Genomic DNA, 288,358 nt, shown 5'->3' with positions numbered 1-288,358 from the left:
TTGATGCCTTCTTCAGCCGATGGACCCTGGATTCTTAGGCTGGCACCTCCCTGATCATTCAGTTATTATCCACACCAAGCATCCATCCACATACATCCTCTGTCTCTATTTTAATCACAATTGTTAACAAAGCGAGATGAATACAACAAAAGGGTGGGGAGTCTCTGGGTGCTGTTTCTGTTACAGAGTATTGCTTTGAGTCTCTCTCTGTGTGAGTAGTTGTGGTTACAAAGAATTGCTTTGAGAACAGACTCTGTCTTAGAATGTACTAACGCAATTAGCAGCTTGCAAGTTTCACACAGAGAGGGAGAGAAACAGTACCAAAAACCAAGAGATCTCTTAATTAGTAATACCCTGGAATTTAAACTATGGGGAATCAAACTCATTTGATTTTTAATACAGAACTTCTTTAATATGATCCAACAATAGGTTCTTGGGTTAGTGGTTCTGTTGTGTGGTGAGTGAGGCTTTTTAGGAGAGAGTTTGGTGTTCTTGTAAGGTTAACTTATCTCTGAATTTTCTGAGCTTGGTAGGTTTTTGTTTTTAGTCTTTAACTATAATGGTTTTAAAGACAAACCACTGATATGTGGCCTGCAACCTCAACCGTACTGTAACACAGATTTGGTGTGGGCACAAGGATATAACTGTATTGCATCCACAGAGGTGATCCCACAATCAAAAACCAAAACAAACTTGAGTTCAGGTCTAAGCGTTTATGTTCCTTTTGATACAAGGGTTACAGGCTTGGGTTTGCATGCTGGATAGGATTTGTGCTGCATAATAATGAAGAGGATTTCCCAAAGAGAATGAGCGGATTGTGAAGTGCTGAAGAAATAACATGGTATTTTTCTCTGTTTTCAGGGAAATGTTTTTATTCAAGCTTTCAGCGATACAAAATGCATATGATAATCAACAATGCATGGGAAGTAAGGAGCAAAGATCACGTTGAACCTGCAAGCTAAAACCCCCAAAGTATGTGCTTCAACACATTTTTAAAATATAGTAATGTTTTTAATTGAGCAGAACTGTTTGTAGATCTAAAGAAGTAATTTCATTTAATACTTTGGCATTAATACCTGTACTCTGTTTGCCAAAAGCATTTTGCCTCTGAAACTGAAGAGATTTTACAACTGCCTATGACATCAGTGCAGTTAATGACAATAAGTCATGGTACAGTTGTCTGCACACGAATCTGCCAGTCCAGGAATTCATTCACTTGCTTTCGTAATTTTTATAGCATTTTTTGTCATGAGTCTTCTGTGAAGACATGCTAGCTAATCTTACAATGAGAGAGGAAAAGCCAAAGTAATCCCCAATGGGCAATATTTCAGCTCCTGCTATAAAGAGGGATTAATTCAATTCAATTAATTATATGGAATCCAAGAGTTGGGGTCAGGGCAAGTGAAGAGAACAAAGTGGTTGGATTTCCATTTGCATAGCACTAGTGATCCAGTTAAAAGGATGCAAGGTAATGGCTTGGTACAGGCTTTTGGGTATCTGGTTCAGGAAGAGAAAGGCCATTTGCATTGTCATGGCTGCATACTTTTTGGCTGATCTACCTTTTTGTTTTTCACAATAGTCTTTAATCACTTCTTTCTCTTACTTAGGCAGATTTTTCTTTGCTTGCTCCTTCCCGTAACTTACACATACATTTGTTCAGTATTCAGAGTAACAGCCGTGTTAGTCTGTATTCACAAAAAGAAAAGGAGTACTTGTGGCACCTTAGAGACTAACCAATTTATTTGAGCATAAGCTTTCGTGAGCTACAGCTCACTTGCTTATGCTCAGATAAATTGGTTAGTCTCTAAGGTGCCACAAGTACTCCTTTTCTTTTTGTTCAGTACGTTATCCTTTGTGTGACATATTTCCATTGATGTGTCCTAGCTAGAGCTCATTTTCTAACACTTCGATTGTTTTTGCATATTTCATCCACCTGAACAATTTATCATAATCACTTTTGTCAATAGTTTTGAGAACTTTGAAAATTTTAAATTAGGGTACCCCAAAGTAATTTAGTGATCTCCCTCTCTCCAATAAGAATAAATCCAAACACCTGTAACTTTTCCTTAGGACTCAATCTTAAAACATGATGGCATGTTGGTTAATCTATTTGATCAAAAGAATGACATCATGGCTAAACAGCAGAGTAATGGAAGCTATTAGAGGCAAAAAGGCATCCTCTAAAATGTGGAAGTCAAAACCTAATAAGTATACTAGGAAGGAGCACAAACTCTGACAGGTTAAGTGTAAAAGTATGACTAGGAAGGCCAAGAAAGTATTTGAGAAGCTACTTGCTAAAGATGCAAAAACCTAATAGTAAGACTTTTAAGTACATCAGAAGCAGGAACCCTGCTAAACAACCAGTGGGGCTCCTAGAAGACAAAGGTGCTAAAGAAGCACTGAAGGAAGACAAGACTATTACAGAGATGTTAAATGAATTCCTTGCATTGGTCTTTATTGCAAAGGATGTGGGGGAGATACCTCCGTCAGAGCTGGTCTTTTTTGATGATTCATCTGATGTACTGTCCTACATTGGTGTGTCAATAGAGGAGGTTTTAGAACAAATTGGTATATTAAACAATAATAGGTCACCAGGACCAGATGGTATTCATCCAAGAGTTCTGAAGGAACTCAACAATGGAATTGCAGAATTACTAACTCTGGTATGTAACCAATTGCTGAAACAAGCCTTTGTACCAGATGACTGGAAGGTAGCTAAACTAATACCAATTTTTTAAAAAAAGGTGAGCCTAACTTCAGGACTGGGCAAATTGGTAGAAACTATAGTAAAGAAGAGAATTATTCTGTTCATTTATGTGGCTGATATGTCGGGGAAGTGCCAACACTGCTTTTGTAAAGGGAAGTCATGCCTCACCAATCTATTAGAATTCTTTGAGGGTGATTTTTGGATTTTCAGGAAGTTTTTGTCAAAGTCCGTCACCAAAGGCTCTTAAGGAAACTAAGTAGTCATGGGATAACAGGGAAGGTTCTCTCATGGATCAGTAACTGGTTAAGATAGGAAACAAAGGGAAAGAATAAATGGTCAGTTTTCACAATGGAGAGAGGTAAATAGCAGTATCCCACATTGATCTGTACTGGGACCTGTGCTGTTCAACATATTCATTAACTGTCTGGAAAACTGAGTGAACACTGAAGTGGCATAGTTTGCAGATGATACAAAATTATTCAAGACAGTTAAGTCCAAAGCTGACTGCAAAGAATTACAGGGGGATCTCCCAAAACTGGGTGACTGGGCAACAAATGGCAGATGAAAGTCAATGTTGATAAATGCAAAGTAATGCACATTGAAAAAATAATCCTAACTATACATATATAATGATGGGTTCTAAATTAGCTGTTACGATTCAAGAAAGATCTTGGAGTCATTGTGGGTAGTTCTCTGAAAATGTCAGCTCAATGCCCAGCAGCAGTCAAAAAGGCTGACAAAATGTTAGGAACTATTAAGAAAGAGAGAAAATATTATAATCGTTGTCATGTAGTCTGAAGTGGCTCACATGACCATGAGTGTCTACCTCAGGGCAGACTGTCAGAAAACAGGGCAGACACCCCAAACTGGTGGTACATTCTATAATTAGATTTCACCAAACCAGTAACAAATGTGAACTCTTGGATCACTATACCAGTCTTACCATTGAGTCACAGACAGTCCTCTTAGATTCTCCAGTCTATCTTGCCACCCGGACAAACTGGACTTTGTGATATGAGAGTTATTGAGGGGTTAAAGCAAGCAAATTATATATACATGTGAGTCAGTCTATAATTCCAAATGGTAGCATAGATATAGTAATCTGCCAGTCTCCCAAAAGTCTCTCAGGGCTACCCAAATAACTCTGGGGATCTCCATCTTCTCATTCAGTTATTCCACCCTGTTAGGTGTCAGTACATGGGCTTATCCTTTGATGACAGAGTGAGGAATGCATTTTTTGAGTCTTTGATCATCATGCACAATGATCACTTACTTTGAAATACTTTGACTTTTCTGCTAAAGTTCTTCATCTGCATTCCACAAGGTTTCTTTCTCATTTGATGGATTATATAATTACAGGGGTTTACACAATGTAAATGTTTGCTATTGCATTATTACAGGATACAGATACATGAAAACAATGCAAGTAACACCCCATTAGTTTCAATGAAGTTTAAACACCAACTGCACTCTCATACATTTACCAATCACTTTGATCTATACTAATTCTCAAATGAATTGGTCTGGGGCTCTGGCATGAGCTGGCACCTGGTCTGCCAGCATCACAATGGGACTATAGAAATCCATGGTGCACCCACACCTTGAATACTGTGTCCAGTTCTTATTGACTCACTCCAAGAGTATAGAGTAGAACTGGAAAAGTTTCAGGGAAGGCAACAATGATCATCAAGGGTATGGAACTGCTGCTGCACGAGGAAAGACTAAAACAATTAGGATTGGTCAGCTTGGAAAAGAGATGATTAATGGGGGATATGACAGAGATCTATAAAATCATGAACGGTGTGGGAAAAGTGAATAGAGAAGTGTTATTTATGCTTTCCCACAATACAAAAACCAGGAGTCAGCAGATGAAATTAATAGGCAGAAGCTTTAATACAAACTAGAGGAAATACTTTTTCACAAAACCCACAATTAACCTATGGAACTCATTGTCATACAATGTTGTGATGGTCAAAAGTAAAACTGGGCTCAGAACAAACTAGATAAGTTCACGGAGGATCGATCCATCAATGGCTGTAAGAGGCTGGGAGGGGAAGACAGGAGTGGGTGTCTCCAAAATTACTCTGGTCTGTACACTCTTCCTGAAGCTCAGGTACTGGCCACTGTTGGAGACAGGATTCTGGGTCGGAACAATGGCCCATCTAGTCCAGTATGTTCTTATATACCTAATACTGTAAGGCAACAATATTCTATTATAACTAAGAGCCAAATTTACACAGGTATTTTGGCAGCTACCTCATATTAGGTGCTTTTTGTAAATCCCACTAAGTGCATATCTGCATCTTTAGACACCTAAATACCCTTTTGAATCTGGGTCCAGATCTCTAACCAGCTATCCAAGCGGAGTGTAATACAAATGAATTCTACCAGTGAAAATATCACCTTTTCCCCTCCATATGATACATGTGCAAATACAATCAAATATCTATCTTGCCTTTTTTATTGCAACTATTCACTGAGCTGCTGATTTCGACCTTTTTTCCTATAGTAATCCCAAATACCTTTTATGAGCAATGTGCTGGGTGGCTATTGTATTGAATATATAAAATACAGAATAATCATCTTTAACTCACTACCTTTCTCCTAATGTAATTATATTTTTATGCTTTTGACTCCTTTTTAGTATTTGCCAGTCCAGGCACCTAAACAGAACAAATACTCCAGAGGATGGTTGCATTATTTCTTAATATTGGCTCTGGGTTGAAATGTTTTGCAAGGGTCCTTGCTCACATAAGTAATCCTCACTCCAGTGAATTGTCCTATTGACTTAAATGAGATTACTCAAGTGGATTCATCGAATCTGGTCCTTATTTATTAATTTATTGTAATAGGACATAAATTAACAGGGATCCCAGAACTGACCTATGGGGTACTCCCAGTCTTAATCTCATATAACCTTCTTATATTTCTAGTCCCTATTTTACTCACTAATTTCTGTTGTGGAATTTTATCAAATACTCTTGAAAAATTTAAATATATAAGACCAAGTTTTTCCATCAGATGTTCATACATAAATCCCACTAAAATCAATGGAACCTGCAATGAGTACACCAGTGTTTGAAGGCAGAATTCAGCCCATAACATCCACTGAATCTCTCTGACACCCTGGCAATAAACTCTTCAAAGTACTCCTGCAAGTGAGGGTGCTTTAGTCTGCACCAGATCAGTGGAAATTTTAGTCTGTATTAGCATGTTGCACGCTAATTGGCCCACATAGCCCCTTCTGGCTTTCACTAAAGGTTCCCTAGTGCTCACTAACAGAGTTGATTTTGAAACAGGACTATATTCACAGAGTAGGGAATTTTTAGTGTGCAACAGCAAGGTCCATATGGGCCAGTTAACTGTGTGACACACTAGTGCAGGCTAAAATTTATACCCCTCTGGTGCGGACTAAAGCAATGTGTAGTGTGACAGAGTTCCTCCTCTACCTTGGTGGGTCTTGCGCCTTGGAGCTTCACGGCAGCCCTCAGTTGGCCGTTTTCGTGAACCCACAGTCCAGGTCAACTCCCCCTGTGTCTGACCAGGAGTTGGGAGGTTTGGGAGGAACCTGGGCCTGCCCTCTACTCCGGGTTCCAGCCCAGGGCCCTGTGGAATGCAGCTGTCTAGAGTGCCTCCTGGAACAGCTGTGCAACAGCTACAACTCCCTGGGCTACTTCCCTATGGCCTCCTCCAAACCCCTTCTTTATCCTCACCATAGGACCTTCCTCCTTGTGTCTGATAATGCTTGTACTCCTCAGTCCTCCAACGGTCCGCATTCTCACTCTCAGCTCCTAATGCCTCTTGCTCCCAGATCCTCACACGCGCACCACAAACTGAAGTGAGCTCCTTTTTAAACCCAGGTGCCCTGATTAGCCTGCCTTAATTGATTCTAGCAGCTTCTTGATTGGCTGCAGGTGTTCTAATCAGCCTGTCTGTCTTAATTGTCTCCAGAAGGTTCCTGATTGTTCTGGAACCGCCCCTGTTACCTTACCCAGGGGAAAGGGACCTACTTAACCTGGGGCTAATATATCTGCCTTCTATTACTCTCCTGTAGCCATCTGGCCCGACCCTGTCACAGTAGACAAGCCCTCAGTTTATCGTGATCTCCTCTCTGTGGAGTTGGGAAGTTAATTTGCTGAATGAAAGATTTGGGGAAATTAGGCCCTGATCCTGCAAAGAGAGCCATGTTGAGCATGCCCTTGCACCTATCTGGAGCCTGTTGACTTCAGTGGAGCTCTGTACAGTCCATCAATACAGGACTGGACTGGAGCATTACAGGTGAAAGTTACACAGGCTAGAGACTGGATTGAGAAACTAGGATCAAAGATGTTAGAGATGTGATCATAGGTGCTAGAAACTTGCCTGCTTTACCTTGAGTATTGGGGGTATTCACCACATTGTGTGTGTGCGCATGTGTGCGTGTTTTCATGTCCAGGGTGCCTTTTGGATCGTTTCCAAGATTTTCTGAAGAACAGATGTTACACTGTGATTTCTAGTTTTCTGGTCCAATACCTGACTAGAGCTGGTCAAAAAATTTCAGATTTCAAAAAGTTTTTTCCATCAATTCTGTATCTGACCTTTCTTATGTTTGCTGTTTTCCAGACATAGGGAATCACTCTCAAAACCTGACAACTTTTAAAAATATCAGTTAGTGCATTATTCCCCTTCACATTTTTAACGTTCCTGCATGCATGTTACCAGACCTGAAGTTATGTCTACTTTAAGAAAATCTAAGTTTTCAGAGTCAATCCTGTTATCTGATGGTCATCGCTTAAATATATTGATCCCCGGCTTTGGTAGATCACCACATTCTAGGTGTGTTACTATTATCATTATCTAAATATATTCATGTACTTTCCTAACACTGGAATACAGTCCCTATCCTAAAAAGCAAACAATATAAAGAAATGGCAGAGGTATTTTTACTCCTGAGTTATCTTCTCTGAGATAACTTTGAAATAAACCAATGGATTCTTTTATCCTTTGCCTATTCTGTACATATTTGTAAAACTCATTATGCTGACTGATCTCGTCTCCAATTTCCAATTCCTTGTTTATTATATTTAAATGATTGTTCTTATCTTGTTTTGCTTGCTTGTTTTTAGAACTTTCCCAATCTTCTGCCTTTGCTGTTTAGTTTTGAAAAATACTACAGAGTGTTTTCCAAATGCATGGTGATTTACAAATGTGAATGAATCCTTCAAACATCCCTGCTGTGAGGCTTAAGAGTAGTGTTATCCCCAAAGAAAAGTAGGGTCCCTCTGACTCCCCCTTCTATCTAATAAACCCTTACAAATCTTAAAAGCAGCAGCTGCATCTTCCTATCTCAAGTAGAGTTTTTACCTTCAAAAGGAGAAATGTCAGAGATTCCCAGAAACCCACAAGGGACCTTGCTATTGCTGTGTGGAAGGTGCCAGGGGCAGCAGGTTTGTATAATTTTTGGTGGTGCCCAGAGTGGTCCAAGTCTTCCCCCGCCACACACACCTGCCTAAGGCTCTGGGAGGGAGTTTGGGTACAGGAGAGGGCTTGGGGTGTGGGCTCTGGGCTGGGGCAGGGGATTGGGGTATGGGATGGGGTGGGGGTTCTGGGGAGGAGTTTGGGTACATGAAGGGGTTCAGGCTCTGGGAGGGAGTTTGGGTTTGGGGTGCAGGCTCTGGCCTGAGGCAGGGGTGCAGGAGAGGATGAGGGATGCAGTGCTTACCTTAGGTGGCTCTCAAAAGTGACCCACACACCCCTCTGGCAGCACCTTCTAGGTGGGGGGGGCAGGGGGTTGCCATGCGCCGCTGCCTGCAGGTACTGCCCCCGCAGCTCCCATTGGCCACAGTTCCCGGCCAATAGGAGCTGTGGAGTTGGCACTTGGGGCGGGGGCAGCATGCAGAACCCCCCTCTCCCCACAACAGGCTGTAGGGCTGTTCTGGCCACTTCCGGGAGTGGTGTGGAGCAAGGGCGGGCAGGAAGCCGCCTTAGCCCTGCTGCGCTGCCGGTGGTGGTGGCAGCAGCCGGGTCCCCCTGGGTCCTTTTAAATTGTTCAGGGGTGGCAGGCGGGGCTGGGGGAGAGACCCAGCCCCGAACATTGGTGGAGCCAGGCCCTGAATATTCCTGGAGAGTGGGCACCACAGGCCCATATAACTTGCCGCCCCTGGAAGGTGCTTGAATCTTTGGTGATGGGTGACTGTATAAAACCCTAACATCAACAGAGAGTTTGTGACTTTGTCAAACCCGTACAAGGAGTCAATTTCAAAGCTGGTCTTAGAACTCAGGAATTCCTGGCTCCCTTTCCTATTATCAAATGCCTCAATCAGATTTCTCTATTTATGTTAATAGTATTTTTAATGCTCTCTGTCCTTCATATTACTCTTCCCTTATCTATACTGGTCTCTGTGGACCTATCTGTTGAGTTGTAGTATTGTCACCTCTACTGATAAGTTACTGTCTTTTAAAGATGATACATAATTTCTCTTTATGTCCTGTGATTCCAGGCCAAGGACATGTTGCCCTAAGAGCACCCATATGCTTTTCTTGTGTTTTGATTTTTAATGCTTCACTTTAAGTAAGCAAATTAGTTTGCTGTATCTTGGCCAGTAAAATTCAATGAGAGAAGATGTATACATACAAATATTTTTAATTAAAGGTTAAATCAAAGATCAAGTTTTTTGGCATTCTTTTATACTGCTTTTACAACATGCTGACCTCTATGCTCTGACTCATCATGCGGTGGGCTAATTAGTGCCTTGAAGACACAGCCTGTGGTAGAGGGGAAGGGGAGGGGTAAAAAAGGCACAGTACCATAGTGGGAACTCCAGGAAGCTGAATGCCACCTGGAGCACAAGGGCTGTGAGGCTGCTGGCAGCGTTCCTTTGCAAGATACCAGCTCTGCTGGACAATTTGAATGGAGCTGGGCTTTCCACATCTTTTCACCCACTGTAGAAAGCTCTAGTGCTGCTGTGGGCAGTCAGGGAAAGACAAAATTTGCATTGTTACCTGGTGCTGTCAAAGGATGCAAAACGGGAGGTTCCTTATGCTTCTCCCTGACTTGATGCACACAGACATGAGTGGGCACAGTCTAGCCCTGTGTGATTCGAGCTGGCTGATAGTCTGAAGTGGTGGAACAGAGTGAGGTTGCCGGTCAGTGCTTTTCCCAAAACACTTTTGAAGAAACGGATGGAACCCGAGCTATTTTCATAAGCAATATAAGGAAAAGTTGCTATGTACCTGACTTTTAATTTTTGCCTTGTTAAGAAAGCGAAGAGAACAAAACCTTAATTTAAAGAATAACCCTGCCTAGCTAAGTGCACTGTTGCATTTACACAGCTGTGGGAATGGATTGGGATATGTGGATGTGCAGCCCCTAAAACATTGTGGGTGCAACTGTAATATAACCATAACAATTCAGATGGAATGAATGGCCATGCAGAGTATATGCTCTCTTCATGATGTACATAGGGAACTCCCATTGAGTATTGGGCATTGAACATAAAGGGGAAAATATGCTAATGTCCAAATATGACTTGGAAATATGTAGCCAAATCATTAACTTTAGACCAGATCCTGCCTGCCCTGAATAACCAAAACTCCCATTGAAACCCATGGGAATTCAGCCTGCACAAAGAATGCAGGAGCAGGATTCTAATGGTGGTTATACTGTGGAGAACAAAGGACACAAATGGAGAACTTGGAGGCAAAGGCTTTATTATTCAGCTGTAGGGCATGGTGACAGATGCCAATGGGTCTGGTGATGGAAAGTCAGTCTGGGTAGGGGTTGCAGGGGCACAGCGCATCAACAACCTCTGAGCTGCTAGAGGCTAGCCTCCAGCCAATGCAGCCTCTAAACTGAGTAGCACTGGTGAGAGAGGGGGAAATATGGACAGGACAGCTGAAGAATGCACTCACACAGCATGTTCCCCAGGAGCCTTCTCCAGTGAGGCTGCTATGGAGAAGCAAAAACCCACAGGGAGGGTGAGTAGTGTAAACACCACCTGCCCTTGCCCGGGGAAGGGGTGACTTTCTGTTTGTGGTGCAGGGGTGCAATTAACAACCTCCATTATCAGTGTAGGTGAACAGAAGCCACACTATAAGCTGTCTCTTGTCATAATTTGTATCAAGTATCCTGTTTTCCCAGATTACTAGAAACTGGCCACTAGACTTCTAATTGCGGAAAGATGCTCTATGGATTTCAAACACATGGATGCAAATGGCTGATACCATTATCTTTCACACACACACACAGACATTCTAATTGGAGTTCAGCATAACCCAGATGTCCAATCTCTCTTCTTTAGTGTGGATCACTTGACACTCATACAATAGAAGCTAATTTGTGAGTGCCACTTACAAACACGCTGGAATGTACAGTAATTATATTGTCCAGGAAGGAATTGTGAGCACAACATTCTGTTTTGAATTTGATCAATATTGAGAAATCTCTATGGAAGACTACAACAGCTCATGCAAAGTTGTCCCAGGAAGTGTTAGGCTACGGTCTGATTAGAGAGATTCATGAATGTGTCCCGTAAGAAGTCAGAAACCAAATACAAATACACATCAATTGTAAAAGAAAATTGAAATCTCAACCTTTCTAATAACACTTCATAAGAATGTATGATATGTGCGCACACATTTTCTAGCCAACCTCCTCATACCTGACAGTTACCTTCTCATACACTAGCCTTGTAAAATGTATTTACTACTCATTTTTGTTTCACTATTAATTATGGTGCCAGCAAAACATTGCTGTACAAACAATCATTGCCTTGAAGAGCTCACAGTCTAAGGCCTGCATCCTGCAAACTCTTATGAGTATGCTTAACTTTACTCAAAGAGTAGCCCTGTTTACCTCAGTGGGACTACTCAGCTGCAACAAGTTGCTCATGTGTGTAAGTCTTTGCAGGATTGAGCCCTTAGTTCTGTTAAATATCGCTATTTGCGATACGGTCACTGATACTTGGTTCTTTATTATTAACTATTTTTACTTTAATTTGATCAATTCCTTTCTATTTTTGGATGATTTTTAACTCTTGCCTATTTATTAAACCTTGTTTTCTTTCTTGCTTATCTCTTATTTTGAAACCCAGGCCTATTTTCAAATTTGTGTAGCCTTGGCTTTTTTTCCCCCTTTTGATATATAGCCCGGGCCTGTTGTTTTTGCTCTGGCCTATTTTTCACTTTGACATATAACCAGGGCCAGTTATTTTTACTCAATCCTATATTCTATGTTTTTTCATGAATTTTAATTTCATTTGTTGTGGTTTTTTAGCTTGTGTAGGTCCCAGTCCTGCAAACTCAGTATAGGCACACCCCTGTATGGAGCCTCACTGAAGTCAGTGGAGCTCCTTGAAGGCATAAGGATGTGCTCTCATGGAGCTTGTTGCACGATCAGGGCCTTAATTTGTAAATTTAGGCCAGATCCATGAGATCTACTCATGAGAAGTCAATGGGCCTACTAATGTGAATAAAGTTGTGCTTAAGTACTTGCAGGATGGGGTCCTAAATGAGGACAGAGGAGATTGGAAGGGTGAAACCAGCCAGAGGTGGAGAAAAGGAATAATGGGAGGGTACAGGAAGAGGGAAGAAGGGAAAGGGGAGAATAAGGATCAGACAAATGAAAGGCTTGATGAGGCAGTGCAGATGGGTGACAATGATAGGTAGTATAATGGCAAGTACAAGATGAGACAACAAATCAATAGTCATTGAAGGAATCTGCTGATGGTCTGGAACTGAAGCAAATACTGGCTCTGACACCATGATGACTGCAGTGGTGAGAGAGTGACCAGTGCTGGTGGTGGTTGCTGCTAACCTTCTTCTTCATCTTCTTCATCATTATCATCAAGGGGACAGGTGGCTTGAACACTCTGTCCTAGAAGGTCTGAGGAAGAAGTTGTTGAGGGTTTCATGGGAACTCCTGGGTAGCAGCCCTAGGATCTAGTGGGGAAATCACAGAGAAAGTAGGCAGGCCTGGCACTCATCCCTAGATTCCTCCCTTGTTATTGCTGCTGTTGCTTTTCCCTAACTTGCTGCCTTCTGTCTGTTTCCTAATGGCATTTTTATTTGTGAGCCTGTATTTCCTGTGCTCAGCTTGGAGAAGCATGTGGGATTAAATAATTTTTTCTCACATTGCAGCAGAGGTTGGTGATATTGATTCAAAGATTTTAAGGCCAGAAAGGACTGTTTTATAATTGTCTAATTTGACTTCCTGCATAACACAGGCTATAGAATTCACCAAGTAGTTCTTGCAACAAGCCCTTAATTTCTGTTTTGAGCTATTGTGTATAATTTAGGAAGACAGTCAATCTTTATTTAAAGACTTCAAGTAACAGAGAATCTACCTCATCCTTAGGTCAATTGGTCCAATGATGAGTTATCTTCACTGTTAAAACATTGCATCTTATTTCTAGTTTGAATTTATCTAGCTTCATTTTACAGCCATTGGATCTTGGTATGCCTTTGTCTGCTAGATTAAAGAGCCATCAACTATCAGTAGTATTCTCCCCCTGTAGGTACTTGTGGACCATGGTCAAGTCACCTCTTTATCTTCTCTTGCATAAACAGAATAGTTTGAGCTTCTTTCATCTCTCATTGTAGGCCAAGTTTTCCAGACTTCAGAACATTCTTGTAGCTCTCTTCTGAATCCTTTCCAATTTATCAACATCATTTTTAAAAGGTAGACTCCAGAAATGGTAACATTATTCCAGTAATGGTCTCATGAAAGCTGTATACCTCTCCCTATTTCTACCTGATATTCCTCTGCTTATATATTTACTTTCTTAGCCACTGCATCACACTGGGAATTCATGTTTAGTTGATTATACAGCCGGATGCCAAAGTCCTTTTCTGAGTCATTGCTTTCCAAAATGTTTCATTGATTCCCCCATCTTATAAATGTGCCCTACATTTTTGGTTCTTAGACCTTGCATTTAGATGTATTAAAATGCAGTTTGTTCAAGTGAGCTCAGCTTACCATGTGATCCATAGTAACTTGTGTGTCATGTGCAATTGCAAACTTTACGAGCAATGATTTTATATTTTCTTTCAGATAGGTATTGAATAGCACTGGGTCAAGAACAGATCCCTGAAGGACCCCACTAAACATGTCTCAGTGGAAGAGGATTCCCCTTTTAAAATTACTTTTTAAGCTCTATCAGTAGATAGACATCTGAACACAAGGCAGAGCTGACACACACCCATGTAACTTCTGAGACCGTCTATAGTAGTGGGTAAAGATTTACACTGTTTCTGACTCAAAACAGGCTTATAGCTTTGCTGAAGTAATGTTTGGTACCAATCCAGGGATCTGTGTATTTTGTAATTCATTCCAATCTTAAGGCTCCTCTTACCAAAGCCAATTCTTCTGCGGCTGATTAACACTGAATCATTTTAGAGGACTTGGACTTAATTAGGGGTATATTTAGTGTGTGTGCATGCTGGGGTACAAAGCCTCCAGCCAGTGTTTGGTGGAGAGAAGGTTACAACGCTACTCCTACAGTAAGAGATTAACACGTGAGCCTCTCAATTACAATATGTTGTGAGGAACCATGTCACTGTCAAATGAAGCTCAGAGTGCAGTAAACAATGATTCTCCCATAAGAAGGAGAAAGCTGTGTATAAGAAAGGGATCTGGTTTAAAAATCTATGGCTCCAGAGAGTTGAACTAGTCTGTCTCTGAAACAAGAGTACATGTGAAACCTTTTTTTTTTTTTTTCACTGACAAGACTCTGGCTTTGCGTTAGTATTAGCCCCCAGTGGTCTCAGGGAAGATGGGAGCAGAAATCAACTTGGTCCCCACTCAGATGTGCTAGATGCTGCTCTGGTGAGCCTAACCATTGGTCCCATAGAGTCTTTGAAGCCAAAGTTGGAGACTTTTTAGGAGGAAGGAGTGGTAAGTGTGTTGAAAGCAGTAACTAGATCATGAAGGATGAAACTGTGCCCTGAGACTTGGCTAAGAAGTTGTAGTTGGTACCCTTGGTAAAGGAAGCCTCACTGGAGTAAATGCAAAAGCCAGATAGTAATGGATCAAAGGGAGAGGGAGTGGACAGTGCATTTGAGAAAGTTTGGAAGGAAAGGAAAGGATGGAAGTAGGGTGGTAATTGGAGACACAGGTAACAGAGGATTGGAAGACAAAGATGCTGCAAGGGAGGGTGTAGGATCGAGGGAGTGGGCTAAGGGATTAATGGGGCAATCTTGAGTTGGAGAGTAGCAAACTCAGGGAGCACGCTCCTTTGAACATAACGTGAATTACAGGCCTTTGGAGCTGTGCTCCGGCTCCGCTCCAGCTCCAGGCAAAAACCTGCAGCTCCACTGCTTCGGAGCTGCTCCGGGCTCCACTCCAAAGCCCTGATGAATTATCCTTTGAGGGACAGAAAAGTAATTTGAGAGACACACTGATCCTGGGCAAAAAAGCGGTTATGGCACTAGCCATCTCCACAAGCAATTCTCCACCCTGTGAAGTGGGAGAAGTTTATATGTTCGGAGACCTTCCTCTCTCTTTTTCTGGAAAAAGCTTTAAAAGAAAGATTAAAACTGAGTGCTTTGCTATGAACACTTGAAAAAGGAGAATATTTACTAGCTTTGTAGTTATCAGACTTCTAAGGGTACAATTGCTTAGCTGATTTGTGCCCACCTAAAATCAGGGTTTTTTGTTGTTGTAGTGGAAATAATTAAATAAAAATAGATTACCATGGTTTACAGGTGAATGGTTAGTACTGGGGTATGTTTACTGTTTTTTTCTGAATGTGATTTACTGAGATTAAATTAAATAAGCATAGTATTTTGCACATCAGCTGTTTGTGTGAGTTCTTAGTCTTTCATGTGGCAAGGTTTACTATCCTTCAGGTTTAGGAAAATATATAATTTTTTAAACAGACAGATTTCCACTAAGACTATTTGTCATCACAGTGGGACATGCTAGATTATGTAGCTAATAAAGAGCTTCATGATCCCCTCGTTCCTCCCAAATAAACTGTGGATTGAGTGTTTAAGAGCAGATTTGCTGTTTTCTTTTTCCTCTCTATCCATATTCTATAATCTCAAAGCTTCCACAATGCTAGGAGAATTGATGTTGCTGATAAGATGCAGTTGAAATAGGCAGATATGTTTGTACATGCATCTCCCTTGGATTCAAAAGAATTTTTAAAAAACAAAACAAAACAAAGCAGTGGTACTGGTTGTATATTCTCTAGTTCCAATCAACAGCTAAGAAGTAAAACCGATAGATATGCTACTTGGTGAAGTGTATGTCTCCTATAGACTGCAAGAAATACAAATGTCTCATTAAACAGGTATTCTGTAATACCATGTGATGTGGCAGTTTCTATAGTGACAACTCTTTCATCTGAAAGCACAATAAGCAGTTACACAAAACCAAAGCAACTGGCTGGGATGTTGGTGGGTTTTTTAAATGGAATATAAAGATTTTCTGCACTTGAATTAGAAGAGCCCCTCCCTGTGAAAGACTCTCTTTGTTACAGACAAGAAAGGAAGGGCTAGTCTTCAGCAGCAGCTGAACAGTGGCATGGAGAGCAGAAAATAAGAAAACTACGTTAACTGGCTTCTGGCTCATAATCTTTCATTACTGCATTCACTTCAGCCTGGCTATCAGTGATATGTTGCTGAAGAGACATGCTCGTCTGTGTTTCTTAAGGCACCGAAACAATTTCTGATTTCTTTCTTTACTTAGTAAATCACTAAGTGAGATAATGTTAAGAAGAGCATCAGAGGCTCACCATTATCTTTGCTTCTTCCTGAAAAATGTGTGGGGTTAGCTCTGTGAGGTGACACTCGGCACATAATTACACAGACCCCGGGAGATGCACACCCGTAGTTTGAAACACTGAATCCTTCTTTCCCTTTAAAGCCCTTTGTGCTTCTCTAACATCCTTTTTCTTCTTTTCATAGCAGTCCAATGGCAACATTTCAGCCTCTTGCTGTAAGAACTTTGACAGTGCAATGAGCAACATTATGTGGATTGAATCATACAGTAGGGTTTCAGTTGATCTGATGAAAACGTTTTGTTGAATGCTAATTAGAGAAAGGAGAATAAGAAAGAGGCTTGACAATGGCTTTTTTCCCTCCTCCTTATGGCTCCTCCTAGCATGTTGACACTGTCTCCCCTACCATAGTTCTGAATGGCAAAGAGAGACTCCCCCAAGGCTAACTGATAAAGGTGTCTGGGTACAACACTTCAACCTGGAAAAAGAATAAACTAAGAAAAAGAAATGTGAAACATCGATCGTATAGACAGTTAGCAATATAATGAGCTTCATGTCACTTCTAAAGTACTATAGCTTGAAATATGTATTGACTAATGCTGAGCAAATAATTCAAGGGTTGTATAATTTACTTGATTAATTTAGCCTCTTTCTCCTCACAGAATGCTCACAAGACCTGTCATTTATTTGAATTTGCTCAGTTCAAATGTTTTGTGCTTTTTTTTTTTTTAAACTTTGTAGATTGAATTCAGTCGGCAGTATTCAATGCCAGATGAACTCAGATCTTGTTTTCATTCCCTGCTTGGATGAATGTAACCCGTATTTAGAGGACTGGAAGAGGTAACAATTAGGAAGAAGCATTTGAGTTCTCAAATATGTGAGATTAAAAATTGCTTTGCACAAGCATTGTGTAAATAAAACCAGATTGTTCAGAGATAATGGGAAAATTAACACAAAAGGAGCATACTTCAACAAATTTTAGGAGAAATGTTTTTTGTACACCTCTTTTAATGACACTTTTGAAAAACACATTTGCATGTTGACCATAATTGTTCTTGGTGGTAATTACTTTTATCATTACTTTGAAATGTTCTGATATTAAAACTGCACATGATGATGATGATGATATATTGTAGGACAGACAGTCCTGTACCTGCTGTATTATTAAGTCATTTATGGAAGGAGAAAAAAGCACTAAAAAAAGACAATGAGGTGATGTATGTTTTTTAGATTATTGCAATTAATGTCCACAGTTTTGAAGTCATACTTTATATTGTAACTCCATATGTAACTTTATATTGTAATCCATTCTGGATCTGAATACTTGTGGACTAGATTCTGACCTCAGCTATTGTATCCAGTGTAAATATAGAGTAATTCCCTTGAAGTTGGTGGCATTAAAATAGGGTGACCAGATGTCCCAATTTCATAGGGACAGTCACGATTTTTGGGTATTTTTCTTATATGGGCTCCTATTATCCTCCCCACCCCCTGTCCTGATTTTTTCACACTTGCTGTCTGGTCACCCTAACTGGTAGTTTATACCTGTATAAATGAGATCAGACTCTGGCTCTTGTATCACTAGAACAGAGAGAAGGGCTTGAAATATCCACATGTTAGCTTACATGATGTACAGGAAAAGTGGTCACATTTAAGAGTATGTACGGGAGAAGGACGACGGTCCAGTGATTTGGACGTTGACTTGGGAGATGTGGGGTCAAGTCCCTTCTCTGCCACAGATTTAGTGTGTGTATACTGATATAGGTTCACTGGTATCCTACAGCCACTCGCATGGATGCAGTTATACTGGTGTAAAGTTGCCATAGATTGGTATGGCTTATCCCCTTTCCAAACAGGAATAAGCTATGCTAGTATAAGCATCCATATGACACTGGGGGTGAGGGTCAGTGGGTGTTGTACCACTCTAACTATATATAAAGAGAGTTCAAATTATACAACTGTTGTGTGTAGACAGAGTCTCTCTCTGCCTCAGTTCCTCACCTGTAAAGTACTTCCCTACTTCAGCGTGCAGGGTGGATAACTACATTAAAGACAATCAGATGCTCAGCTGCTATAATAGTGCAGGCCATATAAAATCAGTGGCTAAAGCAGAAGACTGCAAGTCTGGGATCACATGGAATTCCTATATGACCTTAGGAAAGTCATTAAACTTCCTTGTGCCTCAACTCCTGCTCTGCAAAATGGATGTAATAAAACTTCTCTATCCTGAAGGGCTGTTGAGAGGTTTAAACTCAAAGTGCATAACATGAATGTGTTTAGCATTTAAGGCTGGGATTTTCAAAAGCATTCTCTGTTGGCCTAACTCTTAACCTGGAATGAGTTTACATAAGCAGAGATGTATTTGCAAAATCTACATGCCAGCGGCGGGGGGAACCTTGGAAAGAATTCAAGTTTAACCAAAAATTGCCCATGAAAAACCTTGTGTGGAAATAGTGTGTTTTATGTCTTGGAAATGATTTGCTGTAAATCCAAAGGGCATTACAGAACACAAATACTGTAACAAGCCTTGTTGTTACTACTCATTTGACTGCTCTGTAACCTCATGCGCTCTCTGCTCCTCAGGAGCAAGCTGCTATCTCAGCATTTTCTGCAGCTGTAGTGAGTCAGTGTTTCTGGCTTGTTCCCTCTCTGAACTCAACAAGAGTCTCTCCCCGCACAGCATAGCGCCCTATCACTGGCTGTAGTGTTCAGGCAAATTAGGGATTGATTTAATTTTCATTTCCCTATTTGACTGCAGCTGCACTAATGACAAATGCAGGCATCCTTAACACAAAAGCGAGAAGTAAGGCTTTTATGGTTACTGTTTAAAAATCTGTCTGGGTCTGTATTCCACTTTACTACATCATGGGGAAACTACCTCGACAACTGCATTATTGTAATGGCTTGCATCATTTCTGTGTGTGCATACATTATTCTCTCCATGAAATCTCATTTTCTCAGCCCACAGCTGAGAGAACTCTGCTTTCATTGTCTCAGCATTTTGCAGGACGGAACCCTTAGTCATTAACAAAGCTTAGCCAAACAAAGTGGAAAAACAAAATTATTTTGTTATATTTATTATTTAATATTTGTATATATACTACTTTAGATACACATTAGTGCTTTATAGAGAGAATACACTCCAGGGTCCCTGCCCCAAGGAAATTACAATCTAGGCTAAATATGAAAGAACACAAGGAAGCAGGGCAAAAGAGGGATGTATCCATGTGTATTATTCTGGGTTCCACTGTCAGGCTCTTTAAGTTAGAGGTGCATGTTACAGTTGTGTAATATGGACGATGGGAGCGATCCCAGAGGACTGGAAAAGGGGCAAATATAGTGCCCATCTATAAAAAGGGAAATAAGGATGACCTAGCGAATTACAGACCAGTCACCTTAACTTCAGTACCTGGAAAGATCATGAAACAAATAATTAAGCAATTTGCAAACACCTAGAAGATAATAAAGTGACAAGTAGCAGACAGCATGGATTTGTCGAGAACAAATCATGTCAAACCAACCTAATAGCTTTCTTTGACAGGGTAACAAGCCTGGTGGATGGGGGGAAGCAGTAGACATGTTATATCTTGACTTTAGTAAGGCTTTTGATACTGTCTCGCACGACATTCATAAACCACTTAGGGAAATACAATCTAGATGGAGCTACTATATGGTGGTTGAAAAACCATTCCCAGAGAGTAGTTAACAGTAGTTCACAGTCAACCTGGAAGAGCATAGTGAGTGGGGTCCTGCAGAGATCAATTCTGGGTCCAGTTCTGTTCAATATCTTCATCAGTGATTTAGATCATGATATAAAGAGTACACTTATAAAATTTGCGGATGATACCAAGCTGAGAGGGGTTGCAAGTGCTTTGGAGGATAGGATTAAAATTCAAAATGATCTGGACAGACTGGAGAAATCATTTGAAATAAGTAGGATGAAATTCACTAAGGACAAATGCAAAACACTCCGCTTAGAAAGGAACAATCAATTGCACACATACAAAATGGGAAATGACTACCTAGGAAGGATTACTGCAGAAAGGGATCTGGGGGGTCATAGTGGCTCACAAGCTAAATATGAGTCAACAGTGTAACACTATTGCAAAAAAAGCGAACATCATTCTGGGATGTATTAGCAGGAGTGTTGTAAGCAAGACACAAGAAGTAATTCTTCCACTCTACTCCACACCGATTAGGCCTCAGTTGTAGTATTGTGTCCAGTTCTGGATGCCAAATTTCAGGAAAGAGGTGGAGAAATTGGAGTAAGTCCAGAGAAGAGCAACAAAAATGATTAAAGGTCTAGGAAACATGACCTAAAATGGAAGACTGAACACTACAGTGCTAATAAGCGATGGTCACATAAACACTACCCTATACTGGAAACCTACTGACCACTTTACTTACCTACATGCCTCCCAGCTTTCATCCAGACCACACCACATGATCCACTGTCTACAGCCAAGCTCTAAGATACAACCGCATTTGCTCCAACTCCTCAGTCAGAGACAAACACCTACAAGATCTCTATCAAGAGTTCTTACAACTTCAATACCCACCTGCTGAAGTGAAGAAACAGATTGACAGTACCCAGAAGTCACCTACTACAGGGCAGGCCCAACAAAGAAAGTAACAGAACGCCACTAGCCGTCACCTTCAGCCCCCAACTAAAACCTCTCCAGCGCATCATCAAAGATTTACAACCTATCCTGAAGGACGATCCCTCACTCTCACAGATCTTGGGAGACAGGCCAGTCCTCGCTTACAGACAGCCCCTCAACCTGAAGCAAATACTCACCAGCAACCACACACCACACAACAAAAACACTAACCCAGGAACCTATCCTTGCAACAAAGCCCATTGCCAACCGTGTCCACATATCTATTCAGGGGACACCATCATAGGACCTAATCACATCAGCCACACTATCAGAGGCTTGTTCACCTGGACATCTACCAATGTGATATATGCCATCATGTGCCAGCAATGCCCCTCTGCCATGTACATTGGCCAAACTAGGCAGTCTCTATGCAAAAGAATAAATGGAAACAAGTCAGACGTCAAGAATTATAACATTCAAAAACCAGTCGGAGAACACATCAACCTCCCTGGACACTCAATTACAGACCTAAAAGTCACAAATATTCAACAAAAAAACTTCAAAAACAGACTCCAACAAGAAACAGCAGAACTGGAATTAATCTGCAAACTGGACACCATTAAATTAGGCTTGAATAAAGACTGGGAGTGAATGAGTCATTACACTAATTAAAAACTATTTCCCCGTGCTAATTTTCCCCCTACAGTTACTCACATCTTCGTGTCAACTGTTTGAAATGAGCCATCCTGATTATTACTACAAAAGTTTTTTTTTCTTCTGCTGATAATAGCCCATCTTAATCAATTGGTCTTGTTAAGCGTTAGTTACAGCAACCCCCATTTTTTCATGTTCTCTGTCTGTCTTCCTACTGTATTTTCCACTGCATGCATCTGATGACGTGGGCTTTAGCCCATGAAAGCTTATGCTCAAATAAATTTGTTAGTCTCTAAGGTGCCACAAGTACTCCTCGCTCTTTCTGCTGAAACAGACTAACACGGCTACCACTCTGAAACCTGAAAAAAATGGGTTTGTTTAGTCTGGAGAAGAGAAGACTGAGAGGGGACATAACAGTTTTCAAGTACATAAAAAGTTGTTACAAGGAGAAGGGAGAAAAATTGTTCTCCTTAACCATTGAGGATAGGACAAGAAACAATGGGCTTAAATTGTAGCAAGGATGGTTTAGGTTGAACATTAGGATGGTCAAGGTGGCTGTCAGGGTGGTTAAGCACTGGAATAAATTGACTAGGGAGGTTGTGGAATCTCCATGATTGGAATAGGTTAGACAAACACCTGTCAGGGATGCACTAGATAATACTTAGTCCTGCCATGAGTGCAGGGGACTGAACTAGAAGACCTCTCAAGGTCCCTTCCAGTCCTATGATTCTGTGTCTGCTTGGTGAGAGTTCATTAGAAGAACACTTTCCGGAATGGCAAGCAGCATTGTGCCAGTACCATCCTGAACTAACAGCTATACTGTGTTGTTCCACATAACCAAGTGGACCCTATATTAACTTCCTCAAACAATAAATTGATAAAAGACCTAGAAGAGATGAAGCAGCAATCACAGGAATTAAAGGACTAATCAGTGGTGTTACTTATTTTATTGTCAAAATGAGCCTGAACCTAAACTTGAGATCCAAACATCTATGAATTCTGGGGCTGCACACTATTTTAGGTTTGCAGGGAAGCAGTTTGCTCTCTGTGAGTCTGTCTTTGTGTCTGGCCAAACTGGGCTTGGTATAGGATCAACTGGAGAGAATAAAAATTGTTTGTACTTCCCCAGTCTCCAGGGCCACTTCCAATTGCCCACAACGTCTGCTGTGGCAGACCCTGACCACCAGAGCACAGCACATTCCAGTCACATCCCTTATATTGGAGATTGTGGAGGATGGGGTGAATTGTAGCTCTGTCATCTGGGAATTCCTTTACACTAGGGGAATCCCCAGGTGCATATAGTATGCAAGGACATAATGTTCAATGAAAGCAAGCGTGCCCTAGGAAACAAGCATGTCCTGGATGCAGTTTGGTAAACTCAGCTCTGGCTGGTGTAGGCAAACATAATTCCCCTAATATGCTTGCTCAGTCCTAGTTTGACACCCATCTAATGAATGTTTTGTGAAGGTTTATGTGTGTGGTGGTGGTCGTGTGTGTTTTTGCAAACCAGCAGCAACTGTCTCTTCTGGAGTGGGTGCCAGCAGATCTATTTGGGCTAGGTTAGAAAAAGAAACTGAAAAAATTCTGATTTGGAGGTGTGTGTGTGTGTGTGTGAATCCCAGTCTTCTTAATAAAACATTAATCTGCCTGTATTTAATACTTAGTGTGCAAACAATTCCTGTGAATTAGCAGCAATGGTTCACAGCTAATGTTGAATAACTGCCTTATGAGACTGCCATTTATTTTCTTAATGAGAGAGGAATCTTGAAGTTGATTCTGATGGCTGTCAATGGTTTTGTGTTGATAGGCATATCTATCTTCTGCTAATTAAAAACAGTAAATAGTTCTGATAAATTATAGCAATACAAAAATTAACTAACTTAAAGGGGAAAAATAACATTCAGGTTTGAAATATTAGTGGTTAGAGAAAGAACCACATGGAAAAATTCCTCTGTTGGAAGCAATAAACTGAAGTAAGACCATACTTACTATCTGAAGACACTGACAGAATCTTATAATTATAAACAAATGTGAATTATAAGCAGGGATGGGCTCAAGTTGCAAAACTTGGATCTACACTTCAAATCTAGGCTCTTAGGCCACTCCTTAATAAAGACACAATTCTGATCTGGTTCTAGGTTTGGATTTTATGGGGTGGAGAGAAAAGGCAAGCCCTCAGAACAACAGATTCTCTGGCCCTGCCCTTGCTCTCCTCCCCAGCTGCTGTGGGTTCTGCACTGCACAGGGATTTATATCCCTGTTGCCATCCAAATCCTGTCTCTGCCTTACATAGTATAACTGGTGGACACTGCTGTGAGGGAAGTGGATAGAATTTGCCTCTTAGTAAATTACGGTGTATAATATGAGGAATTCTTGTTTATGTTCACTTTTATAGTCTGTTTGCCTGGGGGGGGGAGAATAAATTGTTTTTAAAAAATTCTAATAAAAGCCCAATTCATAGATGAGTTCTTTTGAATCCAGTGACTGCCATATGGAAGTAAGGATTTGCAGGAGCAGGCCTGAATATGGTAAATAATTTCATTTACAGATCAATGGCCAAAAAAACCAGTCTCTGCAATGGCTTTACAACAGTCTCTGCAATTTGTGACACTAAATGTTACCCGCAGCTCTGGTAAGAACACAACACAATTAAAAAACAACAACAACAACAACAAAACCTGCATAAGATTTAGTTAAATGTGTAAGAAATGTCTTGTACTTGCCTGTCCTCCTTTCTGTGTTTAAAAAAAATTTTTTTTTTAAATCAAATGGCTCTGCTATTGTTTCTTCTGACTGAGTCACTGTGGACCCATTCCTGGGATCCTTCACCTGGCAAAATTCCCAGTGGGGTTCAACAGTGTTTGATTTAGTTCGGACTGCAGGTTGCTGGGGTAGAGTGTGGGGGAATTATTCTGTCAGTCAGCATGAGTAACAGTACTGGATGCTCTGCCTGTACTAATGCTCAATTAGATTTCATTGAATCTCCAGTATGCCAGACCATAGCTTAGGTGATAAAGGCTGCTAAGAATAAAGGCGACACTGATTTTAATTCAGCATTTTCACTTGCTAACATTTTTTTGTATTTAGAGATATGTACTGATCATGTGAACTGCAAAGGAAAGGATGGAATGAGGCTTCCAAGCAATTATACCCCTCATTAAAGAGCAAGGCACATTTGCCAAACCACATGTGAAATAATCAGGACCAAAGACTTAAAGGGAAAAAAATGAAATATGTAACCATTCTTGCCTATGGCATCACTGAAAAGCAAAACTGTCATTCTGATGTGTAAAGAATAAATAACCGGCTTCGACAATTTTGATTAAAGCTCTCCCCTTAGAGCAGAAGGTATAGCTCCTACACTTGAAACCAGAGATCTCCCCCTCCCCGCCCTGCTAATGCTCTCAAGTCACCTGGGAAGCACAATTCCTTTCATGGGCCTTTCATGTTATTGCAATCTTCCATGATATCTGGTCACCGTGAAATTTCACTGTGTAAAATTTTATTGCAGGAATCTTGTATGATAAACTGCAGAATCATAGTGGCAACTAAATGCTATCTGTGTTGGTATCTGTGGGGCCTAGAGTTCAAAATAATAAATCCATTCCCCATTATATATGCTGCTAGAGAGGAAATGTCTGTGACCAGCTGTCACTGACAAAATATCCTGCAACAAGTTTAATGCAGCAAAATGCCTCATAATGAGAACTTGCCATGACCAGATGTCCTCAGTGGCAATTCTGTAATAGCAGCTACACAGCAAGAGGACAAGGACCAAAATGGAAGTCTGTTCTTGATGTACTGGGGGCGGGGGTGAATCCTTTGTTTCTAAATTAGAAAACACTGAAACGCATCATTAAATTTTAACACTATAGTCCCATAAAAAGGAAAGAGCTAAAGGAAATTGGACAAGTGATTAATGTAGGTTTGGCACATTTCAATTGTATTAAACCAGCGAGATGGCTGGTGAGCATACCATGTTCAGCCAGTGCTATTTGGATTAACTTGCCAACACAGGCTTTGTATAGTACCTGCAACAATAGTGTGGCATGGATGATGTTGCCAAGGGAGGAAGCAATACTGATAGATGTCCTGAACATGTAGATTGTGTGGTTTCCTTTTATGTTGCAAGATTTCCTGCCTTCTCTTGGGGAAGAAGGGGGAGTGGGTGTCTCTCTCCAGTTCTGAAAGGAAAATATATTGATTGTTGGAGTATCACATTTGAGAGATCTGCCTTTTCCAGTTAATGCAACTCAAATCTGAACCTGGGATATTTATGATGGCTTTTTAGATTAAGATGTGTCTGCCCAGAAGTGCATGGTCAATGCAATGACCAAAAAAAAAAGGGAGAAAACAATTTCAGCTGCAATGCAAGGGCCGAGAAATAAATTTTAGAGCTGGAGCCTGGTTTCATTATATGGTAGGTTTGGCTATTAAATACACTGATCAGAGAGATACAATTTTCTTAGAGAAGCAAACGGTTTCTTTTTAATTTTAAACAACTTTATTTACATTAATTTTGCCACTTAAAACTGATAAGAGAATTCAAAGACTTGTATACAGTGTACAATTAACCTACGAAATTTGCTCCCAAAAGATATTATTGAGCTCAATAACTTGGTTGCATTCAATATGATTAAGCACTTATATATGTAATACATGCAGTTATACATTTTTATCCAAATATAAGTGATATAAATACTTCAGGGTATAGAATCCTGGAAGTGTAGTGCTGGAAGGGAACTTGAGAAGTCATTAAATCCAGCCCTCTGTCCTGTCACAGGACCAAGGAAACCTAGACTATCTCTGACAGGTGTTTGTCCAACCTGTTCTTAAAATCCTCCAATGATGGGGATTCCACATCCTACTTACAACGCCTATTCCAGAGCTTAAAGATGGAAAGATTCCCACTCCCCCATTATCTAACCTAAATTCTCCTTGCTGCAGATTAAGCCTGTTTATAGTTTCCCAGGTTCTCTTTGTTCCTCTTTTTAAAGATAGGTACTACATTTGCCCTTCTCCAGTTCTCTGGGACCTCACCTACCTCCATGAGTTCTTGAAGATAGTTGCTAATGTTAATGGTTCTGAGATTGCTTCAGCTAGTTCCTTAAGTACCCTAGAATGAATTTCATCAGGCCCTGCTGACTTGAATACATCTAATTTATCTGAATATTCTTCAACCTTCTTTCCCTATTTTGACTTGTGTTCCTTCCCCTTGTTGTCAATATTGTGTTGAGTATATGGTCACCGTTAATCTTTTTAGTGAAGACTGAAGCAAAATATGCCCTAAAAACCTCAGCCTTCTTGATGTCATCAGTTATTATCTCTCATTTCCTGCTTAGTAGGGGATCTACACTTTCCTTCATCTTTTTCTTGCTCCTAATGTATTTAAAAGGCAATAAGCAGAGGTTCTTTATGTCCCTTACTAGGTGTAATTCATTTCGTGCCTTAACCTTTCTAATTTTGTCCCTAGATGCTTATGCCATTCTCTTGCATTTATCCTTCTCAATTTTCTCCATGTTCCCATTTTTTGTAGGGTTCCTTTTTGATTTTTTCAGATCATTAAAGTGTTCCCGATGCAGCCATATTGGCGTTTTACTAGTCATCTTCTCTTTTCTTCACATTGGGATAGTTTGCAGTCATGCCTTTAATATTCTCTCCTTCAGAAACTGCCAGCTCTCCTGACCTCTTTCATCACTTATATATGCCTAATTTGCATGTACAACTGTGTGAACAAATGCAGGCAAGCAGTTACTGTGCAAGCTCACTTTTACAAAGGGACCATTAGCCTCTCTTTCTGAAATTTGACCCTTTCACACACTTTTAATAACTGAAGGTGCTTTTAGTTATGCATATGAGTATTTTTAATGTGATCTTTAACTGACTGTCGTTTCAAGGTGCTCAGATGCAGTACTACAATGATGAGTGTAGTACAAAAATCTGATAGATTTCCGTGAAACAATGAGGGACAAGCAAAATTGTGTTGATTTTTTTTTAACCTCAGTGTTACGAAACAGATACTGGACAGTCCTGTAATTCAGTGGGGCTCAAGGTGAGCATAGGGTTCTACACATGACAATACAATTAGGATCACGTCCTGTGTGAGCAGTATAGATGGGGGGGTGGGGAACTGTTTTTATGAGAAAAGAAATCAAGAAGCATGTGCAATGGACATAATGAAATCCCTTTTCAAATTACCTTGTTTTACCTTTTTAAAATTTTGGTTAAACTTTAAAATTTGCTTGGTGGTTCAGGAGCAAAGGCTCAGAGTAAGCTTTCTAATCTCCTGCATTTCTTATTTTCTATCATTTTTTTCTTTTAAATAACCCTATACAAAGGATTACAAAGCAACTGAGCACTTTCTACTGATGCCAAAACCACGTGATTCAATCATTTCTACTGACAGTCTGCAGACAAATGCATTCATTCTCAGTAAAGGTCATAAGTTAAAAGGAAACAGGAGGGCTATAAAATACAAGGTACAGTATCTGAACCTCTGTGACAGAGACAATATAGAACAGATATTGGTAAAGTAATGTAAATACTGGAAGCAAGCCCAGATAACAAAGCTTAAAAAAAAAGCAGCTTTTCAACTAGCACCTCTGAAGAACCATGAGAAAGACCTTAAGCCTGTCAGTCTCTGTTGTATCACAGTGGTTTGAAACCATAATGGCAGAAGTTCTTACTTAGAAGGGACATCTTTCATCTATGTGCCTTCCAGGGACAACTAAAAGCACCATGCTTCCCCACATCCCCTCCCCGCACAGAGACTTTGAACAGTAAGACAGCTCAGATGGGAAGCAAAAATATCTTTGTAAAATCCAGGGTGAGTTGAGGTGACATAACAGGTGATGAGTGGGAGAGGCTTTCAAGCTAGTTACTGTAGAACTGGCTCCAATCCTGATTATTGGAGCTTGCTATGACTGGCATTTTCTTAATTTTAGTCTAGAGCAGGGGTGGGCAAACTTTTTGGCCCCAGGACCACATCCGGGTGGGGAAATTGCTTGCAGGGCCATGAATGTAGGGCTGGGGCAGCGGGTTGGGGTGCAGGAGGGAGGCATGCAGTGTGTGATGTGCAGGAAGCACCTCAGGGCTAGGGGTTGGGGCAGTGGAGGGGTGCGGGGTAAATGAGGGGGCTCAGGGAAGGGGTTTGGGGTGCAGGAGGGGGTGCACAGTGTGGGAGGGGGCTCAGGGCAGTGGTTCAGGGAGGGGTGCGGAGTGTGAGAGTTGGCTCAGGGCATGGGGTTAGGAGGCAGGAGGGGTGCAGGGTGCGGCAGGGGGTTGGGATGCAGGCAGGGGGCTCAGGGCAAGGAGTTGGGGGGTGGGGTGCAGGAGGGGTTCGGGGTCCGGCCTGATGCTGCTTACCTGGAGTGGCTCCGGTGTGGCAGTGGTGTGCACCGGGGCCAAGGCAAGCTCCCTGCCTGCCCTGCCCCTGGAAGCGGCCAGCACCACGTCCCTGTGACGCCTGGGATGGGGGGGGGCAGAGGGCTCCGCACAAAGCTCCCGTTGGCCGTGGTTCCCCATCCCGCTTCTGGGGGTGGCAATCCTGCAGGCTGGATCCAAAGCCCTGAGGGGCCAGATCCTGCCCGCGGGCCGTAGTTTGTCCACCCCTGGTCTAGAGGTTATCTGCTTTTTATCAAGCAGGGAGTCTTGCATGGTGCTGCAAATATTTGATCAGTTTTATGACCCAAATAGAGCTGCTTTTATAGAAAAATGTTACTATCTTTCTATTCTGGCTTTCCAAAAATACTAGTTTTGTCCAGTGCCTTTCAGTTGGGTTAGCAGTAGTTTGTATTTCCTTCAAAAATATCTTAACTTTGAAATGTTAGCCTCACTATCTCAATGCTTAAATTATAGTCTGACTTCAGCAAGGGAGATTCATTTAAAGTGCATATTTTGAAATAAATATGATGGCAGTCCTTCCCTCTCTCTTCGTTTGCACACTTCTGCCTGGGAACTGAAATCTGCTATCATCAAAGGTCAAATCATCAGTGAGCTTCAAAGTGCTCTTTGATTTCATATGTGCATATGTTGTGTCTGCATCCATTTGCACATGTAAAGCTTAGCCTTTATCTGAATGTGCATGAAAGCAGAATAGTAGGGTTGTAACAACTTCCTAAGTTGCACATACAAATACTCTTTGCATATAGAAATACAGGTTGCACACAGTTTCATTCATGATTTTGGTGGTGTGGGTTTAGAGGCTACAGCTGAAAATATGTCCTTAAATATTTAGATCTGTAGAAGCAGCTGACACTGCACAGGCTTCACGGTTTATGCCTGATAAAAGTTAAATTAAGAGAGTTTCCAGTGAGAGGCATTAAAAACTCAACACCTTCCACAGATATTATTGTAAGAGATAACACTGTTACTGTAGGTTCAGGGGCAGCGAATGTTGAGTTTGTAATGCCACTCTGTGTAGAAAGAAAAGATTTTAGTGTCAGGCTTAGAAAATGATACTTCCTGGGCCAAGTGGGAGGTATCAACAGTAATTGAAGAGAGTGAATGTTTTGTGACAGTATAAATAAAGTCAGGAAATCTGTCATCCCGTCTCCACCCCAAGGCCCCGCCCCTTCACCACTCCTTCTCCAAGGCCCCACCCCTGCTCACTTCATCCCCCTCTCCCTCCCTCGCTCACTCTCCCCCACCCTCGCTCACTCGCTCATTTTCACAGGGCTGGGGTGTGGAAGGGTTTAAGGGCTCTGGGGTGGGGGCAGAAATGAGGGGTTCAAGGTGCAGGAGAAGGCTCTGAGCTGGGGCAGGGCATTGGGGTTCAGGGGGAGTGAGGGCTCCAGCTCCGGGTGTGGGCTCCTCTGAGATCCACACAAATCTGCCAGAGGCCTCATGCCCCCACAATTCTTTCTGGATTCCTGGAGCTCTCTTCCATTGACTCTCAAAGCAGGGGTTCCTTGGTATGGAGGGTGAGACATTCGGTACCTTGGGGTAGCACCCATACCCTCCATATTCCTCATCTGTATATAATTGTGATATTACATATAAAGTAGGGCTATTGATTAATTGCAGTTAACTCATGTGATTTAACAAAAACATTAACTGTGATTAAAAAAATTAATTGCAATTAATCGCACTGTTAAACAATAGAATACCAATTGAAATTTATTAAATATTTGTGGATGTTTTTCTACATTTTCAAATATACTGATTTCTATTAAACACAGAATACAAAGTGTATAGTGCTCACTTTATATTATTTTTTATTACAGATATTTGCACTGTAAAAAGGATAAACAAAAGAAATAGTATTTTTCATTCACCTCATACAAGTACTGTAGTGCAATCTCTATCATGAAAGTGTAACTTACAAATGTAGATTTTTGTTGTTGTTACATAACTGCACTCAAAAACAAAACAACATAAAACTTTTGAGCCTACAAGTCCACTCAGTCCTACTTCTTGTTCAGCCAATTGCTAAGACAAACAAGTTTGTCTTTGCTTGCATGCTGATGATGTTCATTAAAAAAATAGTTCATTAATTAAATTTGTGACTGAACTCCTTGGGGGAGAATTGTATATCCCCTGCTCTGTTTTATCTACATTCTGCCATATATTTCATGTTATAGAAGTCTTGGATGATGATCCAGCACATGTTGTTTGATTTACAAACTCTGTCACTGCAGATTTTGCAAAATGCAAAGAAGGTACCAATGTGAGATTTCTAAAAATAGCTACAGCACTTGACCCAAGGTTTAAGAATCTGAAGTGCTGTCCAAAATCTGAGAGGGATGAGGTGTGGAGCATGCTTTCGGAAGTCTTAAAAGAGCAACACTCAGATGCAGAAACTACAGAATCCGAACCACCAAAAAGGAAAATCAGCCTTCTCCTGGTGGCTTCTGACTCATGATGAAAATGAACGTGCATCGGTCCGCACTGCTTTGCATCGCTATTGAGCAGAACCCGCAATCAGCATGGATGCATATCCTCTGGAATGGTGGTTGAAGGATGAAGGGACATATGACTCTTTAGTACATCTGGCACGTAAATATCTTGTGACGCCGGCTACAACAGTGCCAAGCGAACTCCTGTTCTCACTTTCAGGTGACATTGTAAACAAGAAGTGGGCGGCATTATCTCCTGCAAATGGAACCAAACTTGTTTGTCTGAGTGATTGGCTGAAGTAGGACTGAGTGGACTTGTAGGCTGTAAAGGTTTATATTGTTTTATTTTTGAATGCAGGGTTTTTTTGTACATAATTCGACATTTGTAAGTTCAACTTCCATGATAAAGAGATTGCACTACAGTACTTATATTAGGTGAATTGAAAATACTATTTCTTTTGTTTTTTTACACTGCAAATATTTGTAATAAAAATAAATATAAAGTGAGCACTGTCACTTTGTAGTCTGTGTTGTAATTGAAATCAATATATTTGAAAATGTAGAAAACATCCAAAAATATTTAAATAAATGGTATTCTATTATTAACAGTGAGATTAATCGCTTGACACCTTACAAGGCATTTTTTATATTAGGGCTATCAGGGAAAAGGTTATGATCTGCTGAAAGTCATTTCTCTATCCATATATGCAGTGGTGAGCTAGAGCCGGTTTGCACCGGTTCGCTAGAACCGGTTGTTAAATTTAGAAGCCCTTTTAGAACCAGTTGTTCCGCGAGGGACAACCGGTTCTAAAAGGGCTTCTAAATTTAACCGGCCAAGAGTGGCGCCTTAGGCGCTGACTCCATGGGTGCTCCAGCCCTGGAGCACCCAAGGGGAAAATTTGGTGGGTGCAGAGCACCCACCGGCAGCTCCCCGCCCCACCCCCAGTCCCAGCTCATCTCCACTCTGCCTCTGCCTCCTCCCCTGAACGCGCCACCCTGCTCTGCTTCTCTGCCCCCCCAGGCTTCCCGCGAATCAGCTGTTCGTGCGGGAAGCTGAGGCAGGCTGAGATGCAGGCTGCGGCTCCCTGCTCAGGCCCAGGGAGGTGGAGGTGAGCTGGGACGGGGGGGCCCAAGGAGGGCTGCCCGTGCTGTAGCAGGTAACCTGGCAGGGGGGCGCAGGGGAACCGCTCCCCGCCCCAGCTCACCTCAGCCACCCTTGGCCTGAGCAGAAAGCCGCCTCCTGCTTCTCTGCTCTCCCCGGCTTCCCGCTGAACAGCTGATTCGCGGGAAGCCAGGGAAGGGGGCGGAGAAGCAGAGTGGGGTGGTGCGTTCAGGGGAGAAGGAGGAGTGGAGGTGAGCTCGGGCCAGGCGCAGGGTGGGGAGCTGCCGGTGGGTGCTCTGCACTCATCAAATTTTCCCCGTGGGTGCTCCAGCCCCGGAGCACCCAGGGAGTCAGCACCTAAGGCGCCACTTTTGATGTGATCAGTGGGAGAGCAGCTGCTCCCCCTAATCCCCCCCCAGGTATGCACCCCCGCCCCTAGGAGCCAGAGGGACCTGCCGGATGCTTGCTGGGAGCTGCCCCAGGTAAGCATCTCCTGGACTCCCCTCCTCGCACCCCGGCAGGTGCCTCTGGCTCTTAGGGGTGGCGTGGGCACCCACTACGGTGGCCCATGAGACCCTCCTGCCTGGTTCTGGGGGCAGTCAGGGGATAGGGCAGGGGTCCTGGGGTGGGGGGGCCTCAAGGAACATGGGGGGGTTGGATGGGGCAGGAGTCCCGGGGGGTGGGGGTGGGCAACGACCCCCTCATGGGGTGAGGAGGGAACCCATTGTTAAGATTTTGGCAGCTCATCACTGCATATATGTATATCATTAATGCATATTAGGTTATGAGAATTGTGTTGTATAGTTGTCACTAAAACATGCTGTAAGTTGGGGAATCAGCCAGATATTAACTCCCCAGAGGCAACAACAAGGAAAGTAACCAACACCCGGGCGCGGTGTCAAACAACCCATCAACAACCATTGTCCAGCAAGGGAGCTACAATTCAATGACTCACCTGTATGAGACTTAGCAATGCCCTCGAGACATGCCTGGACTTGTGTTTTACAAGCACATGGACTGAGGGTATAAAACTGAACACAGGGGGCACAGACTTGGCCTTTCTCCTTCACCCACCTATGCTGCAAGCAACAAGGACACTCTGAAGACTCCAACTAAGGGGACTGGCCCAGATTTCAAGGGTGAAATCCCACTGGGGTGAGAAAAACTGCTTAATCTAGATGTTGCCCAGTCTAATAGGGTTGAGAGTTTAGACTGCATGCTTATACTTTATTTTATTTTGGTAACTAACTCTGACTTTTTGCCTATCACTTAATATCACTTAAAATCTATCTTTTGTAGTCAATAAATTTGTTTTTACTGTTTATCTTTACCTGAGAGTTTGTATGAAGTGTGTGGCAAATCTGCTCAGGTTTTGCAAAGGCTGGTGTATATCCGCTTTCCACTGATGAGGTGGTAAACCAATTAATAAATTTGCACTGCTTGTCTTGAGCAGTGCAAGATGGTATATTCCTGAGGTACAGTGCTGGGAGCTGGGAGAATTTGGCTCTGGTGCCTTTCCCTGTGTGAGTCATGAGTGGCTCTGGGAGCATTCATGCAATGTAGTTGGGTATGGGTCTCCACATGCGGTAGTACTGAGTGATAACAGCACCTGGAAGGGTTTGTTGTTGGTCACTAGCAAGGCATTGCAAAAGACAGCCCAGGCTGGGGAGAGTTAAGGGGGCACAGTGGTCCCACAGTCCCAGGCTGCACTCCGGGGATCTTGTCACAGAGCGTTATTGTGGAAAAGACAATACATCCTGAGACTGTCTATCCTTCTAGCTGATTATGCTTATAGTAAATTCACAAATTATGGGGCAACATGGGCTCTGACTTACGCCAGGTGGAACCCCACTGACATCAAAGGGGTGGTGTGGGGTGTAAAGTAAGGGCAGGATTTGGTGTCCATATTATCTAAACAAAAAAAAGGGAGAAAAATTTGACCTCGGAAATAGTGTTTAGACATATCTGGCTTATATAATTTTGCACTACAGCACTAGTTGATGCCAAAGTGATCTCTTGTTTCTTATAAAAAATTCTGGGCTAACACACTGGAAATGGATTGTTTCATTTCACAAACCCTTGAAGTCAACTGAGTTCCACCAGAGTAAAACTGGTATACATGAGAGGAGGCGGTGAGTGGCCCGAAGGAGCCGGAAACTGAGGGGCTTGGATAGAGTAGGAGGAGGAGATGAGAGAAAAGATGGAGGTAGGAATGGGCTTACACGATAGCTTCACGGTGAGAACGAGGCATGTCTGGGAATCCCTATATTATATATAGGTTTGAATATGTGATTATTTATATTACCATATAGCCCTAATCCTACAAACACTTATGCATGTACTTAAAGTTAAACATGTGCTAAGTGTCTGCTGGACTGGGACCCAACTATGTATCTGACCTGAAGGAGAAATCTTCCTAGCCATTCATATTTCAGAGCTGCAAAGATGTTTCTATCTATTTGAATAAGAAGACTCCTTACAAAAGATCAGAAGGCAGTATCTGATTGAGGGAGTGGGGGTGGGGCTGGATTGCATTTATAATAGAAAAAGCAATTCCTTTCCAGGTCTCTCCTTCTGTAACAAGCTTTAGATACAATCCTTGCAGACCGATCATTCTGAATCCTTGTCAGAAGATTTGAAACAGGAGCTGTACCCATAACTGGGTGTTAATTAAAAAAAATTAGCCAAAATCTTCTGTTAAGCAATAACTTTCAAGTGCAATGTTAAAAGGAGCTAGTCAATATATTTGTTTTTCTTTTTGCTATACAGCTACATAAGCAACTCATGCATGAAATATATTAAGGCTTGCTAATTTTCAATCAGTTCTTGGAAAAAGATATTTTCTCCATAGAGAAGATGCTGCTGTTAATAATAATAATTAATAATAAATAATTAAAAATGAATAATAGTTAATAAGTAATGAGTCAAATACATAATTCTTAAGTGGATTTTTACATAGTTTATAGTATGAAAAACTCTCATTGGAGTCAGGAAAACCAAATAAGATCCTTAGGATTTGACAATCATATAATATATTGATATAGCACTTTTCATCCTAAAGGATCCTAAAACATTTGGAGAAAAGTATATAGTGATATAGTTTGGCACCACTGAAATTCAGCCATCTTCATAGTGGGGGGAGGGAGGAAACCACCATCATACAGGAGAGAGCCATTTTGAACAAGCAAATCAGGAAAATCCTTCCTCTCTTGAAAAGTGCAATGCTATCTTTAATGTGCATTTAATGATGAGGCAGGTGGTGAGCTACTCTATGTACACAGCTGATCTATGCAAACACATTCTCCTATTATTGCTACCTTGTCCTCCCTCTCGCCCATCTGTTTGTTTCATCCACCTGCTGTATTTTGTCATGTCCAAGATTTTTAGTTGGCTGGGGCAGTCACTGTCATTTTACTGCATGTTTCTGCAGCACCTAGCACAAGGGAACTGATTGGTGCAGGTGGATCTTAATGTAATACAAATAATTAATACCCTATTTTTTAAGATCCCATCTGCAAACTGAATGGGATCTAAATGATCAAGCTCAAAACAAAAAGTTATTTTCAGTTAAAAGCTCTTCATTTCGCTAATGGTGACCAGCAAAGGGGGGGAAATGGGCCTGTTACCTGTATTGCTTTTTCTTATTTTTTTACATTAAAAATTTATGTCTTGTCTATCCTGGCAGAATTTATGGATGATTGGAGAACTAATAAGTGAGGTTATAAAACCTCCTTCATTGTGAGGGGATGCAATTTTTACTCAGGCTGTTTCAAAGTCTTTGGGATAGATAGTCTCCTGTGTCTGAGCTGTGTTTGGAGAAGACTCTGTAGTGGAGTCTTTCCATTGAGTTCACTGGGAGTTGGATCAGGGCCCATGTGAGTCAAATCTCAGTTAAATTCTCATCTGCAGCTTCAGGGCCTCCACTGGCCTGATCTACACAGCCATGGTCGTTACACTCTCTCCATACAGGCCTTGTCCAAACCAGCCTTTCTTCTCTGAAAATTCCCACTGTTGCTAACACTGATGCAGCTCCACTCTAGAATGGACAAAGAGCCAGTGGCTACTAGCACTCTGTCATTCTGGTGTCTTGACTTGGCCTGAACAGGGCTTGATGGTATAGTGTAAAGATGTCAGCAGTCACTGGTGTCTTGCCTATTATATTAGTGTTGCCATCATTGGAGTGGTAATGGTGTTAGTGATGGTGAGACGTTTTAGGGGGAAAGCAGCTGGTCTAGACACAGCCCAAGGGGCTACTACTTGGAAGTGTCTGCATGCTGGAGATTTCAGCTTTATGGGTCATTCCAAGCCTGCCTCCTTCCCAGGACCAGAGTTACATAGCCAGCAATCGGCTCATGGGAATGACATCTGCAGGCTCTGTATTTCCTTGTATGTTGTAATACTGTCCAGGGGACTGATTCTTCCATAGCTAAAAGTGTCATGGCCAGGAAATCAACTTAAAAAGGGTTATGGGGGCTGAGCTCCATTACTGAGGTGAATCTGGGTGAAGAGGGGGAATTATTGGGTCACAAATCACATATAAGCCCCAAACTACACATAATAGGAGAGTGGTAAATGAGCTCCCCATTCTGACTTGGGGATCAGCATACACAGTGGTGATTTGGGATATAAGGGTCTCCTATTTCTTTTTCTCTAGCAATCAGAGGTAGGAAACCACCACTCTTACTAAGATTAAGGATAGGAAAACTGCTTTTCTCTGTCCTCGTCTCCTCTACACTACCCTATTACCCAGAACTTCAGAAGATTATTTTTAGTCTTTTATTTTTTGCTGACTGGGCTGTCTGTGCCTCACCTGGTGCTGTGAAAGGAGGCTCCAGCCCTGGGGCTCCGCTAACTCCTGTAGGCTGCACAGTCCAACTATGGGGAAAGCACAAGACCAAGAACAGACATATGTTGTACATGACCAGTGGGAGGGTTCACTCATATGAGCGCCTCAACCCTTGATCAGCTCTACAGCTCCCAAACATGGAGACTTGACTTTTCTTTTTTCTTTTCTTTTTTAGCCTTGCCCACAGGGCAGACCTTTCCTCTGGACCATTCCAGTGATGTGGAGGCTGATCACCAAGAATCTTGCTTTGCAACCAGTATACTGCATCTGACCTTCCTGTGCCCAGCAAAACAAACACCATGTGTATGCTTTCAGCAGGATAGAGCTGAAACATGGTCACTGATACTCTTTTTGAAAACTGCAGAATAAAATGTGTGCAATATGTTAGATATCTGAGCACAAGGAGAAAAGCATGTGCAAATACACATCCTTTTTGTCATTATCTTTAGAACCCACAACAGGATTATTAGTTCACTATGTATAAGATCCTGGCAAAGTGTATTGTCCCAACATTTTAAAAAATGTACTGGAGCTTTTGAGATGATATGTGGGTCTCTGTGGACTTTACAGCAGTTCTATCGAGCACTAACTATTTAAAAGGTGTATAGGGCATAGGTTCATTTTCAAGTTAGTATAATATTTCAAACTGTATTGATTGCATCTTCATTTACAGTGGGCCAAATACTGATCTCATTTATACCTGTGTGGACCCAAAATAACACTGACTTGACTCCGTTGACTAGTGTACATGACCAGTAGTGGAATCTGGCATATCCTCACCACACAGGAAGTTGTCTGGTTTTTGTTTGGAGTCTATGCATGGATGAGGAGGAAATGGAATGTTCTGTGCATAGTTATGTCTTACATCTCACTATACCGAAATAAGCCACCCAAAAACCTGAACAACCAAGGTGTGTTTTCATCCACATTAAGGCAATATTATGGGGTCTGGTCTCAGGGAGGTGGATTACCTATACCAACAGGAGAACTCCTCCCATCAGCATAGATAGTGTCTACACTGAAGTGCTGCAGCAGGGTGGCCGCTCTGATGTAGCGCTTTAGACATACTGAATCCTAAACAGGGCTTAAAAAAGAGGACGTCATTGTGAAGGTATCTGTTACCTTCATTTTGTTTCTCTTCTGTGTACCCTTATTGTATTCTCGTGCCCCTACTGTCACCTGTGGGAGCAGAGACCGCCACCATTTTACTTTTGACCAGTACCCAGGCTCTCACTGATGTTAGCTGCTACTGACAATAAGATAATGGTAATGTTCTTCTGGAAAGAAAAAAGAACACTCTATAATTTTGTTCATTATTCTGATCTACAGGTAAATGCAAAACGTAATTTTTTTCTACAAAACTAACTTGATCTGAAGGGACAGTCTGAAAAAACAAAAGCGTGAGACAACTTTTTTGTTGTAGTTGTTTTTTTTTTTTGGCCCATAATCTTTGATAGAAACTTTTTACCACTTTTTCCCAGCACCATGACCACACTAACTGCAGTCCTTGTGGATTAATTACTGGAATGATGGAAAGCATATGTGCATAAATGCAGTGTTAGAGCAAATAGTAAATGTTTTTTGGAGCTAAGCTTTACTGTTTTGTACTTTTTTCTTGAACAGGTGCCATCAGAAAGTTTTTGACGTCTTTCTTATCTCCATGCATTATATAGGAGACGTAAATACCATTCTCCTTTACAGGATGGCAGAATAAATTATCCCTCTCTAAAACCAGCACAAGAAACTTATTTATGTGTAGACCCTTGTGTGCTCCAGATTTTTTTATTGCATTTCCAAATGAGACTGGAACATGAACCATGGTGAACATGAAAATGTCTGGGTTTTAGAGAGAGATCCTGGTGCAGGAGGTTACTTTCTCTGGAGTGGAACCGTTTGGACAGAATAAGAAAACATATTATTAAACTGTCTGTGCTATTAGGTGGTTGTTCTATGAGAAAAACATAACTCTGGTACATAAGGAAGCGATACAAGAAAAAAACTTATATCAGAAAAGCCATTCTTATAATTCAAAATGAAAATTGAAAATGACCAGAAAATAAGCTCTCATGAGTTCTGTGAGTTATTTGTTTGGTATAACTGATAAGTGGTGCACATTGTACTGTCTAGATGTGTGTTAGACTGTGCTAAATGACATACAGAAATGCAACTAAAACATCAATGCAAAGGCTGTATTCCTCTCTTACAAGATATGATGTGGGGGAGGATTAGGAGGGAAGAGTATAGGGCAGACGTATGGAAGTGTTCCCTTACAGGACATAACCCTAGATTGTATGCATATGCCTGGAGGGTATAAAAAATCAAAATCACATTGAATGACATGCTACAGTCATAAGAAATCCTGACATCATTCCTCTGGGATATCATTAAATTGACTCAGGAAAAGATCAAAATGGTCTATATATTCATTTCAAGGGTCTTGCTGATATCTAACCAACCCTTCCCCCCCCCCCCCCCAAAAAGTCACCACCACCCCAAATTAGGGGGAAGCTGTCAGAAAATGACCTTCTGCATCTTGACAGTTAATCCATATTAAAGTTCTTATCTTCATGAAACCTGAACTTTTAGTTACATTATTTATTTTTCTGATAAATGATTACTATGGTGTACACAGATTGAGGAGTGTAAACATCTTCGGCCTCATGCAACCCCACTGACTTCAATAGCGTTGGATAGGTGGATCAGAGGGAAGAATTGAACTCATTGGAATTATTCTGGTGTAAAACTGGTGTAAGCAAGAGGAAAATTATGCCCACAGCATATGTCTTGTTTGGTATATTTGAAAGTGTAATATGGGCAGAAGAGAAAGGGGAAAACTTTTTTCGGTATTCATGCTGACATTATATTGTCTGACCTCTAGTGGCAGCATCAGAAGGTAAATTATTGAATGATTCCATTGGATCTGATGTTAGTTTGACTAGTTATCTTTGACCTGGAAGTATATAGAAGTGTCTAATGTGTATCACATTGAAAAAAGGAAGTTAATTAACTAATTAAAATGGTTTGATTTTTAATCTCATGAAAATGGTTTTAGTTTATGGCCTTATAGATCTAAAGATAAGAGCACTAGTGGCCCAGTTCTGTTTTCATTTTCCCCAGTGAAAACAGAGTAATCCTTCTCATTACGATGAAATACCCTGATTCACACTGGCAGAACTGAGGACCAAATTCTGTCTTATCTGTACTTCTGTGCCTACCTCACTTTGCAAGAACTGTATTTCAAATACTCAAAACTGTTTTTTTCCCATAGCCAAGATTCAGTTTGCCAAACTGGATGATATGCATTGATCAGAAAAGAAGAATTGGTAACTAAATCAATCTAGGATCTAAAGGTCCAAGTTAAAGATGTTGTCAATACTTCACTGGGTATAAAAGTGACAATAACAAAAGAAAAGAGAAACTATATAACTCCTGCCATTATATCTGAACTGGAGAATAAGAATAATGGGGCAAAATTCTGGCCTTGCTTACCCATTGACGTAATGCGGACATCGGGGGTAATTGAAGTCAGAATTTGGCCTAAAATGCATGACTCTTGTGTTTAGTTGGTGTACGTTTTTCAGAGAGAGGAAGGGTGAGTTGACTTTAGTGGCATTCTGCACTTTAGAAGATTGGACCCATGAAGGTAATTCATGCCTTTTGAATTTTGTATTTTTAATAGTCACTTCTTCTGGTATATAAAGCTATGTAATTTCAAAGCTGTTGTCTAGGTACCCTCTCTTTATCTAAACAGTAGGGCCCATGCTCATCTTCAGGGCACTCCATGAGAATTAGTTCAAGATGGATGATGATACAGAGTGACTCATACACACTGTGCACCCTCATGGAGGCTTTATATTTATTCTTTCTTTCCTAACTGCTTTATTCCAAAATGAGCCATTTAGACTGAAAGCTATTTGCTATGGAAAAATATAATATTCAGTTTCTAGTTCTCATGGACTAACATAATGGTATGGTATTGGGATTTATTTCCAATACTGCCTGGGAGTTTAAATATGCCGATAAACTGTTTTAAATAAAAGTTTAGAATAAACCATGAAAAACATTCTATGTGAAGAACAAACTAGGAACAAGCATTTAGGTTTTGGAAAATGCTGTTTTGATACAACCTGCATTTGGAGTTTGAACTACCAGACCAGCATCTCTCTGAAGGATTTGTGATTTTGATGTCAGGCTTGCTTTGATTTTTCAGGGTGCTGAAATGGATTAGTAATAAACTTGTCTGCTAGTTAGTGCCAGGGAGCTGTCTGCTTCTTTTTGAGCTTGCTGGAAAAGCCCCGGGCCAAATTCTGCCCTTGATAGCTGGAGTAACTCCAGTATTTTCAAAAAAGAAAATTCAGATTAATTTTAATCTTGTAACTTTTAACATTCTCCCCTTCATTGTTCTCCTCAGAAGGCCACCTGCTTAATTAGATTTTAAAAGTTCTTCATGACTGTTTTTCCTCTGCAGGAAAACTACCATGAATGTGGTGGTTCTAGTCTAACAGTTACAGCCAGTCAGCGTGTGCCGCACTAGCAGTAAGATTACCCAGCCTCACTGCTAGCAGCCAGACACTCAAATATGCTCAGAAGCAAACCAAAGCTACAGAAGCAGTATCGGCCCATTTCAATAACAATCATATTTACTATTCATATGGCATCCTTTGTCTTAAAAATCCTTTATGAACATTAACAATGAACCTAACAGCACTAAAAACAATCACATCGGGAAAGCCCAAATATAGTGTTCAAGACATTCCTTAGCTTTCGGAAGAGAAGACCTGCAAGTCATGATGTGATTTGTTACATTGTATACCAATGCCTAGTTTATTAGGCATTTTATTGTCACCGAGGATCCACATAAGCCCACATGCAGTGTCACCCAAAGTATCCCAACAGCCCATTCTGTGGGGGTGTGAGCTAATGTGTGACCTCCTTGCTGGGGGGAATTTTGTCTTTGAGTGGTATGCAGTGATACCAATGTGGGTTGAGAGACTGTATGTTGGAGGCAGGGAAGAGGCTGCCTAAATGCTACTGACTGCTAATGTTTTTAAAGTACAGCAGAACTGAAAAGCTATGTTCCTCTGTATTGCACTCAAGAGAGAGGCTGCAACTTGACTCCTAGCTTCAGATATCAGACTAAAAAGGAAAACTGACATTAATTACTGGGCAATGTATGACTTCTGGGCATGCCTAGTGGGGGTTGGTTTTTTCCAAGGCAGGGTTTCTGTCCTTAGGAGAGGAGGAAATTAAGTTGTGCTGCATCATTGTGCCTGCAATATGCAGTGGCACAAATATCTGTTGTGTGAGAGCCTTCAGCAGCAGCCCAATATTGCTCTAGCACAAATGTAAAGACTGAATACTGAGAGTTAAAGGAGGATACGATGGAAAATTCAAGAAATTGGGTGAAAATACTGTACTATAAACTATTTTGGCTCCCAAAAATACAACTGTAGTTAGCAAATATCAATATATATTTTTATAAGCTACATGATAAGAAAATAGCAAGTGCTTTTACTTTGTCATGCATAAGAGAAATGTGATGGAGAAAGATGGCATTTCTGAGTTCCAAGTGTTGCTGGTACAGCTAAAATGTATGGATGGTGATAGAGATGCACAGGAAATCTCAAGAAGTGCTGTTGTCTGCGACAAGAAACGTTTCTCGCTTGCATTTCTGTGATTACTTTTCATGTAGCCTAGCTGATTGTAGGTTTTGCTTTATCATTATTGCTGAGCCTCCAGCTGGATGGAATCCTAGAGTTAAAAGCCTGAAACTTCCAGAGAGAGAGAGAGAGAGAGTTTTTTTGGCAGCAGTTGCTAATGGTATAGATCCTTACAGGACAGCTTGCTTCTGGGTAATCTAACTGGAAACTTCCTCAGAGTCTAGTGTTACAGACAGTATTTATCTCTTCCAAACACCTGCAGGGCTCAGATTTTACTTTAGCTATTATGTGCATCATGCCACAAAAGAGAGATTTGCACAATGGAAAAATCTTTTTGTTTCCTTTTCTTCACCTCCCCCAACTATTTTTTACTGGAAACTTCAATAAGCAGCACTTTTTTTATTATTATTATCACGAAGGGGTTCTTTGAGATGGAGTTATAAATGAGAAGTAAATGTATATTCAGACACGCTTTTCATTTTAATATTTACATAGTAAATTTTCAGATAGCTGTTATGATAAAATCAGAATCAGCTTTGCCTGAATGTTTATGTCACAAATTTGATTTAAATGACAGGTTAACATATTATGTATATGTTTGCAGTTCTCTCTGTACAATACTTATCTATTTTTACCGTAGCCCAATTATTGATCACCGATACAATCCTTTTTTGCTTACACTCTAGAAGTATTTTAATAAAGATTAGGGCAGTAAGTGCTTGATCCAAAAATACAATAAAAGCAAACTTTCAGATCAGATGTTCACAGGTTAGAAATCAAAGGTAGAAATCTGCTTCTACCTCAGATTTGCCTATAAAGCTATCTATATTCCCTCTTACAAGATCATGTGAGAAAACCTCTTATATTAGGATTCAGCAAAAGCCTGGCCACAATGAGTTGCCTCACCAAACCAGCCTATCAAAAATACTGTTACATTTGGGCATTTCCTTTTTGTTTTACAGTGACTTACTGATTCTCAGAAATCTGTCTTTTTTTTTTTTTTTGCTTCAGATTATTATTTTTACAGATACTGTCCCAAGAATCATCTATCAAGGGATAACCAGTGGGTTGACCATGGCAATATTATTTCTGAGTCACTAATGCCTTTGGTCCTCTGCACTTGTAAGGTTTTCATCAATAACGCACAAAAATAATGTATCCATAATCAATTCTTGAGATTCTTTGCTCATGCAAAAGAGTTATTAAAAATGCATTTAACCTTTAAGATGCTGTTGTTTTATGCATGTAATTAGCTGTTTAAACCAAAATGTGCATCTTGAGTTCAGCCAACCATTATACGCTCATTAGTCAAGATTTTATAGCATGCTTTACAGAATATCAAAATAAAAGTCTAGTCATTGGTGTTTGGGGGGCAAAACCTACCCTGTTCTACCCTGCCGTGAAGGGGCTCACACCCAGCAGAGTGGCACAGTTCAGCTGCATGGGAGGGAGGTGGGAAGGAATTGATGGCATCTGAGGGTCTCATGCAAGTGTTCCATGTCCCTTGCATGCCATAAGTGTTCCCCACACATTCTCTCTGCATTCCAGTATGCTAGGAGAGCCATGTGAGTAGAAGAGGAGCGGGAATGGGGCCAGTGAATTCACAAGTACATGGATCCATCAGGTACTCTCTTGAACAACCTGCAAGCGATGCAATCAACTGAGTAACCCTCAAGCTGCAGTAGCAGCTGTGGACCATGACTGGGAGGCAGGATTTCTGCCCACCACTAACATCATGGGACTAGAACTCATTGTTTGCCAAAAATCACTTTTTTAAATAAAAAGTTTCATCTAAAAATCCCTGACTAACTTACTATTAAAAAACTAATTAAGAAACCTGACAATTTTGCAAACTTTTTTTCACTAGCTGTATGCAGGACCTGCTACCAACAGGGATGGAAAGGAGATTACGTATAATCCCAAGCAATTTATTTTGCTGGTTAGGATGGCATGGTTTTAACAACACTATACAAAAAATGAAGTTTCTGGCAAGAATATGCAATTGAATAGCTTAAATATTAATGTTGCCCAGTGGCTATTCATGCATATTCTTTCTGTGCATAACATCTAACCACATAGTCATAGCCACAATGTATGTAAGGTAGATACGGAGTTGCCAATTCTGAATATTTGATTATGAGTCTCATCGTATTTGGGTTTTTTCTTAAAGCCCCAGTTGCTGGAGTCATGTGAATATGTGAGCATCTCAGCTTTCATTTAAAAATAAAAGTAAGTTTCAAACACTTGTGGTTGTAGACAAAAGCTTGAGAACATGACCCAAATGTACCCTAAAGGTTCAAAGACCAGAAAGCAAATAAAAATAACCCAATATACATGTAAAAATCTCATGATTTTGGGGGGCTTGACTCATACTGTAAATAATATTGGTGTTATCTATATTAGGTAAGAAGCTTTCATCACCTGCTGTGCTACTTAATATTGTCCACGTTTCTGTGACAGGCAACAGCTATAAAACTTCTCTTTTAACCATCTGGGGCCACATTCTTCTGTCTTACCTATGTGAGTGGAATCATTGGCCTCATAGGGACTAATCACATATGGTGAGATGGCTTTGGTCCAGGGTGTATTTAAAGTAACTAGTCAGCCCATTAGTTTCAGCCAGTCTGGTTGCTCTATACACAGGGCAGCCAGTGCATTTTCTTCAGCAGCTTCTGTATTGAATCAGTTAGAACAAAAGCAGGTCAATAAAATGTATAAATACAGTGTTGGTGGAGTATTTATGGTTACCAAGTACTGTCAATGGATATGTTTAGAAATCTAACGGATAAGCAGTTTGTTTCTTAAGATAGAAACTGCATTTTACTTGCATTCAGGGTGCTTGTAACTGTCATGTTTTAATAATCTATCTAAATGTTAGACCTCACTCACCACCATATTATCTAAACACCAGAAAGGACTGAATAAGGGGTGTCTTATTTATATATTCTATTTGACCTTATGGATTAAAAAAAAATCGGATAAAAGCAGACCAGCCACATGTTTAGCAGTAGAGAAAGAAGGAGCTGCCTTATTCACATTTAAATAGGTATTCTTTTCAGTAGTGTTCTTGCTGGATTTTGGCACCTTTTTAAAAAAACTTTAAGAATTAAATTAATGTGTGTAAATTAGATTTTAAACAAAACATAAAATTAAGCTATATGATTGCAAGGAAAGCATTATTGTCAGGCAGTAGTCAGGATGGTATTTACTATCTCTATGGCCTATAAAGTTTAAAATTATGAAATTTAAATTTTATAAAGTTTTTAATAACATGTTGAGGACAGTTTGAGCCAAATTGTCAAAACAGTGCAAGTGGCGGCCTGTGCACAAAAATGTGCACACAACCCTATTCCCACAATTGTGCACATTTCCCACAACTTTGAAGCCATATCCTCAGTGCTTATCTTTAGTGCATTGTGATTATCCCCATTAGTTTCAGTGGGACTACTCACAGTATGCACATGTGTAAGTCTTCGAAGAATAGGAGCCTAAATCAGCAAGTTACTAATCAGGTACATTCAGTAGTTGGATTCAGTGGATACCAGTTCACATGTGCATTTACCTAATTTGCAAGCTAATTAAATGTATGCACAACTGCAGGTGCATATTTGTAAGGTCACTGTTTGAACGTTTGACCCAGAAAGTATAGGAATTAAATAAATAAATAAAATAAAATAATCCAAACTTGGTTTTCGTTACAGTCAGATTGGGGACTACAGGCCCAATCCTATAGATGACCTGCACGAGATATTACTATTCAAAACAATGGCAGTTTTCTCTGCAGAATGACTGAAGAATCAATCCCTGTGTTAGTGATTATGAAGAGGTTACATTTTATCTGGGAATTATATTGATTCACATTGCTAATTTGAAGCTATACCTGTATCTATAGGAAGTATCTGTCACTACTCAAAACTGTGCATTTAGACATGAATAACAGATTCATAAGACTCAGCAGGGCACAAAGCACTAGAGAATATATTGTAGGGATGCACTTCCATTGGCACTGGTATACAGTAGCTAATATGGTCCTTTCAAATTTAAACTTCTGTAATTGAAATGTGTTTGAACATTTTTACGATCAAGATTTTTCTAAAATGGATGCCTATGGCTCGGTTCCTATGTCTGTTTTCAGTCAGTGGGAAAACTGAGTGTGAAAATCAGATCATGTTTTAGGTGTCTAAATACAGATTTAGGAAACTAAGCATTTATTTTTGAAAATCTCAGCTGGCTTATTTACAGAGTTTGACCCAGATCTCATTTATACCAGTTTACACTGGTGTAACTCTATTGACTTCAACAGTTTCTCCTGCTTTATACTTGTGAGATGAGAATCAGGCTAGTGCGTGTGGGATATATATACTGTGAAGGAGGTAGAGCTGCTCTGTAACTTATGGATATTGCATTGTGTCTTGGTTATTGGTATGTTCACTGTATGACTATACTGGAGAAACAAAGAGGAAGGCAGACCAATGACTTGTGATAAGACAGCCCTCAACAAACACTTGCAGGATTCTTACGATACGAAGGAAGAACAACTGGTTTGGAAGGGGCTGGCTCAATCGCCCATAGAGTTTATCAAATTGGTTTTGGGCACCAGAGTTCAAGCCCAGGAAACCGAGAAGATGAAAAATGACTCACTCTGTGGGCCAGAGTTGTTGGGAAGCTGTTCAGGGGAACAGACTGACATACGAACCCCTGGTGGTGGGTCTGAAGAAGCTAAGCCCTCCTAGGTCCCCTTCACAAGCTGGAGACCAGAAGCCATCCCTGTTAAAACCCTGCACATTTTTGACATGCCTTTTCCTGATTGTCCATCTTGGTGGGCACACCTGCAGCTTTCCATTTTTGTGTGCAACTGCCCAGCTGACCATGTTGATGTCACACTCAGGTCTGGAGTAGATAGGCAACATTGGATCTCCTAGGCCTGTGGAGAGAGGAGGCTGTGTAGGCACATCTACGGACCAACTCTAGAAATGTGGACATCTGTGAGCAGATTGCATGAGGGATGCAGGAGCAGGGGTAAGACAGGGACCAGCAGCTGTGCTGCATGAAAGCAAAGGAACTGCCATGGTACAACAAAGAGGTAGAGTTATCTGCTTTTCATTCCCCTGTAGAGTTAGGCAGGGGTCGGGGAGGGGAGGCATAGAGCAGTTTCTTTATGTACACAGAATCCTCCTGAGAGATCTCAGTGAAACTTTCATAGAGGTATTCCGCAAGGGAAGAGAATTCTGAATCTTAACTTTAGCTTTCCAGTGTGACTATATGGACAATGATACCTCTGTGTTTTTATCTGTAGCTGCTGCCATTCTGGCCTTGACCGGTTCCCCCTCTATACCTGCAGAATGCTTGAACCAAATGAAGAGAAAGAAGCAGACTCAGGATGACATGTTCAGCAAGATCCTGCAACCAAGTGCTGTATCAGACCATGACCAAAGGGCCTGAAGGATGAATAGTACAGAATATGTAGAAAGGGCCAGAAGCAGAAGTGGGAGATGCACCATGACATAATGGGGCTTCTCCGGCAGTAAAGACAGATACTGCAGACTCTCGTTCTCCAGATTCAACAGTCCCAGGCTTACCTCCCTTCTCAGTCCATGAAGAACTCCAGGCCTAGCACCTCCCTAAACCCTCCGTCAACACTACATGTGGCATCAGGGGCTGCATCCCTGCCTCTGCCACTCCACACCAGGGAGACATTAACAACAACCACGGTTTCACATACATTGACATGTGAGAACCATGGTTGATGCATGTGTAGCTAAAATAGACATAAATGTTCCTTCTCCTTCTTTAAGATCTGTTCAAAATGTAACCCTTCTGCCCATCAGAGTTGGCAGCAACAAGGGCCGGGTTCAATATCTAGGGGATCCATTCCAATAACACAATGCAAACCGGCTCGAGCCCCCACCCAGTGACCTGGGACAAATATATACCACCCCCGCTGGGCGCCTCCAAGAGGCAATACTTCCCCTCTCGCAAGCACATAGTCTGAGTGTAGCAAAAAGCCTTTTAATAACAGAGAGAAACAATGTGGCATTATGTTGGGGAGACACCACCAACAGGATTCATAACACAACCCATGAGCAAAAAAAACCACCCCAAGCAAAATTGGGGCATGCCCCTTTCCCTCGGGTTCGTGAGTCCCAGCACCCAAACGTCTCTTGAGTCCAGCAATCCACAAATCACCCAAAGTCCAAAAAGTCCAGCCCCAGAGTTCAAAAGTTCATCTGCATAGTGTTACTCCCCAGTCTGGCTAAAATGTGCCTGTGTGTGGGGGAAAGGGGTAAAGGGCACCTTACGTGTCCTGAAGCTGACTGCCCCACAGGGCTCTGCTCTGCTACGCTGTCTCACGAACGGCTCTGCTCCACCACGACCGGCTCCGCTCTGCACCGCTCGCCGTCTCACGAACAGCTCTGCTCAGCTCGCCGTCTCACGAACACACCGCTGTCTCACGAACGGCTCCACTCCACCACGACCGGCTCTGCTCTGCACCGCTCGCTGTCTCAAGAACAGCTCTGCTCAGCTCAGCTCGCTGTCTCATGAATGGCTCCGCTCTGCACAGCTCGCCGTCTCACGAACAGCTCTGCTCAGCTCGCCGTCTCACGAACACACCGCTGCACTCTAGATCTTCTGGCTCCCCACTACTTGACACAGTGCTCAGTGATTTCAGCTCTTAATGATTTCAGCTCTCAGTGATTTCAGCTCATAGTAGTGGGGGCCTTAGTGCTGGTGCACCTTAAGGCCAAAGTGAATGCAGCACAGTACCTGTAGCAAGACTCTTAATAAACCCAAAATTAGCTCTGACATTCCACAGTGGAGAGAGACAGAGGTGCAATTGGTGCTTCAGGCCCTCACAAAGGGGCCCACACCACCAGGTACTAATACCTGTCTCAAGTCTCTCTCAATTCACACAGTTTTGGAACCCATGACCCTTGCCTAGCGAGTGCTACTTAGTTGATGGTGAGTCCCTCCATCATAGCAAAAGGCCAAGTACAGTTCCAAGCACAGTTCCCATAATCAGGGTAATAACAATTTATTCTTCCTGCCCCAATAACAGAGACACTGGGGATCCCACAGCAGCCGAAGTGACCATTTGGGCAGCTATGGCCTCAGTCTAGGCGGGGTGGGTGTGCCTATGCAAATGAGATCAGCCCCTAAAGTTTTTTTTCCACAACTTGCCACACCTCACCATCAGATGTCAGGGTGGAGCTCACCCTGACACTGCTTACACATAAATTGATTAAGGCTTTAATGTATTAGCTTTTAACTTGCACGTTTTTAGGTGTTTTTGTTATTCAATAACATTCGGTTGTTTGGAAAACAATTCATCTTTATTAGTTCCCAGTATATCCTGCAGAATGCCTGGTGGTAGTTGTTATTGTATACTGTGATATAGCTCAGAGGATCAGGGACAAAGACAGTGTTATAATCATAAATGTACACCAAGCACCAAATAATTCCTAACAGGCCCCCAAACTGCAGGGCTGGGTAGAGCACGGTACACCACAACGCATTACTGTGGCTCAATGTTAAAGTGCTCTTTCAAAGCCTCCCTGAGGCATACAGCTCTGCATTGAATTCTTCGCTGCTCCACCTCCCCCCGGCAGCAACTTTTCCCCTTTTCTTCACAGATATTATGCAGGACACAGTAGGTAGCTATAACCATTGGGATATTTTTCTCACGGAGATCCAATCTTGTGAGGAAACTACACCAGTGCCACTTCAATCTACCAGAAGCTCATTCAGCTGTTATTCTGCATCTGCTCAGCCTGTAGCTGAATCTTTCCTTGGTGCTGCTGAGCTGGCTGGTGTAGGGCTTCATGAGCCAGGGGATTAAGGGGCAGGCTGCGGCCCCCAGGGACCACTATTGACATTTCAACTTCGCAAATAGTAATCTGCCAGTCAGGAAAGAGGCTTCTAGCTTTCTGAGCAATCCTGTGTTCTTAAAGATGTGAATGTCATGCATCTTCGCAGACCAGCCAACGCTGATGCTGGTGAAGCATCCCCGGTTATCCATTTGCACTTGTATAACCATAGAAAAATAGCCCTTCCAGTTGATGTACTCTGTGGTAAGGTGATTGGGAGCCGAAATAGGGACAAGCATGCTGTCTATTGCTCCACTGCAGTTCAGGAACCCCACTGGTCAAAATCCATCCATTACGTCCTGTACATTGCTGAGAGTCGAAGACCTGCACGGCAGGAGATGACTTAAAGGCTTTGCACACTTGCATGAGAGTGGTTCCCACAGTGGATTTTGCAATCCAGTGTTGCAAGGTTCCATGATGAGATCACCGCTCACTTCTTCACTGTCAGTGCCGCTCTCGTTTTGGTGTTCCTGTGCTGGAGGGCTGGGGAGAGCCTGGCAAACAGCTCCAGGGATGTGGCCTTGCACATCTGAAAGTTCTGTAGCCACTGCTCATCATCACAAGCCTGCATTACAATGGGATCCCACCAGTCAGTGCTCATTTCTTAGGCCCAGAAGCAACATTTGCAGCTACTCCATGAAGGCTAACAACAACCTTGTATCGGTTCTTGCTATATCTCACAGCAATTTGACCTCCAGTAAATCATGATGTTCCCCATGGCTCTTCTTGTGATTGTGTGTCCTGTGCTTGCAACGGTCATGACACTAGTGCAGAGCTGTGAAGGCTCCATGCTTCTGCCAGAGATGGCAGACAGAGACAAGTCCTGAGCGGGTTTGTGGGATTTTCAAAATAGGCAAGAAAATTATGGGATAAAGATGGTATTATGGGATGCGGAAAGTAGCATGATGGAACTTGACCCTGAAATCCCAGTCTCCTCTACACAACTCATTTCTGCCCCACTATGCTTTGCCAAAACTTCCCAAAATACAGTGTGCTGGAAGGTGGTGAATTACACAGTGGGATACCTTCGCATGGTGCATCACATTGTACATTGAAACAAGCACTGTTGGAGAGTATGCGCAGCACTGACACAAGGAGTCAAGTACACACATACACAAGCAATATACTAACTGTGGTGGTTATATGCCAACATAACTTGTGTTGGCAAAAGTCTGTAGTGTAGACATGCTCCTAAGGCCTGGTGTACAGCTAAAACTTATGTTGACCTAGCTGTGTGACCTTAGGTGTGAAAAACTGACACCCCCAAGAGATGTAATTCACTAGCATAAACGGTAGATCAATGGAGGAATTCTTCCATTAACCTAACTACTGCCTCTCAAGGGGTAGATTAATTACAGTGACAGAACCCCCCGCCACCCCCCTTGCCCCCCCATTACTGGGGCAAATGTCTGTAATATGGTGCTATAGAGGCACACGTGCAGCACTGTAGCTGTACTGTCTGTAGTGTAGACATACCCCAAGTTATAGCAGCCTCCTGGGACAGCCAGGAATCTCTCAGCAGTGCTGCTTGCTGTGGCCCTGCCCCTGCCAGCCAGGCCTGCCCCCTCCTGCCCCTATGCCAGGGCTTGTGATGGGGTCCTTGAAAGGCAGTCATCCACAGTGCCTGTGACAGAGAAATCTTACTTGCGCCACAAATGAGGCTTTTAGAGCCCCTTGATACCATTCTGGACCTTTTATGCATCATAAAGGTGTTAGAGCATGATGAGAATCTGACCTCAGAAGTATCAGCATTTATACCTCAATCATTTATATTTCTTACAGAAAGAATCTTTATCAAACTGATATCTGTTATTTTTATTAATATAGTATTTAGTCCAGAGGTGGGCAAGCTACGGCCCGCAGGCCACGTCTGGCCCGCAGGACCCTCCTACCTGGCCCCTGAGCTCCTGGCCCGGCAGGCTAGCCCCCGGCCCCTCCCCTGCAGCCTCAGCTCACTGTGCCGCCAGCGCAATGCTCTAGGGGGTGGGGCTGCGAGCTCCTGGGGCAGCACAGCTGCAGAGCTCGGCCTGACCAGGTGTTCTGAGCTGTGCAGTGCGTGGCTGGCTCCAGCTGGGCAGCGCGGCTGTAGCACCGCCAGCCACCAGTGCTCCAGGCAGCGTGGTAAGGGGGCAGGGAGCAAGGGGGGTTGGATAGAGGGATGGGGAGTTCAGGGTGGTGGTCAGGGGGTGGGGGTGTGGATAGGGGTCGGGGCGGTCAGAGGGCAGGGAACAGGGGGGTTGAATAGGGGCAGGGGTTCTGGGGCGGGGCAGTCGGGAAGGAGGGGGGGTTGGATGGGGCGGTGGGGGGCAGTCAGGGATGGGGGTTCCGGGGGTAGTCAGGGGACAGGGAGAAGGGGTGGTTGGATGGGGGCAGGGGTCCTGGGGGGTGCCATCAGGAAAGAGAGGAGGGGTTGGATGGGGCAGTGGGGGGCAGTCAGGGGTGGGGGTTCTGGGGGCGGTCAGGGGACAGTAAGCAGGGGGAGATGGATGGGGCAGGAGTCCCGGAGGGGGGCGTCAGGGGGTGAGAAGCGGGGTGGGATGGGGGTAGGGGCCGGGCCACGCCTGGCTGTTTGGGGAGACACAACCTCCCCTAACCGGCCCTCTATACAATTTCCGAAACCCGATGGGGCCCTCAGGCCAAAAAGTTTGCCCGCCCCTGATTTAGTTCCTGTTTTCATCATCCGATTACCTTGTGTTTTTATTGTGAAATACCAGCATTGGTAAGAGTGGTGCTTTTGTGATAGAGAACAAACCAGCTATAGAATGACTTCCATTCCATTCCAAACAGCTTTAACTCTGTATGTGCTGCTGTGAGAACTATTGGATGGTGAGAGGTAACCCACGTCCCTAATATCTGATAAAGGTGTGGGATCACCATCTGCCTGCACTCCGTAGATGCAGAGGAAAAAGAGACAAAATAACATTTCCAATTAAACATTCACATTAATGTCTTCTCCCCCTCTTGGACATCCTGAACATCAATGGATTTTCAGAAACTTGAAACCAGCAGGTTGACTTCATCTGTGTTCTTAGCCCTGTAGTTTTATTTGAATTATAAAGGTTCAGATGAATACTGGGGATGAAATCCTGACTCCACTGAAGTCAGTGACAAAATTCCCATTCATTTCAAAGGGGCCAGTATTTTACTCTCAAACTTCAATCAAACCTGGAGAATCATGCCATTTTCATAATGAAATCAGTGAGTTTCAGCCACCACCCTACCTCCTCAAAATCCTCAGGACCACCTATTTACCATTCATTGATTGTCTATTCAGAAGGTTGGTGTCCAGTATTTTCTAACGTTGGGCACCCAAAAATTGAAGCACTCCAAATCACCTAGTCACTTTTGAACATCTAGGCCTTTAGCTTTAATGAAAAAATTAGTAACTGATAATAATTATTTTCCTCCTAATAAGATTTAAACATTTTATACCCTAGCTATTATATATTAATTTACCTATTGTTTATATAATTTGCATCATATTCTTCAAACCTATTTTTAATTGTTATCTTTGGGAATATTTGTGTCACTGTTATTTTAATATCATATTTTCGATTAATATGTACTTTGTTCTTCTTTTAAATCAATGATGTAATCATTGTCATAGAAACACCGGGTGTGTGCAGCATAAGCAATAACACACAGGGCCAGATCCTTGAGCCCATTAAGGCTGCTTTGCACCTTTCTGGAAGCCAAGACTAAAGAAATGTGTTTTATGCAAGAAATTACATAAATTAGTCCTCTACTAAATCTGTAGAGCCACCAGGGCTCAATTCTACCCCACATTAAAGCCAATGGGATTTTTCCATTGATTTCAATAGGATCAGGATTGGGCCCAGTCAGGAACTATGTTTTGAAAAATTTCATTTAGCCCTGTAAATGTGTGTGCAGTTGAAAGATAACCAATAGCAAATGAAAGGATTCATTTTATACCTGTATCTGCGTATTTTGAACACCCAGCTTTTTGGAAATGAAACCTTTAATACGTAACTCAATTGAATAAAAATGAATGCAACTATCTTAAACATTTCTGATAGACACCTTTAGAAAATACTTGAGACTGCTTCTATGTGATTATTACTTGCATGGAATGAGATTGGATTCAAACAACTGGCTCCTGCATTGGACATGAATTCCCTAGAAATGGCTAGTACGTACCACTTGATACTTCATTGCCCAGGCCCGCTCTCCAAAAGCCTGTATGCCTCTGGTTTGTTTTTCATCTTTTATATTAACAATAACAAATTCAGTACAGGACATTACCTAGGGATTGATGACCAGACAGGGTTAATGGTCTTTGGCTCTGCCTTGGGCCATCAACTCCTCCCAGTCAGTCATTAATTCAAAAGAAATGCCCCAGACCTTGATCATTACTACTTAAATCAATACCAATCTGGTCACAGAGCTGATGAGTTCTAAGCAAGGTGGTTAGAATGTGATAACTGCATAGCTATGGGCAAATCAGATCATTCCATTTTCCAATCCATTTTATGTGTAAAAAGAATCCTTCCAGATGGTGAAAAGCAATTGGCTTTATGCCTAACAACTCACCTAGGTGTTCTGGCATTGCATAATAAAACACTACTTGTCATGTCTTGTTGCTTAATTATTGTTATCGGCTTTTAGAATTGCAGGAAACTTGACATACTGCTTAATGAGGTTAGTTTAACTGAAGGCATTATACCACATGTATAGAATACTGTATTGCTTTAAAAAACAAATATATTATTTCACCCGCCTTTTACATTTTGTCTGGAAAAGTCTGTTTACAATAGGGGTTTTCATTTTGTATTTCAAATTTAAGATATGATAAACTTCACTTACCAAGGAGGCAGTGTGGTCTAGTGGATAGAGAACTGGACTGGGATACAGGATACCTGTGGGGTGAGGGGTGTCTATTCTGGTTCAGACACTGACCTACTGAGTGACTTTGGGTAAGTCACTTCACCTCCTTGTACCTCTGTTTCCCCATCCATAAAAAGGGGATAATTATACTTGTCGACTTTGTAAAGCACTCTGAGATTTACTGATGAAAAGTGCTACCTAAAAGCTAGGCGGTATTATTAATGTTGTAGTTTAGCATGCCCAAGAGTTGTCTAGACAATAGACTAGGAGATCCTTTAGGGGAGTAAATAGGAATCCAAAAGGAAACTGATCATCTGTTTTTCTCTTTTATGTTACGAGAATACATCTTTCAGTTATTTGCTTACTGACATCATTTCCCCTGCTTTCTAAAAATAAGCCACATTAGGATAATTATATGGCTGCTAAAGTAAGAAACTGAACTGAGTGATATTAGGAGATAATTGCTTAAGAGGAAAATATACATGTAGGAAACAGAGGTGAAGAAGAAAATAAATGTAGAGATACATGTAGCTCACATGTACCTCTGATTTGACTTTTCTGAACAAGGGTTGCAGAATCAGGACAATACTAATAAACACAAAAATGAATAAGAAGTTACTGGTTCTTTGAGCTGTGTGTCCCTATGGGTCCTCCACTGCAGGTGTGTTTGCGTCCCTGCCCTGCCGATTGGAGAACTTTGGTAGCCCGTGCATGTGCTTCCGCCTCCCCCTGCCCCGTGCTCTGCCACAAGGCTAATCCGTGTTGCATGCGTGAACTCTCCACATTTCCTTCTCTACTGCAGAATGTATGATGAGAACTCCAAAGTCGAGGGGAGGAGGGTGGGTCATGGAGCACTGGTAAGGACACACATCTTGAAGAACCATCATTATTGCACTAGGTGAGTAATTTCTTCTTCGAATAGTGTCACTATGCATGCTCCACTGTAGGTGATTCCTGAGCAGTATCCCCCCGCTGGAGGCTGGGGCTTCAGAGTCGAGTCTGTTATAGATGATAATACTGTGGCACCAAATCTGGCATCTGCAGCAGAGTCCCCCAGGATGGCATTGTGTTCTGTAATGGTATGTGCAGAAGCCCATGTAGCTGCTCTGTAGAGTTCAGATATAGGGACACCCTTGGAGAAGGCAACTGATAAGGAAAACGATCTCGTAGAATGTGTGCAGATTGTAGATAGGGGTGCTAAATTGCAAATCTGATAACAGAGTGCGATGCAGTTCAAGACCCATGTAGACTCTTTAAGCTGAAATCGCTGTGCCTCTAGATCTGTCTTTGATGGAGAGGAAGCGTCTTGGAGATTTTCTAAAAACTCTCGTCCTATCCAAATAAAAGGCTAAGGCTCTCCTTACGTCAAGTGGATTGGGGATGGCTTCCCTATTATCCTGGTGAGGCTTGGGATAAAAGGTTGGAAGGTGAATGAATTAGTTCACATGAAATGCAGAAGTCACTTTGGGGGTGAACTTTGGATGTGGTCTAAGCATGACTTTGTCAAGGAAGAACACTTAGAAGGGGGATGCGCCATCAGGGCCACTATCTCCTCGATCCTTCTTGCCGAGGAAATGGCGATCAGGAATTCCATCGTCATGGAAAGGTGAGTTAAAGAACAAGTGGTGCTGATATAGGTCTTTCCATCTATTGATCTCAAAGAGCTTTACAAAGATGAGCAGGTATTATCATCCCCATTTAACAGATGGGAAAATGAGAGTAAAGTTTGGCTTTATGTAAATTTATTTACGTGACCTATGTAAAATGGAACCTTATTACTTAACAGATCTGCTCTGTGTGTATTCAGAGTGACACCTGTTTACTTTACTGACTAAAATAACATTTTACTACTACTCATTCCCATTAGCAGTGCAGAACAAATACAGCTCTTGGAAAATGAGCTGGATTCTAGTCTGGTTTATGCATCATCAACAGGGGTGTTAATTAAATTCTGAGTGCAAAATCTTTATAGTTCTTGATGCATGAAACAGCTTTATTGGATTCTAGGGTGAGTTTGTAGAACTGGCACTTAGAACATCTATCTAGTTTTAAACTGAAGCTGTGTGGTCTGGAAGCCATTGAGAGGCAAGAGTGAAACTCCACTTTAAGTGACTTACTCAAACTCACACAGCAAGTCAATCAGAGTCAGGAATAGATCCAAAGTCTCATTTTCTCAGTCTAGTAATCTTTCCACTGTATCAGATGCACAGGCCAATGAATCACTTATAATATACTGGACTGTCTCTTGGGACACCTGGGTTTGTGAGTAGCCTGGAGAAACTGCTCCCCAGAGGAGTGGAGTTCAGTTACATCACAGTGCAACCAATCCTAAAAACCCTTGTTCATGATAGTAGGCCCACCAGTTTTCAGACTCAGAACCAGGGTGACATGCTGGGACACTGAAGGGAGGAAGTTCAAGAGCAGCAGGCTGTACAGCAATCTTAGGAGATGATGATGCAGTCTTTGCTCACAAAAATAGTTCCATTGATTACAGTGATTAAGGGCTGTGTGGTAAATCCTTAGTACTGAGGGCTGGCTAATGGTTACTGACCATTTTTTCTAAGTGTCTGAAGGAGAAGGTGCAAGCTCTTATGATAAAGATAGCTGCGGGAATCACAGAGGGCCTATGGGGAAATGCTGGGGTGGATTATGACTATGCCTTGATGTCCAGGGCTGAAGTTTACCAGTAAAAGCAGATAACTTTCATTTTAAGAACATTATGTTTATCGGAGAAGGAAAGATGGCATATTGGGCCCAATCCTGCCTTGATTTACACTGATGTCAATGGGAAGTACATTGTGTGGCAGACTTTGGCCTGTTGTTTTCCCACTGATGAATGTATTGCCTTTGCCCAGGCTACATCTGGGACCCCGACTCCTATTGCTTCCCATGCTGGCCTCTCCCCTCAATCAGTGAGGGCACGTTTGATGCCCCTTTAGTTTCCTTCTTTCTCCCATTCCCATACCCGGGCCTTTTTTTCAGGATTGTCCATAGAACATGCATGGAATTATCTTCTACACCTGGTTCGCAAAGCTGCCCCCCTCTTTATTCATTCCTGAACTGTTGCTTCTTCCATGATACCCACCAGTTGTGAGTCCATAACAACCATCATCACCAACATAAAAAAAGGACTCAGTCATGCCATTTTAGCACAGACTCGTGTAGAGAACAGAACTAGTCAAGTTGGGAAAAGCTTAAGAGTTTGGTGAGGGCTGTATCCACCACAGCACTCTGCAGTATTCAGTCCACCCTGGCAACAGTAGACCAGCAATGTGTTTGACTAGCCACCAGCTCTGATATTTTTGTACAAGGATAGCATTCTCACCCTAAGGTGACATTCAGAAAGGGTATTCCAGAAAAGCCATTTAATGCTAAAGTTCTAAGCAATCCATCATCATCAGAAGAGAACCCACTCTGTCTGTCACTAGATCACATACAATACATAATCACATTTCCAAATTTGGAAAAAAACTCCTTTCTGTTAGTCATTATCTCTCTGCATATAAAACTGCCTACACAAATGTCAGTTCTAAACTGATTATATTGAGGCAATCCCAAATTCCAGGTTTCCACTATACCCAGCACAAGGTTTCAAAAAATGACAGGCAGAAGAATCAGGACCTTGCTTGCTGGCTGCCCTGATATTTTGAGGAGATCAGCCTGTGCAAAGGAGAGAAGATTTTCCTTAAAGGTGCTGACAGTCTAGTCAAAGCATTCTGCAGAGACCTTGGCTCTTATGTTCATGAAGTTGGAGATAATATGCAAGGTCTCAAGCATCCATTCTTCATCTAGGTGTGGTGGTGGTGGCAATGGGGGCTCCAGTAGTGAGAGAGATAGAAACCATTTTAGGACAACTGGAAGAAGTCCCAGGAGAGAAAATGCTGGAGCAGACTGCCAAGCAAACATGATAGTCTGGGAAGATGTAGCGTGAAAGTACTGGTATCAAAGTGGGACAGAGTCAGTGTATGTCTACACTGCAATAAGGAGGTGTGATTGCACCTTATGTAGCCATATCTGAGCTAGATCAAAGCTTGCTCTGGTAACAACAGCAGTGAAGCCTTGGCAGCATGGGCAGCAGTCACTCAAATACATACTTTGGGACCTGTGTGGGGTTGTACTCCGTCAGACAGACCATGCTAAATCAAAAGCTAGCTTGCGTATGTCTACATAAGTTGCAATCCCACCATCTGACAGCAGTGTAGACATACCCTTAGGGAGAGTTTTCCAGAACCAAATATATCTCACCATCAGAAATTTTTCCTCATATTCAGCCTAAATTTATCCCTTGTTAAATTTCATTTTGTTGCTCCTAGTTATAATCCCATATACCTCACTATTCTCACTGTTTACCCCCTTTCAATTCAGGCTGAACGTGGATCAAGAACAGAGCATATGCAGATCACCAAACCACTCTCCCAGGTAGATCCGTGCATTAGGAATGTACGTTTTGACTAAAAGAAAAGAAAGCTGGTAAGAGTGATCATGCTTCAGCAGTACACCAAGACCTGCAGGAAACATCAAGGATCTCCAAGGCAGAAAAATGGTGCAGTTTCAATTTTTTGTATAATGCCACCTGCTTCCTTTGTATTTTATCTCTCTAACTTTCTATTCAAGACACCTCTCAATAGCTTGCAGAGTGGCTCTTGGTTTTACCAACAATCTCATGCACCTATCTATCTCAAGTTATATAGCCACTTTTACCAATACGACCATCTTAAATTAGTTTTTCATTCTGCATAAAAATAGCCCTGGGGAGGTGTTTAATACTCCCTGGGTTTCTTAGCACAAAATGTGGTTGACACTAATTGAGCTGCAGGAGAAGGCTGTGCCTAAGCTAGAAGGAGGTATTTGGAGTGGAAATGGGAGATATGGAAAATGAAAAGGTAACTAGAAATCAATCAAAAAGAAAAAGTAGTGAATGAAATATTTATATTGATTTCTGTGTTATTAAAAATTTAATGTGTGATTATAAAAAATAATAATCATGAGATATTTTATGGCCTGTGGGTCAAAAGGAGACATTCTGGGCTTCGTTAATGCCGCTGATACAAGCTAGAGAGAATTGGGCTCAGACATACTTCAAGGGGAAACCTCCAAGGAAAACCCAGAGTGCTTTTGACACTGACAATCTGCGTAGAGAGTGCTTTTCTCTCTTATTTATTAAACCAATGCCCCACAATAGTTAAAACGCACTATGCCCTGTGGAGGTGACTTTTTTTGGATGAGATGTGAAAACCAGGTCCTTTACCATTTGTCACTAAAGATTTCATAGCACTTTGCATAAGAGCAAGGATGCCTTGGCCAAATTCCAATTTGATCATTACATTCTGCTTATTTCAAATTCACTCTGTAACTTTACTTGGATATGTTATACTACTTAATATCCTTTCCTAAACGGTTGTGCAAAATTGCACTGTGCTGTGTTCCAACACACACAGATAGTGGCATTTCAAATGTTGAATGGAGTTATTCCTATAGAAAGAGAGAGTTACTTGAGTAAAGTGATTTGGGATTCTTCAGGAGGAAAGATGCTATACAAATGTGAGATATCACTGAAAGAAATAATCTTATGCCATATAATTTTAAACATGTTCGCCAGTACTATTTTTAAAAAAATGCATATTTCATAATGGCAATAAAGTACTTCAGATTCGGTTAACACAAAGCTTGGGTTCCTCAGACTTTGAAAAACTAAACTTTGAGCTTTTAAAATTGAAATTAAAAGGTGACATTGTCTTTATAGCCATAGAACTGATAACTGTTCTGTTATCATAGAACTGTTGATAAAACAGCCATTGGGCTAACCTTGAAAGCAGATACCTAAGAAGAGGTTGAAAAAAAATTAAAGCCAGCTTGAGGAAAACAAATTAAATATTTGCAAAAGAACTTAAAACTAAATACTTATTTCCTACTTTTTAAAATTTCCCTCAGCTATACTGTTGTATAATGAAAATAACACTTTTTCAAATTACTCTGTAAAATATTGCTGCTATATTTTATTTATTATAAGAAAAAAACAAAGGCAACATTCCATATTTCAGAAATATAGTTAGAGCAGTATAGCATTTCTTCCAGCAATATCATTCAACAATTCAACATTTCAAGTGTCTTACCTAAATCAGTGAAACATTTAGGGACAGATTGTGCTAGCCCTCATGAGGGGGCACAGCTGGGGAGTATACAAGGACTCTCAACTCCCCCATTTTGTGCTGCCCTTGAATGAGTCTGTCAGTCTCTGCACTCCCTTGGTACTCTCTTACCCCGGTCTACACTAGGAATTGAGGTCGAATTTAGCAGCGTTAAACCGATTTAACCTTGCACCCGACCATACGACGAAGCCCTTTTTTCGACTTAAAGAGCTCTTAAAATTGATTTCCTTACTCCACCCCCGACAAGGGGATTAGCGCTGAAATCGGCCTTGCTGGGTCGAATTTGGGATACTGTGGACGCAATTAGACGGTATTGGCCTCCAGGAGCTATCCCAGAGTGCTCCATTGTGACCGCTCTGGACAGCACTCTCAACTCAGATGCACTGGACAGGTAGACAGGAAAAGGCCCGCAAACTTTTGAATTTCAATTTCCTGTTTGGCCAGCATGGCAAGCTACAGGTGAATGCAGAGCTCATCAGCAGAGGTGACCATGATGGAGTCCCAGAATTGCAAAAGAGCTCCAGCATGGACCGAACGGGAAGTATGGGATCTAATCACTGTATGGGGAGAGGAATCCGTGCTATCAGAACTCTGTTCCAGTTTTCGAAATGCCAAAACATTTGTAAAATCTCCCAGGGCATTAAGGACAGAGGCCATAACAGGGACCCGAAGCAGTGCCACGTGAAACTTAAGGAGCTGAGGCAAGCCTACCAGAAAACCCTCCCTCCCTCTGTGAAATCAACCACCTGCTAAACCCAGTTTTGAGTTCTATCCTTGAGGGGGCCATTCTGTTTCTTGCAAAGCCACCCCCTTTGTTGATTTTAATTCCCTGTAAACCAACCCTGTAAGCCATGTCGTCAGTCGCCCCTCCCTCCGTCAGAGCAACGCCCAATTTTTGACCCAGATCCCTAAATGGCCCCCTCAAGGATTGAACTCACAACCCTGGGTTTAGCAGGCCAACGCTCAAACCACTGAGCTATCCCTCCCCCACGCTGGCAATGTCCACATATCCTACCCAAGACCACAAACAGAGTTGTGCATTCTGCCAGACAATGCCCGTGTGGCCTCTTCTTATCTGGTCCTTCCCCTATGCAGCAGAACAGTGGCTTTGGCATTACACTTTGGGCCCTTTGAGCCTGCCCAGGAGAACACAGGAATAAGCCCTTATATAACGGTAGATACATTTTTTACATAATACATTCACATAACAAGCAGAGTAGTCACTTACAAAGCTAGGGCTCAATCCTGATCCCATGGAAGTCAGTGGGAGCTTCATAATTGGTTTGAATGGGAGCAAGATCAGCTCTCTCTGGATTATAAATCCCCCCCAGACTGGCATAGATCAGGATATAAATTACATATTCTTTCCTAACACTGCAAGATAATGCTTTATCTTGTAGTTTATTGAGAGCAATTAAAAGAAAGCAGACAACCCACGTAAATCCAAGTCAAAACCCATATCAACAGTTACATAAATTTCATCTCTCTAGAGCAGCATCTATGGAACTCAAAACTGGTGGAACATTGTGTTGATTCAGGCTCTCTTATTATTCATTGTTTAAATCTAAATTTTGACTATTTTGCTTCAGAAACTTTTGAGATACCATGGATATCATAACTGCCTATGTTCTTATCAACTATAACCATATTTTTAGTGTCATCTTACTTGGTAAAGAGCATCTAATTTCTAGAGCTGGTCAAAACTGGCCTACTTTGCCACGAAAATTGAAAAAAACCCAATTGTTTTCATTGTTCAATCAAAAAATGTTTTGAATTTTTTTGTTTTTGATTAAAATGTTCAGAATGAAATTTGTTAAAGTTTTGTATTGAAACTTTTTTCTTTTTTGTGGGAAAAATCCCTCTTTCCCTTACCTTCATTTAGTGAAAAACATGGTGTGTTTTCCTCCATTTTTGTGTCTCTTCTTTCCTTATACTTCCCCCTTCTTTCCACTGGGGGAGTGCAAAGGGGGAGGAATTAATGTTAGAAAAAGGCAGAGGGAAAAACACTTTTTCTCTCACACTTCTTATTCCCCCCTCCCCATTGGAAAAAAATCCATTCTTACTTTGTGTTACTTTCTCTCACTTTGAGACACAGTTTTAAAAAGTGAGAGAAAGTGTTACTTTAAAAAAGCAAAAGTGTTACATTGTCTCACTTCAATGTTTTTTACATTTCCTCCATTTTTCTAGTGGGAAGGGGAGGGGGAACAGAGAGAAGGTGGTATTTTCCCGTTTTATAATGGAAAAAATTGAAAATATTTTAAAATATCTGTTTTTTAAAAAAAGATAGTCAAAACTGAAATTACTTGATTAAAAACATAAATTTGGATGAAAAAATAGCAACCAGCTCTACTAATTTTATATATTGTTTAATTAAGCATAGAGATGGTCAACCTTTTCTTGAATTTTTTATTAAACTTTTTTCACAAAAAATGTTCAGCCCACTCTGAGCATGGGACTGAATCAGCTTGCCACAAGAACTTCCTCATCAGTGCCAGCTGTGGGATCCTGCCTATAGTCAGGGAAAACCTACCTATCTCAGAAATTAAAGGGAATCTGTTTCCCAACAGATCATGGAGCCCAGGTCTGATAAGACCTTCTTGTCTCCTGACCAACCACAGCATGACATGTCTATTTCTAATGCTGCCCACAGAGACTGCAGGACATCCACCTGCCACCATTGCTGCTGCTGTGAGGAAGAGTTGCCAAGCAGGGGAGCAACATAGAGAAGACTCCATGAAGTGTGGGTTAGGAATTGTGTGGGAATGGAAGAACTGATTTTTTGGGGGGTGGGAAAGTGGGGGGGAAGGAAGGCGTATGGAACTGGATTGATGAATTTTTGGAAGTGGGAGAAGCGTATTTTACCCAGGAAATGTCACATTATCTCCAACTGAGGCAGAAAGTGTTGACGGTGCTCCTTGTTAATATGTTGGCGGCACATCACTGACTTCACCACACACTTACAGGCGCTACTTGGCAAGGCTCTGTAATTATGGTAAGCGAAGCCTCATTTCCTCTCTTTCTGAAAACTTCTGAAAATCCATCTTTTTCATGAAGTACTCAAGTTGTAAATACCACACAACACATTTCTGTATCATATTGTGTCATACTGTATTGTACTGTGCTCACACCATCCCCTCAATAAATAGGGACCACACAAGGCCTTATGAATCATTGCAGTTGCATTGAAGCTCATAAAATGAGACTTCAGTGGTGCAGAGGGCATTGTATTTCCTCTACAACTGGGGTGACATTCAGCCCTGGGCAGAAGGCAATTAGGAGGCCTATACACCATGTAAACTCCATTTAAGGTCTTAAAATAGGACTTCAGTGGTGGATAATAGGTCTTGTGCTCTGCAAAGAGGACTGGAAGGGGTTAAGGTGGCCAGGTAGGTCTATTAACTCCACAGGCTGCACCTGGAGGAAGAGCCAGGGAGCAGGGATTGCAAGCGGGTTCAGCTGTGCAGGAACAGGTGGGGCCTATAAAGCCAGGAAGCTGGCAACAAACAAAGGGGGCTGCTGCTGGGAAAGGGTAGTCACTCCCTGGGAAGAGTGTTTGCAGGCTGCGGAGATATGTAGGCTACAGGAGTTGTAGGAAGCAGTCCAGGGTAAGAGCAGTAAGGGCTAGGAGAGGGAAGTCCAGAACTGCTGAGTGTATGGTCCTTGGACTGGAACCCAAAGTAGTGAATGGGCCTGGGTTCCCCTACCAGCCACTGAGGGTGTGGCATAGATCAGCGGGGCAGTGAACAGGAAGACTGTCTGGGTCTCTGTGAGAGTGATGGAAATTAGAAGGACTTCCCCTGGAAGGGGGGTAACACTGAGTGACCTAGCTGGAGGGCTGTGTCATGAAGAGGATGCTGTGGTTACTGGGACCCGAGAGGAGCTGCAGACCTGAGAGACGGATTTTGTGATGATGTGCGACCCATGGGAAGGGGTGTTGACCTCAAGGGCTAATCTCAAGAGTGACCAGGAGGAGGCGCTAGACAAGTCATGAGTCTCCTGTAATATTCACCTTAAGATTGTAAATTAATTATAAAGAGGATTAATAATATCACCAGATCCCCAAGATGAAAATACAGCCTTATGTGTATCATTTGGGTACCAAGCAATTGGGTACCAAGTAAAAAATGGATCAATAACATGAACTTTAAACATTTTTTCAACAGTTGATACCTGTTACTGTCTTTCTACATCTGTATGTGTACAGTCTACATTCATTTAGCTATTTCTTTATCCAAAATAGCATATTTATGTAATTTTTCTGCAGCTAGGAAGCTGAAATCTTTTTGAAACACTGAATGCCATGTGACATTAAGTCAGCTTTTCACAGTTCATCTTCTCATTTCACCTGACTGAAGATCTGGTGATTATGCTTTCAGATTTTATTGTTACTTGTAAAGAAGACAACTTCTTTTCAGGTAAGAAAAGTGTAGGGTACAAGGACAAAGTTTTATTTGTTTTGTAATTCAAAATGCCAACAAACAAGCTTCAGGGCAAGTTATTGTCACATGAACTTCAACCATGTAAACTGTGAATCTGAATCTGCAACCGTCTCCAAGAGCCATATCCATGAAGCTAGAACTGCATTTGTAACAAGCATGCTATTGGCCCCAACTTTACCTTAGATCTGCCAGTTGTATGTGCTTGTGAGTATCGAAGGAATGCAAAATATCTATGAGCCAGACTCAGCCCTCAGAGATCAGACAGACAAAACTGGTGGTTTCTTTTTTCTTCCAAATGGTAGCATCTGACCCTTAGGGTTTTTAATATACCTACCAGCTCCTACCACAATATTATAAATTGTCATAGTTCATTTTCTGTAATATGTTATATTTACATAGTCTGTGGCAACATCATATAAAACACAAGACTACGGAAGCATATGCCTCAGCAGGCTACCTTAGGTATACTCGTATCATATACATATATTTATGGGGTTTTTTGGTTTATTTTGTTTTCTTTAAGTAAACCTTATTGCTTACAATCTCAACAGATAATTTTCCCACAGTTGTTTGTTTCTGTTGTGGTCATAGTGTGTGTTTTTTTTTTTTTAAACAGAAGGCACTAAGTCACCCAGGTAATGCACCTTGTGTGATTAATGCTATCAAATGCATTTCATGTACTTAACCTGTTGTGACTGTGATGTGTGAAAAATCTTTTACCCTTATTTGGGAATCACTATCACTCTGTTTTGTAAACATTAAGTAAAATACCTTTTTAGATGCACCCTCTCCTCACCTTATGGGCTAAATTCTTGCAGGTAATACACATGTAGTATGCATACCAGAAAACCTGTATGTAGCAGTGGGAGAGAACGTTGGAAGTTGCCTGCCTCTGTGCAGGATCCTCCACAAAATTTTAGAGACCTCTCAGCATCTCTGTAACTGAAATAGTATATATGTGGGCATGAGTATAACAGGGCTTGGCTATGGAGAAGCTAGCATCATCCATATGTATTTGTGTGCTCACATGTATCAACACAGACCAGTGCAACCATGCCATGAAAAACTCTACTCTCAGCAGGAAAAAACTATAGTCACAACTGGTAGAATATGGTTCATATTAGTGACACTTTTCCAGCATATTTGTGTCCATTAAGACTGTGTCTATTTTAGAAAAATTGCTTTCAATTGTTTTGTACAGTTTTTTTTCCATTGAGTCATCTGGGTTTACATGACATGGCTGTCAAAATGCTTGTGCCCAGTCCACAACACAATTTACATGGCTAGTAGCACCAGGGAAACTATACAGATGCAGGAAAATGGCTCAGAAATGTTAGTATAGATGCACCGTTAGAGGTCAGTTTCCTCACATTAGCCAGAATTTGGCATGCTCTCTGTGTTTATCTGGAGAAGGTTTATTCATGTTAGAAACACATGGCTATATGGACCATATTGCTTGTCTTGTTATAACTATTTCATAGTGAATAGGCAGGAGACATGGAATTTATTCTTGGTTTTGTCACTGATCTGCTCTGTGACCTTGGGCAAGACACTTCACTTCTCTGTGCCTCTGTTTTCTCTCCCACCCTTCCTCTGTCTTGAGTTTACAGTCCAAGTAAGCATCTGGACAAAGACTGTCTCTGTGTTCATACAGCACCTAGCATAATGGAGTCGTGATCTTGGTTGGGGCCTCTAGGCCCTACTCTAATACCGATACATTATTACTGTTATTTATAACATCTGAAATACTTGTTTGTTATAGTGACTACAAAGTGTTGTAAAAATAAAAATACACGTTTTGGGAACATAGGAGTTCTCATACTTCATGAGAACAATGGTCCCTTCAGCTGAGATTCCTGTGTTTGACAGTAGCCAGTGCCAACTGTTTCAGAGGAAATTGCATTAAACCCTGCATGAAGTAGTAATGGGATAAACTGCCCACAGGATAAGCTTTTTCTCAACTGGGTAGAGGTTATCTTTATGCATTGGAGCCTAAGAATTTAGATCCTTCCAAATTTACTATTGTAATTCTGGGTGTGTTCTTTCATAAGTCACTGGTGGAGCTCTGGCTCAAATTGTTTATGCAGGGACTGAGTTTTTTGTAGTCTATCCAAAGCATCATGGAAGGACCACTTCCCAGGAGTGAATCCTGTATCTGCAGAGCACTGTTTATGTTAACAAAGGCCTTAGTTTCAGAATGTTTGATTATGGTAACTGGTTTTAAAATAAAAAGACTAAAGGGAACGTCTGAATTCCCCCTTGTAAAAACACGCTACAGTATTCTACAGTAACTTCCTCAAGTTCTGCAGCAGTATTATGGTGCAATGCAGGAGTCTGGACAATTACTACTGTAGATTATTGCTGTACATACTTTTATTATAAGGGACATTATCTTTGTGAATGGAGATCGGACCTAAACCAAAATCTTCAGGGCAAGCACCCCCATTCCAGAAGGTGACCTGTGGCTCTGCACTTCATGACTGGCTCTATTTAAAATAGGCGAAAGCAAAAGTTCACACATGGATGCGGGTGCGCATTTTGTGGCTAGGGTCCCTATGGAGTTGTGACAGGCAGGGGCAAAAGAGGGTGCCCCGTGAAGGTACTGCTCTCATGCAATTTTGGAGAGGAAAAGCCCCAGCTGAGGACTGGGGAGGGGGTCAGCTTTGGCCTGAACTTTGCTCCTCGGCTGCCCTCTCGCTGGGGGTCTGTGTGCTGAGGCCGGGGGTGGGGGTTGCGCTGCAAAGGCAGGGCAGTTTGCTGGGCCCCAGGCCCCCCCACACCTTGCTCAGCCTTGGGCATTGTTTGCACACCTCGTTCCTTCTGCTTCCGGAGGCAGCGCCGGGGATGATTTGCTGCAGATGACATCAGCTGTGGATGCTGGAACAGCGGCGGCAGCAACGCGCCGGGATGTGCTGGGTCCCCTCCTCCTCCCCGGGTCCCAGCCCTGCACCGTCTCGGTATAAAAGCGCCGCCGCCTCCCCGCCCGCCCTCACTCTCCTGCTGCCCGCAGCCCGGCACCACTCGGCAGCTCGGCGCCGAGGAGGGAGGCACCGCTGGAGATAATCCTTTCCCTCCCTGCCCACCGCCCCGAGCAGCAGCAAGAGGAGGAGAGGGGCTGGCAGGATGGCGACCGTGGTGGTGGAAGCGGAGCCGGACCCGTCTTGTAGCATCCCCAACCCCACGTCCCCCACGCCCAGCCTCTCGCACCGCTTCCTCGACAGCAAATTCTACCTGCTGGTGGTCATCGGCGAGCTCGTGACCGAGGAGCACCTGAGGCGAGCCATCGGCAACATAGAGCGAGGTAAGGTGCCCGGCCCGCCCCGAGAACAGCCCTTCTGCTGCGGGTGGGAGGCACGGGGGCAACCACAGGTTGCACAGAAGTCCTTGCTGTTGTCTCCTCTTTGGAGACCCTCCCCCCTTCTCCCTCTTTATCGGCCATAAATGCCCCCGGTTCGGCGCCCGCCCTTGGCTCCTCACGTCTGCCACGAGCGGGGCTGCAGCTCGCAGCGTCCGGCGCCAGGAGTCAAGATGTTGCCTTCACTAAACCACAAGGCGAAAAGAATCTGATGCAACCACTCCCTTTGCTCGGAGGGGGGAAAATCCTCCGCTCCGAGCTGCAGCGCTAACAGTTGGCAACGGGGCTAGCCCAGCCCAGACAGGCTTCAACCTCCTCGGCTGGCTGACGCGCCTTGGAGGGGTCGGGAGGGTGGCCGGGGCTGGAACCGGCGGAGGGGGGCAGCTGTGGTTCCCTGAAGCGGTTTTGGTGGTTCCGTTTGGCGCATGGGGGGAGAATTTTCCTCTTAGCTCGAGGAGCGCCCCACCTTGCGTGACATCATTGCCCATTTTTCCATTTCACAAGGAAAACTGGGGAAAGCCAAACGGAATTCTCTGCCTGCTGGAGAGGGGGCTTATTTTCTGCCCCTTTTCTTTACACCGCCCCCCCCCCCCGACCTACAGCCTCATAGGTGTCCCTTCTCCAGCGAGAATGTCCAGACATAAAGAACGGGGGACAGAGACTGCAGGAATCTGATCTTTGTGGTCAAGCCAATGTTAATCGAGTAGTTTAGGTGCAGTATCATGAGACATACGTGGCTATTTAGTCCATAAAGCAGCAGCAGAAATAAGGGAGGAGGCTCCTTCTATATCGCGCTGGCTTCCCCCGCACAAAGATCTGCAGTTGGCTTTTGCTGCACCCACACAGCCTAAGACACAAGGCAGGAGAAGGTGAACGGGTGAGACAACAGACCTCTCCCTCCACTGCAACTGATCTCGAGCCGTCCCCCCCACTATTGCTTCTCTGTGTCCCCCCCGCCATTGTTACTCCGCTGTGCTAGTGGTTTTTTCTGCAGAGGTCGTTCCGGTCTTCTGCAGCAGCAGCAATGCCTCCCTCGCTTTCTCTATTCCCCTCTTGCTGCTGCTGGAGTCTGTCTGCCCAGAGATACCGGCTCGTGGGCGTGGTGCAGTCCGCACTGCGGTCCCTATGGCAGCCCATAGCGGACAAAGGGCGTTCACATAGCCAAGAAAAAATACATTTTTAAACAATTATTTTTAAAAACAAACTGCATTTCGTCACTGCAAAATAAAATCTAAGAGATTTGGGGAGTCGTAGTTCTGAATAGCGAGAAACCCCTGAGCAGGAACGCAGCTGCTTCTATTGTTTCTAACTTTCAGCAATAAGAGTTTTTGTTTGCTTTAGAGAATTTTATAGGAATAGATTTTTATAGAAGAAAAACAACAAAGATTTAAGTGATTAAAATTTAAATATCTAAACATTCACTCTCACAATCCTTACATTATCCAGCTACAGGCTGCTGCTATTATTCAGAATATTTGCTATATTTTTTTTTAAAAGTCACAACTCCATCAAAATATAAGTAGGAAAATCACGATTTTCCAATCAGTCCTTGCTATTGTTTCTAAATAATAGATTTCAGTGAATTGGAAAATGCTATGATGGCACAATATTGATATGTAGTACAAGTAAAACCATTACTAGATGCCATAGTTTATTAAGCTACATTACTGATGTTTTTGTAACAAATGTGTTTTCTTTTTTGGGCTGATGAGGGTAGAGATTTCAGAAAATGTCCATTGTCAGAGGGAGACCTTTTAAACAGTGAATTGGTTACCGTTCCTGGCTTATAGGTGTGGTTCAGCAGTCTCAATAGGACTTCAATTGTCTCTTCCTATTGTAGCTTCACCACCCACCATCTGTCTTACTTCATTATTTTTTTCCCAAATTTATTTTTTACTCCTTTCTGATTAAGGATTAGCTAGTCACAGCTAACCACCTTTTAAAATTACCTTTTTTATCTTTATAGCTGCCATTGTCTTCCAGTGAAAACTGTTGTTGCTCTGCTCTGTAATTTAGAGCCACTTGGTCAGTGTATTTTCCTAATTTTACTCAAGTTTTGATTGAGTTAAAGCTGAGTTGGCTGCATTTTTAAATCAAATTATTAATAATTAATAGAGCAAACGGATGTGTCTTCTGCCCTCAAGACATCTGATGTCATCCTTCCTCTGAAGAAATCCTCTTCAGGCTCTTGAAGCTTCTGCTGTGTAATTCCTGCTGTACGGTTTCCATTGCTGCCACCCAAACTCACAAAGCATAGCATATTTTAAATATTTATAAGCAACCCTGTGGGCTGTCTACTCAAAATTTTGGATTAGAAGTCACCTCTCTCCTGCAGGTGGCAGATCTGATTAGGAATTCAGCTGCTGGAGATATCACTGATTTTATGTTCATCTGCTTTGTTCTGGATTAACACACTGGGGGAGTCTGTAGCTATATATTTGTGGAATAAATATGGGCTTGATGAATCTCCTCTTTTCAGAGGAAAGCTCACTACTATCTGGAAAAAATAGTCCATTCCAAAACCATCCATTCTCAACAAGGCCTTCAAGAGTTCAGCGTCCCTGTTAACTCTTCTTCTTTGCTGTCTTGTCTGGTATGTCTTTTGAGCATCATCACTGAAGATTGTGGATTCTTGTACAGTACTGAAGAAAAACAGAATCAGAGAAGATATTATCTGATAATTTACATCAGTGGGTTGGTCTTACACAGCCTGGATGATTGCAGATTCAGTTGCTTTAAATTTCATGAAGAGAGGGTGTCTTGTTTTGAGTTTGCCAACTGTATTTTTAAATTCTGAAGTATCTCTTTGAAATGGCAGTCTTCTAGTGGTCTAAGGTTGCCTTCTGATGTGTCAAAAAATGGCTTCAGTATCTATCCACTGGTCTAGCACACAGACTAAGGCTTGTGGGTGTGCCCATTCTGCTGTATAATTAGTCCAGGGGCTAGCGGCATCTGTATTGCTAATACCCCGGAAAGAAGTAATGATCCCAGGTCCATTGTATTTTCACTGACTGTATATTGTTATGCATGTAATATTTATCTTTAAATTGTCCTTGGTTTATAGATTTAATCTCCATCTCACTTAAACCTGACGTTGTCACTTTTACTATTTGAAATATGGTGTTTATATCAGAAATGCTGAATCATGGACCTTCAAGTATAGAAAATGCTCTTTAAGATAAAGAAAATAATTACATTTCATTTTAAGCTTCCAGCATTTTCTTGAATCTTGTGTTTTGCATATTGACAGACTGAGTGATCTGGCTCTGTTCCAGTATTGTATTGTAGACTCTCAATCCAGGTATAAATCTACACTCTACACATTTGCATCAAAAGGATGTCAATGCACCGAATGATGGCAGGACAGACACTATGTACCTGCAGCATCACTGAATCCATGTCTGTGTTGCTTAATAGGTCTACCAAATGCTTGTAGTCTATCCCTAAACAACACCATTGCTTATCACTCAGGTTTGCTATCATAGGTCAATGAGCTGTTGTCTGGAGGTTGCCTGAGTTTAGGACTTGTTTAATCACCATTGTTTAGCTTCAAGATTTATGGTCAGTGCACATTTACAAACAGCATTTCTCTGATGTGCTACTTATCTGGATGATGGTTGACCGCTGGGTATGATATCTTTAAGATTATTCTTGATTTGAAGTATTCGATACATGGAAATAATTAAATATGAACACTGTTAGTGTGGTGTATTTACTTCCCAAATTCATTCACCAAAAAACTGCATGACTAAGAGGTTTCTAGAAAACAAAGATAGGAAGACTTTTAGCAGAGGGTGACCTCCAGTGCCTACATACAAATATGTTACAATTCAAGTAGCGAGTGAGTCCCTCCATAGTTCAACTAAGTAATTTAGTTAGGGAATTATTTTCATAAACTGTTATGAAATGTATGGAAAATTGTGTATTTCTAAAACGTATATAGTGTTTAAAAATTGCAGTTAATTAATAAAGTGACATACCCCAATATCAGGCACATTGATAGTCTGGTTGAAAAGCTGTCATAAAGACCCTTATGAAAAATCATCAAAAGTAGCTACTCTCTGCCTTCTGGACTTGCTGCAGAATGAGCATTCCTATGATGTCATTGGTGGCACAAAGTAGCTATTGGATCAAAACAGCAAACTGAGAGTTAAATCATCTCCTCCCCTGCAAAATCATCTGGAAATGGGAGGAATAAACGTGTATTTCAACAGCTTTGAAGATGCAGAAAGTATTAGATGGCTTTCTCTCTATAGCAAAGGCCTCTGGAGTGGGCAGGGGGCAAGGGCCTTGAAATGCAGATCCTCAAACTTTTTGTATGGGGAGTCCAGTCATCAAACCTATTGATCTCAGGCCAACCATGCAGAGTGCTGAACTCTCTCTGTGACTTCTCTTTCTTTTCATCCCTACCATGCACAGTGTGCCTCCCACAGGAGTCAAGCTAGGACTAGGGTTCTCCCCCCGAGAGGGAGAAGAAAGTGGGGAAACAGGGCTGCTAGTTTGAGCATAGTCATGTTGGAACTTCCAGGGGATGGTACCATATTGAGCAGCTGCCCCAACCCTTACTCTAGCTCCTCCAGCTGTGTCCTCCCTCCCCAAATACTGCAGATCCCCAACTCCACAGTTGCATGACAGGACATGTACAGAAAAGAAGGGAAAAAACAGACAATTCAGCTTATGGGAATGGGAAGCGGCTGATACCATTATAGGCTCTGCTCCTTTCCCTCTGCCCATCCCATTGCCATCCAGCTTGGCTAGTTTGTCCTGGTCTAATCACCGCACCCTAGCAGAAGAGGATAAACGTTTAAATTTATTTTCAAAGTGGTGCGAGTGCCTGTACCTTATTGGAGAACTGCCTACACACTTTTAAAAAAAATGAAGAATTTTTGAGTTGTAGAAAAATATAAAACATTCCAGACCATTTCATATTTGGTTTTCTCATTCCTGTGATATTGAAACTGGTAACTTTATTCCCCCACTCGCAACTATAAACTTTTAAAAATATTTATTATGGAAACATAATTTTCAGTGCCTTACGTGGGTCAAGAATCTTCCTCTTTAACTGAGAAAAGAAACTGGATAGCAAAGTAGTAGGACCGTTTCCAAGCTTAATTTAAGAGAGGAGATCAAGTAGTATATTTTATATTTGAGAGAGACAGGATTTTGACACTTCTTGAACAAAGGGAATAAAGTAACAATTTATATTTTCACTTTAAATGAGATGGCTCATTGCTAGCATAACAGCTCGTCATTAAGAGATCTGCAAATTTAATACTTAAAGTACTGGGACTATAATATATGTAAGGTGTCTCTTTTTCTTTCATGGGAGCAAACACAATGATCTTGTAATGTGGCTAAAATATTCCCCTGAATAATTTATTTTTATGCAATTCAGTAGCTAATGATCAGCAAAAACAATGTATTATGTTGCAAGTCAGTTTGGGGGCATATACTATCAATATATATGTCATAATGCTGCAGAATCAACCAGCAATTCTCAGATTGCAGGAGCCATTGTTTTTTAGCACCGATGAACTGCCTTTTCCTCATTTCTCACTGACCACTGTCTTCAGTCGTGTCTGAGAATGTTCAGTGTCATGCAAGATTGAGCTATAGTGAGTGTAAATGAACAAAACAGCTGTCAAATGTGTGGATATCAGAGAGAGGAAGGATGGGACACATGCAGGCTTTGGAATGGAGAAATATTTAGCTCTGATGAATGAGAATCCAAAATATTCAGCTGAAAACTTTCAAATCACAATGTCAAATATGAATATATATTGTGTTTTGACTTGTAGGAATCCGATCATGGGACACAAATCTGATTGAATGCAACTTAGACCAAGAACTGAAACTTTTTGTGTCTCGCCATTCAGCTCGGTTCTCTCCTGAAGTTCGAGGTAAGACTTCTTTTTAATTTTGACCAATGTTTGGCATAGCTTTTATTAAAAAACAAAACAACAACGACAACAAAAAACCCTACTGCATGACTTAGCTTAGTTTTTAGGATGATTTTCTCTATTTAAAAAAAAAAAAAGCTTCAGACATTATATTCTTTTGTCAAAATATTCAGATATCTGATGTAATATATTTGGTAGTACTTTTTAAGGCACGCAAACTAAAACCTATGCTTTAGATATGTTGCATGTTCAACGCTATGTTCAACTTCATTACATATTGATATTTGGGTGCTGCTGAGGTTTAGGCAATATTCATTATTTGAATGAGTGGTTGTTTTCCTTAAGGTAAAGTGACAGATTAACAGCCCTGGAGACTGGAGGTCTTTTATCAGAATAGGCACAGCACAATCCCAGCAATGTGCCTTGATCCTGACTTGGATGGACTACCTCTAGAGAGACAGGAGGGGTGGTTCGTTCTCTAAAATCATTTACTTGTGATTCTCTCTGAGAGTAAGTCTGTAACAAAAGGTGGAGGTTTTGTGACATGGAAATCTGTTCATAAGGAACTGGAGTTAGCCTATCAACTCATGCTGAACAGGTCACCAAAGAGCTATCAAAAGGTAGTAACTTTTGGTCACTACTTACTTGGGCTGGAATTGAACAGATAACTGAGAGGGGAAAAACTCCATGGCCCTGTAACAATTCTCTGCCCCATCCATTTCCTTGCTTAAGATACATTTTGAGAATGAACAAGTAAGAAGCTTTTGCTTTCTCATGAAGTTCAGGTATTTCTTTGCATCAGAGCAGGCTCTGTTCAGCAAATTACTGTCTTTAAACTTACTTTAAACAAGGTTACACCCCATCCCTCAGTTAATGAAAAGGGTTTTCAGCCACCAGAAACCACAAGATCCCCTGAGATCTACATAAACCTCAGGGGAATCCAGTAGAAGACCTGTGCCTCAGCACCAGTTCCACAGAATGGAATATTTGTAATTCAAAGATTAATATAACTTGTCAGCTGATTCCCCATAGTTGGTTGGGGACGGGGAGAGGGCCCTGCCCCTTTTAATCTCAAATCCACCCCCCTCGACACACAGCATCTCAGACTGTTTTGGAGGGCCTTCTGTGGCCTTTGGGTATGATGGAAGGGCACTGCTACAGAAATGGCCCCTGGTCACCCTCTTGTTATACAGAAAGGGAGGACTACATATGGACGTGCAGGGGAGTGCATGTGATCTGGCTTACTCTGGGATTCATTGTTCAGTCAAGTTAATTTCTTCTCCCCCTACAAGGCAGCTTTTTCTTTTCCCCTATTTTGAACTGTGACTACACCTAAACTGCTAATTTTGCAGTATGATAAAGCCCTTCAGAATTGGTATAATTCCTGTTCTGTGAACATGGCTTGTATAGTGTTGTTGTTTGAGTTGCTCAGATAGAATTTTCCACTCCCCTGCTTTGAATGGTTGAGGGAACAATTTTCTTTCACTTTCCTGGGGACTGTGGACTCTTATGGGAGGCATGAGACCTAAATGTTCTCTTCTGACTTCTCTGAAAGCCTGCTTTTCAGTTGAGGATTTGTACCAATAAAAATTAATTTTATAGTTTGTTGTGAATCATACAGAATTGACTTCTGTCATTTCATGGGAATCTGATGATTGGTAAGTTTTTTTTCTAACTTTTTTTTTTGTTAAACAAATCTTGAGTTTAGGCACGTGTACAATCAACATTAGATTTTAATTAATACTATACAGTCTTCTCAAAGGAATTTAGGTTGTTTTCCCTGGTGAAATATTTGTGGATGTAAGCGTAACAACTAATGCAGCATAATATTGACTAAATAACATTAAAATTACTGGTCATGAGCATGGTTGGGATGGCTATGAAATGCTGCTACAGCAGATTCCTAGAGTCAGTATCACAAATTGTAACAAAGAGATTCAGATTACTCTTGTCTGGCAGTATTCACTCTGTCATCTTGGATAACACACTGAAGCTTTTTCTGTAACTTTGAGCAGCACTCATTACACCATTTGTCTCTAATAAACAGACTGGTGGCAAAGTCTGCGCATTTGGTCAGATTTAGAAAACTAAAAATTTTTGGACTTTTCCCCTTGGCCTGTGAAACAGCAGAACAGATTTAAAAAAAATATGAACATCTAGGTCCTGGTCTTGCCATCATTGACTTTCATGGAAGCGGGATCAGATCCAAAGTACATATCTTACAATTTGGTTTAAATTTCATTGATCATGAACCAAATTCAGCTGCTTAGTCACACAAGTTTCCCTTTTGTTGCTTTGAGAGTACTTGAGTATGACTAGCAGGATTTGACCCTGAGGGTGGAACTGTACATTACACCTAAAATTTAATTTGTAAATGTCTAATTTTAAGATTTCAGCTAAAAAATTCTTTGCCTTTATTTTAGCAAAAACATGACCATGCATTTCAGATTTTCAGGAAGTGCTGTTAAATGGCTTAACTTGGGACATTATTTTTTGATAGGTTTACATGAATTAAAACCAAGCAAATCTTACTTCTTTTTTGTAAATGATAGAGGATTATACACTATTTTTCAATGGAAAGATTATAAAATTGTCTAGGAAATATTCTCTAGGAATTGTATTTTTAGCAGCCTTTTTTTGTCTAGACTTGCCTGTTTAGTCTGTCATTGTGTAGAATTACAGCTTAATTGTATGTGACTTGAATTCATCACCATCTCTATGACAAGCAGTAATGAATGTGTTTTCTAGTACTGCTCAGTCCTTAAACAATAAGACACACAAATCTGTGTTCAAAGGCATTAAAGAATCTGTCTTAAACCTGAAAAAGTGAGGAAATTCAGAAGTGAAGATGGCACTCTAGGTCAAATTCTACCCCCAGATGCTTGTATAAGACTCCCATTGACCTCAGTGAGATCCCTCTTTACAGAACCAAGAACAAAATTTTGGGCTCTATCCTTAGTGCCTTGGTACTGAACCCATGTGAGACTCCATTGTGCTTTCCATTTTGTGCCATGAAAAGGAGGCCTTTTTTGGAGCCCTTTTTGAATAAAATGTCAAAGTAACTGATTTCTGTTGAAATTTCTGAGCTGGATTGAAATTAAATTAACATTGATTTCACAACAGAGTTAACATTTTGGGTGAAGTGTGTAAAACTGACTAAATTTCTCCTCATCTTGGAAAATCCGGGTAGCTAAGACCCATGTTCAGTAAAACGAATATACAATATTCATCATGGGGGAAAAAAAATCAACCTGATGAGATTCCAGTAGTGCCCATCATATGTAAGGTGGGGGTATAGTTAAATAACAAATGTCACCTTTAATTTTGAAACTCCCTGCTTTTGCCTGTTTAAAACCAAGCCCTTAGTGTGACCCAAACATAAAGCCAGATAAACTTTTGGGGGTAGGGACTGTTTTTACTAATGTTTGTGTAGAGCTTAGCACAATGGGGTCCTTCACCTGGTGGAGGCCCTCTAGGTGCTACCACAATATAAATGTGTAACAATAATTTTGTGCAGTCCCTGCATGGCTGCACAGTGACAGAGGCAAGAGTAATAAGTTTCCCCAGACCTTTCACAGCAATTCAAGGGCTACGCAAAGCAACAATGCAAACAGGGTATGTTACTCCAAATGATGGTATGATGGAGGGGGAGTCACACTCATAAGGTGCTCAGTACCAATGTGGACACAAGAACAAATGGATATAAACTGGCCATCAGGAAGTTTAGACTTGAAATTAGACTAAGGTTTCTAACCATCAGAGGAGTGAAGTTCTGGAATAGCCTTCCAAGGGGAGCAGTGGAGGCAAAAGACCTATCTGGCTTCAAGACTAAGTTTATTGAGGGGATGGTATGATGGGATAGCCTAATTTTGGCAATTAATTGATCTTTGACTATTAGCGGTAAATATGCCCAATGGCCTGTGATGGGATGCTAGATAGGGTGGGATCTGAGTTACTACAGAGAATTCTTTCCTGGGTGTCTGGCTGGTGAGTCTTGCCCATATGCTCAGGGTTTAGCTGATCACCATATTTGGGGTCGGGAAGGAATCTTCCTCCAGGGGAGATTGGCAGAGGCCTTGGGGGTTTTTCACCTTCCTCTGCAGCATGGGGCACAGGTCACTTGCTGGAGGATTCTCTGCACCTTGAAGTCTTTAAACCATGAGTTGAGGACTTCAGTAGCTCAGACATAGGTCAGGGGTTTGTTACAGGAGTGGGTGGGTGAGATTCTGTGGCCTGCGTTGTGTAGGAGGTCAGACTAGATGATCATAATGGTCCCTTCTGACCTTTAAAGTCTATGAGGCACTGAAGAGAATATGCCTTTCCTGAGCATCCTTACTTTTTACATTTGTATATCTGAGGAATGAATTAATTTGAGGCCTAATTTTGCTCCCACTGCAGTGAATGGCAAAACTCCCATTGATATCAATGGGAATAGAATTAATTCCCAACATATATATATTTTTTAAATGTTATAAAAGAATAAATACACTTGCTGGTGTTCTGTATGCTCGGTTATAGCCAGAATAGTACTTTATAAAGACAATATATCCTGCCCTCAAAAATGGGGTTTAGAATGGAAATGCTTACAGGCCCTCTCCTATGGCTTATGCAGTGGCTGAGTTAGCAGGCCCCTTAATAAAAAATCTTGCACTGATGATGTCAGGTCCTGGTGAAAAATGAATAGCAAAGCTAATAAAATGGTTGCCAAGACAACAAGGAACACTACTTAAAATGAATACTCCAGTGCATACTTCTTTGTTTTCTCCATCATGAACTGATAATTTCCATCATATTTTGAAGTAAACTTCAAAAGAAGAGAAAATCTCATACACACGCACACACACACGCAACAGTTTGTGTGTCATGCTGAGATGAGGGTGGAAAAGTACTGAATGGTGTTTTATTTTAAAATGAAGCTACTTTTAAACAATTTGTTAATCCTTTTTAAATTTTAAATTTTATTTTTCAAGTGCATAATAGGTGAAATTCTTCTTACACGAAGCCAGAGTAAATAGGCTTTGTGCAGGGAATCAGTGTGGGATGAGGGTGATGGAATATATTCGCCTTCATTCAGTCAGGCCCTCCACAGATGTTCATCTGTCCCTCTGCCTCCTACACAGAGGCTTCCAGCCACTGGATCAGTGTGGATTCTAGGCCTTGTCCAAATAAAATCCATTTCAGCTAAACCAGTGCAAGGTTTGTGTGTAGAACGGTTCCTATTGTCTCCTTTCCTGGTTTGCCCTGAATGAACATGTGTTTGCCTATTCAATACCAGGCAGGAGCTAGCTGATGTAGAGCGGAAGTGGAGGTCCTGTTGGTGGCTATTTCATCCATATCTCCACCTAGATCTTGAGACTTACAGTGAGGAGGGCCTTGCCTTGGGCCTTCTGTAGTAGGGTAAATTCTACCCAAAATGCATTGTTTCTGTGACTAGAGTAGCGCATTTAGAAATAGAAAGAATAAAAGGTGATAATCAGTTTAGTCTGCAGGTTCTCAGTGTGGTGGTTGAGAGCCCCAGTTGACTGACAAACGTGTCTAGGGATCATGTCCATGCCCCCCCTGCTGGTTCTGTCTGTGCCACTGGCTTTTTTTTCCTTCTCTGTCCTTTGTCTCTGTGGAGAAGTGTGTGCACATACAAAATACATAGCTATAGAGAGACATGCAACCACATACATGCCCATTTGAATTCATCTGCTTTATTTTAATTTGTATTACTTTTGTAAGATGTTTGAAGAAACTTTCTTGAAGTGGATGTTGCTGCATAGGCATTGTTTGCACCGCACTTTTAAATATAAACTTTCTGCCAAATGCTGTCTTGTAATACAACATGGCACAGATGTTTAATCTATAAAGGTCGCTCTCAGAGATGTCCTGCTTTTCTTGTGTTAAAATACACACAACATACCACATATACCTTTTTATTTTTAATTATACTTGTTGAGTTGTTGCATATAAACCTTAGTGCCTTCGACTGAATACTATGTGTAGATTTTTAATTAAAATGACATAAATACCTTTTAGTCTTGTAATGGAGAATTTGTGCATTGCATTTTAGCCATTAATACTTCTACAGAAATATGTGACTTAAAGAGAGTCAGTACAATGTTTCTCATTTAATGTTAAATAAATATTCACATCTCCAATACTGAGACCATATCTATGTTCGTTAGAAATACAATGTGTCAGATCCTCAGCTAGTGTAAATAGTGTAGCGCCCACTGACTTAGAGCTATGCCAATTTATACCAGTTTAGAATCTGTTCTAATGCTTTGTAAGATCAGATCTCCAAAATTACTGATAAAATGTTGTGTTAAAGTTGTTTTTTAACTCTACTATCAGCAAAGTTTTATTTTTTTTAAAGTTTAAAATATCCTGGCCTACATTCGGATCTCATTTACACCAGCATAAACAAGAGTAACTGGGATCATCATCTGGCACCAGGTGTGTCTATACTGTAATATCTGTCTAGTATATTGTGTTCTATGCAGAGAAATGGAGAGCACTGTCCATATCTAAGCACTAAGCAATGTCTCTAAACACTTAGATACATTCATCTTCAAAATGCAAGTAATCTGGCATGTTAGCAAGCTCAGGGCTAGTCTATAAATATGATTCTCAACCTACTAGAGACTTCTGTACCTTGAATAACTATCTGGGGGGAATCCGATTAGCTTGGTATATATTTGGAGAGTTTACCTCCAGTTGGCTAAAAGATTTGTTTTTGTGCTATAAAGTGGATGCTACTTGGAAGAAAGAAAATGGAGGCAGAGAGAGCTCAAGTGGAGAATTAAGCTGATTCATGCTGCTGGATCTGTGATTGGTGTTCCCTGTAGGAGTGTTGCTGCTAGCAACTTCACAGTAGAGTCACTGTCTCTCACTACAGAGTATGGCTGAGGTAGGGGATTGCAGACATCTTAAAGGTGAAAAAGGATCCCTCACGCAGGAAATAAATGCCATGATTTCATAAAGTATAATTAGCTTTATTTTGTAGTGTACAAAGATTTCCATAGATCAATAAAGGATTACAAGTAAAATACCTAAAATGTCTGGCTAGAGGAATAGATATGAATTACTTTAAACTCTTCCTTTTAGTGGTGATCAAAATTCCAGAAGTGTGCTACTAAGTGATTTTATTTGCTCAGTGAGTCAGTTGTTGCACTGATGTGACAATCATTCTTGAATAACTTGACACTTCTGGTTTTTTTAGGCATGATCTCAAAGACAATTAACATGAATTTATATTACTGCTAAAACACCAGTACATGCTGATATTAAGCTGCTAAAGTGAATCAGCAATAGTACTGAGAAGTTTATTTTTAAATGCCTTGCATCACAAGTAGATAAAATTAGCATGTTATTATAGAACTCTCCCTTTGCTATGGAAACTGGTCTTGGCTTGTATGTGGAGGGTGGGCAGCAGTGTAGGGTTGGGTGAGCCTTAACTGAGAATTTCCTTTTAGATCAGCGGTTCTCAAACTGTGGGTCGCAACCCCATTTTAATGGGGTTGCCAGTACTGACTTAAACTTGCTGGGGCTGAAGCCTGAGCCCCACTGTCTGGGGCCAAAGCTGAAGCCTGACCCCACTGCCTGGGGCCAAAGCCCAAGGGCTTCAGTCCTGGCTCAGGTTACAGACACCCTACCTGGAGCTGAAGCCATGGGGCTTTGGCTCTGGCCCTCTTTCCCCCCCTCTCGCCCCACCTGGGATGGTGAGGCTTGGGCAGGCTCAGGCTTTGTGTACCCAGCCCCCCCCCCCCCCCCCCCCGGAGCTGAGTAGTTTTTGTTGTCAGAAGGGGGTTGCGGTGCAATGAAGTTTGAGAACCGCTGTTTTAGATCATTTAAATTCCCATTGTTAATATTTATGTTGGGTTTTTTGTTGTTGCTTTTGGAGGAGACGTGATCAACCTTAGCTGTGCATTCCCAAGATTTTTGCTGAGGGAATACAGTATTACTCTCCATATTTCTCTTCATTCAGTTGCTTCTTTCTAGATTCTTAGTTATTTTTGGTTGCCACCTTTATTATGACTCCCATTGATCTTTGTTTCGGTATTCATTTCCAGTGTCCTCTCATTATTGGCCTTTGTTCAGTGTTATTAGCACATGACCTTTGTCTGATTTTCATGTCTTCCTTTCTGGAATTGTTATAAGTCTGTAACTAGGCTGTCACTGTCGTTTGTCATCTGCTTTCTGGTGGTCATAGCCAACGTTGTTTAAATGTTGGCTTTTATGTTCTCTTTCTATGATTTATCTTTTATTTCACTACCTAGATTTTCTCCATCTACTTTCACCTACAGTTTATCAACCTTTTGATGAGTAAGTTGCTGGGAAAGGCGGAGCTGAATATTAATGGTTTCTGTTCAGTATCTATAATGATAAAGGGCTTGATCCAAAGTCCATTGAAATAGATGGAAAGATTCCCATTGGCTTTAGTGGGCTTTGGATCAGGCCCTAACGGTTCAGAATTATTACAAACCAGTGGTCTCCAACCTTTTTACGCACAAGATCACTTTTTGAATTTAAATGCAACCCAGGATCTACCCTGCCCCGCTCACTCTCCCCCACCCTCACTCACTTTCTCTGGGCTGGGGCTGAGGGGTTCAGAGTATGGAAGGGGCTCTGGGTTGAACCTGGGGCAAGGGGTTAGGGTGCCAGAGGGGGTGAGGGGTGCAAGCTGTCAGAGGGAGTTTGAGTGCAGGAGGGGGCTCCAGAGTGTTGAGGCGCAGGAGGCAGTACGGGGTGTGGGGTCCAGGAGGGGGGTCAGGGTGCTGGAGGGGGGTTTGGGGTGCTGGCTCTGGGAAGGGGCTCAGGGCTGTGGTAGAGGCTTGGTGTGCAGGAGGGGGTATGGGGTGCTGGCTCTAGGAGAGGGCTCAGGGTTGGGGATTGGGATGTGGGCTCCCGCTTTGCAGCACTTACCTCAGGTGGCGCCTGGTCAGTGGCGCAGCAGGGCTAAGGCAGGCTTCCTGCCTGCCCCTGCCCCATGCCACTCCCAGAAGTGGCCAGCATGCCCCCACAACCCCAGGGGGTGGGGGACAGGGCTCTCCATGCGCTGTTCCTGCCTGCAAGCACACACCCCCACCCCACAGCTCCCATTGGCCACAGTTCCCCGTTCCCGGCCAATGGGAGCTGCAGGGGCAGTGCTTGTAGGCAGGAGCAGCGCACAGAGACCCCTTCCCCCTTCCACCCCTACAGGGGCCATGGGGGCATCCTGGCCGCTTCCGGGAGAGGCGTGGGGCCAGGGCAGGCAGGGAGCATGCCTTAGCCCCACTGCACTACCAGACTTTTAGCGGCCGGAGATCATGATCGAATGGTAGGCTCCAGGATCGACCAGTCGATGGTGATCTACAGGTTGGTGACCACTGTTATAGACCAAATATTTTCTACCATTTTTAAGGGTAAAATAAGTGCTTGATCTCATGACAACCTGAAAGGAGGGGAAAAAGGAAATTGTATTTCCCTATTAGTCAAATGAAATGACACTTCGTTTCCAGTGAAAAGACTTCCTATGTATGTACAATAGTATAAAGAAAGCCAAATCTGCTACCATTGTAGTCAATAGGAGTTTTGCCATTGACTTCAATAGGAGCAGGTGCAGAACCTATGTGGCTGTTAACTATACCAGTTCTGCCTGTACAGTTAGTTATACGCAATGTTGACTACTCTCTCAAATTAATTGAGAGAAATGCAATTTTGGCTGCTGCTGTTTTCAGTCTCTCAGTGATGTGAAAAGCTCCAGCCATCATATCATTTTGTGGAGTCAAAATCAGACAGGGCCTCTAGTTGCCTGTAGACTACAGGATGGTGCACTAAACTGCAGGCCCATCAAGAGACTGTTGTTAATATTTCTGTGCACTTCACAGATCTTATTATGAGCCAAGGTCTCATGTTGCTACCTTAAGGGGTAATTATCATTCACGCATTTCACTGGTCAGGATTTAGACAATAGAAGTTCAAGTAAAGTTGGGACTAGAACTCAGTTCTGTAAGGGTATGTCCACAGCAAAAAAAACCCTGCGGCTACAAATCTCAGAGCCTGCGTCAACTGACTTGGGCTCATACTACAGAGCTAAAAATAGCAGTGTAGACATTCCTGCTCTGGCTGAAGCCTGGGCTCTGAAATCCAGGGATCTCATGTCACAAACCCATCACTATGCTTTGCACTAAGGTGAAAGCTTTTCAGGGCAGAGTGTCATGGGTGGTCTGACCAAGTGGTTGGAGCAGGAGTTGAGAGTTAGGCTGGATTATATATGAGTAGATCAGAGTCTGAGATATGGCAAAGGGCAAACTGAGAGTCAGGTGGCAGGCAGGATTGGGTTACCGGGAGATCAGAATCAGGCAATAAGAGCAGGTAATGCAAGGGAAGCAGCTCTAAGCAGGGGAAAGAAACCCAGCTGCATGGACAACTTCTTGTTCCTGAGCTTGGTTTAAATACAAGCAGGGAATCCAATCAGGACCCACAGAATTCTGCCAGTCAGATCCCAGGACAGGAGTCCTCTGTTAGATTTCAGCTTCTAGTTCTGGCAACTTTTAGCAGGTCCCTGTGTAACAGGTTGGAATTTACTGGCTCCTAAGTTCCCTGTGGACCAAGATTTGAGAGCTGCAGACCCTGAAACAGAGGCCCTTTCTTATTGTGCTTGAATAGGATCTAGAACAGGGGCAGGTAAACTTTTTGGCCTGAGGGCCGCATCAGGTTTCTGAAATTGTATGGAGGGCCAGTTAGGGTAGGCTGTGCCTCTCCAAACAGCCAGGCATAGCCCAGCCCCTGCCCCCATCTGACCCCCCTGCTTCTCGCCCCCTGACTACCCCCTGCTGCCCTATCCAACCCCCCCCTCCTTCCTGACAGCCCCCCCCCGGGACCCCTGCCACATCCAACCACCCCTTCTCCCTGTCTCCTGACTGCCCCCCGCTGCCCCATTCAACCCCCCCGGTTTCCCATCCTCCGACTGCCCCGACCCCTATCTGCCCCCTGACCACCATCCCCAAACTTCCCTGCCCTCTATCCACCCCCCTGCTCCTTGCCTCCTTACCACACTGCCTGGAGCACTGATGGCGCGGCTCCACCAGGATAGGCAGCCGCGCCACGCAGCACAGAGCACCGGGTTAGGCCGGGCTCTGCAGCTGCGCTGCCCCAGGAGCTCGCCGCCCAGAGCATTGCGCTGGCAGAGCAGTGAGCTGAGGCTGCAGGGGAGGGGGAACAGCAGGGAAGGGGCCTGGGGCAAGTCTCCCTGGCTGGGAGCTGAAGGACTGGGCAGGACGGTTGTGTCCTGTGGGCCATAGTTTGCCCACCTCTGATCTAGAACAAAGGGGCCCCAATCTTGATTGGGTCCTCTAGCAAGAGATCCTGCAGCAGAGGTTAAAATTGTCTTACTCACTTTAAGAGTTGTAACACTCTTAATTTTCACATCCATAAAGGGGGGCGGGGTTCAAAAACCAGAAGACAGACACAAAACCTCTGGTTTAATCTTGGTGGTTTTTTGTTTTGTTTTTTTTTTAGGGTGGCCTGTTTGACTTAAGTTGTTTGAACTTTTGGGGTTGGCAATACTGGGGTGTGAAAATTTTTGTCCTTAAAGCCTGACTATACAATATTTGTGCTGGGGACAGAAACCTTTCATGCCCCAACCTGCCTGTTACTCCACACCTTTCAATAGCCCCTGCTTATAGTAGCTATGCTGCAAACCCTCCTTTATGCATAGTCAGTGGATCTGTATAGTTCAGTGGTTCTCAAACTTTTGTACTGGTGACCCCTTTCACACAGCAAGCCTTTGAATGCGACCTACCCCCCTTCTAAATTAAAAACACTTTAAAATATATTTAACACCATTATAAATGCTGGAGGCAAAGTAGGGTTTTGGGTGGAGGCTGATGGCTCATGACCCCCCCCCCATGTAATTACCTTGTGACCCCCTCATTGGTGTCCGACCCCCAGTTTGAGATCCCCTGGTATAGTGGATCCAATGGCTGTATTCCCAGAGCTTCCCTGGTGCAATCACAACTCCCTCCTCTGCATTTCAGCAGAGACCATGTGGTCTCTCTGATTCTGGCAGCTGCCTCACACCCCACCCACACAGAAGAACCATCTCAGTTCTACTGAATTTTTGGCATTCAGTAGCTTGCAGGATTCACACATTAGGAGCCAGCCGTCTGTTCTTATGCTGTGTAATTTTAGTGATATATATCTGACCTGCTAAATTTAAAAAAAAAAAAAGGTACTAATTGTCTATTTTCTCAGTCTTTCTGATGGAGAAAATTATGTTGATCCGACTAAAACTATGTATTCACTTTTTCAGTTGTTTGAAAGGTACATTAAAGAGAGAGAGTCTGTGTCCTCAAATGAGTCTGCGGACAGGATTTAATACTTGTAGCAATCTACTAATCCAGTGGTGTTACTCATACTCATTTGTCTGGGTCTACTAACATTTTTTAAGACATCATTACCACTTACCAGCTCAGATTCTGAAAGTTCATATGAGTTAAAAGATTTTAAATATTCTTCAATACCTAATCTGGATTTTGAACATTAAACACATTCGAAAAAATTTGTTTTGATCTTTTATTTGTATTTTTGCTAATGGTATTACTGACGCTGACAATTAAACTAAAAATATTTTCCAGTCACTGTTGTTTTTTAGAAAACTTTAAATATTTTTTTTTGGCTTGGGCTCCAAGCCTACCTGCTGTGTTTCCTGAAAAACAAATCTCTTATTTAAATGGAACACCAGGAAAAAATAGAGAAGTCATTCAAAAACAATCAAAATGGAGCCTGTGTAGTATTCATGTGACCCTTTAAAATTCTTAGTTGTGATTCTTTGATTCCTTTCTCTTTTGAGTTGAATCACAACATGATCCCTCAATTGCATAAACAGTTTGTGACTGCACCATTTGTATCCCCAAAGAATCTCTGGTGGGAATAGTTGCTCTGCATCTAACCATCTCCTCTCTCCATTAAACCCTGTAATTACAACAGGAATTACAATTTGTCTCCAGCTTCAGTGGGATAATGTCATTGCATGTCAAGTAGGGGATTATCATGTGGAAGGAGACCCTGCCGACATTTTCATTTTATGTTAAATAGGAGAATGTGGTTATATTCATCTGTGAGAGAAGCAATTGTTGCCTTGCTGCAGTGGGGAAAAACCCAGTTACCTGCTCTATTAATAGGAGCATGTGCTCCATAACCCTTTACTATCAGTTACAGAGGAGATGGGACAAAAGCATTTCTCTAAAATCTGTATTTCCATAAACAGTAACATAAACTTGCTCTTCAGTATGCTGAACAATATGGGCAAGCATACACTGTAGCAATAGTTGCTTAATGGGGCCTGATTCTGATCTCCCACTAATTTTACACTTGTGTAACTCTATTCATGGCTTACACTGGTGTAAACAAGAGCAGAATCTGGCCCACACGTTGGTCTTGCAGCAAACCTGAAGGAAAATGTTCTGCAAGTGTTGGCAATTTTTTAATAAATCTCTACAGTTTTCCTATTTGTTATGCTGTACAACATGTTACCAACTTTTAGCTTTGGTCCTTTTATTTGAGTCCATTCCTTAGCTTTCATCTTTAGTCCTTCTGATGTCAGAGGACACTTGTGTGGTACCTATGAAATAACCTGAATCCTCCAACTTTGTTTCAGGCCCACCTGAAACATCTGGAGCTAGAAATTTAATGGTATGGTGGAGGTATTTTCATTTTTAAAATTGGTACTCTTCCTTGATTTTTAAATAGCAAAAGGCAGGGATTACCCTGAATTCTTTCTTCCATGGTATAAAGTGAAAGACACAGAATGCTGTTTCACTATGTGACCATGTAGTCCACATTACCCCCTTTCTTTCTCTTTAGTCATGTTGTCTTTTCTTTCCCCTCTCCCTTTTCAAAGTAGAAGGTTATGTCTGAAGGAGGCACATTGGAGAATATGATGCACTAATGTTGGTGGGTTTAATACTGCTGTTATGTTTTCAAGAGTGCGGTCTGACTTGCACTTACTCTACATTCCACACATTCTTATTTTTCTCTCTTTATTTTATTCCTCCTTTATTATTTTTTATTTCAGAGGAAGGCTAAATGACATGTCATTGTCCAGTGGCACCTTGTCAAGCGCTTCCACCATAACTGCCACCCATAGAGCTGCACCATTGTTAGCAGTAATGAAAATTTTTTCAAAGAAGACCCCCATGTACAAAAAACCATAGTGAAGATTCTTTGGGCTTACACTGATCTTTTGCTGTGTTAATACTATTCTAATACAGCAATTATTGCCTGCTAGTTAGGGGTAAATCCCATTAGAAGGCACCACTTATCCTCTCCCCATCCTTTTCGCTCTTGATGAGCGGAGAAAGAAAGTCAGTTTTGTCTATAATAGTGAAATTTTGAAAAACATTTCCCACCATTGCTATCACTGGTTCAGCTCCACCAGTGTTAGCAATTTGGGAGCCTTCCTGTAGATGGGTCATTGTCTGCTGCCATCATTTTAGGGATGGTGTAATTAGATCTTGCCTGATCAGGTCAGATGGTACAGTGCTTAAAATGATGGTGGTATGTTTACATTAGAGCTTCCAAAGCTATTAACACTGGTGCTGCTGAACTACTGTAGACAGGCGTTAGGAGGGAAGAGAAAGGAGAAACCCTTGGTTCCCAGTCTTGCTGCATCTATGCTAGTGGAGACCAATGTTCCCTCTAATTTTTGACAGGCCGTGTGTGCAAAAAATTTCTTCTGTGCAAATTGTTGTGCACGCAGTGTTTCGCCCTGTGCATGGGGTTCAGGATCTGTGTGTACATGCGCACAGCTTAGAGGGAACAGTGGTGGAGACTGAGAAGAAGTAAGCCCAGTATTGCTGTAGGATTGAAGAGATGTTTGTTTCCTACAGCTGTTCTGCAATGTGAATGATTATATGTCCTTCCTGAAGGCATTTACAGGTACAGGTGCTTCTGAAACTTTGCTGGGTCCTTACTGGCAGTGAGAAGGAGGGCCTCCTTTTCTCTGAAGGGTAAGCTCTTTAGAATAGAGATTCTGACTTGTTTTGTGTTTGATTTTCACCATGTACATTGTTTATGTCATTGAAAACTACGATTAGTAATAAAGCTGCCCTCTTTATAATGAAATCCATGTTAGGGGAAATAAAATTCTTTGCTATTAGAGGGTTATACTGTATTGTATGTCTTAAGTATACAGCACAGTATCATACTGCTCCATCAAGTCCCTTCATTATTCCCGTCCTCTTCAGATTCAATCTCCTTAATGTCTGGTCCATTAGTTAGTCCTTACTTTTGCATTTGACCACAAGGAAGTGTTTCTGTATATCCTTTATCTGCATTCAAACTCTAGCCTGTTTTCTCTCCATGACACTACTCCTCCATGTTCCTTTCTTTTTCAGAAGATTTATGTTTTTAAGATGTGGAACAGATGGATCCATCCTTATTAAATCTTAACTTCTACAGTTCTTACCTCTCTTGACATATGTCAGACCTGCCCTCAAGCTCCTTTGTCTTTCACCTTTGTCCAACATGAATCTAGAGGTAATCTGCTGGCTGAAGTCTAATTTTCCTGCTCACATCTGCTCAGACACTGCCACTGATTTTGGCTTCACCTCTGCTGCTCTAAAAATTAGAAGTTAAAATGTCCACTTTACCCTTCCAAGCAACTTTCTTCAGATTTTCTTTCCCTCTTGGGCACTCTGGGTCTCTCTGTCATTGAACATTCCATAACATGCCATCTGTTGATACCCAGGACTCTAATTCTATCTGTGTTTCTTTGAATCCTACCAACTTCTAGCACTTCCTGTATCACTTATTCAATCTACTATGTGACTCATCACCTGCAGGGATGGGGGCACTCCTCAGAGCATACTGCATGACCAGGGTCAAACGACAGTAGCTTTGTTCAGTTGTGATAACTTGTTTTAGTTGCTGACTATGCTGTGCAGACTAGAGATGTTAAATACCCCATATGTAACCAAGTCTAAGAATAAGATGAAGATAAATTTATTAGATTGCTCAAACCATATATTCAGGATCAAACTACCATCAGGGTGGGTTTAAATAAATTTGCATTTCGGTTGTATTTGTGTCAAAAAGAACTGTTTTTAAGCTGTTCAGTGTACATATATTCTGCCACCAGATGGCTATTTGTGGTCATGGTTGCCATAGTTAACAAACACATTCACAATTGGACATTGCTGCTTTAAAGTGTTACAGATTTGTATGCCAAAGGTTTTCACTTCGAATATTAGCACAAAACATCCTAAGAACTCTTGTATGTAGTTTGTTGAAATTTATTAATAAGGAGGAAAAATAAGTAAGAACAAAAGGCTAACAAGAGAGCCTATACAAATTTTCTCTCTCGTCTTCAAATATAATTCATAATACTTTCAAACTCCTGACTTATTCCAGCATTGTTAATATGGAAGTAGTAACTTTAACATTTACTCCAAACAAAGTCTACATAAGAAGGCCAACATTTAATTACACATTTTCAACTGTTTTATCTTAAAATTGTTAACAGGGACAACAGAACAAAGACTATTCATTGTCATCCAGCCTGTCTTTATTCAGAAATAGTAATTTGGAAAATTATGTTCATTTCTACAAAAACAACGAGGAGTCCAGTGGCACCGTAAAGACTAACAGATTTATTTGGGCCTAAGCTTTCGTGGGTAAAAAACCTATTTCTTCAGATGCATGCCCAAATAAACCTGTTAATCTTTAAGGTGCCACTGACCTCCTTGTTGTTATGTGGATACAGACTGGCATGGTTACCCCTCTGATACTTGGTTCATTTCTGCTTTTTCACCAGTAGATGGCATTGGCAATTTCTGTATCTGTAACAATACAATAAACACACTGGAACAAATACCAGCTATAATAATCCATTTTTATAAAGTATGTAGATTTTAGCACTTAATTTGATATGTATATCTCTGTAAAATATTTTGTATCAACATTTACCTAAACTTCAATAGCCTATACTTTTACTTTGGAATGTTCTGTAGAATCTAAGGGACAAATCCCGCGGTGTGGGAGTGCAGCAGTCCCCAAATGCATTGTAACCAGTGTGGGAGAGGCAGGATATAGTTTATAGGTAGACTGTGCACCTTGGCCCCACACGTGCCTTGGAGCATAGGCCCATGGTGATCTGTGAGCATGATGGAGGTGAGTCTGTTGGGTCTGTGATTGCTTGGATACACGGACTGGTCAAAAACTTTGTGTCTCTATAGCTTCATTAGTGGATGCAGATAGTCTGGATTCAGCTCCCCTGTAACTTCTCCATGGAGATCCCCTGCTCACTGCTCGTTTAGTTGGGTTATGAGTAGGGACCAGGATTTGGACACTGTAACACATGGAGAGAGAGAGATTTTCAAAAATGTTCAGTATTGTCCTAACTGTCTTCCATTAAAGAGCCAGTGGGAACAGAGTAAGGCCAAAGAAGAGTGCTTCTGAAAATCTGTGTGTGAGAGAATGAATACAGATGTCAGGGGGCATACATATTAAGTCTTGCAAACATTATATTCTCTGTGTTGTAAGAATGCATCTTGAAAGATCTGAACTTTTCTCTCCAGAAGCTATACTATAACAACTTCAAAAAGGCATGAACTCCTGCTTCCTTCTCTCCCCCAGCTGAATTTAGAACACAGCATGAAATTTAAAGACCTGAGTCCTAAGCAAGTAGGCTCCAAATCACTTGTCGAGTTTAGTATAATTCAGGTTTTTTTCCCCCGTCTCAATGTTTGATGTGCCTTTCTGAAAGAAACAGGAAAATGTCTGGAGCACCAGGGACACAGTCCCATGTCACTTGCTGAAGAGAATACTACTAGTTTGACTAAGCATTTTTAGTGCATTACAACTAAAATAAGTGTGCCTGTGTGTGTATAAGTCAAATTGTGTCAAAAGTTATATTTTTAGTGACCACAGTGCACATAAAACGTGATATACTGATAGGCTTGGAATTTAGTTAGGACACTCTCAAGTCCTAACTACCCACCAAATAGGTAGAACTGCTATCATGATATGTTACCCTGCCAAACAGCATCAACCTTGACTTGGAAGGCCCATTTGTAAGGGTGAAAAGGTTATTTATTTATTCATGTCCTGCTTCAGCCTCATATAATGGACTTTTCTGCTCAGAGGGCCAAGAATGAAGCCAATGTAGATGGTTTGTATTGTACGTTCTTCATTAGAACTCAAACTGAGACCACCAACTCTCTCTTCGCATAAGTCATCAACCAGCTGTCAGAAAGTAATGACGATAGAGCTCTCTTCGGTTTGAAAAAAAACACAGAGATAAGACTCTGTATCTTATTACCAAGCCCCTGAGTTACTCAGTCTCTCAAGATATTACGGGTCAGATATTTTTAAGATGTACGAACTGAGGTCCAGCACACTCAGTGTGCACCTACCCAGATTTGCATGGACAGATCTTTCGATCAGATGCAAAAACTGGAATATGCACATGCAAATACCTACCTGTACAGTCATTCAACTGATTTGCATGCACAGATGCAAGCGCATGTACAGTTGTGCATGGATATCTGCTTCTGCTTTAAAATCATGTAGCTAGATGCTTATATTAGTTACAGTCACTGACCCAAATTTTGTTCCCATTTGCACAAATGTAAATGAGTAATTTTACTGACTACAGTGGGATCACTCTGGATTTACACCAATGTAAATGAGAGCAGAATTTGGCCCACTATTGAAGAATTCCAATTTATAAATCCCGTATGCGTAGTTTGGGGATTGGTTTTGGAGATCATTCTATATTTTGTTTGTAATATTACATATAAAATATAATGCAGTGATATTGGGTTAAGGTCCTCTGCTGAACAGAAAGCCCAATATGGTCTCTTCCCCCCCCCCCCTTATTTTGGGCTTTGGTAGAGATGGCTATGAATCAGCAGATTTACATTAGATATAAACCTGTGAAGGTGAAATGTTTATGCAAAGCATAATACAAGCATACAGTGCAAGTTGGTGAAATATTGTCTGTCATCTAGCAAAGCTTTACTTCACATGAGAGTTAAATGCTTTTAACCACTGCCACATGTCTCTGGAAATATGTGCCTTTTTTAAATTTCTGGAACATATTGGCCGTACTGGCCCCATACCCTGCCCCATTTGCCTCCCCCGTTGGCAGCCCTGCTAGTAGGGTCTGTACCGGCAGGGCCAGCGACAGGGGAGGCAAAAGGGGCAGGGATGTTATAGCACGGGAGTGCTATAGGGATGATCTTTTTGCCGGGGCAGTGTTTTAATGTTGCTGCACGCCCCCGCCCCCACCTCGGCAGCCCTGCAGCGCTTTAATGTTCCTGCCCCTTTTGCCCCCCCCGGCCGCCAATGGGTGGAGGGGGGTGGCAAAGGGAGCAGCTGCCCTGGGGCCGCCAATTTAAAAGGGCCCGGGGCTCTGGACGCCACTGCCACTACTGCAGCAGCAGCGTCTGGAGCCTGGGCCCTTTAAATCAACAGGGGAGCCCCGGGTGGCACGGGCCAGGTGGCCTGGAAGGGCTGGCTGGGGGATGCTGACCCACCCCACCCCAGCCCCGCCCCTTCCGGGGACCAGAGCCATCCCGGCCCATACCGGTAAGTGTCTTCAGTTACTTTCATCCCTGCTTTAATCATCTCTGCTGTGCCATTCCCCGAGTCAGCATGGCTGCTTATCTCCTGGCACAAGGTTAATTTAAATTCCACCTGTATGGATTATGATCTAGTAGAGTTTATTAGTATGCAGACAGAGTTCCAGTGCATATCTTTCAAGTGGCATATGACTTCAAGGCATTTTCACACTCTGTCAGGTCTGTTGTGCCTTACAGTCCTGGCCCACATATTCATATTAGCACAGTTTATTTAGGCAAAGAAAGACTGTTGTATTTATAGGAGATATTACAATATGAGAGGAGTATTTTTTTAAAATCTGTTCAGTTAGACAGGTTTGCCCATTCAAAGATTCTACGGCCATTGAAGACACAATTAAATGTTAATTTCAAAAGAATATTAAAAAATTAAATTTGACAGACCACGTCTCTTTAATTCCCACTATATTTTTGTCATACTAATTTATTGTGATATTTAGACTTCATTAGAAGCAGTTGTTGGTCTTTCTTTTCAGAGACTACTTATCACTGCTTGTCTCAGAATAAACTAATATAGAATCCAAAATATGCCTGGACAGTAGGCTAAAAGAAAGTGACCAACTTCAAACACAAGTCTAGAACTGTCAAGGAAGGGTTTAGGGTTATTTAATTGCATTAGTTATCATAAGAAGTACCATAGTCTAAGGTGAAAATCCAAACTGTGGAGCCTCCTAGATGCAAAGGCTTCAAAGGAACTATATTTAGAGATCAGTCTTGCAAACACTTACTCAGAGTGGCCTTCTGAGAACAATCACATAGGAGTCAACTCATGTGAATGAGGGTTTGTTATTGGTGATTTTGTGTTTTCTTGTTTGTTTGTAAGGCAGCTCTATTGTTTAAAATCGGTTCCAGTAGCAATGTCTGTATAGGACGCATGTAACCCCTGAGGAGCAAACAGGGACAATGTGCAAGATGTAGTCACTAGTGAGGATTCACAAAAGCCCTGAAATAGAAACCATAAATCAATAACCTTCCAGCAAATGAAAGACCCATTCATATTAACAGATAATAAGAAATCATATGTGTATGGAAAAGAAGCAGTTGTCTTTCTCAGTTTTGCAGGACTTGGTTTGATTAGTATTATCACATTAGAGTGACTTTTTGCTATTTATGTTTTTACTATACATTGATCATTTAATAAAATGATGTACAATAATGTCTCTACTAAAATGTAGCCACGTATGAAAAATTTGGAGTGAGACAAAGAAAAGGCTTGGACAATAATCACTGAATTAAATACTGTACCAAGGAATTTACATATTGCTTTGCAAATATGGGTAATTTGACTAACCTAAAATAAAAACTTTCTTTCTATGGAACACCCAGAGCTTAAAGTGAGTGTTGTAGCTTTATAAATCCATCTAGTAATACAATCTGTGTTTCCAATACTGCTTCCATTGAAGCCAGTGGGGAATTTTGCCATTGATTTCAGTGGAAGCAGGATCAGACCCCATGTTAGTGTTTGCCCCTATTCTGCATGTAAAGTACCTTTTTCTTTAACCATGTCTCTGTATGCTCTTTAGAGCTATCATAAACTGTATCATCATCAGTTTGCTAACATTTTGCAAGAACTTCCCAGTTATTGTAAGTTTAGTCCATTATATTAGTACACCAGCCTTTTAAATATTCGTGCTCTTAAAGAAAAAAATAACCCCACCTACAACAAAAGATATGGGAAATTCCCAGTACAAATCTTGGAAGTCTCACATCAATCTTCTCATTTCTTTGCTGACAGAAAATACTATATCCCACAGGATCACAAAGAGGGGAAATTACATTAAACACAGAACAATTTTAATCTTTAGAAAGAGCACAAAAATATCCTGGTGAAATTAGCATGCACCTGTCATTCCTCTATTTTATTTTATTTTATTTTATTTTATTTTATTTTATTTTTGACTGATGGTGATCCTAAAAGCTTGCTGTTCTTTTATTAGCTAGGTTAAATGTCTCACCAGCACTGACACTGTCATTCTAATGAAGTATAATTCATGAATCTGTAATTACACAATGTATGTGTAATTAGCAAGATTTCTAACTTTCACATCTAAAATAACAACATTTTCTGCATTCTGTGGTCTGATTTCACCTGACATTTTTTCCAGTCACATTACAAACTTTCTCCAAGAAGCAGCAGAGTATTGCAGTCTCCCTTCAGGCAAATGGAACGGTTTCTGAAAAAATAAGCTGTTATAAATCTGATTCTAATTATGCTAATGAAATATTACATCATGTACATCAACCTACTGTAGGTTTTTGGATACTACTTTGTATTGTTTTAATAATTTGCTCTATTTGTTATGCATGGCGAATTACTTTGATATCCCACGGAGATCTCTTTGGTATTGAACCAACTACTACAGGTTTTTACTTAACGTAGGGGTCTACCATTTGTCAAAATGTTAGAGGGAGGACGGTGAATACATGTGACAGTTGAAGAGGCTGATTAAATTAAACATTGTTACACTCCTGTTGCAGGAGTACAGGACACAGATGCAGCCAATGGGAAGTACCAATATATTAAACATGTGGCTGTGAATCATACAATAAAAGCAATTCAGCCAACTTGTTTTAGAAGCACTAGTAATACAAAGTATTTTTCCATTATAGAGATGGTATATTTTCATTAAATCATTTTAATCAATTTATTAGAACCTAGCATGACACTTAGTACTGTGAATCTTAATAATGCCCATAGGCTAACATTCAGATTAATGCAGTTCATCTAATTTTAAATAGATTGTTCATTTTTTTTAATTAAAGCATACAGCTCTAATGCCTTTATAGATAGCACCTCAAATGCAGCATACATAATCCTGAAAAAAGTTTGTCTTTCTAGGTTTTAAAGTCAGCTAATATTTCTACAAAAAAACACATTTTTCTACTTTGAATGACTGTGTCTTTCACTTCAGATTCTGATAGTTAGTGTCATGTGAAGTACTTGTCAAATAAAGGACTAGGTCATCTTTTAAGCAAAACCTTTGCCAGCCCTTTTAGTGAAAAGAAAATATTAAAATTGTGTTTATTAAGTGAACTTCTGCCAAAAAAAAAAAAGAGGCCAAGCACAACATTCATATCTGTGTTAGAAAGCTAGTATATAAGAGACTTGCTTTGTCCAAAGAGGGTGGGTGCTAGTGGAATTGCCTGTATGAGCATTCCCTGCTGGATGATTGATAGATCAGTGTTAATACAGCTTCCTTAAAGGGGGCAAATTCCATGCTGTAAGGCAGAGGAGGGAATGAAGTATCAATGACAGCAGCTGTCTGGGGGGAGGGGAGTCTGAGAAATATATCAAGGGGAATGTAAGTGGTAAATAGACAGGATGGGTTTGCTCACACTATTAAATCTCTGCTTGTCCCCGAGAGCAATAAAAGAATAAAATGGCAAAGATTTACTGTCCATTGAATCATTTACTAATCATATGCTAAAAGAAGATGCTTTACCTGCCTGGAATCATACAGTGTATTAGCATTAAACAAGAATGTACATCTTTCTCTGTATCTTTACTTACTTAGAATGATTTGTCTACTTTACCAATTTCATAATCTCTGGACACTGTGTGGGAAAAATACTAATTTCTGTGGCTACTGGTAACAGAAGTTCTGAAACATCAGACAGTTCCATTTTCTTGTTTGTTATTTTGTCTCCAGTAGAATGCCAATAACTAGTCCATTTTTAGGAACAGAATTTGTGATATGACCTAGACTGCTTGCAATATCTGATATTTGCATTCCTGGGGGGGGGGGTAAGTATGATCAGAGACTCCTTTGACATTCTGATGCATTTGACGTGAATTCTAAGGGACTGTGGCCCAAAGATATCAGAACATTCATAGCTCACAACTGTTTTCTTAGCTCACTGAAGGAGACACAAAGATCATACTACCCAAAGAATACATCCCTAGCCTAAAAAATGGCAATCAATCTTTCTCTCCCTGCACCCCCAAATTTTTTGATGGAGAGTCTCCTGGCACAATAGTGAACTGAGAGAAGGAACTTGCTTGAGGAATTATTTGTTACAAGAGAGTAGGAACCATTTACCTATCCCTTCTCTACTTCCAGGTAACTATTAAATTAACATAATCCTTACCTGTAGTTCTGAGACATTCCTGCTGCCAGCCATATAGGAGAATTAGGTCAACCCTAGTTGGAGGGAAGGATGAGCAGGCAATAAGATGCTATGGAGCTGGATCTTCTACCCTGGTCAGCTGTCCATTACCCAGTATGAAGCTTTTCTTTCTTTCTTTCTTTTGCTCCTTCCACCTGGTGGGGGTGTGTGTGTGTGTGTGTGAGATTTCTTGGCTATGTCAAGCTGCCATGTAAGCAGTGTCTGCACCTTACTGTTGCTTGGAAAACCATAGAATATATTCTGCTGAATCTTGACCCTCTGAGAAAAGGTTATTCTGTCTTAGCAGATTTCCCTTGAGTTACTTCTATTTCCAATCTAATATAGATTTCTCTCCCTCTCTCCCCGCCAAGAGGCAATATTTATTAGTAGTTTTCACTAAGACTTAGCCCTGGAAATTGCTTCCTACATTTTTTCAGACAATAATTAGTGTAGTATGTTGTATTTTGCATTTGCTCTTCACACATCTTCTCATAAAAACATTGTCTAAAGGTGAATTCTTACAGTCTAGACAACCTTTTTAAAAGGTTACTTTGTGAAGTACCTTCTCATTGCTGTTCCCAGCCTATTGATGATCCAGATTCAAGATAGTTTTATTAAAAGCGTTTTTTTAAAGTAATCTCCTGCCTTTTAACAAGAATGTAGTCACAGTATTGTTGTGACTTTATCAGTAAGCAGGAAGAACACAGAGTACATCTTGACATGGTCAGATACTTCAGGGATTTAATTGCTTATTTTACAATGAAGAAATCTGTTTGTTAACAAAAGGATAAAATAAGAACCTAAATTTCACAAGTAAAATTAGGAATATGCATCCAGATGGGAGACTGTTTTACCCATTTTGTGTACAGATGCCTATGTATTTTGTATGCACAATTATCTTTTCCATACATATTTTGATTTAAATGCTGGAATAGGAAAATTTGGCCCATAGTGTTATGAAATGTGTTTTAGTACTTAATTTCCTTTCTATGACTTTAATGGAAACATAGGGTAGTCAATGATATTATACTCTCTTTAATAATTGTAAACTTCAAAAGGAAAAAGTTAACAAAGGTACTATTATTTCACAGGCACCGAGTGAGCAGTTCTTTATATAATTCATGCATTATCAAATATACATTGTTAAAAAAGAACTAAGTATTACTCATGGTACAAACCCTAAGATCTCCTGTGAATCTGTATTGACATCATACCAGTCAGACTGTAATGTGGATCCAACACAATGCTGATAATATAATAAAAACAAAATTGTTATGGACCCATTCAGGGGAGTCTTATCCGCTCATGTAGTTTCCAGGTTTGCCCCTCTTTGTGACAGCCAGGGGTTTAGAAACCCTGAGATCTCTGCAGGTCACTGGGGATCTCCTGGATATATGGGGCTAACCATTCAGAAGTCCTGTGCTTCTGCACTGGCTCTTGACCCCTAGGGCTCTGTCCCAGTTCTCTGACAGCTAAGTTCCAATGAATTTCCCCCAAAACTCTCCTTTTAAGGGGGTTTCTCCAGTGGAGAGTTTTTTCTGCATGTCCATTAATATAGTCTCTGGCTATGTTAATTTTATTAAGCACTTTCTGTGGGGTTGTTGAGGGGTAAAGCATGGCCCCCTCATCTCAGTCTTGGCTTTTCTTCCATTTCCTTCCATTTACCACATAGTCCACATGGCACAGGAATATTGTGCTATGGAGCTGACTGGCCCACTCAATAAAAGAGGGATGAAATCCATATGTGGAGTGTTTTTCCATTCACCACCTATTTATGCAGAAGTGTTTAAAAAACCTCAGAGTGAGGCACCACACTTTATGAAAGATGTGGACAAAGTGGAGAGCAACAAAAATTATAAAAGGTTTAGAAAACCTGATCAATGAGGCATATTTAGTCTAGTCAAAAGAAGACTGAGTGGGGACCTAATAAGACTTCAAATACATTAAGGGCTGTTATAAAGAAGATGGTGATCAATTGTTCCCGTTGTTCACTGAAAGTAAGTCGGGAAGTAATTGGTTTAATCTGCAGCAAGGGAGATTTAGATTATATATTTGAATATATATATATATGGGAAAACTTTCTAACTATAAGGATAGTTAAATTCTGGAATAGGCTTCCAGGGGAGGCTGTGAAATTGAGATCATTGGAGGCTTTTTAAGAACAGGTTGGACAAACACCCGTCAGGGATGGTCTAGGTCAGGGGTCTCAAGCATGCGGGGCTATTTCCTGCAGCCCACCAAGCAGCCCGCACTTCCAGCCTACCTCCAGGCCAGGGGTGGGCAAACAGCAGCCCGCGGGATTGCCCGCCGGCCCCGCGCCGCTCCCTGGAGCCGCCGGCACAATATCCCTGCAGCCCAGGGGGAGGGAGCACTGTGCGTTGCCATGGCTTCCAGGCACTGCCCCCTGCAGCTCCCATTGGCCAGGAAGGGGGAACCGCAGCCAATGGGAGCTTTGGGGGCAGTACCTGGAGGAGCGGCAACGGCAGCACACAGAGCCCTGTGCCCTCGCCAGCCCCCTCCCCCGGGCCACAGGGGCATGGTTCCGGCTGCTGAGCGGAGCGGCACAGGGGCTAGGGGCCAGGGTAGGCAGGCAGGGAGCCTGCCCTGGCCCCAGTGCGCGCTGCTGCCACCCCGGAGCCCGTACCCCGAACCCCTCCTGCACCAACTCCCTGCCCTGAGCCCCCTCCTGCACCCATACCCCTCCTGCACCCAAGCCCCCTGCCGCACCCTGACCCCCTGCCGCACCCCAAACCCCCCCGTACACCAACCCCCTGCTGCACCCCACATGCCTCCTGCTCCCTGAGGGGTGGGGGGGGCGGAGTTGGGGTGGGGACTTTGGGGAAGGGGTTGGAATGGGGGCGGGGAAGAGGTGGGGCAGGGGCGGGGCCTCATGGAAGGGGTGGAGTGGGAGCGGGGCCGGGGGCAGCGACGGGGGGGGTGGCAGTGATGCGGCCCTAGGGCCAATATGCTAGTCCTCATGTGGCCCTTGTGGTCATTTGAGTTTGAGACCCCTGGTCTAGGTTTACTTGGTTCTGCCTAAGCACAGGAGACTTGATGACCTTCCAGCCCTATATTTCTATTAGCATCCTTTCCCTTCTCCACCCCACAAAATGAATATATGAAATAAGAACAATAAACAAAATATTGGACTACAAGACTCTTGCTGGGCAACACTGCGCTCTCATGTATTCTTGTCTCATCCAATCCCCCTTCTTTTGTATGTTTGTCATCTATTTAGATTGTAAGACCATCAACCTAGGGAGCATAGGAATTTCCATACTAGATGAGACCCTGGTCCATCTAGTCCAGTATCCTGTCTCCAATGGTGGCTAGTACCAGATACTTCAGCGGAAGGTCCATGAAACCCCAGTGAAAGTAGTTGTGAGTAATGTGCTCCCTATGATGGTTTTATCCTAACAAAGATTGTTTTATGCAGGGGCTTTCTTTATTTGTAAAGAAACACAGTTTGGGCATTCTGTAAATAACCTACCTAAAAAACTACACCTTGTACTTCTATTTTTGCCCTTAAAAACAGTGAAACAGACTTATAAAAATAATAGTTTAATAAAACACTGTTCCCAGGCTTTGAATGCTTTTTCAGAATGGAGCAAATTATTATAACTGAGGTATAAACCACTGAAAATAGAGGTTTATAAAGGAAGTGCTGACAGTGCATTAATGATAGCTGTACTAGCAGTTGTTGCTATAATAAGAAAAACCATACAGAGGATATAATGTCGTTTTTGACAGAAGTACCACAAAGAAACTGATACCGTCTGAAGTCTTGTGAGTAGAAACTTACTCAGGATCCCAAAGGGAAATGTAAAAAAACAAAATTTTGTCAGGAAATTGTATTATGGTTATGTCTGGTGTCTGGTTCTGCGAACTCTGACCAGACTAGATAAGCTTTTTGCTGAGCTAGGAATAAAGCTTGCCTTATTTAGGAAAAAAAAGATACTTTAATACAAGACCCAGACACATTCTTACATTCCTTCTTCTGCGCTGAATCTGAAAGCCTGAACAGGTGCTTGTAGTAGACATAATTATAGATTGAAAAAAATCTGTGCAGCAGTTTAATATTAAGCATTACCAGCATTCTTTCAAAAATCTGAAATATACCTTCTTGTATGCAAAGACTTAGTACGATAAGCATAGAATAATCATACAATAAATTAAGGCCTTGATGCAGGAAGACACTTACATATTTTAATCCATCCTTATTCAGGAAAGCTCTTAAGCATAGGGTTTAAGTGCTTTCCTGATTCAGCTTTTAAAGTCCAGGTTTTTAGTCTCTTCTCTTCTCTTCTCCCGTTTCCCTCAATTTGTGGGTACAACTGATATATTTTAGATGTTTAGCTATCTGATCCGTGGGCACTCACATGGAAGTCAGATACGTATATGCCATTACTGCACCTGTAAAGAAACACTGAAGCAAAACAGGAAGCCCAATTGAATGTGGGATTAAAGTGAGGTACTAAATATTTAGAAGGGTAATAATGTGATTCATTACTTTGGTATTGGATAATCACAGTATCTTGAGTGACTGGGTGGTGGGGCGGCTGCCCCATACACGGAGGAAGGGTTGAAGCAGGCCAGAGGGAGCTTGTGCAGAACGCTCCAATTAGAGGCGGGCTCACTAAGTGAGCCAGTTGGAAAGTGGCTTTTTGCAGCAGCCAATCAGGGCCAGCAAGGCCATATATAAAGGGCTGTTCAACAGAGCAGAAGGAAGTCTTTCCCTGGCCTGCTAAGGAGAAGCATGGCTGCTTAGGAGCACCATGGCTAGAGCAGTGCTGGGCAGAGTAGTAGAGCAGAAGGAGTTTCTGGCTGGCTGGATGGCCGGCCGCTGCCAGACTGAGGCCCTGGAGGAAGGGCAGATAAGGTGCTAGGGCTGCCTCCACTTGCCCTGAGGGAAGTGGCTAACACAGACTGAAGTTTGTCCCTGGAGCAAGGGACTAGACTAGTGACTGCAGCAGGCCACTGAGGCGAGCGGCTGGACTATTGACTGCCGGTTCCCCTGAAAGTGGGGGAGACAGCAAAGCGGGGCACAGCTGGAGGGCTGTGCCCAGAACATGACGCCGTGTTCCAGGGAGCAACGCGGGTCACAGAGTGGTGGAGACAGCAAAGTGGGAGTAATGGCGAGGGAGACACCACCAGAGGAGGGCACCCTGCGGAAGGACTTGAGCTAATTCCAGAACGGCCAGCAGGCAATGCCTAAGCAGTGAGTCTCACACCGCTATAGACTGAAAATAACCATCTAGCACAGAATATTGCTGACTTATTCTTCATCAGTTAAAGAAATCAATGCAGATCTTATTTTCTGAAAACTCAGGACACAAGCTGATGTGATGGTCCATAAAAAGCCATCTGAATTAAACACTACAGCAGTTTTGAACAGGTGACTGAAAACTATTTTGTATGGATGAAAAGAGAACTGTTTAGAATCTGATACACTTCAGATTCATATTTGTTTGTCCTGTGCCAGCGATGCAGGGTGGATTTGATTTAAATCACTAGTCAGGAAGACTCGATTTAATCATGGATTTCTACATAAAAGTGCATTCTTGTTGGTTGTTATAACCTTAATACACATTCTTCACAACTCAGAGATAGATGTAGGTTTCATTTTTAGAGGGTCTCCACTATATACATTTTTAAGGTGATTTATTTTGAAAACTTTTCAGATTAGTTTTACAGCGATATCAGAAAATGAATGATTGTTTGGTTATTTCATTTACCAAAGGTAATTGAAGCAGACAGTTCACCTCCCAATGACTTCATAAATATCTCCAATACAACAGGTTAATCATTAATATTTAGAGGATTTTCTTGCCATGCTGTAGTAGGAGGAGAACATCACCAGATAGACATTTAAATTGTTTTATTTAACTAAAACAACAATGTTATGTATTCTGGATTTTTTTCTTCAACAAACATAATATTTTAAGAAAACAAGCATATGAATTTTTGAATTTAGTTAAACATTCAAGTTTTTTAAAATCAGGTTTGTTTTTGTTAACATTGTTTTTAACTAAAATAGTTAAATGAAATAGTCAATCTAATTGTTTTAAAAAAATATGTCAGCCTGGTCAACATGAGAAACTTAAAATATTGGCTTCTGCAGCTAACTCAGTCATCTTCACCTTCATTTTCCTGTTTGTTCATAATCTGGAAAAGAAAAACAAGCTTTCCTGCTTTTTCAGGTCCCAAACGATTTCTCGATTTGGAATGAATTAGTCCAAAGGAAGAAAACATTCTTTCTACACCAGCAGAAGAAGCTATTGCTGTTAAAAGTGAGATTATCACTTCAACAGTCTCTGAATCCAAGTGCTTAAGTGACTTCCACCAGTTCACTGATATGACTTTCTTTAAAACATCATCAGCAAACATATATTTCTTGAATGGTTCACCCTTAGCTCTGAAGTGTATTTCAGGTTTGACATGAGTAGTTGGTCGTGGTAAAGAGATGGTATAGCATCTACCCATCCTAACAAGTATAAAACAGCACTATAGCCTACGGTCTTTCCACTCTTAGGCTTCCGGCTTCCCAATCGTCACCTCTCTTGGGTGGAGACGTACATCTCTCTCCCACCCGTTTGGGGTATTTCCAGGCTGCACAGTCCTTGCCTACACCAAAGTCCCGAGCAAGTCAGACTGCCTCAGCAGGCCTGGTTTACTTTCTCCTCAGAGGCTACAGTGTAATTGCCCATGCGTAGAAGTTATCCCACAGCTCTTTCTAAGCAAGCTTATTTATATTTATTCTTAAAATAAAAATATGGAGAAAACATTAAAACAATAACAGAACCTGCACATGTGCTAATAAGTTTACGAGAGATCACCCCAACTCCAGCAAGGGCTTTGGCTTGTGAACAGTCATTCAAACCCTATGCAGGGCTTTTTTTCTGTGATTACAAATTCATAACTCTTCTCTCTCTTCTTCTCTCCCCCCCCCCCCCCCCCCCGCCATAACAAGAACCCCCATGAATAGGTCATGTCTGTCCAACCCTTCCCAGGAAGAATTTGCTGGATCAGAAAGCAGGCCCTGAGTCAGTTTAAATTCAGACTATTTATCCAAAAGCCCTTTCTCTGTCTGCTGGTCTCTAGAGAATCTAGTTTGAACCAGTATATATGCAAGCTTCCCCAAGTGGTAGCAGGTGGTGTTACATGTGTGCCAGGAGGTGTTACAATCTGAGTAAATTTGCCTTAACACCTCCCTTAGTTCTTGCAGGGCAGTGGTTTCCCTCCCCTATGGAATTACGTATAATCCCTGGCCCACAATGATACATAAATTTAATACAGTAAAATCTCCTAAAGACATTTCAGGAAATTGCCATATCTGTCACAGCATACTTTAAAACCATGTTGTCATAATGAAGTAATGACATTGGGTGGTTGTATTCCAAGAATCATTCTATGGAATGCTGTTTTTGTAGTTTCACAGGGATGTTGTAGTTTAGTGTACAACTTTGCTCCATCAGCATGTTTTTTTTGCTAAAGTGTGAACTAATAATGTTGTGTAGAATTGTGTCAATCTTACATTAAACTAATTTCCAGTGCAAGTTTCCTTATTCATCAAAAATCAGGGTCAATAGGGGAGAGAAATTACCTATGAGAGTGAGGTAGAAATAAGTAGAGGGCTTTTGAGAAACAAATCATGCTCATATCTAATAAATTCTACATTGTACAGTGCTCCAAATTACAATATTTCCATAGAGGGCAGGAGTGATAGTTTAAAGATAGAATTATTGGACCTCCGTCTCTTCTCCATTGCACTGGTTTTATGCTTGTGTAACTCCATTTAACTCAATGGAGCTATATCAGCATAAAGCGGGGACAACAGAGTGGAGAATCAGGTCCTTTATTAATTACAGAAAGCCTTTTTGGACACTCCATACATATTCTTGGTTCTGCTGGGTAGTTTATTCAGAGTTAAGCATTGTCTAGTCCTGACCAGACTGGCCATTATCATGGCTCATTACAAGTTGTCCACATTTTGATACTTTTCCACACCTACTGTAGCTGCTGAGTTCTGATAAATGAAAAGCTTCTGTTTTCTATGCAAATCTTCAATCTATTTTGTAGTTCATTGCTTCCACTGATTTTATTTGAAATGCAAATATCAGTAAAATACTAGGTCAACAGCTGCAGCTGTGGAAAGTGGAGAGTGCAGTCCAAGGGCTCTAATGTAAATGTAGCACACCAGCCATGCTGCCCTCAGGCTTTGTTAGGGATAAGGCAAACAAGAACTCCAGTGACTATGGAAGGGACTTTGTAGTTATTGAAAGGAAGCTAAAAGGAAAACTTGTATTTGCTCACTAAAACAGAGGTATTAGAACTGGCTGAAATTTTTCTATCTAAATGTTTTTTGATGGAAAATGTTTTTTTTTTTTAAGTGAAAATGGAAATTTTAATTTAAAAATGTCACTTTATATCAAAAATTTTCAGGTTTTTGTAAAATAACATCACATTTGGGGGGTTGTCATAAAACCTGGAAAAAATCGAATTTTTTGACAAAAATAAAATGTTCATTTTTAATGGCAAAATCTCATTTCCAAATCAGCTCTAAGATAAATAATTACAAGTGAAATTCATGTAACCTGCACAAAACCTGATTAAATTGATTATGCATGAGGGACAGTATTCTCCTCTGCTCCAAACTTGGACATAGGGTCTGAGAACCTGCACAGCTGGGACATGGCTACTGTTATAGCTTATAGGTAGTAATAATAGCTGTGGCCCATTATGCTAAGCAGCCCCATGTGGGATTTGTGACCAGTGGATCCTCTGGCTACCCAGATGTCACTCAGGCGGCCTGCTAATAATCTTCTGTTTGTTCCTGTGCAGAGCTACAGGATGCTCCTGCAAGACATCTCAATTCCTTGTTTATATGGGGCTGTTGGTGTGCGTTTCTTGTCCCAAAGAAATTCCAGTATAATCAGACAAAATATAAATGAGGGGTTGAGGAAAGGATGCAAACTTCAGGAACCTATTAGCATGAAAATCATTAGATAAAACTTTCTACAGTCATTGTTACAAAGCAAAGAGGATTCCACTGTGTAATATAAAGGATATTCCTTTGCTCTCCAGTAGAGGAATATAGAGGAAGGACCATGGGCCAAATCCTCAGAGGAACTGAGTACTTGCCACTTTCATTTAAGTCAAAGGGCAAGGCCACACAGAGGTTTTTGAGGGCCCAGGGCAAAATCTGAAACTGAGCTATCCCCCTCTCCGTCTCCCACCCACCCCATATTCCAAAAAAATTACCCCCAAGGGTACCACACAAGGGGGTGTGGTTGTCAGAGGAGCAGGGAGAGTTGGGCAGCAAATTCATATTGCAACCACATTGTGTCAGTGGCCCGGCCCTGTCCCGTGGGCTGGGCCCGGCTACCTACGCCAGGCACAGTGACCTGGCACACAGGGTCACACTGTTACTCAGATTTGGCCCAGCCAAGGAGGCAGGGCCAAATTTCAGCGAGTGGCATTGCAACCCAGCTTGCCAAGTCACAGTGCCACTTGGCTTTCGGGCCCACTCAAATGGGTGGCCCAGGGCTAACTGGAATTACAGGTGGCCAGCACCTCCATGGATTTGGCCTCATATCCTCATAGGAAACATTGAGAAGATTAAAATTTAGATAGGCTAGTACTCAACTGTCAGAATGAGTTTGTCTAATATTCTTCTGTCTAAGCACTCAGTTCACAATGATAGGTGCTGTATAAGAACACAAATAGGAAAGAATAGAACCACAAATAAACAGTGCCTACAAAGTGCCAGAATTAGGACTCTGTTATGCATTCTGGATCTTATAAATTGAAGGAATAAAACCATGAAAATGCACTTTAATTAGGTTTACATAATTGAAGGATACCTTTGATTTCACATAATATATGATGCTGAGATAGACATAGAATATTGTTCCTGGAAGATTAAAGTGACGGACAGGAGAGAGCTATTTAGACCTTGGGTATGCAAATGAATTTAGACAGGTGGTGTAGGGATTGTGTCTGACAACAATGGGATTAGCTGTGCTCAGGTGATAGGAGTTGGAAGGGAAAGTATAGGCCAAATAATGTTTGTATAAATTAATCAAATTCGAGAAAACTGAGAACCAAACCATCAGCTCCTCAGATGTGCTAATTTATGCAAGAAGTGGGGTGGGAAAAATCTCTGTTCTCCTAGAGTTTGCATACAACTATATTAATTTAATTAAAACTTTAAATCAAGCCTTAATGATTGATTTTATACTTCTTCCCTCAAATACAATCTGCATACACATCTCAAATGAATATTGAACATGAGCTGTGTGTCTCCTTTTATATCTGAAGGTAGAATTGGACCCTTAGTATTTATAAGGACTCCCTTGCCTATGTCTGAATGTTACAAAGTGTGGGTGTGTGCTGCATGCATAATACCAAGGTATTGCAAACTGCAAATGTGTGGTTTTGGGTATCCCCAAACAGCTCCCAGAAGCATTTTATGATATTCAAAGAAGACTGACAGGGACATTTTATAAATACATTAGAGCAAAAACAAACCCAACAGGGTTTTAAAATGTATTATTTATAGACTATAAAGCCAAACACTTTAACATGAGGGAACAGCAAAGGAGTGTTTGCGATTGCATACCAAAATAAAGTATTGATTAAAAGCAAACCACATGAGATTTTAAATGCACTATTTACTGTTAAAGATAGGCCAATAAAGCTGGGTTTTAGTTTTGTAAAAGCAAAACCAGGGGTGATCCAGATATCATTTTATCCAAACTTCAAGAGTTCAGGAATAAGAACCTGAATATAAGGTTCTAGTTTTACCCCATAAATACATGTGTACTCTTCCATAGGGTTCTTTGTGATGACTAAAGACTATTCAATCTCTTGTTCTCTGGAGTGACAGAGAGCAAACATTTCCCATTATTTGTAACTGTCTGTGCAGTAGCATTCTTTGTTAAGACACTCAAGTATACAAGCTATAGTAGACGCTAGTATCCATATTGGAGGATATTTGAGTCCTAATATTGGAATCTGCCTCTATTTCTGTTGACTGAAAAACATTTGTGGGCCCTGGGTAAATGACGCATGGTGTTGCTTAGGCTTTGGGGATAGGAATGCCTCACGTCAGTCAGCAGTGACTCCTCTGGCTTTTTCAGGACTCTGATGGATCCATATCAAGCCCCTTTCTGCCAAAGGACAGCTGTCATGGCATGTGGCTTTGAGAGTGGGGAAAATTAACAAAGGGAAAAACTGACAGAAATCCTGGAGGCTCCATGAAGGTCTCAGGAGCCCTCTAATTTGGGATGTAGGGAGAGGAAACTGAGCATATTTGTATAACTTTAAAATATCCATCTTTATTTTTCTCTTAGCTATATGTCAAGAACAAAGTACTGTTTATATTTAGATTATATTATATAATCTACTATACACCACAAACCTGGGTCTAGATCCTTGGGGTGGTGGTCAGTTTTACTCAGACAAACTCTCATTAAAACCCATGGGAGTTTGCCCAGTGAGAACGGATTTTAAAAAATGCATAAGAGCCCTTAGGATTTAACCCACACTGTAGGGCTTATGTGGTGAAAGATGTTATAACCAACAAAATGGTTGCAATAACCTGATATTTATTTTTACAAGTACTCAGAAAACAGTCCAAAAAGCTATGGCAGATCTTGGCAGTTCTGTTTTACATGGGGAAGGTAAGCACTTTCAGGATTAAATGTTTCTTTTTTCACTCTGAATTGAACTTTGTGTGGTAATGAGAAGTTTGGGAACAAAGAGGATTCTGTTTCACTGTGTGGGGTATAAATTGAAAGAGTTATTTTAGATACAGGTTGGAAGTCAGAAGCACTACTGTTACCATGAAGTTGTCTCCAGAAATGATCTTAAAAGGAAAAAATATATACTTAATGAGGAGTGTGCATATCCTTAGAAGAATGGACTCTTCTTATTTATTCTGAGATAGGGCTACTCCATTGCTTGCAGCTTGTTCAGAATGCAGTGGCATCACAGGCGCCACCTTCTTCCTTGTCCTGGGGATGCTCAGCCCACACTCCACCCTAGGCCCTGCCCCTACTCCACCTCTTCCGCCAAGGATCCATCTCCACCCTGCCCCACCTCTTCCTGCCCAGTACCCCCTCCTCCCCTGAGCATGCCCCCCCATCTCAGCTCCTTCTCCCTCTCCCCCACCACCCCCAGTGCCTCCTGCACACCATGGAATATCTGATTGCGACAGGCGGGAGGTGCTGGGAGAGGAATTGATTTGCGGATTAATTTTAAATTGACACTGCAGGTTTTTAAAGCCCTTAACTATCTTGGCCCTTACCCATAAAAACAGAAAACAGGAGATCTGTGCTCTGAGAAAAACCCACCCTGAACAGGGAAGATGATTTTTCCTTGGTAGGCCTTCTGGTTCTACAACACCTTAAAATCTTTCTTTGATGTTTTTATTGCTGTATTTGTTTTGGGTTGTGGTGCAAGCCTCCCTTTGTCTTATCTTCATTCCTGAGTAGCGAGTAAAAACAATGCAAAAAGATGGGCATTTAACTTCATATTCGGGTATAGACAAAACACTAAAGCTATTTAGCCACATAAGAACGGCCATACTGGGTCGGACCAAAGGTCCATCTAGCCCAATATCCTGTCTTCTGCCAATGCCAGGTGCCCCAGAGGGAATGAACAGAACAGGTAATCATCAAGTGATCCATCCCCTGTCGCCCATTCCTAGCTTCTGGCAAACAGATGCTAGGGACACCATCCCTGCCCATCCTGGCTAATAGCCATCGATGGACTTATCCTCCATGAATTTATCTAATTCTTTTTTGAACCCTGTTATAGTCTTGGCTTTCACAACATCCTTTGGCAAGGAGTTCCACAGGTTGACTGTGCGTTATATGAAAAATACTTCCTTTTATTTGTTGTAAACCTGCTGTCTATTAATTTCATTTGGTGGCCCTAGTTCTTGTGTTATGAGAAGGAGTAAATAATACTTCCTTATTAATTTTCTTCACACTAGTCATGATTTTATAGACCTATCATATCCCCCCTTAGTCGTCTTTTTTCCAAGCTGAAAAGTCCCAGTCTTATTAATCTCTCCTCATATGGCAGCCGTTCCGTACCCCTAATCATTTTTGTTGCCCTTTTCTGAACCTTTTCTAAGCCCAGTATATATTTTGAGATGGGGCGACCACATCTGCAGGCAGTATTCAAGATGAGAGCATACCATGGATTTATATAGAGGCAATATATTTCCTGTCGTATTATCTATCTCTTTCTTAATGATTCCCAACATTCTGTGTGCTTTTTGGCTGCCGCTGTACAGTGAATGGATGTTTTCAGAGAACTATCCACAATGACTCCAAGATCTCTTTTTTGAGTGGTAATGGCTAATTGAGACCCTCATGATTTTATATGTATAGTTGGGATTATGTTTTCCAATGTGCTTTGAATTTGAAATTGAATTACTTTGAATTTATCAACACTGAATTTCATCTGCCATTTTGTTGCCCAGTCACCCAGTTTTGAGAGATCCTTTTGTAGCTCTTCGCAGTCTGCCTGGGACTTAACTACGTTGAGTAGTTTTATATCATCTGCAAATTTTGCCACCTCACTGTTTGCCCCTTTTTCCAGATTATTTATGTATTATTTTATTTATTTTCATCTCAGAATTCTGAGATAAAAATGGGCGCTAACCATAAGGCTTCTGGAAATCTGCAGGCAATGTTGCCAATTTCTATAGGACCCCCATCCTGCCACATGAGTCTGTGTAAATTTTTGGAAAATCTGCAGGATTCTTTTAAGGCAAGCTAGTTCTAACCGCACACAAAAGCACAAGCGATTTGTTTAGTAAATTATTTGCATCTTTATTGAGTAATTTTAACTAAGCTCTCCTTATTCTGTCTATTCTGCCATCTTCCCCCATCTCCATCTGTTTGAGATTTCCCTCCCTTGAGAAGTTATTTCCCTGAGATCTTTTCTTTATCTCTTCCTATCACCTATCATCCAGAGATCTAATCCCCCTGGCTCTCCTTTCTTCTGCTCTCCTAGTCCCTTATTGTTTTTATCAAGGAAGCCTCAGAGTGTGGATTATTTCACTAGAGTAATCCCTGAGGATACAATTGAGAGCCTTTCAGACCTGGGGGCTCCACAACAAGATTTCGAGGAGGAGGCAAGTCACAAAGCACAGAGACACAGAGAAGGCAAATAGTCTGTTTGATGGGAGAAGCCAGAAGTATGGAGGGGAGATCATGGTTAAGGGGTAACTGGCCTCAAAGGGACAGTTTGGATTAAAAAAAAAAAAGCACCTAATCTAAACAGAACCTCTGAATCTTTTGAGGTTCACTCATCAATAATGTAGCTCTGGGGTACTCAGTTCAGAGAAAGTGTATCAGTTTAACAACTCATTATAAAATTTACAGCTGCAAATTATATACAGTACACCCTTTAAAGAAAATCAAAATGTTGTATATTCCTTTTTGGTGCAGATATGTTGTTCTGTTTTGGCACATTTCCATATTTCCTTCTGTATATTTCAACATGTTAGTGCTTTTAAAAAAATTCTGCCAACACAACCCTATCATTTAAATTTAAGCAAATTTGCAAGTGCATATTCTATAGTAATTCTCTGTAAAGTCTCATCTCATTAACTCATTGCGTCAGGCTACTAATGAAGGCATTAAAAATTGGTCTCCGTTGCCAAATATAATTGAAAAAAGGAAATCTATAAAAAGGAAAATTGATTAGCTCTCCTCTCTTGTGTTTCACATTGGCAGACTTCAGAGGTTCTTGCGGTTCACCCACTATAAGTGACACCAATTCACATATTTCATAATGGATGGGAGGCAAATTCTAGTTCCCCTCCCCATCTTGGCAGCGAACCTGTTCCAGTCCTCACTTGTTCCCCACTGCCCTTCTCCCAAAGACTCCAGTCTCCCTCAGCCCGGGAGTCTCCCTGCTCTCTTATCCACCCAGTGCATTAGCCGGTGCCACCAGGAATCAAGTTCTCATCAGACTCCTGTGTGCTCTGGTCTACTGAAATAGACTCCCCCTGCAGCAGGGCACAACACTATTTGGCTCAGCCGCCCCTCCGTCTGAACACAGAAATCCAGCTGGAGGGGCGGGGGCCAAATTTCAGTGACATTGCAACCACTTGCACCCAGTCAGGCATGCACTGAAATGTAACCCCGCCACCCCTCTATCTGTATGGAGGGGCAGCTTGGTCCATTTCAGTGGCATTGTGACTATGTAGTTGGAGTGATGCTCTTGACACTCTGGCACCAGCTGTATGGGTCAACTGCTTAAAAGCAAGTGTACTATGTCCCCCTACCACCTCCCCGGCCTATGGAATGTTAAGCAAGTGCATAAACCTTCAGGGGGGAGGGTGCATTTGCCTCCCTCCACCCCTGTATTCCCACCAAGTTGGTGCCATTTCTCACCATACTTTGGTTGAACAACTACTCAGCACCATTGCTGGATGTAAACCTGGGAAACTAGGAGCCCACCCCTTTTTCTTCCACCATTAAACTGGGGGAATTCCAGAATGTATTTGGTTTTTAAATTTGGAAGAACGTCCAGGTGAGAGCTATAAATGCCCTGAGCATTGGTGTTATCTGTGCTCATCTAGAAATAGTCTCACATTATAAAAAGAAAAGGAGTACTTGTGGCACCTTAGAGACTAATTTATTTGAGCATATAAAATCTCCCCACTGTATTTTCCACTGCATGCATCCGAAGAAGTGAGCTGTAGCTCTCAAAAGCTTATGCTCAAATAAATTGGTTAGTCTCTAAGGTGCCACAAGTACTCCTTTTCTTTTTGCGGATACAGACTAACATGGCTGCTACTCTGAAACCTCTCATATTACACACCTTGCTTTGTAATCTACAACATGGTAATATTGCAGCAGTAATACAGCAGACCACAGATCCTTTATGTAATGAAAGGAGTCTCCCCATTGTAATTTCCTATATGTTCTTTACCTACTTTGAAATATTAGTTGAAACATCTATATCGATGTACCAGACATATAGCCATACTGTATTGGCCAAATTCTGTTTTCCTTTATGCCCTCTTGAATCCAGAGTAACTCCACTGGCTTAAATCGAGGTACTTTTGGATTTTTACCAGTATAAGGGGCAAAATAAGAGCTCTATTAAGTGATGATGAGCGATGACCCATCTGCTTGGCTTAGAGTAGGAAGGTAGAGATCAGTCATCTACAGCATAGTCAAAAGGTGTTATTTTTGTTCACAGTGCTCTTCTTGTACAATGATACCTGCTTAAAGAAGCCATTCAATTGGCTGACTTAAACAGGTCTCTTAACTGAGGTAGTCTTCTATTGAAGATGGAGCAGAATTGTAATCAGGAGGCGAGATCATCAGCTGGTGTAAATCTGTGTGGTTCCACTGACTTCAGTGGAGCTTTGCTGAGGCTGTGTCCCAATAACTTTGAGACTATAATGGGGCAGCCTGTAAAGACAAGGTTGGCTAATAACGGGGAAGAGGGGGAGGGTCTCTTATGTAGTTTTCATTCTCATTGTATCCTTTACAAGTTTCTGTATTTTCTGGAATGGCTGTGTATTGCTGATACAGTATTTAAAGCTAATCCTTGCAGCAATTATATTTTGGAGGGATATTAGTTGGGGTTGGTGATATAGAAACTTGAAACATTCAGCGTTTGTAATGGTTCCACTGAAAAACATCACAGCATAACATGTTCTGAACTAATTTGTTTCTAAATCCATGATTTCCATAAAGTTGACTTGTTAAAAGGATCTTTATAGTTTAAATGATTTAAAATATAATCCATTGTTTAATTATAAATATTCAGACAAAGTGAAAACGTTGTACTCAGTGGGGGAGAATGTTTTGATTCTGTAGCACTTAGTTGTTCACAGATTAATCTCCCAGGCTGGAACTGGTCTGCATATGTGTAGAAGGGGTTTTCTAGTTGTAGGGGACCAGGTGGTGATGTATGGTTGATTTAAGGAACAAACACACATTTTGCTGACTGCCATAAATGCTGTTAGTAGTGTGTAATGAGATTAACTCCCCATAGTTCTTGCAGTATCCTTGAGGTTTTTCCAAAAGCAGAGCAGGACAGACCACCACATCTTAAACAATAAAGGAGTCTAATCTTTCATTGTTGCATGCACATAACTTTTGTTGGCATTAATGGGACTTAAGCACACATTTAGAGAGAATAGACCCTAAAATTGGAAATCTTTGGTGTACCATGATTACGATTTCACAGAGGACTAGACCAGGATTGTATTACTTTTCCCACTGAGTAATAATAAATATTCTAAGAGACTTGTATTTTTGAGGCATAAGGAATGTTTAGCAGTTTTTATACTTCAGCTAAGGCTTGGGAAAAGGCAGCCATGATATCAGTTGCAACAAACAAAATCTGAAGTAGAATCATACTTAACTAATTGCTTGTTCCTGCTTGTGATATGCTATTAGAACAGACCTTTGCATTTAAAAAAAATGTTAGTTTTAATAAATACTGAAAACTTCTTCAGGTCACTTTTGGTTTTCTCTGAGCTTTATGAATATTTATCTGGTTGAAAATTTAGCAACTCTCAATAGTCAAGGTTCTCTTGAATCTTATATGCAAGATGGGCCTATTTTTCTGGGCACAAAAGCAATTAAATTTGATGGTCATTATAGAACTGTTACCATCACCTTCCTTTGATGGGTGGGAGGGGGAAAGAAAATACATCAAGGTAAACATAAAGCTTTTGGAAGCAGCATCAGCCTCACTGTTTGGTTGCAGTAGCTGCTGCTTCTTGCTGCCTTCCCTCTCACTGAGGTTGCCTGTTGTTGTGTCGTCAGCAGAGGGCACAACTTCTTCCTAGAAACAGGTTAGAGCGGGGGTGGGCAAACTGTGGCCCGCAGGCCACATCTGGCCCGTCAGGCCTTTTAATCCAGACCTCGAGCTCCCACCAGGGAGCAGGGTCAGGGGCTTGCCATACTCCAGCCTGGGAGCAGGGTCAGGGGCTTGCTGTGCGGCTCCCAGAAGTAGTAGCATGTCCCCTCTCCAGCTCCTATGCGTAGGGGCAGGCAGGGGTCTCTCCGAACGCTGCCCCTGCCCTAACTGCCACCCCCTGCAGTTTCCATTGAACGGGAACTGTGGCCAGTGGGAGCTGCAGGGGCAGGACCTGCGGACGGGGCAGCGCACAGAGCTGCCTGGCTGCACCTCCGCATAGGAGCTGGAGGAGGGTCATGCCACTGCTTCTGGGAGCTGCTTGAGGTAAGCACCGCCCGGAGCCTGGACTTCTGAGCCCTCCAACCCACTGCCCCAGACCTGATCCCCCTTTGCCCTCTGAACCCCTTGGTCCCATCCCAGAGCACCATCCTGCACCCCAAACCCCTCATCCCCACCCCCACCCCAGAGCTTGAACCTCCAGCCGGAGCCATCAACCTGACCAGCACCCCAACTCTCTGCCTCAGCCCAGAGCCCCCTCCTGCCCGCCAAACCCCTTGGTCCCAGCCTGGAGCACCCTACTGCACCCCAAACCCCTCATCCCCAGCCTCACCCCAGAGCCCACATCCCCAGCCGAAGCCCCCACACACCCATACCCCGCACCACAGCCTGGAACCGCCTCCCACACCCTTAGCTCATTTCTGGACGCACCCCAACCCCAAATTTCTTGAGCATTCATGGCCTGTCATACAATTTTTATACCCAGATTTGGCCCTCAGGCCAAAAAGTTTGCCCACCCCTGGGTTAGAGGGTGAGAAAAGGATAAATGCCAGCTATTCGGACCCGTACGCCACACTCAAGAGTCTGACCAATTTTGACAAAGCAAGGGGCAGCTTTTGCTTTTACCTCCTGGCTTGCTGCCCACCCACCCCTGTACTTTCCATCTGTTATTCCTCCTGGGTGGGTTTAGCACTTTTACATGCCAATGTCTTCAAAGCTAAAGGGCATTCAGTTTGTGACATCACATTACTGTTCTGGAGGTGTGGAGAGGCGTCTTGCATGCCTGCGCAAGTTGCACATCCTCAGAACTGTCTGTAATCTCTTGTTCTCACTCTGTACCATTCTGTTTCCTGTTGTGTTGCTTTGCATATAGTTGTATAAAAATTGCAGTCGGGACTCTTGGGTGGTATATTTAAGGGGATACGCTCACAGAATATCTTGGAGGCTCATTACTGTTAATAGCAGATGCTTTATAGGCAATTCTGTCTGACTCATTAGCTGGGTAGAGAGAAAAGGCGCTGGAGTCTTCCCAAAAGTTGGGGGGGGCCTGGAGCCCCCACCCCCTGAGGCCTCGCCCCCGGCCAAGCTGGAGCGAGGGGTGGGGCGGCAAAAGCAGCCCCCTGCCCATGTCCCTGGGCCTCTGCCCAGGGCAGGTGGAGGGACCATGCTCCCCATGCAGCTCTCCCCGACCCAGATGCTTGGGCTGCAGCCCGGCCATGATAAGCATAGCACACACAGACCCACAACTGGCCTGAGCAGCCCCAGGGCAGGTGGAGGGTTCATGACTCCCCACAGCCACCTGCGGCAAGGCTCTTACCGTGGCCACGCTGTAACTCCGAGGGCCCTCTCCACCCCGGCCAGAGCCAGGTCAGGGAGAGCCACAAGGGTAGCTGTGGGAAGCCAGCACGGAGTCACGGCAGACTCTCCACCTCCACCTGCCCTCGGCCAGGCAGGGAGCCCAGGGGCGGGGACACTGGTCGGGGGCTGCTCTCAGCCCCCTCCTGCATTGCGGGCCGGTGGAGAGTCCTCACGGCAGCCTGGCTGGGAGGTGGGACCTCATTGGGAAGAAGAGGGGAAGGGGACAGGGTCTGCCCCTGCGAAAAGTGGGAGGGCCATGGTCCCCCGGTTCCAGCACCACTGGTAGAGAGTTAAGTGTTTGGACATCATGCACAGCAAAACCCTTGTGTCATTCCAAGACCAGCTGTGGAGACAGTAGCCAAAGGGTGAAGTCAGAGTGTTCCTGTGAGCATCGGGCTTAGTCACAGGGGTTGGTGCTGATGAAAGATTACATGGACGTGTTTATGAGAGAGATCTGTGAATCTGATTAAAAAATCAACCTTTACTTATTAGTAATTTTTAATTCTGTGCCTCTATTAGGTTATATCAGATGATCCAGATTGTATCAAGTGTTTGCATTGGCATGATGTGGAAAAGAATAGCTTTAGTTTGAACAGAATAATTATTAAAGTTTGGATGTTTTCAGGTGGGAGAGTTTGAAAGTTAAATCCTGCCCTCGTTGAATCATAGAATCATAGAATAACAGAGTTGGAAGGGACCTCTGGAGGCCATCTAGTCCAACCCCTGCCCAGAGCAGGACCAATCCCAACTAAATCAACCCAGCCAGGGCTTTGTCAAGCCTGACCTTAAAAACTTCTAAGGAAGGGGATTCCACCACCTCCCTAGGTAACGCATTCCAGTGTTTCACCACCCTCCTAGTGAAAAAGTTTTTCCTAATATCCAACCTAAACCTCCCCCACTGCAACTTGTCCTGTCATCTGCTATCACTGAGAATAGTCTAGATCCATCCTCTTTGGATCCACGTTTCAGGTAGTTAAATGCAGCTATCAAATCCCTTCTCATTCTTCTCTTCCGTAGACTAAACAATCCCAGTTCCTTCAGCCTCTCCTCATAACTCGTGTGTTCCAGTCCCCTAATCATTTTTGAAGTCCGTGGCAAAACTCCCATTGACTTCAGTGGAGCCAAAATTTTATTCCAGGTGTTTTACAGAGGTCAGCTATTTTTCCAGATGTCATTAGAATGAATTATGTAGGGATGCAGAGTTTCTGGGGACTTGTTTGGGTTTGCATTTGGTTCTCTGCATAGCAGCAGAATCCTAAAAGGATAGGAATAGGCACCTAGAAGCTGGTAGGTTGTTAGATACTTTTGGCCTGACATGACTACATGTGGAGAAGCTATGAATAGTTATGCTGTTCTGTTTGCAGAATGATATAGCTCCAGAGAATTTGTATTAATACTCTGTATCCATGTAGTTGTGTAAAATTTTAAGTTGGGTTGGTCAAAAATGTCATCTTGAGAAATTTAATAATTTCACTGCATTAGTTCAATGTTCCAGATGTAAACAAAGGTTTAAGTATCCTTGATAAACCAGTCAATTAAGACACTGAAGATTGAGCTTAGTTATAAATAGAGGTCTGACATTTTGGACCTAAGTGCTACTTTGGTTCTTTGTTTTAATAAGCAGTGGGAAGAAAATAAGATGTTCTTTCTTTTCTTTTCTATTGCATATCAGTGGGATGAGCTGCTACCATCTGTCATTAATGCATTGCTTCTTGGTATCAGAGTCCCCTCACTAATAAGGATATTTGCTTTGTAGAATTTTAGAGTTTAGGTGTTAGGAGAAATCAATTTTTCAATATATTTGGATACTATTTTGTATTTTTCCAAGATACTTTGTGTTTTTCTACTTGTATTTGCTACTTCGATTTCAGGATACCAGTGTCTTGTGCTGCATCCTTATACAGGCTAGTTGTTTGTACCAAGGATATACGGTAGGAAAATTTTAAGGGCAAACACAAAAGAGAATAGGGTTAAACAAAACTTGTATTTGTCTAAGAAATGAAAACTTACGTATAATTCCTCTTATTCTGAAATATCTAGCAGCTGCACCTTCTGATTCCTTCCTTTTGAAATGTTTGCAGCTCCCTAGGTAATTTAATTTATAGCACGTGCCTTTATTGTTAGTATGGGCAGTTTTATTTCTTATTACATTTAACATTTTGGACAAAGACACCTTCTCAGCAGAGAATCCAATATTCAATAAAGAATCCTAGCGCAAAGATGCTTCTGGGCTTTCAGCTGGGTTTCCTCCCTTTTACAGCAAGCTTTCTGCCTTTGAGTACAGCAGACAAGGTGTGTGAGGTAATATTTTTTTACTGGACCAACTTCTGTTGGTGAGAGAGATGAGCTTTCAAGCTTACACAGAGCTCTTCTTCAGGGTACAGCAGTCACTTTGATGTCTCAAGTCAGCAAAAGTTTTGCTACTAGCATATGACAGTGACTTCTATAAGTTAAGAAATTGATTAGTAACACTGTTTATCTTAATATTTTTCACTGAGTGTATATATAAAGCAAAATGTAAGCCCTGGGCAACAGCTTCTGTAGAATTGGGAAGCTGGCTGGTTGCCAGGGGAAAAACTTAAGCCCAATTCTTATTAAAGGCTTACAAACAGAGCATCTTGTTAGGTTTTACAGTGCTCATGAAGGCTCAAAGGGGGTTCCACAACTGGTAAATTGGAAGGTAATGATCACATACAGTAGGCAGAGTGAGGAGTTCCTAAAAGGCTTATAAAGAAGTAAAAGGAAATGCTCAAAAATGTTTACAATACAAAATCCTATAATTACATTTTGTTCATGAAACAAAGCTAAAGCTCTGATGGTATTTGAAAAGAAAAGAAAATATAGGTGCATGCAATAGGGTTAAAGAAATACTGTGGCAAACAAATAATCAGGATGTGATTTTAAAGGATTTGGGTTGTTTTTATTGTGTGTAATGAATTTTACAGTGGAGATTAAGTGGTTAGGTTACAAAGATCCTTAGGAAGAAACTTTGTTGACTGGCAGAGTAAATAAAAACTCAGCCATAAATTATGTTGTATACTATAAAGTTAACAGCAAAGCTGAAACCCAAGTCCAGTTGCAATATAGTTTGCAGGAGATGCCAGCAAATCTTCATTATTCATTCATTATTCATTGGCCGTCAGAGGATTTTCTCTGTTTAATTGAGAGGAAGGAGAGACAGTCCATGTAAACTGGAGAGCTTTAATATTGGAGTAAACTAGAGTCCGTATAAAAGAATACCAATTTAAAGGAAAAGTGTATTTTTTGTTTACACCAAACTATATATGTACGTAACTCCCTGGAGACTTTCCATGGAGGTGGCAGATGATCATATAACTACAGTCCCATTTGCAGCATTGATTCCAGAATAGGAACTGCCTCCAGAGGCTTCTAATTGGAGCTCTGGGTTTGGCTCCAATTGCCATAGTGATGAGAGCCCATCTTGTTAGAAATGTTACTGTAGACGAGAGTTTGTGAAATAATCAAAATCTAGACACTTTCCCCTGATGGAAAGGGAAGTAAAAGGCTGAAGTTAAAATCAGCCAGAGATGTCTGTGAAGAACAGAAATCTCAAACAGGTTTCCTAGATCATTCTGTGCTGTCTCCAGTCTGAGTAATGCTGTAAGCAAAGACGTCAGGGAAAACTCCAGACAGACACACAGCCTGAAGCAAGAGAAGCAAGACCTTTATCAGGCCTGAGGCCTGGTCTTGTCCTCCTCAGAAATTTTTGGTTCCTCACCAGACAAAAGACCTTGATGCAAAAGCAGAGAGACCCTTTTTGAGATACAAGGACTAGGTCCTGTTCTCAGAAGTGCCTGGGTCTCATTACAACCAAGAGCAAGGAAGCAGTCACTGAGTCCTGGAGCATATGCACATATCTCAGTGCACCTGATCTTTTTTCTAGCACCCCGAGGTACCTGCCAGCCCTACGTTTTTGTGAGGTACTATATTTTCCAGACTGATATCAAACACAGAGCTCACTCAGAGACTGGGGGAATTGAAGAGTTCTTAATCCCTCAGATGAAATTTTCAAAACTCCATTGTTCTCCTGAAGAATTTATTGCTTCACTGCAGATTCAAAAATTCAATTTTAAAATATGATTAGGCCAAATTTTTCTCCGTTACATTAGTTTAAATCTGGAGTAACTCTACTGAAATCAGTGCAATTACTCCAGATCTACTCCTGTGTCTGGTGTAACTAAGCAATCTTTGGCCCAGCATTATTTTTGTACTCAATCATCTTGCTTGCTTTTCCTCCATTGTGTGTGGTTTCTTCTCCCGTTCTATCCTTTCCTCTTACAATGGGGTTGTTCTCATCCTTCCTTTCAATTCAGTGTTTTATTCCCACTCCAGGCATTCTTGCGTTGCTTGCTTTCTCCTGATGTTACTGTGCTGTGTTCTGTTTCAGTGTATTGTGCTGGTAGTTGTAGTGAAGTGCAGTGAAATCCTACATTTTGAAGCATTGGCACACAGTGCTGCAGAGGAAAGTACTCTAACAAATGTCACTTCTTTGACAGTCCGCACAGTGGGAGCAGAGCTCCGCAGCTGGCGAGAGCAACAGAAGAAGATAAATTGGAAAATGTAGCATCCCACAAGATCAAAGCCTCTGAAGCAGACTCACCCTGGGCAGTTCTCTAGCATTAGGAAACCCTAAACTCTGAGTTAATGGAATCTGTGAACTAATTTCTGCATTCTGAGCTGTGAACCATCACTGAGAGTTACAATCACAATGTTAAAAAAGAGAGAAAAATGATAATGTACAATTAGCTGAGACCTTTACAAGTATATTAAGGGTCTTGAGCAATACTGTTGATTAAATTCCGTTGAAGAGAAAGGTAATACTGGTATTTCCTATTTAGCTTTCATTTCAACAGTTAAGATATTTTACAGTCAAGGGCCTGATCTAAAGCCTACTGAAGTCAGTGGAAATACTTCTGTTGATTTCAATGGGCTTTGGATCAGGCCCAGAATTATTTAATTATTATCCCAGCTATCACATGCTGTGATAAAGGGATGGCCCTCATGCTTCTTTTCCAGGTAAAACCACCCTTGAAATAAGCCCCAAGCATTTTTTCCCCCTGAGATTGAGTTTGCTGAGCATCTTCATACAACCCACTAATAGTTTCCTTGCACCACTGAACATGTATTGGCTGCCTAGTATAATAGGAGAATGCTTAAGATACAAACCACTCCTGCTAACTATGGTGCCAGATTCTGTTTGATAAATACTGGAGCTTCAAGTGTTGCATTTATAAGTAATGATCCTGAAATGAGGCCCATAGAGATATTGAGCAAAGAGTTACCTATTTTTGCAGAATAATATGCTGTTTAGCTTTTCAGTAATTACACCAAATTGAGCTGTGAAAGTGATCCTCTATTTCTTGAATAGTTACATAAGGTTAAAATATCAGATTATCTGAACAATTCTAGAGGAGATTACACTTGGAATTAGACTGCAACACTCATGATTATTTTAATTTCTAGGTCATAAATGTGTTCAGGTACTGAAAGAAGAAATGTACTTTTTTGTCCTAGACAAGAGAGCGTTTGACATTGCCATGTTACCTTTCCTTTCTCTGGTTGGTATTATTCCCAGTAAAGTTCCTGGCCTGGGACTTCAGTAACCTTCAGGATTGATGAGTCAGCTCCAAATCACTGCAGTCTTTCATCACACCACATGTTAGCTGCCAATTATGTGGGTAATAGGACAATATGCTGTGTAACTGAAAACCAACACTCCAAATTCACATTCACCTCTGCAGAAAAATCTTAGTGTTAGAATGTTACAGCTGTAGTATTTGGTGGAAATCCTGAAAAGGTGTTTCCCTGTCCTTGCCATTTTCTAGGTATTTAAAATTAGGGGGATAGGGTTGGGGAAAGATTATTATGAGAACATGAAAGAATGATTGCATCCTTATAATGAAGGTTTGCTCAGACAGTATGATGAATTTACTGCAATAGCCTCCTATGAGCATGATGCGTATAAAATGGAGGTTTACAAAGCTTGATGACTATTTTAAAATGATACACATACATACCTTTCTCTCTATAAGAAATTGATGAAAAATAAAGAGAGGATGGGATGGATTAGATTTGCTCCTGCTCTTGCTAGAGTCAATGACAAATTTCCTATTAAATTCAGTGGGAGCAGGGTGAGGGTCCTGGTTTCTGTTTTCTACTGCCGTTTTATTTAGAGTTTTAATATATTGAATAGTTAAGATATGTTTTTAAATGATGTATGTGTGTATGGTCAGGCACTCTGACACATGGAATAAAAGAATTGCAGTTATCTTGCCACTGACTGAGCAGTAGACAGTAGCCAAAAAAGGTGACTTAGTAAGTGCATCTAAAAAGAAGTGTCATTCATTGTTAATAGATTTTTAAATAGTCAACATTTTTTGATGCATCACATTGTGATGCTTCCATCAGATGTACTTGACTTGTGGCTATGACACTGGACTTCGACTTAGGATTCTGTTGTCGGCTGTGTCAGAGATGTCCTGTGTGACCATGGACAAGTCATTTTATATCTCAGTGCCTGTTTCCCAGTTACATAATATGGGGATAATGATACTTCCACACCTGACAGAGAGTCTAAAGATAAATTCATTAACATATGTGAGTTGCTCAGATAATATATTGGCAAGTACTATTAAAATACAGTACTACAAGTCTACAAAAACAAGATGTAAGGACAATCCTAAACAAGATTAACTTGTTCCTTTTTAAGTAATCAACCACATTTACCTTTGAATGTTTTAAAGGAAAATCCAGAAAGAGACTTGTTTATATGAAATATAAACCTGCCATTTGTTACCATGAAACTGATAGAAAAGAGCTTGCAGCACACAGAGAGAGCCAATACGGATTAAGATGTTTTTTAAGGATTAGGTGTCCACTTCTTACAGACTCCACCTAGCTTTCTTGCCTTCTCCCCTCCATGCCCCCACATTCCTTCAGCAGGCACTCACACTCCCTCTCCTACAGATGGCCATGTATCCTCCCTTTTTTTCTGACCAGATATGCTGGCTCTCTCTCTTTTTCCCCAACTCGCTTGCACCTTCCTTGCCCAACCACACCCTCTCTGCTCCACTTCCCTCTACTTACATGATCTTGCTGCTGCTTATATTGGGGTGGGCTCCTAATGCTGCACTGACTTATTACACCGCCACTGTTGCAACTTGCTGCTTGCAGTTGGCAGCTGATGGGCCTAGCTGTGCTAGTGCTGACTCTTTTTTCTTTGCTGGTCACTTCACCATTCAGCTTGCCACACTACCTAACAGTGAAATATGGGGCATGTGGGATCATGCCATATGCTCTGTGGCATGGATGGTAAATGGCCCAATTCAATAAAGGAGCAGTTGGCTGAAGAAGAGGTTGCACACTTGGACCCAGCAAAAAGACAGTTGTGACGTGACAGCAACAGGGAGAGAGCAGTGACTAGCTAAAAAGAGGGGAAACAGGGTTGCCAGGTGGTTGGCCACCTCCCAGTTTCACTACAACCAGCTGGGACATTGGGACTATCCATCATAATTGGGAAAAAACTCAGTGAAAATGGACAGCTGGTTACCCTGATACGCACATGTAATCAGTTTGAATTTTGAATCCCTACTTACACTAGAAATCCAGAAACTAAGGCTCAGAGGCTTAGCCAGTCACCCACTCAGTAACAGCTTTGCCTTTGAATTGTTCCTTAAAACACTTCAACATTCTCTACTTGAATTATTGATTTTTTTTTTTTTTTTGATTTTTTTAAAAGAATTGCAAGCCCTTGGTGGCAGGGACATTGTCTTTTCAACTCTCTCTAAAGCAGAGTATCTTTTCTTGCTAGATGGAGAATAACTTACAGTTGAATAAATAAACAGATCAGTGCCTGATGACTGATTACTGAAAATACTTTTTCCTTAAGCTGTATCAAGAGTAAATTTATTTATCGGCAGAATTAGGATTCCCACTCTTTGGGAAAGCAACATTTATAGACATTTGTTGTATTTTGTTGTTGTTCTTCATCTGTATATCTTTGTATTGGTTTTAAACTGCCACGCATCACCGTAGTATCTGTAAAATTGAAAGCAAAGTCCCTAGTATACTTTATGGAGATTCTGGCACTTCTCCATTTTGGAATAAAATCTCTGCTTCGGGTAGGGTTTGTGTCTTTTATTTATTTTATTTTTTATTTTATTTACGTTTGTTGGCGGTTTTTTTGTTCTTTTCAGGTTGATTTGTTTCAGATTTTCTTTGGAAGTTTTTAGGGTTTTTAATTTGGTTGGTTGGTTGTTTTTCGCCTTGAAGGGGTATCAGTGTTGTGAATGTCGTTCTTATGGTAGAAAAACCTTAAAACTGAAATTTATGAAAAAGTATGAGAAAAAGCTATTTTTGAAGGTCAGAAATGACTGTTGTGGGTGAGAATTTTCCCCCGACAGTAACTAATGGAGGTGAAAGGTCAGAAGTTTGCCTGTACTTGCTATATGGCAGTAGTTTGATAGCAAGTTAAATGTCACGTAAAATTGGCAAATGATGCAGCAAATCAATATTTAGTGATAAAAAGTTGGTACAATTAGTCTGTTAATCAACAGTGTATCTGCAAACAACTTGATTTAGTGCATTCAATTTACTTCAAAAGATTTCACTGGGAATTTGTTGCAGTGGTGTAAAAAAACCCCAAAGTATTCAAGTAGTAGCGTGGTAATTATAGCAATCCTCAGCAGAGCTCATTTTATAAGGCAGAAAATGTTATAGTTTAAATTTTTAGGCAGAAGATATCAATTCAATTGAAGAATTAGCAACAAATTGGTCAACTTGTTTTCTCTCACTGCTATTCAAGGGATTCAGATAGAGGCCTGGTAAACTTGGATCATGTACAGTTACTGTTCAGTCTGGATCAAAATCTTTGCTTTAATCCTCTATTTTCAGGGCTTTATTACATGCAAGTGAGAGCCCAAATGAAATCTTGCCTGATGAGGTGTCAGCTCAATGGTTAAAAGAAAATCAGTTTGACTGATTTTGATTTTGGTTGTTAAAAATCATTTTAAAAAAACTACAACACACTGCAGGGTATTACTGCTGAGGGATTTTTAGTTGTCAAATTATTAGTCTTAAGGGGAAAGACCTGAACCTCTAGCCACTCACAAAACTGAGGTTGAACCATATGAAATTTGATTGTGTCCTCCATTCTGGGGGGGAGGGGAGAGCTTTTAGAGAAACTATTTTGAGGGATGGGAGGAGGGAGAATGAGTGCATCACAGTAATTAAATTCAGAATAATAACACAGTCCACAGTTCCAAACAGAGAAACCCATGAAACTGCAGGGCAGACGAACCCAAGATATTTAAAAGACAAAGACCTAACACACTTTTTCTTAGAATTATACTGTAGCAACTGTGTACATATCAAAGTGGTTTAAATCATGGCAGGGAAACAACACTTTGCAGTCAAATAACACTTTGCAGTCAATTTCAATCTTCCATATCTTTGTTGCTGTCAGAGTTCTCAGTAATGCTTGCAGAGCTAACTTTTGTTCAAAGCTGTCTTGTCAACTCAACATCGCAGTAAATATATATTTTGTTTTCATACAGAAGCCATATAAAGTAAAGTACTGCCATTCAGCTATTCAGATTTATTCCCATTGAAGAAAATTTTTTCCATCCATCGCTTAAGATTTGGGGAAACCATTAGGTCAAATTCAGCCCTGGAGGAAGTGGATGCATCTTTCCTTATTTAAATGGAGTTATGCTAAATACATTGGGTCTCAACATAAAACCCAATGTATTTGTTGTTGTTTTTTAAAACTTACCATTTCCTCAGTTATTCTACCATATTTTTTTTTAAGCCTCAGCCTTTACATGCACAAGCCTGTGTTCCAGTCGGGCAGTTTGGTTCTCCACTGCTGTCAGTCTTGCTGAAACATTTTTCATTCAGATTCTAATGAGGTTACTGATCAGTGTACAAAATCCACTTTTTCACTCATGGACTCTCTTAAGTGCTCTCAGTGAGCTGTATTGCTTCAGCCTGGTGGTAATGATGCAGTTTGGGTCACTAGAGGCCTGAAGTACTGTGTTCAGACCCTGGGGATGAGAGGGAAGGAGTGCTTCATGTCATTAACAAATGATTTCTCTAGCTAATTAAGGATCTGATGTAAAGAGGATCTTGATCCTTTCTTCAGCTGGAAGCGTGCAGTTGTGGCGGGGGGGGGGGGCCTCAAGGATGCTGGCGCAGAGGATATTGGATTGTGTCACAATTTTAGCATTACTTGGTGGTGTGTGTTTGTGTTAAAAACACCAGAACAAATGCATTTTTTTACTCACTAAAAAATTCACTATCGGAAGATGAGCCTTCCAGAACTCATACTGTCTGCCTTGTGAATAATGGAAAGCAACTGTGTTAGCCTAACACTGAGGTTTAAATGTCCTTTTGAGGGTCTCAATTTGAGATCCCCAACATCCAAAGAAGGTGGAAGAGTAAAAAGGTCCTATTTTCTGTTTGCTGTATTAGGGACAGTGGTTTGGAGCTATCCAAGGCCCCTGAAGATTTAGATATTTTTTTAATGACTAAATGAAGATTCAAATGGTGGGGGGGGAATCAACCTTGGGGTTATGTTGCACTGTTGTTTTTAGGCCAAAATCCTCATTCATTTCAAAGGGATCTCTTGCTTGGATCCTTGGTATCCGTCCTCCTCACCTAAGGGTAGGGTAAAGCAAATTTTGCTGCAAGGATTCATGAGCATCAGGAGCTGGTTTCTAATGTAATTGTTGACATGCTCTGTTACAGTCTCTTCTGCCAACTTTGTAGCTCAAATGTCCTAGTTGATGTTGTCTTTAACAGCTGAAATCTTTTGGGTAGACTTCAAAATATTTATTATTTCAATTTTTGTTAAGGGAGTAGTTTGTCCTTTTGAATTTAGCTATAAAGGAGGGTCTGAGTGTCCACTGCCTGGCCCCTTTATGTAGTTTTTTACACATGTGAAATGCCGTCACCTGTGTAAGTGTGGGTGTGTTTGTAATCTTGATTTAATAACATTTAAAAACCATCATGCACTCACTCTGAGCAGGTGAAAATGACTATACAAGGTGCATGGCAGTAGAGAATCAAGCCTCTAATGTGTGAATAGATGTGTAATGTCCATAAATAGGGCTTTTGTTTGTTCACAGTAACACTGAAAATATGCAGGGCCTTTTCCTTTGCTTGCATCCAAAGAAACTGAAAAGGGATTTACTGATTGCTGTTCCTCAAACATAGTATCATTCTGTTGGGGTGCATTGTTTTTCCCTGAAGTATTATTTTTATCCATAAAAAAATTCTTTGGAAGTTGGACTGGGACGCTTGAAATTAGTATGATTTGTGTTTTTACGTTTTTCCTTAGTGTCACCAGCAATCCAGGAATGTTTCCCCAAGACAAAGGCATGTAGAGAGCTATGTGTATCAAAGCTAATTTACAAGTACATAGAGTACTTTGAGCATCTCTAGCTGCTGAGAGTTTACTTTTTATTCACTAGCAGTGTGGAAAAAAATCATGCTTTGCTCACTCTGTCATCTGTTAACCCTATGTTGTGTAATGATACCGGTAAAATGTTGTTCAAGCTTTTGAAAAAGAAAAGAAACTTTAAAATTTTTCTGAATGAGAAATAGTTGTTAAAAACTGCCAGGCAAAGACTGGCTATTAAATGTTAGCTCATGTGTTGAACGCTCCTTGTTTGCAAATGGATTGCATTCTCTCTCATCCCCTCTAGCCATATTTATCACAGGCTGTTTTTTATTACAATTGTTTCTCCAGAGAACTCCACAGATGCTGCTTTTTAAAATTTCATTTGCGTAAGAAAGAGAATTGATTTAGATTGTGCAACCAAGCATTGGTATTAATGATTGATGGGGTTAAGAGCTGATGGTAACATCTCTGCTGACTTGCTTTTTGGTAAAAGCATGCATCCCTGATGGGTTAGTATTATGCAGCAAAGCTGGGTAATGATAAATACAGCAATAATTAGGCTCATAGCAGTGCCTCCTTACCTACACTTGCCTTTCATTTATAATTTTTATACGCAAATTTTATAAAATGAATTGTGATATAGCCATCCATAGAATAGGGATAATATGAATGCTAGCAGTAAAAGGGTTTCCATGCTGCCTAACTGACATGGTCAACCCTGACCTGGAGAGGTCAGCTCTGTGAGAGGATAGTTTAGTCAATTCTTTAACAAGCGTGACTACCTAACAATGCACCAGTAGTTGTAGTGGACCAAATCCTGATCTCGGTTATACCAGTATAACTGAGATCAAGGTTTGATCCAGTGGGTTTAATGATGTGGTTGCATGACCAGAACTGGACTGATACCAACTTAATTCATACACAGAGGAACTGTCACATGGTAATTACTTCTGATCACTGTTGACTTGGTCCAGAATCAAACCAGCACCATATATGTGCAAGATTCTATATTATGATCTATATATTTTTAACCAAAGCTTTTATCTAATACATTCTAAGATTATTCAAGACATAAAATATTTCTTCCAACACTATCAGTCTTAATTTCCTAATTTCTTTAAATAGAACATGAATCCATCTTCATCCATGGTATCCAGAGACTAGAAGTAGGTAAAATGGCCAATGTTTCTTTGCACTCACTCTGTGCAGGTGTAAATGATGTTTTCTTCATCTCTTCTGACACTTTACAAACAGGGGTGACTGTTCTATAAAATTAATGGCCATTTGTTCTAAAAATCTAGTTGAGCTAATTTTTTAAAAATTAAACTTTCAGAGTGGGCCACGTTCTCTTACATACATTGTTGTTGACTTGGTGGCCTGGGGTCTGTACCATTAAGTCGGTTTCCAGCTTGACAAATGCCCATACTGCTTCTGCTCCTCTGCTGTCAATGATGTCCTGCAAGATTTTAATGGCTTTTCTTCCTTCCTTCTAAGCAAACATTATGAAAATTCTTGGCAAACCAGCAGCAGCCCTCGTTAAGTCTGTACTGCTCTTTGAAAGTTTACATAGAAGCATATTAGCAGCTGTAAGAGCAGTTATGGTAGGGAGAAAGATTTTTAGAGTTTTATATGAACTGAAAGTTGGGAAAACCTTGTCAAGGATACTCCCATGACTGCAAAAACTGGTTCATTTTTATATGCAGTTTTTTAATCTTGGGCTGTAGGAGGAATCCCCACAGCTTTTCATCAGTTTGAGGGCATTATGAAAGAAAAAGCAGATAGTTTTTGTTTGCACAGGTACATCTAGTATAACCATGTAGGTTGGGACTGAGCCTGAGTTGTTGCAAAAACATCACTGAAGGCATTTTCCAAAGGTAGTAATAGCATTTAAAGAGGAACAGCTGCAGTGTTTTATAAAATTAGTGGCTAATTGCTCTAAAAATCTAGCTGAGCTAATTTTTTAAAATGGTTTAAAATCTTGTGAGGCTGAAGGCATATAGACACTTGGCCCTCAATCTCTTTACCTCACACCATATCGAAATCAGACATAATTTAGGTGTTCCCACACGTTTGTCCCTAAATGTACAGTTGTATGAAATTTAACCAATAGGAGATGAGTTATTGCTTAATGTAGCTCTCAGTATGTATGTATAGGTGTTGTTTATGTAGCATAGAGATTAAACATTTGTAGTGTGCTGACAGTAATCAGTGTTGATCAGCATTCTTTTAATTCACTTAGGTACAAATCCAGATTGCAGTTACGGAAGTGTAAACTGGGGCAGCTTCACTGAAGTCAGAATTTGATTCTTTGTGTTAAACTGGAATTGTGCATCCTTACATATACTTTGGCATGGAACAGAATTTTCATTCATTGCTGCCAAATTATCATATAGGAAATCTTTTCAGTAAGTGAAGGGCAACCAGTTTTTTGTTCTCCTCCCAACACTGAAGGCCGTATTCTATAGGCTGCCTAATCTCCTCACTGAGGAAGCCAATAGAATCCTTGACGTATCAGATTTTAGAGGACCCTCTAAAGCTTCTGTGGTGAAGGAATTAGATGGAGGTTTTATTGAAGGTAGGCCTAAATATGTGTTTTGGTTGGGGAGAAACAGGTGAATGTATGAAAATCAAGTTGCAGATTGGAATGCTAATCCTAAAACTTGCTGTCAAGGAGTTATGCCTGCCCCTCCCCCACTCACCAGTACATACATTTATGTCTCTTTCAAGTAACATAAATAGAAAAAAATAGCTGGCAGCAATTACTGAGTTTCTTTAAGCTATCTGTATTTGCGACGGGATCCCCGGGTATACCCTGGAACTGGGGTATTGTTGTGCCTCCTTAACTTTCCAGCCTGGGCTGTCTCTCACAATGCTTTGCTAGTGTCAGGCAGCAAACCCCTCCAGGCGCTGCTATCACTCAGCACAACATGTAGAGCTGCACATCCAGCTAGATTGCATGAATGCTCTCTGGGCCACTCACGAATCACACAGAGAAGAGCACTAGCAAATCTCCCAACCCCCTAGCCTTGCATCCAAGAACTGAGCCATCTTGCCCTGGTCAGAAGCCTGACCAGTGTAAGTTCATTGCCGAGTCCGCCCCTCCCTTGATGTGGAGAGGAGACACGTGAACTTTTGTAAACTCAGCTGAGATTTCCCAAGCACTTCAAGCAAAACACACTGTTTTAGGTAAAATCTGAAACAGATTTAATAACTACAGAAAGATAGATTTTAAGTGATTATAAGTGTTAGGCACAAAGTTCAGAGATATACCAAAGAAAATAAAATGTAAGCACCAGTCGAAATCTTAAACCTTATTAGACTAGGTAGTATTTGGATCAAGCAGTTTTCTCACATGACCAGATGTTACAGTTCTTAATACACAGGCTTCACCTTTAAGCCTGGGACCAGTTTCCTCAGTTCAAGTCTTTGTCTTCTCAGCATTTTCGGAGAAGAGAGAGGCCAAAGCATGATGCCACTGTCCCCTATTTTATATCTTTATTCCACATGCCTGGAAGACACTAACCCGGTGGGCTTTGCTGAGTCACAGGATTGAGCAATCCCCCTGGTGTGATCTTATGCAACTGAGTCATAGAGTTGAGCAGTCCCCATTGTGTGGTGCTTGTGCAACTGTCATTGAATTGTAAATCCCTTGTTTACTATTCTCCTGCTGGTCAATGGCTGGTGATGATCGTTCTACGCCCACCAGGGTGTTGATCACCTCCTTTGTCGTTGTCACTGGAGAACTAGCATTGTGCGACTTCCAAACTCACAACGTACTTCACTAACAACCATACAGCAAAATCTCATAACTCATATACACTAACAATATACATATTTGGACAGAACAGTGGGTTTCAGCAGATCAGGATCTTTCACGTGATATTTTATATGGCATGGTTTGTATGAAATATATAATAATTATATGACATGGGTGAATATAGGGTTTCCAGGATGCTGCTTCGAGGTACTTCCCCTTTATTAGCCAAAAATCTTTAAATACAATCTCTCCTCTTAAATTATACTACCCCATTTTGTATTTCATTGCTTTTTTATTAGCTCTGTCCTCTTTTATTTGTGTGTCTTCACCTCCCCAGGATTTTGTATGTTTGTTTATTTTTTCCCTCCACACCTTTTATTTCAGACACACATAGACAGTCTGGGACCTTGGTTCTTTCATGTAATAAGATCTCTTATACATAGTAACAAGAGATTTTCCCCAACCAGCCACTTTACAAAAAGGAAAGACAGAAAGAGGAAAAAATGGCCTCCCAGCGGAGAAAGACAGCCACTTACATTGTATGAATGGTATTTTAGCATTCCTCTTACCAGATAGCTAACAACCCTTCACCCTCATAGTCATAGTAGGTTCCCCTCTCTGGCACAGAGAATGGAAGATCAAGCTTGGCCCTTAATTCTCCTGGTCTGCCACTAGCCTGATGCTCGAGTGTCTGTCCTCCTCCATTTTTATGCTTCATCCCTGTTCCATCAGCCAGTTGTATATTTCTGTTCCCCTTTCTCTCATTCCTGTTTATCTGTCTCATCCTCATTTCCATGTCTTTCCTCCCCTTCTTTGTCTCTTGTGTGGTCCCTCAGGATTGCTGCTCTTTCCCTAGAGGGGCCCACAAGAGAAACAGCAAAGCGAAACTCACGTAAGCCTTGATAGTTTCATCCTTCTCTTCCTGCTGGGTCACAAGGATGGGAAGGATGTGTGAAGAATCACCACAAACATGGTGATCCTCTGGTACTGCAGAAAGAGGAGCTGTTGCTGGTAATGCTGGGGAAGTGCTATGTGCAGCACCAAATACATCAGTGGAACTCCCATGCTGGATTCTCTTGCCGGGGAATCTTTAAAATGGGACGGTGAGGCTGCATGGGAAGCTACAGATGCCTGCAACCCAGGTGGAATCAACACCACTTTCTTAGGAAGTGTTTCCAGACAATGCTGCTTGCTTTTGATTTATTTATTAATATTAAGGGTTTTTAAGAGGAATTTTCCAACTTAGCTTATGGGCAGTTTACTCTGGGCTCCTTGCACATTCCTTTAAGCCACAATTAATTAACTAAATTGACACCACGCTGCTAAGACAGTTATTGCAAGAGACAGTTATTCTGATTGTTGGACTAATTGCTAGTCAGGGTTTCTGGATGACATTCCCTTCACAATAAGGCTGCTAATTAATCTTGCTGCAGTTCTCACAGAAAGAAATGCTGATAAGCATATCACCAATTAACATAAGAAAGAAAATGTCAAGAGCCCTGTTGTGTTTTAGGGAACCCCCTCCCGGTAAGATGAATATCACTATTAAATACGGAGACCTACTAACTACTAAGTATGAAAGCCAATGTGCCATGACACAGCACCAAAACTACACAGACTATTCATTTAGGAACCTGCATATTGAATGTCTGTTCACTCTTGTTTAATAACAATAACATTGACCGTTAGAAGTTCTGTGTACAACTGAAAGATCAAGTAATATGGAGCAGGGACATTGCAAGGATCCTGCATGTTCGATAAATAATTTCTCCCAGAAAATTATTCATAAGAGTGTTATTATTCATAGAGTGTATAGGTGAAGTAGCTTAAACACATTAAAGACATGGGGACACGTCCTCAGCTGACCCATAAAAGCTGGCCCACAATCCCCACTCAGAAGACCTTATAATTTAATTCAGACAGACCAACAAGTACACCAAGGAACAATTCAATCACAAAGGGAAGTTGGAAGAGACAGGGGTAGCTGCTACTGCCAGTTGGTGGAGACTTTCAGCAGTGGATCTGGCCCATGCAGGGGAACATTGGTGGCATCTCTGGATGCATGCAGGTGACACTGCCAGTGTCCTTGCTCTGGGTGCCGTGAGAGCTGGCCCCTGGAGGACATGTGCTTAGGTGAAAGAAGTGTTGGTTTTAACTTGCAAAGCCTCATGATTCTTTTTTCCTCTCCTGTGCTTACAGGTCAGAAAATCCTTCACCACAGAAGTGATGTCTTAGAAACAGTAGTCCTGATTAACCCTTCAGATGAAGCAGTTAGTACTGAGGTAAGTCAGCGGGAAATGTCTTATTGGATGCATCATAAAAGCACCATAAGTGAATAAGGGGAAACGGTATTCTGACTGTGCATAAATGAACATGTGGGAGTGAATGTCAGTAAAAGTGTCAGCCTTCTCTTATCTCTTCCTCTTGTTTCCCCTTCCCATAATAGGATTTTAAAGACATAGAACAGAAATACTCATATCTCCGTTCTCAGCATTACATTTCCAATAACCCACTAAAATCTGGTTTTGCTCAAGTGGAGGCAACTGCGATGAGAGCTCTTGGACTGTTGCTCCCGCACCTCTCCCTGGCTTGTGTTCTGCATGTCTATTTTAAACTTGATATAAACCAGGTCATCTGAGACAGTTTTAGACCTTTTGAGAAGGATTAACATGTATATAACATCTTTCCTCCAAGAAATCACATGCCATGATCAACAGAGTTGGAGGCTATCACAGAACAAGAGATCTCCAAGTCCTGCGTATTCTTTAGCAGAGGGTCAAAGCACCAACCATGTATCTCAAGACACCTCTTAGAGAGGCAAAGCAGCATTCCATCCAGGAAGTTGTGGCGGATTAAAAATAGGCATACCTATGCAGTTAACAAATAATTTTCAGTGTGAATATGGAGGATCCCCTCTGAACGTATTAGAAGTATAAAACCCTCAAATGGGTATTTTGTTGCCAGGGATGTAGTTTTAATTGCTGTACACTACCAAAGAACAGATTCTTACTAACATTAAACAACCATAACCAAAAGGAGGCTATACTAATCAAAATGTTTAAACCATTAAACATCAAGTAAGTCATCTTTATTATAATTTCTCTTATTTCGTCTCTGCTGTTATAGAATCTCTTAAATTGCATCCAAATTATTTAATGAGAAAAGAGAGAATCAGTTCAGGTGGCAGCTCTTAGGTTCTGCTGTTAAAGTCTGATCCCCTTTCTTCTTATAAAGGAAGAGAAACATCACAAAGGGAGAGAGGCAAGAATGGCAAAAGGTAGGAAAATGCAGCTTCTGTCTCTGAGGCTGGTAGTTCTATTGATGGAAGACCATAGGAAAAGCAGTTGGCATGCAGGCCAGTTAGTGACTCCTGCACCCTGGCTTTACTGCCCTGGCTCTGGAAAATGTTTGGGTAGGTTACTCTTAATTTCCTCTCACCAGTCAGGGGGAGGGGTTGTTGTTTGTTTTTTCCTGACATTTGGCTGCTCTTCAATGCTTTCATTCTGCCAAACTGATAACAGCCAAAAGTTACAAGGTTAATTTTATCTTGGCTAGCTAAGCCAGACTCTCATTAGGCAAAAGTCAAAATGAGAATTAAGAAAGAGGAAGGAGGAAAAAAGTGGGAGTAGAGAGAACTAGCCATCTCACCCCACCATATGGCAATCAGGAACATTAGGTTCATATCAGAGAGTAGCTTAGGACACAGCCAGGGAGGCGATGATGTCATTTGGTTCCATCTCCTTGTCTAGTCCGGACGGAATATCTGACAGAGTGGGAAAGAAGAAGGCTCATGGTGTGATTGTAAATCCTTGGGACCTGCCCTGTGATAAAGATGATCATATTAGTGATGCAGGTTGATGCACTGAGCATGATGCTGCCTAAGGATCAGTAAGCTGCAAATACTCCCTAGGAAAGAAGTGTCCAAAACAGGCAATATTCTTGTCCCATCAAAACTGCCCAAACAAAATACATTTCCTATAGTCTGTACACGGACAGTTTCTCTCATTTTAAGAAGATTCTGCTCTGTTGCTATAACAATTTTATAACTTTACCACATCTGGAAAACTTTTAATCAGCTATTTCTTTGGGCCACACAGACTCATTAAACACCATATATTTGACTTAATTCTGGGCTTTCTTTCAACAACATGTTTATAAACTTAAGTGACCATCCTACTTTGAACAATATAGGGCTTCAATCAAGGCTAGGGTTGAACACAACATATCTCTGTCTATTTTATACTACCTTATTACAATTTATTTTAAAAGTAATGGTCTAATATCAATGCACAGAATTCTGGTAGTCTCCCATTAGGCCATCATTATACTCTTTTTATCTTTGTCTCTCATTTTTTTCCATGCATGTTATGTATTATGTTCTAAAAACTGCAAGTATTTTTTTTGCTTCTGCCATAGCTCTTTATCTCTGTAGAAACTCTTTAATCATCAGTTAATAAACGAAATTGAGGGGAATTATATGACAGTCGTGTATTGGTGGTTCATGAGACAGGAAGTAATTTTGTGGCTGAAAAAGCTGGTGGTTTTATACATAAGCTGGCTGACTGCCCAGAACTGCTCCTGCAAAGAGGAAAAAAAATTAAGAAGGGAAGCCAGTTCTTTAATGGATTTTAATACAGCTAAAACAGATGAGACTTGAGCGACGTACATCAGCCAGCCAGGTGCACTTATCAATGTTCTTTTCTGAAACGGAAATCCTTGACCCACCAAGGATATTGTTGGATTTTATCATCCAGCACAATTAGTGACAAGCCCGTATTAGGCCAGCTTTTAATTATGGGGTCCTTCTGCTATTCAAACCTCAGGGCCACTTCTTTAGTAAGATCAAAATGGAGGTCTTCCTGTTCCATACTCTTCAGTGGCCCTTTTCATCTCATTCTAAAAACAGAGTTGTTGAACAGAGATTTAGGTCAATACTGCATCCTTCTTGGCATGAGATGGAATAATTTAAGGCGACTGATTAACAATCAGTACATAAAGTTATAAAACTGGCTTGCTGGGAGTGCTGAGAGATGCTGTTTTGTGGCTTAGAAATATTTTGCAAAAAATGTATTCAAGAATACAGTTCTTTACACAAAACTCAGTTGAATTCCAGTTGTATTTAGCCAGCAGACATCCCTCTAGATCTACAAGCTTTACTTTGACAAAAGGCTATCAAGTATTACAAGCAGTGACAGAGCAGTGGTAAAACTTGGGAATTATCAACTGTAGTGAAGGCTGTTTTGAAATGCAAAGTTTTTCCTCCCCCTGCCTTGAAGAGATAGTGTTATCTATTACAAGCGTAGTAAGAACAACATCCTTCAGTTGAGTCCTTTGGATTGGTAAGATCCCCATAATCACTCCATTCTCTGTTCCCAAAAGGTCAGCTGGGTGGACTCTCCCCTCCAGGAGATTTGACCCCCAGTCTTCCCTTAAAACCTGATCCACAGGTGAGGGGTCTGGCATTTTGTATGCAGATCCTTCACCCTCCTCCTGGGGAAATGCCTTCCTACAAAAGGTGGGCAGACCCTCGTGTCCCCCCTCACCTTCCGTCTGGACTTCTCTCTCTGGATTCCCCCCTAGCGCAGACACCCCTGTGTCCTCCAAAAGGGAAGGTGACCCTGATCCAGCTGTGGGCTCACAGCTACCGGCTGTGACAGACCCTTCACTGGCCAGCAAAATCTGCCCCCTTTCACTCAGGTTGGGCATGCTTCCAGCTACAGAGCCCTTGGGGTCTGTTCCCATTGCAGCGGTCGTCAGGACCCCAACTTCCATCTCCGGGATACATGTCCCTTTGCATCCTAGGGCAGGGCCTGTCCCCTGCTGAACTGCAACTTCCTGGCAGTCAGCAGCTGGGATGGTCTCCCTATTACAAGATGGAACATCCTCCTCCCCCAGAGAGATGATGACAGGACAGGAGCTGGCTCTATCCACCCCCTCCCACAGGGACCTGCCTTGAGCCCTGGGGTTACAGGAACTGGTCTCAACCATCCCTGCCCTCAACAGCCCATTTTTCCACTGCTACAGAGGAATTAAAGAGACACTCTCCTATTTCCCCAGCAGCACCTGTGACTTCACCCTCCCATCTGGGGCTTTCAGCACAAGATTCCTTCTTGCTGCTAACAAACCCTGGGACAGGTTCTGCCACATCAGAAAAGTCATTCCCCAGTAGAAACGGTACAAAATTGTGTGCCACTGCTGTGACAAGTCAGTTCAGCCTGCAAATCACCAGTTTACATATGTACCTTAGCTAAAGGGGCAAGGACCTTATAACCTCCCACCAATTCTAATTCTGCCATTTTTCCTGGTAACAAATCCTTCTCATGGTTCAGGTCCCTCCTGACCACAGAAATCTCTGCACTAGTATCCCTCCAACCTTGGAGCACTTTGTCATTAAGCTTAACAGCGTTCATATGCTCACTGCTTGGTTGTGTAGGAGCAACCTTTACAAATCCTGTGTGGTAAGAGACAGTAGCCTGGAATGCCCCTGTGCTCTGAGAAGCAGCAGTTCCATGTGTTACCTGCTGCCTGTTGCCACTCAGCCCAGGACATTTATTCCTCAGGTACTCAGTGGAATTACAATGATAGCACCTTCTGGGCTCCTCTACATATACAGGAGACTTGGGACGAGTAACAGGGGAATTGGGAGGTGAACGTCCAGCCTCCTGTTTCCCCAGGGGTAAAACGGTGATTCTGCTTTCCACCAACCCTGTACCCCTCTGCCAGTGGTTTATGTTTAATTGCAGCTTGTGATTGCTCATAAGAGTCTGCAAAACAAGCTAACTCACTCACCCCATCCACCTTTTTGTCCCACAAATATTGTTTTACATCATCACTGCACATATTCAGGAACTGCTCCTGAGCAACCAAATCACACATTTCTTCAAAGTTTGTAATGCCTTTTCCGCTCACCCACTTGTCTAACAAATTCCTCGTTTCATTTATATAAGCCACATTACTTAATCCAGTTCCCCTTGTAAGGCTCCTGAATTTAACCCTGTAGGTTTTAGGTGTAATCTGAAACTGTTTCAAAACCAATTCCTTAAATATACCATAGTTTGAAGCATAAGCAATAGGCATCTTATTGCATATGTCCAGAGCTCTCCCCATCAATTTTGCAACCAGAGTAGTCATCTTTTGATCCTCAGGAATCGTATGGAGAGTGCACAGTCTCTCAAAGGTGAGGAAATATTCGGCAATATTACTGGATTCATCATAGGGCGGGCATAACCATTCCCATTTGTGGATTTTTGGGGGAAGTGGAGCCAGCTGCTGAAGGGTTCTGCCTTTTCTACTCCATTACAACCAGTTCATGCTTCTGGGTCTCAATTTTTGCTCGACTCTGGGCCTCAATTTCTTTGTCGTTTAAGTCCAGGGTTTGCTGGTGGGCAGCCTTTTCTTTGTCAGCCTCCAGCTGCCTGAGTTCCAGGGCAGTTTTTGTGCTTCAATTTGAGCCTGCTTCTGGGTCTCAAGTTCTTTTATTTTAACTCCGTGGCTCTTTCGTGAGCAGCTTTCTCCCTGGCAATTTGCACATCAATTTCCATTTGTCTTAATTCCATCTGCCTTCTGTGTTCATTTTCCTTCTCAACAATCTGCAACCTGTGTAGTTCTAGCTTCTTCTGAGCTTCACTCACTCATTTTGCTTACTTTTCTGTCCCTATTTCCCTTACCCACAATAAGCAAACAGAAAATACCAAACCAATAACCACTTTCTGTTCTACAGCCACCACTCCCTTAAAATCATTGCCAGTGTCTCAAAGCAAACAGCTGTGCACATATCCTGCCAACTACGTCACTGTGATGAGTACGGTCACAGAGACCCCCTTGGGACTGTCACCTGATGTGCTGAAATTATCTCTAAGCCTGTTTTCCCTGCCAGCTTGGGACTTCAGGAACCTTGTCTTGTTGAGCCAGACACGTTAGCCTGCTGCAGCACAGACCCAGGGTCTGGTCTACGGCCCCCAAAGCTACAGGCTTAACTGAAAACAGCTCAGCAGGTTACCCGGTTACCTGTCTCCAGCACCCAGACACTCCGTTCCCAATGGGATCCAAACCCCAAATAAATCCGTTTTACTCTGTATAAAGCTTATACAGGGTAAATTCATAAATTGTCCGCCCTCTATAACACTGATAGAGAGATATGCATAGCTGTTTGCTCCCCCAGGTATTAATCACTTACTCTGGATTTATTAATAAACAAAAGTGATTTTATTAAGTATAAAAAGTAGGATTTAAGAGGTTTCAAGTAATAACAGACAGAACAAAGTAAGTCACCAAGCAAAATAAAGCAAAAACATACAAGTCTAAGCCTAGTACATTAATAAACTGATTACAGGTAATAGCTCACTCTCAGAGATGTCCCATAAGCTTCTTTCACAGACTAGACTCCTTCCTAGTCTGGGCCCAGTCCTTTCCTCAGTACAGTCCTTGTTAGTTCCAGCAGACATCTCAGGTGGTAAGCAGGGATTTTCTCATGACTGGCAGCCCCATTTGTCGTGCTCCACCCCCTTTTATAGCTTTGGCACAAGGCAGGAATCTTTTGTCTATGCTTGTCCTCACCCCCACCTCATCAATGGAAAAGTACAAGGATTAAGATGGATTCCAGTATCATGTGACATGGTCACATGTCACTGTAAGACCCCCTAGTCTCCATTCTTCCTGGGTTGGCCCACGGGTATAGAGGAAGGCTTGCAGGTAAATAAACCATTTACAACCAATGGACCTAGTCAATGGGAGCCATCAAGATTCTACACCACCATTAAAGGCCCACACTTTGCATAATTACCATAGGACCTCAGAGTCTTCATATTTCTAGCTTCAGATACAAGAATGATACATGCATACAAATGGGAGGAATATATTCAGTAGTTTATAACCTTTGTTATGATACCTTACAAGAGACCTTTTGCATAAAGCATATTCCAGTTGCATCATATTCACGCTCATAAGCATATTTCGATAAAACATATGGAGTGCAACGTCACAGAGTAGAAACCCAGTAATGGGTGGGTGGGTTTGAAATTAGGCAAAGCAGGGTTTGGACAGAAGAGGAAGGTTGGAAATGTGGTAGCTGCATTTAATTTTTGTGCTTTTGTTCTTCACCTTAGGTGCGCTTAATGATCACAGATGCTGCAAGACACAAGCTTCTTGTACTAACTGGCCAGTGCTTTGAAAACACAGGAGAGCTCATCCTCCAATCAGGATCTTTCTCGTTCCAGAACTTCATTGAGATCTTCACTGATCAAGAGGTTTGTCCTTAACAAAATGTCTTTCATTACGTTTTAGTGTGATGACATATTTTTAGATGCATTGAAGATGGCAACCTTGATATACTTGAAACTAGCATTGATGCCTCAGGGTTGGTGTCCTTTGGCCCTCTTTACACAATTTTCTTCAAAATGTCTATTTCATTACTTTAGTTTTGATGTAACAACAAAATTAAATTTTAATTTGGCAAATTGCAATAATAACTTTACGAAATAAAAAAAAAGGGGAGTATTATTATTCAGTGTACTTTTACAAGGCAACCCAATTAAGTTTGACACCTTGTTTACATCAGTTCTTGCCTGATAGCAACTACCTGGTAGATAACATTAAATAAGACACACAGCAGTCTGTAGGATTAACAATTGATATGTTCACCACATATCGTTTTGTTTTGCTGCATAGTATTTAAAATTTGGTCTGAGAAATCTGTAAAGTGAGTGTCTATTATATACCAAAAATTATAAGCAGCTACCCAGTAAATACACCAGTATTTAATTCTGTTTGTACTCATTACTCTGTCTTGTTTAATACACTGTGTCAAGCTCCCATAGGGCACAGGAACCCATGGTAAATAAGCTGTCAGACTTAATTTGACTGTTCTGTAAAAGTATATGTTTAAATGAACAATAAAATCTCATTACTGGAATTTTATTTTTCAACATTAACTAGGAGTATTTCAGAAAAGTGAGATTTGGAATTCCAGCCCTCAAAACATATAGCTTAGCTATGTCTCTCAGTAAGAGCTAGTCTAGTTTGGCTCTCAGTTTCAGGGGTGCGTTGACTTCAGAGGGAGCTGCGCTGTACCATCAAGGCAAGGACAGGGTTCATAATATCTGAAACCAAATGTGACATCTAAAAATTAGCATCATGTACAAGTGTGTGACAAGATATAAGCCACAATATACTGCCTCCCTGGCTGGTTAATAAAACAATGTAATTTTAAAAATGCATACAAAATTAGGGCCAAATCCTATCCTTACTTGTAGAAAACCAAACTGTGGGAAGGGAAATGGAGTAGTTAGCTTGGCTGTTAGTTACAGGTGCTGTGAGAATGGTTCGTGGTGGCAGCCACACTGGATAGTGGGGCACACTCTGTTGCCCTTTTAAAAAGGAGCAGTGTGCACTCCTGGATAATGGCAACATACATACTAGCTGGTAGGGGCCTGGCCATGCGCCTTAAATGGGAGACAGCTCCTTTTAGGGGTTGTGATACACCCGTTGGCATAGTTACTCTAGAGGGGAAGAGGAATCCTATGCCGCCTTGCTCCCTTAATACAGCACAGGATAAGATTTGACCTTTACTTTGGGAGATTGAAGGTTTCTTTCTCTATATTTTGGCCATTTGGCCATTGGTCTAAGACTGTCTTCATGTAATCTATTTTCAGTTGAGTAAATAAGTCATTCTTTTCAGGTGGGGAAATCTGCTGCTGAATCCAATTCAGAAATCCAGATCTTTCCACAGGCAATGCCTGCCATATGATTTTCAACTTCTCCCTTACCAGATCACTGTAGACATCCAATTCCGGTGTCCTAACAGCAGCTGTTCACAATTTGAAATCATTATTTTACATTGGCTGCCCCACGTATCTGATTCACTCTCCCTCTGAGCAACCAAGTCACTGCAAAAAATGAGAAATCCACACTGATTCATTTTAACAAATCTATCTCTGTGTGAACAGACAGTGTTTTCAAAAACAGATATCTTTCCTTGGTATCAACTGTCACCTTGGATCTAAAAAGATAACAGGAAGTTACACCTTGGCAACATCTGAGACAGTGGGGTTGCATGGGAGTAGTTGTGAACAGAATTTGGTCCAACATCTCTAGACAGAGACTGTGGGCCAAATTCTGCTTTCATGGGCACCAGTATAACTCCACTGAAATTCATAGGTATGCATTTGTGTAACTGAGAGGAGAGCTCTGAAAACATAGCAATGAAATTAAAAAGTGGGTGAAACTACCTATGCTCTTCCTTAACAAAGCTGAAATTCTTCAAGGAATATAGCCCCCAGACTCTCTACACTACATGCATGTTCCTTTTAAAGTTCTCAGTCTAATTTTTTCACAATTTATTTAATGTGGCTAAAAGAACTCAAGCGTTTCCCACTAGATAATTAAAGAGGTCTCGGTAAAATGACAGACTAAGTCTATCTGATCTTCTGTTTTACTGTGTAGCCTACCATTTGAGAGACATGGTCAGGTGGATTCCTAACATGTAATGTACTTACTGGTACAATCCACTAGAGCTGTCAAGTAAGGAGGGTCAAACTTTGCCTTTCTTTTCTACCCAAACTACTTTCTTTTCAAACTCACCTGTCCCTCTCAAAAGGAACCCTGCATAAGAACGGCCATACTTGGTCAGACCAAAGATCCATCTAGCCCAGTATCCTGTCTTCTGACAGTGGCCAGTGCCAGGTGTACCAGAGGGAATGAACAGAACAGGTAATCATCAAATGATCCATCCCCTGTCGCCCATTCTGGTAAACAAAGGCTAGGGACACCATCCCTGCCCATCCTGGCTAATAGCCATTGATGGACCTATCCTCCATGAATTTATCTAGTTTTTTTGAACCCTGTTATAGTCTTGGCCTTCACAACATCCTCTGGCAAAGAGTTTCCTCTAGCCAATTTTCTTCTTTGAAACAACTTATCCCTGGTGAGTAGGAAAAGAAACTTCAGAAGCAACCTTTGGGAGCAATAGAATATTAAAATATTATTGGATCTTCAGAGGATGGTTCCATTATACCAGTGCTGCCCAAACTTTTCTTGTTGCACCCCATCCCCTTACCAGTAATGGAAACTTCCATGCTCCCCTCCATAACTTCACAGTTGGCCCAGCAGAGGAGTTTGGGCTGAAGGTGGAGGTGGGAGCAGAACTGGGGATGGGGGAAGAGCTGGAGCTTGAAGTGGAGCTGGCCTGGAGGTGGAGAGGGAATAAGGGCAGAGCTGGGCTGTGGGAGGAGCAGGGGGCAGAGCGGGGCTGGGAGCAGAGATGGGGGCCAGGAGCAGAGCCGTGGCTGTGGCTGAGGCTGGGGGCAGGGCTGGAGCACAGCCTGGGGCCAGAGTGGAGCTGGGGACATAGTGGTGCTGGGTGGTGCTCCCCGCTCACTTTCCCCCTCCCCCCTATGGGGGCTGGCCTGAACAGCACCGTGCCTCCTCAAATGTTCTTTCATGCCCTACAGTTTGGGGACCACTGCATTATACCATTTCAAATGTAGATCTAGTCTCCAAGATTCATGTACCCAATTTAACCTTAAAATCAGCTCTTCCATCAAAGCCATTTTTCAGTGTATTCCTGAACTTGCTACTCCACTCTGAAGGAATTTGTGTCTAAAACTGCTGTTCACCCACTTTTTCACTGGTCAGCCCTACCAGTGGCTTAATGTGATTACATACTTATCCCTCTCATCATTGTAAAACAAAATCTTGAATGACTTATTACCTTCCAGACTGCAGACGGTCAACATCACTAATTCAGTGACCACTCACCCACCTTCTTCCCATACAATCTTTGATCTTGCCAGAAAATTTTCCCTACATGGGAAACCATCATCTGCATCCAAATCAGAGGCACTGAGTTATCATTATCCCTCCATCAAACTTTGTCTCATTGAGCTGAATGAAGAGCACTTCATGTCACTTTATCTTCCCATAATAATGTGGGTTCTATAGACTGAAACTTACCCCTGAGCAGAGGCCCAGCACAAGGAGTTAGGCACCATCTGTATCCCACTCAGATGCGCTTAATTTTACTGCTGCAGTTTGCCTGTCCTCACCTCCTCTCTCTCCACTCTACCGCTTCCATCCTTTCTCTGTGATTGCCATTAATATGGCTCTCCCATTTTCCTCCTTTTACTCTTTCCTCTCTTTTCTCCCTCCCTTTTTTGTCCTGTCTTTGCTCTCTTCCAAACAAAGCTATGTCTGACGTTTGGATAAGATTTATTTATACTCTTATATAAGTTGGTTTATATACTTAGTAAGGATGACTTGTGAACATAAAACAGCTGTTCTGAGATTTTATTCCTTTTCTGCTTTTATTCGTTACTCACCCATACACATTGGGTAGATTATTTTTGTGTGGATAACATCCACCATGTCATTCTGTGTATCTGTTGAATTTTACTTTCACTAAATTCTAAAAATAAATTCCGTAACAACAAGAATAGGAGAGCAAGAAACACACAGATCTTCAGAGTTCCACTGAAATGAAACATCTCCTAGACACACAACATTAATTATTATAGTACTCTCCATTCCTCTTGGTAATCCAGTTTATGGTCCAAAATTTTCAGTTTGTTCAGCTCTAGTCTAGTCTAAACCATCTTTATAAAAGTCTTTCTTGTAGATATAAATTACAATTGACTATTCCTGAAAAGTATTTTGTAATACTTTGCAAGATGGTGAATATGCTTCAGTTACATTTGCAGCGTTATTGTAGCCATGTTGGTCCCAGGATACATGAGAGACAAGGTGAGTGAGGCAATATCTTTTATTGGTGGAAGAGACGAGCTTTCGAGCTCAACAAAGAGCTCTCTGGAAATCAAGAACTTGTCTCTTCTACCAACATAAACTGCTCCAATAAAAGACATTATCTCACCCATCTTGTCTCTCTCACAAATTACATTGACATTTGGTCTCCATATTCAGTTATTTCACTGAATTATTTAAAAAAAAAAGATGCTTGAACAGTTTTGTAATATCTTTGTCATGAGCTAGTTGAAGTCTCCTGCATATACTTTATTTACAATAAAACAAATGGAAACTCTGTATGCAGTGGGGATTACCCTGTGACTGGGATTTAAATCTGGAGGCCACACTGGGTTTGTAAAAACCATTCTTGATGATAAGGGGCTGATGTAATTCAGTCAGGTTCATGTAACTCATTGATCCTAGTGGGCAGGATTTTGTGAACTGCCAGTGCAGAATACTAAGTACAAGGTTATTCAGGAGTTCTGAATCCCCCTTCTCTTCTGGTTACAGAGACAGTACTGGGTCCAGTAATATTTTATTGCTGTTCTCCCAACAGGCCCCCAGTGGCAGCAAAGGAGAGACTTGCAGCACCCTGTCACCATTTAGCTGGCCTTTCTAGCCACAATTTGTTTTGGCTCACAAACAGAATATCTTTTGGTGTCTTTTAATAAATTATTAGTCACTATCAGATCGTAGTCTGGGAAAACCATTATCCACTTTCAAGATATGAGCTTTCTGTCTTTGCTAGATATGAGACTTTTGGAAGCCAAGGGAAACATTTGATGTCAGATTCTGTCTTCGGATGCACATATGCAACTACCATTGACTGCACTGGGAGTTTTCATGTGTATCCAAGGGTAGAATTTGGCCCTGGTGTGCTTATTTGCATGCCAGTCCCCAGGACTGATTCAATTTGGAGCCATTTTGTAGCTGTGCTGATTTCTGAACTCTGAGAGCAAACTAAAAAGAGGAAATTTGTCAGTGAAGGGTTGAAATATTATGTACTTTTATTTTCTGTTTACTAATCTGAGACCACCAAACATATGTCTTCAATTCAGACTGGAACAGAATAATAGCTTTTAGTACTGAACACAGGACTCTTTGTTCATAGAAGCCTCCAGTTCAGTGTCTGTTTGGGGTCTCAGAATGTTGTTCAACACTGGAGAAATCAGTGGAGTTATTCTGGATTTAAACTGGCAAAAGAACTCAGAATGTGGTCCATGATTGTTTTAAATCAAAATGTTGTCAAAAGGATTTTTAGCCACAACACTCAGCTGTGGTTCTCTCTTTTTTGCTCTGAGTTTACATACATAAATTGATATACAATGTATGATCTGTTGTTCAGAGATTAATTACTAAACATATGGTGTTAATACAACTGCCATTTTATAGCCTTTTTAATATCTAATTATATATAAATGCTGTGGAGTCCATTGTTCCATTCAAAATGTGTATATTTGCAAAATTGCACACTAATTAAGAATATGCAGATCTGCCTCTTTAATTCCCATATTTCAGAAACCTAATGATCTTACAAAAGTTTTGTTCTCAACTCTTTTTTAACTTTGAAGCAGTAAATCCGCTCCCATAGGTGCTGGAACTGGTGGTGCTGCCTCACCTGCTGGCTTGAAGTGGTTTCCATCATACACAGGGTTTACAGGTTCAATGGCTCTCAGCACCCCCACTATACAACTTTTTCTAGAACCCCTGTCAGCTCCTCTTCTTGTCAAGAGCTGGCCAGCAGTTAAACTAGTTCTGGTGTGATGCCCGCTTTTTTTGGCACCAGACCATTCAAAAGGCATTAAAATAATGGCAGAATTGTGGAATACAGCCCCATGTTGGGTATAATGCGGAGGCATCCTGCTCCAGCAAGAGCTCCAGGAAGTATTGTGGTTCAGAGTGTGCCTCCTGGAGCTTCTGTGGGACGCCGATATATCATGCCCCGTAAAGAGGGTATAATGTGTGCTCCCCTGGGTGGTGCGCCAGCTCTACTGGCTGGTTAGGAGAAGTGGAGAGGTTCATAGTTCATTTGCACTGAGTAGCAGCACCAGCACCATGGAATCCTCACACTGTGCTCTGAGCATAAGGACTCCCATTGTACCCAGCCTCTCTGTGAAGGATGCAAGAGGTACCTTCAGCACCCATGAAGAGGCCAGGCACAGTCTGTTTTTTTGTATTTAAAAACAGTACAGCAATAAGCTGATAGCAACAGATTCCTTTAGCACCTAGAATTGGCTACTGTCATGTGAAAAAGAATAAAAAAGGAATGTTGTATCTTTAGTGTGAAGCTTATAGTGTAGCTTGTACTATAACCCAAAGACAGCCTTGCTATGTTATATTTTTATATGACATTTCTATTATAAAATATAAATTTACACCTCCCTTTTGTCTTTTTTGTTTTCCAATGCTAGATTGGTGAATTACTGAGCACTACACACCCTGCCAACAAAGCCAGTTTAACTCTGTTTTGCCCTGAGGAAGGGGATTGGAAAAATTCAAACCTTGACAGACATAACCTTCAAGACTTCATTAACATTAAACTCAACTCAGCATCCATATTGCCTGAAATGGAAGGACTTTCTGAATTCACAGAGTATCTGTCAGAATCGGTAGAAGTGCCATCACCCTTTGACATTTTGGAACCGCCAACATCTGGAGGTTTCTTGAAGCTCTCAAAACCCTGCTGTTATATTTTCCCAGGAGGAAGAGGGGACTCTGCATTGTTTGCAGTGAATGGATTCAATATGCTTATTAATGGGGGATCTGAAAGAAAATCTTGCTTCTGGAAACTTATCCGACATTTAGACAGAGTGGATTCCATTCTGCTCACCCACATTGGGGATGATAATCTACCAGGAATCAATAGCATGCTTCAACGAAAGATAGCTGAGTTAGAAGAGGAACAGTCACAAGGTTCTACTACCAACAGTGACTGGATGAAAAATCTGATCTCACCTGATTTAGGAGTTGTATTCCTCAATGTTCCTGAAAATCTGAAAAACCCTGATCCTAATTTTAGGGTAAAAAGAAGCATAGAAGAAGCTTGTTTCACTCTCCAGTATTTAAATAAGTTGTCTATGAAACCAGAACCTCTCTTTAGAAGCATAGGAAATACCATTGATCCTATCATTCTGTTTCAAAAAATGGGAGTAGGCAAACTTGAGATGTATGTGCTCAATCCAGTCAAAAACAGCAAAGAGATGCAGTATTTTATGCAGCAGTGGACTAGTACAAGTAAAGATAAAACTGAATTACTGCTGCCAAATGGTCAGGAAGTAGATATTCCCGTATCCTATTTGACCTCAGTCTCATCACTGATCGTTTGGCATCCAGCAAATCCTGCAGAAAAAATAATCAGAGTTTTGTTTCCAGGAAACAGTACTCAATATAACATACTAGAAGGACTGGAAAAACTCAAACATTTAGATTTCCTTAAACAACCAATGGTTACACAAAAAGACCTTACTGGTAACATACCTAGCCCAGCAGTGAAACAAGCAAAGCTGAAACAGCGAACGGACAGCAAGGAAAGTCTCAAACCTGCCACAAAGACATTATCAACCAAGACTGTCAGAAAAGAATCTAAAGAAGAAGCATCTGAACCAGCAAAGCCTAGTCCTCCAGAAAAGCCTCAGAAAGTAGAAAGCAAGGAAAAGACTACAGTAAAAAAGGAAAAACCGGCAAAAGCAGAGACAAAACCTTTAGTAACAGAAAAAGATATGACAGTTAAGGAGGAGCAGCTAGTGAAATCCGAAATTGCTGAAAAACAAGCAGCAGATGTCAAACCAAAAGTTGCAAAGGAGAAGCATGTGAAAAAGGAAGTGAAAGTAAAATCTGAAGAAAAGAGAGAGGAAAAAGAAAAACCAAAGAAAGAGGTTTCTAAGAAAGAGGAGAAAACACCTACCAAGAAAGAGGAAAAACCTAAAAAGGAAGAAATCAAGAAAGAAGCGAAAAAGGAAGTGAAAAAGGAAGAGAGAAAAGAGTCTAAAAAAGAATTAAAGAAAGAAACTCCCCAAAAGGAAGCTAAAAAGGAAGCTAAAAAAGAAGAGAAAAAGGAAATTAAAAAGGAAGAAAAAGAATCCAAAAAAGACACCAAAAAGCTTCCAAAAGAAACAAAGAAAACACCTGCTCCTTCAACTGAAGCCCGAAAGCCTGTGACAAAACCTAAAGCACAAAAGAAAGAGGAACCTGTTAAAAAGGAAGCTGGGCCTGCTGGAAAACCAAAGGAAAAAGGCAAAATTAAGACGGTAAAGAAAGAGAGCAAGGTCAGTGAAACACAAGCTGCTGTGGCTGCAGTGGGAGCGGTTGCTGCTGCAGCAGCAGCAGCAGCTGCTGGAGTGGTAGCTAATGGAAAAGAACTTGAAGCTGAGAGATCCCTTATGTCTTCACCAGAGGATTTAACAAAAGACTTCGAAGAATTAAAGGCTGAAGAAGTAGAAATAGTAAAGGAAACAAAGCCTCAGGTAGAGTTAATAGAAGGTGAAGAGAAACTAGCTGACTCAGAACAAAAGGAAGCACGTGAAATCCAGAAAGAAAAACTAGATACTGAAGGACCTGCTGACTCTCCTGATGAAGGCATAATGACCACTGAAGCTGAGGGTGAATGTGAACAGACACCTGAAGAGCTGGAGCCTGTAGAAAAGCACAGGGTTGATGACCATGAAAAATTTGAAGATGAAGGAACTGGTTTTGAGGAATCATCCGAAGCGGGTGATTATGAAGAAAAGGCAGAGACTGAGGAAGCTGAGGAACAAGATGAAGATGAGGAAGAAAAAGCAACAGTGGGCATCACAAAACAGGATATTGGCATGGAAGGAGAAATGGGAGAGACTGAAGCTGATAAATATGCTAAAACTAAAGATAAATATGTTGAAAAGGCAGAATCTGAGGCAGGGGATGAGCGAGCTGAAGAAGACATGGAAGAGACCGTTGAAAAGGCAGAAACTGAAGAGACTGAAGAAGAAGCTGAGGAGGAAGACAAAATGGAGGATGTCAGAGATGAAGAAGAGGAAACTGAAAAAGTCGAAGCTGAAGAAGATTACGTTATGGCTGTGGTAGACAAAGCTGCAGAGGCTGGTGAAGTTGAAGATAAATATGGCTTACTCATAATCACACCAACTAAACACTCTGAACCTCAGTCCCCAGCTGTTGAACCAGCATCTTCTATCCATGATGAGACTTTACCTGGCGGTTCAGAAAGTGAAGCAACTGTTTCTGATGAAGAAAATAGAGAAGACCAACATGAGGAATTCACTGCTACTTCAGGTTATACTCAGTCTACCATTGAAATATCCAGTGAGCCAACACCAATGGATGAAATGTCAACTCCTCGGGATATCATGAGTGATGAAACGAACAACGAAGAAAGTGAATCGCCTTCTCAAGAATTTGTAAACGTTGCTAAGTATGAGACATCACTGTATTCTCAAGAATATACTAGACCTAAACTCTCTCCACTTCATGATGCTTTCAATGGTTTATCTGAAGGATCAAAAACAGATGCCACAGAAGGTAAAGATTATAATGCTTCAGCTTCTACTCTCTCACCCCCTTCTTCATTAGAGGAAGACAGATTCTGCAAATCTTCCTTTCAAGAAATGTACCATCAAAGAGAAAATGAAATCAAAAGTACTGCTAAATTAGAAATCAAAGATACCTTTTCACAGGCATTTGAGGAAAAAAAGCATAGCCCAGCTAAGAGTCCAGTTCAGAGTCCATCACCTCCATCACCAGTTGCTAAAACACCACTAAGTGAACGTAGTGTGAACTTTTCTCTGACCCCAAATGAGATTGAGGCATCAGTTGAACCTGTAGTGCTCACTGCATTGCCTGATGAACATCCAGAAGTCATTGAAGAGCACTCTGTCAGCCCTGATGATAAAACATTAGAAGTGGTGTCTCCTGCACAATCTGCTGCTGGTAGTGCAGGCCACACACCTTATTATCAGTCTCCCACTGATGAAAAGTCCAGCCAACTTCCTTCTGAACTCACTGAAAAGGCAGCAGAGGCTCCAGTTAGTTTTGAATTTAGTGATGCCAAAGATGAGACTGCAAAACCCAGAATAAGCCCTATGGATGAGCCTGTGCCAGACTCAGAATCGCCTATTGAAAAAGTTCTCTCTCCTTTACGAAGTCCACCTTTGATAGGTTCAGAGTCTTCCTATGATACATTTTTGACTGCCGATATAAAGTCAACTGCCAGATTGACTGAGGGTCATTTTGAGGAGAAAAGTGAAAAAGAAGAGTCTCCTGTTCAGATAAGCCCAGTTTCTGAAGTCACCTCTGTGGATCTTTTCCAAGGACAGCAAGATGAAAAAGGTATGGCGTTTATGCCTGCTAAAGATTTTGGTCTAGAAAAGAATATGGAGGATATTGAAGCTACCAGTTCTCAGTCTCCACTTGTTTTGGATGAAAGGAAGTTAGCGGGAGATGTCTCTCCTACACAAATAGATGTTAGTCAGTTTGGATCCTTTAAAGAAGACACCAAAATGTCAATATCTGAAGGTACAGTCTCTGACAAATCTGCAACTCCTGTTGACGACGTTGTAGCAGAAGACACATATTCACATATAGAAGGAGTTGCTTCTGTCTCCACAGCTTCTGTTGCTACTAGTTCATTTCCAGAGCCTACTACAGATGATGTATCTCCTTCTTTACATGCTGAGGTTGGATCACCACATTCTACAGAAGTTGATGATTCTCTTTCTGTATCTGTTGTACAAACACCGACAATTTTTCAGGAAACAGAAATTTCTCCATCTAAAGAAGAATGTCCGAGACCCATGTCAATTTCTCCACCAGATTTTTCACCTAAAACTGCAAAATCAAGAACACCAGTGCAAGAGCACAGATCTCCTGAGCAGTCAACTATGTCAGTAGAATTCAGTCAGGAGTCCCCTGAGCAGTCTTTGGCAATGGACTTTAGTAGACAATCTCCAGAACATCCCACAGTAGGCACTAGTGTACACCATATATCTGAAAATGGACCAACTGAAGTAGATTATAGTCCTTCAGAGATACAGGAACCTACTTTTTCACATAAGATATCACCTGTGGAGCAGACGTGTTATACTCAAGAAAAGGATCTTTCAGAGATTATTTCAGTATCTCAGATTGAAGCTTCACCCTCAACTTCATCAGAACATACACCTTCACAGGTAGCTTCTCCACTGCAAGAGGAAACTCTTTCAGGTGTCATGCCACCCAGAGAGATGCCTCTGCATTCTTCATTTACCTCAGAAAAGATGCAGAGCCTAGGAGAAAAGCTTTCACCAAAGTCTGATTTATCTCCTTTAACTACAAGAGAATCCTCTCCTTTATACTCTCCTAGTTTTTCAGATTCACCTCCTGCGATCAAAGAAACAACTGCTGTTTGTCACTCACCATCACTATCACTTCATGTGTCCTCAGATAAAATATTTGGTTACCATACCTCAGTAACACATGACACAATAGAAGACTCTCTAACAAAACATAGTCCAGAGCCTTTAGCCTCCACAGAAAAAGATGAAACTGAAAAAATCACCAGGTCATCTGAGGCCATTAGTTATTCCTATGAGACAATTGGGAAAACCACTAGATCACCAGAGGCCATTAGTTATTCCTATGAGACAACTGGGAAAACCACCAAGTCACCTGAAGCTACTCTTAGTTATTCCTATGAGGCAGCAGAGAAAACCACTAGATCACCAGAGGCCATTAGTCACTCCTATGAGACAACAGAAGAAACCATCAGGTCACCTGAAGCCATGGATTATTTTTATGAGAGAACTGGAAAAACCACCAGGTCACCTGAGGCTATTAGTTACTCCTACAAGCCAACAGAGAAAACCACCAGGTCACCTGAAGCCATGGATTATTCCTGTGAGAGAACTGGGAAAACCACCAGATCACCTGAAGCTGTAGAATACTCTTATGAACCAACAGAGAAAACCACCAGATCACCTGAAGCTGTAGAATACTCTTATGAACCAACAGAGAAAACCACCAGGTCACCTGAAGCTGTGGAATACTCCTATGAGAGAACTGGGAAAACCTCCAGGTCACCTGAAGCTGTGGAATACTCCTATGAGAGAACTGGGAAAACCTCCAGGTCACCTGAGGCTGTAAGTTATTCCTATGAGCCAACAGAGAAAACCACCAGGTCACCTGAAGCCATGGATTACTCCTTCGAGACAACTGGGAAATCACCGAGATCACCTGAAGCTGTTAGTTATGCCTATGAGACACCTGGAAAAACAACAAGGTCGCCTGAGGCTGTTAGTTACTCCTATAAGACAGATGTACATTTTGCTGCAGAAAAATCATCTCTAGCAGAAACCCGTCAAGATGTCGATTTATGCCTTGTGTCTTCCTGTGAATACAAGCATCCCAAAACTGAACTTTCACCCTCATTTATCAACCCCAATCCCCTGGAGTGGTTTGCAAGTGAAGAACAGTCTCAAGAACAAGAAAAGCCATTAACCCAGTCAGGAGGAGCCCAGCCACCTTCAGGAGGAAAACAGCAAGCACGCCAGTGTGATGAAACTCCTCCCACCTCAGTAAGCGAGTCTGCTCCATCTCAGACCGATTCAGATGTTCCCCCAGAGACTGAAGAATGCCCTTCTATTACTGCAGATGCTAACATTGACTCAGAAGATGAATCTGAAACCATTCCAACTGATAAAACAATTACATACAAACATATTGACCCTCCACCAGTCCCAATGCAAGACCGCAGTCCTTCACCCCGGCACCCAGATGTCTCAATGGTAGACCCAGAAGCTTTGCCTGTTGATCAGAATTTAGGCAAACCTTTGAAGAAGGATCTGAAAGAAAAGACCAAAACTAAAAAGCTGGGTACGAAGACCAAGTCTTCCTCACCTGCCAAAAAAAGTGATGGGAAATCAAAGCAGGTGGCTTCACCAAAGCCAGGTGGCTTAAAGGAATCTTTAGACAAAGTTTCCAGAACAGCTTCTCCAAAGAAAAAAGAGTCTGTGGAGAAAGCAGCGAAAAATATCTCTATTCCAGAAGTAAAATCTTCCCGTGTTGAGGAAAAAGATAAGGAGGCCAAGAATGCAACAAATTCCACAACATCAAAGTCTGCAAAGATTGCAACTTCAGGTAAGGAAAGATCAGGACCTGTGTGTATCAGGAAAAGATGTGGGGCCAGATTCTCAGCTGGTATAATTGAGCTATGTTGATATTTCATCAGCTGATCATCTGGCCTGTGAGGTGTGCCTGAGGAAAATCCATGTTTATTAAAAATCTATAGTATAAGGTTTCACATTTAAATTAATTAAATTCACTGAATCAACTCTTTAATCTGGAAAAAGCTAATAATTATTTAGATGTGTTAATTTGCTCAGATATCAAACAATTAGCGAGACAGTATATGAAATACAGAGTGCAATTATTATTTGTCCAATTTGTTAGCCAGCTGGCTAAGCTGAAAATTGCTATGTGAAAAGTTAAATGAATAGTAAGCAACTATTCTCTTCATTATAAACATAATTTAGACATAAAATTGTAAAGTGAACAAGCCCCGTTAATTAGTTTGAGTTGTGTGAGTGTAATAGGAAATTAGATGTGTTTTACTGTTCCAGTGCATTATTCCTTATTAAGTATTCAGAAGACAGGCAGTTATCTAAGCATGCACTTCCATGAAGTCTGGCTACATTCTGATGGTGGTGGTTTACTAAACATATAGGGAGATCATTTCCTACAGACATTCCTGTTCATTCAACGAAACTGTAAATCTCATTTCAGGGTAGATAGTTGAAAAGGCACAGTTCCCCTGCAGGGCTTACCCTGAGGGCTTGTTGAACTAAAGGATAATCTGTAATACAGTGCACCCTATCCTGCAGCTAGGATCCTGCAGAATTTGATATAAAATACTGTGGTTTTCAGTTGCGGTACAAAAATTATGGTTAAAACAGAAATATCTCTGTATAGATATAGATAAAATCTAAAAATTCAGATATTTACCAATTTGTTGTATGTGGGATTTGATTTGTTTTATGGGTTAAGTAATTTTTTTCCTGGCTTGATCATGAATCCACGCTTAACTTTATATTACTTGATTACATTAAAAAAAACAAATCTTGAGTGGCTTATTATTATCACAACAAAAATAGAATGTATTTCTACTAGACTATGTATTTCATCCCATATAGAGAAATTGCACCTTTTGAGCAAAATCTGTGCTATCTCAGGCAGAGAGAGGAGGGTATAGAAAACCTTTTCCTTCCCTAGTTCACCTGTGCAGAAGCTGCAGGACGAGGATATGTTCCTAGCAAACTGGCACTCCACCATCTCTAGCCTCCCTATGCATATGCTGCTCCACTATTCTTGGCCTTCCAATGCAGAAGAATAGTTGGTACATTCTTTCTGGAGCTGCAGTAAGATGAAGTCCATAGCACATTTCATTCCCCACTGAACTACTGTCTGGTGTCAAGTATATTCTGAGAACAAAAAAATCTGCAGTGCATGTTGTTGTGCTGGAACAGAAACTATATATTTTTTATAACATAAGATTATGAAATATGCAACTGCTACTGGAGTATTGTGTCCAGTTCTGATGTCCGCACTTCAAGAAGGATGCTGAAAAATTGGAGTGGGTTCAGAGAAGAGGCATGAGTGATTAAAGAATTTGAAAACATACTTTATATTGAAAGACTCAAGGGGCTCAATCTGCTCATTTTAACAAAGAGATGGTTAAGGAGTGACTTGATCACAGGCTATGAGCACCTACATGGGGAACAGAAATTTGATAACAGAAAGCTCTTTAGTCTAGCAGACAAAGATATGACAAGATCCAATGGCTGTAAGCTGAGGTTACACAAATTTAGACTAGAAATAAGGTACAATTTTGTAACAATCAGGATAATTAGCCTTGGGAACAATATACCAAGGGTTGTGGTAGATTCTCCCTTACTGGAAATTTTAAAATCAAGTTTGGATGCTTTTCTAAAAATTGTGCTCTAGTTCCAACGACAGCTATTGGACTTGAAGCAGAAATTAATTCAGGGAAATACTATGGCCTGTGTTCAGTAGGAGGTCAGGCTAGATGTTCACAGTGGGCCTCTCTGGCCTTAAAAATCTATGAATTTATGAAAAATATATTGCATAGGTCACTTAGTACTTTAACTGCACTCTTTGTAACACACTGAGATTAATAGAACAGGTTTTGTTATTGATCAAGTTATGATTCCAGCTCATGCCATTATCCTGTGCATGATAATAACAGTGTCTTTTATAATATTATTGTTGAAACATCAAGAATTTACACTTTTTTTTCCAATTAAAACCCTCTTTTTGGGACACGTGCATCCTAAGACTTGGTAGCAAAATGAAGCTTTCCCCAAACTTGGTAGTATAGGGACAGATTTTCAAAAGTAGGCATACTTAATTGCATCTACCTAACCTATGTGCATAAATGTTCAGTTGGGTAGCACAGATTAGATGTTTGCACATGCATATAGTTACGTAGACATGTAACTTGCCCCATCCACACAAGAGCTGATTTCTGAGTATCTAAACCTCCATCAAATCTTTGTGTACATAAATTGTTGGGTGCTCAAATGTATGGGCACAATTGTACATGCTGTCTTTGAAAATTAATCCTATATTTTGCACACGCAGGAATTTAGAAAAGATTACTATTGACATGTGTATATGCCAACTGTGATCACTCCTTTCATAAGTCAGGAGAATATAAAGCTGGGCTGAGTTAGAATAAAGAAATGAAAACTAGAGGAAAATCTGTGCAGTTTCCTTCCCTCCACTCTCCATATAAAATAGTCTTTGAGAGGAGATGCTGTCCTTCATACTAACAGTCCTCTCCAGTAGGCAACCCTTGGTCTTAAGTGACTACTTTAAAATGTCCCTGTGAGGTTTCGAGTACAAAGTAGTTCAGTGTTTTTAAAGACTATCTTTACTGTCCAGCTGATAATTTTTTTCTGGTTCCTTTGGGTCTTCTTTTGGGAAGGTTTCAGTGTGCTCCAAGTTCCTCCCTCCCTTTCTTCTAGCTTTGCGTACATATAGTAGGCTCCTGCAAGATACTCCTAGGATATCAACAGTTATCTCCCAGCCTTGTCATAATGATGCCTCAAGAGTCCCAAGACAGGTTCTAAACCTGCATACTATAACTGAGAGCCAAACGCTGTTTCTTTTCACACTCAGATAGTCCATTGAAGTAAATGGGACAGTTTGCATGAGTAAAGCAAGCAGGATTGGCCTTGAGTTACGACACTGATGTCTTGAAAAGAAAGTGTCAGAGAGTTGTGTTATCAAGCATGCAAGAGAATTCCAAGGTCCTGTAGCTATTATTGTTCCAGAAAAAATCTCATTAATTGAATGGTAATTCAGTAATCACAGTGACTGGATAATTCTTGAATACTTAATAATGATCATTCTTGAATACAGTTCAAATGATTGCCCATACCGGTAATGAATTTTTGTTGTAGCAGTAGCTAGTTAAGTTTATTCTGTTCTTTTTCTCCCAATAAAACATATATGGGATATAACCAAATTAGAATATGCTATTAGGTATAATAGGATAACAACATAAGTGCATCAGAGTGCACAGGAATACAGCAATGGCTGTGTGACGCAGGTACTAACTCTAATCCTCTCAAAAAAGAATGTCACCTTTAATGGTATAGTGGTAGCTAATAAATGTGTGTTTTCATCAATAAATGACAGGCTTTTGTTCTTATTTTAAAAGGACCTGGAAATAGTAAACCAGCAAAATCCACAGCTGTGCCTCCAGGACCTCCAGTGTACTTGGACCTGGTATATATTCCCAACCACAGTAATAGCAAGAATGTCGATGTTGAGTTTTTCAAGAGAGTGAGGTCATCCTACTACGTGGTGAGTGGGAATGATCCTGCAGCTGAAGAACCAAGCAGGGCTGTTCTGGACTCCCTACTGGAGGGCAAGGCTCAGTGGGGAAGTAACATGCAGGTAGGCTCTCTAACAATATTTCTGTTTTGTGAATTAAAATCATTATGAAAAGCAACCACAGGAAGCAAGAGAAGCTACTAAGCTATGGCTCTTGTTTAGAAGAGAGTCCTTTGGTGTACTATAGATGAACACTTCCTCATTTCTCTTTTAATAAGAGCGACATATGTGACGATCAGGTTTTGGAATCCTCCTAGCCTAGAGGCATGATGAAAGGTACTTGCTCAGCCAAGCCCACGTGATCTTAGCAACAAGAGCAGGCTCAAGGGATTTGGCCAATTTGAGCACCTAAATGTGGAGCTAGGTTCTTTAACACAGACACCCACGTTTTTAAAAATTAGGAAATACCGTGCTAATATTAGATCCGTTCAAAAATCAACTGCGGCATGCTGTGTGTATGTGCAAGCACAGCTGCAGATTTTTCAAGGTACATAATGGAACAAGGCTTGCATTAGTATCTGGTCCATAAAAACAGTTAGCTAATTCAATTAATTAAAATCCATTTGATACCTAATGTTATGTTATATTCTGTGGTATCTTCAGGTGTCCTTTGTGCAGAGTAGAATATAATTTATTCATCTTCAGCTTTGGTATTTTCCATTTAGCAGCAGCATGGTGACGTGTAATACAGTAGTGCCTCAGAGTTATGACCACCAGTGTTATGAAATGAACAGTCAACCACACACCTCATTGGGAACCAGAAGTATGCAATCAGGCTGCAGCACATGCACACATACAGTACAGTACTGCGTTAAACGTAAATGGGAAAGCATTTTTCTTTTGCATGGTAAAGTTTCAAAGCTGTATTAAGTCAATGGTCAATTGCAAACTTTTGAAAGAACAACCATAATGTGTTGTTCAGAGTTACAAACAACCTCCATTCCTGATGTGTTTGTAACTCTGAGGTTCTACTGTGTAAAAGGTGTTTGAAGAGCCATGTCAATGATGCAGGAATTCCCTGAAAGACTAACAAACAAACTGTCCTCTCTTGTAAAATTTTCCACAATAGCTGACATAATAAACGTTCAGTTGCAACTGTTATGTTAATAACATTCTTATTTACAATAAGCCTAAATAAATTATTTATTTATTTATACCAATTCCTTGTAACTGAGTAGCACAGTTTAGATAAAAGCAGTTTTATTTTTCTTTGTCCAGTTAATTTGATGTCCAGATTCCTTGCCATAATGATTATTTCTAGTGTGGCTGATATGGCTATATCCAGTTCTTTCTTTTTCTTTCTTTCAGTATCGACTCATTTTCTGAGTGCCAAATCTGTGTCACCAAAATAAATATCAGAGAGGACAGGGACCTTTTTGTGCTCTTCATGTGGGGAAAAACGTTGAGGAATAGTGATCATACATTTGGCAGCTCAAATTAATAAAAAAATTAAACAGAGTTTTATTAAAATGTTGCCTCCAACGCCATCCTGTTAAACTTCTCCTTCCCTACAGAAAAGGAGAGTCTTTCCAGCTTTTTTATAAAACAGGAACTCAGCATATCAGGAAATCTGTGAAGAGAAGGATAAATTTTAAGGACCAAGATTGTACTCATTGGAACTATTATTAATATTAGTCATGTTTATTGCAATATTGCCTAAAGGGCCAATCAAAATAGGGCCCCATTGTGCTAGGCGCTGTACAGATATTGAGTAGTAGATGGTCCCTACCCCGAACCCTACCCCGAAGAGCTTACTGTGTAAATAGAGAAGGTAGACACTGGGTGATGGAAGGGGTTTAATATACAAGCAGCGGGAACAATGTAATGGCCAAAATGGTCATGTTCGTTTATGAGTTCCATGGGTACTAACAGTTTTTGTTTGTTTTTTTAGGGTGGGTTTACTTAGAAGGGTATCAGCTAAATGGAAAGCAAAAGGAAAGGGAGGGGGCAGAGCAGGGGAGAAGAGGGGTAGGTATGGAGTGAAGCTGAGGGGAAGACTGTGAAGGAGAGATCTGGAGCAAACCGCACAAGGCAGAGAAAGTACAAAACTGTAGAAAGTTCTCAGAATGGCCAAATGCCTAAAGGTCCCCGCTTTGGCTGCTTCCGCCCGTAGTAGCTGGAGTCTCTGTCTGGCTCCACTCTGCAGTTTTCTCCTAAGGTCACATGGGGAGTTGGGGGACAGAAGGGGAGGTACCACCTGATCCTAGTGCCCCATTAGTAAGGGTGTCTCCCCTATATAGTTCTGGGTCCTTCAGAGCACTGGAGAGAGGGATGGCTTTGGCTGGTCCCCATTTGACACCCATCCTGTCCCAATGCAGCAATCTCTGCTTTGGCTGCTTCTGCCCTGCCCCTGCTTGCTGGATTCAGTGGCTGCACTCTGCAGCTTTTTCCCAAGTAGTCTAGCATAGGAACAGTTACATTTAGAAATATCTGTATTAAACTTGTGTTGCTTCTTCTGTCTTTTTCCAGGAATTATTTGTTGTGTATATATAAAAGCTGTAGGAATTTAGTATTGTACAGTGTTACTGTATGTGCACAAATTGTGAAGTAGAAAGGATTTTGAAAATTGTCTTATCATAATAATAATAAATTTCAAAATGCCCTAATTGTACTCATTGCAAGATCTGGACCTAAGGGGATCCCAGCTATTGAAGCTGTGAATGCTGCATGAATTTATGTTGCAAACATGTAATCCTAGGGCACCTCATTTGCCCTTCAGACATAATAAATAAGACTAAACATGCTGCCTTAGTCCCCCAAGGTACCTCTGCAGTCTACAGAATTGTAGTGTGATGGCTGTCATTTTGGCCAACACATCAGGGTTTGAAGTTAGGGACCTTCTGAGGTAAAAGGAGGAGCTGCTACAGTTTGAGTTAAAAACACAAAGCTTCTGTGGCTGGGACTGTAGCTACTCATATCCTCTGTGGATCAGCACAGAAGGGGACATGGAACACGCTCACCAGTGAGTTACAGCAGCACTGTAAGTGCAATCTTTAGTTAGTTTTTTTCATTTAGAGACCATTGATTTAGCTTCCATGCAAAGCAATACCTTGCATATCCAGGCTTTCTTTGCCGCTATTATATCCTGCATATTTTCTTGCTTGAAATACCCATTTGCTTCCAAAAGGAAAATCTACGTGTTGACTGTGACTTTAGCATCAAGACTCTGTTCTCACATCAGTTGTTTCTTCTGTCCATTCCTAAAGAGTTTTCCTATTCCATATTGTAGGTGACCTTAATCCCAACCCATGATTCAGAAGTGATGAGGGACTGGTATCAAGAGACCCATGAGAAACAGCAGGACCTCAACATCATGGTTTTGGCAAGCAGCAGCACTGTTGTTATGCAAGATGAATCTTTCCCTGCATGCAAGATTGAACTGTAGAAACAAGGCCATACACTACAACATTAAACTTTACTTCCTGAAATTCTTCAGTTTGAAAATACCTTTTCTAAAAATTCAACCCATCTAATTCAACTGCTGAACTATATACCTGCCAAATGCTATACTGTGTCACGGTGATGCAAGTCACTAATATTTTTCAGTCTTTGCTGATTGCTAAGGGAAATAACAGTATTCCCAAAATAGGGTTCAGATTACTGCAAAATTACAGATCCTGGTTCATCTCTGCTGAACATTTGGAAACCATGCACTAGCAAACCCAACTGACTTCTGCCAGGTAGAGGCATTTGCCCTCGAAAGAAACACAAAGAGAGAGAGAAATAGAGAGAGGGGTAGGAGGAGAAAGTATAAATAATTGGGTCTGCATTAGTCTCACGGCGATAGATGTATTGCTTACTGCAGTCTGCTTATGCTCTCACGTGAAAAGAAAGTTTTAAATTTGTATCAGTCTGAGTTATAGGAAAGGGGGCCTTAGTTTACAAAATTATGTGAGCTAATAATAAAAGGAAACTGAATGTGGCTTTGAAGGGACATAAGATCTAAACACTCATTAGCCATTAACTAATTTGAACGCTGCATACTGACGTAACATAATTATCATACACTAAATATGCAAGTAGTTTGAACCCCATTCAGAACTCTAAAACTTTTCTTTTAACATGCAAATATGTTGGTCTAAGGCATGCTCCCAGTGAATATCTGTTTAGTCCACTCAAAATTGACAAACCTGCATGCTTAAACACTCAAGTCAACAGCCAATTTACTGAAGCAAAATACCAAAGCAGTTGGGGAGTACATACAGTAGACAAATTGCCTTAGAAAGAGACTTGAATGTACAAAGATACTTAATGCACTTATTTTTTAATGTGAGACAGCAAGTTTATAAAACATCTGTTTAGGATTATAGTTACACCAGGAAAGAAGTGTGTGTGTGCATGTGTGGTACTAGAAGCCTATCTGATTGGTCAAACAGCTTGGTACTATGAATTATGTATGTTGGCTGAACACTTCATTGGTAACACCTGGACAGCTCAACAAAACAAGACAAGCATTTTTGCAAGCTGCTTTTGTACTGCGGAAGCAAGATTGAAGTGGTGTCCAGTATCAGAAATGCAAAACTTAGTGAAACACAGTATATTGAAAAAGGTTCTCAGCGAGTCTGTACAGTATTTTACTTTCCTTTGTCTTACGTTATTTTATTTGTTAATTTAAGAGTGAATATGGGAACAAATGTACAGAAGAATTTTTTTTAGCTCTGTGTGAACTTTTAATAGATGACTTTTTAACAAAAATTTTTGTTTACAGGAAAATGCAAAGAAAAAAATTTCAGGTGAAGGCCTTTTTTTTAGTAGTTTTGTAAGAAATACATAATGTTGTTTGAGGTTCTGGTGAGAATGAAGTATGATATTGCAGTAACATATTTATTGAAAACATTTAACTGCCAAGAATTTTGGGGGAAAACCCTTAATGATTAAATTCATCTATTAGCGTTCACAAAAAATAGGAGTTGAAATGCCAGTTGACTGCTCTTTACAAAGTGGTAGTTAGACTCACAATTCTCCCAAGATCTTTAAAACGATTGAAAAAGCAATGATTACCTTAAATAAGCGAAGCAGGTTTTGGGGGGTTTTGGTTTTCTTTGTATGTGTGTGTTTTTTTTTCTGTAAAGTGTTCCCAGTGTCTACAGATCATTTCCAAAAGTAAAAACATACAGATCAGTTCCACTATTAAAGAGAGTTTGGACTCTTAAGTCTTGGAAGCTTTACCACTATAGAAAATATTGTTACATTTCAGTTTGTAGACTTGTACATCAGAATTTAAATAAGGTAAAGGCCTCCTAACTGGAGATTTGTGCTGGTCTGTACAATTCACCTTTATGGTAGGCTTTGAGTTCCACTAGGTAGTGAACAATGACCTCATTTTATTTTCTTTACGTATTACGTATTTTAAATGTTAACATTGTTAGTTTATTTTTGTTCGGTAGGTGTGTGTTTGCACTGCTAATTTTTATGTTTTGGGTTTTTTATACTACTTCAGAGCCCTTTAAATCTGGGCCCTTGTAGCCCATTTAATGCTGTGAATTACTGTTTGTCAAATGTGGGTGGGGGTTGTTTTAATATTTTTGTTAGATATCATTAGCAATGCTATTTTATTTATTGGTCTACCTTTTAGATCCTTGAAAATAACTCAGAATGATTTTGATACAAAAGACAAAGGGAAATGTATTGTGAAAACAAGCGGAATTTGCTGAGCTCATAATCATTTACTTAACATTTATTTTGTCTACAAAGTGAAAGGCAAAATATTTTATTAGTTAGCTGATTTGGTAGAATAGTTGTATTATTTCTACTACAATTCTTTCTGATTTATCTACTCTCTCATGTCAGTTAGATTTCAAACTTTTTGGCTTCGGGGAGCAAATTCCAGACTCTCCCAAAACTGGAAGTAGTTTGTTTCTCCACTTTGATAGAAAATCTAATTAAAAATGAGCAATGATCTCGAGACTAATCTTATACCAATGTAAATCAGGAGTAGCTTCATTGAAATTGCGGGTAAATTAGTATAAATTAAATCAGAAACAAGATTTAAATCTCCAGCGCCCCAAGTAAATTTGTAACAGCTCAAATAATTGTTTTACTTAAAATAAGCCAGTTACAGCCAATCTTAAACTGTACTTTGATTTTTTTGCTGCTACAGAGAAAGTCAGCTGTTTTGACTCAGCTGACATTGTTCCTATGAGATATTGTAATACTTGTTCCATCCACTGTTCTAAATGACAGCCAAGCCTGAGTGTTGTTAACTTCCCAATTAGCTCCTCTTGCCCTTAATGCCTTTCCTGCCTGTGTAGCTAATCTAATTGTGCTAGTCATAGTCATACACAATTAGTTTAGTAACAGTCATCAAAATGTACCATGAACGTTAATGGTGAGCGCTGTTGATCAGCACAGATTTCTAGGAGCATGGTTTGATACTGATTATTCGAATTATAAAGATTCAATATTTGAGTGTAAAGAACACTCTACTTAAATGATGTTGTTACCCATGACAACATTCCCAATCATGACCTTTATGGTAGTACTGCACTGCTGAATAAAATTCAATGAAGAGTTAACATTGGAGATCACATCCATTTCCAAACCTAAACAGATCCCCTTGCATGCCTTCTCAAAGTCTTGTGCTGGGGCTGACTACGTTGTCTCTTTCCTTTAATTCCATCTCCTGTAGAGTTCACTCTGGTGAATGGATCCAACTGTGTATATGGGGTTTTTTTAACTGTCTATAGTAGCTTATATGGTTTAGGAGCCTTCCAGTACTCATTTGCTAAGATCTAGTAATTTTGTTAATGGAATTTTCCACCCTTCCCAGTGCAAGAAATTCAGCTGTAAGGAACTATTACTGTGCATTTTTGAAATTTCTGTCATATGCCTCTTTATTCATCTGTCACCGGAGGTTCTTGCTCAGTGATAACATTTTGAGAGAAATGGTAATTTTTTTGGTCTGGATTTATTAGAAAAGGAAAAACTATAATGGTTACACTTGAAAGAAACTGTAAGCTTTCATCTTTTCACTTAATAATTGAACAAAAACACAAAGCAACCTAGTGATAAGCATTTCTTTGAATGCAATTCTGTTATTCACCTGATTTAAAATGTTTGATATTTAAAAAAATCTGTTTGTTGTAACTTTACAAAAAAAAAATCAAATAACTAAATAAAAAGGCCGCATAAAAATATTGAAAAGAAAGGAAAAAAGGGAAAGAAAAAAAAAAAAAGCTTCTCTGCACTTAACTAGCTAGGCGCTCCAGATGGCAGGAGCTATCCATAAAATTCATTCAAGACTGGGCTGTAATCACAACAGTAGAAGAGCAATTATGAAGTACAATATGCTTTCACATGTTTGCATGCAGCCATGTATCTTCCAAACTATGGAAAGAAACAGTCTTGTTGCCAGCTGAGAAGCACCTCACACACTCCTCTCTCTTGTTCTGAATGGTGTTTGTGTCAGTCTGCAGCTGTGTATGGTAATATGTCTTATAATCCTGCATCACTTCTATTCTATCCAGTCATATCTAATGTAGAAAAATAGTTTCCAGTGAAAGTAATATGTAGTGCTTTTATGATATTTGTGTGCAATATCCCCTCTTCCATTGAGGATATTTGATGTAAAGGAAACAAACTCAGTTCCACAATAAAATACAAAAGTAATGAAGTGGTGTTGGTATGTTTCTTGTCTTTGTGTTGTAAGTGTGAATTTATGAATTTGCCAGGCTGCCTGTTAGATTTTAAAGCCAAAAATCTAACAAACCTGATGTATAATTGTTTCCATTTTACAGATGGGGAAATTGAGGCAGAGTGAAGTGACTTGCCCAAGATCACCCCACAGGCCAGTGATGGAGATGAGAAGAGACTCAAGGTCTCTTACGTCCCAGTCCAGTGCCCTATCTACTAAGCCACATTAGATCTATAAAAAAACTATACACTAGAATTCAATATTTTATTGAGTCCAGGGAGTGTTAGCTTACTAGTTTAATGCTGGGTTCTTTTCAGCTCAACTTTTAACTTACACAGTATTTCTCAAATAGGACACTTGCTTATTCTTAACCAACCAACAATTTGTTAATTCATCCAGAACCAGGTTAATGTATAACCAATAGTTCACCCCTCAAATACAGACACAACCAATTGTGTGTACTACATAAACAATACAGTCTTGCAAGCAGTTGTAACAGACTACAGTTGAGACTCAGCAGCTATATCAAGGAACAATGCAAATTACCAAGATTTCTTACTACATTTACTAACAATCATCAATTCTTTAATACTAACACATTTATCACAGTTCCACGGGTGCACTTATCTTTAAGGCACATTGTTACTTCTCTTTGACTAAACTGGTCCAAAAGGGACAAGTTTAAAATTCAATTGCTTCAAGTTATTGTTTTCAAGCTCTCTTAGAATCTAAAGTATGGTTACTTGAGGTCTCACTAGAGTGTAGACTCAGCAAGATAACCTACACTTATTTATGTTAAAGAATAGAAGGGGACATACAATCTTGGGAATGAAATCTCACCACTTCTTCATGTTATCCTCTTAACCCTGGAAAGGTGGAGATTCCTTCCACACAGCTGGTCTAGGCATCGGTCACACTTGGGATTCTGCAGCTTCTTGTGTTGGGTTGACTCAACTCCCTTGAGCACATGGTGACCTCAGTTTACATATCTTAGTTTCAGGGCTCATAGGAGAGGGCCACCTTCTGATTCCTATTGGACATGTGCCAAGTGGGCCCCAGATTTACCCTCTCCTAGTTTCTTTGCTGCTTACATTAGCATCTCGAAGATGGCATTGGTTTATAACAAATTTCCTTAATCCTTATTGGAGGCTTTTTTAAGTTTGATTCATTTCAAGGATTGCATTTCGTTATTTGCCCCTACTATCAATTGGGATTCCCTCTCCCCCCAAGCAATTTCTGTTAATATCCCAAAGTTATACCCTGGTTTATATCTTTGAATATTTATCCTTCCTTGTGCCTGACAATTCCTATTACTGCTAGAATGCAACAATTATTTACAATGAAAACCAGCAAAATCCTTAGAATCTAAATTTGGAGGACACATTCTGTACATTCTTTGATTATACTAAGCATTGCACGTTGTTTAGAACTTAAAAAAGAATGAGACATTTTCCACATATAGAAGTATATAGATCTGACTCACAAGGCAAACAAGTGTGCAGATTTTAATTACGGGTGAAGAACCGATTATTCATGGTATATTTGATTTACAAGAAACAGTGTATAGTTTATAATGTGGTGCGAAAATGTGGCTTGGATTTCTTGGGCTAACAGTTTGCCCAATTTGACCTTCAGTCTTACAGGCACATTTCTAGTTTGTTTAACTTGCAACTTACCCACCCATCTCTTCTTGATCCACTCAATGTGCAATGGGCCACTTGCAGAGAAAAGTGGAGTATGACTCTTGTTTGGTAACTTGGGAGTTTTTTAGCTAGGTTGGGAGGAAGAAAAAGGTTTATACATATGCAGATAATGAAAGGATCTTGCCTAGCTGATGATGCCCCCATTTAGCCGTTTTCGTTTCTATAGTTGGGCAGGGGAATGCACAACCTTGGCTGATCTGTGACTCCTTAGACAAAAGGAAAAGGAAGACTTGTGGCACCTTAGAGACTAACCCAATTTATTTGAGCTCACGAAAGCTTATGCTCAAATAAATTGGTTAGTCTCTAAGGTGCCACAAGTACGCCTTTTCTTTTTGCAAATACAGACTAACACGGCTGCTACTCTGAAACCTGTCCTTAGACAAAGTGACTCATGTGCTGTGAACTATTTTCCTGTTGTTTTCATAGGAGGATCCTATTTTGGGCTAAACAAGTGGGATAGCTTTTCTAATTTTTGAAGGCCAGAAGGCATCATTAGTTATTAACCATTCAAGGCATAGCAGTCCCATACAGTGTACATCTGTATTCGTAAGTTTTCCCTTTTCTTGAATCACACTCATCCAGTACATGGGTTTGTTGTCAACATATGGGTGTCAGTGTTTGAATTTTAGATAAGTTTGTTCCTTTTACATATTAAAAAAATGAGAATCTTATCTCCACTTAGAAATCAAAAAATATATACAGACATTACTTTTATACTGAACTATAAAACCGTTCTACATTATATTATAGTGTGTTTTTTCTTGCTTCCATTGTAATCCTGGAGAGTTTTCCATTATTGGGTACAGCATATGATAAAATACTGCATATTTAGGAAATACATTTTAAAATTACTGTTATCAGATGGCAAATTATGATATATCTGTTTTAGCTCTTGCTGGTTTGAAAAGAGGTGTTCTTTTCAAAACCAGTTAGTTGTCTCCTAGACCAACAAAATACAGTGTTTTCAAATCCCCATGATAACTAAATTGATTGTTCAGAAGTCTCATTGAGAACGAATGGCATCAATTACAATGACATTTTTGGGGAAACTAGAACTCAAGATGAAAGACAGGATTTCAGAAGAATCAATTTTATTTTTTCTGGCTCAATCTTATAAATGGTTGAGTGGTTCTCAACACCCAGGAGCATCAGGCCCTCCACTTTTATAATACGTTTGCATTTCGCATGTGTTGTTTGCTATTGCAGTATGGAGTTCACTTGCATTTTTCTATTGCATAAATAATAGCGAAGGGGGATAAGGTAACCCTCTGCTTATTTGAAGGGTGTTCCACCACAGATGGAGTGGTAGAAAGGGTGGGTAAGGGAAGTAGAAGTAATGGGCTGAAATGAATGAAAACTAAGGCTGAACATAAAGAAAATGTTCTTGATGGAGAGATCTATCAGACTGATAGTCTCCTATAGGAAGAAGTGGAAGCTCCATTGCTTGAGACATTTAAACAAGACAAGACAAAGCTCTAGATTAGAAAATACACTATAGGGAACAATCCTCACTCTCAGGGGGATGCACTTGGTGTCCTAACAGGTCTTTTCTATCTCTAACTTCTATGATTTCACCAATAAGCTATTATGTTCATAAAATATACAAATACATTTTCTGTAGCATGAGCTGGCTTGAGCATGGCAGCGTCAGAGGAAAGTCAAATAATACAAATCTTGAACTTGAACCTCCAGAATGATATATGTTCTTAGACCCATAGAAGTTTTTTCATGTTACTGAGGTGGACAAGCCTGATGTTAACACATGGACACTGAAGAAGATGCGGGCCAAATTCAATTCCACTGGTGTAAATCCAAAATAACAGCACTGATTAAAGTGGCATTACTCTGGATTTATACTGGTGTAACTGAGACTAACATTTGATCCAGAGTGTTTTTGCTTGGTGATGCCTGCGGTGAATCCATTTTCCACCCCGCTGCAGACCTCATGTTGTGTTTCATAGATTATAAAGCAGCTTTTACATTTTTACTGATGTTAACTAACAAATTTCTTTTGGTTGTAAAGTATTTTAGAATGCCATTGAATAGTAATAGACTGGGGTTTTCATCTCCATCAACGCTCTCTTGGGTGCAGCTGAAATGGGGAAACATTTGTGGCTTCCCAATCCTGCAGCCAGCCCAGGGCCAGTGTGGCTACTACAGTTTAGAGTGGTCCTAATCTATCTCCAGTTGTCTTTGCCCCTTAAGGGGAGGATGATAAGAGTGCCATATGCTCTCTCCAAGGGAACGTCCTACATTGAAGATTATGGGGGGAAGCAGTATAGAAGTCGTCCATATGCGTTCTAGGCCAGCTAGAGACTACCCCAAGTCAAGAGTTTCCCGAGGCTGTAAAATTTCAACTTATTGTCATAGGTAGCTGTAGGGATAAGGAGCCTGTTTTCATTCTGTTACCACGCCATACACACTCCCGAAAAGAGCTAAATTCAAGCACTATGCCACGCAGGAGCCTGCTGATAACAGCCTGGCTGCTGATGCACAAACATGGAAAGAAACAAGGCAAAGCTATACAATGAGGCCTGCCTCGAAACAACATGGGAAGCATATTTTAAAGATTCAGTGGGAAGCCTGGTTATTTTGTTGTCTTTCTGCTTTAGCTCAGCAAACAGCTAAGGAGTGGTTAAAACTCAGTAGTATATACGATACTGGATTCTAGTTTTTTCTAGTCCTAAGGAAAATATTTTTCATGTGGCCCAGGACTGCTTGAGCCTCCCTTAATGGGGCAAAGCCTCCTCCAGTCTGCCCCTTTGAGAAATACTGCCACAAACAGGGAGCCATTTTGTTATTGGTGAGAACCATAGTCCCACCTAGCCCCTCTTCTGCATCTCAGCAAAGCTATTCTGCAGCTCAGCAGGCAGTTATACTGTATTTTACTACATGAGTAGCTTCCATAGTCTTCCTTCATGGTGATGATCTTTGGCCATATTCTGCCCTCAATTCCTAACTCCAACTCCCCTGGAGTATGGCTTCCTTAGTGAAAAGCAGCCCCTAACCTCTACCCTACACATCTGCCGCCATTTTGATATACACATTTTTCTCAAAACAAAAAGCTGCTGAATGTCTGCTAAGAAAAAGCTGAACGCCCTCAACTTGCCTTGGTTCACTGGAAACTTTTGACTGGAATGGGAATGCAGAGCACTAGGCATCTTGTAAGATCTGAACAGACCTTGGCTTCAGCATTTTAAGTATTTCTAAACTGTGACACGATTTTATATTTCTCTTTTTTAAATATTAAGAAGCTGTGCTCTTGAACCGATAAATAACACACAACTATAACAACAATCCAGAAAAGTGGCTCATTGGTTTGCTTGGTCTTGATTCCTCATTGGTGTGCGAATGGTTTTCAAAGGTTAATACCTCAAGGCAGCTGCTTCTGTAAAACCTTAACAATCACCAGATGACACACTGATACACACAGAGTCAGAGTGTGCTCGTGTGTCTGCTAGTAACTTCGGCTGGCCGAAGGGTCACGCAAATCATGGTTTACACCTAGCTCGCACTGAGGAGCAATGCTTGAGCAGATTACAGCCCAATCCATCACCTGTAATCATAAAATATGCAGAAAGGATACATGAAACAGATGGAACTAATAATCCCAATAGCTCACTGTAAATACCTAACAATTGATGTATGTGCTGTTTTTAATGTGTGTGTGTGTGTGTGTATATATATATATATATATATATATATATATATATATATACACACACACACACCTGTTTAGATTCATAAACTGATCGCAACTCGGCCCCAATCAATTTGGTATTATCTCAACCCAGCTGTGCTACTTATGACTTAAACAGCTGAAGGTAAACTGAAGCAGCCCTCCTAAATACTTAATATTAACCTCATGCACCTACAAGTCAGGATTTCCAGCAGGAGTTTACGGTTCCAAGTACTCACTAGTTGTATTAGCGATGAACTGGTCTCAGTGGTTCCATTCCAAATTCAACTTAAGGCAGACACTTGACAAGAAGCTGAATAAACAAGCCAATCTGAAAGCTAAATTTTGTTTTGATGTTCAGAAATGTATAGAAACCTATTGTTGCCGGCAGGGAGGAGGGATGCTGTTAAGTTAAAGCAGGATTTTTTAAAAATTAAATATTGAACTAGAGTTTATATTTTTATAGCAATTTTCAAAGTGGCTATTATAAATGTACTGTACCTATTGGAGCTGTATGAATAATTTGTAATTACTGGAGTGTTGTATATTTTTCTGTATGCAGATTATCCATGAGCAGATTGTGCAATTCTCTTTATTCCCTATTTGAAAGTATTCACTGGGCTATTTTCTGTGAATAATTTTTGCTCTGTAGCTCACACACAAGCAATTTATTGCAAATATTCCAGTTCAGGCTGTGTGTCAGCTACGTCAGAGGTAGGTAGTTTTTTTTTCCCTCAGTGGAGGAGGTTAATGCTCACAATCAGGTTTCCTGTGTAAATGCTTGTGACAAATACATTTAAATTCACTTTCTGAAAATCTACTCAACTATTCACTTAGGGCTAGATTTGTCACTTTAACACAAATTCAGTAGCACCTTACTACTCAAACAGTCCTGCTGAAACCAATGGGCCTACTCACAGAGTAAGCTACTCTTCAGGGGGTGTGATCTTGTTCCCATTGAAGTCAATGACAAACCTCTCATTGACAGGTTTCAGAGTAACAGCCGTGTTAGTCTGTATTCGTAAAAAGAAAAAAGAAAAGGAGTACTTGTGGCACCTTAGAGACTAACCAGTTTATTTGAGCATGAGCTTTCATGAGCTACAGCTCACTTCATCGGATGCATAGCATATTGTGGAAACTGCAGAAGACATTATATACACACAGAGACCATGAAACAAAACTTCCTCCCACCCCACTGTCCTGCTCGTAACAGCTTATCTAAAGTGATCATCAAGGAGGGCCATTTCCAGCACAAATCCAGGATTTCTCACCCTTTCCCCCCCCCCCACAGACACACATACAAACTCACTCTCCTGCTGGTAATAGCCCATCCCTCTTTGAAACCTCTCTTTATAATGCGCATGATAATCAAGGTGGGTCATTTCCAGCACTTCAACCTCTCATTGACTTCAGTGGTGCAGGATCAGTGTGAGTACAAGGGGATCAATGGCTCTCAGTATGTGCCTTTCCCGTGACCATTCCTGTCAGTAAGCTCCTTTGCTAGAATATTCACACACAAGTGGGGCAAATACAGTCAAAGCAAATTCATTACAATATTCCTACAATCGCTGGTGGAAATGTACGCAGGCTTTGCCCAGCTCTCATTCCTACTTTTCATATAAAACTGCCATTACTAGATTGACCTTCAGAGTAAGGGTTCCCTTCACTGTAAACTGAGAAGTATTAAGTTGCCATGACCTGGGCCCAGAGTTCCGTGATTCCTCTTTAAACTGGTGACTTCAGAAGCACCTGTAAATGACCTGAAAATAGGGGAGGGGATCTTGTTTAATGGATCAGCTCCCCTGCAAACCTCTGAGACTCCTCGGAGAGACCTCTCCAGCCCTTCAGGAAGCATGGAGCGCTCAGTGAGAGAGAGGCCAATATTTCTGTACTGTGGTTCCTTTTAACTTCTTCCCCAGCCTACATAAAGTCTGCTCTGCCCAGACTGACTGATTTACTAAAGACAATAATAGAGAGCTCTCTGAGTTCAGTGGGACCCCGAAAAGTGCAATGGATGTGTGGCAACTAAGTATGCAGAGTCTCAGGCTGTGCCTCTAGGCAGGGAGCAGCTGCTGAAGGCTTCATCTGGCATGTTCACATGTTTAAAAATAGATTACATTTGGCAAAGTTAAAGTTCTAATGAAAACATCTTGTACCAATGACTAGACGGAAATGGAAAATGGCAAAGACTGATTTTGAGCATCTAGACCCGCTTCCTGACATAGAGGATTGTTCCCTATCGTGCATTCTAAAGTGCTTTCTGTAGTCCAAGTTTCAATTACTCAAGTGATGGGGTTGCCATTGTTTCCCTTAGAAGGCTGATCCACAGTCTCATTGTTTCTTTACCTCCATCGTAGCATCTGCTGTGGTCGACTTAGAGGAACTCTTTAGGTTCACAGCTGGTGACAGGCAGTGGCGGATTAACTCACAGGCCCCCAGGCTCTGTGCACAGGGGTCCCAGCCAATTTGGGGGCTCCTGGAGGTGGGGGGGCAAATGTTCTTTGTGCCCAGGGCCCCAATAAATCTTAATCTGCCTCGGGTGACAGGGTTAGTTGAGTGTTTCTCACGGAAAGGAAACTTAGTGCTAGTTTGTGTTGCAGATTAAGCTAGCTGTAGCTGGGGGAGCAGAGCTACACTTGGTGGGAGCAAATGGAGCCTTCTCCGCCGGACTTTTGGCCAGGCTTGCTTGCTGAAGTGCTGCATGGGCATCCAGGCTATGACCGGCAAGTGAGCTACCTGCCCATTGTGGCTAATGAATGCAAGTGCGGGCACACTTGGGCCATTGCTGGAGCTGATTCTTAGTATCTCCCTTCAGGAAAAAAAGATGCCAGCTGCTTTTATGAAACACTTGTTATATTCTTGCCCAACAACCCTTCTCTTGACATTGACAGTTTCTCCAGTTCTCACCTTGTTGCTATCACCTTCACTGGTTATTACCCGTTTGTGGTGGTGAAGCATTATTGAGAAGGTTGCAGGAAAGCAGTGCAGGTAACATCTGCAGTGCTTGGGGCTCCTCAACCAGAGCCAGTTTGATTTTGGGCCTGGGTGCCACATGTACAAATTAATGATCCTGGCAATGGCTGACGCTCAGGTAGCTACAGGGATTCTTTTAGATCTGTCTGTCAGGTTGCCTTCATTACCATCGGCCATGAAGAGTTGTTGGCTGACTTTAAGCCCTGGCCAGGATATACAGAGTCAGTTTCTCTCTTTCTCAGAGATCCCAGAGAGTAGTAGTATTGAGCAATGGCTTGTCACCCTGGGTGCTCCCTCCTGTGGAGATCTACAGGGTTTTCTTCTCTCGTTCCGTTTTGTCAACATGCATATGGGCCTTTTAGGGTGGTTAGTGAGCCGGCATCAGCAGCAGTTCCTTTTAGTCTTTGGATGACACCCAGCTTTATATGGCCAGATCTTCATCTCTTCTGACCCAGCTAGACTGGCTGAGCATTTGGTACAGGTGAGGTGTTGAGGACGGTTACCTGGCTGAGATCAGTCCAGATAAGACTGAACTGATGTTTCCTGTTCATAAACCAGTAACTATGCCAGGGTTGATATCAACTCCTTACAGCGTGGGAACGTTCCCGCAGTTTGTATGTAGGCTCACAGCCTGGGTGAAGGGAGGGAGCTCCTTGGATCCCTTTGCCAGCAGACATCCAGGTAGCAGCAGTTGCCAAAAATGCTTTTCATTTCTTGTGTTGTAGAAGGCAGCAGCATTTTCTTTCTGGTACAGAACTTGCTAATTATCCCTCCTTTGTCACCATGAGGTTGGATTACTGCAGTGTGTGCTACATAGGACCATAATTTAAGCCTATTCAGAAATCGCAGCTAGTATAGAAGGTGACTGCTGCTTATTAAGATCACATTACACCTGTGCTAAATAATCTGCGCTGGACACCAGTTGATTTCCAGGTGATGTATAATGCATTGGTTTTACCACATAAAGCTCTGAAAGGTTTGGGCCCTGCCTACCTTTGCGATTGCTAGTCCCCTGACGTGGTTTCATGGCAGGGCACTACACAGGGCATACTCGATGAAGGGTCCTCAGTGCAGGAGCTCACTTTTTCCCCTGGGTCCTCCAGAACCAGTTTTGATTATTTTCAAGGGCATAGTTCCCTGATCCTTGGATTTGGCCAAGCTGCGCTCAGTTTGGATCCATCCACAAGTCAGAGCAGCTTCAGGCCTGTTCTAGTTTGCACTGGCTGATAAAGGCCACAAGGGCTTCACCCATGTTTCCTCTTGCCCTGATTTCCTCTTCCCCTACACTGGGGACTGTATGACACCAAGCAAATCCTCCTTTTGGCTAGTTAAGCCAGCTTTATGGCCCATTTGTGCTGCCAGAAAGGCACATAGAGGCTGCAGAGGCGGTGAAGATCTAGGCACGAGTATGAGTTAAGGGTGGGGTATTTTGTCACATTAAGTTACAGACTAAGAGGAGGATCATTCTCCACTCTCTATGTGAGGTATTGAGTGCATACATTTCTGGTCACCAGATGCACATTTACATATTAATCTTACTTTAACAGGTTTATGTGTTACTGTAAATAAGTTCCATGATGCTGGAAGTGATGCTGAGCAACATTTATCTGAGCTGCAAGGGAATCGATGTATAATATTCCTCTTGTGAATAATGGATATTGCCCTTTAGTATTACGGTGAAAATGGTCTGTCAGTAAACAAGGCAGGGAGAGCTACAGATTTGCCTACCTAATAGTTAAAGTATTTGGTGTCTGCCATGAATTTGAATCAGTGCTCTGTGTTTCAAATGAAAGAAAACTAACTTTAACCCTAAGAATGCTGGTATTTTCCAAACACTAGCCAAACTAATTCAGATATACACTAAGGACTAAGTTTTATTTTATTTTTTAAAAGGAAAGGTGCCACGTCTTTTGTAACCATGTGTGTGCAATTAAACACCTATACATGTACACAAACTTATCACAACTCTGCCTGTGAATTAGGTGATTGTGCATGCAGCACCTACTGAGGCTGTCTGGTCCCCTAGCTGTATGCATGATTCAATGACTGTGCATGCAAATACAGTTCATACTATTGTGATGTTTTCTATACTGAGTGTCTTTGGCTGATCTGTATGTTGTGTCATTGGGTACAAAAATTATTCTAAAGCCTTTACAATGAAGGCTAAACTAGCATGATTTAGAAACATAGTGGCAAGGGAGAAAATGTGAAGAAAACTCTCTAATTCATTTTGCAGCTGCAGTTAAGACAGAAAACAGGACGCGAGTGTGCATTGCTAGAGAACGAGGAGGACTTGTGGCACCTTAGAGACTAACAAATGTATTTGAGCATAAGCTTTCGTGGGCTAAAGCCCACTTCATCAGATGCGTGCAGTGGAAAATACAGTAGAAGATATATATGATACAGAGAACATGAAAAAATGGGGGTTGCCATACCACCTCTTAATTAGACCAATTGATTAAGGTGGGCTATTATCAGCAGGAGAAAAAAAAACTTTTGTAGTGATAATCAGGATGGCCCATTTCAAACAGTTGACAAGAAGGTGTGAGTGACAGTAGGGGGAAAATTAGCATGGGGAAATTGTTTTTAGTTTGTGTAATGACGCATCCACTCCCAGTCTTTATTCAAGCCTAATTTAATGGTGTCCAGTTAGCAAATTAATTCCAGTTCTGCAGTTTCTCGTTGGCGTCTGTTTTTGAAGTTTTTTTCTTGAATAATTGGGACTTTTAGGTCTGTAACTGAGTGTCCAGGGAGGCTGACGTGTTCTCCGACTGGTTTTTGAATGTTATCATTCTTGACGTCTGATTTGTGTCTATTTATTCTTTTGTGTAGAGACTGTCTGGTTTGGCCAATGTACATGGCAGAGGGGCATTGCTGGCATGAGGGCATATATCACGTTGGTAGATGTGCAGGTGAACGAGCCTCTGATAGTGTGGCTGATGTGATTAGGTCCTATGATGATGTCCCTTGAATAGGTAAGCGGCAGTACAATTACTTACCTGTTCTTATACCTATATATTTACAATTACTGCCAAGAAAGACATAGGTCTGGCTTCACTAAAAAAACTGTTTTTAGCCTTCTAACCCACACGCAGTAGCTTCTATAGAATGTTTTTCAAATGGGGCAGCCTGGAGCACTGAGATTTTTGAAGCATTGAAATGAGGTGGTCAACTTGAGAACTTCATTTTATCACTGGGGAAGAGCTGACTACAATGTGACCACTATGTGACCATTTGTAACTGAAGAGGCGCTGAATTAATTCAATTAACAAACTTCATATTCATAAAGCGCACCCAGGGCTGTATTTTTTAAAAAGCAGCCTTGAGTTGACCAGGCCCACTTTTTAAGCAGGAGTAGCTGGTAAAATTTGCATACACAAAACCCATTTTATCCCTTGCATAGATTCCACTTGTAGGTGCTGTCAGCTGCAGGTACGTGGTCATTATCAGACATGGAGCATGCAAATGTTTGTACACACAGATGAAGGCTGAGGTGAGACCGTTTGAAAACCTGGGCCAAAATATCTTATTTTGCCGTTGTTGAGCAGGCAAAACTCCTGCTGATGTTACTAGGGATTATGTATCCAGATGCTAAAAAACTGACTGCAAAATCTATCACATGGGACATGAGCGAGGAGTAGGAGGAAGTAAATCTTAACCTAGGGAAGCAAGTGCCAAATAGAGTAAGTGGCTGCTGATACTCATCTTCCTTGCCAGCGTTACACAATGGCAGTTATTGGACCTCTGGAACTTGAGCCATCCATCAAGAGGACTCACTTCACACTGTATTGAACGGACCTCTGAATGTAACTAGCCTTAGATCTCTGAATTTTTTTTATTCCTCCTCACAGTTTGCCCACCGTACGAGGGATGGGAGAAAATACACAGAAGTGAGAGCCTTTGTGAAATAATAGAATGTGTCAAAAACTATTTATTTCCTAGAACAGATACTGATTGCTATTTCCAAGAGAAGGGGTGAGACATTTAGGCAGGCTGCAGCTTTTAGCCGTAAAGCTTGTGAGTTTTAGATTCTCTGTGCTGTAATTCACGGAGCAGGTGGTACAACAGAGATAGTGATAAGGCCTTGGGAGCTGGGGATAGAGACTGAGGGCGATAGGAGGTGGGGGGGGCATAAAGGGAGATTGTTGGGTTGAGGAAACGGGGGGGGCACTGGTTTGGGGAAAAACATGGGGGGGGGTCTGTGGGTTGGGGACACTGAAGTTGGCATGAGAGGTTGCTGAGGGATTGGGGAAGAGATGGATGCGACACTGATTTGAGGATGACAAGGGGGTTGCTGGGATTAGAGGCATGCGGGGTTGGCAGGTGCTGGTTGCCACTTAGTGTGAGAGAGATTGATGGGCTCACTGGGTTGGGAGAGCTGGACTAAACGTGAGTGGGGTTGTTAGAATGTCAATAGAGGGTTTTGGTGGTAACAGAAGAGATTAGGGGAAGCATGGGGGATTCCTTGGGTGAGGCGATTGTGGCTGGCAGGAGGGGATTGTTGAGTCAGTGTGGGACTGGGAGGAGATATATATGGGTGCGGATTGGTGGAAACATGGGGCTCCAGATGGCGATTAAGTGGTTGGTTATGACTGCTAAAGCCCTAAATGGTGTTGGCCCTTCCTTTGCGAGGGACTGTCTTCCCCCAGGCCTTACTGCCACAACTACAGTTGGCAAATGTGCTCAAGTGGGAGCTTCCTCATTATAGAAGAGAGGGGATGTCCTCAGGGCATCATTCCCTCTGATGGCTCCAGGATTGTGGACCATAGTCCAAAACAGCCCAAATTGGGCAACATAGAGCATACAAGCATAAAGCCAATGTTCATAACTTCAGATATGAAAATAATACATGTATATGAATAGGATGAATACATACAGAAGAACACAACCTTTGCAATGTTACATGGCATATCTAGCATAAAATATATTCCAGTTATGTCATATTTACACTCATAAGCATATTTCTATAAAGCATTATGGGGTGCAATGTCACAGGGAACATACCTGAGACTAGAGGAGCCAGCAGTGAAGCAGGAAAGGAGCACAGCAAGGCTTGCCAGGTGGCCGGTTATCAGCTGGAGTGCCTGATTGAAAAGGGACCCCCGGCATCTCCAGTCAGCATTGCTGACCGGGCTGTTAAAAGTCCAGTGGGTGGGGCAGGCAAGCGCCCTACCTGGGTCCGTGCAGCTCCCCCAGAAGTGGCTCCTAGGCGGAGGCGCGGCCGGAGGATCTCAGCGAGCTGCCCCCACCCTAAGCGCTGGCTTTGCAGCTCCCATTGGCCAGGAACCACGGCCAATGGAGCTGCGGGGGCAGCACCTGTGGGCAGAGGCAGCATGCAGAGCTCCCACCTAGGAGCCGAAGGACATGTAGCTTCAGGGGAGCCCCCAAGGTAAATGCCACCTGGAGCCCACACCCCAAAACCCCGCCCACATCCCTGCCCCAGCCCGGAGACCCCTCCCACATCCTGAACCCCTCATTTCTGGCCCCCATCCTGGAGCCCACACCCCCAGCCCAGAGCCCATACCCGCTACCACACTCCAACCCTCTGCTTCAGCCTGGAGCCACACTCCAAACTCAGCTCCACCTCCCAGCCTGGAGTCCCCTCCTGCACCCCAAATCCCTCACCCACCCTGGTACTCTCTCCCACTCCCTGAACCCCTCATTTCTAGCCCCACCCCAGAGCCCGCACCCACAGCCAGCGCTCTCACCCCCTCGCATACCCCAACCTCCTGCCCCAGCCCAGTGAAAATGAGCGTGGGAGTGAGGGTGGGGGCGAGTGCCCAACAGAGCGAGGGGAGATGGCGTGAGCAGGGGCCTCAGAAAAGGGGCAGGGTGGGGGGGTGGCCAGGGTTTTTGGTTTTGTGCGATTAGAAAGTTGGCAACCCTAAGCACGGCAGGCTCCATGTACTGCCAGTGGGCAGGCAGTAGTAGCTGGAGAACCAGGGAGACGTATGGCAGCATCCCTTGTGACCCAGCTCAGCAGCAACATGGCCTTGAGCGTGGCCTCTGTCCTGCTGTTATAGTGCCTGGGGGGGGTGGTGCTGGTCACATGACAGTCATGTGATGGCAGGACTATAACAGCTGCCTAGGGCTCAAACCATTGGGATGTTGTGTCTTCTCACAGTGGTATAGGGCAGAGCCTAGGCCTAGAGGGATGGCTAGGACAGTCAAGGGGCTGGGAAAGCAGCTCATGGAAGGGGAGGTGGTTGAGCTAGTGTGGATGGTAGATGTAGCTGTCTACCAAGAGGCTGTGGAAGAAGTCCAGGGATAAGGGACTATTTGCGAGCCCCAGACCCAAGGGGCAGTGGGCCCTGTGCTGAGGAGTGAAGGGTTGGGGTTTTTTTTGTGAAGATTAAAACCTGTGGGGAGCAGGACTGTTTGGCCTGAAATGGGTGTGGCGGTGCAGGCCTGAGGCCTGGTCTGTGCCACTGCTCTTAAGGAGTCTCAGTCTGGAGCTTCCAGAAGGGGTTGGGAGAAGGCTCCCTGGCTCCTTTGCTTTCCTGCAGCCAGGAGGAAAGACTTGTCCCAAGGAGGGACACAAACTAGTGTCAACCTGCTAACTAAGGAAAAGGACTCAGCCCAGGAGAGTGAGGGACTGTTTGGTTTTTATCTTGCCTGGGACAAGAAAGACTCATTGGTTTGGCCATGGGACAAAACTCCAAATCATCTACCAACTTGGGAAAGATTGTCTTCAGTGAAGGGAAATGGAGGCGTGGCTCTGCAACTTGATGCCAAGACTAGGTGAGTGACCTTATTACGATCTTATTGAAACTGAGAGAGAAGCCAGGGCTAAATCTGAGCCGATGCACTGGGAATGGAAAGAGTTTAATTTTCAATATACACCTTACTTAGAACCCTCTGCGCATTTAAAATTTCACTGCACAGACATCTGAAACATCTTTTTTAGGTTCTCAATCATGCTGACTTCACGACAGGAGTTTTATGTCCACAACAATAGACAACTGCAGGCTAAAGCAGAAGATACTTCTCAAACACTGTTAAAAAATAGTCAGCTGTAAATGCTATGGTAGATTGTTGTGTTCTACCAAGCCCCGACACACCAGGAACCTCACCTGGGATTCCCTATTTCTAAAGGGGCAACTCCTGCCCCGCCACGAAGGAAGGAGGTTCTCTGGCAGTAGGTGCTCAGCTACTACAGTGAGGGGAGCATAAATAGATAAGAGTCCTGACCCATCCCCATCTTAGGAGAGTCCCTATCTGCCATGATTCCCTCGGCCGTAATCTTTTTCTGCTCTATGCTCACAACATGCCCCACTATCTGCTTATTAACCCACTCAAAGACTGGCGCCAGTGTGTGAGGAGCAGCTGAGGCCAGGGAAGAACTGCGACTAAAAAGGGGGCAGTGGTGCCCAGAAACTGAGGGGAAGAGGGCACACGGCATGAGGTACTCCCTGCCACCTTTCCTGGTGTGGTTGGAAGTGTCTTTTCACTGATCTTGGTGGTGGGGCAGAGGGGGGCTAGTGAAGCTGGAGGGGGCTAACTATTTATTTATAGTACCTGTACAAATAGTAAACATAGAGGCTAAGATCTGCAAAAAAAAGGTGCCTCAAGTTAGGCTCCTAAGTCTATATTTAGTGGCCCAATTTTTCCAAACAGGAGTTGCTGGGTGATTAATCCTGATGGTTCTCAGGTTTAAAGTAGCCACAGGTTTTCCTTTCTCTCCTGGAGATAATCCACATGCTCTTAACAAAAACAAAGCACAGGGGACAAAAGATTGGACAAGCCATAAGTGTTTTGGATTTTATTTTATTTTTTTTCAAACTTGCTCCAGTGTCAAAGCCCTATACAAATGACAAGCTCCTTTTTGCTTCACTGTGTTTCTGCCTTTGCCATGAGCCCCCCCAACCCGCCTCACATACTCATTCTCCTTCTACCCCCTGTAAGGAGAGTTCATTCTAGGCAGGATCATAATTTTTAAACTGCACATGTACTCCAGGAAACAGGCAAAATGGATGGAAACTATCAGTTAGTTTAATTTGCATACCACAAATGTCACATTTACAACGAGGTTGCATTGCAGTATTAATAATGACATGTGCTTAAGTTTATTACCAGAAGAATATGTAGCATAACAGCAGTCTCTGAGTTGCAATATTAAACAGATGCTTTAGCGAATTCCCTAGCTGCTTGCTCCTGCTTAGCCTTCTCTCTCATCTCTTTTTCTCTCTCCATCAGAAGTGCTTGCTCCCGCTCCCATTCTTTTAGCTTCTGCTCATATTTTGCAATGTCTTCCACTTCACATGCCGGCAGCTTTTCCTTCATAAGTTGGGTGGTCAGGGTCAATAGGCTTTCAGATTCAACCTTGCCAAGCGAATGCAGTTTTGAATACAGATCCTGTCATAAAAAAGGGTTTTAAGAAAAAATCCAGTCAGTCCCAAAATGTCCACATTATTTCCTGGCCTGAAAAAAATGGCTGTTTTTATTTAACTGTTGACTGTGCCATTCTTAGGGGATAATTTAACTTATACATTTATCTTGGCAAAGTGATTTCACTGCAGTAACTGTCCATTTTTGCCATCCTTTCCAAACACACAACATCTAAATTAGTTTTCATTTGGCAATAACCAAGCTGAGACAATCAGTTTTTAATTCAGTTAAGTGCTGGAGTTGACTGAACTCACAAAACTGAAGAGAAACACCATAAATAAAACTCTTATGTATCAAATGATAGATGACCAGCCAGCTAAGACAAACGTAAACTAAACACCTCACTGGTATTTTTAAGCCACAGATAATATAAGGATTTGCCTTGGATTGCCTCTATTAGAATCCCTTTCAACAGATGCAGATCATTTAAATAGTCTCATAGTAATGTCATACTAAATAGCTCCCATGAGTCCTTGCAGCCATTGCGAACTATCGAATACCATTACAGACGTTTTCCAACTACTGTGATCTGAAGCTCAGCTATGCTTACACAGACTTCGCAATAGTTCTTGCTTTAGCGCTGTTTATTCAGAGACTGACTCTATGCTTGGTTACTCCAGTGTCGTTAACAGCAGAACTTGGTCAGGAAGCCACGCAGTATTTTTCTTCTGAGCTTTGTTATATATTGACTGTGCAGTATTTCTTGTGGAGTACCCTGATGAAGCACACAAATATTAATTTGCGTAAGTGCTTCAAGACTTAGATCATTCAACAAGGCCATTTGTGGCTTTCTGGAACCTTACGGTATAGGATGATATTGCATCATTAAGGTAGTAAAATGCCATTGTCAGTGCAACCTTCCAGAGAATAGGGGGAGGGGTTCTTCCTGGTGGAGGAAGATGACATGGCATCAAGCAGCTTAAAAAGCAGTTGTTTACCCTTTGCTCACTCTTCTGAAAGGATCACATTTTCTCACACTGTGGTGGTTGAAATAAAATTCTAATATCTATTTCATAGAGTTGACCTCTACTAGGAGATGCATGAAATAGTGTCTCCTCTTCAGAGTGTGCAGCTATGTTTCTACCATAGCCCCCTGCATGAAGCCTGAATAAGGGCTTTGCAGTGTCTGTGTGTAATTCACTCCCAAACAAGAAGGCAGACACGGGGCACCTGGACAACCGGGCTAGGGCTCCTGTTGCAAGCTGAAGCCCATGCCCCAACCCGTACTGTGTTCTATATATTTCGCAGACCCACTGACCACATTCCTTCTTCTCCTTTGTCTGCTCAAATCTTTCCCCCCTCATCTCCTGCAGGGAGAGTTGCCATGGAGCTCAGCTCTGCAGTGCCCAGAAGACTACAATGTTCCTTTAGCAGCCTCTGCACTTCTTAGACTGCCTGCCCTTGATGGACGCTGCGGGGGAGGGGAGTGGGGTTGAACGCTACATACTCTGGACCGATGGGAATTTTTTAAAATGGTTGAGATAGTGGATTCTGTAAAACTCTGATATGACAAAAGATCAACAATTGCTTTGCAGTCACCAGACCATGCAAATGCATGCTCATATCTGGACATACAGCTCTCCTATTTTGTTTGAAATATTGTTAGTAAACATACTGGCATGTCAGTGAGAAATGTGACAAGTTAGTATGTATCTAGTTGTGGGGGAGGGCATTCCTGACAGCTACTTTCAAGCTGCCAAATTAGTCTTTTTTTGTTTAAAAATCACTCCAAAACTTTTCCTACTGCATACCAGGAGGAGGGGAGTACAGAGAGATGAGGAGAGGGACACCCACATGCCAAGACATTAAACAAAAAGAAATGCAAAAGAATGAGGAACTAGATGATCTTCCGTCACCTATAACAACTGAACTCTTGGACTGTCCGGAAATACTTTAATACATAAATGAAACTCATTTAGGAAAATAACAGGCTGTAGATGCCAGAAGGCATTTGTAAATAGCTAAATCATTGATTTGTTTTTTTTTAAAGCAATTCCCCTGGGCTCCACATGCAGACAGTCCAAAAAGGAACATTGCTTTTAGACAGAATGGTTTGTGTGTGGCTTGGTGCCCCGCATGAGCTGTCTGTAGAGCCTTTATGTAATGAAAGCCCTGCCCACTGATCATTTAAACAGCTGGAAAGAGTTACTAGAGGAAAGTTGTACTGAACTGTAGGCCTTGGTGTGGTAGCTGAGGACAGGTAATTATTACAAGACAATGTCAGATACAGTCTAAATTATAACTCTAAGACAGAGGTGGGCAAACTACGCACTGCGGGCCACATCCGGCCCGTGGGACCCTCCTGCCCCGCCCCTGAACTCCTGGCCCGGGAGGCTCACCCCCGGCCCTTCCCTTGCTGTTCCCCCTCCCCCGCAGCCTCAACTCACTGCACTGCCGGTGCAATGCTCTGGGCGGTGGGGTGAGCTCCTGGGGCAGCGCAGCTGCAGAGCCTGGCCTGCCCCGGTGCTCTGTGCTGCGTGGTGGTGCAGCTGTAGCCCCGCCAGCCACCAGTGCTCCAGGCAGCGTGGTAAGGGGGCAGGGAGCGGGGTGGGGGAGTGGGGGCAGGGAAGTTCGAGGGGGTGGTCAGGGGCTGGGGGTAGGGGTCGGGGCAGTCAGAGGGCGAGAAACAGGGGGATTGAATGGGGGCAGGGGTCCCAGGGGGGCAGTCAAGAAGGAGAGGGGCGGTTGGATGGAGCAGTGGGGGGCAGTCAGGGGCAGGGGTTCCGGAGGCAGTCAGGAGACAGGGAGAAGGGGTGGCTGGATGGGGCAGTCAGGAATGAGAGGAGGGGTTGGATGGGGTAGTGGGGGACAGTCAGAGGTGGAGGGTCCGGGGCGGTCACAGGACAGGATGTAGGGGGTGGTGGATGGGGCAGGAGACCCAGGTGGGCCATCAGGGGCCAGGGAAGAGGGGTGGTTGGATAGTGGTTGGGGGCAGGGCCATGCCTGGCTGTTTGGGGAGGCACAGCCTTCCCTAACCAGCCCTCCATACAATTTTGGAAAGCCGATGTGGCCCTCAGGCCAAAGAGTTTGCCCACCCCTGCTCTAAGGGCTTGATCCTGGAAGATGGTGAGTATCCTCTACTCTCAGTCTCTTTAGCAGAGATGGAGGGGCACTCAGCACCTCTAAGGAGGCACTCTGCCGAACATCTTCCTTGTTAGCCAGTCTGCAAAGGATTATTTATGCTGTTTCCAAAAACAGCCCCTTTGAATACAAAGCGCAGAAATGAATCCAAAAGCATGTGTGGAAAAGCCAGGCAGAGCAAGCCCAAGCATGAAACAAACAGTCCTAGTAATTTCTTGGAGTAAACATGGAATGAAAACGTAGCACAGAGACACCATTGTCATCAGCTACCCCTATACAAACAGTATGAACAACAGAGCTAACCAATTTCAGCTGGAAAAACACAAGCCAATATCATCTGAGCAAAAGGAGAAACTCTACTACCTGGTGAGTAGTGTTAAGGCAAAGGTTTGCCCAGACATTGCCAGACTGAGGGTAACCTGACAGAAGCCCAAATCTGCAATATGTTTGCATATGATTTCATACACTTTAAATTAAAAAAAAATCCACACAGCCTTAATATGTGTATGTGAATCTTCCTTGTGCACACCGGTCTAATAATTTGTACTGGGCACATTAGTAGTAGTTTAAAGACCAAAAAAGGGGGTGGGCATGTAACTTCCCAGACTGAAGTTAAATATGACTGTTATAGCTTCTAATGATAACATACCTAATTGGCAACAAATCCTGGACAATGTCAGACCAAGGGCATTTGTTTTAACAAGCAAGAGCCCACATATGGTCAAATAATGGATCTGTAATGACACACCATTTTAGCTAACAGGATTTTGATTTATCAGTCTGACGTTATGAAAAGAGAAGATAAAATCCCAGCAGACAGACAAAATAGACAAGTGGCCTTGAGCATTTGATTCTTTGAAGGCAATTTCCTGTTTGGGGCAGTAAAAATGTAATTCAGTGTCAGTTTTAAAAATGCCAGCTAGCTTTACTGATGCAGGTGGAGGTATCAGTCCATCAGCATAAAAGGAAAACATATTTACTTGCTGCTGTACATAGTGGAAACCTACTATAGCTTGGTTAAAACGGTAAAAAAGAAAATCTTACTTTAAATTGGGTAAGGTACTCAGGCAGTTTAGACTGCTCTGTTTCTTCAGATTCTATTTGCTTTGGCTTGTGTTCTGAAACCTTGACTTCTTCTGATGGTTCTGCCTCAGTTTTTACCTCAGGGACAGACTGCAAAATCATCTCCAGAATATCAATCTGAACAAGAAATCAGAATTGTTACCATGTAGTTTGCAAACACAATCCAACATCATTTCATGAAGGTGTTCTAAATATAAACATTGATTTTGAGATGGCTGTACTGTAAGTTGAACAATTCCACAAGGAACATGATTCACTGTTTCAAGAATTAATGCGGTCTAATATGTTTGGGAGTGTTAAGTTTGGGATTTTCATAAGCGTTGAAACTCTGTTCCCATTCAAGTCGATGGTAAAACTACCACTGACTTCATCAGGAGCAGAGTTAGGCCAATGCTTGGTCTTTCTGAAAAATCCCACCCGGCCACTACTCCAATTTCTGGCTATAAATATTTCATGGTGAAAACAGTACAGACACAATATACCACAGCATTTATATACTGGGAGCTATTTCAGAATGCTTCTGTAATAGAATCTTCACAGGACATTTCAATTCATCTTTGGCTAAAGTGCACTGGGAATTTATGATCTGTTTAACTGGCAGAAAAAACATCTTTAATTCAGCAATTTGATAATTTAATAGGAGGAACAGAAAGAAAACACATTAGCACATAGCATCCACGGTACAGACTTGGTTTTAATTTATGCGAGATCCTGGTTCTCTTCAGATTGCTTTCAGCTAGATGTACTTTGGCTCTCTGAGAGAACTGCCCTGTCTCATAACCTAATTGTAGCAGAACCAAAAGGAATGCATTAGGTTAATGAACTAACTCTATAAACAATTTTTGTATGTACGATCAATGCAAAGGATGGTACTGCTATCTTGATGCTGTTGTGGTATTTGGGGAAAATTTCAGGTTTTTGTAACAAGTTAAAGTTCTGTCTAGTCTGAATTTTTTTCAGGTTCAACTGTTACAAATGCAAGGAGCTGTTATCCTACTGAGAATCCTGATTCTGCAGGCATGCCACTAGGATGAAGTGGATCTATAAATAACCACTGAACATTCTAAGCCTCTGATACTTTCCACAAAGCAAAAGTGATCTTGATGCCTGCAGTTTGTTTATTTTTAAAAATTATTTTCCTACTGTCTGCATTTGTATAACACTCAATGAACCAACATCAAGCTTATTTGAAATAGAACATTTCTCAATTGCTGTTTCTTGAGACGGTAATCTAATGGGACCATAAACTAGCTTGAAACTACCAATAATGAAACAACAAGATGAGATAAGTGGCAAGAACAAAAAAGCATGCTTAGAAATATGTGTACTCTCATTTATGGAATTCCTCAGAGTATCCAGAGATTTAAGAGCATGTGTATCTTTTTTGTGCAGTCAAATAATAGTTACAGTATTTATAAAGATAACGAAAAGGACACTGAGTTCTTAGAAGAATAAGCTCAGCAGGGAAACAAAGGCCTTGCTAGTCAAAGATTAATGGAAGCTTTAAACCTTAGTAGGAAATTAAATATCTTTCTAGACCACTCCAGAGTTTGTAAAAGCAGACCACAATATAGAACCAGTAGCTTATGACTTATTTATTAAGGCATACTATTGAGATGGTTATTTTGAAGTTTCTCTTTAGATAACAAAACAACTCCAACCAGAAATACCTGCACACACTAAAAATGCATGGGACTAGGTTGTGGAATGGTTTAGAGGATCTCTCAAACAACTGTACTGACTGGGGTCACAGAAGTGTGGGTGAATTTAGTGGTTTTGATATGGCCCCCTATTTACTGACATCCCCAAACCACCCCACAATTAATATAATTCTGCATATCTGACAGTCTCATTCAAGGGAGCCCCAGGGCACTGTGGGAAAGAAGGTTTTGCAGCACTTGATCCAGCTTCCAGTGGACTCGCTTCAAGATTTGCTGCTGATTTCAACAGCAGCAGGACTAGCCCCAGTGTCTCATCTGGTCAATGCTATTAGTTTCTCTCTCTCATGAATGCTACATTCACTCAGAGATAATGATTACAAATATCTAAAAGAAGCTAGCTCTTAAAATGAGCCTTTAAACAGAGATGGTCAGATCCTCCGCTGATGTAAGTTAGCATAGCTCAGTTGGGTTTGAATATGGCCCAATATTTTGCTGTTTTGTGTCATGTTTATGATAATGATTTGGAGATAAGTCACTGGTAACTGAGAGCAGAATTACTCCTCAGCAGAAATGAAGTTTCTTGGTGCTGACTACATATACCTCATGGGTTCTACTAGTTCAGCCCTTGAGGAGACTAGTCATGAGTCTACAGACGAGTGTCTCCGATTGTGACTGGTTAAAAATCAGCACCAACTTTAATTTCTGTTACAGTCTGACCAAAAAAAGGTGCAATTTAGACTTGATAAAACTCTTCAGTGTAGAAGTTTCAAAAGTACCTAAGGGTGAGTCTATCCTGCAATGTAAACCAAGGGTTAATAGAACTCCAATTAACAGACTCTTGGTTTCTTAACCTACGACTTGAGCAGCTACACTCATATGTAATCCCAGGTTAGGAATTGCTGAACCCTGGGTTCAGCATCTACATTATTCAGGCCTGAGTTCAGACTTCCTAACACCCTCCCAGAATGAAGCTGTTCTAGCTCTTTGTTAGTAGTGCAGTATGGGAAAATTTGACTGTCCACCGAGATTGACTGTCCAGAGGACACACAGTTGGCTTGTGGGATACTTTTGATGGACTCCCTCAACACGAATCCAGTGGAGCTGCATCTACACTGCAAAGCAATAGGGCTTGAACTGTGGATCCCAGCTTGACTCAGGCTCGTGGAATCCTGGGTTAGTGTGATTTGTGTGTAGACAGAAGGAGGGTTAGGCTTGAGCCTGAGTTTGAACTCTGGACCTACAGTGCAGTGTAGACATGTTCTAAGTCACTTATGTGCTCTTAAAAATTTTTATAATCACCCTGATGGTTCATTCACTAAAATCTGCACAAAGAGGGCTCTGCCAGATCAGGCCATGATTGTTATTTCATATGCAGATAAAAGAAACACAAATTTAGAAGGGACAGATCAGATCTGAATTTCTATAAACAGAGACAAAAGTTGGTTTCAGGGTTGTGGCACCAAGGGCCATGTTGTCATTGCCCAAAGCAGGCTGAATGGGTGCTTATTTACTGTGTGATTATAAATCTAAACAAACAGACTTGCCAGGACCTACAAGGCTTCATCCTTAAGGCTTGAAAATCAAAACCAAATGCACGCACCACAATAACTGGTGCTTTGTGGGGTTTGTTAGGATTTTTATATTCCTTAATGACTCAGATCACTGGTGTCCAAACTGTGGCCAAGGGGCCATCTGTGGTCCTTGGGGCTCTGAGTTGTGTCTTTAAATGGTATTTCACATTTCAGAAGAAAATTAAGTATCTGATTAGGAATTGGAAATGCATCCCTCGAGCTGCACCCTGTAATTTCCAAAAATAGCCTCAAACTGAGTCCCACCTCCTCACTGCTTCCTCTGCAGCCCCAGAAACTGCTCTGTGGTGGGCCTGTGGGGTGCTTTGAGAAGCTGCTCAGCAACTCCCCAGCTGGCCACCTGCTACATGGCAGGGGCAGGTAAAGAGGTGCTCTGGTTGTCATCTCCTGTTCCCCTGTCAGGCTGTGAGAGCACTGGGGAGAACTGGACAAGAGCTTGGCTGGCTCTGCCTGAGCTTAGAGGAACTCCTAGCAAAGGGAAGTTACCATCCCCTCCCCCCCCCCCCCCCCAGCCATCCAGGGGAGGGTATAAAAAGATTAAGCTGAAAACCAACAACTAGCTAAGGATTTCCTGATTTCATGCCCCCGCCCAGGCTACTCAGATTTTCACCAGCTGCCAATGGTCCCTTCGAGTCCATTGGGAATACACTGAATGCAGCGCACTCCAACCCATTTCCCCCTTCCAGTCCCCTGAGCTGTGGGCTGTGAGAAGGGAGGCACAGAAGTAGGCTCTGCTGGCTTTGTGCCCATTGTGGACTCTCTCACACCAGGAGAATCCTCAGCAGATGGCTTGGGTCCAGAGCAGAGAATCTGTCCCTAAGTACTGACTGTGGCCTCATAACCTTGTAATATGTCTGGCTCTCAGGCTGGAAAGGCTGTGCACCACTGAACAGACATTGCTTGCTGTCAAAGATTCATCAGAAACCTGCAGTGCGTCAGCTTTGGCCCCACTTTGCAGTTACCAAGACAGGGAGTCCATGGGTCACACTTCAGGATTCCATGGGCTGCGTGTGACCCTCAAGGCCATTATACTGTGCACAACTATTCCATGCTAAACTGTCTTTTACACTTACAGCTTCTTTGCAGAGCTTTATATCCCCTGGGAGTGAGGCCACATTGTCCATCACTTGCAAAGCTCTGCACAGGTATCCCGGTGTCCACATCAGTGGCATTTGATGGTACACAGCTCGCAGTCCTTTGTGCAACTCCACTTTTCCTGTTGTACAATAATATCTAAGAGTTAATACTTTACTGTTTGAGCCCTGAGATAAGGAATGACAAAGGGCTGCACTAAAAAAGTGAAAGTAACTCTTGTAGTATCTAAGGAAATAATAACTTGCTCCAGAGCCTTACAAACATTTACTAATTTGGCCTTACCGCACCCTAGTGAGCTAGGTAAGGATTAACATCTGTCTTGCAGCTGGAGAAACTAAGACAGCTGTTAGGCCAAACTTTTCAGCAGAGGCCTTCATTTAGGAGCCCAACTTGACTCGTTAAGCCTCATTTCTGGGAATGCTGAGCACCACAGCTCCCAATGACTTTCACTGGTGTATTAGGTGCTCAGCACCTCTAGAAATCTGGCCCATTTACCAAGAGTTAACACATTATAAAACATGAAACATCTATTCTACATATAGAGAAATGAAGATCAACATTCCACAGTGTGGTTGTATGTTGGTAAATGCTGACTTACAATGGTAACCAGTCTAAGCTCTTGACTCTCACCATGGTAACTAATGGTGTATTTTTGTTATACCCTTTTGATCCAGCCTTTCCTCGCTTACTGGAGTTCATATAATCTTTAATTGTCTAACTTAGTTAAAATTATGACTCTGACAATGCAAGCAATTAAAACACACACTTTTCTTACATGGAGGAGGATGATTTAGGAAAAGCACTGTAACAAATGCACAGACAAAGCTTATTGGACTATGGCTAAATTTAAATTGCTAAAGTGCTCCAGGTCAGACTATGCCTAGAGACATCTTTCACTCTTGCAGAGGTCTGTTCTGTTAGTGTTGGCAAGATTGTAGAATACGTGACATTGCAGTAAATAGCTTTTGATCCACTGAATGTCAATGTAATGGGATGAGGACTATTCCTCACAGACAACAGTAAAGTACATTTTCTAAATAGAACCACTTCCCAGCCAATCTATATGGCATAACAAATCTGAATGCCAACCAAACAGTAAAAATCTATCTGTAACAATATCTCGAAGGGATGGTAAACTAACAGCCCCATGGAAAACTTGTTTTCAAATTTACTTACAACTTTTATCTCCCTTTTGATTGAGTGTGCAATTTTTTCTTACAGTCAGGTTAAATCAGAATCAACATCCTTATTCTGCCATTACACATTTTACTTTGAAGTTACATTTTCAAAACATGTCTAGTTTTTATTACCTTTGATAGATTTCTAAAATAAACTGATACAATGATGGAGCAATCATGTAAAGCTTGCTGCTAAAATAGGTGTTTACCCAGAGGTAAATGGCAGTTTTGCAGTGGAGAGGGAAGAAAATCACTATGCATTTTATAGTCTTCTGTGAAACACAGGAATTATGAAAGTTAAAAGAAGTACAGATGTGAAATTTCAAGAAAATTCAGATCGAACACTATTTATTTAAATAACATTGCCTAACACACCACACCTGGTGCTACTTACACACATCCAGCATACCTGGTATGCTGCGGAAAATGCACTTCCTATATCAACTATCTCACTTTGGAAACACTGAAGTTCCAATGAAATGTAAACATCTAAAAGAATACCTCCTCTTATTCCATTGTAGCAGGGCAACCTGAAGGGGAAGCCCACAGGGAAGGGCAGGTGTGAAACTGATGACAATTTTAGGCACAATTTTCAAAGTTAAATCTGTTACTCCATTCTTAGTTCACATCCTGGTGACCTCCCCACCCTGACTGACGCAAGCTGAAGACGGATGGAAAATCACTCAGATCTGGTTTGTATTTGTATCAAAACTTTCCCAATATTTAAGCCTAATTCTATTGTCTGTGAATGATAATATTTTAATATACCAAAGAAATAATGTAATGGGACTATTTTTAATTAAATCAATGAGTACAGTGCAGGAAACAAATATTGGTACGTAAGGAACTTACAAACTTACCAAGGAATGTATAGCCATACAGCTGGGAGCTAAAACCCAGAGTGTTTGTCTGTTTTAGGCCTGTAAGCAGAAGAGAGGCTCCAAGATTTCTTTCCTCTTCCCACTGTAAATAATTCAAAACAGATTAAGTCTTTCTTGTATAAAACATTAATTTACAATGGCAACAGTCAAACATAGCATGTGCTTGCCTTATATCATATAACATGGGGAGGTAAAAAATCCTCAAATAGGTCAGTAATACTGGAAATCACCCCTTACCAAAAACTCAAAGTTACAGTCTTAGCTTGTATTTAAGAGGATTTGTATCTTCTTGGAAGAGAGTATTAATACAAATTCAGTAGCCCAGATCCTTAATTGGTATAATTAAGCATAACTCTGTTGAAATCAACAGAGCTATCTTCATTTACCAATTGAAGATCTGACCTGGTGTTCTGAAATTCATAGTATTCAGAAAACAAAATCGCACAGGTCTATGCACGGAAGCAGTCACCCTCACCCTGCAAAAAAGGGGTGGCAGCAGGCCAAGGGACCAGAAATTAAAATGCATGAGTCTTGCAACCACAGTGAAGAGAATGCTAACAGGGTAGGAAATCACTGGGCGGAGGGAATGCCTCATCTACAATTGTGAAAGGAATATTAGGGCAAAACCAAACAAAATGCATCGTACCAACACAATTGGTCTAGTTAGTAATGCCCTAGGACTCACTGGAGACATGGCTCTGCTCTTAGGAAGGAGCACTGTATGAGCTTCTGTAAAGATCCAGACCACCCTTGAGGCTAGGAGACTGGGGCCAAATTAGTAAGTATACTAAAACCACACGAGTAGTTTGGCCTTGGGAAACATACAGTATTCTCCTTCAGCAGAACAAAAACAAAGAAGCAGACTTAAAGAATTAAGGGAAAGAGGATGAACAGTTGTCAGCCACAGACTGCTTTCAATTTGCTTCAGTTGTCTCTAAAAAAAGTTAATTGTAAGTGGATGCTTAACACAATTAATATTTACAAGGGGAAGGAACACAAACCACAACAGGAAAAGAACAGGTTAAAGATTATTTAGATAAGTTAGATATATTCAAGTCAGCAGGGCCTGATTAAATTTATCCTAGTGTAGGTAAGGAACTAGCTGATGCAATCTTGGTACCATTAGCAATTATCTTTGAGAACTCATGGAGGATTGGTGAGGTTGCAGAAGACTGGAAAAAGCCAACACAGTGCCTATCTTTAAAAAGAGGACCCAAAAAATTATAGACCACTCAGCCTAACTTTGATCCTGGAACAAATTATTAAACAATCAATTTGTAAGGACCTAGAGTATAATAGGGTGATAAGCAATAACCAACATGTATTTGTCAAGAACCAATCAAGCCTAACCAACCTACTTTCCTTCTTTGATAGGGTTACTGGTTTAGTAGATGGGAGTGAAGCAGTAGATATGATATATCTTGATTTTAGTAAAAGTTTTGACAGTCCCTCATGACATTCTCATAAGTAATCTAGGTAAATATGATCTAGATGAAATTATTACAAAGTGGATGCACAATTGGTTGAAAAATTAGTTATCAATGATTTGCTGTCAAACTGAGAGGGCATATTTAATGGGGCCCAGCGGGGTCTGTCCTGGGTCCAGTACTATTCAATTTTTTCATTTAATGCTTGGATGAAGGAGAGGAGAATATGTCAATAAAATTTGTGGATGACACCAATCGGAGGGGGATTACAAGTACATTGGAGTATAAGATTAGAATTCAAAATGATCTTGATAAATTAGAGATTTGGTCTGAAGTCAACAAGATGAAATTCAATAAAGATAAGTGTAAAGTACTTCACTTAGGAAGGAAAAATCAAATGCACAAATACAAAATTGGGAATAACTGGCTAGACAGTAGTACTACAGAATAGGATCTAGGGGGTTACAGTGGCTCACAAATTGAATGTGAGTCAACAATCTGATGCAGCTTCAAAAAAGACAAATATAATTCTGAGTAATGCGAGTGTTGTGTCTAAGGCAAAGGAGGTAATTGTCCCACTCTACACAACACTGGTGAGGCCTCAGCTGGACTACTATGTCCAGTTTTGGGCACCTCACTTTAGGAAAGATGTGGACAAACTAGAGAGAGTCCAGAGGAAAGCAACAAAAAATGATAGAAGGTTTAGAAAACTTGACCTGTGAGGAAAGACTAGGCATGTTTAGTATTGATAAAAGAAGATTGAGGGGGCAGGGACAGGATCTGATAACGGTCTTCAAATATGTTAAAGGCTGTTATAAAAAGGACAGTGGTTGACTGTTCTTCATGGCAAGTCAAGAAGTAATTGGCTTAATCTGCTGCAAGGGAGTTTTAAATTAGATATTAGGAAAATCTTTTTAACAATAAGGACGGTTCAGTACTGAAATGAGCTTCCAAGGGAGGCTGTAGAACCATCACTGAAGGTTTTTAAGTACAGGTTAGACAAACACCTGTCAGGGACGGTCTAGGCATACATGGTCCTGCCTCCACACACAAGGGGTTGGACTAAATAACCTCTCAAGGTCCCTTCCAACCCTTCATTTTTATTATTTCTATGAACACAAAAGAGAATGAAAGTAAAAGACAGTGAATTGAAGGGGCCCTAAACTCTTCAATAACTCTGTTTTATTGCATTGCACTCCAGTATCTTGGTGTATCCCCCTCACCCTTGAAAAACTATTAAACAAATTAATATCCTCATGGGGGGTAAAAATTGAGCCAAGAGACTCCTGAAGTACATGGGCTTTCAATAGCAGAGGGATTCAGCATCCTGAATTAACAAGTCATTTAAGGGCACATTTTCAAGACATGGCATTTGTGTGTGTATATTCTATCACCTGATGGTGTCTGAATATGCATAGCAAACACACAATGGATTCTGTCATGTTGACTAGCATTTGTGGTCATGGTAACAGTGCAAGCGATGTATGTAGGTGATTTGCATATACCCAAATAGAGGATGGGATTTTTGTTCCCCTAGATTCATGATTATGCAATCAGGAAAGACAACTCAAATGACTGACTTTTATAGACGAAAGGGAAGAAAGGAGAACAGGGCAATTGAACAAACAGTTATCAGCAATGAAAAATATATGAAATTACTAGCCAATTGATTAAAACCTTATGACATCTGTGGTTTCTTTTAATATGTTAGTGAATATGTTTCAAGTAACAAAAATGGGGCCTTTAAGCACTCTTCTTATAGAAGAAGTGCTCCGCCCAGGAGCTGAGTGAGGGGGATGTCGCCGCTTTTGGGAAGACCCCCAGGGAAGCGCTGCCCAGAGCCCGCCTCACCCCATCCCATGCCCCAATCCCCTGCCCCCTCCCACATCCAAACTCTGCTGCTGGGAGGGTGTGGGGGGTGCAATGGCCCGAGACTGCCCCAGCAGCTGTTGGTGCGACTGGCACAGGGGCTGCCTGAGCTGCCCCTGAGCCAGGCACACCAGCCACTGCAGAAGTCACGGAAAGTCATGGAATCCGTGACAAACTCGCAGCCTTAGTGATAAGAGACAAAGCTAGTTAAAAAAACCTGAGTATTGTATACTGAATCCAATATTTCCAGAACCCAACAGGTGTCAGAAATCCTTGTGAAAAAACTACACAGCACTAGACCCTTACCGCCATCATTGCCACTGAAGAACATCCCTGCCTGTGAGTAACACTTACATTCTCTTTCTGTGGTGCTTCCCAGACTGCATTGTTTAGTTAATAAATTGTAAATGTATCTTTATATAGCTTTTCTTTATTTGCATTTATAAAATTTTTCAAATGACTTGGAGCCCAGTACTAGTCAATCCTGCAGATAGAAAGAAACGATGCCTAATCTGCACCGTAAACTCTGGTTCATCTGCATTTAATCTCCTAAACATCTAGAAACACCCAGCCTCCTTTTGAGAGACAGAGATAACTAAAAGGGACACTGATTTTGCTTTTCCTATGATGATAAAATCAGCTGAAGTGTTGGCACCAGATCACTTCATTTTCTAAGTTAACTTGGATGGGTGTTACCTAGCTTAGTACCCCCACGGGGATGCAGTAACCCTTTGAACCTGAGGCACTGTAGATAGCTTTAATGTGCAGCGCGCTTACTGTAAATTCTGATTTGGTTGCCAGGTATTTGTATAAGACATGGAGGGAGAGAAGTTGTGTTGAGAATTCATCAAAGCTTTCCTGAAGCATGATCTCAGTAACTACTGACACAGCATCTACGGAGGAAAATAAAATAACAATTTACAGGCTGAAAACACTGGCAAAACTCACAGTGACTTCAATGGATGCAGAATCAGAGTCATAATGAGATAGGAAAAAAAAACAGCCTCCTTATGCCTAGTACTAGAGAACTACTATATACAATTCAGGCTACTCTGAGCCCTGGTCTACACTACAATTTTATGTTGGTATAACTACATTGCCGTAAGCGACAGTTCTACGACCTAACCCCTGGTGTAGACAACTACTGTCTCTCAGGGAGGTGGAGAACCTGCACATATCTACCAGCAAACTGGTAAATGACTTCATGATTAAGCTGTTTGCAACAAATCTGCTATTAAATGAGTATTCTATCTCAGATATCTAATTAATACTCCCTACCCTCACCCCACCACATAATATACAATATGCTTGACTTCAAAAACATGGGGAAAAGGTAGTTTAGATTGAAGAGAAATTAAAGATGGTAGAAAGCTGATGAATCCTAAGTGTTTCAAAATTATGCAAAGACACCAAAGGAAACAGAGGAACCAAATGTAATCATGTGGAAAAGTAGATTGGGGGGGGGGGGGGGGATATGTTAAACTCCAGAGGGAAAAAAAGGGCTTTAAGAAAAACAATTTTGGTTTTAATTCACTATAAGACTTTTAAAAATCCAATGTACCATTGTTATGAAAAGCATAAAATTGATGACATAACTGATATGTGGTTTCTTACCTTCATAATTTTCATTCTTTATAAAATAATCCAATAATATATTGAAGATAAAGTTATCTGGGAAAATTCCATATTGTACCTAAAAAGGAGAGAGAGAAAAACACATTGAAAAATATCATGAGTGCTCCATGTTTTGAATTGTGATTTTAATAAGTGCTACAGTGATTAGAACATGGGAGAGGCATCTTGTATAATGTGGTGTTTATTTGTTTAAATTTAAACAACAAAAGAACTAACACACATGCTTGCAGACTTGGGCCATGGATGTAAGCGTTCAGAATCAGAGCCCATGTGCTTATCACCCTGATAACTACATTTCTATGACATGTCCTTTCCTCCACCATTGGTGGTTTTCTGTCCTCTTTTTAGATTGGGTAGGAACTGTCCTCCCATATGTCTGTAGAGTGGCCAGCACATTTTGGACACTACCACAGTGCATGCGGGGGAAAAGACATCAAGTGGGGAAAAGTAAAAAAAAAAAAAAAAAAAAAAAAGCTGGGAAGAGTTTTATTTCAAGCTCTGTTCCATCTATATTTTTAAATTCCACAAAAGTATGTAATCCAAGACTGCAGTCTATGGGGAGACTTGCTTATGATAGGAATTCAGAATAAGCTACACTTGTCTAATGCTGATCAAATAAAATCTTGCCTTTTCTCTTAAAAACCTCACCTTGTTTTTTAATGTGTACAAGGCTTTGTCCTGTGCACCATATTTGATGCACTGTCTGATCCAGCTGTGGATAGTCCAGTCTCTCAGGTACCAGCAGTTCGGACTATGCCGAAACCTAAAGGACAAAACAGAAGAGTCTTAAGTTACAATTAATTTCTTCCCAGAAGTCTCACAGATGCAAAGGGCATAATTTAAAACAATCAGCAGTATTTAAGAACACCACCATCACCTCACCCCACAAAAAAGGTGTATCTTTTTGTAGCTGCAGCAGTATGAAAGCTCTGCCTATACTTTGATGTCTTAGGCCCAACTTATTAATATTAGAATGGTAAACATACGCAAATCTTTTATAAATTTATCCCGCCTACCTGAGCTTTGATGAGTCAGATACTATGGGACCTAACCTCTCCCCCCCCCAATGATTTTGTAGTACACTTCTACCCCGATATAACACAACCCGATATAACACGAATTCGGAAATAACGCGGTGAAGCAGCGCTCCGGGGGGGTGGGGTGGGGCTGGGCTGCGCGCTCCAGTGGATCAAAGCAAGTTTGATATAACTCGGTTTCACCTATAATGCGGTAAGATTTTTTGGCTCCCGAGGACAGCGTTATATCGGGGTAGAGGTATATTAGCAAGCATTATCTATGCTCATCAAAGAAAGGATCTAGCCAGTCCTTCCATTCTCCTAGAGGAATATAACTTAATCATGTTATGAAGGGGACAGAAAGGAACCGAAAAGGATTACTTAATTTTTAAACTGAATTCATCTAGTTTGAGCTCTTGTATAACACATAGGACTTCCCCCAAATAATTCCTAGAGCAGATCTTTTAGAAAAACATCCAATCTTGATTTAAAAATGGTCAGTGATGGAGAATCCACCGCGACCCTTAGTAAGTTGTTCCAATGGTTAATTACTCTTACCATTAAAAATTTGTCTTATTTCCAGTCGGAAAATATTTTTGAGGTGCCTGGGCCTGATTCACATATCCCACCTCACATACCCCTGAGTACCTCAATTGCTTTCAGTGGCATTACGCTGATTTACACTAATGTCAGTCTGATTAGACTCGGACCCATGGAAGTGCCCACTGAATAAAAACAAACATTAAATTTAAACAAGTTAATTAATTCTTTCTGTATTTACTTTTTGTTACAATCATAACTTCAAGTGGATTTCTTCTGGGGAGAAAACCTCACAAGCCAAGTTGCAACCCAGAACAAATCTCTATGCCTCTATGAAGTTGGGGTAGGAGGAGGTAGAGGAAAGCAGAATTTAAAATGGAAGTGTTGAGACAACCTTAAATTCTGATCAGGGTACAAGGTTTTAGGACTAAATGTATTTTCCAGTGAAAGCCTATTCTTCCCCATCTCCCTCCCCACAAAAAATAGAGCATCTGAAAATAATATTTTGCACCAGAGAATGAAAAACCTAGAACTCATGCTCCATCTTATATAGTAGCTCCAACTGGTTTTCATAAACCTCACAGTCAGCTTCCTGCTGCTGCTGCCGGTCATTTTCACAAAGGGCATCAGCCTATGATGAACAGCTGAGGATTGGGGATGGTGCAGATCCAAACTTGCAAGATTAAATGCTGGAAGGTTCATCCTTATTCACCCAAATATGTCTCACGATTTGTTCGGAAAATTAGTGACCAAAACCTGCAGATTCTTGCAGTAGTTATAGTCTGTAAAATAAACTAAAAGCCCCTCTGGTAGGGTCCGTCCTGCTCTTGGGCTGAATTAAATATCTAAGTGTCAAGAGATACCTGAAACCTTTCACGTTTTGCACTGCATCAAGAAAAGGTTTTATGCCTAAAGTACAAAAGCTCCAGTTCCTGCAGAAAACTGCGATGGCTGAGTTGTACTAATGTGCAGATGCTAGCAGCCTGGAGCTACGCTACATCACCATTTAGTTGCAGGATTGGCTCTTCCATCTGAATGAGCATGCTTTCCAGAACATTTATCAGATTATTGTAGCACCAACCCTCTAACCCTCTCCCCCTCTCCTCCCCCGTGAATTCCTACAAATTATATCCTATGGCTAAAGGCTATACAGATCACCAAGCTTGGAAACCAGGGAGAAAATGTTCAAGTCTATAGAATCTGCAGAGTTGCTAGAGACTGGACTGCCAAAAGCAGTGACTTTGAGACGTAAACAACTAAATAAGGTCTAAGTATAGAGTTATTTACGTGGCAGATGAGAGCACACTTTTTAAATATCAAGATATAACATGCACTCTGTTGATCTACTTCCTTTCTACTCTTCTCCCTCTTCTTCCCCCCAACTCTGATATTGGGAACAGCAAGATCCTATATTTGCTTTAATGAAAGTCCTGCTTCACTAATGCTTACAAAAAGCATAAATTACACACATTCAGACTTAATCATATCTTGACGAAACAATTATCTAATTGCTACAGACTATTTCACCAGTCATTTAAAAAAAAAAAAAGGTCAGAATGAAATCTTGACATCCACTGGCAGCATAATTCAAAGTTGCTTCATTTAACAGCTAACATCCTTTCCTAAGTGCAAAACTACAGTCCTGCACTAGAAAGACATGACCGTAATACTTTCAGATACACTAAAAATATCCCACTGACCTCTACCTGGTCTTTAATATCTTTTTCCAGTGGGGTGGTAGTAAAGGCTTGAAGGGAACATTAAAAGAATTAAGACTAATAATGGATCTGAATATTCATCTTTAAGCAGAGCTGTGTTTCTCTTCTAAAAGATACCAGACACAGCGATGCCTCCATCATTTCTCCCTGCATGCTAGAAGCACTACAGTATATTGTAATGCTGAAATTTTTTTCTTGATTCAAAAGTTAAATTGCAAGTGAATAGTAAAGGGCTTTAGCAGGAAGTGCTATGTTGTCTAAAAACTGGAGTCAGCCTGAAATTAATTTAATTAGTGAAAGTTTCTGGAAATGACACGACCATCGAAGTCCTTGGAGGGTATACAATAAAGATGACTAAAACACTGGTGATTGTGACCTGGGACTGGTTTTCCTTTGTGGGTGAACAGCACCCAGTATGATGTGGGCACCACCAGTGTACAAATAATAATTATTTGTATTACTGTAACACATAGGAGCTCCAATCATGGACCAGGACCCCCTTGTGTTAAAAACCCTGTACAAACACAGAACAAAGCTTGTCCCTGTCCCAAAAGAGCTTACTATCTACGAAATTAATAATTACTAAACAGTTGTGCATGGAAAGGGAAGGCGGGGAGCAGTACCAAATTAACTCACTTTGTCTCCATATTAGCAAGACTACATGTGTGTGCGCGTGCGCCATGTATGTGCGCGCATGTATAGATCCCTTTGCAGTAGCACATTTTCCTGGCAGGGAGGTGATGGAATCAGTTGTGAAAGGAAAATATATCGGATCTGTCTTTTCATAATTTGTGACTCCTGGTGTGTTTGCGTAGATTACTGTATCAGCTGGGGACCGAAGCCGATAGATCATTCAATTTTTATAACTAACCCAGATGAAATATCCAAATGTTGTAGCAGATAGTTTTGTTTGAAATGGAAGAGGAAAAAATGCTGGTCATTTGGACAAGTATCAATATCCCCCTCCTCTCAAACACACAACAGGATATAATTAGGGAATGCAATATGTGCAGGGACAGACAAAAAATTAGGAGGTGGATAAACCACAGAAAGCCGGCTATGGCAGACCAGAGGATAGATACTGAATTTAAAGAAGCCTCTAGCAATTCCTATATGTTCAGTGGAAAGACTAGGAGGTTATCATCCAGATGTCCGCTAAACAGATTCATTCCTTGCAGGTCTAATAAAACTTCAAGAAATATCAGATTCTTATGACACACTCAGAAAAGACAAGGGGAAGAATCTATACCAGTATTAGTGTAGCTCAGTGTTGGAATAGTTTAGGGTTAATGGCGGAGAAATCAATATGGCGATTCTCATGGCCACTGAACTGAGAACATCTCTCCCTACAGGGAACCCAGATAGGAATCTCTTTAAGACAAGGAGTCAGTGAACTAGAGAGATCATTGTGAAACTAAATATGTAGAATGCAATAATGTACTGTGATTCTACTACCAAAAGTAGCATGTCTCCTCCTCCCCCTGTGTGGAAAAATGCTCAAAGAATCTACTTTAGTAAGGTGACTGATTCAAACTATTGCTTAATACTTGCAGAAACTAGTTATTAATATATCTTGGAGTTGGCAGCTGTGATGTACAGATGTATTCAGCACAACTGACATGACTTCAGCTGAGAAACTCCCTACTATCAATGAGTTGTAGATAAAGCCTGCATATTACACTGAGAATATAGTCCTAAACGACTGATTTCCTGCATCAGGACTTTATTTGTTATTTATAGTAATACTGAAATATTTCAGTGTTTTAGAAGACAGTGAATAATGAAGCAATTTATCAGATGCTGAAAATGCATTAGGGCTGGCTTTTCTGCTCAAAACTGTAGGAAGTGCAGAACCAGCTGAGTTGGTTCCTTTTTTAAACATAAGAATTGTCCTTTTAAAATTTGTTTGATGCCACCAAGTGGTGAAATTATATATTACCACATTCATATACAGTTTTTCAAGGAAATTACAGTAGTCTTGAAGCCGACAACAGAATGGTAAAGAAGGCAGCAAATTCTCTTCAGTTAAAAAAAAAAAAAAAAAAAAAAAATAAAGATGCCAGAACTTGCATGCTCCAGAACTAGTTCACAGAATCAGAGCAGTGGCAGATGGAACAGATCAATTGAGCTGTCTAGTCCCCTCTGTCCCCCAAACCATTCAAGATGGTTCCCTAGAAAAAAATTCTGATTTTTAAATTCTACTTTAAAATGTCCAGTTGTTGATGGGGCTTCTGTCACTGCTTCCCTTGAGAGATTATTTCACATTTCAGGATGGCCTTGTGGTTAAGGCACTGGATTTGGACTCAAAGGTGTGGATTCAATTTCCAGCTCTGCTGAAGACTTACTTCCTGCGTGCAATCTTTCTGTTTCCCATCTGTAAAATGGGAACAACAACTTCCTTGGTCTTGTCTAGACAGCAAGCTCATCAAGGCGGGGACTGTCTCTTATGAAGTGTATGTGCAGTGTGCAATGGGATCTCTGAGGCCTCGAGGCGCTTTTGTAGTAATTGCATTTTGTAGAGGATTTTTACTGAATTTCACCTGAAATTTTCCTTTTTTTAAATGTCATCTTGTTATTCCTAAACAACTTTGAACTACCCTAAATATTTTTTTCTTTCTCTCTGGCAATGACAGTCTTCACATATTTGGAAGACTGCTATCATACTTCCCACCTCTACCCATAGCTTTCACTCGTCTTAACTTTCCTCATAATAGTTAACCTATCAGCTGATTGGTGTATGTTTATCTCCCTTTCATAGCATGGATCCTGTCTTATGTTGAACACTACAGTGAAATTCTTCATTTAACTTTTAAGATGTCTTTTAGTTCTCTAGAACCAAAATGAGGGATGGATCTGGATGCTAATCTGTTTTAATCTGGAAAAGGAACAGAGTCAGGCTTCTTCTCATCCACTTCAGATTCTAAAAGGTCTTGGAGCAAAATAGAAATGGAAATAACAAGATGAAAAATGCCTCAACTCCTAAGAAACATCTCTAATTGCCAGGAAGAAGCGGCCTCTCTGGAATTAATCCAAAGCCACTCCACTTTCTAAATGCAAGTCATATGGAGATGCAAAGCTCCTTGGCAATGCCATGTTTTTTTTCTTCCAAGGCACATTTTTCAAGCTACAGTGCATAATGATCAAATAGACTCAGCTTGGAAACTAACATGCGAAGAAAAACGTCACCTAAATGTCTCCTTTGTTCGTCAGGTCAAGCTGTATACCTTGGGAGAAATCCTTGACATTTGAAATGGGCCCAGAGGCAGTGATCATGTGTCAACGTCAAGACAATTGCCCTGCAAAACTTTGTGGTTTGGAAATTTCCTTTTTAAAACATGAGTGAGTGAAGGAAGTGTCAGTTTTCTCTCTTTTCAGCTGTGTGTGTGTGTGTGTGTGTGTGTGCGCGCGCGCGTGTGTGTGTGTGTGTGTGCGCGCGCGCTCTGTTTAAAATCCAGTACAGTACGTAGTCATACCATTCATGCAAGAAAGACACAAGTCATTTCTTAACATAATGACTCTAACTTCAGGTAGGAGCAGAGGGAACAATTTTTTTTTTTTTAACTTTTAAAGTAAAATAAAAACATTACATAGAATTAATGTAGAATATCGTTGCTACATAGTATAACAAATCAATTATCTTTTAAAAACAGATTGATCAAGTCAGTGCGGGGGGGGAGGAGGAGGAGCAGAATATTTGTAAGTTGGGGGAGCAGAATAATTGCCAGGCACAACTGCTCTCTCCTACAAGTAGGCCACTATAGAAAAGCCTCACCGCACTACCTGAAAAGGGTCATGTGTTTAGATTATCAACCATTATGTTTTAATTCTTTATCTGCTTTCTCTAAAGGAGTTTAAACCTGTTATCCCTTGCCTATGAGCTATTCTAAGCATTTGTATTCCACCCACTGCCACAGCATCTATACGGTTGCCTTTTTTTTCTTCCCCAAGTAATTTGTAATTTCTGTAGTACCTTCTTTCTTAGCATCACAAAGAGCTTTCCAAGCACTGATGAATTTAGCCTTACAATAAGGCTTTCAGGTAGGGGGCAATTATTAAGGTCTTTTAGAGATGGGAAACTGAGGCACAGAAGCATAGTTAAGTCACCCAGCAAGTCTGTAGCAGAACAGGGAACAGAACCCAGAACTCAAAACCCAGTGGCCAGGCTTCACTACTTAATCATACTTGCCACTCCCTTCGCTCCCCTTCCGATTCCATTGCCCTTTTATTTTTATCTTGTCCAAAGTGTGGTTGGTTGGTTTTTGTTTTTAACACCCATGTACAGTAATAATCAAGAGTGGTAAAAGCACCAGACACATTTGGTGTGAATTTTTGTTGGGAGAAGTACACACTTGCATATACCGTCATTTAGGAGGAGTTTAGATGTGCATGGGTTTGCAAGAGAAATTCATATGATCATGGAAAACAATCTCTTAACAGTATAAGGAATAGTATTTACCATTCAACAATCTTGAAAAGGCTAACATTTTGCTCAAAACTATTCTGCTGCATAGAAAGAACAGCTTCAAAAGGTCTCTTTCCATCAGTGAATGAGGGGCAATCAAGCCATATGCTGGCAAGATCTGGTCCATCCATTAGTGACCCATTTAGTATATTTGACAGTCATTTATGTGAATTGCCTTACAAATGACTGACAAGCTGAATTTTTGATACAACAAGCACTTCTGCCCAATGTTGTCAATCTCTAGCCTTATGTCATTTCAAATGCTCCTCTTTCTTTTGATAGAGTTAACACATCTCTCTGAACAAACCAGAAAAGAACAATCTTATGTTTAGAGAGGAAAACAGGATTGTCAAGCAGTTGCAAAAAAAGTAAGAGTTGCTACTCACTTCATACGAAAATATTAATGGAGACTCACTGCACAAAGACAAAGGAAATGCTGTGTTTTCATAAAAATACACAAAAGCAGCATTAGAAAAGAAATAGTAACAGCAGCAGTTCTAGAACCTGCAGCAAAGCCCAACAGGGAGAACACACAAGGTGCCCCCCTTCAGGATTTGATACTTTCTCAATTGATGGAAAACTCCCCTGGCTGTTACTGCAGTTCCTCCAGAATCTTCTAATGGCCACATCTCTTCAGAACAATATGAAGCAATACACTAGCGATAGCCTTAAGATGCATCAACAAAAGTTCGGTTCTCAAAACAAGGTTCTCATCGTGCCTCAAGTCCTCCTCAATATGATTTTGATTAAGGGACTGTGGGTGTTTTTCATAACCCAGAATAACAGTTCCTCAGACTCAGGCCTTGTCTAGACCAGGATTTAAAGGTGCTAACTAACATGCTTTAAAAAGTCTAGAACAGACAAGACATATTGCCTTTAACGCAGTTGAGGTGACTGAATTAAAGCCGTGTCTCCCAATTGTTTGCTGTGCAGTTTATATTGCACTTTGGGAGCCTACAGAAGAAAAGCACTGGGGAAGTGTAAATACTGCTAATAAACTCAGAAGATGGCATTTAGCCTAGTTTCCTGTAGAATGTAAGTCAATTATTTTATCAGTGTTTTAATTTTTTTTTTACATTTGAACAAAAACTAATGAACAAACATCTTTTGGATTTTACTTTTTCAGATTCTCAGCAGGACAGAAAGATGCATTAGAAAGAGATTAGTTTCGCTCCTTGTTGCTCAAGGATAAACCCCAATGAAAGACAGAGACCCAACAATCACTTTAAAATACTGACCCTATTCTCCCCAGTCCTTAGGATGAACAGAGTATCTGATTGCACATCAACCTCTCTCTCAATCCTAACAGAAAAGAAAAGGGGATAGGAGGAGAGAAGAAATCAGAATTTCTTGCCACGGGTATGAAGAACTCTCATCATGAAGCTGAAACTCCTTTGAGGTGCAGCAATTAAGTAAGTAAATGGGGAAAGCCTTTTCTTAACACAAAAAAATCTTACTGACAATAAAGGACACAGCTCCTAGGAATTCTGCCTCTTAAAAATACTTCTGGGCTTTTACAGTTGAAAATGACCAGATTTGAATACAAATGCCACTAATAATCTAGTGTTAGGATGCAGAGAACGATAGGCTCAGGAAAACATGGAGCATGATGGGGTGAGCTGTTGCTATAGCAATTCTACCAGAAGATAATCTCTAGTGCCTTCCTTAGTCCCAGTGCAACCATAGTAAAGTCTAATTTACAACCAACACTTGCATTAATTATATCTTCCCCTAGTATACTGGCATGGAAATACAGGTTATAAAATTATGAGCTGAGCAACACTTTAGAGTTCTTGCTTTGGGGAGGTTTTTGAATCTCAGCAATTTCAAAGTTTCAGGCTAAAACTTATTTGTTTTAAGGTTTGACAAAAGAGCAGTTGTATGGAGCCATTGCGTATCTGCGTATCTCTGAAAATTAATTAGACACAAAGGCTATAAAACTACAGCAAATGTAAGTAAAATACTTTTTCCTTCTGCCCTTTTAGTCACTCAGCCTTTCTGGATGCTCGTCACTGTCCTGACTGATTCTCCATCTGTCTGAAACTTGGCACACAAGTTATCAGCCAGATACATTTTTCAAAAACAAGTAAACATGTTGTTGAAAACGTACTTAAATTTTCTATTGCAGTCATCACCTTCCCATCTGGGCTCATTATACAATTAGAGAGAGAGAGAGAGAGAGAGCCTTCCAAAAACTGGCAACAAGCCAATTAAATCCACTCCCTGCCCCTGCTAATCTCATATTGAAAGTTATTGTTAATTTACAGAGAGTGTCAAAAAGGTATGTTTCAAATGCTGTATTACTCAAGCAGTAGGTATCAAATGACCTCATTTTTAGAGAATGACAGCTTTATTTTTCAGCTCCTTGCTTGTTATTTGCTCAGATTGCCAATATTTCAGCCTATGGCCAACCCTCCATACTTAGCTGCTTCGAAAAGTTTTGCTCATTTTAATCTTAAAAAATGAGTTTTACAAGTGATGGCCTACTTTTTACTTTGTGATACCAAAAGCTGTACTGCCTGGCAGGAGGAAAGGAAGGCCTAAGGGCTATGTCTACATGGTCCCACAGTTTAGACTATGGGGTGTGAACTGTAGCGCACACTAGCATGCCATGCTTTAACTCCCCGTTGTGGACACTGCTGGGGTGAATTAAAAGGTACCTAGTTGTTTTAACTTAGGAATGGTCTATACCTAAAAATTTCACGCTGACAGGATCATTAAATAATTTGCTTAAGGCCAAAGAAAGAATCTGTGCCAGAGTTAGGATTAAAACTCGGGGTTCCAGGATTCCAGTCCCATGTTCAGACCACTACCATATGCCTTTCCATTTCACATTATAAAATAATACACTGTGGGTGCCATTAAAAAGTAAATATTGCCAACAAATACTGCATTACCACCGTGACCTTCTATTCCAAGAACAGAAAAAACTGCAATAAATTATTGTGGGAAGCACTTGTAAATACTGACTTTTTAATATAGCTCACCTAGAAAGCCTTCACTTTGTAACAGACGTGTTGCGAAATCTGCTTATTCTATTCAAATTACAAATACTTCACATAATTTCTTTCTGGCACAGACTGGATACTAGTTTGAACTGTGCCGCTTGCCACAATTACTTACACACTTGAATATCACAGGGGCCAAAACTGAATCCGTGCAGATTACGCAGCAACCTTTTCTTCCGGCTTCTGTACCAGAAACTTTAATTAGTGCGCTCTGAGACCAAGCCATTTATTCTGCAATGTCGTTCACTTTCAGACCAGATGCCCCAGAGGCAGAAAACAAAAAAGGGCAGTGCTGCAACAACGTAACTACTGAACAGATTTTATAAAATGATTTAACCTTTCAGAGGTGAACTTCACAATTGCTGCCACAAAATTTTAAGTGGCACTGGCATGAACCAATTTCCAAATTTAAAAATTCATCGCAATGATCATTCATTTCAAAATGTTTTAACCCAAAGTGGGTGATACCATTTCCCTGTCCCTGCTCCGCATCTCAGAACAAGAGTCCATGTGGCAGATGAACATGGTTTTACTTTACTATTCTGTACTCACAATTCTTCACTATGACAATCTGATTCCACTATGCATTGCTACCCGAATTCATCATCAATAGAGGGGTGTCAGAGCTAGAATGAATGAGATGAACTGCTAAGGAATACAAATGAGATTTTCATATTAAATGCACATGCAACACTGACCAATTGATTCAGGCTCATTTGATGTTTTGGCCACAAATTGGCAGCTATTTCCAAAATGTAAAATGTTAGCACATTGTTAGTAAATCCTGAGATTCCCACCTACGGGAATACAGAGAAAAATTCACTCATGGAGACAAAATCCTTATTTGACCACTCTCTCTGAAGGCTGCTACTGGGCTGCTTACCTTGAATCAGTGCTGTATCTCAGCATTACAGTCATGTCTAAGGTTTATCATGTATAATAAGTGAAGTAGAAAAGCCTTATTATACTATTAACTGAACAATATTACATTGTACAATATTGTCAAGGCCATATTGTACTATAGCTCCGGATAATGGGTTCACCTCTCTCCTCTTCCTTCTTTGATACTGTTAACGTTACCACCTCCCCTCACGTCGCTCATGTCTATAAGCTGGCAATCATCTTTGACTTGTCCCTCTCATTCGCCTCCCGCATCCAGGCTGCACTCAGTCTTGCTGGTTCTCCACAACATTTTGAAGATCCAGCCTTTCTGTCCTGCTTACAAAAAATCTCATGCATGCTCCAATCAGCTCCCCGCTTACTTAGTGTGCAGCAACCCCCTCTTTTCCAGCCTCCTCAACATCCACAGTGTCTTCCTCTCTCCGGTCCATCCAGAATCCAGCTGCTAAAATTGAAACATTCCTCTGACCTCACTAACCCCTATGAATCTCTCCACTAGCCCTCCCCTTTTCCTTGGTATCAATTGTAACTTCTTGTCCTTGACTTCAAGGCCATATATAATTTTGCCACTCCCTACTTATCCAGCCTCATCTCTTACCATCTTGCTCCCACTCTGCCCATGGAGAGCACTCCTTTAATCCAACTCTCCCGCTAACACCTCCATGCTTTTTTTTCCAGCCTCTACGTTCAGAGCACCCTTTGTGAGCTGGCCTGACAGGCAATTAGCATTTCCTCATTTAAATCCTTCTGAAAACTCCCTTTTCTTGTGATTCTGCCAATAAGTGAATCAATAACATTCATCACAGTCTTTATTTTAAAATTAGATCAATCTCAGCAACTGCATGATTTTACTGTAGTAACATCTTTCCACCTGTATCTCCTCTTTGCTGTTTGTCACATCACTTTTTGTGACATGTCTGATGTCCAGATGTCAGCTTTGAAGGACTCAGACCATCCATTTCTTATACAGCACCTACCATCCTGTTGGGTGCTATGAAGTAATATGCAGTCTAGTTAAGGATTTGATCATAGAACTTTGATGATAACAATCTATTTGTATCTCCTTCTTTACAAACCACTCATCTATTTAAGCCTCTTTTATTCAGTTACCAAACAAAACCCAAACCTTGAGTTCATCAAAAACAAAAACAAACAAACAATCCAACCCTGCATCCAAACTATGTTAGCCAACCTGAAGATTTCCCAGTACATCCTGTCTTCTGTGTGCCTAGCCTTCTCTAATTTTTTTGGGACAGGGGCTGTCTTTATTACTGTACTGTGCCGTGCCAAACTTGTTGTGAATACTAAACAACTAATAAGGATAGAGCTGGTCCAAGCATTTTTTCCCAAAAGAATAGTGTGTGTGTGTGGGGGGAGGAGGGAATAAAGGTAAATGCCCTAAAGTCAGTAGTAAGTCACAGTTAATACAACTTACAGATATGTATTGTAACTAATTTACTAATGGTGGGGTGGGGAAACACTACACTCTTGGATTTACAGCAACTGCTTAATACGCCAGTACTTCCTTATCAAATACTGAATTTAATCTGACAAGCATACTTATACAAGGAATATGGCTAGTTTTGCATTTTACACAGTTCTTTAAAAAAAAAAAAAAAAAAAAAAAAAAAAGTCAAGGCTTTTATTTAAAAAGAGACAGCAAGAACCTAACTTGAAGTTCTGCATATATTACTGGATAAATGGTCAGAGTTGTTGGTTTTTCCAAGCTGCGTAGTTCCCATGTACATTCAATTAGGCTGTGTGGCTCAAAGCTCAGACAAATGACTTGAAAATGCCGGGGGATATTTTATTGTCCTTTCCTTTCCCATTCGAAAATGAACACTGTCAAGTTTGGTAGTCAGAAAATATGACCCACCTGTTGGGTTTGTGATTGCTGATGAGCATCAGAACATGGTGCAAGTGTGTGCATGCAATGCTATTCCACCCCACTGTGCTGGCTTACTCAGCTCTTGTATTCAGACAGTGAACTGACATTTACAAGCATCCAGCTCTCTGAAGCATTCATCGTGCATAAAGCTTATAAATGTCATGTTACCCATTGCATACAAAACCAGAACAGACAGGCAGAACGGGCGAAAGTACTACATGTGTGCCTATCACATTCCTGTGCCTGTGATCACAGCTAAAATATTATGCACTGGTGAATCAAAACAGTTACTCACACTGATTTATTTTCCAGGCAGGCTCTTTTAAAACCCCCAAAGAACCATGGCTTTCCAAACAGATTAATAAAATCCTAAAATTAAGTTAGGAGCTACAATCTTTTGCCTGGATAAAGGAAGCCATCTGGGTGTGTGTGCCCATTGCAAAATAGTAGTTTGGTGGAGCATGAAGAGGTGTAGTCTTCCTTTTTAAAGCAATAACGCCATATTCCAATGGATACTCAGGTGAACATTTTAAGATGTTCGTGGCAGGCACCATGTCTTTCTAAGTTTTTGTATGACCTTTAAATACTGTGACGATCTAGACAGAGAGCACAATGGGGCCCTAGCCCTGACTGGGGCCTATGGACATTATTATTTATTTCTACTATAGTAACTTGAAAAGTGCAACAAAATCAATCAATCAGAATAGCTACTAGCAGTGGTAGAGGGATAATGATCGTAACAGAACCAGGATCATCATCTTTCATCTTTTTAAAGAATCTTCATGATGGCAAAAGAGAAAATCTGCAGCCTCAGAAAAGAAAGACACCAAATATCTTTTAAATTCATTAAAATCCTTTTAGTTTTGGCTAGTTGCAGGACACACGAACCCCAGTTGTGGCACCTTGCCCACCTCTCTTTTTCTGACACATGTTTTTGTCCATCTTACACCAAGGCCAAACAACACAATGAGTGCTAATAGACCATACTATTTTATATAGTAGCCCCCTTGCCCAATTCATAACTTGGTGGCATATCAGGAACAGTTCAGAATATTACAAGTGCAGCACTTCCACCATGACGCTCACTTTCTTTTCATATGGCTCTACCTCCTTTCCCCACCACCTCCCACACCTGGACTGCCTCTTCACTTGCCCAGCCAGGTGGCAGACTGCTCCTCCACTGTACATGGTCAGTATGTAGTTCCTTCCCAAACTGGCTGGCACACCTAGAGCCACTGAATACATGCCAACCAACTATCCCTCAGGATTCTCTCTTCCTGCCTGCCTGTGTCTCCACAACAATACACACAAATCAACAAATAATAGGCCTGACACTATTAAGTCCTATGATTTTTATACAGCCCTGCCTTCCTTCTACCTTTCCCCGCCTGGCTGCTTTTACAGCATGTACCCTTCCTACATCTTTACTAACCTCATTCAAAGTGATCCAGAAAACGCAACCTGTGATAGCCTTGATGGGCGGGACTTCACCTGTCCAAGAAGCAAGTCCTAAAATCATTCCCTAAGCTTCATTTCCAGCACAGTTGAACAGCAAAATGACAATTAGAATGGAGTAAGAAGACATCTTTTTCCCTTGGTAAAAAGTTAATGAGAACTGCAGTGAAGACAAAGGAAGATCACAATGAAATAAGTGACAATTTAAAGAGGATGATCAGCAAGTTGACTTTAGAGATTAAAGCAGGCTTTAGAAACTACAATTCTTGGAAAAGTGTATTATTCAAGGGCATGTACCTACTTACAAAACCAATTGCCAAAATCTGAACACTTTCAGTTTGAGGAGATCTAGACTTAAAAGAACAAAATCCAAAACTCCATTCATGTTTTTTTTCCCAGAAAGAGAAATGACAAAGGATATACCTTTTGCATCTGAGTTTACAGCTGAGAAAACAGAAGATTCAATCATCTGCTCTCTGAAGTGCTTTGAATAGACGCTTCTAATCCAAATGACAATGACCAAAGAAAGTGTGCAAGGGCCCCCTAAAAACACTCTGGACCAAATCCTAAACAACTGTAACCAGACATAGCATAGCTCCATTGATGTCAGTGGACCTGAGGATCTCGCGCACTAAGCATATATGTGAGGTACTTCACCAGAGCTGGTCAGTTATAACAGTGCGGGAAACAATGGCCACAAATTCTAACAGGAACATACTGAGGGGGCCCACATCCCATCCATGGACAGTTAGAGGCTGAAGATGGAAACATACACCAGAAAAAGGCCGTGGTGGCCCTCCTCCAGAGAGGACCAAGCTTCTGTTTTGCAGAATCTCTGGGCTTCAAATATTTTAGATCTGGCATAGCACAATAGAGAGAAATTGATAGCTGAGTGGGTTGAATTGGGGACACTTAGCATTTGAAGGGGACAAGGTTTTGGGAGGTGAGTGGACTCTGGTGCTGTCACTGAGGAGGATGTTTGTCACAGGAAAGCTGTAGGATTTATTATTTTGGGATGAAGAGATGGGGTTGGTAGAAAGAAGGGGAAATAAGTGATTGAGCTTCTGCCAATAGCTGCACATAATGGTTGGAGTGCTTGCTTCAGAGAAGCAAAGGAAATGCATCTGGCCTCACTCCAGCACAGATGCTGTGGGCATGTTATCTTGGAGCATACAGCTTTACAAGTGATCACTATTCAAACAGCATTAATAAATACCAGGCGGTCTTAATTCGCCAGTTTTACTACACTGCTTTAAGGGTTTCATAGATTCATAGATTCCAAGGTCAGGAGGGACCACTGTAATCTGTCTGATCTCCTGTATAACACAGGCCATAGCAATTCCCTCAATAATTACTGGAGCACAGCTTTCAGAAAAACATCCAATACTGATTTAAAAACTGCCAGTGATGGAGAATCCACCACAACACTTGGTAAATTGTTCCAATGGTTAATTACTCTCACCATTAAAAATGTACAGCCTTATTCCCAGTCTGAATTTGTCTAGTTTCAACTTCCAGCTACTGGATCAGGTTAGACTTTCTCTGCTACACTGAAGAGCATACTTTTAAATATTTGTTAAATATTTGTTCCCCATGTAGGCATATTTTAAATGTCTCACTTTCAGAAGTTATTCTCCTTAGTTTCCCATTCCTGGGAGAGCGCATACTAACCTAAAATGTCAACTCAGCAAATTTTTAAGCTGTAACTTGGGCTTATCAGTGCCGTTATAAAGTATACTAAAACATTATTTTGTTCTATTTGCACCATAAGCCTTTTTTTCCTGTAGGAAGTGAAGTGACGCTGGGGTGAAGGCTTGTTTATGTACCGTGTTTGGCCTCTAACTAAATAAATCAGACCCCTGAAGGGGTACTATTCACTGCATCAAAGCCTCACTGAAAGCTCACTGTGGAAGGGATGTACCTGCAGTTCCACACCAGGCTACCAGGGGGCATGAAGGAAGACACCCCACTCTTGGGGATGCTCAAGGATGAGTGCCTGCCATAACACTTAAATTTTTAAACTTCTTTATTACTGGACAAAGAAAGAAATCTATTGGCCTGCAAGACATGCTTAGCTGATTTTTAAAATATCTTACCTACTGGTCTTTGAGCAACCACTTTCCATCCTTCAAAAATTAAAACATTGCTTCTGTGTCTACTCTTCCCCAGACATCTGAAAATATGTGGGCCAATTCACCTCCCTGCCACTTTTCCAAGAACTGTAGTTTCTAAAGCCTGCTTTAATCTTTAAATTCAACCTGCTGGTCATCCTCTTTAAACTGTCACTGAATTCAATGTAATTTTTATCTCTTCTTTGTCAAAATCAATAGGAATCATAGAATCACAGGACTGGAAGGGACCTCGAGAGGTCATCTAGTCCAGTACCCTGCACTCATGGCAGGACTAAGTATTATGACCATTCCTGACAGGTATTTGTCTAACCTGCTCTTCATGATGGAAATTCCACAAATCCCTAGGCAATTTATTCCAGTGCTTAACTACTCTGACAGTTAGGAAGTTTTTCCTAATGTCCAGCCTAAACCTCCCTTGCTGCAATTTAAGCCCATTGATTCTTATCCTACTCTCAAGAGACTAAGGGGAACAATTTTTCTCCCTCTTCCTAGTAACAACCTTTTATGTACTTGAAAACTGTTATCGTGTCCCCTTTCAATCTTCTCTTCTCCAGACTAAACAAATCCAATTTCTTCAATCTTCCCTCATAGGTCATGTTTTCTAGAACTTTAATAATTTTTGTTGCTCTCCTCTGGACTTTCTCCAATTTGTCCACATCTTTCCTGAAATGTGGCACCCAGAACTGGACACAATACTCCAGTTGAGGCCTAACCATCGTGGAGTAGAGCGGAAGAATTACTTCTCATGTCTTGCTTACAACACTCCTGCTAATATATCCCAGAATGTTTGCTTGTTTTGCAATAGTGTTACACTGTTGACTTGTGTTTAGCTTGTGATCCACTATGACCCCCAGATCCCTTTCTGCAGTACTCCTTCCTTGGCCGTCATTTCCCATTTTGTATGTGCACAACTGATTGTTCCTTCCTAAGTGGAGTACTTTGCATTTGTCCTTTTCGAATTTCATCCTATTTAATGCAGACCATTTCTCCAGTTTGTCTAGATCATTTTGAATTTTAACCCTATCCTCCAAAGCTCTTGCAACCCCTCCCAGCTTGGTATCGTCCACAAACTTTATAAGTGTACTCTCTATGCCATTATCTAAATCACTGATGAAAATATTGAACAGAACCAGACCCAGAACTGATCCCTGCAGGACCCCACTCATTATGCCCTTCCATTATGATTGTGAACCACTGATAACCACTCTCTGGGAATGGTTTTCCAACCAGTTATGCACCCAACTTACAGTAGCTCCATCTAGGTTGCATTTCCCTAGTTTGTTTATGAGAAGGTCATGCGACACAGTATCAAAGGCATTAATAAAGTCAAGATATACCACATCTACCGCTTTCCCCCATCCACAAGGCTTGTTACCCTGTCAGAGAAAGCTATTAAGTTGGTTTGACACAATTTGTTTTGGACATATCCATGCTGACTGTTACTTATCACCTTATTATCTTCTAGGTGTTTGCAAATTGATTGCTTAATTATTTTTTCAGTTATCTTTCCGGTACAGAAGTTAAGCTGACTGGTCCGTAATTCCCCAGGTTGTCCTTATTTCCCTTTTTATAGATTGGCACTATATTTTCCCTTTTCCAGTCTTATGGAATCTCTCCTGTCTTCCATGTCTTTTCAAAGAGAATCACTAATGGCTCAAATATCTCCTGTCAGCTCCTTGAATATTAATACAATACAGTTGTATTAATTCAGTGTATCATCTTTGTTTTACATCTATGTTTTGTTTGCCACAAAAAGTAAATGGAAAAAAAATTACTTGATACTGTAAAGGAACGATGAAAGTTGGCAGGTAGTAAGCACTAGCTTATGAATGTTTCTTAAGTAAGCGATTATATAGTTTACACAGATCTTGCAAATAAGATGATCAAACTCCCTATGCTAACCTAGGAGCAATTCAGTGCAATTCTGGAGTGGGGGTGGCTTTGTGTGTGTTTTGTGCTCACCTGAGGCTGCTCTGCCTTATACTGGCTGCCTATAGTCCTCCGAGGGTGTTATGGCAGCAGATAATCATTTCAATGGTAGCTGGATAGGGCTTAAGTCTCAAATATATTTTGCCCGTTGTTAGATGTCTGATTTGGCTTCTGGACACATCTCTGTCTCTTAAAAATGTTTTTCTGAATCTCATGTCTTGCTCATTTATATTCATCTGAACTACTAGCTCTCTACGTTTTTTGGCTGCAACTTTATTTTGGCTGTGGCTCATCTCTTAAAATTTCTAAAATATAATTCACAGTCTGTCTCCAGTAGGGCTTTTGGCTGTTATGGGTCCAGGCTCTGAAATAACCTTCAGACTGATATTGAATGCACTCCAGTTTAACTTTGGGAAAAGAGCCAAATCCTGAGACTTGCTGCAGCAACTCATAGACTTAAAAGCCAAAAGGTACCATTGTGATCATCTAGTCTGCCCTCCTGTGTAACACAGGATACAAAACTTCCCCAAAATAAGTCCCATAGCAGATCTTTCAGAAAAGCATCCCATCTGCATTTTAAAACGGTCAGTGATGGAGAATCCACCACCACCCTTGGCAAATTATTCCGTAATGGGTTGTCCACCCAAGGCAGAGCTGGTTAGAAGAGGCCAATTAACTTTATAGGCTGCACCTGGAGGAAAGCTGGGGCCTGATCAGGCACAAGGGCTTAGGAAGCCTAGCTGGGATAAGCTTATAAAGAGAGGAAACTGGTAGTAAGAGAAGGCTGCAAGAAGGAGCTCTGTAGTCACTCCTTAGAGAAAAAGGAAGGCAGCTAGATACAAGGAAGAGGTCTAGGACAGTAAGCCCTAGGATCCTTTCTTTGATAATAGACACTGGCAAGAGCCTGGGGGGGGGAAGTAGCCACATGGAGAAGAGGAAGCCCCAGTGGTAACCTAAAGGTTACCCAGAAGATAGGGAAGAAAGGTAGGAAAAGGCCCAGGAAAACAGCAACAAGGTCAGAACTTGCACAGACCTTAGTTGCTAGGCAGAGTCCCTAGGCTGGAACTCAGAGTAGTGGGCAAGCCCAGGTTCCCCTACTGGCCACTGGGCAAGCGGCACAGACTGGGCAGTGGATAGGAAGACTGGGACTTTCCTACCCTGGAATGGAAGGTCTAGAGTGACCTGGCCAGAGGGCTATTACCGAGAGGGAGCAACTGAGTCCAGAGTGAGAGGCTGAGTATGGGGCAAGCAAGTGAAGGAGGGGGGCATCAGACTCCTGAAGAACTAAGGAGGCGCGCCTCAATGGTGAGTGAACCTGTTATATATTTCAATGGTTAATTACCCTAACTGTCAAAACTGTGTGCCCATTTCAAGTCTGAATTCATCTAGTTTCAACTTCCAGCCATTGAATCATGTTATACCTTTCTTTGCTAGACTGAAGAACCCATTAATAAATATTTGTTCCCCATGTAGGACTTATAGACTGTAATCAAGTCACCCCTTAACCTTATATTTGTTAGACTCTAGGAGCTAAATCTATTTATCTTATCACTGTATGGCATGTTTTTTAATCATTATTGCGGCTGTTCTCTGAAGCCTCTCCAATTTATCAACATGCTTTTTAAATTATCAACAGCAGAACTGGGCACAGTATTGCAGCAGTGCCAAATACAGAGGTAAAATAACCTCCCTCTTCCTACTCAAGGGTCTCCTGTTCATGAATCCTAGGATCACATTTTGGCCACAGTGTCACAAGGGGCTCATGTTCAACTGATTATCCAACATGAGCCCCAAATCTTTTTTCAGTCACTGCTTCCCAGGATAGAGTCCCCCATCCTGTAAGTATGGCCTACACTCTTTGTTCCTAGTTGTATACATTTACCCAGTTTATCAAGTGATCCAGATCGCTCAGAATCAATGACCTGTCCTCTTCATTATTTACCACTTTCCCAATTTTGGGGTCATCTACAAACTTTATCATGATTTTATGTGTTCTTCCAATTCACTGATGATAATGTTAAACAGCATAAAGCCAAGAACTGGGACCCTTTGGGAAACACACCCACTCTGTGTTGATTCCCTGTTTAGTTACATAATCTAACAGTTAGGCAATCTCTAATCCATTTAATATGTGCCATGTTAATCTTATTCCAGGATTTTTTAAAATCAAAATGTCATGTTGTATGAAGTCAAACACCTTACATAAGTCCAAGTTTATTTCATCAACACTATTACCTTTATCAACCAAACTTCTAATCTCATTTAAAAAAAAAAAAAGCAAGCTAGTTTGACAGGATCTATTTTCCATAAACACATGTTGATTTGCATTAATTATATTACCCTCTGTTAATTCTTTATTAATATAGTCCTGTATCAACTGCTTCGTTATCTTGCCCAAAATTGATGTCAGACTGACAAGCCTATAATTACCTGGGTCAGCCTATTTACCTTTTCCCTAAATGATTCAAGATTTATTGACAATCAACATTAGATATCCAGCAATCTCCTCAGCCACTCTTTAAAAACTCTTGGATTCAAGTTCTCTGGACGTGTTGATTTTAAAAATATCTAACTTTAGTAGCTACTATTTACCATCCTCTAGAGACAATAGTGAAAGGGAAAGAGTGTTATCACTGAGACTATTTCATCTGCTTTCCCCCCAAATATAGAACAAACATTTATTGAACACTTCTGCCTTTTCTGTAATGTTAGTGATAATTCTATTATTTGCATCTAGTAATTTATCAATACCATTGTCAGGATTATTTTTGTTTCTAATTTTTTAAAATATGCCTCTTACAGTCCTTAACTCTGCTGGCCATAGACTTCTTGTGTCCCTTTACTTCCCTTATCAATTTTCTACAACCCCTAATTTCTAATCTATGTTCATTACTATCAACTTCCCCTTTTCTTCCATTTGTTTTTATTTATTTTTACAGCTGCTTTCACTTCCCCTCTAAATCAAGCCTATTTTTTAATTAGTATGGCCTTCTTCCTTGATTTGTGGCTTTTGAGACATCTAGTAAGGGGTTCTTAAAGGAGTCCCAATTATCATTCACATTTTTCTGATTAAATTCTTCCTTCCAGCTGATCTGGGTCAATTTTGAAACTGGCCCTATTAAAGTATCAAGGATATATATTCATCTGGACTAGATTCTGCTTGCACAATGTAAATGTGATTGTCATGATTACTTATACCTGAGCTACCATTAATTTTTAGTTCTGTGTTCAGTTCCTCTATCAGTTAGGACAAGGTCTAATATAGAATTCTCTGGGTTGGCTGCACCACTTTTTGAATTAGGAAATTGTCACCTAAAATGGTTAGTAATTCCCAGTGACTTCCACAGGCATCAGAAGTGATCAGCACATCTCAAGATTTGACTGTAAAATGCCTCTTACGTTACATTTCAACCTGTTACTGATTTAATCTACTATACAAAATGTTTTGGGATGCTGGCAGGAAAAAGATGTTTTATTTTTCGCAAGTATGGCAACAAATAGCTATCTGAGTATGTGACAAGAAAATGTACCTAACCTATTCTATATTGAGTATTTCCCCTCTGGTATAAAAACAGCCTTTTTTCTCAGTCACTCTGATTCAAGACACGTAAAGCCAGATCCATAGTTGGTGTAATCGGGCATTGCTCATTTAATTTCAATGGAGCTATGCCAATTTACACTGAGGATCTGGTCCTTAATTTTCAACTCACTCTTCCGTCCCTCATTGGGAGTGACAATATTTACCTAATGCTCCCCGTTACCCAGTATTAGCATGAGGTGAAATCTTAGCCTTACTGAAGTCAATGGCAGTATGGTCATTAACTTCAACAGGGCAAGGATTTCACCGCTACTTTTTGGCTAGATTTCTCATGTGGCTGAACAGCTCTGAAGTCTGAGAAATGACAGCTTAATAAAAGGAAAGAATCTTACCTTGTTAATTGAGCAAAATGATGCCTCCCCAGAAAAGGGTTTTTCCACCTGAAGTTTGCATGAGTTCTCCTACACACACACACACACACAGTTTTAACCATTTGCAGGTCTTCAACAGTTAACTTCAAAACTTGACTTCCTAAAAAGCAATTAGTCTACCTTTTTTGGACATTGTATGTGTAATCTAGAAACTCCAAATTCAGTACATTCTCCAGGTCTGAGGGAGAACTAATGTACAGGGCTAGACTGAGTTGATCAGATAATTGAAAAACTATGTCTTAGAGGAAAAGACAACTTTTGAATGCTGTGAAAGACTCTTCTGTGAGGGGGTCTTGCACCTCTTACTTATGCAAACAGCTCCAGTGATTTAAGTGCAGCTACTCAAGTGAATAGGGGTTGCAGCATTCGGTTCTTACTGAGCACTGAAGATTGTGAGATTTGTAGACACTTTGCCTGAAGTGCTCAGGGGCCTGAAGGTTAGAGACTGGTTACCAGTCCACAATGATTCCTGCAGAGTTTATGAACTCAGGAATGCAATGTACAAACTCTGAAAGACCAGGTTGGGACCAGGGCTCCTACGATGTTGCTATGACCCAGATTGGAATCTATGGGAGGTGTGGTTTCATGGCACCTCAAGGAAGAATTAAGCATCTGTCATAAATATAAAGGGAAGGCTAAACCCCTTTAAAATCCCTCCTGGCCAGAGGAAATCTCCTCTCACCTGTAAAGGGTTAAGAAGCTAAAGGTAACCTCGCTGGCACCTGACCAAAATGACCAATGAGGAGACAAGATACTTTCAAAAGCTGGGAGGAGGGAGAGAAACAAAGGGTATGTGTGTCTGTCTATATTTTGTCTTTGCCGGGGATAGACTAGGAATGAAGCCTTAGAACTTTTAGTAAGTAATCTAGCTAGGTACATGTTAGATTATGATTTCTTTAAATGGCTGAGAAAAGAATTGTGCTGAATAGAATAACTATTTCTGTCTGTGTATCTTTTTTGTAACTTAAGGTTTTTGCCTAGAGGGGTTCTCTATGTTTTGAATCTAATTACCCTGTAAGGTATCTACCATCCTGACTTTACAGGGGGGATTTTTTTTTTTATTTCTATTTACTTCTATTTCTATTAAAAGTCTTTTTGTAAGAAAACTGAATGCTTTTTCATTGTTCTCAGATCCAAGGGTTTGGGTCTGTGGTCACCTATGCAAATTGGTGAGGCTTTTTATCCAACATTTCCCTGGAAAGGGGGGGTGCAAGTGTTGGGAGGATTGTTCATTGTTCTTAAGATCCAAGGGTCTGGGTCTGTAGTCACCTAGGCAAATTGGTGAGGCTTTTTACCAAACCTTGTCCAGGAAGTGGGGTGCAAGGTTTTGGGAAGTATTTTGGGGGGAAAGACGTGTCCAAACAGCTCTTCCCCAGTAACCAGTATTTGTTTGGTGGTGGTAGCGGCCAATCCAAGGACAAAAGGGTGGAATATTTTGTACCTTGGGGAAGTTTTGACCTAAGCTGGTAAAGATAAGCTTAGGAGGTTTTTCATGCAGGTCCCCACATCTGTAACCTAGAGTTCAGAGTGGGGGAGGAACCTTGACAGCATCTCACAAGACCAGGCCCCTAGTTTGCATGGTAATATGTTACAATATATTATGAAATACCAGTATGTGCATACACTACAAAGAAAGGAAGTGAAACTATAATAGTAGTGCAAAAATAATACACCTAGACAAAGGTGCAGGAGCAATTTCTATTTAATGCATTGTGATCATTTTATTAAGTAACATTCTGGGATGATGTGTGGCTTCAAATGCTTGACTTGCAGAAAAGTATCTAACCTAATCTGTGGCAGCAAATAGAGGCATGCATGCGTACATGCTCACTTCAGATGAAACTTGTTTTGTAACATGGAATATTAGATCAGATCGATACTTTGGCACTGTGAGGAACAAAGTTAATTTCATGCATCTATAGACTTTTGTGGTCCTGAAATGGTTTGAGAGCTGAAAATATTTAAAAAAAAAAAAAAATGTAATTAGCTACCAGCAGAGCTATAAGAATAGAATACATAAAAAGCTCTCTAGCTCGATATTGCATTATTTTGCAATTATAATCATACTGATTTTTTTCTTAAATCTTGTAATATAGTCAAATCTATGGAAGTGCCTTCATTTTTCAAAGGACAAAGTTTCATATCCCCACCCTGATATCAGACCAGCAGGGCTAATACACCACTCCACAGAAATTGTGTGCTTACACAGTATATTCAGGTTCCTGCTGCTTTGAGTCTGGCATATATCGGATCAACACTGTTGTTAAAGCTGACTCATCTACAGTAGATGTAGCATGCTGGATTGGTACCTTTTTAATAGATCACATTTTCACCCTCAACATTATGGTTGTGTGCTTAATACCCCAACAAAACGCCTGTAAAGGGGTCTCCATGTAAAAATTCCATGTTACTGCTATGATACACTAAGGGTCATTCTCTGCTAGCATAAAGCCTTAAATCCATGAAGTTATGACAGCAAAAAATTCAGCCCCAATATACTAATATTTATATCATCTGAGAACATGAGTCATGAACTGAGGAAAAGTGACATTTCAGTAAGACAGGACAAAGTGGGGCAAACCGTCTGCCTTTGATGCAGACAAAGTGTTTTGAATTCTGATTAGAACTCATGTTGGGATGCTAGGAGACAAAAGGATTTTAAGTCAGATGGTAACAAGAAAAAAGGTATTGAAAAGAGAACAAAAACAAGAGTATTGCAAGCAGCTGACATCATGCTTAGAAATGGGATTTCTTGTTGTTGACGTTCCCCACCATGCAGCAACGTCTTTTCCGCACAGCTATACTTAAGAGCGCAGGATATTGTGGTATGGCTAGAGACCCACAGTTCTAAAGCAGATAAAGTTACGTAGGCTTAAATACATTAAGCATATTGTATTACAATTCACAAAATATATTAAGCAATGCTCTGGAATGCCCCTGTATTTACTGAATGTGCACTGTTTTGGCAATGTACAAAAAGTCCCTGTCTATGCAGTTTACAATTTAAAGGTCTAGTACTCCCATATACGGGAATAACCACAGAATGGGAGTGAAAATTCTGTATATTTCCTTCAGATTCTTGCTCCAAAGACCTCTGCCCCCCTGCAAAAGGGACAGGGCTCCACATCCTAAACATGCAGCCCCTTTGCAATCAAGGTCGGTCTTAGCGGATCTATGCAGTGGCCAAGGGCATCTGAACTGCTGTTTGCCACTGCAGGAGCGATGCTCCCTGGGCCCTCAAGTTTCCCTTCATGAGGGCAGTGTTCTGCAGCATGGAAGAGGAAGTGTTAATTACTGCAGACTCCATTGCTGTAATTTATTCTGCTGTGCCACTGGGATTTTTTGGGTGGGAGGTAGGAAAATCCAATGGAGACCAGGTTGGTGCCCCAGGCCCTTCACACTCCAGAGCCTCTGATGCGGTTGAGGGAGAGAAGGGGGGCACTGAGGAGGCTCTCCTCCCTTCTGTGTCCCCAAGGCCACTTCCACAAATGCAGCCTTCCTTTATGTACATATAGGAAGGCGAGCATGGGAGAATAATTTAAGCATAGGCAGTAAAACCAAGCACAACCACATATAAATGGTTCACCCTCTATCTAAAGTAAGCTGTATATGTAACATCACGAGTGAGGGATGGTATAAATCTACAGCAAATACACAGTGGGTTATTGATGAAAGGTCATGCAGAAGAAATACAGAGGAAGGAGGTTCCTTGTTTGCCAAAAAAAGGAAAAGAATTCCAAGCATAGGAAATGGAACAGAAGATGGTGCAAAGATTAGTATGGTAAGGTGATGAAGGGTCCGTAGGAGGTGGAAAAAGTAGAAAATGAGAACTGGAATATAGGAATTGTACCTGAGGGTCATTTTGCATTTTTATTTCAAAGCTGCTCAGCTCCCTTTTTGAGAGTTAAAATATTAGTCATCAAAATTCTGGCTCAAGTATTGTCAGCCTGGATGTATTTTATTTCCCCCCCAAAACATTGAGAGAATAATAATAGTAAATCATGTTTTGAAGTACCACAAAAATGTTGAATTAGCATGGTTAAATGTTGGCATTAAACCTAAACACAGTCTCCCTTGTTCTAGTTCCTTGATTCTCGTTTTCCCTTGTTGTGCTGCTTTTTAAACCTTTTTTTTTTTGACAACGTGGTGTGTCCTGCCCCCTCCAGTTCTTACCATTCCACCGTATGACTCCCGTTTTCCATCTCCCTCCACACACACACACTTGTCCCCCTGATACATGCCACATCTATCCTCATGATTCAACACACTCCCTTATATTAGGACTCCTAATTCGCGCACAATGCAATTTTGTGCACAAATCCGCTAACTACACACAAATTTCTTCAAAGACCGAGCATTGAGTCTTACTGAATGCAATACCAACTCTAATAAGTTAAGGTTTAGTTATTAATGAGCCATGTTCTAACATCTCTGCATGTGAGATTTGCTGTGGATAAGCAGTATGGTCTTTGTACCATTAACCCATGAGTCAAAGTATAATATGGTCCTTTCCACAGAATGAGTTTGACAGCCCTGTGTTGGGGGATATCAGCCATCCCTTTGGAAGTTCCACCTCCTCCTGGAAGTGGGTGCAGGGCAAGTGCCATAGGAAGTGGCACTCCGTGGAAAAGGTTCCCCATTACTGATACAGGTTTAGACTCTAGTTAGTAAAAGGAAGAGAGCTGTATGGTGGGTGGTTTGGGAGCCCTCTGTTTACTTGCATTCATCCAGTTACACAAACAGGTTAGTTATAATGAAATTTACAAGCCATTTGCTCATAAATGGGACCAATTCTGTAAACTTTACACAGCACCAAAGAAAAATATTTTCCATTCCTTCCCTTTTTAAACATTTCCACTAATATTTAAACAAAAGGAAAATTAAATGCACAGAGCTATTTTACAACATTAAGGATGTGACTACCCAAAAAGAGAGTGCGCTAGTTAAAGTTGCTATTCCTTCTTTAACTCCCCTGCTCCCTATATGCCTGATGGCACTGGCTGGCTGAACACTGCAATGTGCACGTGCTCTCTAACAACCTCCCAGCTGCAAAGAGATCTCTTTATAAACGTGTCCTTCATGTGAACTTTAGCCTAAGTGAGAAATGTGCAGAACAATAAAGCAGATCCCACCAATACTATTTCTCTAGTTTCCTCAAGCTAGTGCATTTATTTTAATTTAAAAGGGAAAATGAGGTTATAATTGAGTTTTATTTACAATTTCACATGGATTACAGACTTCTCTTTACTGTTGGGCTTCTTGCTTATTAATGCATTTTGAGAACAAATCACGTGACAAAACAATACATTTCTATTATCATCTTAAAAAGGTTAATCATACTAAAGTCTAAAATAGTGATAACCAGCCAAACTGTATACGCAAATAACTACATCCCAGTTTATTAGCTATGGGAAATCTATCATTTTTTCAAATAAGTAGCAAATAGCTGTAACTGTTGTTCTGGACTGCTGATCTCTTCTTTAGAATGTAATCTGAAGAGAGGCTTTTGTTTTTTTTTAAATGCAGGATCCTAGTTAGACCTGGGTGAGTAACAGCAGAAAATATTTATGAACGAAGTCCTCCCAATCTATTCTCTCTCCCTTGCTATGGAAGCCACTGCCAGAGGATAGGAAATAGGGTATCCATACTAGCACCAAGAATATCAAAATGTCCCTCAACTAAGTTATAAGAACAACAGATACATGCTTTAAAACACAGAAATCCAAGTCAATGAGTGGGAAAGTGTCATTCCTATAAAGGGAAGGGCTTTGATTTAAAGATCAGGTTGGGCAAAAAGATGCTTACTTGTAAAGGTAATACTCAGCTTGATCCACCTCTTCTCGTGAAGAAATGTTGTCAATAAACTGATTTTAAAATAAAAAAAAATTCTTTAGTGTACAGCAGTCACAATGCATATTAGAACATTAAGACATTTGTTTTGGTTCACATTTAAGTGTCTAGCCACAAAAAAAATAATCTTCACTTTGTTTAGTAACTGACTTCACTTTTGCAGTGTTTTCTTAAATGCAAACAAAAATATACAGCATCTCTTGATGTTTTAACCTTAAGAGTCACTGATTGTCTCCATCTACATCTCGTACAGTCCAGAAAGACTGAGACTGGTGTGATGGTTAAGGCCCTGGACCAGAAATTAGGAGACCTAGATTCCATTCCTGGTTCCATCCTCGGACTTTGGCCAAGTCCCTTAATCTCTCTGTGCTTCCATTCCCTATCTTTAAAAATCATCCTTTTCTTCCACTTTGTCTTCTCCATTTATATTGCAAGATCTTACTCTATCTATATACACTGCCAAAAACAACAGGGACTAGACTTAGCTAGTCTCTAGGCATTAATAGTAAAAAGAAAATGGGAGTGAGAGGGCCCAATTCTGCTCTTATTTACACCAGTGTAACACCATGAAGCTATGCTGACCTATGCCAATGGAAAACTCTCTTTAGCGTTTTTAGACAATCTTACAAAAAATTCCTAAAATTAAATTCAGACAACTGGAGCAGAGAACAGGAGGAGTTGTGGGAAGCTGTCACACTGAGTGGTCTCAGTGCGATACACAATTTTCCAGCCTTTCTGAATTCACAGAATCAAAAATTGACAAACGCTGTTTTTATTTCCCAACATCCAATAATGACCTCAGAACTTATCTGCTTCTCGCAAGTTTGATATTGGGTCAGAGTACAGCTCAACCCAAAAAAAGGCAAAGCTGTCTGATCCAAAGGCCACTCAAGTCAATGGGAGTCTTTTCACTGACTTCTTCAATAGGCTTTGGATCAAGACCATACTATGCTGCAAAACTGTTCACAGGTTCTCCCAGTGGAAGCACCTAAAAGCAAGAGGACTACCAGAACTGAGGCCACAAAGTGTTCAGTAACTGCATGAAGTGTTTTTCTGAATTGTACGAAAACCCCCACTGGTGATTCCAGTGATCGCTAATGGGTGAGACTAGTACTGCTGAGTTTCCAATATAGCCAGTCAGCCTTTTTCTTTCTGACCTAGTTCTGTGCTTTGAAATTCTTTTAAAAGCAAGTGTCATATGGGCTACATTTACTAGCAAAGTCTAGAAAAACCATCACAATCTCTTTAATAAAGAGAATTTAACACATCTCCCTCCTCCACCCCCAAAATAAATGTATGGAGAGTATGGCAGAGGGTAAGATTTACAAGATTTAAGAATCGCTTATTGGCTTAATATAACCCAAGCCAACTTGCTGGTGGAGTCTGCTGCAGGTGGAAGACAATACTGCAGTGGTAGAAAGTGGCCACAACCCCCACTCTAGTGAGGGCCTTGAAGTGGAAGAGGGAGCATACATGGCAAGGCAATACATTAAGTGCATTTCCTGTAGATACCTATGCAGAAGGGGTTCCTATAGAGCATTGGCTCTAAACAAAGGATACATATATCTCTGGCAGGTATGCAGAAGTCTTCCAGGGGGTACTTCAAATCATCTAGATATGTGCCTAGTTTTAAAACAGGCTACATAAAAAGCACTAGCGAACTCAGTACAAACTAAAATTTCATACAGACAATGACTTGTTTATACTGCTCTATATATTATACACTAAAATGTAAGTACCATACAATATTTATACTCCAATTGATTTTATAATTATATGGTAAAAATGAGAGAGCTTAAAAAAATACAGAAGTATTTGCTTACAAGTCATTTAAGTGAGGTGAAACTTGGGGGTACACAAGACAAATCAGACTCCTGAAAGACTAGAGTGGGGGTTGTGGCCACTTTCTACTACTGCAGTATTGTCTTCCACCTGCAGCAGACTCCATCAGCAAGTTGGCTTGTGTTATATTAAGCCAATAAGCGATTCTTAAATCTTGTAAATCTTACCCTCTGCCATACTCTAGTCATACAGTAGTCTGGAAAGGTTGAGAGCCACTGCTATGGAGCACTTGTTGGATTTTAAAGCTGTTCCTGTCGCAGACAGAAATCACAAAAGGGCAGGCAACAGCAGCTTTGCCGGCACTCCACTAGGATGGGTCTTCTCACCTCTGGTGCACGGGGCCAGGCTGGCACAGGGGATTGTAAGTTACACCCTTCTGTGCCAGTTTCAGAGACTCTGATCCAATATATTGATCTGTATTGTGGGAGTATCTGGGGACCCCAATAACCTTGTGTTAGGTACTGTACAAACACAATAAAAAGACAGTTTCTGCCCTGAAAAGCTTACAATCCAAGTACAATAAATAGTTAAAGCAGGTGGATAGAGCAAACAGTTTTACAGAGCTAAGGCTTCAATTTAGCAATATAAGAAGATGTTTACAACTTGAATTCTCAGCACAAATAATTATCCCTTAGGATTTCACTTGATTTCTTAAGTATTCTCAGGTCACTCCCATCTTTGTTAATAGTGGAGTTTTTTCTTACCCGTGATATTGTCAAAGAGCTGACAGGAAGCTTTCTTTCATAGGTTCTGTCCATTAATGTGGCCAATTCAGCTGTAGAAACATACAAAAAATTATTTTCCACTAGTTAAAGTTAGTGAGAGAAACTGACAGCAAAAGATTAAGTCTTCTGCAAACTGGAACAGGGCATGCAGTAATGAAATTAAACACCAGTTCTTAGCAATGTATTTTATTTTCATTTGAAGTTAGAACAAAATCCATGGAGGATTTTTCAAAATGTTTAATACTGGGGAAAAACTTAAAGCATTCGGTGAAATTAATAAGTGCCTAAACAAGCTGGACAGATGCCTTGAAAGTTCACTGTTGGTTTCAAGTCTGGTGTTTACTGGACAGCGCATCTGTTTTGTTTTTTCTTATTTTATTATAAAATAAGTCCAACAATCAGCAACTCCTAGAAGCAAAAAGAAGATAAACACCAAGTCAAATGTAAACTGGGCTATATGTCAGTATCTTATTACCCTCCCAGTAGCTCAACATGGTAATTTTTTTTTTAAACTGTCTGCACAGTGGTTTTAAACTTTGGGGCGAAATACTGAATCAGATAAATCTAAGTTGGTATCTTTTTGCATTTTTCTTGAACAACAATGTCTTGGGAAAAGCTCTATTGCAGCATCTCAGATATGCCCCAAGGGTATCCCGTCCATGATACTAAGAGACAGATTCACTGTCTTTCTATTCTCTTGTGTATCAGCTCCATTGCAAAGTCAGGGATACCAAATGCCTCCATGGTTCTGGCAGCAGCCCCAGGAGTACTTTCCCTGTCTCACAGGTCTGGTGACTCGCAAATACTCTCCTCCAGCCCCCTTTCCAAACAGCTCTACTCACTGACCCCTTTGCAACTCACTTGGGGCCTGATCCAAAGCCTACTGAGCAATCAATGAGTCTTTCTACTGATATCAACAGGCTTTTGATCAGGCTCTTGCAGTGCAACGAAGAGAAGGAATGTGTTGATTATTTTAACATTTGTTTTCCACCTGTCATTGTAATACGCAACGGCCACAATTTCTTTCCAGCACAAAGGACGTTAAGCTCTATACCTCAGCAGAGCAGGAGGGGAGGTGGACCATAGCCAGGAAAGGGGGGAAGAATGGCTCCACTACACCTGATTCTCCAATGGTGTAAGTAAAGTCTTTGAGGGCCCTGCCACCAGAGACATAACTTATTCTGTACCTGTGCAGTCTCCATTTACCCGAGGCAGCTCTGAATTACAGAGCTGCAGCTGGCTTCCTGTAGACCAGCCGTTCCACCTGAGTTCAAGCTCTTACAACTGGATTTTTAAAGGTATTTAGATGCCTGATGATGCAGATAGGTTCCTAGGCATCTAGTGGGATTTTCAGAAATGCCAATCTGCATCTTTAGAAATCTAAATACCTTTGAAAATCTAGCTCATTTACAAGTGTGGATAGGATCTTTTGCCAAATTTTCAAAAAAGGATGGCTAAAGCTACACACCTAAATCTGTATTCTGGCATATAAGTAAGCAGCTTGACTTCCCAGATGCTAAGAAGGTGCAGCTCCCACAGACTGTTCAGCATCTCTGAAAAAGGCCACTTATTTTGGTACTTTAGGTGTCTAAACACAAGATATCTAAGTAGGAAAATGTAGGCCTTTCACCTCAAGACCATGTCTGAATTACCATACTCAGTGAAAAGAAAAGGAGTACTTGTGGCACCTTAGAGACTAACCAATTTATTTGAGCATGAGCTTTTGTGAGCTACAGCTCACTTCATCGGATGCATACTGTGGAAACTGCAGAAGACATTATATACACAGAGACCATGAAACAATACCTCCTCCCACCCCACTCTCCTGCTGGTAATAGCTTATCTAAAGTGATCATCAAGTTGGGCTATTTCCAGCCCAACTTGGGGGGTAGGAAAAAACAAGGGGAAATAGGCTACCTTGCATAATGACTTAGCCACTCCCAGTCTCTATTTAAGCCTAAATTAATAGTATCCAATTTGCAAATTAATTCCAATTCAGCAGTTTCTCGCTGGAGTCTGGATTTGAAGTTTTTTTTGTTGTAAGATAGCGACCTTCATGTCTGTGATTGCGTGACCAGTGACTGAGTAACAAGAAGGGTTTCTTCAGGTATGTTGGCAACAAGAAGAAAGCCAAGGAAAGTGTGGGCCCCTTACTGAATGAGGGAGGCAACCTAGTGACAGAGGATGTGGAAAAAGCTAATGTACTCAATGCTTTTTTTGCCTCTGTTTTCACTAACAAGGTCAGCTCCCAGACTGCTGCGCTGGGCATCACAGAATGGGGATGAGATGGCCAGCCCTCTGTGGAGATAGAGGTGGTTAGGGACTATTTAGAAAAGCTGGACGTGCACAAGTCCATGGGGCCGGACGAGTTACATCCGAGAGTGCTGAAGGAATTGGCGGCTGTGATTGCAGAGCCCTTGGCCATTATCTTTGAAAACTCGTGGCGAACGGGGGAAGTCCCGGATGACTGGAAAAAGGCTAATGTAGTGCCAATCTTTAAAAAAGGGAAGAAGGAGGATCCTGGGAACTACAGGCCAGTCAGCCTCACCTCAGTCCCTGGAAAAATCATGGAGCAGGTCCTCAAAGAATCAATCCTGAAGCACTTACATGAGAGGAAAGTGATCAGGAACAGTCAGCATGGGTTCACCAAGGGAAGGTCATGCCTGACTAATCTAATCGCCTTTTATGATGAGATTACTGGTTCTGTGGATGAAGGGAAAGCAGTGGATGTATTGTTTCTTGACTTTAGCAAAGCTTTTGACACGGTCTCCCACAGTATTCTTGTCAGCAAGTTAAGGAAGTATGGGCTGGATGAATGCACTATAAGGTGGGTAGAAAGCTGGCTAGATTGTCGGGCTCAACGGGTAGTGATCAATGGCTCCATGTCTAGTTGGCAGCCGGTGTCAAGTGGTGTGCCCCAGGGGTCGGTCCTGGGGCCGGTTTTGTTCAATATCTTCATAAATGATCTGGAGGATGGTGTGGATTGCACTCTCAGCAAATTTGCGGATGATACTAAACTGGGAGGAGTGGTAGATACGCTGGAGGGGAGGGATAGGATACAGAAGGACCTAGACAAATTGGAGGATTGGGCCAAAAGAAATCTGATGAGGTTCAATAAGGATAAGTGCAGGGTCCTGCACTTAGGATGGAAGAATCCAATGCACCGCTACAGACTAGGGACCGAATGGCTAGGCAGCAGTTCTGCAGAAAAGGACCTAGGGGTGACAGTGGACGAGAAGCTGGATATGAGTCAACAGTGTGCCCTTGTTGCCAAGAAGGCCAATGGCATTTTGGGATGTATAAGTAGGGGCATAGCGAGCAGATCGAGGGACGTGATCGTTCCCCTCTATTCGACACTGGTGAGGCCTCATCTGGAGTACTGTGTCCAGTTTTGGGCCCCACACTACAAGAAGGATGTGGATAAATTGGAGAGAGTCCAGCGAAGGGCAACAAAAATGATTAGGGGTCTAGAGCACATGACTTATGAAGAGAGGCTGAGGGAGCTGGGATTGTTTAGTCTGCAGAAGAGAAGAATGAGGGGGGATTTGATAGCTGCTTTCAACTACCTGAAAGGGGGTTCCAAAGAGGATGGCTCTAGACTGTTCTCAATGGTAGCAGATGACAGAACGAGGAGTAATGGTCTCAAGTTGCAATGGGGGAGGTTTAGATTGGATATTAGGAAAAACTTTTTCACTAAGAGGGTGGTGAAACACTGGAATGCGTTACCTAGGGAGGTGGTAGAATCTCCTTCCTTAGAGGTTTTTAAGGTCAGGCTTGACAAAGCCCTGGCTGGGATGATTTAACTGGGAATTGGTCCTGCTTCGAGCAGGGGGTTGGACTAGATGACCTTCTGGGGTCCCTTCCAACCCTGATATTCTATGATTCTATGACCAGAGAGATTGAAGTGTTCTCCGACTGGTTTATGAATGTTATAATTCTTGACATCTGATTTGTGTCCATTTATTCTTTACGTAGAGACTGTCCAGTTTGACCAATGTATATGGCAGAGGGGCATTGCTGGCACATGATGGCATATATCACATTGGTGGATGTGCAGGTGAACGAGCCTCTGATAGTGTGGCTGATGTTATTAGGCCCTGTGATGGCGTCCCCTGAATAGATATGTGGGCACAGTTGGCAACGGGCTTTGTTGCAAGGAGAGGTTCCTGGGTTAGTGGTTCTGTTGTGTGGTATGTGGTTGTTGGTGAGCACATTGTGGGGAGTGTGGTCAGTTTGGATGAGCTATTGCCAGCAGGAGAGTGAGTTAGTGTGTGTGTGGGGGGGGGGGGGGGGAGGTTTGAGAGAACCTGGATTTGTGCTGGAAATGGCCCAACTTGATGATCACTTTAGATAAGCTATTACCAGCAGGAGAGTGGGGTGGGAGGAGGTATTGTTTCATGGTCTCTGTGTATATAATGTCTTCTGCAGTTTCCACAGTATGCATCCGATGAAGTGAGCTGTAGCTCACGAAAGCTCATGCTCAAATAAATTGGTTAGTCTCTAAGGTGCCACAAGTACTCCTTTTCTTTTTGCGAATACAGGCTAACATGGCTGTTACTCTGAAACCTGTCGTACTCAGTGAAATGCTGATTTTTAACCTAGCCGTAGTTACCACAATAATTATTGTTAACTTCAACTATCTTTCTCAAGTATTTTTTTCCCCCACCCTTAGATAAATGTTATACAAGATTCTTCTAGGGAAGGCATGGAAAATTGTCAACAACCTATTGCCTTGAGTCACTAAGCTTAAGGGCAAATGTATCTGCTGTACTTTTCTTTTTTTAAAACTCCTTTGAAAATGTGTAGAAAAGGGAATGGTAGAAGAGACTGAATAACTCAATTCTCCCACATCTGATCAATTGATCTAGGTCTAGACAACTGATAACAGTTGGAGAGGCCATTTTGATTCTTCACAGCAGTGATAAAATTCAAACAGTGGAATGAACAACTCTTCAAGGGCAACATATGTATCAGCAACAGCAGGTTGACAGCAATTAGCTAAAGGCTAGTTACAGAAAGGTGCTCACCTGAGCACAAGACTATCTAGAGTTCTTAATCTACACAGTGAATAAGACAGGAAAGTATAGAATAAGAATATGTTCAGTATTTAAACAATACCACAACATGGTTCTGTGGTGAATGAATATACAGCTTGGGAAACCCACTTGTAGCAGGTTTCAGAGTAGCAGCCGTGTTAGTCTGTATCCACAAAAAGAAAAGGAGGACTTAGTCTCTAAGGTGCCACAACAAATTTATTTGAGCATTTGTAGCAGTCATTTTTCAGACTTCATTGAGTTGTTGAGGATTTAATGCATCTCTATCTGAAGCTGAAAGATGTCTAACACAGCTTTGAGTGTTGGTGTCCAATCCTGAAAGGCACACAGAGAACTCCCCCTGAACTATCTGATGAGAGTTGCACACACAGAGGACTTGCAGGATTAGCCCCTTGATCTGTCAATGAAGCTGGAAATCTGTCAGCACTTTACCAAAGAAAGTAACTTGCACTACTGACACAGCTCCCTCAGCCCCAGTATAAAAATCACACTAAAATTAAAGCTTAACATATAAGTAACAGAAATCAGGTTAACTGAAAATTTAACATTGTCCACCAAACTGCAGCTTCTATTGTAGTTACTAGAGATGAATGAATATTTTGCAGTGAACATATTCCAGGTTTGCTTCTGTCTGCAGAGCGTGAGAGCAGATTGATTTTTCTGAAATTCATTTTAAATTATTCAGTGGTTTTTGTGAATTTAATTCTGTGGATTGCTATTTAATAAAAAATAATGTAGCTGTGTTGCAAATTATAAATGGGCTGTGGGTAGGTATGGCAAGCTGATCAATTGGCCAGTCAAAAGCTCACGAAAGCTTATGCTCAAATAAATGTGTTAGTCTCTAAGGTGCCACAAGTCCTCCTTTTCTTTTTGCGAATACAAACTAACACGGCTGCTACTCTGAAACCTGTCAAATAACGTCAGTTAACCACAAATATTTGACCACTGTCAAATATTCCAGCAAGAATGCCCTAAAGTAGGCAGCGGCCTATCTTTTTAGATTGCATCATGGTGCCATTCTTTAGAACTTCATTTCATTATGTTTTGCATTTTTCTAAGTTAAAGTAATTCAGTTAAGTAACTTGTTTGTTATTAGGCATAAGTATCTAAGGCTAAGCCTGCCAGAGACCATAACGTCTTACTCTTTTATTAGTGATCTAATAAATTAGCGCTTAAAGTATTTTACCATTTTTTACACTGTTTGACAATATCTTACTGGTCAAATGATCAACCCTGCTGGTGGGATAGCTGAATGCAAGTGCATAATTTACATTTCTTAGCTTTCATGGCAGTAAAACCTGACCATATGTGTGTGGAAACACAAAAGGAGTGTTTACATGGCCAAGTGAATTTATATTTAAATTCTAACAAATATCCACAGAAAATGTTTTTACACTATTTGTCCAGCAGAGGTAATTATCAAATAGGAGATTAATATGATCAACTCTCATCCAAGGTTAATTTTTACTGAATTATCTTCCATAAAAAGGTAATTTTCCACAGACTACAGAAGACAGTATAACCACATATTATGTCATATTTTTTTTTTAAGAAAAATAAGAGTGGGGGTCACTTAAATTCAAGGCATCCCCTTCCACCCTTAGTCATGGAAATAATGGGCACTTCCATTTCTTGTTAGTTTATTTTTAAATCTGTTCGTGGAAACTAAAATTCCTGCTCCCTACAATTGGGTGGCTCAGGGAACCTCCTAAGTTACTGATTTTCAAATATAACTCAGGCCAACAGTGGCTAACATCTGACTGCTGTTCAGTGGCCTGTCTTATATGAATGTGGTCTCAAAAACGAGGAGTCCGGTGGCACCTTAAAGACTAACAGATTTATTTGGGCATAAGCTTTCATGGGTAAAAAACCCAGTTCAGATGCAACATGAATGTGGTCTCAGTTCAGTTCCAGATCTGTCCATCACAAAAACCACTCTGACAACTGGCACCCTTATGGCAAACATGTAATTAGCATGGAGACTGAACTATCATCTCACTCACTCACAATGGTGATCATCAAGAACAAGGTTGAAGCCCACTGACGAGGCAATGTTGGGAAGCTGGTACCTATGACATACCCGTCCTGTGAGTGAAGACCTACTTCAGTGCAGAATTGTTAAGTGCTCTACTTCAGTTTTTATAGAAACAAAACACTTTAGAGGAAAAAATTCTGTCCTATGTTGGGAGACTGAACAATGGCTCGAGTCAAGAGCTCACCCTACGTAACTTTAGTATTACATCAAATGTCTCTCTGCTCTCAACTGCCAACATGCAAATAAGATGCAGCACACGCAACTGGCCCTGGCCTCCACATTCCTGGGATCCATCAGGAAAGGACTGATTTTTATAACAAAGGCCTTCTCACTGAAGTCTACAAAGACAGCACTGCCATCTACTGTTCTGATAGGACAGTTTTGATAAGTAAAACACCAATGCTTTTTCAAACAAAATGAACAACTTATTTTACTGCCCCACTTGTGTGGTCTCTACTTGCCATCAATCTACTGTCAGTTAATTTCATCTTTTTTGTTGATAGATCAACTGAAATTTTAGAGAATGTAGGTCCATCCAATCCTCCTTTTTGAGCATCTAATTTTCAGAAGAGAGTCTATTGTTAAACAGATTTTTTCCCGATCAATAGGCTATTTGAAAACCATGACCACGACATGTCAATCTCATCTTTTAAAAACCCACTGTTCTTTAGTTAGCATTTGTTCCACATCCAAAACTATGTTCTCCTCTGCAATATTTGGATGTCTCAATCCTATCACTCCAGGAACATTAACTTTAGGCTATAATCATCATTTATTTTTATGGAGTCAAGTTTGTAACAATACACCATACAGATAACACAGTAAAGGAACAAGCCTGAAACACAACCATGTCATCAGAGCAGTGGAATAGAGGGAATTTGTGTAAAGAACACTTCTTGTTTCTTTATATCAAAAATATTACTTTCTTTAAATCATCATGAGATGTGCCAGATAGACAATCATGGAGATTATAGGCTTCTACCAGCAAAACAGATACAGAGGGGTAAGTGCCAATTTAATCTTCTTTATCAGTGTTCTGCAGGCGTTGAAGAGTCCATGAAAAATTGTTCAATATTACTAAAACAAGTTGTCTTAATATGAATAATTCATCCTAGTAGTAATTATTTTTTTGCTCTTACACACATGATTAAATGTGCAGCAACACAATTAGCAAAGACTGACTACAGTCCAGATGTCTGATGTCATCTCCGCCAACATGCTATTAGAAATGACATGGTTTAACTAACTTCTTTTGTTCCTTCCAGGAACAAGACACCAAAACCCAAACCAAATGAATGAATTTGTTCTAATAACCCTGAGAAAGGGGAAAGCAGTCTTGACTTTCAGAGGCAGCCAGGAGTAAGGTAACTGCTTTGGTCCAAGATCTCAGGCAGAAAAGAGGTTGGAGTCTCCCTCCCCAAAAAGTGTCATAAGAGAGCTGTATGATCAGGGCTATAGTCATTGATATAAAAAAACTCTGGTAGCCTATGTACAGTAAAATGAGTTAGTATCAGTCCAGTTATTTATGAATAGATGAAAAAGTTATGCACTATAGAGAGCAGCTCACAGATCCATAAACATTAATGCTACAAGGGATTCTGGTGATCATGACCTCCTGCACAATACAGGCCATAGACTTTCACCCAGTAATCCTGCATCTATCCTATAACTTCTTGTTGAGCTACACCACATCTTTTAGAAAGACCTCCAATCTTGATTTGAGATGACATCTTGCATTGGCAAGGAAACTGACTGGATACTGCAGTACATTTCCTCTCCCACCCCCTCTAAGCTTCTACAGTTGCAAAACCCTTCTCCTCCTCTGCCACTGCTGCCACCCCCCCAAAATCACAACTGGCACTAACTAGTCCTTAGTGCAGATCATCTGGATTTATCCAAGCATAATCGAGATCAGATTACAGCCTCATTCATGGCTAGGAAAATCCCTTTGCCTAAAGGAAGCTGAAAGCTTGCCATGAAACTACCCTATGATACGCCACGCAGCTCAGAGTGGATACTGTGGTGCACGATGAGTAGGGCCCTACCACATTCACTGCCATGAAAAACGTGTCAGACTGTGAAATCTGATCTCCCACTGTAAAATCTGGTCTTTTGTGTGCTTTTACCCTATACTATACCGATTTCACAGGGAAGACCAGAGTTTCTCAAATTGAGGGGGTGGGGTCCTGACCCAAAAGGGAGTTGCAGGTTATTTTAGGGGGGATCACGGTATTGCCCACTTACTTCTGAGCTGTCTTAAGAGCTGGGCAACCGGAGAACAGCAGCTGTTAGCTAGGCACCCAGCTCTGCAGGTAGCAGCACAGAACGAAGGGTAGCAAGACCATACCATGCCATCCTTACTTCTGCGCTGCTGGCGACAGCTCTGCTTTGAGAGCTGGGCTCCCAGCCAGCAGCCACTGCTCTCCAGCTGCCCAGCTCTGAGGGCAGCACTGCCACCTGCAGCAGCACAGAAGTAAGGGTAGCACTACCAAACCCCTCCCCCAACTCCTTTTTGGGGTCAGGACCCCTACACTTACAACACTGAAATTTCAGATTTAAGTAGCTGAAATCATGAAATTTACTATCTTTAAAATCTTATGGCTGTGAAATTGACCAAAATAGACTGATTTTGGTAGGGAGATGTAGTCCAGCCCAGGAGCTCAGCCCAAAGGATATAATACAAGTGCACAGACTACAACTCCCATGAAACATCATAGCAGATGGTTTAATATTGAACAAACCCAAAACTAAGTTTCAATTTTCCTGATAGAAAATTAATAAATCTCAGCAAAAAATTTAGAAGACACAGAGATTTCAGTCAGTCTTTTTGAAAATTATCCTCCAATAGTTTACAAAATGACATCTTGCACATCTAACACATCTTACTGTTAATTGTAAGTAACACAGACTGCCTTTTAAATTTTGATATCAAAACTTAGAATGGGCACTTGAACTTCTCAGATAATAAAAATCACATCCATGGAATGTGTATTTTTTGTGGGGAAAAAAAAACAATTTACAGAAAAGACATTTTTCTAATTTTAATGAAAGGTATAAAGTCTACCCTTGGGAGAAAGTATCTGCATGTTTTTGTTTTGGATCAATAGTACAAACAGGCAAGATATTTCTAACTTACAGGATTGGATTCTGATCCTCTTACTCAATCTTAGTAGCATTTTACTCCACAAATACTCAGTGTTAAGTACTAAAAAATGTGAGTAATGGTGTAAACTCTTCCATAATGATTTTAGGTTTTTCAGTTAGTCAAGATGAGTAAATGTAAAAACTCTTTCCTTACCCAAGCTGTGCACCTCTTTTTCTCTTTCTTCCCATCTTGAACTGTCCACGTAAGCTGCAGAAAGAATAGATCTTCTGCCTAATTTAAAAAAAAATATATATATATATATATATATATATATAGTCGAAGTCAGGTCACTTAAAGGAGTCAGTTTAACTAAATGAACATTTTTATTAGAACAATTTTTTATATTTTTCCATTCACTGAATTAACTAACTGTTTTGTGAGCACTCCCATATTTCAAGCAGTTAATTCATCATATATGCATTCAAACCATAGTAAGACAAGACATTACCGTGGTCACTTTCTTTTCCCTAGAAGCCTCTATAATCCCCTCCAACATGAAATTAACTTCCACAACACTTAACTTGATTTTAGCATTTGAGAGAGAGCTTTTGGGCATTAAAACATTTATTGTTCACACACTACTTATTTTCTCTATGCCTCTAATAAAAACCTAACGCCAGGAAACATTCATGAACAAAAGCAAGAAATAAAAAACCCACTTGGCATCATACATGTACTTTTCTCCACATACTTCTCTGTTCATGCACATTTGTGATTAGGACTTCAATTTTTCAACTGAACCTTTTTTTGGCAAAAAAAAAAAATGCAGATTCAATAACATAACTTCATGTTAGTTTGTAAACCGATGTCGGTTTCCCCAAATTGTTTCAGAATATAAATCTGAAACTCAAAGCATTTTGTTTTGATATTTTCCAAACAATGTTACAATTTTTCAGTTTGAAATGACTTCAGGTTTTGAAATGTCATTCAATTTTATTCAGCAAATTCAAAAATGTTAAAGCTCAAAATTTAAAGGAAAAGTTTTGTAAAAACAATGTTTTGTTCAACCCACAATTTTATTTTTTTTTACTACTTCTATTTGCCTAAAGTTTTCATTTTAGAACCAACTCAAAAGGATTTTTTTTTTTTCAAATTGCCAATAAGCCAAATAAAAAATGGTTATTCTCCAAGCTCTCTTTGAGAGACACTGGCAGCCCTGTGAAACATGAGCAAGACTGTTCATATCTTCTGGAAGACAAGGGCAAGTGCTGAATCCTGGAGGACAGGGAACACCATTGTGCAGAGGAATACATGAGAGGTGCAAGGGCAGCATGTCATGTGTTGCTGAAGGGGAAAGAGGTAAAGATATGGATGTAAAATGCTTTGAAAGACTTGGATGAAATATTATAAGTACAAATTACTATTATGGTTCCACACACTACATAGCACTTGTTTTCAAGTCCTCATCTGAAAGCACTAACAAACCTCATTAAATTTAAAGTCATTGTTTTTCATTTTACTCCTACAGTTATTTTCCTACTATAGCTGGAAGCTAGAAAATGTACCTCTTTCGCTTCACCACCCTTCTTTTTAAAGATGTCCAGTTCTGCATTTCTTTGCAAATGTGCGTCAAACAAATCTGGTGGCCTGGAGTCCTGTGGTCTGAATACATTTATTGTATGCATTCAGCTGTACAAAAAGCTTTCAAATCACAAGAAGCATTTAATATCCTCCATTCTTCAATATAAGTGGTAGGTGTGTTAAACAGTGATAACTTTAATTAGCCATTTTAGAACAATTTTCCCTTTTGTTTGTGTCTGTGTGCACAGTGAGAGTTGGTTAAGAATGCCAGCTGTAGAGGCTGAAATGTGATGTCTCCACACAGTACAGACATCATAATGAAGGGACATTATGCAAAAGGGAGTTGCTGGAAGGTCACCAGGTTATTTTAGGGGGGGATCATGGTATTACCACTCCTACTTCTGTGTTGCCTTCAGAGCTTCATCCCTAACCATGAGGGTAGTTCAGTCTCCATGCTACTTCACTTTTGTCACAAAAATACCAGTTAGTGCCAAATGAAAAGGTGGTGATTTCTGTGACATGGACACTGACCTACTATGAAGCAACAAGGAGAGATTTCAAATTACTGAAATTTGTAAACACACCCAACAAACTCCACCACCAGAGGTGTTTATGTACAGGGTTTTAAGGAGAACTCTAGTTCAATTTTGCCCAAAATTTTGCTTTTGTAAAAACAAGCTTTAATAAAAATGGTTAAGTGGGGTTGCTGCAGGTCAGTAATCTCCAACCTCTTTTACACTCAAGATCACTCTTTGAATCTAAGGGCAACCCAGGATCTACCCCACCCCTTCCCCAAGGCCCTGCCCCGCTCACTTCATTTCTCCCCACCCCCACCACCCCTGTCGCTCCCCCTCCCTCCCTCACTTCACTTTCAGTGGGCTGGGGCAGGTTGTTGGGGTTCAGGAGGGGGTGCAGGCTCTGGATTGGGGCCAAAGGGTTCACAGTGTGGGAGGGGGCTCTAGGCTGAGCCTGGGGGAAGGGGTGAGGAGTGCAAGCTCGAGGAGGGAGTTTGGGTGCAGGAGCGGGCTCCAGGCTGGGGCAGAGTGTTGGGATACAGGAGGGGGTACTGGCTCTGAGAAGGGGGTCAGGGCAGGGACTACTGGCTCTGGGAGGAGGGTCCAGAGTGTTGGGGTGCAGAAGGGGGTACCACATGCTGCCTTTGGGAGAGGGTTCAGGGTGCGGAAAGGGGTATGGGATGCTGGTTCCAGGAGGGGGCTCAGGGTGGGGCACTCACAGAGATCCCCTTAGGACTGTCACCTGATGTGCTGAAATTACCTCTGAGCCCATTTTCCCCACTAGCTTAGGACTCCAGAACCCTGCCTTGTTGTGCCAGACACCCTAGCCTGCTGCAACACAGACCCAGGGTCTGGGCCACGCCCCCAAAAGCTGCAGATTAACTAAAAACAACTCAGCAGGTTACCTGTCTCCAGCACCCAGACACGTAGCTCCCAATGGGATCTAAATCCATTTTACTCTGTATAAGGCTTATACTGGGTAAATTTGTAAATTGTTCGCCCTCTGTATCACTGACAGAGATGAACGGCTGTTTGCTCCCCCAGGCATTAATCACTTACTGTGGGTTTATTAATAAATAAAAGTGATTTTATTAAGTATAAAAAGTAGGATTTAAGTGGTTTCAAGTAATAATAGGCAGGACAAAGTAAGTCACAAAAGCAAAATAAAACAAACTCACAAGTCTAAGCCCAATACATTAAGAAACTGATTACAGGTAATATCTCAAGCTCAAAGATGAGCCAACAAGCTTTTTTTCCCACAGACTAGACCCCTTCCTAGTCTGGGCCCAATCCTTTCCCCCCCGTACAGTCTTTGTTAGATCCAGCAGACATCTCAGGTGTTAAACAGGGGTTTTCTCATGACTGGGAGCCTTTGTGGCCTGCTCCACCCCTTTTTATAGCTTTGGCACAAGGCAGGAATCTTTTGTCTGTGCTTGTCCCCGCCTCACTAATGGAAAAGTACAAGGATTAAGATGGATTCCAGTATCATGTGACATGGTCACATGTCACTGTAAAACCCATAGTCTCCATTCTTCCTGGGTTGGCCTACAGTACAGAGGAAGGCTTGCATGTAAATAAACCATTTACAACCAATTGTCCTAGTCAGTGGAAGCCATCAAGATCCTAAACAACCATTCATGGCCCGCACTTTGCATAATTACAATAGGACCTCAAAGTTATACTTCATATGTCTAGCTTCAGACACAAGAATGATACATGCATAGAAATAGGAAAAATATATTCAGTAGTTTATAACCTTTGTTACAATAGCTTACAAGAGACCTTTAGCATAAAGCATATTCCAGTTACATCATATTCACACTCATAAGCATATTTCTGTAAAACATATGGAATGCAACATCACAGTGCTGGCTCAGGGAGGAGGGTCCAAAGTGTTGGGGTGCAGGAGGGCGTACAGGGTGCTGCCTCTGGGAGGGGAACCAGGGCTTGGGGTCCAGGAGAGGGTTTGGGGTGCTGGTTCCAGGAGGGGGTTTGGATGCTGGCTCTGAGAGGGGGCTCAGGGTGGGGCTTGGGTTGCAGGAGGGGTATGGGGTGCTGGTTCTGGGAGGGGGCTCAGGGATGGGGTGCAGCCTCCCACCAGGCAGCACTTCCCTCCAGTAGCTCAGTGAGGCTAAGGCAGGCTCCCTGCCTACCCTGACCCTAAGCCGCTCCCAGATGGGGCCAATGCACCCCTGCAGCCCCGGGGGCAAGGAAGGAAGAATGTGGCTCCGTATGCTGCCCCTCTCTGCAAGCACCGCCCCTTAGTTCTCCTGGCCAATGGGAGCTGCAGGAGCGGGGCACAGAGGGAGATGCATGCCCCCTGGGGCCTCACTGGCTGCTTCGGAAGTGGCATGGGTCCGGATAGACAAGGAGTCTGCCCTAGAGGCAGCCACACTATGCCGCTGGAGATCACAATCAACCAGTCAATCATGATTGACAGGTTGGTGACCACTGCCATAGGTGGTGGTGTTATAGCCAAATTGGTCCCAAGCTATTAGAGAGACAAGGTGGATGAGGTAATACTATCTCACTCACCTTACCTCTCTAACTTTTGTTGCTGGATGGATAATTTTTAGTAAGCGTTTATCCCTGCCGATTTTAGAGCCCCAGCATTACAGCAGGGTGCTAGTTCATGTTATCCTGAAAAGCAGGTGACTGGGTAGATGATAGTATGGTGGTGAATGTGGAATAAATGTAGGTCTACATTCGCAAGCTGTAGTCAGAGCTGGTGCTAGGCAGAAGCAGACTCAACAATTGCTTAAGGCCCTGAGCAGCTCAAAAAGGCTCCCTATTAATTATTAGTATGTGTTGTGGGCCACCCCAAAAAATATTCCTGCTTGGAGCCCCCAGTGGACTAGCACGGGCACTGGCTTTAGTAACCCCCTTATGCCACGTGCAGTAGCCAGGAGCCATAGGAGGACACTCAACTCTGACTCGTCCTTTGCACGCAGAGCTCCTAGAGCACTTTACACTGGCGGGGCATGATTATCCCCATTTTACAGGTCACCCCCACAGCGCGCTTAGGGTGGCTAAATGTCCCAATTTTATAGGGACAGTCCCGATTTTGGGTTTTTTTTAATATAGGCTCCTATTACCCCCCACCCCGTCCCCATTTTTCACACTTGCTGTCTGGTCATCTCCTAAGTGCACTACGGAGCCAGGAGCAGCTCCCAGCTCTCCTGCACTGGCCTATGACGCCTGGACATACAGCAGCCGTGCGCGGGCGGCGAGCTCGGACCTGCTCCGATCCCCGGGGCACGCAGGAGGTGATGGGACCAAGCGGTGCCCGACAGCCTGACTGATTCCGCCCGGGAGTCCGCACCCCCCAGCGAGCCCCAGGGCAGGTGGAGCCTGCGGGCTGCCCTGGACCACGCGCTCTGGACCGTCACCCACCTGCCACAGCGCGAGGCACTCTCGCACCCCCAGCCCTGCCCCAGAAGACCACGGCTCGCTGGAGCATGGGGGTCGCCATCTCGGAATGTACCACTCCCTGAGGTGGAGAGGGGAAACGAGAACAGCCACAGGGACAGTGCTCCCCTGACCTAGCTATTTAGCTATCGAGGAGTCGCGCACCTCCCTGCCCCTGGAGGGACACCAGTACGAGCGAGGGAGGCGGGGGAAAGGGCGGGGTGAATTCCATTTACGGGTGGCCTCTTTCGCCCCCCCGGCCCGCCTCAGAGCGCAGATGGTACGTTCCGAGGACAGAATGGCCGCCGCGGTAGCTAGAGGTTCCAATCGAATCCTGCGGGAGACAATGAAACGTTCCATGCTGGTCTCAGCTGCCGCGGCGCCCAGCTGCTGGAGCTGCCCGCACGGAGGTACCCCCCGGGCGCCTGGCCTAGGCTCGGAAGAGGGGTGGGGGTGGGGGCGGGGGCGGGGGCGTCCTGTGCGCGCAGGCTGGATAGGCTGCGCACTCCAGGGACGGCGTCACGGCCCAGGAGGACTACGCTTCCCAGCATGCCCTGCAGCGCTCGGGTTTAGTGGACTAGGCAAACTGGCGGTGGGGCTGCTGGGATGTGTGGTCCCTTCTGAGCTCCATCTGTTTGCTGCTGGGCTGGCGTGGAGCGGCCCCTTGGCCTGTCAGCGGCGTGCTTCGGAGCGTGTGCGCCACTGTATTTGGGGTTAGGCTCCGCCGGGGGAGCGGGGCTGTTGGAGCTGGCTGTCTGCCCTGCCCGCAGCGGTAGAAAGGGCTAGAGAGCCGCTTGTGTCAGCAGCTAACAGCGCTCAGCGTCGGGCTGCGCTGTCCGAGGGGAGCGTGTAAATCCCCCCCCCCCCCGCGCCACATGGGGCCTCATCCCGACATAGGGATTCCTGGGGTGGGATCATAGAATATCAGGAAGGGACCTCAGGAGGTCATCTAAGCCAACCCTCTTAAAGCAGGACCAATCCCCAACTAAATCATCCCAGCCAGGGCTTTGTCAAGCCTGACCTTAAAGACGTCTAAGGAAGGAGATTCCACCACTTCCCTAGGTAACGCATTCCAGTGCTTCACCGCCCTCCTAGTGAAAAAGTTGTTCCTACTATCCAACCTAAACCTCCCCCACTGCAACTTGAGACCATTACTCCTCATTCTGTCATCTGCTACCACTGAGAACAGTCTAGAGCCATCCTCTTTGGAACCCCCTTTCAGGTAGTTGAAAGCAGGTATCAAATCCCCCCTCATTCTTCTCTTCCGCAGACTAAACAATCCCAGTTCCCTCAGCCTCTCCTCATAAGTCATGTGTTCCAGTCCCCTAATCATTTTTGTTGCCCTCCGCTGGACACTTTCCAATTTTTCCACAGCCTTCTTGTAGTGTGGGGCCGAAAACTGGACACAGTACTCCAGATGAGGCCTCACCAATGTTGAATAGAGGGGAACGATTACGTCACTCAATCTGCTGGATCAGGGGTGCTGGAATTAGGAGTGCTGCGGTGCTGCAGCACTCTCTGGCTTGAAATTGTTTCCAACACATACAGGGTTTATAGTTTTGTTCAATGGCTTTCAGCATCTCCCCCTATAAAAATTGTTCTAATGCCACTGGCTAGGTTAGGGACGTGGTGGGAGATGTGGGTTCTGTTTCCAGCTCTGCAACTGGATCCCTGGATGAGTAATATGCAGATCACTTCATCTCTGTGCCTCCCTTTTCCAATCTGTAAATATAAGGTCATGCTTACTGGCCTTGAAAAGTGCTTTAACTTTTATTTTTTTATGTAAAAATTTCCCAGGGAGAACAGCGCCCTTGCCCAAACCCCTGTTGCCTCTGCTTGTTGACACCCAGTCGTTATTTTGACCAATTTTCCAAATGCCCTAATCTGAGACCTACTGTGTTCGTGGAAATAAAGGAAAGGGAATCCACCCAAGAAAAGCTGCATTTCTGTTTCAGTGCTTCTAGCATTTAAGAGCAACAGAACAGCCTGTGTAACTACATCCTTGTTGCATTCCTTACCTACAACTTGTGATGTTGGAGGTGCCTTCCATTTATTATTGTCCTATCTTTTTAGAAATGAGAATTCCTCAATGGGCCTTCCTTTTATGGAAGCTTCTGAACAATGAAAGGCCACTTCAACAAAAGCAGGTTTCTTAACAGAGCTGCTTTTCTTAGTGAGTGGAATCTCCATGATCCCACAATGTACATTGCTAGTGATCAGTTCAATACTTACTTTTCCCCTCTAAAGTTTCTTTTCAATTTTCTACTCTATAAGTTACAAATTTAAGGCTATAGAGTACTTCAGAAGACAAAGAATTGAATTCAACCCAGATAAAATCATTCCGTCCCCTACACAGGCTCTCTGTCCCAGCGCTGATTCAGTGGCTACTGAATGTCTGCCCTGTCTGATACCCAGCTTACCTGCCTTAGAAGGTTGACGGGATGTCTGCCTTGCTGGGATGTTCTTCCAGAGAGTCTAGATATTCCAAACCTGATACTGAAGCTTTGTCTACATTATCAGTGCTTTGCTGATATAGCTATATTGGTGTAGATACAGCTTACACCAGTTAATTTGTCTATTGGCATAGTAACAGCAGCTTCTTGAACTGTGTTAGCTATGCCAACAAAAGCACTTTTATATCAGCATAGCTGTGTCTCTGGGGTGGGGGGGTTGTCAGCATAATCGTGCCTGTTAGGGGATGTGGGTTTTTTCACACCCCCGACCGATATAGACATGCTGAGAAAACTTTGTAATGTAGACCTGGTCTTAGACAACTAAAGGCTTGTTTTCACTGCAGAGTTGTTAACTTGAGCTCTTATTGTTGCTCCCATCCACACACATAAACCTCTCACTTGACTCAAGCTGAGATATATGATAAAGCCTGAAGGATGTTTGCTCTTGGGCTGGTAACCCACCCATTTTGCAGTGTGGATGCAAGCTAAAGCATTTGAGTGCTGAGAGTCCTCCAGTGCTTTCAGGGTTCCCTCCCCATTCTGAACTCTATGGCACGGATGTGGGGACCCGCATGAAAGACCCCCTAAGCTTATTTCTACCAGCTTGGGTTAAAACTTCCCCAAGGCACAAATTCTTCCTTATCCTTGGAACGGTATTTCTGCCACCACCAAGTGAGTTAGACGAAGATTTAGGAAAAGGACCACTTGGAGTTCCTGTTTCCCCAAAATATCCTCCCAAGCTCCCTTCACCTACTTTCCTGGGGAGGCTTGAGAGTAAACAAGGTGAGCACAGACCAGACCCTTGGGTTTTTAGGACACTAAAAACCCCAAACAGAACTTTTTATTATAAAGGAAAAAAAAAGTAAAAGAAACACCTCTGTAAAATCAGGATGGAAGATAATTTTACAGGGTAATAAGATTTAAAACACAGAGGATTCTCCTCTAGGCAAAACTTTAAAGTTACAAAAAAACAGGAATAAATCTTCCTCTTAGCATAGGGAAAATTCACAAGCTAAAACAAAAGATCTAATCTAATGCATTTCCTTCGTATTACTTACAATTTGTAATCTTAGATGCTTACTTCAGGTATGGCTTTAGGAGATGTATTTTCCCTGCCCTGGTTCCTCTCTGTCCTGGAGAGAACAACAAAAGCCCAAAACAAAAACCTTCCCCCACAGATTTGAAAGTATCTTCTCCCCTTATTGGTCCTTTTGGTCAGGTGCCAAACAGGTTAGCTGAGCTTCTTAACCCTTTACAGTAAAGGAGGGATTTTATGCAACCCTTAGCTGTATGTTTCTGACAAGTGCTTTCTCACAATTAGCCCCAAGCGGACAGAAAGACAGCCAAGTTCTGCAGTTTACTGGGAAAGAACTATAAAGCAGCTCAGTTTACTTCAGCCCTAACAGCCATGAGATGAGCCCCTCAGAAGTCCTAGTAATACGTGCACCAGGGACGCTCTTGAGTATAGCTTTGCAGTGTGGCCACTCACACCCAGGTGAGGCCAACGCAAGTGCTCATCACCCTCAGTTAACTCTGCAGTCAAGATATATACTATGCCATCCTCTCCTGTCTTTCAGCAGCTTCTAGGAAATGAGTTTGTTTACATAAAATAAACATTTCTTTTCACTTTTAGAAAATATTATGGAAATGTTTAAAAGACCCACTCAGTTGCAACATGTACACAAATTTTTAGCTAGGTAAAGAGGCAGTTTGCAGGAGGTTTTCCATAGGGATAAATAGTAGCTGTATTTTTCAGTGCAGCATTAATAATGCATGTACCAGTCACCCGACCAATCTCTCTACTTACGATTTTTATTCTGTTCCCTCCTGCTTCGTTTTCTTTTATCTTTCAGATTGTAGTCTTTTTGGGGCAGGGATTTGAGGGCATTTGGGATTTAGCAGGATCAAGCCCAAAGATAGAAGTACCTGGGTTGAAATCACAGTTTTAACACTGGGCTTTATAGCTGCAGTTGTAACTAGTGGTAGGATACACTACTAACTTCTTAGTAGTAATCACTGATTCTGGGTGGAAGCTGTATATGTGTAATTAACGTAATGAAGGGGAAAAAGACATTGTTTCACATGAAGAATCTAAAACAGGAAGTGTTCTGTCAGCTCCAGAATTAGGCCTTTCAGAGCTTTACTGTGTATGATTCATGGTGGTTGGTCCAGTCCTGTTGTTTCCCACTACACTTTACACAGTCATGACTACCAGGGCCTCTGTCTGCATTGTCCTCCAAATGTTTCTAATTACCTAATGACGAACTACCTTACACCCTTTGAACCCCTTGCTAATTTATGTAGCTTTGAAAATCTGCGTATTTAGTGTCCCTTTACTTAACTTTTTTACTGGATAATATGGTTAGGCTTCTGTATTTGTCTATTTCTGCTGTGTCTACCAACATGATATCTGGGTGCCATATATGAAGTAGACTTCTTGACTCTTCCTGTGTTGGATACTCAGCAAGTATAACTTGAAATCAAGAAGTGACCTTCCAGAGTTCTGGAATCCTGGAGTACCATGGGGACTATTTTGTAAGGGTTTCAGAGTTTTTAGCATCTGCCTGTATAATCCTCTATTTTCAAATTATCGAGAATCTTGCATCTTTCCTTTGCAATCAATGTACACATCAGGTTGCCCTGTACAGCTTGTTTTTTCCGCATTAAAATCAATTAAGAAAATGGTACAGCAAAGAAAACAATTTGGACTAGTTTTTGTGCTGTGGAGTTTGTACTAGGTGAGTTTTTTATCCAGAGGAAATTTGAAGGCTAGTCAGAAATAATATTATTTATTATTTGTGTTGCAGTAATGCCTAGGAGCCCCTGTCAGGGACCGGGACCCTGACCCCATTGTGCAAGGCACTATCCAAACACAGAACAAAAAAGACAGTCTCTGCCCCCAAAGAGCTTATACAGTCTAAGTATAAAACAAGAGAGAACAGGTGGAGGCAAGCAGAGAGATGGGAGAGAAAAAGTACAAAAAGTGACTAAAAATGGTATTATGGCGTTCCGTACTTTTTTTTCCTTTCTCTCTCCCCTTGATTTTCAAATCAAACTTGTGCAATTTAAAGTCAAAAGATGAGTTTTCTAAATGTGAGGGCTAAACTCAACCATGGACCTGATAATCTGAATGCGTTCTTTCTGCCTTGCAACAGAGAGGTACATTTTAATATGCAGCCCTGGGACATTATTGTCTCCTAGCTGACTGCACTCCATGTTTTGGACAGCTGTGGATATTAACATCGCTTGCTGTGGTGTAGTTCCTCACCTTCAGAAATTTTGTTTGTGAAAATCCAATAAATGAAACCTCAGTTGCCTTAATTTCTCCAAATCAGAGGATGATACTTAATAAGTAAGGCTACAATTTTGTCACAGAGGTCATGGAATCAGTGACTTCCAAAGACCACCGGCAAGTGGTGGGAGCTGTCCTGCCGGCAGGTGGCTGGGGGATACCCCACAGCTCCTTGCCGGTCCAGGTGCTGGTAGCATCTGAACTGCCGTGGGGGGCGGGGGGGGGAATCCGGCAGCTCCAAGCCACAGGGGGAGGAGGACCCTGGAGCTCCGAGCTCCCCTGGGTGGTGATGGGAGCCCCCAGAGCTCCCTGCCGGCCCCTGCAGCGGCTCCCCATTTTGTCACGGCTATTTTTAGTAAAAGTCACGGGCAGGTCACGGGCAATAAAGAAAAATTCATGGAAGCCCGTGACCTGTCCGTGACTTTTACTAAAAATATCTGACAAAATCATAGCCTTATTAATAAGACCACCTCAAAAATAAAGAATGTGTTGTAAATTATTAAACTGATGATCTCTTGATGAGATATGTTAGAAGTGGCACGTTTTGGGGGTGGAAGGAGGAATGAATATACCAATTTTCAAGATTCTAGTTCAGTGGGAACAGAAGAATTGTCATTTAGTCACCCTGTTATAACAAAAAGAAAAGGAGTACTTGTGGCACCTTAGAGACTAACAAATTTATTTGAGCATAAGCTTTCGTGAGCTACAGCTCACTTCATCCGAAAGCTCACGAAAGCTTTTGCTCAAATAAATTTGTTAGTCTGTAAGGTGCCACAAGTACTCCTTTTCTTTTTGCAAATACAGACTAACACGGCTGCTACTCTGAAACCTGTTATAACAGGTTACCATGAGACAAGACAGACTTGAAAGAAATGAGGTGTATTTATTTCAACTGTGTTGGGATAGTTTGCATTGGTGTATATTTTAATATGTATAGATGGGCCTTTATTTTCTTATGTAAATAGAAATTTTAGGATTTTTCTTTATTTTTTTCTGGTTCCTTAGAATTTTTGGTTTGTGTGTATGTATAAATAAAACTATCCTTTTTTCCTACTGATATGAGCTGCTCCATTAGTTAGGCTACTTATTTCCTTTTTGTATTCCCCTAACTTCTGATTAAGCCAACACATAAAAAGGATTAGAATGATTCCATAAGCAGCCTAGAAGAGTGGATTGTGTCAGTGTAAACTATTACAGTAACCCTGTTAAAACTGCTTTGTTGCATATAGCTTCTGTTACTTAAAAGATGTCTGTGATGGTAGAGATTTTGCAAACAGAACGTAGCTGACAATTAGCTGAAAAAGATGAGATGTAAAAAAAAATTGAGTTCAGCATTGAAGTCTTAAGATTGTAAACTCTCTGGGGCAGGAACCATGTCTTCCTACGTACTTGAACAGAACCTAACACGAATGAGCTCCAAACTTGATTGGGAAGTTTGGGTTCTATTGTGATGCATAAAATAATACATGCTCATCTTTCAATTCCCCCCCCCCCCGCCCGTTTTATGAAATTATTTTGGTACTTCCTGGCTTACTCAAGAGATCCCAGAATCATAGAACTGGAAGGGACCTCAAGAAGTCATCTAGTCCAGTTCCCTGCACTCAAAGCAGGACTAAGTATTATCTAGACCATCCCTGACAGGTGTTTGTCCAACCTGCTCTTAAAAATCCCCAATGATGGAGATTCCACAACCTCCCTAGGCAATTTATTCCAGTGTTTAACCACTCTGCCATGAAGTTTTTCCTAATGTCCAACCTAAACCGCCCTTGCTGCAATTTAAGCCCATTGTTTCTTGTCCTATCGTCAGAGGTTAAGAAGAACAATTTTTCTCCCTCCTCCTTGTAACACCTTTTATGTCCCCTCTCAGTCTTCTCTTCTCCAGACTAAACAAACCCAGTTTTTTCAGTCTTCCCTCATAGGTCATGTTTTCTAGCACTTTAGTAATTTTTGTTGCTCTTCTCTGGATTTTCTCCAATTTGTCCACATCTTTCCTGAAATGTGTCGCCCAGAACTGGACACAATACTCCAGTTGAGGCCTAATCAGTGCAGAGTAGAGCGGAAGAATTACTTCTCATGTCTAGTTTACAATACTTCTGCTAATACATCCCAGAATGATGTTTGATTTTTTTTGCAACAGCGTTACACTGTTGACTCATATTTAGCTTGTGATCCACTATGACCCCCAGATCCCTTTCCATAGTACTCCTTCCTAGGCAGTCATTTCCCATTTTGTATGTGTGCAACTGATTGTTCCTTCCTAAGTGGAGTACTTTGCATTTGTCCTTATTGAATTTCATCCTGTTTAATTCAGACGGTTTCTCCAGTTTGTCCAGATCATTTTGAATTTTAATCCTATCCTTAAAGCACTTGCAACCCTTCCCAGCTTGGTATCGTTCGCAGACTTTATAAGTATACTCTCTATGCCATTATCTAAATCATTGATGAAGATATTGAATAGAACAGGACCCAGAACTGATCCCTGTGGGACCCTCTCATTATGCCCTTCCAGCATGACTGTGAACCACTGATGATTACTCTCTGGGAACGATTTTCCAACCAGTTATGCTCCCAACTTATAGTAGCTCCATCTAGGTTGTATTTCCCTAGTTTGTTTATGAGAAGGTCATGCGACACAGTATCAAAAGCCTTACTAAAGTCAAGATATACCACATCTACCACTTTCCCCCATCCAGAAGGCTTGTTACCCTGTCCAAGAAAGCTATTAAGTTGGTTTGACACTATTTGTTTTGGACGTACCCATGCTGACTGTTACTTATCGCCTTATTATCTTCTAGATATTTGCAAATTGATTGCTTAATTATTTGCTCCATTATCTTTTCAGATACAGAAGTTAAGATGACTGGTTTGTAATTCCCCGGGTTGTCCTTATTTCCCTTTTTATAGATTGGTACTATATTTTCCCTTTTCCAGTCTTCTGGAATGTCTCCTGACTTCCATGACTTTTCAAAGATCTATCATTCTATGATAGCACAAATATCAAAGTCTCTTCACTGCCGCTATTTGTGCTGTCATAGAGTGGTGCATTCTGGGATCTCCTGAGAAAGCCTGAAAGGACCACTAGTAAGAGGATTTCACACATGGGGGAGCTTTTTTCCCCCTTTCTGCTCTGACTGCTCTCACAGACTGGTTAGTGGGGAAACACACATCTCAATTTTAATTACTCTTTTGCAGTTTAATTATGCATGAAGCAAAACTATTATACTGCTCACTCCTCCTTGTCTATATTTGCCCTGCAAAACTGTAGGAGTAAATATTTATGTTTGTCAGTAAAATAAGCAACTATGGCTCAGAGACGTAGTTGAGAAAGAAGGTACCATGTTTACCATCACATTTTGACTATGATGCACTTTACGAGCCTGGTTTTTAAAGGCACTGAACGCCCACAGCTTCCATTGACTAAGCTGCAGGTGCCCAGCACTTCTGAAAACCAGGCCCTGAATCTTCTTGTGGTCCTGGATTACATGGTAAATAATAGCAGCAGTTCCTAAATGAAAACTTCAGTGTCGTCAAACAGTAAATCTAATATGATGGTGAATCTTCCCCTTCCTCCCCATTTTTAGCAAAGCGATATCTGTTAACAGATGATATTATACGATTGCAAGAATTTCAGCAGAAGAAGGTAGCAACTGAACATCAAATTTATGGCAATAAAGGTACAAGTCTTTATTTTACTGAGCAATATCATCAATATTAAAATTAGTGCTTGAGATTTCTGTTTGTTCCAGTCAAGGCCACCAAACCGCTGTGCAACTTTGGAACTTTTTAGAACAGATAACTGTTTTCTTCTACAGGGAAACTTAGTACAAAATTTAGTAAATGCTTAGGTATCCAGAGGAGGGTTATGCCAAGAATTCTGTCTTAATCCACTTTGTAAAGTAGCAATTTTGTGCTATTCAGATATTTCCTTTCTCCCAACCTCTCCTTTTGTATCTCATCTGATTCCAGTGACACTTGTAAATTAGAAATATGAAAGATTTCAGGCTCTCCAAAATGAATGAGAAGTAAAGTCTTGGATTGTTATTGTTAACAGACAAAGTCCCATTAGGGAAAATCTGTAGTGGTTCCTTCTCCCTTTATTTAATGAAACCTAAATCTGCCCTGAGGAGTTCAGAAAGGTTATGCAGGACTTATCTTCATGAAGCTGTCTGATTATACACAGATTTTATTTCTTTTTAATGCTAACCTGCAAGAATTATTCCAAAGAACAAAATGAGGTTTGTTAGGGGGAGGGGATGTTCTGTGAAGGTGAAGATGTAAAACCCAATCTTAAATGACCCATTCTTTGTGGGGGGACAGGGTGGGAGCTGAGAGTTTTTTCCTGAGATAAAAGATAGAAACAAGTGTTAAAAAATTTAATTGGCAGTATAGTGTCATAATGCAAAATAGGGTAAGAGTGAGACACCCATAATTTAAACATGGGATGAATGGCATGAAACTGTGTCACATTAGTGCCTTGGGGGAGGAAAAAAGCAATGCAGGTGAGACATAATCTGTGGTTGGCCATTTCACCATCATAAAAATAATCAGTCAATTGACTGGTTATACCAGGGATCTCAAACTCAAATCACCACAAGGGCCATATGAGGACTAGTACATTAGCCCGAGGGCCGCACCACTGACACCTTTTCATATAAAGATACAGAAGCCCCCAGCTCTGCCCCCACTCCACCCCTTCCATGAGGCCCGCCCATGTCCTGCCTCTTCCCGCCCCTTCCCTGCCCCTATTCCAACCCCTCCCCCAAATCCCCACCCCTGCCTGCTTCTTCTCCGCCTCTTCCCCTGAGCGCGCTGTTCCCCGCTCCTTCCCCCTCCCTCCTGGAAAGTGCTAAGTGCCGCCAAACAGCTGTTTGGTGGTGGGAAGCACTTGGAGGTAGATAGAGGAGTGGGGAAGCGGCGTGCTGGGGTCGGGGGTAGAGGGCGGTGGTTGAGGGGAGCTTGGCGGCCACAGGAAATAACTCCGCGGGGGCGAGGAGCTTGGTGGACAGCTGCAAATAGCTCCGCAGGCTGCATGTTTGAGACCCCTGGGTTATACATTGGTCAAATATTTTATAGCAGTGATTTATTAGAACACTAACCTAAAAAAAAAGTAAAACTTTATGGTCTCCAATAGGCTTCGCTGTAGGTAGATAGTTATGACTAATAACAAAAAACAAGTTACTTAACAGTTATTTTAACTCAGAAAATTGCAAAACACAATGAAATGAAGTTGTATAAAATGAAAAAATGGCACCAGGATGCAGTCAAAAAGGTAGGTTCCCACCTGCATCTGGCCATTCTTGCTGGAATATTTAGCAACAATTGACTGTGGTCAGATAAATCGGTGTCAAATGACATTATTTGAGCGGTCAGTTGACTGGCTTGCCAAGCCTAACATAATCACAAATCTGCTGTGGAAATTTGCTTTCTTTCAAAGCAGCTTAATAAGTTTCTTCACACTTACTCATTTTTCTGGTACTTTGTGTGGATATACCATTATTTAAACAGTATTCTTTAAAAATATTAGGCAACAGGGCAATTCTTAAAAGCTTTTCATGTTGAAAAAATAGTGCTGCTTCTTAAAACATGAAATGTTTGTTTTGTGTCTGATTTGTGTAGCATTTATCAGATGAATTCTCCTTAGAGAATTGTGGTTTTACATCCTCTGATGTTTACTTTGGGCTGCGCAAATTTGGACTAGTAGCCCCACAGTCAATCAGGCTTTTGCCACAAGGAAAGCAAAGGTTTGATGGACTAATAATTACAATACTGCTAGTATTGATTTGCATAGATCTACTGTTAAAAGTACATGTTTGTTTTTTATGTTTAAAAGGGCTCTCTTCCCTTTCCATTTCCACTGTTTGCTTCACTCATAAGATCCCTGCCTTAGTGGTGGAATTTCAGTATGCAGAGGATGTGGAATAAGATTAATAAGATATATATTGAACTTATTAATGTGGGTCAGGCACTGTTGCTAAATGTAGGAACTAAGTTTTATAGGGATTCAGGTCATACTTCACTTTGTTCGTCTACTTAGCTGAGTTATATTATCCCCTGGGACATAATGGATCTATAATATGTCAAATTCCTAGTTTATGGTGCATATGTTATATGTTCTTATTTCCTGCACCCACCATAGCATTTGAGAGACCAAGAGAAGTAATTAAGTTTTTTACCCGGATCCTATGGTTATAGCCTGTGCATTTCTGTTCTAGCTTTAGAAGAGTATGAGACATCTCTTCTCCTTGCTTCTTTCACTTATCCAGGAATATGAATCCCCCAGACCAATACTGTTATCTAGTGATTGGTATAGGTCCCATGCCTGTTTGAGTCTAGAACTGGGACTGGAAGAAAGAAAGAAGAGTATCAAAGCTCTTGGGGGTTTTTACTTTTATATCCCATACAATACATGGTGCAGAAGAGTCTAGAAAAGCTTCAGATTTGGAGCCCTTTTTAAGGTTGCTGAGTCCCCCTCTCTTTCAGACATTCAAGTTTTCAAGGAAACCCCCAGATATGTACTTCTCTGTGGGAGGTATTACCTCATCTACACTACCGGTTACTTCGGTATAACTTACGTCTCTCAGGGGTGTGGATTATACCGACCTAAGTGCCAGTGTAGACAGAGGTGTGTCAGCACGAGAGCTTCTCCCACCAACATAGCTATCGCCTCTTGCAGAGGCAGGAGTTATTAAGCCAATGGGAGAGCTCTCTCCTGTCAGCTTAGAGCATCTCCACCACAAGCAATGCGGCTTCATCGGTGCTGTAGTGTAGATGTAGCCTATGAAATTGTCACACTTCTGGTACAGAGGTATAGTATGCTTACTGAAGGAGCTGTGTCCAGTAGACTACTGCAACAATTTGTTTACTTTCAGATTCATATTTTAGAAATATTGAAGAAAAATTGAAGAAAAATGGAATAATCCTCAAAGGTGAATTAAAAACATTGTTGCATTTGTGCCAGACACCAGACGATGTGGAAATAGCTAAAAATGTTATTTACAGGTAATTTAGAAAAAAATCCAAAGCAAATTGTTTTCTCCATCTCCTTGTATTTTTCATTTATGGCAATTTTATTTGTAATGTATCTCTCTAGCAACGATGAAACATTGAGCTCAGGAAAAAGAAAAAAGGCTATGGAGAGTGGAAAAAGCCGCTCACGCCTAGATGTTACCCTGCAGAAAAGGGTGGCAGCATGTTGGCATCAAAATAGCCCTGCTACTGCCTGTACTGCTTTTGCTTTGTAAATAGAGGACTAGAGTATTTAAGGCTTTTACATTTTACAAGTAGCATGTGTACTAAAAAAATAATGCAACAAAAACGAATACAAATAAATGCTGTAGCAATATATAGGCCCACTCCATTGCTAAACTGATAGAGATTACTTTGTGGGCAACGGAAGAGATGACATTATTATTATTATTACTGTTCACTTCAGTGTCAGCTCCAGCCAATTAATAAATAATGTTCTTTCCATGCAATGATCTTACTGTTGTTCTAAATGCCATCGACTGCATACAGACAGAACAGTCTGCCTACGCCATTTCATATGCAGATTTCATTGCCTCTTGAAAGTCATAATTTGTCACAATTTTCCACTCTTAATGTATTTACGTTTTTTAAATCTTTTCTAATCAGGTACCATACAGAGAACAGAAATGTGGCCTTTGGTGAGTTTAAATTTGGACCCCTTTTTATGAGGCTGTGCTATGAGCTGGACCTTGAAGTAACTGCAATAGAACTTATCAAAGATCAGGTAGCTTCCCTTTATATATATTTTTAAATTATTTTCCATTTCAGTTCTAATTTTGGTCAGTAATATGTTGTATGTCCTGACCTCCTGTGAGCTCAAAGTTATACTAAAGTGGAAGATTTTTAGAAATAATGGGAATTTATTTTCTAAGATGCAAAGACGTGTGGGCTGATTAGCCTGTGCTGATTTTTCAGTCTCTGCTCTTCTCCGTTAGGAACAACAATTGAAAACATTGAACCAAACTATCATTTCCTTTGTAATTGGGAGGTTAGCTGTATTTCAGAGTAATTACAACATTTTCTATAAAATGCATTGAATAAAAGTTCTTCAATCTACCAAACTCACCTAACATTGGTAAACATATTTCACTGATGCATTGTTTGTTTTATATAATCATCTGTCACGGAGTGTGGGGGAGTCGGGGCCCTGCACCCCCTTCTTCCTGAGATTCCCTGTGACTCTCAGCCAGCCAGTAAAACAGAAGGTTTATTAGACGATAGGATCACAGTTCCAAACAGAGCTTGTAGGTACAAACAGGACCCCTCAGTCAGGTCCCTCTGGCGGGCAGGGAGCTTAGACCCCAGCCTTGGGGCTCCCTCCGTTTCCCCAGACCGGTCCAAACTGAAACTCCCTCCGGCAGTCTCCTCCAGCCTTTGTCCAGTTTCCCGGGCAAAGGTGTCACTTGGCCCCAACCCCCCCTCTGGCTCAGGTTACAAGCTCAGGTATCATCCCTCAAGTGAAGTCACCCCTGCTATCCCATCCCCAATGCAGACAGTCCCAGTAAAACTCCCCTGCGACATCCCCAGGTCAGTCCTCCCCACTACCTGCTCCGTCACATCATCTTTGGACATCAGTGATTCTGAGTTTTTGTATAGAAGATTAGGCAGAGATTTAGAGATGCTGAGCATTTGCAGCAACTCTTGAAGCTTACAAGAGCTGTGTGTGCTCAGCACCTCTGAAAACCAGTCCCTTAATGCTTTACAATTATAAAGACTAGTTTTTGAATAACATTTTGAAGATATAAAATCGTGTATATATATGCTACCTAGGTCATTATTACAGGGGAGGATGCACTTTGGAGCCCTATAATTTAGAGAGGGGAGGCTATGTATTATCAGCCTGTTCCAAAACCCACTGAAGTTGATGGAAAGGCTCCCTTTGACTTCAGTGGGATTTGGATTAGGCATTAATTTAATAACATGGTTGAGCACATGCCTAGCTTTAAGCATGTAAGAAATCCCTTGAAATCACTGAGGCTGCTCACATGCTTATTCAGGCATGTCTTTAAATAAATATCTCTTCAAATTGGGGCCTATGTAAGAAAGGCCCTGAGTACTTGCAGAACTGATGAATGGTATTCGATCATGGAAGGCAGCTGTCACAGTAACTGGGCCAGCCACATCTTAGATACCTTTGTGTCTTTCTCAAGTGCACCCCTCAGGTGACAGGCCTGGCTTCCTGCACCTCACTCTCAGTGGAACCATGTGGTTCAACCACTCCTAGATTGAGTCTTGAGGGTGTAGCACACCTGTTTACGCAACCATGTTAATCCAACAGGCCCAACCAAGTTTGGCACCTGTAAGCCCCTTTTTCTTCAGGCACCAGTGACATCAGCTGATTAAAGTGACTCAGAAGCAGTGTCTTCAAAACAAAGTAGCATTTAATTGCCAAAGGGAACACAGCATTTAGGCAAATGGGTCAACACAACAAAGAGTTGAATATATTCCCTTACATAAGCTTAACCTCCCTATCCATAGCTCAGGTAGGTCTGACTTATTCCCATCTGTGGGTTGAGAGAGCCAGCTTGCTTGCTGCAGTCCTTGTGTGTGTCTCTGTCAGTCTGGGTGACAGCCTCAGGGTAAGTCTACACAGTAAAAGTGCACAGGCTAGCCTACCCAAGCAATCTTGAATCCAGCTCAAATTAGGGTGGTAAAGATAGCAGTGTGGACATTACAGCATGGGTGGCAGCCTGGGCCAACCACCTGAGCTCAGACCCACCATGACCACCTGGGTCTGAGCTCAGGGTGGTTAGCCTTTGCTGCCACACATGCCATAACATCCATACTGCTATTTAGCTTGAGTGAAACTAAGGAATGTCTTCTACCTGGGCTAGTAGGCATGATCCCAGCTGCAGTGTAGACGTACCCTGACGGACCAGCTAGCTCAAGCTTAAAGCACCACTTAACTCGAGCTAGAGACTTGTGTGTGTGGATGGGAGTCAAATTGGAGTGTAACACTCAAGCTGTAACTCAAGCTGACTGTACTGTAAAGATATACCCTGGATTTTAGGAACAGCTTAAGCCTAGGTTTTGGTTTGGGAACAATATACCTTGCCGGACGATCTGGAGCCAGGCAACGGCTATTCTCAATACATAGGTTCCCCATTGTTTCTCCGAGGAGCCTTATCTTTGTCATTGCTGTGCCTTTCCTGCTGGTTTCTCCCTTAACAACCTCTTTGATTTAACTTCTGGCAGTCAAGCAGGCTAATGTGGAACAGATAACCAGAGGGGCATGCCATATTTATAAAAAATACTACATGTAATTAAGGCTACAATTTTTTTCACAGAAATTTTTAAAAAATTTATGGCAAAGGTGTGTGGAAAACAAGGCCATCTCACGGAAAGGGGAAGAGCAGGGGGCCTATACGAGGGGTTGGAGAGTGAGCCTATCTCTGTGAGGAGGGAAGACCCTGAGGAAAAATGGGGGCTGGAGAGGAAGCCTGCCTTGCACTCACTCCGCAGCAGTGTCTCCTGTCATGTAGGGCTGGGCCTGGCTCCCTGCTCCAGGCATTGGTACTTAGCTCACTTGGACACAGCGCCACTATGGTGTGGCTCGTCTGTCCCTCCATAGGGAGGGGAGGGATGGAGGAGGGGAGGGCCAGATTGGATTGTCATTGTGACCTAGTCCACGGGTCGCAGTGCCATTCAGGTTTGGTGTCTCTGCCCTTCTGTCCCCACCTGCAGAGTGGCGTACACACCAAACCTGAGTGGCCCTGCGACCACGTGGGCTAGGTCGCAACTTCCAGAGGGGAAAGGAGCTGTTGCTGCGAAGATCGCGGACTTTATTCAGATTCATGATTATCAGAAACACTGATCTCCCCGCCAAAGTCGTAGCCTTACATGTAACCCCTTCATCCTCCGCAGTAACGTTCAGCAGTCGCTGTCACTAATGCAGCCTCTTTGGATAGAAATTCAAACTTAATATACCTCTAGCATCGTATTGTCTTGCACACATTCATTTCCCTGAATGCTCCATGTTCGGTATAATTTCAGTGAGGGAAGATACACTCATTTTTCATGCTAAGGCGCTCTCTCATTAAATTTTCTGCTCTTGGTAATTCCAGCCCTAGTCCTGGTCAGCTCACCACTTTTGTTCTGTGTTCAGCAAAAAAAACCCTCCTTCAGTTTGATGGTGCTGACATTTTTTCCCCTCAAAGACATCATTAATCAGTGTTCAGCTACAGGAAAGCACAAACCTGGATTTATAACTTTTAAGCTTTCAAAGTAGCCTGTACCCAATCAGTTCTGTTTGTATTAACTTAAAGGGCATATCCTGCCATCAATCTTTTTTGAAGTAGAACTCAGTGGGAGGTTCTTCTTCAAAAATCAGTGACACAATATGATCTAAAGTTCAATGGAAAATTAAAGATTACTCCACTGGGGGAAACAAGGAGAGCTTTGAGAGCCAAATGTATCACTTTTGGGGACATGGGCAGTTCACAGCTGGAGGACATGCTGTATGTGGCAAGGCAGGTCCTAATAGCAATTTTGTTTAAAACCTGCTCTGTTTATATTTTTCTTCACCAGACTCTGCACGGCTTCTTCTCTGATAGCACATCGTTCAATATTTTGATGGATATGTTGTTTAAAAAAGGTCATTACGAAAGTAAGTACTAAAATAAATGTGTCAAGGCAAATGCATTTTGAGCAAGGTACACTTCTTAAATATAACCGTGAATCTATTTTAAAGCTATACAGAACACTGAACAGTGTGCTCCTTTTGGCTCGCTGAGCCATATGTGATCGCTCTTGGATTTGAAAGCTGCACAGCAGTCTGCAACAGCATTCGAAGGGCTCCATAATGTGTACTCATTAAGTACTTGCAGCAGCGCTCTAGTCTCCCATTAACAATACTGTACAATTATGGTTGAGGCAAGAGCCTTTTGTTTTAGACTCCTGTTTTCAAGGGGCTTAACTTCTCTAAAAATGTCCTTTAGACTGAAATTGCTCATGCTTTCCCCCCCCCCCCCCCACTTTGTTTTGTTTGTGGGATGGGGAAGTTTGAAGAAAATTTATTCAGGCATTTTTGTGGGCGTTGGAGCATGTGGAAAAAAATGTTTGTAAGAAAATTGTTCAGAGGCTCTGTTTGTTTGATCTGAAACACATACAGTCAGAGGGTCTCCCCCACAACACTGCCATTGTCTTTAAAACCACAATCTCTCCCTATATGAAGACCTGGGATGCGTCACATGTGGCCTAAAAAGGATTTTCTAACATGAAAATCTAAAGCATAACGTAAAGGAAGGTTGGGACAAATCCTTTTTTTGGAATTTGCAGTATACCCAGTACAATGTCTTGGCATTTGGCAAATCCGATTTCAAATATTGCCAGGGTCAGTAGGTCAGGAAGGCAAGCTACCCTGGAAATGAACAGATTAGAGACTGGATACAGGGCCAGGGTGTAGAGAAGCAGCTGGGAGCTTGTGGGAATTCTGTACAGGGTTAGTGAAGGGAGTTTAGCCATTTTTTTTTAAATGGCTACCACATGGTGTCTCTTGGGATCTGAGAGGATGATAGGCGGGCATATGATATGAGAATCACATTTGTATGAATATTGATGTGACAATAAGACAGGATTTACATACAAATTGAATCCAAATCAAGTATTCATCACATCCCTCTTGTAAAGTAACAGTTTAAACCACGTAACACTGATGCAAGGTTTCTGAAAATATATCATTTATATGTAAAATCTCTTTTTAGGCTAATAGATCTTAATCTGCAGCAACATTTTAGTTGGGCTCATATCATATTGTAATCTTGCGTTTTCAGTGGTAGATGGGTTATGCATTAAGTATAAGAGCCCCAATTAGTGAAGTACTTAACTACTGGATGAATATCTATTTTTTGGCAGGTGCCTTGGAAGTGCTGGGAGAAATGAGAAAACAACATGTAAAATTCATCAAAGACACCTATTTACTTGCATTTGCAATATGCTACAAACTGGTAAAACGTTTCATTATTTCCCTGAAGAAGTGTTGTGGTATTTTATTTTAATTAGATTTATCTTTAAAATTTCTATTTGATACCCTGCCATTGTTTCTCATCTGCTGCAAACACTTCAGTTGGATACGTAAGTCAATCATAGATGGCTTCTTTGTCAAGTGTACAATATATATTGCACACACCTCAAAAAAAATGTTAAGTTTGCAAAGTTGAGCACTCATAAGTTAGGAAGTGCCAGAATTAAGATTTCTTGTGCAACTGTAATTCATCTCCCTTGTGCACATGTATTATGATTCAGTCTGTTATTATATGATTACATACTATTTTTTCCACAGGACTCCTGCCTCATTCAATGGCAGTTCTGCTACTATAACACACTCCAAACTTGGCATTCAGCACTTGTTATTTCCTGGAATATCTGCTCCTTGCAGAAATGTCAGTGTGTGCTCAAATCATTCACTAATTTTACATTATAGGCAAACGTTATCTACGGACTAGACTGAGGCACCCAAATTGGTGTCACTGATGTTCTCTGTTTCTCTCTAAATTTGAACCCAGTTCTGCAAAAATGAAATGTTAAGGATATTAACACAATATTTTTTCTGCTATGCGTGCCACCCTAGAAAAGATTGTCCTCCTTTAGTTATAGCTCTGTCGGAAATCCATACTTAGTTTTCCACCATGCTTTTTGGTAATACAGCCACTGGCTCCAGAATAATGACTCCACAGTAAACTCCGTTTCCCAGAATTTTTCAGCTAAATGTAGGAGATATTTTTTTAATTGCACTCAAGAAAAAGAGTTGGCCTAAAACACTATCATGGTAGTGACTTTTACAGTCAAGCATTCTCAAACTGTGATCTCCAGTGGCCTGAGGAGCACCTTCAGGTGGTCCATGGAGAGCTGGCTGGTCACATGGTGATGATATTTGATGGCCTATAGGATTGGAGGTGGAAAGTGCTCAAGAATGGGAGAGGAGATTGTCCACTGTGTAAAAAAAGGTGGGGACCTTTGCCTACAGGCAGATTTGAAGCCCAGACCTAATAATTTAAATGTAGAAAGTTAATATTTGGGAAGTTATGAGCATCTAAAAACTTGGGATATAATCAAACTGTTTTGTAATCTAAATTATAGAGGTTGCTACTAGGTATCTACTGTAATAAGTTAGTAATTATATAGGGCCAGATCATGGACCAAGGAGCAACCCCCCATTAAAGGGCTTTGATCTTAACTTATACCAGTCCAACATCTCTAAGGCATCCTTAGCCCCTACCTGCAGTAGCTGGCATGCAATAGGTTTTGAGGAGTACCAGCAACACATACAGTCCACTGCTTCGCTGGAGTCTGGTATTGAAGTTTTTCTGTTGTAATATCGCAACTTTCATGTCTGTAATCGCGTGACCAGAGAGATTGAAGTGTTCTCCGACTGGTTTATGAATGTTGTAATTCTTGACATCTGATTTGTGTCCATTTATTCTTTTACGTAGAGACTGTCCAGTTTGACCAATGTACATGGCAGAGGGGCATTGCTGGCACATGATGGCATATATCACATTGGTAGATGTGCAGGTGAACGAGCCTCTGATAGTGTGGCTGATGTTATTAGGCCCTGTGATGGTGTCCCCTGAATAGATATGTGGACACAGTTGGCAACGGGCTTTGTTGCAAGGAGAGGTTCGTGGGTTAGTGGTTCTGTTGTGTGGTATGTGGTTGCTGGTGAATATTCGCTTCAGGTTGGGGGGCTGTCTGTAGGCAAGGACTGGCCTGTCTCCCAAGATTTGTGAGAGTGTTGGGTCATCCTTCAGGATAGGTTGTAGATCCTTAATAATGCGTTGGAGGGGTTTTAGTTGGGGGCTGAAGGTGACGGCTAGTGGCGTTCTGTTGTTTTCTGTGTTAGGCCTGTCCTGTAGTAGGTGACTTCTGGGAACTCTTCTGGCTCTATCAATCTGTTTGTTCACTTCCGCAGGTGGGTATTGTAGTTGTAAGAATGCTTGATAGAGATCTTGTAGGTGTTTGTCTCTGTCTGAGGGGTTGGAGCAAATGCGGTTGTATCGCAGAGCTTGGCAGTAGATGATGGATCGTGTGGTGTGGTCAGGGTGAAAGCTGGAGGCATGTAGGTAGGAATAGCGGTCAGTAGGTTTCCGGTATAGGGTGGTGTTTATGTGACCATCGTTTATTAGCACTGTAGTGTCCAGGAAGTGGATCTCTTGTGTGGACTGGACCAGGCTGAGGTTGATGGTGGGATGGAAATTGTTGAAATCATGGAGGAATTCCTCAAGGGCTTCTTTTCCATGGGTCCAGATGATGAAGATGTCATCAATATAGCGCAAGTAGAGTAGGGGCCTTAGGGGACGAGAGCTGAGGAAGCGTTGTTCTAAGTCAGCCATAAAAATGTTGGCATACTGTGGGGCCATGCGGGTACCCATAGCATTGCCACTGATTTGAAGGTATACATTGTCCCCAAATGTAAAATAGTTATGGGTAAGGACAAAGTCGCAAAGTTCAGCCACCAGGTTAGCCGTGACATTATTGGGGATAGTGATCTTGACGGCTTTTTAGTCCATCTTTGTGTGGAATGTTTGTATAGAGGGCTTCTACATCCATAGTGGCCAGGATGGTGTTATCAGGAAGATCACCGATGGATTGTAGTTTCCTCAGGAAGTCAGTGGTGTCTCGAAGGTAGCTGGGAGTGCTGGTAGTGTAGGGCCTGAGGAGGGAGTCTACATAGCCAGACAATCCTGCTGTCAGGGTGCCAATGCCTGAGATGATGGGGCGCCCATTATCACCCAGTTAAAATTTAACGGCAATAATACTTTTGCCATTTCATTAAAGACAAGATGCCTTTGATAAGGGGATATGCCAGGGTAGCCCTTTATGCGCTAAAGATGATTGAAATAAGATTATTTGAAATTTTAGTCTTTCATTGATTCTGCCACCCGTTTCTTAAAGTGGTACATGCTAAAATGATGGCTTGGGGAAAGCATATTCCAGAAGCTCTATAGAAGTGCAAAGTACTACTGTTAATATTGCAATATAGGAAGCTTCAGGAAAGCGATAAGCACACTCTTACAAGGAGAAACTCTCTAAAGTTGACGGCCTTAGGATGTAAAATTATGATGCTACTATAAGTAATAGTAATGCGTAATTATAGCTGTATAGATTTATTTTGAATAGCAATACCAGGAACCTGCTCAGAGAGAGAGATATATAGATATAGATACAGATATATATATATAGGATTTAAAGATGGGATTATTGCTCATGGATAAAAAAAGGAATTGTTGTTTAATCTTTGCACAGAAGTGTTTTTAAGGTTAGAAAACTGAATATTTCAAATCATTGTAAGGGATGGCTATCATCTGATTTCAGCAGGTGGTCTTTTCTGCTGCTGCCATGAAGGGCAGTACCTCTCTTACGGAGAACAAAATCTTTAGATAATAAGTCTGTCTGCTAATCATTGGAATAAGTCTCCAAAAACATACTTTAAATAAAATAACAAATGAAGGATCATTAACAGTAGTGAAGACTATCCATCACTATAATAAAATAACAGCCTTAAACATTGAAAGACCCAAATCATAAAACAGTCAGCGGCTACATCGCAGGTGTAACTCTTGAAGCCGTGGCAACAGAAAGCAGGAACAAATATTAGAAAAAAAAATTGAAGGTGATTAACTAAGCAGAAAATACATGGACAAACAAATTATATGATCCCATTGAAAATAGTGATGTAATATCAATGAGTGCCTTTGGCACACTGATCTGCACAGAAAGGCCCTGATCCTGCTGACTTCAGTGGGACTACTTGTGTGCATAAAGTTAAGTGTGTGTGTGTGTGTGTGTGTAAGTCTTTGTAGCAGCTGGCCCTAACAGAGTGTATGTTTAAGGCATTAGTGGAACATCTATGTGATTATTTATTTCCAAGAAATAATGCAAGTTATCCATACTGAAGAACTAGCAAAAATCTAAGCGATATTAGAATTCCTCCTATAGAACCATCTTTCAAAATGTATTCTGTAATAATTCTTATGGAAACAATGAATTCTCAAGTGCCTGGGTACAGACTTCTTTTAGATTAATGATATCTAGAAAGCATGTGGATTTCCTTTGAGATCCAATGCAGCTCGCAAAGCAATGTAACGATGAAAAGTCCATTTGCTTAGGAGGCATGCTGGCGGTGGGAGGGGCAGTGTCCATAGCGCTAAGCACAATGGTTCATGGGGCTGTTTTAGCCCTCTGAGCAGCCCACAATCAGGGCAATGCAAAGGTGGTTTAAAGTCAGCTTTGCTCCCACGATCCTGCCTCCCCTTGATTATACCTTTGGTGCTGACCTTCTCAGGAAGCACAGCACAGAATCTGCCCTGTAGTGTGGTGTAGTTTGGTTCAGGTGTGATGACCATTTGAAAAGATGTTTGTCTTGTTAGTCTTATGACGCATAAATTTTTATATACAATCTAGCTAATAAAATTCTGAAATCATGTGAAGCATTTGCTGCTTCTCTAAATGGACAATTACAATGTGGATTTAAATGTCTACACAGAACAGCCCAGAGTCTTGCAAAATCTGCACAAAGTTATTTGAAGAGGCTCAGTTAAAAGGAGATAACATGTCAAGACGAGCATACTGCTTTGCTGTAGCGTTTGCTCTGAAACAGGTACTGGGGTTTTATTTTTATTTAGTCTTTGATTCTGTTGACTTTCTGTGCAATATGGTAGTAAGCAGAAGGAAAAGGAAAAAGAAGGAGGTGTGTCTGTCTTTCATTGTGATTAGGCCTCTGAAAAAAGAGAATAATATAACTGTCCTTTAAAATGTGTGGGAATTTTGAAATCCTAGAATACATATTCAGTCCAGTGCACAGTTATTTCATAGAATCATAGACTTTAAGGTCAGAAGGGACCATTATGATCGTCTAGTCTGACCTCCTGCATAACGCAGGCCACAGAATCTCACCCACCCACTCCTGTAACAAACCTCTAACCTATCTGAGCTATTAAAGTCCTCAGATCGTGGTTTAAAGACTTTGAGGTGCAGAGAATCCTCCAGCAAGTGACCCATGCCCCATGCTGCAAAAGAAGGCAAAACCCCCCCCAGGGCCTCTTCCAATCTGCCCTAGAGGAAAATTCCTTCCCGACCCCAAATATGGCAATCAGCTAAACCCTGAGCATGTGGGCAAGACTCACCAGCCAGACACCCAGGAAAGAATTCTCTGTAGTAACTCAGATCCCCCCCCATCTAACATCCCATCACAGGCCATTGGGCATATGTATCGCCAATAGTTGAAGATCAATTAATTGCCAAAATTAGGCTATCCCATCATATCATCCCTTCCATAAACGTATCAAACCCTGTTAATGCAAAATCCCAACCTAGTATGAATTGAGATGGCTGTTAACAAAAGTAGTGCCCAGAGGCCAAAGACATAAACGTGGACCCTGCCCTGAAGACGTTGGGGAGAGTGTTAATGATGGTTTAACTCATGACTTCCTTGCTATTGGGGTGTGTGTGTGAGAGAGAGAGAACTGTAAGTTAAGTTATGCTCTAGGAAATATTTTGGGGAAGTTCTATAGCCCTTGTTACATGACAGGTCTAGATGATCACAATGGTCCCTTTTGGTCTTTGAATCAATGAAAAAATTAACAAAGCCCTTTGGTAATAACTAAATACCCACAGAAATAGTAACATAAATACAAAGACTGCTGTAAATTAGTTTCAGGGTAACAGCCGTGTTAGTCTGTATTCGCAAAAAGAAAAGGAGTACTTGTGGCACCTTAGAGACTAACCAATTTATTTGAGCGTGAGCTTTTGTGAGTTACATGCATCCGATGAAGTGAGCTGTAACTCACGAAAGCTCGTGCTCAAATAAATTGGTTAGTCTCTAAGGTGCCACAAGTACTCCTTTTCTTTTTGTAAATTAGTTGTCTATTAACAGCTTTCGAAACTGAAACAGAATACTACAAAATAGGAACAGCACCTACAGAGGCAGTGCTGATATCTCTATGCTGCCCTGACAGCATGCTCCAAACCTGACATAGAAGGGACCACCTTTAGGTGTCTGAGGCAGCATAGTCTGGAGGATCGAGGAATTAGAAAATTCTGAGTTGTAATCCCAGTTCTCACAGTGGATTGTTATGCAATCTTGAGCAATTCATTAACCCTCTCTGTGTCACTTTCCCCATGTGTAAAATGGGAATTATACTTTCTATCTCACCAGAGTGTTCTAAGGACTAATTAGTTGATGTGTGTGTATAGTGATTTGACTGTGTAAAGTGGTATTTAAATATTCAGTCTCCATGCTCATTCAATCCTTGGCCCCTGTGGTGCATCTCTATGAGCATAGAGACGGAATGATAATATCAACAAGGGTACTTCTATTAGTATCTGTTGTGGTGGTGCTTCTCGTGATGTGGACTTCTTTCCATGGCCTTTAGGTTAAAACCAAAATCTCATTCCATGTACAAGTATGGAGTCTCATTCTGTTGTATTCATAATGCCTTTATTTTGCTCACTAAAATATTTTAAATTCCTGTTTTACAAATGGAACAGCACTCTTGGACATACCTCCATATTCCTGAAGATATGGGGACTATGACATCATGTTGCATTATGTGCTTAAGAAGCGTATATAGTGATTTGATCACACATCAGTGCTGCCATATAATAATAGTACTGTAACATTGTATTGTATGATAAATTAGCCGATTTATATAGAATAGTAAATGTGCCTGGCTATGTCCACAATGTTAAAGCACTGAACAGTTAAGAGCTCCCCTTTCCAGCAGTTCAGCAAGGTATTTAAGGAGGTGAAAGTCGTATTGTCTCCAAGCTACACACCCTTCAGTACCTTGCTGAACTAGGGCCTTAAATTCTAAAGGCTCAAGATGCTACCATAGAGAGCTTCATGACAAAAGAAACACTGAGCAGGGTGTGTTTCTTACAGAGTCAACACTACATAGAATGAGTGGGTCTTTTGGAATATTTTGAAAGAGCATGGGTGGGGGTGTGTGGATATTTAATTGGGAGGCTGTACAAGCTAGCTGTTTTTAAGTTTTTGTAATAAAATTAGGTTTTGTACAAGCATAACTTGATATTTGTTCGGGGGGGTTTCTTTCTTTCTTCCTTCTAGAATGATGTGGTAAAAGCCCGGTCCTTTTATTCTCAGATCATGAACACAGAGAGCAGATTATGCAGTAATCTTAATGTAAGTGTGCTTATTTTGCATGTTCACATAGGCTTATGCAGCGAAAAATACTAAAGGAGTTACGTATACATTTAGACCCTGAGTTTCTACTGTCTCTTGCATCTTGTGTAATCATAGAGGTGTAGGACTGGAAGGGCCCTTGAGAGGTCATCTAGTCCAGTCCCCTGCACTCAAGGCAGGACTATGTAATACCTATCGATGTCTATGTATGATAGCACTTTTAGTACCTTTAGCTGAAAGAGCTCAGAGGAATCTAGCACGTGTATTTAGGAATGTAAAAAACATTGGTGATTTTGGGATAGCGGATCAATCACACATCTGCAAAATGAGCACACTCTGGATGTAAAATGCCACCCCTCTGATTTTTGGTGCTTATTATTTATTTATTTATTATTTGTAATACTGTAGCCTATAGGAGCCCTAGTTATGGATCAGGACTCCATTGTGCTAGGCACTATAGTGCTTGCGGTGGGGAGTCTCTAAGCTGACAGGAGAGAGCTTAATAACTCCTGCCTCTGAGAGCAGTGGTAGCTATGTCAGTGGAAGAAGCTGTCTGCACCGGCGCTTAGGTCAGTAGAACTTACATTGCTCAGGGGTGTGGATTATTCACACTCTTTAGTGAGATAAATTATACCAAAGTAACCTGTAGCATAGACAAGGTCTAAGGCCTGGTCTACACTACGAGTTTAGGTCGAATTTAGCAGCGTTATCTTGATTTAACCCTGCACCCGTCCATATGACAAAGCCCTTTTTTTGACTTAAAGGGCTCTTAAAATCGATTTCTTTACTTCACCTCCCGACGAGGGGATTAGCGCTGAAATTGGCCTTGCCGGGTCAAATTTGGGGTACTGTGGACGCAATTGGACGGTATTGGCCTCCAGGAGCTATCCTAGAGTGCTCAGTTGTGACCGCTCTGGACAGCGCTCTCAACTCAGATGCACTGGCCAGGTAGACAGGAAAAGGCCCGCGAACTTTTGAATTTCATTTCCTGTTTGGCCAGTGAGGTGAGCTCACCTGCACGGGTCACCATGCAGAGTTCATCATCACAGGAGACCATGCAGTCCCAGAATCGCCGAAGAGCTCCAGCCTGGACCGAACGGGAGGTACGGGATCTGATCGCTGTGTGGGGAGACAAATCCGTGCTGGCAGAACTCCGAAAAGACGAAATGCCAAAATATTTGAAAAAAAAAATCTCCAAGGGCATGAAGGACAGAGGTTATAACAGGGACCCACAGCAGTGCCGCTTGAAAATTAAGGAGCTCAGGCAAGCCTATCAAAAAACCAGAGAGGCAAACAGCCGCTCTGGTTCAGAGCCCAAGACATGCCGCTTCTATGATGAGCTGCATGCCATTCTAGGGGGTGCAGCCACCACTACCCCAACCCTGTGCTTTGACTCTGTCCAAGGAGTGGCAGGCAACACGGAAGTGGGTTTTGAGAGCGAGGAAGATGATAGCTCACAGCAAGGAAGCGGAGAAACCGGTTTCCCCAACAGCCAGGATCTGTTTCTCACCCTGAACCTGGAGCCAGTACCCCCCGAACCCACACAAGGCGGGCTCCCAGACCCTGAAGGCGGAGAAGGACCTCTGGTGAGTGTATCTTTGTAAATATTATACATCGTTTAAAAACAAGTGTGTTTAATGATTAATTTGCCCTGGCATTCGCGGCCAGTACGGCTACTGCAAAAGTCTGTTAACTTGTCTGGGGACAGAGCGGAAATCCTCAAGGGACATCTCCATAAAGCTCTCCTGGATGTACTCCAAAGCCTTTGTAGAAGGTTTCTGGGGAGGGCAGCCTTATTCCGTCCTCCACGGTAAGACACTTTACCACACCAGGCCAGTAACACGTAGTCGGGAATCATTGCAGAACAAAGCATTGCAGCATTTGGTCCCGGTGTTTGCTGGCATTCAAACAATATCCGTTCTTTATCTCTCTGTGTTACCCTCAGGAGAATGATATCATTAATGGTCACCTGGTTGAAATAGGGTGGTTTTAGTAAGCAGACATTCAGAGGTGCCCATTCCTGCTGGGCTGTTTGCCTGTGGCTGCACAGAAATCTTCCCCGCTGTTAGCCGTGCTGTGGGGGAGGGGTGAAGCCATCATCCCAGAGAATTGGGTGGGTGGGTGTGTGTGTGTCCAGAGGGAGGGGTTAGTTGGATTTCTGCTGCATGTGAACCCGGAAACCGCAGCCCCTCCTTTTAAATGGCCAACCCATTTTTAATGGGCAACCCAATGGCTGTTTGGTATGGGAAATGAGGGCGCTGCTGTTTGAAGCCATTCCCACATGTTATGAAGGTTAAAGAAGCCAAAAGACTGTGGCTTACCGTGGCTGCCTCCAAGCTGAATTCTGCTGCCCGGCCCTGCGTGAGTGATCTCTCACACCAAACCGGCATACCTCAATAAGAGGCAAAATGCAACCTTGTAATGAAAGCACATGTGCTATGTAATGTTAACAGCAAGGTTTACCGTGAAAGAGTGTACCCATTGTTCTATAAAATATGTCTTTTTGACTACCACTCTCCCTTTTTTTTTCCTCCACCAGCTGGATATGTTTCTCCTTCCCAGAGGCTAGCGAAGATTAGAAGGCAAAAAAAAACGCACTTGTGATGAAATGTTCTCTGACCTCATGCTGTCCTCCCACACTGACAGAGCACAGTAAAATACATGGAGGCAGACAATCTCAGAGTGCAGGAAAACACAATATGACCGCGAGGAGAGGTGGCGGGCTGAAGATGGTAGGTGGCGTCAGCTTGCTGAAAGAAGGCAGGAGTCAATGCTCAGGCTGTTGGAGGATCAAACTCATATGCTCTAGCGTATGGTTGAGCTGCAGGAAAGGCAGCAGGAGAACGGACCGCTGCTACCGCCCCTGTGTAACCAAACGACCTCCACCCTAGGTTCCATAGCCTCCTCACCCAGACGCCCAAGAACGTGGTGGGGGGGCCTCTGGCCACCCAGCCACTCCGCCCCAGAGGATTGGCCAAGCAACAGGAGGCTGGCATTCAATAAGGTTTAAAGTTTTAAAGTGCTATGTGGCCTTGTCCTTCCCTCCTCCACCACCCCACCTGGGCTACCTTGGCAGTTATCCCCCTGTTTGTGTGATGAATAAATAAAGAATGCATGAATGTGAAGCAACAATGACTTTATTGCCTCTGCAAGCGGTGATCGAAGGGGGGAGGGGAGGGTGCATAGCTTACTGGAAAGTAGAGTGAAACCAGGGCAGGGGGGTTCCATCAAGGAGAAACAAACAGAACTTTCACACCATAGCCTGGCCATTCCTGAAACTGGTTTTCAAAGCTTCTCTGATGCGCACTGCGCCCTCCTGTACTCTTCTAACTACCCTGGTGTCTGGCTGCGCGTAATCAGTGGCGAGGCGATTTGCCTCAACCTCCCGCCCCGCCATAAACATCTCACCCTTACTCTCACAGATATTGTGGAGCACACAGCAAGCAGTAATAACAGTGGGAATATTGGTTTTGCTGAGGTCTAACCGAGTAAGTAAACTGCGCCAGCACGCTTTTAAACGCTCAAATGCGCATTCTACCACCATTCTGCACTTGCTCAGCCTACAGTTGAGCAGCTCCTGACTACTGTCCAGGCTGCCTGTGTATGGCTTCATGAGCCATGGGAGCAAGGGGTAGGCTGGGTCCCCAAGGATAACTATAGGCATTTCAACATCCCCAACAGTAATTTTCTGGTCTGGAAAGTAAGTCCCTTGTTGCGGTTTTTGAAACAGACCAGAGTACGTGACGATGCAAGCGTCATGTACCTTTCCCGGCCATCCCACATTGATGTTGGGATATGTCCCTTGTGATCCACCAGTGCTTGCAGCACCATTGAAAAGTACCCCTTGCGGTTTATGTACTCGCTGCCTTGGTGCTCCGGTGCCAAGATAGGGATATGGGTTCTGTCTATGGCCCCACCACAATTAGGGAATCCCATTGTAGCAAAGTCGTCCACTATGACTTGCACGTTTCCCAGAGTCACTACCCTTGATATCAGCAGCTGAGGGATAGCGTTGGCTACTTGGATCACAGCAGCCCCCACGGTAGATTTGCCCACTCCAAATTGATTCCCGACTGAGTGGTAGCTGTCTGGCGTTGCAAGCTTCCACAGGGTTATCACCACTCGCTTCTCAACTGTGAGGGCTGCTCTCATCTTGGCATTCTTGCGCTTCAGGGCAGGGGAAAGCAAGTCACAAAGTTCCATGAAAGTGCCCTTATGCATGCGAAAGTTTCACAGCCACTGGGAATCGTCCCAGACCCGCAACACTATGCGGTCCCACCACTCTGTGCTTGTTTCCGGGCCCAGAATCGGCGTTCCACGCCATGAACCTGCCCAATTGATACCATGATGTGCACATTGCAGGGGCCTGTACTTTGTGAGAAGTCTGTGTCCATGTCCTCATCACTCTCGTCACCACACTGCAGTCACCTCCTCCTTGCCTGGTTTTGCTTTTCTTGCAGGTTATAGTCCTGCATATCCTGCTGGATAATGCGCGCGGTGTTTATAGTGCTCATAATTGCCACGGTGATCTGAGTGGGCTCCATGTTCCCAGTGCTATGGCGTCTGCGCTGAAAAAAGGCGCGAAACGATTGTCTGCCGTTGCTGTGATGGAGGGAGGGGCGACTGACAACATGGCTTTCAGCGTTGGCTTATAGGGAATTAAAATCAACAAAGGGGGTGGCTTTGCATCAAGGAGAAACAGAATGTCCCCCTCAAGGATAGAGCTCAAAACCCTGAGTTTAGCAGGCCGTTGATTTCACGGGGGGAGGGAGGAGAAAATGAATACAAATAAAATCTGGTCTATTTCTTGTTTTGATCCACTTCATCTATCTTTATACATCTTGCTGGCAGAAGATGATGCAGTATGACTGCTGGCCATCGTCAGCTCCTGGCTGTTCATTAAAAGATAGTGCAGTAGGACTACCAGCAGGACTGAATCACCATGAGACGAAACTTAAAAGGGTAATTACCTGGCTGAGTCACTCCAATGTTTGCCCAGGCGCCCCTGAACTCACCAAGGTTGGTTAAAAGAGCACCCTGGAGTACGTCAGCGGTGACTACCAGTCATACTGCACTGTCTGCTGCCAAAAGGCAATAAACTGCTGCTGTGTAGCAATGCAGTACCACGTCTGCCAGCACCCAGGAGACATGGTGATGGTGAACTGAGCGGGCTCCATGCTTGCCGTGGTATGGCGTCTGCTCGGGTAACCCAGGAAAAAAGGCGTGAAACGATTGTCTGCCGTTGCTTTCACGGAGGGAGGGAGGTAAGGGGGGCCTGACGATATGTACCCAGAACCACCCGCGACAATGTTTTTGCCCCATCAGGCATTGGGATTTCTACCCAGAATTTAAATGGGCAGCAGAGACTGGGGGAACTGTGGGATAGCTACCCACAGTGCAACGCTCCGGAAGTCGACAGTTGCCTCAGTACTGTGGATGCACTCCACCGACTAAATGCTGGATAAATGCACTAAGACCATTTGTGTGGGGACACACACAATCAACTGTATAAAAATGCTTTCTACAAAACCGACTTCTATAAATTCGACCTAATTTCGTAATGTAGACATAGGCTAAGAGAAAGACAACACTGTTTTACTTACTTTGCCCTTGCATTGTTCAAGTGTGAGTAACTACACAAGGTGCAAGGCAGTGGAGAAGAATCTGGTTTTTAGTACCTTGTAAGTATTTTAATGATGCAATGGGCTGCTCCAAAAATGGACTCCACTGTTTCTGTCATGGTCACTTTTAAAAATAAGTCACATTCTGGATTGTTACGAAAATAGTTCGTTTTTATTGAATATTTGTAGTAACAGAGAGAGGGGCTGCATGACCTAGTTTGGTGAGGATACAGCTGGGACCCAATTCTCATTCAGCTATTCCTTTTACTCTGGACCCTTGGGCAAGTTACTTTAATAATGCTGTTTTCTCCCCTCTAAAACTGCACTTTTAAAACACCACCATTTAGACAGGCAAAAACTCTTAAGTAAACTTTATAGCAAGCCCTGCCTCGGCTCTGTGCATATGTACATGCAGTGAATCTTTCGTTAGCTGCACATTTTACCAGCTTAATGAGGAAAATCCTTTGTATGTGATTTTCAGAAGTTAATAAGTCAGTAAAATCAAAACCAGTTTCCCCCAGAGCAACAAACATAGCTGTCTGTGAAGCCCACTGTCTCCATGACATGGTTCACCTTCCAAGGCCCAGTTGTTACACTGTAGAGGCTCTTCTGGTTAAGTCCTCCCCTCATGATTGGTAGAGGATCAATAGAGCATTTAAAAATTTAAACCTTTACAGTTAGCTTGTATTTAGTCCTGTCATCCTTGCCAGTGTCCTCCTTTTAACACATTTAAAGCATGCTTTTTGGTGGTGTGTATGATTTTCTATTTTTTCCTTTTTAAAAAGATTCTTGTACAGGCCAAGTCTGGGGCATTAGAAGACCTTATGCAGACACTGGAGGCAGCGTTGGATACAGGTACTTCACAATTGGTGAAAAGAGCTGAGTTTTCTGAGCAAGTGGTGAGTACTCCATAATTTGGTTAATTAAAAATCATGGAATCATTAACACTGAAGGTGAGACCTATTAGGTGATCATCTAGTCCAGGGGTCAGCAATCTTTTAGAAGTGGTGTGCTGAGTCTTCATTTATTCACTTTAATTTAAGGTTTCGCGTGCCAATAATACATTTTAACGTTTTTTAGAAGGTCTCTCTCTATAATTCTCTATAGTATGTAACTAAACTATTGTCATATGTGAACAAGGTTTTCAAAATGTTTAAGAAGCTTCATTTAAAATTAAATTAAAATGCTGATCTTACAGTGCCGGCCCACTCAGCCTGCTGCTGGCCTGGGGTTCCATTCACCTAGGCCGGCAGTGGGCTGATCAGGGCCTGCGGCCGGGACCCCGGCTGGCAAGGGGCCAGCAGCCAGAACCCCAGACCGGCAGTGGGTTGAGCGGGGTCGGAGTCGGTGGGTTGAGTGGGCTGGGTGTCCCCAGCAGACAGCAGCGTGCCATTAAAAATTGGCTCGCATGCCATCGGTTGCCAATCCCTGATCTAGTCGATTCCTTTCCCCTGCCAGAGCAGGTTTTCTTTTCCTCCAACATGTTTTCTAGTGCTTTGGCTTATTTAAGTAATTATTTTAGCATAGTTTGCAGATACTGAACAAAATAAGTGAAAGAACAAACATTACTTCAAAAACCTCATTATTATCATCATCAATGCTGTTCGTTTATCTAGTTTATCATCTTTTCTCTATTATACTAACTGTATTTAATGTTCTAGATAGCTTAAGGTACCTTAACCCGATAAGTGAATAAACTTGATGATCACTTTTCTGTTTCTCTTCAAACATAACAACAGTTCTGTTGAATAGGAATGGGGAGGAAGAATGATCTTGTTTAAAAACAGGACTGGACATCATGAGACCTGTTTTATATTCATGGCTCTGGCAAAACCTTCCTTTGTGACCTTAAGCTAGAACTTGCTTTCCCTGGGTAAAATTTTCAAAGTGCCTAAATAACTTAGGAGCCTAAATTTAATTTTCAGAAGTGACTTAGGCCCAGATCCACAAAGCAACTTAGGCATTGTGATGCGCAGTGTCACAATGCTGAAGTTTTAGGCGCCTCCAAAATCATAAGAACAACACTGTGATCCACAAAGCCTGAGTTAGGCACCTGAGCTCCCCTTACAATGAATGGGCAGAGATAGACACCTTAGTATACGATCCACAAAAGCCAGCATGCTAGGCAGGGAGCTACCAAAGTTAGCCAGTGAGAGATGGCAATGAGAAAGGTGTGTGTGCTACGCCCCGCCTCTCTCAAGGAGATAAGCACCTAAGTCTGAGCTGCAGGGAAGCACCTGTCTTTGCTGGCAATCTACAACTCGGGGGAGATAGGTGCTCCTCCGCCCAACTCGAATGCAGGGCCTGATCAGGTAGGCATGCTCAGAGGCCACCTGACTCCACACAAAACAGCCGGAGGAAGAGGCGCTCTTACAACCTTTATCCCAGTGGTTAGGGTACTCACCTGGGATGGGGGAGACCACTGGTTCAAGTCCCCCCTTCATCTGAGTGGGGGGGAGCAGAGATTTGAACAGGGACTGGCCACCTCTGAAATGGGTTATCTAACCATGGGGCTATAAGATATTTGCGTGAGTCTCCTTCAATCTATCCTATTGAAGTTGTTTCTCTTTAATTGAATAATTAAATATTAATTGGGCCAAAGAAAAAGTGAGACTCATTCTATAGTCCAGTGGTTAGGGCACTCACCTGAGAGGTGACAGATCCTAGTTCCCTTCTCAGCAGGCAGAGGGCGGGAGGTGGGGACACACATCCCGGATGAGTACCCATAACCTTTCACCCAGTGGTTAAAGGAAGCTGCTTCTCCCTCCCCTCCGCCCATCGGCTGTTTTGGGGGGAGTTAGGCAGCCTCTGAGCACGCCTGCTGGTTCAGACCCCACATGCGAGTTGGGCAGAGGAATGCTTATCTTCCCCTGGCTTATGGATCCCTGTGGAGCTGAGGCAGAAGAGAGGCATCTGGATGCCTAGAGCAAGGCAGCAGTGTGCATGCACAGAGACAGAGCCTAGGTGCCTAGGGAACTTTTTACTGCCAAAACATAGATATCTATAGGGTCAGGTGGCAGCCAACTGGGGGTTTTGTGGATCACAGTAGCACCTAAAACCAGGACTTAGATGCCTAGGTACTTTTGTGGATTCAGGCCTTACTAGCCTAAGTCTTGTTTAACATCAGTGGAACTTATTGTCCTAAGTCATGTAAGTGCTTTTGAAAATTGTACACCCTGTGTCTTACCTTCCCCATCAGGATGTTGTGAGGCTTACTACTGTTTGTAAAGTATTTTGAGATTTCCTACAGAAAAAGTATTATCATGCCATTACTATATTAATCAGTAGGCAGAATATGTTCAAGGAAAACGCTGATCTAGTTGGGTTTGGCAGCATGGCTTTTTCTTTTTCTGCAAATGTTTAGCAGCATGTTGAACTTGTTCACTTTGAACACGTTTACTGACTGAGCCATTGTCAGAATACAAAAATACCTGCTTAAACACTTTTCTGTAGGATTAATGGGGTGATGGAGAAAGAGTCAGTATCAAACACAATTGTTGGTAGAAAGATTATCATGTAGTATATGTATCTTTTAAACTACTACAAACAATAAGATACGTAAAATAAGGTTTTTAAAAAGCAGCATCCTGGTTTTGTAATTTAAGTGTTTTCATGATCAGACCTCAACTCCCAGGGGTTTTTTCCCCTCCATTTTCTTTACCAGGTTACAAATGTTTTGTTTTTTAAATAAAAGATTTATAAACTTGTCAAAGACCAAACACAAATCTTACCCCTTTCCTGTGCAGAGTGCATTATTCATCAAATCCATATCCAGCAGATTTTCTTCTGAGTTCATCTCTTTGTACAGATTCATGGTGTACAGAACTTTTGAGCATTATAGCAGCCTAATTTTTATTGATGGCATTGTAAGTGTAACATGCTAGATTACGTTCATTAAATTATAGTGTTGATCTGGGAAACAGATTCCAGGATACAATTATACCACTTGGGTTTAAAGAAGAAATAACTGTGTTTTTACAGTCTGTACTAGGACTGAAAAGAATACTTGGATACTTTACAGAAGCTCTTAATCTAATAAACTCTCGTTCATTGGTTTTCAACACATGGTCAGTGGTATGTTGCCTTGTAACATTCTGTTTAACAATCTCTTCTTGCAGATGGTTATGCTAACCTTGCGTCTCACTGTCACCACTTTTTTTTTATTGAATGGTTGGTTGTGTTGCCTGGAAGGCAGTGATTAAATGAGATTTTTATTTGCCGGACTGTTACAATGTGCCATTATCTCTTCTTCAAAGCTGGCTACAGTCAGGGAAGAGTTGGAGGAAAACTCTGTTTTTCGTGCTGGCTTAGAAGATATCTGTGCCAAGCTGCAAGCAAGAGGACAGGTAACCAAGCTGACTCTGGATGACCTGCTGTGCCAGACTCCTTATGGAAAGAAGCGCCATATGCAGTTATTAAAGCAAGAGCAAGTGAGCCGTCGGACTTTCAGACCACTTAAATCTGCTCTGTTAGCTGAGTAGTTCTCTATTTGACGGAAAATTATACTAACAATAGCATCACTTTAAAAAATGTGTGAATAAGGCATCTCTTCTTCCCCTATCTTGCAGACAGATGTTTTAAGCCATTTGTCTGAAACAAGTGTTGTGTTTTCTGACTGCTAGCCCTGCATGCCCCACCAGGGATCTGAGAGTCAAGCAGAGTTCTTTCCTTCTTGTGTGGTCTCCCCAGTAATAAAAGTTATGAGTCCAAGTTATGACCTTGGTGATCTATGTATCTCTATTGCTTTTGGTTGGTTTTGCACATGTTGAAACAATTGGCCCTATCAGTGGAAGTTAGTAAATAATCCAATAGACATACAAGAAAGAATAGAATCCAACTCAGTCTCCTCTGTGTTGACTTTGCAGAAGCAGCAGGAGTAAAAGCTTAGGCCCTGATCCTGCAATAAAATCCACACTGGCAGACCCCTGCACCTATATGTAGCCTCACTGAAGTCAGTAGGGCTATATGCAGAAACAGGACTCTTCCCATGCAGGGTCAGAGGCATAGTCATTCAAGTGAGCCGGTATGACTCTGAAAACATGTGGGGCACAAGTTGCGTAAAACTGGCATTGTCTTACTCAGCCAATCACTTCTTGGTGCAGAATTCCACTCGCAGCTCTGGCACTACAACACATTTCATAGCTGACGCACACGTTCACTCTGTCAACTTGTCTTTTGTTCACTAAGTCTTCTCCTGCTTTGTCCCCTTAGTATTGTCATCATTAGTTACTATGGAAACAGTGTCATGGGTATGGGCTTGGTTTTGTGACCTCCACAAGTGCAGCATAAAGGATTTACCGAATCATTTGAAGTTCAGACCATGATTTGAGAAATGTAGGAGTCTGTGTGCTGGTTTCATGACCACATGCATGTGGTCAAGATAAAATACCACACACACACACATTTGTGTTGGTATTACAGTTGGTTTTGGAAGACTTGTTCTGATCTGCAACATGTTTAACTTTTTGTTAGATGTGTAATTCATTGGCTTACTGATTCATGACAACTTTCTTCTTATCCTCAATTGGGAATTTTCTCATTAGTTCTAACTCAATATGGACACTAAAGAAGCTTAGAATGTTTTCTTTTGAAATGCAAATTCATACAATATTTGTAAATGTATTTGATAAAGGCTGCGTTTCAATGCAGTAATGGCTAAACGTTAATTGAAGTTAGACTGAAAGGAGCAGAGTATTGTTTATGCACTCAGAAGGATGCATTTGACATTTAGGAGAAAAATAGCTTCATGCAAAATGCACTTTTATGTATAATGAAAAATAGTATGACTTGTCTTTGTTACATTACTAATGTCTCTTCAGTTTTGCTAGATTACTTTTGGTAAATCTCCAAATCTATGTTTAGTACAAAAATGTGTGCTTCTTGTACGGCTGCTGTTCCTAGGTATGTATGTCAGTATTCTGCAGATCAGCTTTTCTCATTGGCCAGGCCGCTCTTTCGTTTTTCAAACCAGTCCAAGCCACTGTCCTGTCTGCGACTTGGAAGGTTTATTTTTAATGTTATTTTGTGCCACTAAAGTCCACCATCAGTACAGGTCGTGGCTGACTAATCCTCCACCTTTGCTCTTCTTTGGTCTTGCCAGAGTGGAGGATAAAGCCAACAGGGCATGGTTAGTCACCAGCTTCCATCTGCCCAGCCAAGTGTTTCTGTCAATCTGTCTCTCCCACCCTCCACCCCCGTTGTATTGATTAGGATGGAAGTGAATACCATGGCAATAGCATGAGGGGCATTTCTCCACTCTGGTTGTTCCCATCGCTCTATTGAACATGGAGGTATGAACATAGAGGTAAGAGAAATGGGGACCAGAGAGAGGGTTGCTGAAACCAGGTTACACTCCCTTATCCTCAGGGGCAGGAGGGAAAAACTGTGACTATGGTAATTGAATCTGGTACCTCTTTTGATGGTCATTTGTAAGTGAAGCAAAGATGCGATGATCTCACCAGGGTGGAATATGGTAACTGAGAATGTATAAAATGGGAAGCATGTGTTTATAGGAGGGGAGGTGGGAATCCTCTTTTTCAGATTACTAGGCCTAGAACAAAGCAAGAATGAAAAATTGTCTAGACTAACTCTTGTTGGTACTTTAAAACACATGTACTTTACCTGTTAGATATCTCTTAGGTAATAAATAAAATCAAGCATACATCAGTCTATTAGATTAATAATCTCCTAGAAGTAGAGGCTCTTTTTTCCCCCTTAAGTACGCTATTAGTCTGTAATAAGTATTGATAGTGTTTTTGAAAGGTTTGAAAATCATGGAAAGAAACTTATAATGCAAAAAAGAGAGAGTCAGTCTTTGAGAAATGCTCTCCTAGAACTGCTACATACCACACCAGCAGCGCCACACCCTTCCAAAAAACTGAGGGAAGTGTGGACCTCGAAAACATGAGCTTGTGTAATTCAGCACCGTAATAAAATTATAGGGCTTAATAATGGTGGACCAAAATTGTGTGGTATAAAGAATAAATAACGCCTTAGTGGAAACTAAAGGAGGCAGCCAAATACGAATAGTAAGTTCAGAGGAGAAAAAAAATAAAGGTAGCTAAAATTCAGAATAAGTTGATACTTGCCAAGATGTTTACTGTAACATTTCTATAACAGTCTTAAACTGGAAACATATTCATGTATCAAGGAAGATAAGAGTACAAGCAAACTCTATGGTTATGTTCTTATGCTTTGTTACATTCATGCACAGTTATGTTTAAATTAAATGTAGTCAAGTTCTAAGCAAGTTGCCAGTGGTCTCACAAATTGTGCATGTCCTGGAGTTGTAATAAAAAAACCTCAGTGTATTATAATATTGTCTATTAATTTAGGGCTCAGCCGAGCAAAGTGCTAACCGCTCTGGTTCTGATTCAGCTGCGTACTTAACCACGTGCTTATTATAACTATGTGAGTAATGTGACTGAATGTGGGCCATGTGAGCCATCGGTGAAACTACTCATGCTTAAAACTAAGCACACGCTTAAGCGCTTTGCTGGATTGGAGTCAGAATGCTCGGAATCCTGGGGAATCAAGCCTTTCACAGATACAATGTACCCATCTATTATACAATACACTGTACAATATTGCATCCAGACACAACAACAAAATACCATACAAATTAAAAATAATTGGAATAAAAAAATTTGTGAAGACAAGCCATAAAAACAAAGAGAAACCAGTGTCACAAAACTCAACTGGTAGAGTTATCTTGCTTGACAGGTGACTGCAAAAGAAAGGAAATATTCTAATTTCAAAGTAATAAATAATCTGATGACATTTCCTTGTTTATCTTTATTGTGTTATTCACGCAAAAGATAAATGATGGATCATGCCGCTTTAACCATTCATAGTCTGATGGCTCTATCACACATTATGTATTTTTATTTTTAAAACAAACTAAAATCCTTTTGCTGCACAGTATAGACTGAAAGAAGAAAGTCTGTATGCTCCTGTCTTCCACTAGCTGCTTATGTGACACAGCATACAACAGAGGGCGCTCCAGCTCATGCCTCCTAGCAATATAAAAGTCTGATTTAAAAGTGGGTATTTTTAATTAATGAGATTACATGTAAAACAATGATAAAATGAAGTGTTTGACCTCTAGCAACCCAAGCCTGCTTAAACAATCTGAAATAGGAAATTGGGGATTTAATTGATAGTGATTTTTTGTTTGGTTATTGGCATAGACTCAAAACCCAGACGTCCGTGGCATTTAATTGGAAAATTGCCTCAATAAATTTACTAAAACAAAATAATCTCTGACATTACTTCATGACAGAAGGTGTTTAAAGAATTCTGAATGGCATGCATGAGAAGGTATCTACCCATAATCAAAGAAGAGGGAATGATATATAATGTTTTCATTAGGAGTTACAGAAAATTTCCAAATGTTTTATTGCAAATCATCAAATTTTGAGAAGTGTCTTTTAGGCTCAGCACCATCTTGATGACTAAAGTTGGTACCTCTTGAGGTTATACAAGGGATTAATATTCATATACTTTTCACAGTAAAATAAGATGTGCACCTGTGATGCCTTCTAAAGATTTTTCTTTTTACTGTCACTCTGTACATTCTGTCATTTCCTCTTGGTTTAATATCTTTTTAGTCCATTTTCCCTCTCCCAACTAGTAATTTGAGAGAGTATTTTAGGATTCCCCCCACTTTATTTTCCTTCCCAACAAAACCCTCATTTGTCATGTTATTGGTAGAAGAGAAGGACTGTTCCCAGGCCTCAAAAAATAAGTCTTGATTCTGTTTTACACATAACTAGTTTAAATAACTTTAACCTTCATTAGATCTTTGTAGTGTTGCTTAAGGTAGGTGTGGAATATAATACATATGACTAGTGCCATCCTATATTATTTTATTTTTATTTTTTTTAACGAAAGCTGGGAGCTCCAGGATCTGGTAATCAGGTGACTCCAAGAGCTGGAACATTAAGAAAACACCAGTTCTTTGAGATGGTGTCAGCGTCGCTCCACTGTAGATGTGCATGCTATTTTTGAATACCAGTATCTGTTGGGGCCATGCTCCTCCTGTGCTAGAGTATAAAACAGAGGTTCTCAAACTGTGGTCCATGGACCACCAGAGGTCCATGAGCTCCGTTCAGGAGGTCCAT

At 41.6% G+C, this 288,358-nt stretch overlaps 3 protein-coding genes across 4 annotated transcripts; 2 read left to right on the top strand and 1 right to left on the bottom strand.

The window, feature by feature from the left end:
- Window positions 1-69,373: 69,373 nt before the first annotated feature.
- Window positions 69,374-168,331, top strand: MAP1B (microtubule associated protein 1B). Its single transcript, XM_074952763.1, has 7 exons — window positions 69,374-69,705; window positions 75,558-75,659; window positions 136,300-136,382; window positions 143,205-143,345; window positions 150,246-156,936; window positions 160,541-160,779; window positions 163,946-168,331. The coding sequence occupies exons 1-7, from the start codon at window positions 69,528-69,530 to the stop codon at window positions 164,099-164,101; spliced, it is 7,590 nt and encodes a 2,529-aa protein (XP_074808864.1). The 5' UTR covers window positions 69,374-69,527; the 3' UTR covers window positions 164,102-168,331.
- Window positions 168,332-184,757: 16,426 nt separating this feature from the next.
- MRPS27 (mitochondrial ribosomal protein S27) lies at window positions 184,758-247,924 on the bottom strand. The gene is made up of 11 exons (XM_074952760.1): window positions 247,689-247,924; window positions 242,413-242,490; window positions 232,005-232,075; window positions 229,414-229,472; window positions 201,240-201,354; window positions 200,571-200,649; window positions 199,734-199,849; window positions 195,640-195,742; window positions 193,580-193,722; window positions 189,218-189,373; window positions 184,758-185,059 (listed from the first exon to the last, which is right to left on the bottom strand). The coding sequence occupies exons 1-11, from the start codon at window positions 247,765-247,767 to the stop codon at window positions 184,820-184,822; spliced, it is 1,239 nt and encodes a 412-aa protein (XP_074808861.1). The 5' UTR covers window positions 247,768-247,924; the 3' UTR covers window positions 184,758-184,819.
- A 53-nt stretch (window positions 247,925-247,977) lies between these two features.
- Window positions 247,978-287,452, top strand: PTCD2 (pentatricopeptide repeat domain 2). 2 transcript variants are annotated; one of them, XM_074952761.1, is made up of 10 exons: window positions 247,978-248,113; window positions 257,030-257,122; window positions 260,318-260,447; window positions 261,081-261,198; window positions 265,002-265,080; window positions 266,328-266,419; window positions 270,958-271,071; window positions 273,541-273,615; window positions 280,022-280,135; window positions 283,493-287,452. In XM_074952761.1, exons 1-10 carry the CDS (start codon window positions 247,981-247,983, stop codon window positions 283,715-283,717), a joined length of 1,173 nt encoding a protein of 390 aa, XP_074808862.1. In that variant the 5' UTR covers window positions 247,978-247,980; the 3' UTR covers window positions 283,718-287,452. The 2 variants fall into 2 exon arrangements, with proteins under 2 accessions (XP_074808862.1, XP_074808863.1); XM_074952762.1 differs by lacking the exon at window positions 257,030-257,122.
- Window positions 287,453-288,358: the final 906 nt, after the last annotated feature.

The sequence above is a fragment of the Natator depressus genome, chromosome 5 (genome assembly GCF_965152275.1).
Source record: "Natator depressus isolate rNatDep1 chromosome 5, rNatDep2.hap1, whole genome shotgun sequence".
NCBI classification, from domain to species: Eukaryota; Metazoa; Chordata; order Testudines; family Cheloniidae; genus Natator; species Natator depressus.
The sequence above is the reverse complement of the archived record's forward strand: the minus strand, read 5'-3'. Positions and strand labels throughout refer to the sequence as shown.

Coding starts and splice junctions, on each gene's coding strand:
- PTCD2 (XM_074952761.1), top strand. CDS start 247,981: ATGGTACGTTCCGAGGACAGAATGGCCGCCGCGGTAGCTAGAGGTTCC. Junction 266,420..270,957: donor TTGCAATATGCTACAAACTG/GTAAAACGTTTC, acceptor ATGTCTACACAG/AACAGCCCAGAGTCTTGCAA. Junction 280,136..283,492: donor CTGAGTTTTCTGAGCAAGTG/GTGAGTACTCCA, acceptor TCTTCTTCAAAG/CTGGCTACAGTCAGGGAAGA.
- MAP1B (XM_074952763.1), top strand. CDS start 69,528: ATGGCGACCGTGGTGGTGGAAGCGGAGCCGGACCCGTCTTGTAGCATC. Junction 75,660..136,299: donor GTTCTCTCCTGAAGTTCGAG/GTAAGACTTCTT, acceptor CTGTGCTTACAG/GTCAGAAAATCCTTCACCAC. Junction 156,937..160,540: donor TGCAAAGATTGCAACTTCAG/GTAAGGAAAGAT, acceptor TTATTTTAAAAG/GACCTGGAAATAGTAAACCA.
- MRPS27 (XM_074952760.1), bottom strand. CDS start 247,767: ATGGCGACCCCCATGCTCCAGCGAGCCGTGGTCTTCTGGGGCAGGGCT. Junction 189,374..193,579: donor TAAAGCTCTGCAAAGAAGCT/GTAAGTGTAAAA, acceptor TTTCTTGTTCAG/ATTGATATTCTGGAGATGAT. Junction 185,060..189,217: donor AGTACCTTACCCAATTTAAA/GTAAGATTTTCT, acceptor TTTTTATGACAG/GATCTGTATTCAAAACTGCA.